Source organism: Pagrus major, chromosome 8 (genome assembly GCF_040436345.1).
Source record: "Pagrus major chromosome 8, Pma_NU_1.0".
Taxonomy (NCBI): Eukaryota; Metazoa; Chordata; class Actinopteri; order Spariformes; family Sparidae; genus Pagrus; species Pagrus major.
Genome location: NC_133222.1, coordinates 1,629,901 through 1,916,234, shown reverse-complemented (window position 1 = coordinate 1,916,234; position 286,334 = coordinate 1,629,901). Strand labels below are relative to the sequence as shown.

The 286,334-nt window shown below is 43.5% G+C and overlaps 14 protein-coding genes across 16 annotated transcripts; 5 read left to right on the top strand and 9 right to left on the bottom strand.

The window, feature by feature from the left end:
* Window positions 1–2,058: 2,058 nt before the first annotated feature.
* Window positions 2,059–3,725, bottom strand: LOC141001405 (troponin I, fast skeletal muscle-like). The gene is made up of 5 exons (XM_073472472.1): window positions 3,684–3,725; window positions 3,471–3,599; window positions 3,268–3,357; window positions 2,419–2,595; window positions 2,059–2,139 (listed from the first exon to the last, which is right to left on the bottom strand). Exons 2-5 carry the CDS (start codon window positions 3,591–3,593, stop codon window positions 2,059–2,061), a joined length of 471 nt encoding a protein of 156 aa, XP_073328573.1. The 5' UTR covers window positions 3,594–3,599; window positions 3,684–3,725.
* Window positions 3,726–10,519: 6,794 nt separating this feature from the next.
* On the bottom strand, window positions 10,520–12,339 carry LOC141001403 (troponin I, fast skeletal muscle-like). Its single transcript, XM_073472471.1, has 5 exons — window positions 12,310–12,339; window positions 12,065–12,193; window positions 11,885–11,974; window positions 10,814–10,990; window positions 10,520–10,615 (listed from the first exon to the last, which is right to left on the bottom strand). The coding sequence occupies exons 1-5, from the start codon at window positions 12,337–12,339 to the stop codon at window positions 10,520–10,522; spliced, it is 522 nt and encodes a 173-aa protein (XP_073328572.1).
* Window positions 12,340–20,145: 7,806 nt separating this feature from the next.
* Window positions 20,146–25,043, bottom strand: LOC141001402 (uncharacterized). The gene is made up of 4 exons (XM_073472470.1): window positions 24,333–25,043; window positions 24,175–24,255; window positions 23,537–23,721; window positions 20,146–22,982 (listed from the first exon to the last, which is right to left on the bottom strand). Exons 1-4 carry the CDS (start codon window positions 24,415–24,417, stop codon window positions 22,101–22,103), a joined length of 1,233 nt encoding a protein of 410 aa, XP_073328571.1. The 5' UTR covers window positions 24,418–25,043; the 3' UTR covers window positions 20,146–22,100.
* A 4,076-nt stretch (window positions 25,044–29,119) lies between these two features.
* On the bottom strand, window positions 29,120–33,174 carry syt8 (synaptotagmin VIII). The gene is made up of 8 exons (XM_073471722.1): window positions 33,003–33,174; window positions 31,818–31,990; window positions 31,646–31,744; window positions 31,284–31,451; window positions 30,783–30,950; window positions 30,550–30,667; window positions 30,343–30,476; window positions 29,120–29,356 (listed from the first exon to the last, which is right to left on the bottom strand). Exons 1-8 carry the CDS (start codon window positions 33,172–33,174, stop codon window positions 29,120–29,122), a joined length of 1,269 nt encoding a protein of 422 aa, XP_073327823.1.
* A 6,408-nt stretch (window positions 33,175–39,582) lies between these two features.
* On the bottom strand, window positions 39,583–48,175 carry dld (deltaD). The gene is made up of 14 exons (XM_073471765.1): window positions 48,068–48,175; window positions 46,141–46,216; window positions 44,732–44,811; window positions 44,350–44,418; window positions 43,918–43,987; window positions 43,379–43,479; window positions 43,134–43,277; window positions 42,592–42,693; window positions 41,961–42,151; window positions 41,707–41,877; window positions 40,764–40,953; window positions 40,489–40,626; window positions 40,161–40,250; window positions 39,583–39,841 (listed from the first exon to the last, which is right to left on the bottom strand). The coding sequence occupies exons 1-14, from the start codon at window positions 48,104–48,106 to the stop codon at window positions 39,776–39,778; spliced, it is 1,527 nt and encodes a 508-aa protein (XP_073327866.1). The 5' UTR covers window positions 48,107–48,175; the 3' UTR covers window positions 39,583–39,775.
* An 899-nt stretch (window positions 48,176–49,074) lies between these two features.
* LOC141001043 (E3 ubiquitin-protein ligase TRIM21-like) lies at window positions 49,075–53,687 on the bottom strand. The gene is made up of 2 exons (XM_073471976.1): window positions 53,607–53,687; window positions 49,075–51,145 (listed from the first exon to the last, which is right to left on the bottom strand). Exon 2 carries the CDS (start codon window positions 51,134–51,136, stop codon window positions 49,502–49,504), a length of 1,635 nt encoding a protein of 544 aa, XP_073328077.1. The 5' UTR covers window positions 51,137–51,145; window positions 53,607–53,687; the 3' UTR covers window positions 49,075–49,501.
* Window positions 53,688–54,022: 335 nt separating this feature from the next.
* LOC141000521 (zinc finger protein RFP-like) lies at window positions 54,023–56,054 on the bottom strand. The gene has a single exon (XM_073471228.1). The coding sequence runs from the start codon at window positions 56,028–56,030 to the stop codon at window positions 54,396–54,398; it is 1,635 nt and encodes a 544-aa protein (XP_073327329.1). The 5' UTR covers window positions 56,031–56,054; the 3' UTR covers window positions 54,023–54,395.
* A 5,729-nt stretch (window positions 56,055–61,783) lies between these two features.
* Window positions 61,784–78,194, top strand: slc7a10b (solute carrier family 7 member 10b). Its single transcript, XM_073472167.1, has 11 exons — window positions 61,784–61,973; window positions 68,645–68,849; window positions 69,493–69,644; window positions 73,139–73,264; window positions 73,339–73,492; window positions 74,779–74,902; window positions 75,790–75,893; window positions 75,972–76,068; window positions 76,669–76,818; window positions 77,527–77,704; window positions 77,783–78,194. Exons 1-11 carry the CDS (start codon window positions 61,829–61,831, stop codon window positions 77,911–77,913), a joined length of 1,566 nt encoding a protein of 521 aa, XP_073328268.1. The 5' UTR covers window positions 61,784–61,828; the 3' UTR covers window positions 77,914–78,194.
* A 3,779-nt stretch (window positions 78,195–81,973) lies between these two features.
* dus2 (dihydrouridine synthase 2) lies at window positions 81,974–89,184 on the top strand. Its single transcript, XM_073472876.1, has 16 exons — window positions 81,974–82,058; window positions 82,701–82,834; window positions 83,046–83,091; window positions 83,177–83,268; window positions 83,606–83,649; window positions 84,156–84,216; window positions 84,289–84,336; window positions 84,979–85,044; window positions 85,542–85,612; window positions 85,756–85,842; window positions 86,599–86,767; window positions 86,872–86,993; window positions 87,116–87,256; window positions 87,700–87,787; window positions 87,966–88,039; window positions 88,148–89,184. Exons 2-16 carry the CDS (start codon window positions 82,712–82,714, stop codon window positions 88,410–88,412), a joined length of 1,497 nt encoding a protein of 498 aa, XP_073328977.1. The 5' UTR covers window positions 81,974–82,058; window positions 82,701–82,711; the 3' UTR covers window positions 88,413–89,184.
* A 1,294-nt stretch (window positions 89,185–90,478) lies between these two features.
* On the top strand, window positions 90,479–120,679 carry LOC141000723 (nuclear factor of activated T-cells, cytoplasmic 3-like). The gene is made up of 10 exons (XM_073471523.1): window positions 90,479–90,903; window positions 96,403–97,114; window positions 97,261–97,659; window positions 98,463–98,625; window positions 104,259–104,458; window positions 105,110–105,282; window positions 113,568–113,708; window positions 113,802–113,857; window positions 114,948–115,647; window positions 119,801–120,679. The coding sequence occupies exons 1-10, from the start codon at window positions 90,831–90,833 to the stop codon at window positions 119,935–119,937; spliced, it is 2,754 nt and encodes a 917-aa protein (XP_073327624.1). The 5' UTR covers window positions 90,479–90,830; the 3' UTR covers window positions 119,938–120,679.
* On the bottom strand, window positions 120,557–124,250 carry pdcd2l (programmed cell death 2-like). 2 transcript variants are annotated; one of them, XM_073471525.1, is made up of 2 exons: window positions 123,578–124,250; window positions 120,557–121,971 (listed from the first exon to the last, which is right to left on the bottom strand). In XM_073471525.1, exons 1-2 carry the CDS (start codon window positions 124,089–124,091, stop codon window positions 121,364–121,366), a joined length of 1,122 nt encoding a protein of 373 aa, XP_073327626.1. In that variant the 5' UTR covers window positions 124,092–124,250; the 3' UTR covers window positions 120,557–121,363. The 2 variants fall into 2 exon arrangements, with proteins under 2 accessions (XP_073327626.1, XP_073327627.1); XM_073471526.1 differs by having other exon boundaries at window positions 120,557–121,968; window positions 123,578–124,248.
* A 14,066-nt stretch (window positions 124,251–138,316) lies between these two features.
* immp2l (inner mitochondrial membrane peptidase subunit 2) lies at window positions 138,317–262,180 on the bottom strand. Its single transcript, XM_073471527.1, has 6 exons — window positions 262,135–262,180; window positions 248,956–249,093; window positions 242,671–242,774; window positions 157,073–157,138; window positions 145,688–145,790; window positions 138,317–138,815 (listed from the first exon to the last, which is right to left on the bottom strand). Exons 2-6 carry the CDS (start codon window positions 249,088–249,090, stop codon window positions 138,690–138,692), a joined length of 534 nt encoding a protein of 177 aa, XP_073327628.1. The 5' UTR covers window positions 249,091–249,093; window positions 262,135–262,180; the 3' UTR covers window positions 138,317–138,689.
* Window positions 174,837–176,942, top strand: lrrn3a (leucine rich repeat neuronal 3a). Its single transcript, XM_073471524.1, has one exon. The coding sequence runs from the start codon at window positions 174,837–174,839 to the stop codon at window positions 176,940–176,942; it is 2,106 nt and encodes a 701-aa protein (XP_073327625.1).
* Window positions 262,181–267,894: 5,714 nt separating the features above from the next.
* znf277 (zinc finger protein 277) lies at window positions 267,895–273,955 on the top strand. Of its 2 annotated transcripts, none has more exons than XM_073472835.1 (12): window positions 267,895–267,957; window positions 268,654–268,867; window positions 268,972–269,060; window positions 269,363–269,445; window positions 269,783–269,874; window positions 270,401–270,511; window positions 270,627–270,759; window positions 271,329–271,396; window positions 271,632–271,728; window positions 271,883–271,925; window positions 272,286–272,460; window positions 273,101–273,955. In XM_073472835.1, exons 1-12 carry the CDS (start codon window positions 267,930–267,932, stop codon window positions 273,288–273,290), a joined length of 1,323 nt encoding a protein of 440 aa, XP_073328936.1. In that variant the 5' UTR covers window positions 267,895–267,929; the 3' UTR covers window positions 273,291–273,955. The 2 variants fall into 2 exon arrangements, with proteins under 2 accessions (XP_073328936.1, XP_073328935.1); XM_073472834.1 differs by lacking the exon at window positions 267,895–267,957 and adding an exon at window positions 267,973–268,497.
* Window positions 273,956–286,334: the final 12,379 nt, after the last annotated feature.

Sequence of the window (286,334 nt, the reverse complement as noted above, 5' to 3'; positions counted from 1 at the left end):
TATAAAGTATGTAAACCTTTAAAAGCCATTTTGAAAAAAGACTTTAAAAGGGATTAGCTTTGAGCTCACTCTCAAATAGTTTTAAAACAGTTGAGCATTTTTAATATTTAACTTTGAACAAACAGCTGATGTTAAAAAAAATGTAATGCTACAAAAACTAACTCTGTGTATCACAATTATTTCAATCCAGCACAGTTCAAACAAACACACAAGTCTTAAGTGCAATAAAACATAAAACTGACTTAAAATGTGTTTTTCCATGAAGGTTGAAAGCCTTTTAAAAGTCTTGTAAGTTAGTAAAGCCACCGAGTTTGTATAAAATTGGAAAAAAGTCATTTTTGTGTTCAGGTAGCAGCTGCCTGCTGTTCATGCTAACCAGTAACGTTAGCTAACAGTCAGTTATCAGCTATATAAAGTACTTTATGTTATGTAACCTTTAAAAAATCCCCAACCCGTGTTGAATTATATTCTGTGACCTGAGAATTAACACATTTTGAAAAAAAGACTTAAATCTTCATCATAAAAAGTCTCATTAGCTTAAAGCTAACATTAGCATAAAGAGTGTTGTGTTAGCAGCTAACTCTCGAGTAGTTACGGTTTAAAGTAAAGAACAGAAAACTCTCTGAGAGGCTCTTTAACTGCACAGACGGTTGAAGATGAATTAAAGATGTAAATGTTGAGAATAAAACCTGAGCTCAGCGTTTACAAACTCAACAACACTGTGAACGAGATGAACATGAAGCTTGTGTATTTAATGTGACAGCAACACAACAGTACATCACACTGAACACTTTAGAAAAGATAACACGTTGTTCGGTACAGACAGAAGGCTGAGCTACACCTCTGCTACAGGTGGCGTGACGTCGCTTTATTCATCAGCTACTCACGTTAGCTCGCCAGGCTAACGCAGCGTATCAACTACACTGTTTCCACTGGGCACCGGGCTGATCGGCACAATCAGAACAAAATAATGACCCAATAATGTGTCTGCTGGTCCGGAAGGTAACAGAACTTTAGTTTTATATTAAATAAGGCATTCATGTGAAGCTAACTGTGTTCATATCTTACTTTAATGAAGGAGAACTCACCAAAATAAGTGCGCATGATGTTTTTCTGCAGTCAACGTTAATAATCTGTGTGGGTGGAAACACGGACGAAGAACTGGAGCTTCGCAGAAACACAGCGTCGCAGCTCCTCGCAAGATACTGAAGTAACTTTAAAATGTCTCCGTACAGCTGCGTCAGCCCTGAAATCTAAACTGTGTCTGCTAAGCTAATAGCATTAGCGCACATCCCGTCTGAAGCGGGTGCACGACCTCGAGGGTTTAAATAACGTCTTTTCAAATTGATTTCTGGCCTCAGAGCTTCCAGAGACTTGGATCGCACCAGACGAGACATTTTAAAGTTACTTCGGGTGTTTGGGAGAAACTGTGAAGCTTCAGGAGTGTTTTGTGGGAAACCTCGAGGCTGTGTGAAGGTGTGTGTGTGTTGACTGAAGGTTTGAGTGAGATAAAAGTCCATCGCAGGTGTTTTAATGCAGAAGTGTAGGTCAGCCTCCTCAGAACAAAAGCAGGCGTGATTCAACACTCACGTACTGACTGAGGTCAGTACAACAGTACAAATACATCAAAGTACAGCGTCCATACAGGCAGAAGCAGAAGGCGGCTTCGCTTCAACCGAAGAGTTTTATTCCAAAGTGACAAATCCAGAAGAAACGTCCACCTCAGCTTACAGCTTTCCTACATGTGTACGGTAAAACTCATGCTTTACTTTCATTCAGTTGATCTGATTTGACCTAAATTAACAACAGCTGGCTCTAATTAAGGCTTTGAAGCAGGTGAATATAATTTTAGAGACCTTCATCACTTACTGAACCAACCTGAAGCTTCACACTGTCGATCAGCTAAACCTCCACGACCGTCACGTCTCGCCTGCTCTACAAGGTGAAGGTAGGTTTACGGTGGATCTGCAGCATTTTGGGATAAAACTCTCCGGTTACAAAGACATTAGACCTGAATTCTGTCCTGAAAAGCCCAAAACAATCAACGACGGATCACATTTAACTATCAAACATCTTCTTCCTATCGGACTTGTCTTCAATGTTCTTACGCCAGTCGCCCACATCACGCAGCTGCTTGTCCTGCAACACAGACGACATTTCATTTAGTTTACTGACCAGTGACATGATGAACACAAGCAGAAGAGTCAAACTGAGACAACTGAGACGAAACCACAAGTCTTTATCAAACCAGCTTCTAGTTCTGCTGCCACAGAACCTGAAAATCCATGAACAGAACATCTGCCACCGGACACCAAATCTCCTCGTTAAATGAAGGTCGACTGTCGATCCGGGCTGGTTTTGCAGCCTGGTGAGACTGGCTGTAGACTGAAGTCCAGATGAACCAGGCGGTAAACTCACCTCCTCCTTCACCTCCTTCTTGACCTGCTTCAGGTTGGCTCTCAGGTCCATGTTGACCGTGTGCTTGGAGCCCAGCAGAGCCTTCAGCATGGCGTCAGCAGACATGCGCACTTTCTTCAGACGGGGTCTCTTGAACTTTCCCCTCAGATCCACGATCTTTATGTTGAGGTCTCGGACCTGCAGGAGGATCCAGGAGGAGGGAACGATTACTGACAACAAGTCAAGTTATTACATTTTATTAGTCATTATAATGACACATGACTTAAGTATCTGATAACTGGACCCCCCTGGATATTTTTAAGGAGACGTCGGGACATTTTCAGCTGTTTATGGAAACAGAACCAGTTTTTTAAGCCACAACATGAACTTTTCTAACTGGTTGTTTGTGGTTTTTGTGCCAGAACCTCGTGACACTTTCCAGATGGAGCAGGTCCAAACCAAACTCCTCCATTAATTCATTTATAGAGACCCAACGTTTCCCCCGTGAGCGAGCACTTGGTGACAGTGGCGAGAATAAACTGCCTTTTAACAGGAAGAAACCTGGAGCGGAACCGGACTCAGTGGTGGGCGGACATCTGCAGAGCCCGGTTCTGACTCGACTCAATTAAACAAAGTCACTGACCTTTCTGATGTGCAACACCGAGAACTGTGACTTATTTACCGAAACATGGAGGTTCATACAATTAATCTAAATATCATCGCTTCAAACGTGACAGAACCAGCTGGTCCTCATCAGAACAACATCCAGAGTGAAAGCAGCTTATTACGACCCACACTGATGTTTACAGGCGGCGACCTCTAGTGGCCGTAGAAGCAGGTACAAACACCGGACCCGGCGCCGTGTCTCACCTCGTTCAGCACCATGTTCAGTTTGAACTCTATGCAGTATCGCTCCTCCTCGCTGATGTTGATCTGCTCGTGGAGCTTGTGGCAGAGTTCCTGAGGAGAGACAGCGTTTTACAGTCTGCTGGTGGTAACGTGCTAAAACTGACAATCACACAGCAGTTTGACCCGGACCGACCCGGGACGGCCCGTCTCTGCTTCTGTCTCACCGTGAGCTCGTCCTTGGAGTACGGCACCTCCACGGGAGGACATTTATCCTTCAGGAACTTGTCCCTCTCCTCGGTCTTCACGTGTGATTCAGCCTCCAGCAGGTTGTTGGCCACCACCAGCATGCAGCTCTGTGGACGACATCATCACGCAGCTTCAAGTATTTATGATGTCAGAGCTGCGTCTCTGCTCTTCTCTATGACACAAGATCTTACCTTCAGAGTGTGCTTACGCCTCGCAGACAGTCTCTTCCTGCAGATTAAAATACATCAGACGTGAACATGTTGTAGATGAATCCATGAATCTGCTGCTCACCGACATGTTGAAGGACTACTTGGTGATTACTCTTTGCCGACTGTAACTAAATAGGATTTTGCCTGCAGATATGCTGATGCTAAAAAGTTCCTCGTAGTCGCTTTAAAAAACATTTTAAAACATAAAAAGGTCGATTGCATCTGGATTTGCATCATATTACAAAGACAGATGACGGTCGGATACATGCGCCAGATTTTTCTCGTTGAATCAAAGTGCTGCAGTTAATGAGAAGATTAATAAAACAGACATAAATATTATATTTTATCCTTTAAAAAGTTCCTTTATCTGCACTAAAAACCACTAACAGGCCTCAGATTTCCACCAAATGTTGAAATCTATTAATGAGCAGTGACATACTGCTGTCTAACAAACAGAACAATAAACACATTCATATACTTTAGATGTTAACTCACTCGTCGGCCATCTTGGCTGCAGGATCCTGATGTCACCTGGTGGAGAAACATAATGACAGAATTAAAAATGACCTCCGATAACAAATGTGACAGAACACATGACCCCTTTCGCACACTGCTGAAGTCACGTACGAAGACAAATCTCCAGGCTTTCATTCACATCTCACAACACGTCCTTCTGTCTGTTATTCATCCTCTCGCCGTGTTACTGTGGACGTATGCGACACTTTAAAGAACAAAATAAAGCTGAACTTTAGCAGCAACCTTCAATAACGAGGCTGCAAACTTTGACTTCAGTTGTGATTTGAGACATTTTATGCAGCTTTTCTGCTGCCTGGAAGTAAAAATGTGTGTAAACTCCTCGATCGATGTGTCTGACGTCTCATCGTTACTGTAACTGCTCGGCGTCGCTGCTTTGTGTTTGAAGTCACGTCTCCTCCTCCTGATTTCTTCCTGCTGTGAACTCACCTGTCTCACATTTCAGGTTTGGCTCGTATTGATTCTATCTTAAGACATCATGTTAATTCCAGGAAATTTCATGGACCTGAACTTTGTAACCCGGCCGTGTTAATGCCTCGCTGCTATTTTTAGCGGCGTGGCTGTGACTCTGTGGTGCAGTTAAGTATCTCCACAACTACCGGATAGATCGATCGACATTTACGACCTACAAAGGACGACTCGTAAAGACTCTGATGTCTCTGGCTGCTCCTTCAGCGCCACCAACAGGCCAAAATGTAAACTACTCCCACGGTTCACTTCCTGTTGGGATACATGACTGACTGTCTTTCCCCTGAACCTGGAGACTAATGCTAACACGTGATATTTGTTAACTTGTAACACATGCTAAATTTAGCATGTTAGCGTAACATGAACACAAAGAAGGTAACATCTTAAATGTTACTGCTAACAGTTAGCATTTTTCTAAGCTCAGTGCTACATCTTAAATGTCAGATGTCAGCATGTTATTGTAACTTCAGTTCATGAAACGTCACCGACATCCTGTCAGCCTCAGCTGTAACTTGAGTTCAGTGCTAACATAGCATGCTAACATTAGCATCATGCTAATATGTCAAATGTCAGCATGAAAAATTCTAGCAAGTTGAAATTGGCATGACAACATGCCAAGTTGACATGCTTGATTTAGCATTTTTAGCATGCTAATAAGCTAATGTGCTACATTAGCATGTACATGCTAAATGCTAGTATCTCTTCAGTGTTGGAGCATCAAACAACTTTGTTTTCAGGTGTATAATTAGCTTCACAGCATCTGTTGCTATAAACTGTAGCTGCTGTCTTCATCTTTTACTTTCTGAACAATCTTTATTTTACATTAATGCCGACCGTTCTGTAAAATATCACGTTTTTAGATAACTTTTATATGAAAGTATAAGTCTTTGCTGTATCACCACATAACAAATACATCATTTCAGAAGTGTCAGACGTGTTGACTGTGATAGATGAGCTACATCGTACTGAAACCAACAGAAACTAGCTGCTGTCTGAAAGGTGGAAACACAACGATCCCTCCAAAACTACAAGATGATTTGACGGTGATGTAAAATATGTCGCACGTGATTCAGTCTCGCCATCATCCACTTTGTGCCTCAGAGCAGCAGCCACAAACATTGTGAACAAAACATGCTTATTTAGATTCTGCTTCCTGACTCCTGAGTAAAGATCAGCCTCAGTCCACACGACTGTTACACACTCAGCAACACACTCAGCAACACACAACAGTGATGCTGATAATATGGAATTAACTGATGACGAGCTGCAGAACGAACACACGAACACAGAAACGATCACTGCACAAAAACAAAGTAATTCAGAGAGAAAATGTAGACGAACGTCTGACACTGTATTATGAAAAATCTGAAGATATTGGAGCAGATGCTAACACTAGCATGCTAATATGCTAGATGTTAGCATGAAAGCATTCAAGCAATTTGCATGTAAACCTGGCAAATTATAAGTTTACATGCTAAATTTAGCATTTTAGCTTGTGACACTGATGTTGAACGTCCCCAAAAATATTATATATGTTTTTAGATTAATTGCTGCAGTAATGCATTTATTTTATGATAAAAATAGAAATATGTGGGAATCCAGAGGTGAGTTGGCCTCAATGTACTTTTATTTATAAAAGTATGTTTTCTAATTTAAAACCTGAAAAGTAGCCAGTGACCAGAGGTGGAAGGTAACAAAGTAAAAATACTTTTTACTGTCCTGTACCTGAGTGTCTCTGAGACTTTCCCTCTCTACATCTGAACACAAACACCTGAACTTTCTCCTCCTCACAGCTTCAAACAGCCTCGTTACTTTAGTTTGATGCATTTGAGGTGAATTATAGATTATTGTTATTTGGCGTCATCGCACGCCGCCTTCCCAACATCACGAGACTGATCTCAGACGCAGCGAGACGAGACAAAGACGTAAAAGACGTGAACAGACAGAGAGGGAGGCTGAATGGGGAGAAAAGGCGTGTTAGTGTCTCGTATCTGCAGAGAGTTTCTTATTTTCTCTCTTTGTTGCTGCTCGGGACGCTTTACCAACCCAACATGTGGCTGTTTGACGTCCTGGGAATGAGACTCAACAATCAACTATCTTTGTGGTGCGTTCAGGAACAGCTGGGACAAATCCTACTGACTCTACCTTTAACTTTAATAGTCTTTGAATTATATTAATATGACGTGAGCTTCAGTAGCTTTGACCACAAATGTCCTTCAGAGGGAGACTTTTTACTCTGATACTCTGAGTACATGTCAGAGCCTGTACTCGATTACTTTTACTGGAGTAAAGAAGCTGGATCAGTACTTCTGCTTGTACCAGAGTTAAAAGTGCAGTCATTTCCTTTTAATTGTAATCAAGTGGAGGCATAGAGTGACATAAAATGGAGGAAACTGTAGTAAGTAGAGTCTCGGCGTGAGCAGATAACTGTGGGCCGGGTCAACGTGTCCGGCTGCCGGACTTTGAAGCCTCCCGAGAGGAGCTCGGAGGCCAGAGCTGTTTGTTTAGGAGCTGTGGATTAAGACTCTATTCCTGGCAACACAGCTGTTCCTAAGGTCTTCATTATGGAGGGAAAAAAACTGACAGCAGGCTCGTCTTGAAAGAAAAGACGTCTGACAACCGCTGCAGGCATCTTTAAACACATAGCTGGCCGTCGTCTGTAAACCAATAACAGGCGGGGGGGACGGACTCCGGGGCTGACAATGTATTTTAGGACACTCGAACCTCTGAGGACAGAACAACAAGCTATTCTGGAGCTGGAATAATATCTGCAGGGTTAAATTTGGGCCCTGGTTTGTCTCTTTAGTTACTGTGTGTGTGTGTTGTGGGTGTGTTGTGGGTAGGGGATTGTCTCTGGAGGGAGAGTTGACGGGTTCGCAGTAACTCAACACCACAGAACATCCCTCGGACGTACAAGATGTGAGAGCATATCGCAAAAATAACTCGCTGTCGGGCGTGTGCAGTTCATCTGCTGTTCATCGCACAGCCGAGGCGCTGCGAGAGCATTTAAATCCGACGCAAAGAGGAGAAAAAAGTGGCTAAAAGAAAACTTAGAGAGGTGTTACAAGATCCAGAAACAAAAGGACGGAAACTGAAACAAAAACAGAAATAAACTTCACCACTGCTTAAAGCTCATTTTAGTCAGATAGCAGTAATACCGACACTTTGGGATCGTGGGTCGGGTCGTCCGCCGTCTGAAAGACACGTCAGTATTTGATTTAAAGTTGTGAATGAGACTCACAAATCAGCGATCTAACCAGCAGCTCTAAAGACTCAAACACAGCTGAAACTAAATCTGTCCTCATCGTAGGAACCTTGTTTGGTAAAAGACGAATTAAACCTTTAACGACGCTTCGACATTTGGATGCTTGTGAGGAAAAACAGGCTAAATTTGGTGAGCGGGGATTAAAGTGAAGACAGAGACCGGAGCTGGCAGCCGCTGCAGATTAGGGCAGGTTTTCCTCCGAACGCCTCGGCGCTGACAGCAGGATAAACACTGAGGGATCCGTTTTCAGCTTCAAGCCTTGTAGTGGTGTTGCCTTTCAGCGCGCCACATCACCAGATCGTACATCACCCGTTTGTCACCGCAGCGGACCGAGCGTTTCTGAAACCGCTCGTCTAACCTTAGAAATCCAGAGAACCACCCGGGACACAGACAGAGGGACGTGATAGTGAAAGAAACAGGACAGAAACCAGAAAACGTCACAAACTTTCTGTTAGAGTTCAAATCATGCAACACTGAAATGCTGAAGCACTTCATTCATATTAACGACGTCGTAAAACCATCAAACAACCGTGAACATTTGTGGTTTCACTGCCACTACAGACACTGAACATGTGAGCAAATATCAAATATCCTAAAAAACACTCAGAAGATTTCAGCCGTAACTTCTGACTAACTTTTATCTGAGCAGACAAACATAAATTCAGAACAAGCGACAGGTCGATGTACAGCCGACGTCGTGCACACAAACAACACAACAATAATCCAGATTTCATGGACTCAAACACCGAACAGGCAGAGAAAGACTTCTTACCTTCACCGAGCAGAGCCGTCAGCTGGTCGTCAGACTGAGTCCCGGGCAGACGAAGTGTTAAGAAGGTATATATTGCAATCACTGATCGCCCTCCAAATCCTGCACTTTCTCTTTATGGAAGTGGATTACTGGTCAAACCAATGAGCTGGCAAGGTCATGAAATACAGTACAGTGTCATCTGCCCCCTTCCTCGGCTCGCCTCATTATAAATAACCCGCCCTTTAAGATTGTTATCTGTATTATCTTGTGCCACCCGGCTTCAGAATGCAGGAAAGTGATTAAACCACAGAGGCATTTTGTAATCAACGGTTAGCAGATACAGGGACAGAAATCATTTAGAGATCTGATATATATAGAAGGAAAACAGCCACCGACAGGCTGCTGGAGGAAAAAGTCACTGTGCTGGAAAACACACAGCAAAGACTCATTAATACCATCTGTAATTATTAATTAAAATGATTTACACGCTCAAGTCAAAGAAAATTATAATATCTTACATTGTTGTTCAGGTTGAGAGCTGAGCAATATATCGATATTATATTCTGACATGAGACTTTATTTTGGGTATTGTTAAGATGAAATACGACATAAATAAGATTAAAATCTGCAGAGCTGGTTGTTACATTTAGGCTTTTATGCTCCAGACACTCAAGCAGCGTTGTTCACAAACCTTCAACAGCATCAGAATAGAAATCAATAACTTTGATTTCCTTAAAGCAGCTTCCAAACTTCCAGATGTTGGTAATGAAACAGCCTTTTTCTTTATTTTAGATTACGGACTGTGCCTTTAATGAAAAGGAAGTCGAACTCACAGTTTGCAGCTCAGTGGTTCTGGAGGAAACTCGGTTCAATACCTGAAATGTAAAAAAGAAAAGTGTTCAGACAAAACTTTATTACTCAATTAAATGTGTCAAAATCATATAAATCTATAAAGACCAAAAACATCAACAGTTTATTTTCCACTATGTTTTAATATAACACCATTATTATCTGTTAAAAACATCTTCACAAGAGTTATTGACGAATACAAATATCTGCTTACAGCCACATTATATGTTACAAACCATCAGTCATGTGGTTATATAGTATAAATACTTAAAGGGAGTGTTGAAGTAAAGTGAAACCACATCAACATTTAAGATTAAAGGTTAAAATCAACTAACAAAAACAACATTTTAAAGCAACAAGTGATTTTAAAAAGACGTCACTCACCTCAGATCCGTCTGAACAGAGATTTGTGATTTAATTTGTGTTTTTGGGAGTAAATCTGGAGGGAAACATTCCTGGAGTTCAGGTTTCTCTCAGTCTGAACGATGACGTGTTGGAGACGAATCCTGCTGCTGGAGTTTTAAGCTTCGCTCGGTCTGACACCGTTAGAGGCTTCGGTCATAAAACACCAACGGACAAGAGTCAGTCTGTAGCTCAGTGTTGCATCATATGTTCACTAGTTTTTAACGTTCCCGTCTGTTAATTTCCATCCACGTCACCTTCGACACTCACAGATTAATTATGAACAGGTTATTAGTTATTAATAAATCTTTCAGGACCTGAGGTTTGAAAAGATTTTGGTTTTTACAACAAATATTTGCAAATCCGATTGAGTAAGACAAAATGGCTTCTTCAGCGTTGTTGCTTGTTTATTCGGTCAAAGTTTCTACAACTCACAAAGAAATTATAAAAATGTAATTTGTGTTATATTATTGGTTCAATGAAAAAACAGGAACTAAAAATGCTGCAGGTTTGTTCAGAGCAGATGCAGTTTTAAGATAAAACGTTGATTTAAGCCTCGGCCTCAAACATCTTCTTCCTCCCGTCCATGCCGGCTTTGTCTTCGATGTTTTTACGCCAGTCGCCGACGTCACGCAGTTCCTTATCCTGCAACACCAAGACGAGCACAAGTCAGAGCTCGACCAGAAGCTAATGATGAAGTCCGTTAGGTTTGAAGACTTCCTCTGGAGCTTAATTAATTCAAAATAAGCATGAAAACATGGACATGCTTTAGAGATGGACCGAGACCAAGACCAAAGTAAATCAGCATATCATCAGCGTAAATGAGGCCGTCCAGCTCCTCACCTCCTCTTTCACCTCCTTCTTGACCTGCTTCAGGTTGGCCCTCAGCTCCAGGTTGACTGTATGTTTGGAGCCCAGCAGAGCCTTCAGCATGGCGTCAGCAGACATACGTACTTTCTTCAGGACGGGCTTCTTGAACTTGCCCATCACGTCCTGAACTTTGATCTTCAGGTCGTCGATCTGGAAGACGGTACAGAAGCACGATGGAAAGTTAAATCTGACTTTGAGCGTTGGCAGTGATATTGTGTACCGCCCAGCAGAAAACATCACTGAACACGAGTTTGACAACCTTCTTTAGATGATTATCTTGTTTTTAAGATCCTAAAACTATATCCCGCTCTTGGAGAAGCATTTCAACACTCGTAAGCGTGAAACCACTGGATATTTTCAACCACGACGGGCAAATGTCCTGACATCTCTCAAAAAATATCCAGTTTTTTTGTGCAAACAAATGTTGAAGCACCATCTGGAACAGCGGTCTCTCTCAGCAGCTTTATTATATCGACATCTCTACGAGATGGCTGCCAAGCAAGAGACCACTGTGTGAGACAGCGTTTCAACATTTCCTAGCATTAAAGCAGCTGGCATACGTCCCCCCATCTCCTCAAAAATATCCACTTGTTCTCGGCTTGAAAATGTTGAAATGTCTCGAACAATGGTCTCTCGCTTGAGAGACCACTTTTCGAGATAGCATTTCAACATCTGTAAGCCTGAAACCTCTGGATATTTTTACACAAGGCTGGCAAAAGTCCCGACGCCTCATCAAATATATTCAGTGGTTTCACGCTTACAAATGTTAAAACTGTCTCGGACAGCAATCTCTCATCTATCAACATGTCTGTGAGACTGCTGCCCAGCGAGAGACCACTCTTTGAGATGGCACTTTTCCATGAGATGGCTGCGTGAAACCTCTGGATATCTTTAACGAGACGTCGGGACATTTTCCAGCCAGGTTGTGGTGACAAAACCAGGTATTTTAAGCCAAAACATGATCTTTTATCATATCTGTGGTCTGCAGAAACAAACATTACCAGCATTTATTCTGGTGATTGGGTCGGTTCATCCTCTACCCACCTCCTTGTCGGCTTTATTGACCTTCATCTCCATGTTGTATCGCTCCTCATCGATCACGTCGATCTTGTGGTGGATCTCCCTGCACAGCTCCTGCACACATCAGCAAGATGTCACGATAGCAAAATGAAGCATCGTGGATCCAAAATATTTGAAGCATACTGAACCGGTTAGAAAACACACCTGCAGCTCCTGCATGCTCCTGGGCATGGACACAGGAGGACAGGTCTCGGCCATGTACCTCGCCTTCTCCTCCGCCTGCTCTTGTTCTTCCTCCTCCAGTAAACCTTTGGCGATGGACAGCATCAAACTCTGCCGCGTGACATCAGAGAGAGATGGTTAACGAACGTTTGTAGTTAACGTGTAGCAGCAGAAGGTTTCTGCTTCAATGCAAACCCTTTTCTTTTATTACTCGGTTTGTCTTTTACCTTCAGATGATGCCTGCGACTCGAAGACATCTTTTTCCTGGAGGGTTTGAGAAAACATTTGCAGTGACAGATCTATATTTTATATTCATAACTTCTAAAAACACAAAGAAAACTGACAAGTCCTGAAATAGATTAACATTTATTGGCAGCGTGGAAAAGAAAATTTGCAGAACAGTGGCAGTTATTTTTACTTATTTTCTGAAAAATCAGTAGTTTAAAAAGTTTAACATTTCTAAGCTTGACTTCAGATACAGATGACGAGACCCAGAAGTACTCACTCTGACATCTTGGCGTTTGTTTGTCTTTAAACCTGCAGATAAACACATGTTCAGTTGTAACGAGAGGTTGAGGTCACACAGACGTGAGAGGCGAGGAGCTTCAGGAATGCTTCATCTGGTGTTTCCTTAATAATAATTCCACTCATGGAAACGAGACACCAGCCGGGAGCATCAGCCATTTGCCTTGAGAAAAAAACCTCTAGTCTATATTAGGACAAGGATCTGGGTCCAGTTGTCTCCCCTGGGCATCCCTCGTATGAAGGACCTGTCTTCTGGAAGATTATCAGGAAACACTTGATACCTCCTGCGTCGGTACAAACATCTCTGACGTGACGGAGACGACATTCATCTCCTCTGAAAATAGCGACGGTGCAAAACAATCCAGATCAACAATAACTGCGTCCAAACGGAAAAACTGAAGTGAAGATTCTCTGCTGAAGTACGTCACAAGTCTGATTTCTAATTCTGAATCATAAGTACGAACACAGCGGCTTCGCCGTCGTGTTTTCTGAACAAAACTCGACCCAGAAAACAAAAAGAAGCAGAAATGTAATCGTCAGTGATCCAGATTCTGTAGATCAACCTGAGACAAGTCAAGTACGAACCAACGTCTCTTCAACTGCCAAGAAAAGGATTGTCTCCATCCAAACCATCGTTACACAACTTAACAGACGTCCTGAATTATATTACGGCCTCCAAATCTTAAAATATCCCGTTCAACAGCAACGTTTGAAACCCAACCAAGTTCATGATGGAGTGTCAAAACATAAACAATATAAAATGTGTGCAATATAAATAAAATATGTCCAATGTCTTTATATTGGATCAAATAGACGCTTTGTTCAAACACAAAAACAGTTTTACAGTCAACAGTCAGTAAATCAGATCTCAAGCAGATCCAGTTTTGAAAAAGACATTTTCATGTGTTTCTTCTGTATATATATATCTAGATATATACATATCTATATATATATATATATATTCTGTTTCAGTGGCTCAAATTATGTTTTAAAAAGTTTTTTGTTTGTTTCACATTTTAGATTCATGTTTTGTAATTCGTAACTTTAAATATCAGACTTCAGACTTCACACGGTGACTTTAAGGTGATCGTCCGTCAGGTGTTTCTGTTATATAAACAATAAAAAGAACAAATATAGCCAAATATAAACGATCATCTGACACAGGTAGTCTCATGGGGCGGCCCCAGTTTGTCTTGGCATCCTGCGTAACCAGCAGATATAACAGTCTAACGAGCAACTCGAGCCGCGATGGGCTCCAATATTAAATGTCGGTCAACGCGCTCCACCCGAGTCTGCAGGAACAGCCCGGTGTTGAAGACAGTTTCCATAGTGGCCAAACTGTGTAACTACAAAAATACATTTTGTTTTAGCGTCACGACCCCCGCGAGTCATAACCGGATCCATTCAGTCCAATAAAAGCTGCACGATTAAAATGATTTTATCCTCAATAAAACACGTTTGACATCTAGAATTCAAAATCGACTGCACTCATCATCATGTCAGCACTTTCACAGCAGCCAATGAGAGACATACCCTGAAGTCGCCAAGCAACAGTAACCAACGCTAGCCCTTCAGGCTAACGGTAGCTAGCATACAAATTCTGATAGATATTAAAACTGACAGTTAAAATGTCGCCTCCTGCTCTCATTAAAGAAAAGATCGTCCACGATGACCTCGTCTCTCCGACGAAGACTCGTTTCTTCTGCGTTTTTATATTTTTTCAATCTTGAAGCCAAACTTTCAGGCTTCAATCAGCACCACGAACTCTGGATTAACAAAAAATAAATACATCAGGACTCCTTCAAGTCTCATCTCTCCCTCAAATACAAAAGTTAAGCTAAAATTAAAATATCCCCCATAAAATAGTTTTTACTGTTAAACCTTCATAAAACATGTGTAAGTGCAAAACCAGGTCGGGACATTTTCCAGCTGTGACATGATCTTTTTCTCGTCCTAACGAAGTGGTTGTTGTTTCTAAACCTAATCGGATCACAAGCTCAGCAATGTCACAACATAACACTGAGAAATGAGACCATAAATAAAGTTTAAGTTTCAACATATCAAACTTAAAAACGACACTGAATCTCTTCAGTCTGTGACGACTCGGTGGTGAACACTGGGACTATCACTTTCCCACTCGAGAGTCTATTTACACCAACACAACTCATCACACACACTTCACACCTGCAGCACTGAACCGCTTCGCCCCCAAAATGAACCACAATAACATCCCAAAAACTCCTCGGAGATCATCGCCCTCATCGCCCTGCGGCAGCAGCAGCAGCTCCTAATGAGCCGGTTCATTTTACCGACTCGTCTTTAACATCCAAAACAACAAAACAAGAGCTGAAAGGAAACAACCAGAAACCGACTGCATTCACATAAAAACTCATCGGCAGCAGAGACAGAAGAAAAGATTTCTCACCTCGTAGTTGAAGACTGAATCAGGACGGAGCGGCTGGTTTGGGGAGCGGCTCAGTTTTGGCATTATAAGTTGGTTTATATTGGATTCCCCAAAGGCGAAGGGAACCCCATCTTTCTCTTTATGGAAGTCGATTTTCTCTCAGACCAATGAGCTCAGCAGCATCTGAAACATTAGCTCTGACCCCCCCGTCACCCTCCAGACCTCCTCCCTGTCTGACCTTTATAAATAAACCTCTTCCTTCTAGATTGTTGCACCGATTTCATCATCAGCCTCCACAATCCCCCCGAAAAAAGACCGTGCCGACGAGTCTGGAGGCGAAAAACCAGGAGAAATGAGGCAAATCCACCAGACGTGACTCAGTGAACAGATTTAGTATCATATATGGACACTGAGGTTCAAACAGGGCTCGGCTCTGAGGCAGCTTCATGATGAAGGAGGGCAGTTGATGAAAGTTGAGGGGGCAGCAGGTGGAGGGCAGAGAACGTCTCAGCGGGGTTTCAAGACGTCATTTAAGACTCGCTAAGTGGAGGCTATTAAGAAGCTGTTAACACGAGGCGGTCGCTACGAGGAGGACGGCGAGACGAGCGAGGATGCTGAGGAAGCTTCTGAAATCAGATCTCAGGATCTTCTGTTCGGAGCGAAAAGAGCCGAACAACAAAAAAGGTCAGAAACAGGAAAGATGCTGCATTTATAAGCTCCATCTTTATCACGAGACAAACATTAAAGACGTTTAATTAAAGGAACATTTTGCAGCCAAACATCCTCCTGGAGCCCAAAAAATCATTTTCCCCACAGACCGCCATCATAAAGAGACGTCTGTGAACCTGCTGACAGGAAGAACTGCAGACGAGCTCGATCACGACACTTTCTATCACGAATCTTTGATGCATGGAGGTTTTTATATATTTGTAAATATATCTCTTTGCATCTGGTGTCTAATCCTTCTTTATAAATCTACGAGATCCTGTTTTAATTGTGGCATGAATTACACACGATGTTTATTAATTTAAAGAGGTCGTATTAAAGCTAATTTACAGGTTCATACTTTTATTTGTGGGTCTGAGTAGAATAAGTTTACGTTCTTTAATTGTCCGAAAACACATTATTTTTCTCACATGGTGGATCGCTGCAGAGTCCATTACACACTGTGTCTTGAACGCTCGTCTTTCTAAAAAATCTTTGATTGCTGCACATTGTTGCACATTCCTTAATGGATGCAGCCAATCAGAGGCAGAGTAGGGCGGGTCATGTCGAGCAAGGTAGTGTGATCTAAAGTAAAGTTGAGCCTTTAGTTTACTCTGTTAAAAGTAAAATTATAGTGTTTAGGACAAAAATTTAAATATCAAAATAAAAAGTTACAGTGATGTTAATTCATTGAGATAAAAGATTCATGTGAATATTAAGTGTTAAAGTGACAGTGAAACTTCCTGTGACAGCTGTGAGAGCAGAACAGGCTGTGAGAGGGTGAGGAGGGTGAGGAGGGGGAGGCAGTTAACGCTGCTGGTGACAGATGAACGGCAGCATGTGAAGCCACCAACACAAATAATACGAGAAAGAACGAGACCTTCAAGACCTTCAGGACCTTTGAACCACAGACAGGACTGTTACACTTCATCCCCTTTAATACGAGTTTTATTACATTTCACACAATGTTCTCGTTAGCTGCTCTTTTAAACCGGCGGCTAATGTGTCCTGCTAATTAATTTAATGTCCAGAAGATGGACGACGTTTCCAAGGCAGAAGATTCACACTTCTGCTGCACTTTTCTGTGTCGGAGGTCATTTTGTTCTGATTTTTTGGGTGCAATGGAACGCATCATTATTTCAGAACAAATGTGTTTAGTCGTCAACATGAAGAGAGAAATGATGTTTTGATCCTGTTTGAAAACACGGTCGCCAGCTCGGCACAGACAATATTAAAAGAGATGAGAGGTTCCAGTGCAGCAGGTGAAAGGTGGGTAGCTGCGATATGTTTTTAATATGGCTTTTGGCACCAACGCTGCCCAGGACCGAGTCCATCAGGTCCCGTCTGACCCGGGAGTTACACTGGTTGCACGTACGTTGCAGAACGGCTCCGCTACGGTTTTGCTTCCTCGTCCGTCAACCATCAACTCCCACCGGCTGAGTTCTGAGTGCAGCACTGACGGACAGCTGGAGCTGCGAGACCGAGGAGTTCCCGCGATAATTACAGAATCACGTGCGACCGCAGGTATAAACACAACAACTAACACACAAAAGGTTTGTGTTCCCAACCGAAGGATGAGAAGAAGTGCTTGGATTTGTCTCTTTTATGAGATTTTTGTGCTGGCGTCAACACGGAGTGTTTTATTATGAAAACGAACCAGATGTTATGTTGTTTCGGTGTCTGACTTCCTGTCTGCTCTGTGCTGAAATCAGCCGAATTGATGCATCGTGCTCCGGCATCCAGCAGAAATAGAGCCCTTGTGTATCTGCTCTGGACGGGTCCGGACTGACGGAGCTGCAACAGAGTAGATACGCAATCGGTGGAATTTAGGGGTAAGAGACGTGTTGAAAGTTAGTTTCTGATTAATAAAATTAATTAATGTGATTTTCTGTCAGATTGCCGAGAACCTAATTTAAAAATGAACGACTGGCTCTGATGTTCCTCTCACACAATGTCCAGCCCACGACAATATCTGACTGGTGTCACAATTAATAGCCTATAAACACTGAATAATATGTAATATTATGTAATAATCGACCCCTACAAACGACCAGACAGACAGCGAAGGCGTCACCCAGTGAAGTAAATCATAGTGGAGGCAGTGAACGCACCACTGAAGACATCCTGACAGAAACATACGGCAGAGTGACTGTGGTGAGTTGGTACATCCTTCTGTTTAATATTTCAACAGTACAAATTAAATCCGACTTAAGAAACATGACATGAGAAACACATCGCTTCACATATTCATTGAGAACATTCTGGGCCACTGAGAAATCACCTGAGAGAACGAGTTCAGTTCGATATGAGCGTTTACAACGAGGGGGAATCAAGATATGCTGATACTTTATCTACTACAAGTCTTAAAACATCTGTTGAGAAATATATCGTCTTCTTCAGCCTCATCATCACCAGCTGTTAGTAAAACATCAGTACTGTACACTAATGACTAGCAAATATATTACAGCAAGGACCACTTCACACCGACGTCAGGTTCACGCGTTTATGCTCGAAATTAAACATCCCAAAAAAAATTAAACATTTTACAACATATCGAGAAGTTAAAGTCATACAAAGTGTGCAAATGTCACCGTACGGTCACGAGACGACTCCAGACTCCGTACTTTAAGTTTCCACTCGAACCACATCGCTCAGGTGACGACTCGACTGTGCTGCTGCTGGACTTCATGGCAGAACCGTCAGAACCGTCCGGTACACCTGATTCTCACTGAGGCTGCCTGTGAACTCGTGAAAATTAAAGTTAAACACAAGCAGATGTTGTGTTGACACCCGGTTCGCCCTTTTAGACGTGATTTCATTTGCATCATCTGAACAGTTTTACTAATTCTCAAACACTTGTTTTGAATCTCTGCTGAACCGATGTGGTTTGACAGAACGATCCAGTATCGGGCCACGTGTCCGGTTCAGGCTTTGAGCTAAAGACACCTTCAGCTTTGAAGATACGTTTTGTACGAGGCGTCTTTAATTGATTTAAGAGGACACAAACTGTCAGCACCAAAGTTGATACCTCTAAAGGGAACAATTAGAAAACTACAACTAAACTTTTAGCTGCGTCACTGAAACGGATTAATTCTAGATAACGTTCTGTAACTGTTTGGATCACGTCAGCAGAGCTTCACATGTCATAGTGTAATAATTGCATTTATACTGATCACATATGTAATTATCTCTGCATGATGCGGCCGTATTAGCATCTACAGGGAGACGGATGCATGAAATAAACCTGCATGTTAAAATGACAGGATGTCATCAGACCTCATGGAGCGAAGCAGCCACGGTTACTTTACAACAATCCTCTTTAAACATCCGTCACCCTCCTCTGCTGCAACATTAATAAAGTGTTGACCTTGTTATTGTGAAGTAAATGAAATGTAAACTGGACTCAGAGTGAGCACACTGATCCTCTTCATGTCCACAAGCATGCTGCGTTCGTCTCATTGCAATTATCTGGTACCATCAGTGACTCTGCCCTCACCTGGACAAGATTTACCTCAATGACATCATCAATGACATCATGTTGGTAAAAAAAACAAACGACTTAGTCCTCCAGGTTCATCAGTCACCTCAGATGTTTCTTCATCGTGTAATCATAATATTTAACAATAACCCACTTAATAAAACCATCGCTGAGTCATTCAGGTTTCTACTGACGCACCGCGGCTGCTGTAGAGGAAACTAATACTCGAGTACTTTCTTGCCTTTAATCAAAACTTGATGAGTTAATTCTTCGACTGAAAATGTTGATAATCGTTTCATGTTTGAATCGAAGCAGAAACACAAAGTGAGGATCTGCTGGTTTTCTGCTTTGTATCACAGTTAAAGGTGCAATATGTAAGAAGTGGCCACCTCTTGAACAAGTGCTACAAACAAGCAGCATATCACCCAAGCAACTGCTAACTGCTGCGGTCAGCTAGTTAGCTCAGTTAGCCGTGCAGCTCGTGGAGCTTGGAGAGGTCGTGCGAGGAAGGACAGGCTGGAGCTAGCTGGTTAGCATGCTAACTCCCAACATCTTTGATGTTTAAATTCATATTTCTTCACATTCTGTGATCATTTTAATGTAAATGTTTAATAATCGTTTTGACATTTTTAAACTCAAATTCTGACATTTTGCACCTTTAAGTGAAACATTTGTGGACATTCCTCATTATTGTCCGACATCTTTTAGACTAAACGATCATAAATGATCAATAGATTTAATGATAATGAAAAGTAGAATTATGTTCTGCCATCTTTGTTATTGTTTGATCAAACAATCACTGATTTAAATTGATTTTATCACGTGTGTTCTCGGGTTAAGTGAGAGATGGATCCTGGATTATGTGACCAAACAACAATTGAAGAAAACCACTTTTGTGTTCATAAGATATTAAAAAAAGGAAAGTAAACTCAGGTCATCAGGGAAATCAAATCATGTGAACCATGTAAACACTTTAATTGAACCGTTATCTTAATCTGGTTATTTCTAATGAGCATGTAAACACGGTAACTCCCAAAAACAACAATAATTCAAACAATATTAAAATAAAAAGGCAACACGTTGCATTCAGGACAACCCTGTGAGTAGTGCAAAATCATCTCTCCAAGTGTAAAGTTCAGTGGCACCGATACACTAATACTGATAATCCACAGAGATGCACGTCACCCAGCTTCACTGCAGACACAAGTTCAAGTTCACAAAGCCACAGTCTGAGCACCACCGGGAGGCTGAACCAACAGACTGTGGCCGACAGCGGGGCTACAGTCTTTTTCCTCACAGAGGACAGGTCGGCCGTTCATCCTCCATCAAGTATGAGCTCAGAAAATAAAACAATAAAACATAAACAGGTCAGAAACGTGTGCAAAGTTCCCTTTTGCGATAGAAGCAGATTAATCAGTGAAGTAATCCAGTCGGTGGTGGCAGACGACCTCAGATCTTCAGTGTTTCAGCAGCAGCAGAGTTGCACTTTTGTTTTTTACAGGACGGAAACTGACTCATTTTTTTTTCTCCGCAGCGTCGAGTCGATCCAAACAACCGTGTTACCAACAGGAAAGATTTTTAGGAAGAAAAACAGCTCCAAACAAAATGGTGACTACTAGAACCTTCCTTCACCGTCAGCGACGTTCACACCCGACATCAGAAATGTTTCTACATGAAATGAAGCTGCAGCGACGGCTCGTTTCAGTTTCACAAATACAACAACAATACACAGGTTTTAAGTTCACCTGCACATTATTTAATCTACCGGATCGAGTTCTGCTTCATTAATGTTAATTACAAATATATAAAGTTCAAGTTTATATCAAGTCTCATGTCAGGAAACCCAAACCTGTTTTCATTCCTTCAAGGGTCATTGTAACTGATCATAATAATAATAATAATAATAATAATAATAATAATAATAATCCACCGATACTGTGACATTATCGTATCGTAACTGATGTGAACCTCTGTGACGAGAGAAAACCTGCTTTTAAACAGAATTCAGGCTCAGCAGCAGCAATAAATCCAGAGAGGCTGTTTGATGAATTAAACTTAAAGTGACGACGAGGAACTTTTAGTTTTTGTTGACTCTCGCGCCTCGTCATTTATAATCACTCACATTGTCTTTTGGTGACTTTTTTTCCACTAAAATATCGATTACAGCTGCTTGCATGTCTCAAGGTAACAAATGAGGTAAGTAAATAATTTCTAGAGGCTGAAAATGTTCCTGTGTGGAAGGAAAATAACAACTGGACCTCACGTCTTACACTCAAAACTAAACGTTACTGTTGTTTCAGTTTTCTGATGTTTAAAGGCTTCTCGCGTCCTGCAGCTGCGTTTCTGTGCGTCAACACACAAAACTTGAACTCTCAGATATCTGCCTCTGCGTCGGTGTCGATCACACCGCCGATGTTGCTGTACAAACATTTCACCGAGATGCATTTGAGTGCCAGGTGTGAACGGACCGATCCAATGAGTAATTTCCCACCCTGCACTGGAGTGACATCAATAATCTCCTGAGATCTCCCGTTTAGAAATTCCCCTGATATAAAACACCACCACGACAGCATGGCACAGAACTGAAGCAGGACTATATCAACTATACAGCCAGCACTATGACACTGTGATACCAACAAGCTGTTTACATGACGGTCAAGTCTATTGCGTCTCCTGTTGGGTGAGGGGGGGGAGGGGGGGAGGGGAGGGGTGCGTCACAGCCGGGTCACATTTACAGGTTAGTTTACATCATAGAGGAACTTTGACGACCACCGAGCTCGAGTGAGGACGATAACATCCAGTCGACCCGTCTTCAGCTGCCCGTGTTGTCTTTAGGGAAATATCTAACACCGTGGGAGGGCGGGGGGGCGCCGAGCGCCTCGAGCTGCAGCTGTTGGGACGTGGAGTCAGGTCCACGCCACTTTACGTGAGATGGCCTGTTTGAAGCACTCGGGGTCGACGTTTCCTCCGGGCCGCAGCGCCCTCTCCAGGCTCACCAGCACGTTCTGGTGGCACTCCCTGATGTTGACCGGGTACTTGGCCCTCAGTAGCTCGTAGGCGGCTATCAGCCTCATGTTCTGTTTCACCATCAGGTACTGGATGATGCACGTCGGCGCCAGAGAGAAACCGTCCCGACAGTGCACCAGGACGCGCTTCCTCTTCTCGGTGGAGGCGTCGATGCACTCGTTGATGTCCTCGAAGCAGCGCTGCTTCAGGGCCGGGCCGTCGCCCAGAGCGTCCGGCACGTCTCCGATGTCCACCTTGAGGCGGGACCAGCTGTGGCGGGTGCCGCGGGAGCAGGTGCACGGTATGAGGTTGAGGCTGGGGCCCGGTTCTCCCGGCACGCTGCTCATGTCGATGATGCTGTCAATGTTGTTGCGACACAGCGTGCGCCCGTTGTACGCCGCGTTCAGGTTGCCGACATAGATGTAGTCCGTCACCTTGGAGATGACGGGTTCGGAGTACTGGAAGTGTTCGGGGCCGCTGGGTTTGGGCTCAGGTGTGTCGGGGCCCCTGGCGCCGGCCGGCCCCGTGGCGGCTCTCCTGCTGTAGTTGCGCAGCTTCTTGGAGCCCGAGCGGGACGGAGGGTTGGAGTCCGACTCAGAGCTGCTGTTCCAGGGCGGCGAGAAGAGAGAGAAGCGGCTGGAGGATTTGCTCTTGTTGAGGATCTCCACCGGGCTGGACAGGCCCGAGCTGGACGCTGTGGTGGAAGCCGAGGCGCAGAACAGGGAGGCCCGCTCCAGAGAGCCGGTGCTGCTGGCAGCTCCTGCACTGTGGGCCTGCTCCATCTGAAACACACACACACACACACACACACACACACACACACACACACACACACGCTTTATCAAACAAACCTGCTGAGATTCTCATCGTTTACCGGCCTGTTGATTTTGTGTAAATGACCTTTTCCAGATCTGATGTTTCTGGTTTGCTCCCAGTTGATTTCTGTAGCAAGTTTTATCTTCAAAGCTTTTTTGGGTGTTTATTAATTTATCATCTACTCTTGTTTCCACCTGTTCGTACACAGACATGGTGATAATGGTCCGAAATGATGTGAAATTATAACTGCATTTACGTTTTTTGAGGGAAAACGCTGGATGTAAAGTTATGTGATTTGAAATATGGTACACTTCTGTGTTCTACTTGTAAGAGCTGAGTGAGCTCAGAGGTCATTATTACTGTTCTGCCTTAACTCCTCATCCAGGCAGCTTCTGGATGTCAGTAACCATGAAACCTTCTTGTCAACAAGAAAGACACTGAGTGCACCTGGATTGTAAACCTTAAAAAGTTTGTGTTGCCGAGGTCGAGGTCGAGGACGAGGACGCGTGTCTGCACGTACCTGAGCTTTGAGGTTGTTCTTCCACTCCTGCGTCTCCAGAGCCTTGAAGCGTCCGCTGCTGTCGGAGGAGACCGACATGCAGAGGGGCCGGTGAGCTCTGGGGGGGAGCTGGGGGGTGAGGGCCACGGGGACGGGCCTCGCATCGTGGTGATCGCTCCTACTCATCATCAGGTTTGGACAGGAGCCTGGGTCAGACGGGAGGACGTGTGTGAGATCAACAGCTAAACGACAGAGAAGGATGTTTCTGATGGATCAATGATGGATCGCCCGGGTCGACCGACACACGTCAGACGTCACCTCGCCTCCGTTACTACCTCGCCGGAGGATCAGAGGGGGAACGAAACTGTCCGTGACTTTCACACAGACGGTGGAGTTAAGGGGAAAAACAAGCAGGAAGATGTCAAGAAACAAAACATTCACACAAGTTAAGTAACAGGAACGTAAACTAAAATAGAAGAGGCTTAATGTTTAGTTCTGACTCTAGCAGACCTGAGCCTGCTGACCTCAGAGGTCCGGATGGATCAGAAACCACTCAGGTGTTTATTAACCAACAGCAGGATGTTGAAGCCAGTGCACAGATCTGAGACATCTCTGGAGTTTAAGCTGTAGAAATGAACCTTTTGGAGGATTTTACCTACCAGCACATTCTGAGCGGGTGATGGACTGAATCTGCAGAGTGTTCTGGGTTTTCAACAGGCTGTGGAGAGTTCTCACTATACCTGCGGAGGAGAGGTCACCTTCAGTAAACATTAACCAGCTGTGTCTGCATGGTGGGTGTCGACATGACAAAACTTACCGATCCGTCCATTCTGCTTCAGCACCTTTTTATCCAGTAGTTTGTGAGCGCTCAGGTCTTTGGTCCACTCTTCCTCGGCTTCCATGTTCCGCCTCCTGCTGACAGAGGCACAAAAAGCAGGCTCGGGCGGCCCGTCATCTTTGGCAAGCCGGGCAACGCTTCAGCTCCACCGGACAGACATCGCCTCGGCGGCTTCGCGGCGCGGGACTGACGCTGCTGCTAGCATCCCCCGCTAAGCTAGCCGCTAACGGCAGGCTTAGCTTAGCTTAGCCGAGCAGTTAGCTTCGCGAGCTCACTGCGCGTGAGTCATGTCGGGCTGGCGGAGGCTCCGGCCGTCGGTTATTTCTGTCCCGAGGGGGAAAGTGAGGCCGCAGTGAACCGAAGCATCCGAACCGGAGGAGGAGACGAACATGACGAGCGAGCTGATGGACACGAATACAGGCGCGCGAGCGAGCTAGCCGCAGCTAGTTAGCATAGCTGTCCGCCGCTGCTGCTGCTGCTCTGCGGGCGCCGCAGCTCGGTACGAACACGCAACCGACTACCGCAGCATCTCGCGTTGGTCGGCGGCTACACAACGCGGCCTAACGTCGCTGACACGCACCGTGAATGTGAACATCTGGGCCGCAGCTCCGGTGAGTCGCTGGCTAACAAGCAGCTTCAGCAGCCCCGCAGCATCACCGCCGTGAGCGCGAGCGCGACCCCCCGCCGCGCCGACTAACGGGCGAATATTCCCCCTGAGCGCGGCCTCGCAGGTCGTGTTCACCCGCTGACGACCGGACGTTTCGGCCAGAAAGTTGTTAAAATGAGTTGAGACGCGGTTAGAAGTGAAGACGCGAACATTACAGTGATATAAACACGGATCTATTCACGCATTTCGAGAGGAGAAACAACCTGCGAGGCTAAACTCGGCGTATAACGCTCAGGCAGCAGGCGATGCTCGATAAATACACTGGAATCTTTTAAACGGGCGGGGACAGTCAGCTTCTCAATGAATTCAGCCGTATTCACCAAACGGCAGATGGTGGGCGGTAAAACCAACGCCTCTCCAGCAACGTCACGTCTCACGGACATTAAAGGGCCAATACGTGAAAATCTGAGTTAAAACATTAAAAATTCACTAAAATTAACAACAGACTGTGAATAAATAAAGGAACGACATTTTGTCCGAACCGCTAGCTGCTCGGCTAACTGAGCTAACTAGCTTTGGGCCGCTACAGTTAGCAGCAGTTACTCTGGTGATATGCTAAAGGTGGCCAATTCTTACATACTGCACCTTTAATGCAATTAATAATGATTAGATGACTAAACTTAATTACATTTTAAGCAAGTTCTTCTTATTTATTTAAATATTGTATTTTAAAGGTGCACTCTGTAGTTTTTGGGAAGACATTTTAATCAGAAGAGAAAGATCTTCATTATGTCTAAAACAAACTAAATACACTTTGTTTTCATGACTGAATAAACAAACTGACCTTAAAGGACAACACAATTTATACTGTTTTACTTTGTTTATATGTGGCGGACCCTGCCACCTTTCTAGCTTCAAACAGTGTTCTGGGACCTTATTTTCCTCCGAGAACAGCTGGTTTATTCACTGATGGAGAAAGTTTGTATCATTACCTCGTTAATAATGAGTTTACACTGTGCCCCTTTAATGAGCATCAGTAATAAAAAAAAAGCACTTCCTCTTCCAAACAGCTGCAACATTTAACAAAATGAACTTTACATTATTTTTGTTTTCCGCTCTCAGAAATCCATTTTGCACCAAGCTCAACAAAACATGTTGTCATGAGAGCAGCTTAAAGAAAGAAAAACACATTCATGTTTAGATTCAGCAGTATTTCTGAAGCCAGTCACATCACAGCTCTGTACTCACCGTGTGTCTGTGTCGTTGCTGTTCGGCTGTTTCTCGGTGTGTCAGCAGACTGACTGGACCTGGAGCTGCAGAAAACAATTATCAGGAAGCTGATCTGGAGCTTGGGTTTTTTTTTTCCCCCCCTCTTCTTCTTGTGTTTAATTGGACGGCTGGGCCTCTCTCCAGGTATCCTGGTAACCCACCGACCTGCTGATGTCACTGCTCTCCATAATGAAGTGTGTGAGTGTGTGAGTGAGTGCGTCTGCCTTTGTCAATAACCAGGCAGGGAAATTCACAGGCGATAAGAGCGACAATGAGGGAAACGTCTGCCATGCTGTGATTTAAGGCGACGCTTCTCAGAGGACATTATTGTCACCTCAATTTATTATAACCGGGGTTCACTTTTATGGTTTTAGTCCAATTTAGATAAATAATAAACCTAAAATATCACAATTAATGGACGGTGCTTCTCTTTAAGTCTTTAAATCTCTGCTGACATTTTTACAAAACCTTCTTTCCAGGCAGCCGTTGGTTTCCACTCGCCTTAAAATCCATTCGTTTTCTACCGTAAAAATGCAACATTTTATTCCATTAATGATGCAAATGAGATATTTTTAAAGGAGCAGTGTGTAGGATTTAGTGGCATCTACAGCTGAGGTTGCAGATCGCACACCTCGTCTCACCAGCCATGTAGAAGAAACTATAGTGGCTGTTTAAACCACGAAACGCTCTCTGTAGAGTCAGTGTTTGGTTTGTCCCTTCTGGGCTACCGTACTAACACGGCAGTGCAACATGGAGAAATCTGTGAACCACAAAAAACAGCTGGAGATGGTCGAGCTTCCAGTGGCCAACATCTGCTTACGGTGGCCACAGAAATGGCTGGAGATGTCTCCACAGACTCGTTCAGCAGCCTCGTGGCTTTTAACGGAGCCTTTATCAGCCTGAAGAAACATCTGGTGGTGTGAAGTGTTGTGTCAGAGCTGAACGGGTGGGTGGGATATTTGCACTTCAAAGAGACTCCTCGAGCTCCTCGAGCTCATCACTGCTGGACCGTCACCGACCTGCTGCCTCCTTTAAATCTCCCTCTGACGCTGACACACAGCTGCCTGAGACCACGGCAGCATCACAAGACGGAAACACAAGTCATTTGTTTTAGATTTGCGATGCATAAGAGGAAGAACTACCTGGACAACGGACAGAGAAAAAGTCACTTCCTTAAACTACGTCTGCCTCATTTTCCAGATCCAGATCTGAGGCCAACCGCCTTTGCTGATGCAAATCCAAAAGTTTTATTCAGGTTGTGTTCAGTCTCGTTCGTTTACGCTCTGCACTCACTTCCTCGCTCTCTGACATGAAACGCACCGAGTAAACTTGTGGATTTCTCTGGTTTGAAGTCAACATAAGATATAACAAAAGGTCTTGTTTGTTTTTATACATTTTAGTGCAGGTGTCTTACACATTACATATTTAAAGACAGCAGGAAAAATATAAATGTTTTCAGGGCAGAAAATGTCTAAAATACACTTTTTTGTTCTTGAGATTTACACATATTATCACATATTCGATGAGAAGAAGCCTTTTTTTGCATATTTAAACACAATACTTTTATAAAGTTGTAATGTAAGAATGTAAGTTGTGTTCTCTCCTCTTCACCTGCAGTCAAACAGAAGGAAATGTGAGTTCATCAGCTCTTCTCCGGATCATCTCTGGAGGTTTTCTTGTCTTGATGAGGTGTTTTGTGGGTTTGTGCCTCTCGTTAACATGATTACCTCCTCCTCCAGGTAAAGAGGGATCACATTTCAGCACCAGGTGCTCGCTGAGTGGTGTGTTCGAGTGTTTTAATGACGGTGAGTCTGATCTCTGGAGGCCTGAAGCAGCAGGACGAGACGCCTGCTGAGCTCAGCTTGATTGATCTCAACCTTCATCTGACGCTCAAGCTCAAAGTACTTTTACTTCACTCAAGTACTTTTCATTTTCTGCTACTTTATACTCGACTACAGCTCGGGGGCGAATACTGAACTGTTTACTCGACTGCATTTGTTACGTTTGGGTTTAAAAAACCGAAAATGTGATCAGCAAATAAATTATGATGTCATAAGATAAAACTTTATCGATCGCGTGGAGGAATCACAAACTGTTCAACTACATGTACAGCACATAAAGTAGTTTAACAGCTGCAGCATGAAGGTGATGAACACATGAATGCATCTTTATGATGATAATACTTCTGTACTTTTACTTAAGTAAACATTTTAATGAGGACTTCTTGAGGCACTCAGTATTTACCTTTTGTTTCATTGGTCCTGATGACATCACATCTGAGCAGTATTTCGCTTTATAGTGACAAATCAACTTGAACTTGTGGAGACAAAATAAGGAACTTTACAGATAAATACATTTGTTTTGTTGTGGTGCAGAAAGTTATGACACATTTGAGGGTCACAACCCAAAACCACAGACTTTGATTTAAACGTTTCGGAGGGTTGAATATTTTACGTATTAATATGAACAGAAGTGTCGTTCTTGTTTTGACCAACAGAGGGCGGCAGAAAGTTTCCAGAAAGTTTTTAATGAGCTGATTTTGTAAACATTTAAAAAAGGTGAGTCGACGCTTAAAGTGCAAAACGTTTATGAACACATCCTGATTTTAAACACATGTGAACTGATGTTATTCAATCATAGAATATATTTAATACATATCATAAGTTTAAGGGATGAAATTAGTCTTGTGTGATATGATCCATTAAGGGAGGAAGAGTGAAGGTTAAAAATTAAAATGTGACACCAAAATATATGTAAAATACAAAGAATTGAATCAAATGTGATAATTTTCCTTCCCAGAGGAGAATCTGAGAAATGATCTTCATCATTAAAACGTTATTTAAACCTCCTCGTTCTGACGCGTCTGGAATGATTTCCTGTGTGTTTCCCATCAGAAGGGCAGTTTGTTGGCGAGGGGTATCTTCTTCTTCAGGGTCAGGGTGGAGTTGACCTGCTCGGCCGACAGCAGGTTGTGCCACTGAGCGACCGGCCGCCGCGGGTTGGACAACATGTCGGCCCAGTGCCTCAGCTGGTTCCCCGAGGCGTCGCAGCCCAGGAAGATCTTCCCCATGGCGTCGTTTCGGGTCACGGCGTCGTGGTCCCAGACGGAGATCACCAGGTTCACCCTCTGTGGAGCACCAGAGCTTTTAGTCTGATGTAGGCTTGTTATTATAGATAACATATCATTAAAGGATGAGTTCATGAAACATTTCACAGTAAAACAGAGTCACAGCTTCTCCTAAACAGCTGAAGCAGCTGCAGACTTGATTAAAAAACCTTTAAAATCAACAGAGAGAAAACATGAAATGTCTCCACAGCGCTCAGCCGGCGAAATCCACGTCTCCAGAAGTCCTGAGAACCCAAACTGATTTAAAAAGATGTTATTTAGCTGAAATCTTCACTGTTGCTGCAGTTTGGGATCTCAGGGCTTCTGGAGACTTTAACATTTTAAATCAAGTCTCCAGCTGCTTCAGCTGTTCAGCAGAACGCTGCAACTCTGTTTCACTGTGAAGCTCCAGAAATGTTTTGTGGACTAGGAGACTTCCCACAGGCTGAACATATTCACACGTTTTATTCATCATTAAATGTCCACAGTTTAATTATAAAGCTCTTCATGTGTTAAAAACAGTTAGCGGTTGCTAACAAGTGTCTGAATGAGGCTACAGAGGTTGTCGGGGACATTAAACGTCCTCACAGCGAACACGGAGACTCATCTGCTCACTAGTCCGTCTTCACAGGCCACTTTAGTTACACACTGTTCTGACTCTGACTTTACAACTCGTACATTGATCAGTTTATAGAAAACCTGGATAGTAATTGTGCAGTGAGACGCTCAGTGGTGGAGACGTTTCAGTCATGTGACCGTGATGTCGTCTGTTTGTAGCCTATTAGCTTTTTACTGCTACACATTTAATTTACACTTCAAACATCAGAGTGGAGTTCATCTGTGGAGATTATCTGGTGAACAGAACCTGGAAGGATCAGAAACTTCTGTTTCACAGTCGAGGAAATGTTTGAAAGTTTTATTCACGTTAAGTTTTGTCTCATTCGACGACTTCCTTCCTCGCTTTCTGACGTATCATGTGTCTTTGACCCGGATGTGTTGACACTCACCTGGATCTGTTCAAACGACACGTCGAAGGTGAAGGACTCGTTGTAATAAGGAGTCAGAGTCTTCTTTTTAATAGACGTCTTCCTCTTCCTCCACTTCCTCTTGTCCAGAGCCAACTGCACCTTCACGTACGGATCTACAGACAGCAACAGGACGTTAAACTCATGCAGACAATCACCTGAAATATCAGATTTCTGTCTCAGTCTGACCTGAACTTCCTCCGATGTCCATGCTCTTCAGGTTTTTGGCCTCCAGGATCACCACGGTCAGTTTGCCGGCAGTGGGAACGTAACGCAGAGAGAAGCAGATCTCACCCAGGTTTTCTTCCTGCGTCACACAGACAGTCCATACACAAATCCTTACAGCAGATGTCACAAAACAACTCTGAAAACAATATTTCCAAGGATGTTCTGTCTAAAAACAATCTCCGCCTCGTAAACACCTCAAACTTGGCCGGCGCCGCGAGGTCCTGCCACTCCTCGATGACGTGGTTCCAGTCGACGTTGCAGAGCTGCACCCTGAGCTCACCGATGATGTTGTGTTTGGAGAATCTGTTGAAGTCAAACACCTGCATCACCGCCGTCGAGTTCAGCAGGGAGGACTTGGATGTCTGGGAACAGATCGCTCAGGTTAACAAGGAGAAGAAGAAGAAGAAGAAGAAGAAGAAGAAGAAGCATCTGTTTGTTTCTAACAGTCAGCCGAAGTGCAGCAGCAACGAACCACTTCATGTTTGACTTTGAGCCTTCAGAGAGGTCATCATCACGAGTTATATGTGAAAGTTCACAGCAGCATAGCCGCTAACTGCTGCTAACTGTAACAGCATGTTTATATTTCTGATGTTTATGGATTTTTTAAACAAAAATTCTGGCCATATTTTTTACAGATTGCTCCTTTAAGTCTTTTAAAAACCTTTTATTTGGAGGCGTTCAGGAGCAGCTCTGACCTGGAAGGTGAACTGTTCGTTGAAGACGGGGTCCAGCGTATTTCTGAACACTTTGGTCTCGCAGGTTCTGGATTTGTCGGGTAGGATGTAGACCTTGACGTACGGGTCGGAGCTTCCTCCCAGGTCCATGGCCTTCAGGCCGTTGGCTTGTTTGATCCCCACGATGAGCTTAAAGACAGAAAACACACAGGGACGGACTTTTAGCTTTATAGGTTCTGAAGATGAAGAAGGATGCGTGGAGGTAAAAAGACAATAGTTCTGGTTCTCCGTCGATTTTGATCATTTTTGCTGGAAAGTGTTGGTGAAGGACTCGTCAGCGTTTGGACCGGCTGCTGTAAAAAACTAGTGAGAGGTTGACTCACCTCAGACTGAGCGGCTTTGTACTCCAGAGAATAGAGCAGCTTTCCTCTTCGCTTCTGTTTGGTCGCGCCGTAGTCCACATCCGACACATCGGGCTGAACCTGTCGCAGACAAACACATCGGGTTAGACAGACTCCGGTCAGAACCGTGAGCAGAATCCCATTCATCACTCACCAGAGCTGTGGTGGTTTTTCCGTTGACTCCGTTCAGGTTGATCCTCTCGTCCGTCTTCTTCTGCCGCTTCTTCTTCTTCCCTTTGCAGCAGCACTTTTTGCAGATGCACAGACAGCAGAGCAGAATCAGCAGCGCTCCGCACGCGAAGATGGTGTAGATCGCCCACCGAGGCACTGAAGGAGACCAGACGGGTGGAGATGAAGAGATCTCTTCACAACAACATCCTCAAAATACAACTGGAAGAGCTCACTGATCTAGAAACCAGAAGAACGACCCCTCAGATCTACACGGTGACACTTTCGGGGAACCACTGGACTCAACTAACTGTAAATAAAGTAACAGCACACTTTGAAGCATCAGTAAGTCAGCAGTTCATTTGCTTTAGCAAAATGTCGACGTACTTTATACTTTCAACTACATTCAGAAGGAAATATCGTCCTGTTTACTACATTTATAGAATTATTACGGTCGGCCATGTATATAAACAGTAATCAGAATCAGCTCCATCTTTACCGGCTGCAGCAACAATTATGTTTCATGATTAATGCATCAATAATTATTATCCCAAAATATGATATTCATCCATCTGAAGTGGTCCACTGGTGCAGTTGCAGCTGGTGCTAGCGATCGTAGCATTTCACGCTAACAATAAAAACTATATAATATAACAGCTGAGACTCGACAGATTCGAGGACAAGAACAGTTGTACATTCAGATGGAATTAAAACCTACAGCGACACGTAAGAAAAATCAAGAGATTCAGAGATTTTGCCGCGATACGTCTCGACTGAAACGTCTCTAACTTCGCTCTGCTGCACTTTATCAGCCTCAGTCCTGACAGAAGGACTGCCCAGATGTTGTGCTGTGGTTTTCTAGATGTTTTTGGCTGCAACTGCATCAATTCAAGGGGATTTTCACTCGGTGGGATCTACACTGATGCTCACACCTCTGCAGGAATCTCACAAGCGTTTCCTTCATGCTGGAACCAAGATTTTCCATAGCAGAGATATACTCTACTCACTTTGGGCAAGTAAAGTATTTTTAATCATATGTTACACAGCTGTTTGCAGGACGTATGGCGAGGTAACCCAGACAGACTACAGAGCAGCTTCTTCTGGTTGAATCATGCTCCACCATGTTACATGCTGGTGGTGGTGGAGGTGAAGCGGCTGTTTGGTGACTTACGGGGGATCTTGTTCAGCAGGTCGTTGAAGAAGCTGGCGGCGGCGGCGGCGGCTGGGTCGACGGTGGTGTTAGTGTGGATGGTGGTGGTGGAGATGGTGGTGGTGGAGAAGGTGGTGGTTGATGCATGAGGTGTTGGAAGAGATGAGTTTGGTCGTGACTTGATGAGAGGCATGATGGTGAGGAGGAGGAGGAGGAGGAGGAAGAGAGGAGCTCTGGAAGCAGGAGAAGAAGAAGATCTGAACACAGCGACACGTCACACAGCCGTAAACATCCGATAATTCAAAATGAAGTAGGAGTCTTAACATGTTTATTCACTTCTGTACGGTGGAATGTACTGTGAATGTTAGAGGAGCAGGAAGAAGAAGAGGAGGAGGAAGAAGAAGAAGAAGAAGAAGAAGAAGAAGAAGAAGAAGTGGCACCGTGTGGCTCTGTGCTGACAGTGCAGTTGTGTTCGGTGAGGTCTGGTGAGCTGGAGGTTTCTTAACTACAGTGACGTGTGAAATCAAACAAACATCAGCAGCGTCAGACTCTGACATGCCTGAGTGGAGACTCCTGCAGGCCTCCACCATGAACAAACAGCAGCAGCCTGATTCACTCTGATAACAACACTACACTGTCGCTGTGTGAGAGTCTGATCCTGAGTCTGACCCTGAGTCTGATCCTGACTCTGATCCTGACTCTGATCTGATCCTCACATACTGGATGTTGCTGCAGACTGCAGGAGGTCGTTCCTCCTGACTGGACGACCACAGCGCTCTCAGACGTTTTCCTACAACCCAACTACACCTCAGGTCTTAATTCAGAAAGTATTGTATGACCATGTTTAGAAGGGTTAGGAGTTAAAGTTCAAGTTAGGAGAATCAAAAAAGAAAGATTTAAACAAAGAAGAAGAAGACGAAGAAGCTTGTGGTTGTTAAAAACTGTTGTTGTGAAGATCCTCTGTCCGTCTCCAGAGTTTCACTTCTGTTTCTGAATCTAAACCAGCAGAAAGGTTTGTAACAACAGTAGCAACAGAGAGGAATGTACGACCACTTCCTTCATGGTCAGAAGTCTCAGTCGGTCCACATCCAGTATCTTTACAACAGAAAACACAACGCTCAGTCGTCCTGCTGATAAATGTCTCATCAGACGAACAAGCGTCTCATCAGTAAAAGCTGTAAGAGAGTTATTTACTCACTAATGATGAGTTTTATAGAAATGTCGACATCCCTACCGGCTCCACGCACGGTGCCTCTGCTCCCTGCAGCTCAGAACAAAAGGAGTGGTGCTGGAGAAGGAGTGAGGAGGAAGGAGGTGACGTCCTGCAGAGAGTTTTCCTAAAAACAACCAGCGAGTGTTTGATCAGGGAGAGGAAACGTCTCCTCCCTCCATCTCCATCCACCCTGTTTTCACTGTAATCAGCAGGGAAACATCAGCCGCAGCAGGACATCTGAGGCAGGTTTCAGAAAATTAACTTCCTGCTCTGAAGCCTCCATCTTTACTGAAAGGTCCAGATGGAAACACAGCGCAGCCCCGAGGAGGTGAAGCCTGAGAGCTGACGCATGTCATACAGACGTCAGACATCACATCTCCAGAGAGGAAGAAACATCATCACATCCTCTCCTCAGATCAGCTGCTCCGTGAAGAAGAAGAAGAAGAAGAAGAAGAAGAAGAAGAAGAAACCTGTATCAAGATGGCTGCCAGGCGAGAGACCGCTGTCCGAGACTTGAACAGGTCATTTTTGGCCGTCAGGATATTGATCAGCCGTCTTTGTGGCAACAAACCACATGTTTTTAATAAGACATCTGTGTTTGTGGAGCCACTGCAGCGACGAGAAGCTGCATCAAAAATTCAAAAAATAAGAAATAAATGGATCAATCAATCACATACAGTGAACGTGGGACTGGAAATGGAGAAAGAAAAGAGTCAATAACAACCAGAAAGTGAGTTTTCTGGAGAATATGAGAAACGAAAGAAGGAAAGACGGAAGGAAGGAGAATGGAGGAAGGAGGAAGGAAGATGAGAAATGAGAAGAAGGAAGTGGGGGAGGAAACAAAAATGAGCTCAGAAGAAATGTTAGAAAACTCAGAGTGAAGGAAAAAGAGTGAAGATGGGAAAAATAAATGAACAGAGCGACGGACGGACGAGTGAAAGTGCGTTTAGTGTTTTTGGAGATTGAACAAACGAAACAAACGTTCAGGCCGAAGCTCAAACAGCCAGAACCAGTTCTCACATCGACACTGACACAAGTACAAACTGTGAAACCAGCTGAGTGTCTGTTCCTGAGACGCCAGAGACGTTAGAGACGGTGTGAACAGAGGACACAACAGAGGACACAACAGAGGAGACAACAGAGGAAACGACAGAGGAGATGACAGAGGAGACGACAGAGGAGACGACAGAGGAGACAGCAGAGGAAACGACAGAGGAGACAACAGAGGAGACAACAGAGGAGACAACAGAGGAGACAACAGAGGAAACAGAGAAGAGACAACAGAGGAGACAACAGAGGAAACGACAGAGGAGATGACAGAGGAGACAACAGAGGAGACAACAGAGGAAACGACAGAGGAGATGACAGAGGAAACGACAGAGGAGACGACAGAGGAGACGACAGAGGAGACGACAGAGGAAACAACAGAGGAGACAACAGAGGAAACAGAGAAGAGACAACAGAGGAGACAACAGAGGAGACAACAGAGGAAACAGAGAGGAAACAACAGAGGAGACGACAGAGGAGACAACAGAGGAGACGACAGAGGAAACAACAGAGGAGACAACAGAGGAGACAACAGAGGAAACAACAGAGGAAATGACAGAGGAGACGACAGAGGAAACAACAGAGGAGACAACAGAGGAAACAGAGAAGAGACAACAGAGGAGACAACAGAGGAGACAACAGAGGAAACAGAGAGGAAACAACAGAGGAGACGACAGAGGAGACAACAGAGGAGACGACAGAGGAAACAACAGAGGAGACAACAGAGGAGACAACAGAGGAAACAACAGAGGAAATGACAGAGGAGACGACAGAGGAGACAACAGAGGAGACAACAGAGGAGACAGTACCTGAGTGTGACGACGACTTGTTTGTCTTCTTTCACTTGAATCTCATTTCTTCTCCTTTTGTTCAGTCGGCTGTTGAAGCTGGTCCTCCGTCCTGTCGAACTTCAGTCGGCCATCTTCAGCTCTTAAAGTGTGTCAGCGTCGACCTGCAGCAGCCACCACACCTGCTGAACACACACACTCACTCACACATACTCACACTCACACACACACACACACGCACACACACACACACACACTCACCTGCGTAGTCAGTGTTCAAACAGAGGTGGAGTCGCTGCTGCTGAACTTCAACTTATTCAAACATGTCTTCAACCTGAACAAGTGTAACGAGACTCACTCCGTGTGCTGCCTGCTTTCATTCATAATGTGTTTATGTTCACAGACACGAGGACGCTTCACACAGCAGGATAAAAACAGACAAACAAACTCAAATTAAAGCAACATTATGGAACTTTTTTTCTTGAAAACAATCACATTGCAGCTCCCCATTTTATTCAAGAGACCTTTAAAAAAACCCTCCAGCTCTACTCCAAATACTTTTTAATTTCAACAACTCAGCCACACGTCATAAAAATCAGCCCTTGCAGGCGTCTTGTGACAGTCGGGCTTCTGCCCCGTGATCTGACATCAAACTGCTCGATGGTGGGAAACGTTACGATTGTACTTTTTAGATAATTTTAAGTAAATCAACCCGAACCTGTCAGGGGGGATTTTCCCGGACAGAGCTCACACTGTGATGTAATAAACAGTGTGAGCGTTGAGCTGAGGACACACAGACCGGGATGACATCACCTGCAGTACATGTCTGCTTCAACACATCACACTGTCGGGACGTAGTGAGTTTTGTTTGTAGAAAGCACCTACAGTATTGTCACTGACCTGGGATCTGTATTTAAAGTGGTGGTGTTGCACTCAGAAGCTGTAGGGGGCGCCAAATCACACAATTACCAATTTCTACATAATGCTGCTGATCAGAGGTCAGCGGGGCCACATGAGTTGTGCCATGAATCAAACATATCATCAGGAATTAAAAAGATAATTTTCCAAGTCAATAAAGTCTCAGTTTGTTGTAATTAAAGTAAAATCTCATGTAGTTTTGTGTTAAAGCTGCAGTGAACTACATCGTCTCATCAACACCAACATGGACTGTTACGATGACGTATAATCACACACTGACGTTTCATTAGTTTTACGACAAACTGTTTTAATTATCTTTAAAACTGACAAACATCATCTGTGTGATTCATGTTAGATTCAAACAGGATCAGTAAATTATTCGTCTCTCTGCGTTCACTACCAGACAACTTTTTTACTTTTGACCTCTTCATCACTTTTTAGTTTAAATATTATTTGTTTTGCAGTAAATACAACTTTGTAGTTGTTCATTCAGTTGATCTGTGGCCAATAGAAGTTGAAGTTGAAGTTGACAGACGGACTCTCTATTTGCCTCGAAGATGTGGAGTAGACATGTAAAGTTTTCCAAAAATGGAAATACTAGAGTAAAGTACAAGTACTGTGAAATACATAGTGCTCTGTATTTATCCTCCCTGCTCGTAGAACATTTGCTGAATTTACAAGAAGGAACAAATAAAGTGTCTCCAACTCAACAACTCACTAAACTGAGACATTTTAAAGGGAGTCTGGTGGACCTGAAGAAGAAGTCGCCTATGTTGGTTAATGTTTAGTGTATTTGTAAAATGTGACATGTTTAGCATCAATAAAATGTTTCTTCCTTCATAAATTGAGTGTAAATGGTTGAATGAGAAACATTATAAACAGGTGGAGACACTTGATGCTTTTGGGGTTTTACATTTCCTTTATTGTGTTATGAAGCATTTTTGTGCATCACTATGTAACAGACATTATATAAATACATGTATATACATTTATTATGAAGTATATACGACTGTACCGTAGCCATGGTTACCAGCTGCAGCGGCGTTATTTTGCATCACACTACCTCGCTCGGCATGACCCGCCCTACTCTGCCTCTAAAAGCATGAACCTGAAAATTAGCACAACATGACCTCTTTAATCACTCATACTGAGGCCTTAAAGGAGCAGTTCACCCAGAAATGTAGTCAGCATCTCCTCTCCGTCATGCTGATGGAAAGTCAGGAGAAGTTTCACAAACAAACAAAACATTTCTGGAGCAGAAGAGTTGCAGCGTTCTGCTAAACCAAGCTAATCGAAGTCTCCAGAAGCCCTGAGAATAAAACTGATTAATAAAGATGTTATTTACACCTTTGATGCAGTCAAACTCAGACAGGATGCATGCTAACATGTTTAGCCTGCTGCTGGGGTTTTGTAGACACTTTACTCCTGATGAGTTGTGTGGAGACATTGTTTTCTTCTTATTGGTTGTTCAGGAGATCGTTTCACTCTGATGCTCCAGAGATGTTTACGTTATTGTGAATTTGTCTCTCTGGATGTGAGCGGATGTAAAAGTACACACTGTAGCCTCATTTAACAGATACTGCATTTATTGGTTTAATTGGTGAGATAAGCAAGAGCAGGCCGGAGCCAATCACAGGTCAGCAATCAGAGCAGGAAGCGGTTTCCCAGCAACAGTCAACAGCTCGTCTCCAGAACCGAGTCTATGTTGAATTTAAAGGATGAATCAACTCTGAAGTTACTCAGAAAACTGCCGCTGCTCTCTGAGAACAAACCTCGAGCACGTCGAACACATCAGTGACGTCACAGGAAGCTTTGGATCATAAAACACTTGCACAGCAGATTTTAAGCAGTTTAAAGCATCCGTGCTTGCGAGCTTGCAGTCTTCTTCTCCTCTGGTTTTGGCAGCATCATGCGAAACAAAACAGGGACCAGCTGATAGACACACAGCTCCACGGTGCTACTAGAGGTCTGAAAATCCACAAGGAACCTTTGAGTTGTCAAAGAGGGTTTAATAAATGAGTTAGAAGTCATAATTTCCACACAAGAGAAACCATGAAAACAAACCTGGAGTTGTCCGATGCAGCAGAGGAGGTTTGTTTGTGCAGACTGTTTGATTTCAGGCTTTAAATTATTTCAACGTCGCTTCTGAGAAACGTGATTTAATGCTCCTGGAAAATCTGATCAGTGCAGCGTGAAAACTTTCCACAGACAGATGATCGATTTCGTTTTGTTTTTATCTGCAACTCTTGATGAATCCGTCTTAAAACAAGCCACAAATGATTTGAGTTACTAAATTAAGATGAGTCCAAACTAGATATTGTGATAACTCAGTTTTGACAGTTTAGAGACGCAGAGAGCTGAACTGTAACAGCTGATTTAACCTTTAAAACGTGAGACTGTGAATCTGCTTCCTGCTCTGGTTACACTTCATATTTGTCGTGTTGAATTCTTTCCCACTGTAAAAAACAGAAACAAAAACACTCACCGCCTCCTTAACAAGAGAAACCGCAGCCACCGAGGGAAAATAATATTTATATCTCTATATCCTGTGAGCGAGAGAATAAAATGCTCCTCTGGGATCTTTTTTATTTAAACTAAGTGTTTGTAAAGCAAGAAGACTGATGTGCAGTCAGCGTTTATTTACCGCCCAGACGCCCTCTTATCATTTTATTGAGAACATTTAAATAACATTAGAACTAAATGTGGTACAGTTGTGATGTACACAGAGGATCTCGGTGGGTTGGATGAAGGGTTTTTTGACGCGGACACACACAGCTTCCTGTTTCTCCTCTGTTATGTACACTGAAGGTGCGACAGCGGCCGGCGGATCAGAAGTTGATGGCTTTGCCGAAGGAGGCGGCCAGGTTTGCTTCTCTGAAGGCCTCCGACACCGTCTGCAGGAGGAGGAGGAGCAGGAGGAGGAGGAGGAGGAGGAGCAGGAGGAGGAGCAGGAGGAGGAGGAGGAGGAGGAGCAGGAGGAGGAGGAGGAGGAGGAGCAGGAGGAGAGGAGGGATGGACAGGATGAGTTTTCAGTTGGTTGGTTTTTACAGTCAATATTTCAGTTTTTTACTAACTTTCTGTTGTTTTTGAGATCTTATGATGTGAATATTTAGTGTTTAATAAACTTTAATACTTAGTAGATATTCTGCTGCACTTGTGTGGTTTGGATATACACAAGTGTGTGTTATTGTGTGTGTGTGTGTGTGGACGTACAGGATGGGCGTGGCAGACTCTGGCGATGTCTTCACAGGAAGCACCGTACTCCATGGCCAGAGCAGCTTCATTGATCATCTCTCCTGCCCCCTGCAGGGGAAACACAAAAACAACTTTCAACATATTCGTCTGAAATTCTCTGTCAAAGATCACATTTTTGTTTTCAGCTGAAGCTCTAAGAGAAACTATTGTGTGACCTCTCTCTCACAGCAACAGTTTATCAGCAGGACCAACAGCGTCAGCTGGTCTGATGATGATTCTCACTCGGGTTAAAATCAGTTCAGTTACTCGCGTGTGGTCTGTCTGATGTTTGCGATGAAGCTCTTACAGTGCCGACGATGTGAGCTCCCAGCATCCTGTCTGTCTCCTTGTGGCTGAGGATCTTCACCATGCCGTCGGTGTCATTGTTGGTTTTGGCTCGGCTGTTGGCTGCGAAGGGGAACTTGCCGACTCTGTACGGGACGCCCTGAGGAGGAGAGCAGCCGGGTCAGAATCTGTTAGTGCACGTTTCATTTACACAGGCAGCTGCATCGTTCCATGACAATTATAAGTTTAACATTTAGATTAATGACCATCCTCCGTCTCTTCATCATCACATCTCACCTCCTCTTTCAGCTGCTCCTCTGACTTGCCCACCCAGGCCACCTCGGGGTGAGTGTAGATGACAGAGGGGACGCAGTTGTAGTCGATGTGCACGGCGCCGCCGGCCATGCCCTCCACACAGATGATGCCCTCGTCTTCCGCCTTGTGGGCCAACATCGGCCCGGCGACCACGTCACCGATCGCATAAATACTGAGAGGAGAAAGAAAGAAATCATGAAAGTTTTTAGACGACTTCTCTTTCACTTCAGTCTGAATACTGACATCACAGTGTAATGACTTCAGAACAGAACTTTTTACAAGGTCAGTAACAAAACAAAACCCGCCTACTTATTAACACATTCGGCTGTTTTACTGTTTGAGATCAGAGTTTCTCATTTTCACAAATTAAATCTGTTTTTTTGAGAAGATCCGCCAACGTGAGTGAAACCGAAATGAACCCCGAAACTCTTTCACGTGACGTTGATTGAGCTTCTTCTCTCTCAAATAACTTTTTTGTCAATTTGATTAAAAAAATTTGACTAAAAGTTGCATCAATGATTATTAATAATTAATGATGAGTCTGAAGATGTAGCTCCATCTGCCGAAGATGGATGACCAAGGACCAACTAACGTATGACTGCCATTTTTAAAGACCAGAGCGATGCTGGTGCAGCATGTTCGGACTCATCCACGGGAGAGTAAACAAAACACTTTCATTATTTTACGGATTAATCAGTCACGTTTGGATGCAAAGCTGAGAGCAACACTCGTAAAGAGTTGATTTAATCCGCCATAGTTGTTCCGAGCAATGCTGAGAAGTTGTCGACGTGTACAGCGACTGAGCGATGGGACTGAATGAAGTTCACATGTTGAACCAACTTTGAACCGGCACCGGCTCAGATCCGGCGCTTCACTTAGGTCGAAAAGGGGTATGAGACATTATGCAGCCTGAACACGGGGGTACCTGGGTACTTTGGTCTGGAAGCGGTTGTTGACGGGGATGCGGCCCCTGTTGTCCACCTCGATGCCTACAGAATCCAGACCCAGGTTCTGTGTGAAAGGTCGTCTGCCGATGCAGACCAGCAGCACGTCGCACGTCAGGGTCTCGTTCTTCCCGCCGGCCGCAGCCTCCACTCTGAAACACACCATCACTCAGAGTTAACAACTTTACCGGATATTTAAAAGACGGGACGTGAAGAGTCAGAGTGTTTAACTCACGCCACATCGATCTTGCCGTCGGGCCTCCTGATGGCTCCCATCACTTTGGTGCCGAGCTTGAACTTGAGGCCCTGCTTCTGCAGGATGCGCTGGAAGTTCTTAGACATCTCCATGTCGATGCCAAGGCCGCCCACATGGCCCAGGAACTCCACCGCTGTGACTTTAGAGCCCAATCTCTGCCACACTGACCCCTGCAGGACGAACATGTGCGTGATTTACGTGTTGATTACAGATTATTCACTGTGAATGTGACCTGGTGTCGTAGCCCCGTGCTGACTTTACTAGATATTTACAGATATTACAATTAATGATCTGACTGACATCAGTGGGAAACTTTCATTTTCACTGAAAGAAACAATAAAATCATGATGATGTGACGTTCGTGGTACCAAAGAAACATGTTCTGTTACATCAGCAGAACCAGATTTGTTGTCCGGTACTGCAACACTGGGTCATGTTGTTAATTCGATAATAATTCGATTAATTATTCTTCCCTGAGTGCAGCAGTACGAGTTCTATAAAATATGGCCACTTCTACTTTTTAATAACAACTGGCCGTGTTTCAGACTGACTGGGCTGCTTCTCATCAGTCGGATCTAACAACACTGAACCGGACTGGGGAGATGCTGACCAGCTCGACTCCGATGACTCCGGCTCCGATCACAATCATCTCCTCTGGAACTTTCTTCAGGGACAGAGCTCCCGTTGAAGACACAATGGACTCCTCGTCAATCTAAAACAAAGAGAACACATTTAAAGATTGTGACAAACTTTATAAATTCATGTTGATTTTAACTTTTAATGTTGGACTTGGATCAAGCTGTTGTAATTGCATAAATCAATATTTTCTTTTGAACGATGTGTAAAACAAGAGAAGTTGCTCGTAGTGACGAATCAACAGAGATTAAGCATTTGACTCTGCACGTCCCTTCAGCTCTACGGAGCTTTAACATCTTTCAGCTTCATGTTTTGGCTTTGCAGCTGAAACCTTTATCTTTGAGTAATACTTCAAATAAAAGTTTTGTACAATATTGATCTCATGTTGCAATTTTGGCGAAGTGGTGTCACAAAATCCATGTAAAAAATGACCGAATGACTTTAATCCTTCTGATCATCAATTGAAATCGTGGGGTTTTTACAAAAACTTTCAAAAAAAGGCCTCGAGTTTCTTACCGGGATCCCGGGGAAGGGCGTGACCTCGGAGCCTGTGGCGATGAGGATGTTCTTGGTGTTGATGACCTGCTCGCCGCCGTCTGCTGTTGTAGCCGTCACCTGGTTCTTCCCGGTCACCCTCCCGTAACCGTTGACATGAGTCACCTGAGGGGAGCGATGTCACACAGTGAGCGCCGTCAGTCATTCAGGTTCTTGTTAATAAGACGTGATGTGAACAACGATTAAAAACAGAGAGGAGGCCTGACTTTGTTCTGTTTGAATAGATGTGCGATTCCTCCGGTCAGCGCTTTGACCGCCCCGCTCTTCTGAGCCATCATCTTCTCCAGGTTCAACGAGAGGCCTGAAACTGATGGAGAGACGCCGAGCATCACTTCTATCCTCAAATATTAAAAGGAACAGTTCATTTAAAAATTAAAAAGAAAAACATCTTTAGTGAAGCCGGTAAGCTAAAAAGAGGACACTGGACTTTCTCTAGTTCAACTGGAAACTAGTTAATTATTTTAGATGATTTATGAAACAAACCTGCCAAACATCCTCTTGTTTCAGCCTCTTAAAGGTAAAGTGCTGCTCGTCTTTGTCATATTATCTCTAACTGAGTATCTTTGGGTTTTGGACTGAAGGTGTCGACTTCAGCTCTGGGAAACTGTGTCGAACATTTGTTTTAAACTATTTTCCGGCATTTTTTACACATTGGACTGAGCTACTCGTCGTCAACTCAATCCTACGGACGTCCTCAAACTGAAACCCCCGTCAGTGCCTACAGAAATCCAGTGGAGTCTCTTACTTTCGATGCCTCTGCTTTCAAAGTCCTTGCCGTGAGCCATGTGGTACAGGTAGGAGTTGTTCAGCAGAGCCTGCACACACAAATTAACAATTACATTTACAATATTTTTTTTATTGTGTTGTATTGTTCAATCCATTCATGTTGGCAGTTTTTATTTCTCCCGGCTGGAAAATTGTTTAACTAGAAATGGAGCTGACTGACTGAAGTAATATTTCAATTTACAAAACAACTATTAGTCTGAGACTTTTAGCTCATCACACTGAAGTTAAAAGGGTCAACTTCTACCAGTAGATGACAGGTACAACAGGTACAGATAAAATCTGATTGGGAAAAATATCTGAAGAGGTTGATGACGACTGTGAGAGGCTCTCAATCACACAAAAATCAGAGTGTGACGGTTCACGTTCAGAAGGAAAGACAACGGTTGATGACCTTTGAGGGGATGCAGCCGACGTTCAGACAGGTTCCTCCCAGCGTGACATTCTTCTCAACACACACCGTCTGTTGAGGGAAACGTACACATTAGAGATGTTTCTACACTGACTTAGTTTGTCCACACTGAACCAAGCAGCACCGGCATACGGTACTGAGATCATGTTTCCACCTTTAAATCTAAAAATGTCTCAGCAAACTATTCATAATCACCGGCAGTAAACAGCGGTGATTATAAACACGTATAAATTCTGCATTTTGTCGCCACAGACACGAGCTGCTACCACATCACTGTTGTTTGGTCTTGTAATGTTGCTTTGTGGGTTGAAGTGTGGAACATTTCAGCCAACCAATAAATCAAAATGGCCTGGAAGCAGTTTACCTTGAAGCCGAGCTGTGCAGCTTTGATGGCAGCGACGTAGCCGCCCGGACCGGAGCCCACCACTGTGACGTCTGCATCGACTACAGAGAGACGACACGGCAACTTTAATCACGACTTCATGACAGCAGCTCCGAACACAGAGACAAAACACTGGAGAGGTTTGAAAAGACTGAGAACTAAAGTCTGTTTTAGTTTGGAAGATGTGGACTGAAGCAGGAATCTGCTGAGATCACGACGTGTGCGGTCTCAACATGACTTTTATTGTGAAGTAACCACAGGAAATAGATAATCAATAATGAATAACTCAGTGTGGGATGATTTAGAGATGGTCCAACTCTGCATTTACATCTTCAACTCTTTCTCACTGTTTAATGTTATAATAAATATTTGTTTTTATTACTTTAAGTTTTGAGATGGTCGTCGGACTAAATGTACAATTTATTTAAAACATTTTAAGAAAAGAAAATTAACATTTTATTCAAAGGAAGCCGGACATGAACTGATGAGAAACAGGTGGTGTCAGGGTTAAAGTTCACCCTCTGATTTCCTGTCATCTCTCTACTGCGAGCAGATACTAATATCGATTATCAGTCGACATTTGACAACGATCTACACATGCAGATAAAATCTTAAGTACAACATACTTAAGTTACTTCAGGTTAACTACATTTTGGAGGCAAATATTACTTTTAACTCCACTAAATGTATCTGAGAACATCTAATCTACGATTATCAACAACTATTTTAAGTTAATTGATTTAAATCAGCAAATCAGACAAAAAAGAAACATCTGCAGATTCTAATAATCACAAAAACACTGAATATCCCTTCTGCAAACGATCAAATCAATATAACATTATAAAATGAAAACACCCAGAATACTTTAAAAGATCAAAATGATGAAAAATAGTAATTTTAGCATCAAATCAAACTCTCCTAAACATCCATAACTGTCTCCTTGAGCCAAATATTCATCGACCCTCTGAGTAAAGTTGTATTCATAAAAAATGTTGATCGTAACAGACGACAGAGGAAGTTGGTGATTTTATTATTTTAGATGATTTTAGCAACTTATTTAGACTCCAGATGCGTTTAGATTACAGCAGTATGATATATAATGATTAAATGAGTCTCATCAGCTAAATGATAAAAGAGTTTCCACCCTGTGAAGAAATGTGAGGTGAAGGAAAGGTGACGACCGCTCGTGAGTTTTGTTTGTAAAATGACGTTACTGGCAACTGCAACAAGTTCTCTAACATCGCTCACGTGTGCCGTCTGTTTGATTGATTAGTTCGTACATGAGGTACAACGTCTGCTTAACATGGACACAAGCACCACACACGAGGCTGAAGTTCACGAGGGAGCAAGTGATTAATGAAGACGGACGATAAGATCTACAGGTCTCTTACTTGCTGCTTTGTCAGCGTAGGTTCTGACGGACAGAGCTGCAGCTCCGTGCAGTTTGCAGGGAAGGTGGTGGCTCCGCTGTGAAGCGAAGCAAACACACAGTCAGACAAGAGCCGAACCAGGCGGTCAACAGATACCTTGATTTTACTCAAGGGTAGAAAAAACAAAACAAAACAGTCAGACATCACAACCATTTAACAGCCGTTTCTCTGTCGGTGGCTTACCGACTGTTTGACACACATTGTAAGAGCGATTAAAACGACTTCAGAGACTCGTGATGAAACCGTTTCCACTTCAAACAAACAAATCTTTGTTTATCAGATGCAGGTAAACATTTAAAGTGTTTCCAGGGGAACTCAGCTCAACAACAGCCTGCTTCTTCTTTGTTTTGTGGATTTCCTTGAATATAATTTCCTTGTTCAGCAGCTCGAGTGAAGCTACAACGATTAAACTATAAGTTGGCAACTACTTTTTAAAGACATTAAAAGACTAAAGATTTTTAATCTCTGATTCCAGCTTCTTATATGTGGATATTTACTCTTTCCTTTACTCCTCTGTGACAGTTAAATTAATATCTTTGGGTTGTTGTGGGCGAAACAAGAGATATGAGCTGAGGGACACACTGTTTTCTGACAGTCTATGAATCGAACAACTAATCGGTCGATGGAGAAAATAATCAACAGATTAATCGACAATGAAAATGATCGTTATTTGCAGCCCTACGCTCAAACACACACTCATGACAACGGCATAAAACACAGTGATTTTAAACAGGCGGCACTCAGGATGGAGCTACAGTCACACTCAGAAGATGAAGGAAAGTGGAGACTGAAATTAGTATTTTTCACGTTGCTTTACAGCTGGTTTGGGGCTCAATGTCTTGCTCAAGGGCACTGGGCAAAGATGTAAAGGACTGTAGATAAAGTACACTACTCAAAATTAGGGATACGGGTGCATATATGCAAAAACAGTCACATGAAATTTAAAGTCACATTATTTTGGGGGAGCAAAAATATTCACAAAACATAAAAACAAAACTTCAGATGTGTCACAGAATAAACAACCATGTGTCACACTACGTAGTGTGGCTGTCAGCTGTCATCTCAGGACACATTCATGAGTGAACCAGAGCCTCTTTAGCTTTTCCAGCAAAACAAGCTGCTTGTTTTCATACCGGCACCAGACAAAACATGTGACCCAGAGACGGTAATATGTGGTTAGACTACAACTTGTCATTAGATAGGACTAGTTAGGAATAATATGTCATTCATGAGACATAAAGTGGTAAGTGGATCTGCCTCTGACATAAGCTAACTACACCGGTGAGAGTTAGGTAACCCCTGCTAGCTAACCTAGCATGCTAGCTAACCTAGCATGCTAGCATAGCTTTGGGAAAGAGAGCTGTCAAGTGTAACGTCATTTAACTAACATATTTCAGGTCTAGCGTTATTAAAACCCTTTAACCTTGGCATGGAAATATCCTGTGGGGTTATTTCAAAACGCTTCTGATATGTAAACAGCTTATAATCACTTATTCCCGTAATGTGTTCCCTGAAAACATTGTGAAACGTTCAACGATTAAAGTCTTATTTTTTTTCAACTACAAGCTTCATCGTTAATTTTTCTGAGGCCGAATTAAAAAGGCGGAACATATACAATCTGACAACATGTCGTATACATATTAAGCGAGATATTTGCCACCAATAACCTCGATAAATCTAAATTGAAGGTTTTTCCAGTGGAGTCTGGCGAAACGCTCTCTCCATGACGCTTTCACCGGACCGGAGCTGTTAGCCGACCCGCTAGCCGGGCCCGGGCCTCCTGTGGGAGAAAATACCAGTAACCACGGGGCCAACAGCGGGTGAGACCACTTAAAGACGGTTCCGGACAACACGTCGCGGTTACCAGGTTAATAAAATCCGCCCTTACCGTGGCCAGAGAGCGATATAACTGAGTCCAGCTCTGCATTTTGTCGGTGTCCCCTCACAAGCTCTGTAACCTACAGCAGGCCGACCAGCCAAGGACTCCTGACATTGCGCACGCGCAGTACCAGTGCATGCCAAACGGACGTCGCCTTTATATGACGTCAGTGATCGTGAGAGCTGTAAGCTGTAATGGAGTCTGTTTTATTTGGGACTTTGAAGGTTTGACTTTGCAAACTAAGATGACATCTAGTTTGGTTTAATGCAGAAAAAGAAGTTTAGATTAATTTGTAAAAAAAAAAAAAAAAAAAAGAAAGAAAGAAAAAGAGCATATTGACTATTAATAAAAGTATTTTAAAGAAAAAAACTAAAATTACAATTCTTCTTAAATTTGAATATTTCCTCTCTATGACTAAAGTAAAATTAATATATTTGGGTTGTGGGCAAAACAAGTCATTTAAGAAGGTCAACTTCCGCTTTGGGAAACACATTTTCTGACATTTTATACATCGAGCAACTAACAGATCGATGGAGGAATTAATCAGCAGAATAATCATCAATGAAAATAATCGTTAGTTACAGGTGAAAAGTCTAAAACGAGAAGCACAATGTTTCAAAACTACATTGTTGATGTTCCCTTTGAAATATCAACTGGAAATAGAGAAGCTGTATGAAGCAGCAGCTGAAGACGTAGCTGGAAAAAGTTGTAAATGGTCGATAAATAGCCGATGAATATGATTTAAAAGTGTGGAATTAAACAAATCAGTTTGTTATGAGCTCCACTAGAGGGCGTCCTCAGACCACTGGTTTAGCTCATATCAGCTGTTCAAACCTTCAATAACATGACATCATCTCACACTACCAGCTGTCTCAGGTGTGATGGAGGATTGGAGCTCCTCAGCTCAAGTCAGTCTGAGAACAGCTGATGGTGTTTTTAATCACATGATTTGGTCGTCATTAGAAACATCAGCTGTTGATATCAATAACAAACTAAATAATGAATCAGACACAATAAAATGTTTTTTTCTATTTTATTCATAAAGAAAAACAAAATCAAATTACTTTTGTCTCATTCATAAATGTTTTGTCAGGATGCAGCTCTTCTTATATTTACAATGATCAGACAATAAAAAGGTTAAACTCAACATGTAAATGTTTCATATTTCTGAGTACATTGTTTTCTGATGATTTAACAGTGTTGAAGGCAGGTAATGCAGTTATTACAATAAATGAGACTACATTAGATAATATCAATCAGTGTGGTAAAACTGTGTTGTTGTGCTAAATATCAATGTGACACATCAAGGAAAAACATTTACTGTAAAAATGATAAAAACACATTGATCATAATCTGAAAAAAACAAACAAAGCATACGTCAGAAAAAATACATTTATTACATTAAATGATGTGAATCTTTCTGTAGAAAATCAAATGTTTGTTCTACTCAGTGTGATTGACAGGAGAGATGATCAGAGGGGCAGAGTTTTTACCACCATCATTAAAACATGGACAGAAGAGTGGGTAGAGTTTCTGAGTGAAGCAGCAGCCAGTAAAGGAGTAGATAAGAGCTGCAGCATCAACGTCATAAAAGGAGACCAGACCCTCCTCATAATCCACAAACACCCCCACCTTCTCAGGCTGACACTTCAGAGAGAGACGGACTGGAGGGAGAGCAAGAGCTTTGTACTCATTTTTATTCCTCAAACATATCGTCCAGTAACCATTCTGAGGAGTCGGTGTGATTTCTCCCTTCCTGTTGATCGACTCTCTGGCCACTCCTAAATCCCACTCAGTCTTCTCTTTAACCTGAACCTCAAAATAAAATCTTCCTGAAGAGAAACTCTGCTTTGCTAAGACACAGGGACAAGTATCAAATCTCTCTGGGTTATCTGGAAGATTCTTCGTTACATCACCACAGTTAACTTGTTTCCCATCATCAGACAGGATGAGGTTGGGATGTGCTGTATCAGGATCGAGTGTCACATCCACTGCATACTGCTGGACCCTCTTCAGCTCGACCTTCTTCATCTGTTTACTGAGCGTCTCCTCCAGCTGATTCACAGCTCTCACCACAGTCCCCTCATATGAAGGTGGACGGACGCTGACTCCTGTCCAGTCCTTGGTGGGTGGAGCAGCGTTCAGTGATGGGGAGCTTTGGAGGAGGTGGAGGTGGTCTTCAGACTGTGAGAGCTGCTCCACCTCAGAGCTTCTCTTCTCCAGCTCAGAGATTTCCTGTTCCAGCTCTTTGATGAAGCCTTCAGCCTGTTTCTCTGTCTCTCTCTGCTTCTCTTTGATGGTGTCGATGAGCTCGGCCTGGCTTCTCTCAACAGACTCCTTCAGAGCGGTGAAGACCTGAACACCAGCTGCTATCTCTCTGTCTGCATCTTTCTCACTGAGCTCCACTGAGCGCTTCATCTCCTGAAGCTTCAGTCGTCTCTTCTGGATCATCTGCTGAATTTCAGCGTCTGTCTTCCCCAGCTCGACCTTCTTTCCTTCATATCCTTCTTTCAGAGGAACAAACTCATGTGTCTTGTGGTCTAAAACAGTGCAGAGCATGCAGACACACATCTGGTCGGTCTTACAGAACAGCTCCAGCAGTTTATCGTGCTTCGTACACATCCTGTCTTCCAGGTTCTCCACAGGGTCGATCAGCTGATGTCTTTTCCGGCCTGACTTTGTCAGATGAGGCTCCAGGTGAGTCTCACAGTAGGAGGCCAGACACACCAGGCAGGACTTCAGGGCCTTCAGTTTGGTTCCAGTGCAGTCGTCACAGGGAACTTCTCCTGGTTTGGAAACTTGTTGCTCTGAGCTGCTGCTGCTGGCTTTCTGTTGAGCTGACTGTCTGAACTGAGCAGCCATCTCAGAGATGAAAGTATTGACCTTCAGCTCAGGTCTGGTGTTGAAAACCTCTTTACAGTTGGGACACTGACACTTGTCATTTTTATCCCAGTGTTCAGTGATGCAGGTTTTACAGAAGTTGTGTCCACATGGTGTGCTGACTGGATCAGTGAACACATCCAGACAGATGGAGCACAGAAACTGATCTTCAGTCAGCAGACAGCTGGCAGCAGACATGTTTACAGTCTGAGGACAACAAGTGAGAAAAAACAAAATTGTAATTACATTTTGTGATTGTTTAATAAATTCAAACTATGCTTGGTGGGAAATATATTACACCTAACTGAGGGCCAGAATACAGAGAAAATGACACAGCTCTAATATGAGCTGTGGTTGTCGATGAATTTAGTCAGAATCGTCACGTATTCGGTGTCTGATTAACTAAGACAGCTCGTTACACAGTCAGGTCATGGACTGTGCTGCGAGTGAAGGAGGCTCAAACATGAAAAAGAGATTTAATAAGAAAAGTTAAGGACACAAACTATGTAGGAGATAGAGAAGCAGGAGGAGCTGGAGATGTTGATGTGGACGTTAATATCAATGTAACTGCATCAAATGAAAACCAACTTATTATTAAAATTAACACATTTATTATGTTTGACCGTGATATACTTCAGGAGACTCAAACTATTTCTTTCCACAGCCCCCACGACAGAAAAAAAGTACCCTGAGAGGAACTTCCTGTCTGAGTGTAGAGCTCAGGTTTTGTGTTATTATCAGTAGCTGAAACACAGTAAATATGATCAGCTGTACTGCATTACAAAGGCAGACAGCAGTAACCACAGAAACACTGAGGCTGAGATAACGTGTGAAGTTCAAGGCTGCTTCCCAAAGTTTGTAGCAGTTAAAAAAAGTTGTAAAACATCAATTTTATGTGTTTATGGGCAATAAAACAAAGTCACCTGAAACCAGATGCTCCCGTCTGGACATTGGACACTCAAAATGGTGTCTAAGCTAAGCTAGTTAGCTTCTAGCAGGATGAGCTCAGCTTCTGCCTTCTATGTGTACAGTGTTACAAAGAACTCAACGACTACGTTGGAGGATCGACACTGATTTTGTTTTTAATGACAGGTAAGAAACAACCTGAATCAGCTGCAGTTCAGTCACTGTGGTTTGGTTTTCAGCTCCTTGTTCATGTTCTTATTTAATCCAAAATGACACACATTATGCATTATATTATTATATGATGTAACAGATGTTAAAGTACAGAGGAGTGTTGCTGCCACACGAGAGTTTCACATGATAACATGATCATTTATATTGTTATTACATCTCATTTACATGATCTGATTAAGTTCTACCTCATGTTTGGGTTGAGACAGGGCGACATTGTGCTGTTATTGAGCTCAGTGGAGGACGTTGTGTTCAGTATGTGCACAGTGAGGAGGATTTTAAATACACAAGGCTGTACAGAGGAAAGAATCAGTCCTCCCTCTGGAGTCAGCGTCATTTCTCATTGATCAGCTGGAGGCACCGTGGATACAAGCAGCCCAGCACAGCTACTGACAGTCCTGTCGTTCTACATGGAGTTTGACAGTGATCAGTGATCAATAAAGATGATGACAACAAGTCTGTTTGACTGTATATGAACAGGACATACAGACAATCATCGTGATTAATAGAAATAATCCATCTTTAACGAGGAACATATTAATAATATAACCTGCAGACATCCTCCAGCATCAGTTCACATCGTTCTGCAGCTGAAGTGTCGGTGCCAGTTTGAGACCAACGGTCTCAAGATGATCTGAGATCAGCTGCTTTGCTGGAGCATCTCAGAGCAGCAGGAAGAGTTTGCAGTAACAAGATGGGTCCTTGATCTAAAGTAGATGTCAGTGTTTTACCTGCTATATAGAGGCTCAGTATTCATATAGTGAGATGCACCTTCATAGGCAGGTTCACAACGCGTGTACACTGAGTTTTAATGATTAGAGAAGCTGCTTTCAGTCATTTAAAGGTTTCCTTTCCAAGCATGTAGTAATGTCACTGTAGCAAACATCATGGCTCATTTAAGCAGCAAAACTAAATCTGTAGTTATAAACAGGACAGTACAGAGGATCCTCTCCAGAGGAAGCAGCAGTGATGGTGAGTTACATAATCAATGAAGTTAAACTGTCTCCAACGCGCGCATCGTCTCTCTTAAGGTGGAGACACTTCATGTTTCTGCTGCTGGAGGATGTCTGCAGGTCATGTTATTAATATGTTCCTCATTAAAGATGGATTATTTCTCCCAGCCACACCCCATCCGCAATTAACCACGATGATAGTCTGTATGTCCTGTCCGGTCAGAGGACAGAGATCCACATTACGCACACAGAGACGCACCGCAGCGCTCCTGCTCCTCCTCCTCCTGCTCCTCCTGCTCCTCCTCCTCCTCCTCCTCCTCCAGTTAAACAGAGCCTTTTGCTCATATACAGTCAAACAGAGTTATTGTCATCATCTTTATTGATTATTGATCACTATCAAACTCCATGTAGAAAGACAGGACTGTCACTAGCTGTGCTCGGCTGCTTTAATCCAGTGTGTGTTTGGTCTTGTGTGGCAGCAAAACGCCTCCGTATGAAAGAGAAGTCAGATTCTGGTGTTGACAACATTTCCACCAAATATTCAGTGAGTGCGTTCAGTCTGTGTAGGTCAGTGTACTCACCAGGGTTTGCAGAGGTTCTGCTGTGTAGTAGAGAAAACTCTGATGGATCCAGTTGAAGTTGTCTTCGCACAGAAACAGACTCGTCTGGACTGCAGCTCTGCTGTTACTCTAACTTTCACTTTCGATTCAGGAAACGTGACGCAGCTTTTTCTACTTTCAGTGTTGCTCCTCCTCTCAGTGTTTGAGTGACTCATTGGGAAACACCTTGACAGCTTTGCAACGAGATGAGTTTTTACTTTTTCTCTCTTCTCTTCTCTGCAGTGAAAGTTTACAGCAGATGGTGTTTTTAATCACATGATTTGGTCGTCATTAGAAACATCAGCTGTTGATATCAATAACAAACTAAATAATGAATCAGACACAATAAAATGTTTTTTTCTATTTTATTCATAAGGAAAACTAAGTCAAATTACTTTTGTCTCATTCATAAATGTTTTGTCAGGATGCAGCTCTTCTTATATTTACAATGATCAGACAATAAAAAGGTTAAACTCAACACACAAATGCTTCATATATCTGAGTACATTGTTTTCTGATGATTTAACAGTGATGAAGGCAGGTAATGCAGTTATTAGAATAAATTAGGCTACATTAGATAATATGAATAAGTGCTGGTGCATTGTTGTAGTAAATATCAATGTGAAACATCAAAGAAAATCATTTATGTTTAAAAAGGATAAAAACACATGGATCACAACCTGAAAAAACAAACAAAGCATCAGCATCAGAAAAAATACATTTATTACATTAAATGATGTGAATCTTTCTGTAGAAAATCAAATGTTTGTTCTACTCAGTGTGATTGACAGGAGAGATGATCAGAGGGGCAGAGTTTTCACCACCATCGTTAAGAAATGGACTGAAGTATGGGTAGATCTTCTGAGTGAAGCAGCAGCCAGTAAAGGAGTAGATAAGAGCTGCAGCATCAACGTCATAAAAGGAGACCAGACCCTCCTCATAATCCACAAACACCCCCACCTTCTCAGGCTGACACTTCAGAGAGAGACGGACTGAAGGGCCAGCAAGAGCATAGTACTCATTTTTATTCCTCAAACCTATCGTCCAGGAACCATCCTGAGGAGTCGGATTGATTTGTCCCTTCCTGCTGATTGACTCTCTGGCCACTCCTAAAGCCCAGTGAGTCTTCTCTTTAACCTGAACCTCATAATAAAATCTTCCTGAAGAGAAACTCTGCTTTGCTAAGACACAGGGACATTCATCAAATCTCTCTGGGTTGTCTGGGAGTTTCTTCTTTACATCACTATCATAAACTTGTTTTCCATCATCAGACAGGATGAGGTGGGGATTTGCTGTATCAGGATCGAGTGTCACATCCACTGCATACTGCTGGACCCTCTTCAGCTCGACCTTCTTCATCTGTTTACTGAGCGTCTCCTCCAGCTGATTCACAGCTCTCACCACAGTCCCCTCATATGAAGGTGGACGGACGCTGACTCCTGTCCAGTCCTTGGTGGGTGGAGCAGCGTTCAGTGATGGGAAGCTTTGGAGGAGGTGGAGGTGGTCTTCAGACTGTGAGAGCTGCTCCACCTCAGAGCTTCTCTTCTCCAGCTCAGAGATTTCCTGTTCCAGCTCTTTGATGAAGCCTTCAGCCTGTTTCTCTGTCTCTCTCTGCTTCTCTTTGATGGTGTCGATGAGCTCGGCCTGGCTTCTCTCAACAGACTCCTTCAGAGCGGTGAAGACCTGAACACCAGCTGCTATCTCTCTGTCTGCATCTTTCTCACTGAGCTCCACTGAGCGCTTCATCTCCTGAATCTTCAGTCGTCTCTTCTGGATCATCTGCTGAATTTCAGCGTCTGTCTTCCCCAGCTCGGCCTTCTTTCCTTCATATTCTTCTTTCAGAGGAACAACATCATGTGTCTTGTGGTCTAAAACAGTGCAGAGCATGCAGACACACATCTGGTCGGTCTTACAGAACAGCTCCAGCAGTTTATCGTGCTTCGTACACATCCTGTCTTCCAGGTTCTCCACAGGGTCGATCAGCTGATGTCTTTTCAGGCTTGACTTTGTCAGATGAGGCTCCAGGTGAGTCTCACAGTAGGAGGCCAGACACACCAGGCAGGACTTCAGGGCCTTCAGTTTGGTTCCAGTGCAGTCGTCACAGGGAACTTCTCCTGGTTTGGAAACTTGTTGCTCTGAGCTGCTGCTGCTGGCTTTCTGTTGAGCTGACTGTCTGAACTGAGCAGCCATCTCAGAGATGAAAGTATTGACCCGCAGCTCAGGTCTGGTGTTGAAAACCTCTTTACAGTTGGGACACTTGTACGGGAAGTTAACACTCCAGTGTTCAGTGATGCAGGTTTTACAGAAGTTGTGTCCACATGGTGTGCTGACTGGATCAGTGAACACATCCAGACAGATGGAGCACAGAAACTGATCTTCAGTCAGCAGACAGCTGGCAGCAGACATGTTTACAGTCTGAGGAGGAAATTAAAGTGAAATAAAGCAAAACACAAATTATTTAATTCTTGATTAGTCATAAAAACATCAAGCTAGATTAACTGAATTGTGAATTATTTAGTGATTTTGTAGTTCAGCAGAAGTTTCATTTGAAGCCAGATACTAAAAACAATAGAACCTCCTGTTGGAGTAGAGTTGAACTTTTGTGTTAAAGGGATAGTTCGGATTTTTTGACACGAAGTTGTATGACATCCTCACCATCAGTGTCGTGCATCAGCAGTGACTTTCCCCCACTGCGTCCTGTGAGCCGAGGTCTGTCCCGCTGTTGTTGCTGAAAAAAGTAGTTCCTGCTAGTTTGCGGGGTCACGAAGATAAAGCGTTTTGCTTCAAAAAACTATATCCGTTCAAAAGAGTAAAACATTTGCATCACAAAATCGTTAACGACAAAAAAGTCAGACCTCACGATCACCTGGCACTACTTTCCCTCCCTTCGTATCACTGCGCGCTTCCGCCTGTTGACACATGGCACCGCTCCGTCAGCTGTTTCACGGTGTTTACATGCGCGGATGGTAAACGTAAATATGTCTGACTACGAAACGAGTGATGAAGACATTCCTTTTACCACAGAGCCAAAGGGATTTCTTTATGAACCCGAATACACAAACACCGAGCTTCGTCAAATGGAGTTAGAACGGGCAGAGAGAGAGGAGAGAGACAGAGAAGCGGTCCAAGCTGAAGTTGGACCTGTACAAACAGAACAGCTGACAATAATAATAACAGTCATCATATAAAAAGGCACCGTCTTTAGCTTGTAGGTAGTTGTTCTGACCTGGGGTCGTGGCACAGCAGCGCTCTTCAAAACATGTTTCTTCCTCTTTCCTGGGCGTGTAGGAACATAATCGTCCTTGCTGAAGTGTTGCACTACACACACAAAGCTTTTTCACCCTTGGCCCTTCAATGTTCAAGCCTATGGCAAGAAGCCAAAGTTGCTAATAACAATGTCCGTGACAGGAAAGCGGTGAAATATATACGGCGACTTGGTGTGATCTTTGTTGTTGCAACCCGGATAATCGCAAATCCGCACCATTTTTATATATCCTCTTGTCTAATAATCTCGCTAGTACTCACGTTAGCTCTCTCGCACATCCGAGCATGTAAACACCATGAAACAGCTGACGGAGCGGTGCCGTGTGTCAACAGGCGGAAGCGCGCAGTGATACGAAGGGAGGGAAAGTAGTGCCAGGTGATCGTGAGGTCTGACTTTTTTGTTGTTAACGATTTTGTGATGCAAATGTTTTACTCTTTTGAACGGATATAGTTTTTTGAAGCAAAATGCTTTATCTTCGTGACCCTGCAAACTAGCCGTAACTACTTTCTTCAGCAACAACAGCGGGACAGACCTCGGCTCACAGGACGCAGTGGGGGGAAAGTCACTGCTGATGCACGACACTGATGGTGAGGATGTCATACAACTTCATGTCAAAAAATCCGAACTATCCCTTTAATGGTTGTTGAAATTCAGTTAATATTATCAGCTGTACTCACCAGATTGTGTCAGAGATTCTGCTGTGTTGCTGAGAAAGGCCTGACTGAGTCAACTTAAGTTTTCCTTTGAGAGAAACAGAGAGATGAGTCTCGACGGCTGTTTCTCTGACGAATGTTTAGTTTCATTTAATGAATGTGGTTTTAAAGCTGATGTGTTTTTCCAGTGTTGCTCCGCCTCTTTCTGCTCTGCAGCTGAGGTTTGTTGCCTTTCAGGTTCGACCTGATTACTGACGTACTTTTGGCACAAGATCTATTGTGATACAACACACTGAAGCTTTCAGGGCAGTCTGTGTTAACAGGAGACTTTTTACTCAATGTCGTTCACATTTTTTCTTTTATTGGAGTCTTTAACATGTGATAACATCAGACAACTAAACAACAGAGGTCAATCCAAAACATGCAATAAAATACTACACTAGGCTACAACTCTCTTTACAGTCTCTCCTCAAGCCAACAACAATCCCAACATCCACTCAATATTATGTTCCTAACGTTTTCACATCACATTTGCAATTACGTGACACATAGGACAACATTAACATGATTAACTGGCAGGTTGTTATAACAAGAAACTTCCTCATGATGAACTCAATAATGATTCAGACACACAAAAAAAAGGTTTTTGCTTCAAACTAAATCAAATGATTTTTTTTTTGTCTCATTTATAAATGTTTTGTCAGGATGCAGCTCTTCTTATATTTACAATGATCAGACAATAAAAAGGTTAAACTCAACATGTAAATGTTTCATATATCTGAGTACATTGTTTTCTGATGATTTAACAGTGTTGAAGGCAGGTAATGCAGTTATTAGAATAAATGAGGCTACATTAGATAATATCAATCAATGTGGTAAAACTGGTGAGTTGTAGTAAAAATCAATGTGACACATCAAAGAAAAACATTTACTGTTAAAAGGATAAAAACACATTGATCATAATCTGAAAAAACAAACAAAGCATACATCAGAAAAAATACATTTATTACATTAAATGATGTGAATCTTTCTGTAGAAAATGTTTGTTCTACTCAGGAGTAGGAGTAGATAAGAGCTGCAGCATCAACGTCATAAAAGGAGACCAGACCCTCCTCATAATCCACAAACACCCCCACCTTCTCAGGCTGACACTTCAGAGAGAGACGGACTGAAGGGCCAGCAAGAGCTTTGTACTCATTTTCATTCCTCAAACATATCGTCCAGTAACCATCCTGAGGAGTCAGTGTGATTTCTCCCTTCCTGTTGATCGACTCTCTGGCCACTCCTAAAAACCAGTCAGTCTTCTCTTTAACCTGAACCTCATAATAAAATCTTCCTGAAGAGAAACTCTGCTTTGCTAAGACACAGGCACAAGTATCAAATCTCTCTGGGTTGTCTGTGAGATTTTTCTTTACATCACCAAGTTTAACTTGTTTTCCATCATCAGACAGGATGAGGTTGGGATGTGCTGTATCAGGATCGAGTGTCACATCCACTGCATTCTGCTGGACCCTCTTCAGCTCAAACAGCTTCTTCATCTGTTTACTGAGCGTCTCCTCCAGCTGATTCACAGCTCTCACCACAGTCCCCTCATATGAAGGTGGACGGACGCTGACTCCTGTCCAGTCCTTGGTGTGTGGAGCAGCGTTCAGTGATGGGGAGCTTTGGAGGAGGTGGAGGTGGTCTTCAGACTGTGAGAGCTGCTCCACCTCAGAGCTTCTCTTCTCCAGTTCAGAGATTTCCTGTTCCAGCTCTTTGATGAAGCCTTCAGCCTGTTTCTCTGTCTTTCTCTGCTTCTCTTTGATGGTGTTGATGAGCTCGGCCTGGCTTCTCTCAAAAGACTCCTTCAGAGCGGTGAAGACCTGAACACCAGCTGCTATCTCTCTGTCTGCATCTTTCTCACTGAGCTCCACTGAGCGCTTCATCTCCTGAAGCTTCAGTCGTCTCTTCTGGATCATCTGCTGAATTTCAAGATGAGGCTCCAGGTGAGCTGTCTTGAAAACGTCATGACAGTAGGAACACTGGCATGGGCCGTTAATAACCCGGTGTTGAGTGATGCAGGTTTTACAGAAGTTGTGTCCACATGGTGTGCTGACTGGATCAGTGAACACATCCAGACAGATGAAGCACAGAAACTGATCTTCAGTCAGCAGACAGCTGGCAGCAGACATGTTTACAGTCTGAGGACAACAAGTGAGAAAAAACAAAACTGTTATTACATTTATTTTATTTCATTTAGTAAAGAAAAAAAAACTCCCGCACACTGTCCACTTTACTTGCAATTAGGTTTAATGACAACAGTGTTTCGGTACTTAGACCTTCATCAGGTTATCCTCTCCAATCCAAGACAACATGATGAAGGTCTCAGTGGACAGTCTGTGAATTATTTAAACAGAGAATCAAACTATGATCAGTAGATTATAAAAGGAGTCCTCCTGTGACATTGAACCCATCTGAGGGTTTAATTACAGAGAAAATGACACAACTAACATCTCTGACACAATCTTCACTAATCAGTGTTTGACTTACTGAGACAGCTCGTCGCACAGTCGGGTCCTGGACTTCACCGCGAGAGAAGAGGAGCTCACATGTGCAGTTTTGTATTCATATGAGATCCTGAGTAAACCTGAGGTTTTGTGTTTATACAGGAAACAGGTCCATAAATTAGCTTAAGCTAAAGCTAGCTGTCTCCTCCTTCTTACTAACTTTAACTAGTTCAGTCACTGTGGTTCAGTTTGTACGTTGTTTTTCACAGATAATGACACAAGTCTACGACATAATATTTTTATACGGTTTAAACAGACGTGAAAGAGAAATCATTTTCTGGTATTCACAAATTTTGTACCAAAATATTCAGTTGGTGCATTTTGTCTGTGTGGGTCAGTGAACTCACCACTGTTTGCAGAGATTCTGTTGTTTTTTTTGAGAAAAATCTGATGGATTCAGTTTAATTTTGTTCTCCTGGCAGAAACACAGAGACTCGACACCAGATTTCCCTTTGATTTGAGGAAATGTGTCATTTAAGCTTTTCCTCTTTCGGTGTCGCTCTGTTGGCTTCACCAGAAACATCCTGACTCAGCTTTGAGTGACTTTTTTCTTTTTGTCTTTTCTTTTCTCTACGATGAAAGTTTACAGCCGCCGAAAGAAACAAATAAGAAAAGTGTGCAAGATATTCGTTATCCTCAGTTCATTCAGCATTTTCAGGCCCTGAGGTCACCGGGAGGAAGAGGCGGCCTGATGCCACGTGGACCAGAACCAAGAGTTCTCCAACCTTCACCAGAGAGTACAGCAAATACAATGATACCTCAATGATGATGTAAATATTCAAAAATTCTGAGTGTGAATCTCTTCTGTAAAACTACACAGTGCCTCTTTAAAAACTCAGGAAGACGATGTCACAGAAGAAACAGTCGAGACAAACACAAGGAAGCCGAGTCTAACGTGAGTGAGAACGCGAAGCAAGGACAGAAAAAGACAATGTGAGTCACGACAAGTAAAAAGAAATAAAGCCAGATAACGAAAGACAAAGGAAAAGTAAAGAAAAGGGATGAAATCAATCAAATGTTCTCCTTTCAGGTGGGTTCATGAAAACAAAGGCAGAATAAAGGTGAAGCTCTTTCTCTTCTCATTGTAAAACTACATAATGCACCTTTAAGTCCTGTGACTCATACACTTCTAAATACTACACACACAAAGTACTTTATTCATACTATTTATACTGAAATAAGGTCAAATACTTCAGAAAAACATTAATTCTGATGAATTTCAACGTGTTCGTCTGTGAAAGTTACATAAATGTTCACAACATGAACTGTTTTATAAACTGTTGAGTGATTTAATATGAAACACTCATTCTGTGATCGTTAGTTTACTGTGTGTTTGTGTTATTACCTCATTAATATTGTAAATATTCTCTAAAACTACACACTGCCCCTTTAAGTACATCTGACGTTATTTAAATACACACAATATTAATGTTGTTGTCGTATTTGGAAGCTTTTTAGTTAAAGCACTGAACTGACCGTGCTGCGTTTGAGTCCGTCAGCTACAGACTTAAGCAGCAGGCGGGTTCGTCCCGGTGTCCCTGAACGCATCATGCCCGTCCGGGGTATTTAACATTCTGCCCTGGACAGCGGCAGGTTGTTGCGCAAGCGCAGCCCATTCAGTCCGCATGAATACGGAGTGAGGAGAGGACAGGAGCACTGGGACTACTGGGACTACTGGGACTGGGAGGACACAGTGGACTGGACGGACCGGACCGGACCCGGGCAGGCAGGCAGGCGGACATGGATGGACAGAACGGCAGCAGCAGCACCTGCTCTGGGCCGCACGGCTCCGTGACGGACGGAAAGAAGCAGGAGGAGAAACTCCCCGACAGGGTGACGCTGAAGAAGGAGATCGGGCTGCTGAGCGCGTGCACCATCATCATAGGTGAGGCAGGAAAACAAGAGAGCGTGCACTTCACTGCACTTCACTCACAGCACCGCACAGCTTTAGACACCCGCTCCCGTCCGGACCGGACCGCAAACTGCTGCAGAACAAGTGCTAGAATAAAGTCGGACTCCCTGCGGACCGAGACTCGACCGGCTCATCAGATCAAACCTGTAGTTGTGCGGCTTTGGTCAGCAGGAGACAGGGACTCCATGTTTGTTTGCATGTGGGCTCACATCGGACTGAGCTGTAGTGCTTACGTGGCTGAAATACATGAAGTCCAGAGGCAGGCTGGTTCTGGTGCTGGTTCTGGTGCTGGTTCTGGTTCTGGAGCTGGTGCTGGTTCTGGTGCTGGTGCTGGTGCTGGAGCTGGTGCTGGTTCTGGTGCTGGTGCTGGTGCTGGTTCTGGTGCTGGAGCAGAATGAGCAGCAGGGGGCTTTAAACACCTCAGCTCAGTAAATATGGGCATCTTCAGGGCTGGAGGAGGTGGAGGTGGAGGTGCAGGTGCAGGTGCAGGTGGAGGAGGAGGAGGTGGAGGTGCAGGTGCAGGTGGAGGAGGAGGTGAAGGAGGAGGTGGAGGTGCAGGTGCAAGTGGAGGTGGAGGTGCAGGTGGAGGTGGAGGAGGAGGTGGAGGAGGTGGAGGTGCAGGTGCAGGTGGAGGAGGAGGTGAAGGAGGAGGTGGAGGTGCAGGTGGAGGTGGAGGAGGGGTGGAGGTGGAGGTGCAGGTACAGGTGCAGGTGGAGGTGCAGGTGCAGGTGGAGGAGGAGGTGAAGGAGGAGGTGGAGGTGCAGGTGCAGGTGGAGGTGGAGGTGCAGGTGGAGGTGGAGGAGGGGTGGAGGTGCAGGTGGAGGTGGAGGAGGTGCAGGTGGAGGTGGAGGTGCAGGTGGAGGTGCAGGTGCAGGTGCAGGTGGAGGTGTAGGTGGAGGAGGGGTGGAGGTGAAGGTGCAGGTGGAGGTGGTGGAGGAGGTGCAGGTGGAGGTGGAGGTGGAGGTGCAGGTGGAGGTGCAGGTGCAGGTACAGGTGGAGGAGGGGTGGAGGTGAAGGTGCAGGTGCAGGTGGAGGTGGAGGTGCAGGTGGAGGTACAGGTGGAGGTGGAGGTGCAGGTGGAGGAGGGGTAGAGGTGCAGGTGGAGGTGGAGGTACAGGTGGAGGTGGAGGAGGTGCAGGTGCAGGTGGAGGTGGTGGAGGAGGTGCAGGTGGAGGTGGAGGTGGAGGTGGAGGTGCAGGTGGAGGTGCAGGTGCAGGTACAGGTGGAGGAGGGGTGGAGGTGAAGGTGCAGGTGCAGGTGGAGGTGGAGGTGCAGGTGGAGGTACAGGTGGAGGTGGAGGTGCAGGTGGAGGAGGGGTAGAGGTGCAGGTGGAGGTGGAGGTACAGGTGGAGGAGGTGCAGGTGCAGGTGGAGGTGGTGGAGGAGGTGCAGGTGGAGGTGGAGGTGCAGGTGCAGGTGCAGGTGCAGGTGGAGGTGCAGGTGCAGGTGGAGGTGGAGGTGGAGGTGCTGGTGGAGGTACAGGTGGAGGTGGAGGAGGTGCAGGTGTAGGTGGAGGTGCAGGTGGAGGAGGTGCAGGTGCAGGTGCAGGTGCAGGTGGAGGCGCAGGTGGAGGTGGAGGAGGAGGTGCAGGTGGAGGTGCAGGTGCAGGTGGAGGTGCAGGTGGAGGTAGAGGTGCAGGTGGAGGTGCAGGTGGAGGAGCAGGTGGAGGAGGAGGTGCAGGTGGAGGTGGAGGTGGAGGTGCAGGTGGAGGTGGAGGAGGGGTGGAGGTGCAGGTGGAGGTGGAGGAGGTGCAGGTGGAGGTGGAGGTGCAGGTGGAGGTGCAGGTGGAGGTGCAGGTGGAGGTGTAGGTGGAGGAGGGGTGGAGGTGAAGGTGCAGGTGGAGGTGGTGGAGGAGGTGCAGGTGGAGGTGGAGGTGCAGGTGGAGGTACAGGTGGAGGTGGAGGTGCAGGTGGAGGAGGGGTAGAGGTGCAGGTGGAGGTGGAGGTACAGGTGGAGGTGGAGGAGGTGCAGGTGCAGGTGGAGGTGGAGGTGGAGGTGCAGGTGCAGGTACAGGTGGAGGAGGGGTGGAGGTGCAGGTGCAGGTGGAGGTGCAGGTGCAGGTGGAGGTGGAGGTGCAGGTGGAGGTGGAGGTGCTGGTGGAGGTACAGGTGGAGGTGGAGGAGGTGCAGGTGCAGGTGGAGGTGCAGGTGGAGGAGGTGCAGGTGCAGGTGCAGGTGCAGGTGGAGGCGCAGGTGGAGGTGGAGGAGGAGGTGGGGGGCTGCACCACTCTGGGATTAATGTCCAGCTGATGGAGGGATGTCAGGACGGACACAGTTTCCCAGTGGAGGTTTCATCAGATACGATATTGACGATATCACAAAGTCTGACACGACTCGATTCAGGGGCCTCCGATCGATACGAGACGATATCATGCGACGCTTTCACACGATCAATCAGGTGTTTCTGTTAACGGCCTCGTTGATCTTTCAGTTGTGAACATAAACTGTGAACGTCTATGACACAGACGTGCCATGGGAATTTCAAAATAAAGGCGTACATCAACAGTGGCGGCGACACGAATCGATGTTTTCACTTTGCATCGATGCGATTGGATCGTTGATCGCTGAATCGATACATCGATCCGGATCGATGTATTGTTACACTTCTATTTTCCACAGTCGTCTTGTGAGTTGTAGGAACTGAGACGGAGGCTGTAGGAACATCTAAGGCAACAAAATGTAACTTCCTGTAGAGAGAGTTGATGTTTGAGTTTCATTCTCAGATCTTCAGAAACTGACGCTTTGGACCGGCGCCGACCTGCGCTGCCTTCCAGAGCATCAGGATCTGACGACGTGGGGACTCGACAATCCACCATCTTCCTCCAGGAAGTCACATTTTGTGGGTTTAAAGGTGCAGTGTGTAAGAATGGACCACCTTCGTACATCGGTAGTGTTACCGCTAACTGCTGCTGGATTTAGCTCAGCTAGCTATGCAGCTAGCGGTCCTGAATGGGAGCTAAGAGCACCGGGGGAGTGTCGGTGTTTACACCACTAACACGGGAGCTTTGGACCCGGACAGGCGGGGGCTAACTGGTTAGCATGCTAACTTCAGCAGATGTCTCATAACCTTTCATTTCTTTCACTTTCTGTTGGTCATTTTAGATCATCTTTATATGAGTCCAACTAAATCTGACATGTACCTTCAAAGCTCTGTTATTGTGAACTTCAAAAAGTTCTGCTGAAGTTCTTTGTGAAGAATCTTCACCTGTTTGACCCAGAGATCCGTTTGGATCAAGGCCCTGACGAACAAACAGACAACAGAGAGCTAGCGGTGACGAAGGCTGGCTGTTGTGTCACCTGTGGCCAAAAAGCTGCACTTGAACACACCGCGAAGGCAACAGCTCATCATGTGTTCTGAGGAAATACCTCCGTGTACCACCAGGTGGCGCTAGTCTGTAGTGATCATTCAAAATGGGAATCAGAAGACTTCAGACTGGATTTATAAACTGTCCCGATGAAGCTGAAGCCCGACCGACAGGCAGTTTTTGTACAGATATTAGGGAGTAAAAAGGCGGATTTACACACGTGATCCTACAAATGTGGTTGTTTTTTTATGACAGACAAAAGTAAAATAAGTTTATTTAAGTTTAACAATAAACTCTATTCTCTGAAATGTCATCAGTGAACTTTGAACTTAAAGGGAATTTAATAATTATAAACCCCCCCGAGCATCGTTTTCAAAAAAGTTTTCAAATGTTTTTATATCAGCTGATATCGACGACTTATATTGTGACTTTGATGTCGACGTGTCAGCTGATACACACACTTTGATTAATTAAAAGACAAGATGTTTTACAGTTTTTACAATAAACTCTATTGTCTAAAATGAAAACGGTGCACTTCAACAAACTTCACTGTTAATTTAATAATTATAAATGACCCCAGGCATCCATTTATATTATTGTGTCCGCCACATATAAACAGAGTAAAACAGTATAAACTGTGTTTTTGTCCTTTTAAGGTCAGTTTGTTTATTCAGTCATGAAGACAAAGAGAGAGTTTTGTCTTTTAAAGTGCAAACGAAACAAACACATTTAAATCTTTGTTTCCACGACAACAAGCCAGACTCCACCTGCAGATGTCAGGTTAAATCGTGCAGACATGGTCCACAGATAAATGTGCCCACTGAACACCTGGAACATGTTTTATTATTTAAGCATGAAGTCACAGGATGTTGTGTTGTTTCTCCCGTAGACTTCAATACAGCTGACACCATTAACACCATAAAGCGAGACTCAGTGACGTAATGACCCTTCCTTCTTTTTCATGTTCCTTGTTTCTAATAATCCCGTGGTGTCAGATCGGTGTACAGACTCGTGTGTTTGCAGATATAAGTTCCAACATTTTAGGCCGTGACGGAGGCATCTGTGATCCGAGTATCAGTATCAGAACAATCCTACTCAGAGCAGCGTTGGTGGACGGATCTCCAGGTGTCGCTGGGTCAGACAGGGAACCTCACAGTGCTGCTGAGGGTCCGACCAGCTCCTCACAGCAGAGAACACAACAGAAGAGTGAAGATAATTCATTTGCTCTTCTGTGTCGGTGTGTGACTGGGCGCATTGTATAAAAGCTTCACTGTGTTTGCAGACATTTATCTCTAAGTCCTCGATGCATGAGAGCAGGTGGTCGCACCGCAGCAGCCCTGACCTGCGTCCTGCGCGGGGGGTTTTTTTGGTGCAGGTTTGACTAACAGGGCCACAGCTTCCTCCAGGCTCAGCTGTTGTTGCTCGCTCAAGGCGGACATTTCTGTAAAAAAAAAATCCTTCTCCAGAACAAGAGAAAGGTCCTGTGTGCAGAATGCTGAAGCACCTTTCCATTCAGAGGGAGAACTGAGGGAACAAGCTGGCTGCTCTGCTCGCTGCAGCAGGCTCGGTCATGTGTTTGCGGACGCTCGGCTCCTCCACAGCAGGCCGCCTTTTCCCTGCCTGTCACTTTTTAGGAAGCTGCGGGAACTGAACGGACGCAGAAGGTGAGTCGGTCACTTCCCACCTCTGCAGCCCGGACTGGATAATTTATGTCCGGTTATGTAACGGCTGTCTGTGCCACTTGGCTGCCTTCTGCCGTGCTACTGGTAGCGCTGTAGTCTGAATGTGTCGGATCTGCTGGTACTCTACACTGCATACTGAGGCTCTGGGCAGCGGGGATTGTCCCGGCCTGAGTGATGGCCTTTACCTCCTTCTCTAACTCACTCTGTTATAGAGCTCTTTGTGTTTTAATGTCCTCTGTATAAACTCAGTTCTGATTGTGTGACTTCTGGTGAGAGTCTCAGCGGGTCAGTGGTGTTTTTATGTAATGCATCACACTGCAAATCTTCAGCAGACAACCCCGACCCACCCCCGGTGTCAATCAGCTGAGCGGTGCCTCTAATGAAGTCAAAATATACGTGGACAAGAAGTTACACCATTGCAACAAACTCCCCAAACTGTTAATAACCCTGTCCTGGTTTTCTCCTGTATCACTACGTTTTATAAAATCAGTAAATGGTTTCCAGATGTCCTCGTATACATATGTCCAATATGTCCTCCACTGACGTGCACTGCACCACAGTCTTCACCCGGTCGCAGCCGCGGGTCAGTGGTGTTTTTAAGGTGCAGCAGCAGAGACGCTGGCGCTGGTCTCAGTGAGGTCTCTGTGGAAACGCCTCCGAATGAGTCACATGTTGGTTTGATTTGATGGCATTTGATGTTTGTCTCAGAAACGTAAAACTGTTTCAGGCAGACGCACTGAAAAGTCTTCGTTTGTGCAGCATCATTATTTTCTGCTGTTCAATCAATCAATCAAACTTTATTTACACCACTCAGAAATATGAATCTTATTCTGTGACATATCTTTTTTTATTTTGTGTTTTAGATGCACCGACTTCCTGATATCCACAACTAATGTTGAGAAGTGTACAAAGCATCTTTCAAAGTGCTTTACAAGTTATTTAAAAAATAAAAACATGAGATATTTAGAGAACAGAAACAGGTTCAGAGACTAATACACACCAGCTGCAATAAGATGAATAGTTAGAATAATAAAATATGATGAATAAAAGACAAAAACAGGCAAAATAACAATAAAAGAAAGATGAAGATAAAATGCATCTGGTGTGTTGGTGTAAAAACAAAGATTTCCTCCCTCACATTCGACCCTGAAGTTAAATTCTACAAACCTGATTAACACGTGTGCAAAAACACATCACAAACTTTTATTTGTGAGATTTTTTTATTCCAAATTCAAACATTTGGATTCGTGCACGTGATGTTTTCCAAAACCTGCTGTCGTTTAAATCTTCTCTGTGCAACTGGGAAAGAATCAAGTTTGTGAACGTGTAAAAAAACAAAATTGTGTCGGATTATTTTCAACAGTGAGGTTAAAGAGTTTTATTATTTATTCATGTATGTAACATTTATTTAAACCACATAATCCTCATCAGCACAAGGACTCACAAGGTTCTGTCGGTCCGACTGCTTCCTGAAGAGCTCAGGTTCCTCCTGGATTTATGTTCTTCAAGCAGATCAAAGAAGTGATTAAAGAACCAGCAGCAGCACTGAAATATCTTTTCTGCCAGTGACTGTAAACCAGTGTAAAAGCTTTAAAGGAGCAGTTCCCATGTGATCTGTATCTCCACAGTAACTTCTACCTTCTTCTGTCCTCTCCTCAGGGAACATCATCGGCTCCGGGATCTTCATCTCTCCAAAGGGGGTCCTGGAGCACTCGGGCTCAGTGGGTCTGGCGCTGGTGGTTTGGGTTCTGGGAGGCTGCATCGCCGCCTTGGGCTCCCTCTGCTACGCTGAACTGGGCGTCACCATCCCCAAATCTGGAGGAGACTACTCCTATGTGACCGAGATATTCGGTGGTCTGATGGGGTGAGTGAAGAGCCGCAGACTCTGGACTCTGTTCTGGTTCTGTTGCTTTTTATCCAGCAGAGAAATAGAGTGGTGTAGTCTGTATGTATGTCCACAGTTTAATTATGAAGCTCTTCATGTGTTAAAGTGTCTAAATGAGACTACAGAGGTTGTCGGGGACATTAAACGTCCTCACAGCGAACACGGAGACTCATCTGCTCACTAGTCCGTCTTCACAGGCCACTTTAGTTACACACTGTTCTGACTCTGACTTTACAACTCGTACATTGATCAGTTTATAGAAAACCTGGATAGTAATTGTGCAGTGAGACGCTCAGTGGTGGAGACGTTTCAGTCATGTGACCGTGATGTCGTCTGTCTGTAGCCGAGCATCAGCTTTTTACTGCTACACATTTAATTTACACTTCAAACATCACAAAGTGGTGAAGATTATTCTGATGAACAGAACCTGGAAGAATCAGAAACTTGTTTGACACAGATTATTTTCTGTAATAATCCAAAATCCAGTTTTTGTGGAGGGAACCAGGCCGACACAAACTTCAGGCTTCAGTGTTTTAAACTAAACCTCCTCCACAGCTGTGATCGCAGACGGCAGTAATAAAAGTATTCATGTGTAAATGTTTCCGTCTCATCTCTGATTCAGGTTCCTGCTGTTGTGGAGCGCCGTCCTCATCATGTACCCGACCACGCTGGCCGTCATCGCGCTCACTTTCTCCAGCTACGTCCTGCAGCCCGTCTTCCCGAACTGCGTTCCTCCGTACATGGCGACGCGGATGCTGTCGGCCACCTGCCTCCGTGAGTCTTCGATCGATGTTTACACGTTTGTTTGAACGTCGTGTGGAAGGACCTAACGGCTCCACCTCGTTCTAGTCTCTTCACCTCCAACAGAGACTGCATGTTGCTGCCGACTGCTCCTCAGTGCACTTGCATCATTCATGAAGGAAGACATGTTGTCTTGTGGTCGCTCTTCTTCTGTGCTGCTAAAACAAATCATTTCTCCTCTGATGCTGATTATAATCCAGCTCATCAGTGAAGTGCAGCTCCGTTACTTTGGCACGTGCGTCACAGGGGATGTAAAGTCTCTCTTATGTAACTTCTGGCTGAAGGCTTTTTAAAACCTCTTTAATGACGGTAGTGAATAATGCACAGCGTCTCTGCAGGAGGGAGGCGAGAGGGTGAGAGGATGGGACGAGGGGGAGCGCTTGGAAAAGTGAAACATGGTGACGGGAAGAAAATAAAATAAAGATATGCAGCAAAATGAAGAAAAAGAAAAAGGGAGAAAAAGGTTTTACTATGAGACTGAAGTCTGAATGCAGTTTAAAGATATTATATAAGAATTCTGCAGTTAAATATATAAAAACAACCAGACGTTTGTGATTTATTTGATATTTTGTTGGGTTGTGCTCAATCCGACCATGTCTGGTCACCTGTCTCTGCTCCAGGTTTGGGAATTCAGTGACTGAGACTAAATTAAAAGTGAATTAAAGTTTAATACACGAGCTCGTCTGTGAACATTTGTGCCGGAGTCACGTCAGATAGAGTTTCATCAGCGGTGGTTTAATGTCGCGTTCACCACCAGAGAAGAAAGTTTAACGGCAGGATCGCTCGTGTTTATTGTTTATTTTTGTACTAGAACTTTTTAAAAAAAGTATATTTGTGCTCAGCAACAGACAAAAGTAAAACGTGTGTTAATAAGCCTCCTAACAAAATGACCAAAGGAGCCGGAAAATACAAATACACCACCCTCCGTAATCTTGAGATGCTGTGTGTCAGTCTGAACCACAGCTGGATGCACACGGCTGCTGAAGGGGGTCGGGGACAAGCCGTCGTTTAAACTATATTTCAACTTTTATAAATTGTGCAGTGGGATTTGAACCTTTTTATCTTAAAGGTGATAAACTTTCTCTGCACGCTGATATTTAGAGGAAGGTTTCTGCGAGTATCTGCAGACGTTCTGAAGCTTCCTGCAGGGTTTGAGAGCTTCTTCACTCCTCAAAAATTTAAAATGTTCCCATCAAAAATTAATTGAATTAAGAAAAGAAATGTCAGTAGAAGCTGCTGCTGCAGGACGGGACAAGCGGAGTTCATGTAGGATCTGTGCCTCAGCTTCAGTCGGTGTGGAGCTGTCAGCCGGACTAATTGCCTGGTGTGTTGCCTGAGAGTACCTGCACTGACGAGCATTAGTCCTCGCAGCCTCTTTGTCTCATCGGAGAGTAAATAATGTCTGGCCTCAAATCCCGTCGGCGAGGTGAAACGGCGGGACTCGAGCGTGTTCCTCGCCTCCGACGCCGTCATTCACACTTTGTTTTTTTGGAGCTGGGTGCTGAAACGTGAGCTCTGCCCGGGCCTCCTCGGGGCGGCGAGGGGGGCTCCTCGCCACGTTTTGTTTGCTCTCCGCAACGGAAGTGGTTTGTTTTGTGGGTCTGACAGCTCGTCTTTGTGCCGGGGAGCGAGGCCACCATGAGAGAGAGCGGGGCAAAGCCGGTGACAATGATGGACGAGGTGAAACAATCGCGCCCTCCCTCGCTCGCCCGTTTCCCACATTCCTGCCTCCCATGGCAACCGGCCGCTGCCGCCCACCGCCGGGAGCACCGGGCCCCGGTCCCCCCCGAGGAGTGGTGGAAGTACACTGACACTCACCGTTAAAGGAGCAGTCCACCAAGTGTACATGTCAGAGTCAGTGTAGTTGTTGTGAGGAACACTGAGCCTCTGTGGCCGACAAAACGACGTGATGATGTCATACTGTTGTGATGTCATCAGGGGCATCTCAACTCAACGGTGTGTGACAGCGTTGAGTTACAAACCGGAGGCATGGAGTTTGGAAAACGTTGGCAGGGAGGGTGTAATGAAAAGATGGAAGAGTTGCATTATGGGACATGTAGGCTCCAGTGTTTGTGGTTTATAACTTCTCTTGGATGACATTCAAGGAGCAAAGGTTTTTTAAATACATTTTCAGGACGATGATTGAAAAGCACAAATGGGAATCGTTCAGATACGCGAACAACGTTTGCACATTTTCTCCTCGATGTTTATTTCACGCAAAACCTGCAGGAAAAGTTGTGTAACATGAAAAACAGCCGGGGTCATTTTCTCGACTCCTCGTCCCACATGTGAGGCACAAACATCAGTTTCTTCAGCTTTGAATGTATTTATTTTCTTCAAATCTGTTGTGTGAAATTCCTCCAACTTTATTGAAGTGCAGCTGAAACCAGCAGAGACTCTCACAGCTCGTGTTTAACAGGTGTGTCGTATTATTTAAAGGAACAGTTCACCACAAAAATAAGAAATTCAGTCACTGTCTCCTCGCCCCCCCGTGCTGATGGACAGATGGGTGAAGTAGTCCACAAAATCAAAACAGCAAATGTCTCCACGCGGCTCGTCCGGTGTAATCCATGACTCCAGAGGCCCTGAGATCTTAAATTGACCTGACAAGCTGTTATTTTATATCTTTTTTTTAATCTGAAATCTTCCCTGTCGCTTGTAGGCTTAAAAGTGTCGTGTGCAGCCGCCTGCACGAGCTTCTGGGGACATTTTATGTTCAGTTGGTTGTTTTTAAATCATCTCCAGCTGCTTCAGCTGTTTAGCAGAACGCTGCAACTCTGTTTTACTGTGAAGCTCCAGAAATGTTCTGTGGACGACGAGACTTTATATCATCAGGAGGAGATGATGGCTGAGTTTTCATTGTTGGTTGAACTGTTCCTTTAAGCTGTTATTGAGTCCAGCATTGACTGAAAATGACATATGAATAAATATATCAATATTTGCAGCATTTTTAGCTCGAGGGATGTTGACGTCCGTCTGTAGCTGGTCGACCACCACATCAGTCCAGAATGAAACTTCACAGAGCTTCACATACAAATCAATGTAAGAAATATTGATTTGCACTCAGAGGTGGGTGTTTCCCACAGTTGTTGCTGCGTTCAGACGTGCAGAACGTTACGTCTGTGTAAAATAAAACTATAATGGAAAAGATTTCACTTTTTTTTCTCGCGCTGCATTCAGGTGCTCCTCGGATTCTCCCACTTCCTGAGTTGGGAGGTCGTTCTTCTGACTTCGGTGTGTTCATGAGCGTCACACGGGACAGTGGGAGAAACACGGACGTCAAAAAGGAAATGTTGACAGCTGTTTCCAGTATTTGAGCGACAGGGAAGAGCAAAGGAAACGATACATAACGATACAAAGCACGACTATTGAGACTTTTGATGACTTGTGAATTCTCCCCGTCAGCACATCCACTACATGATCCTCCTGCTCGTCCCTGTGATCCTGACCGTGTGTTTTGTGCTCAGTGCTGCTGACCTGGGTGAACTGCTCCAGCGTTCGTATGGCCACCAGGATCCAGGACGTGTTCACGGTGGGGAAGCTGATGGCTCTGGGCCTCATCATCGTGGTCGGCCTCGTCCAGATCTGCAACGGTAACATTCTCAGTCTAAAGCTCTTCTGCTCCCTGAGGTAGAAAACAAACTCAAATGTGTGATTTATCTTCCAGGGAACTACGAGGCGTTGACTCCTCAGGTGGCCTTCTCCGTGGAGAGGACGCCTTCGGTGGGTCAGATCGCTCTGGCCTTCCTGCAGGCCTCCTTCGCCTTCAGCGGCTGGAACTTCCTCAACTACGTCACGGAGGAAGTGGTTGAACCCAGACGGTGAATATTTATGCTTCTCATCACCTTCTCAACATCTTCTCAACATCTTCTCAACATCTTCTCAACATCTTCTCATCATCTTCTCAACATCTTCTCAACATCTTCCGGTGCTGTAACGCTGCAAATGTTCAGCTTCCATCTCGGCTTGTTTCTTTGCTTTGTTCCCAGACTGCTGGCGACATTTTGAGGTTTTTCAGGAGCAGTTTTTGTTTAAATTAAAGGAAAAGTTTGACATCTTGAAAAACATGTTTGCTGGTTAGCTTAGCTTAGCATAAAGACTGGACGGTAATATAACCCCGACTCAGCACCTCTGAAGCTCGTTAATTAACCTGATATATGTTATTTGTTTAATCTGAAGTGTAAAATAACTTTTTGTTGTTTTACCGGCTGTTCTGTGACGGACTGTTTCTTGGCTTTGAGCAGTTTTTAAAAGAAGTCCAGCACAAACACGACCGCCTGCATGTCTCTGTGCAGATTAAACAAACGAGACGATGTCGGACTTTTCCTTTAATGTCTTAATGTCTTTATATTCAGGCTGAATGTCACTTTATACGATTTAAATCTTACTTTATGTGTTCTCAGTACGAGTGTCTGTGGGAGTGTGTTGTTGCTGGCTCATCATAGTGAGAAGAAAAAGTTAACTTAATACAAGAGATGCTATTTTTCTCTGTTTATGCTCTGATTAGGTTTTAAGCACCAAAAACACTTAGTCTGGGTTAGAAAAACTGTTTTGTCTTAAAATAGCCACCTGTGTTAGTCGGGTCCCGTCTTCCTGTCGAAACACATCCTTGTTTTGTCGCCACACAGCTGGAAAACATCTGAAAAGAAATCCACTTATTAAATTAATTAACTTAATGTGATGTGATGTGATCTCACAGCCAAAGTGTTTCCACCAAGCAGCCGCTTCTTTTAACTTTTATTATCCGGTATAGTTTAATAGTCGGCCTAGAAATCATGTTTCCTCCGTATATATTCAGCAGAAGACGACTTTTGGCTCCACCTTTCCAAATACCTGCTGTCGGTCTTCAGGTTTTAATAACCAGAAACCAGTCCTTTTTAAAAGTCCACTGGTAAAAGATAAAAACACTGATCTCTGTGTGCTGACAACAGTTTTAAATCAGAACCGGCTCAGCGTGAATATTTGACGTCTGAAATAAAAACAGCTTTTTTATAATTTCTCATACCTCTGATCAGCTCTCATGCATGTTTTAATCTGTTTTTGGTTTTGACTGTATCGTCTGTGCATGGTGTGTGTGTGTGTGTGTGTGTATGTGTGTGTGTGTCAGGAATCTACCTCGTGCCATCTACATCTCCATACCATTGGTGACCTTTGTGTACACGCTCACCAACATCGCCTACTTCTCCTCCATGTCGCCCGACGAGCTGCTGTCGTCCAATGCCGTGGCTGTAGTGAGTAAACGAGGCTCCGTGACGACCAATCACAGCTTTGTGTTTCAGGCCGTTAGAGCCAATCAGGTCGGCAAACAGCAGGAGGTCAAAGGTCAGAGGTGACAGACTTCAGTGAGCCCTCTAGTGGTGAAATGTGTGACATACAGGCGAGCAGCTACAGGAACCAGAGAACAAAACGAGCTTTACCTTAAATAAAAACTGAAAAGCTTTGATATGAAATCGTTATCATGACGAGACGATATTTAATCTTAGACATCTTTATGTTAGTCTTTAAAATGTGTCCTGTTTTTAAAGGCTGCATTAGAGTAAAGTAACACTGACACTTACTTAATTTTGTCGTCCAGTCGTAACAGTCGGATATATCGAGGTACGGCCTCAGAAAATATTGTGATGTTGTTTTATGATCAGCTGCTTCAGCACAAAGTTAAAAATAAACACATTCTTTCTAGAATCAGGATTTAGATATAGACACAACATATTTCTGTAAGTTTTGCACCTATAAACAGACACATCAACATTATTCAACAGGAGATCTTTGTGACATCTGATGTGACTCCAGGTGCTGATTCCTCCTGAAGGTTCGGCTCCGCACCGACTCTTTAGCTCGCTTAAATACATATCGTCATGTGATCCTTCGATTGTTTTTGAAGGAGATTTAGATTTTAGACTTTTATAAGACTAATCCATCCCGGCAGCGAGGCCTCCACCAGGTGAAATAAGCAGATTTTAGACAGAGAATCAGACAGTAAGTCAAAGTATTGATCTATAATCAGACTCCGTCGTATTTTAAGTACCGACCTCGAGGTGTTTGATGAACTTCTGGAGGCCACGTTGTGTTGATCGGGCCGCTGCCCGTCACTGAGTCCGTCTGTCCTTCTGCTCTCCAGACATTCGGAGAGAAGCTGCTGGGGATGTTCTCCGTCATCATGCCGATCTCCGTGGCTCTGTCCACCTTCGGAGGGATCAACGGATACCTGTTCACCTCGTCCAGGTGAGACTCGCTGCCCCGCCGGCTCTTTCGCTGCTTCGGTACGACCGCTGACGAGCTGTCTGATGTTTCTGCCTGCAGGTTGTGTTTCTCTGGAGCCAGAGAGGGTCACCTGCCCAGCCTGCTGGCCATGATCCACTACAAGAACTGCACGCCGATCCCCGCCCTGCTGGTCTGCGTACGTACAACCTCACGCCGACGTTACACTGATCTGAGTCTGTCAGGTCTTAAACTAGTTTTCATGTATTTATTCTGTGTGCTGAGTGTCAGCAGGATATTTCAAAAACTTATCATTGACCTTCTTGTGAATGCATAAAAAAATATGAATAAATAAGTTTAAATATTCACCTGGCTAAATAAATGAGCATTATGATAATCATGTGGACGTGACATCACTTAGTTTGTCCCAAGAAATACAGTCTGTTCAGTTTAATCCGGCGTTTCGTGTTTAACCTGTCGCGTCTCAAACATCCAACATTTTCTCCGTGTTTGTGTGTCGTGGCCGTCTGCAGCTGTAACGACATGATCTCACCTGAAGGGGTCACTGAAGGTTCATTTAATCTTGACCTGAAATCACTTTTATTCATTAATCCAACGTGCACGTACTGTTACAGTTCAGAGAGTTTGAATCTGTTTGAGCGGCACTTCATTTGATCTGATGCTCCACGTCAGCCTGAAGTGTGTGAACGCCGGCAGCACAGGCGTCACAAAACTAAATCTAAAACTGGTGAAATGCCCCTTTAATGAATATCTATCTGTGGTGGCTGCCGTGTTTCAGTGCGCTGCCACCATCGTGATCCTCTGCATCGGAGAAACTCACAACCTGATCAACTACGTCTCCTTCATCAACTACCTGTCGTACGGCGTCACCATCGCCGGCCTGTTGTACCACCGCTGGAAGAAACCCAACCTGTACCGACCCATCAAGGTACCAGCGCTTCTCTGTAACTGAGTACTTTTACTTAAGTACACATTTGTACTTTTACTTTATGTGAGTCTTTTCACACCACTTTCTAATTCTACTCAGAAATACTTTTGACTACATTTATCTGACGATGTAGTTACTGGCAGTGATGGATTGTAACTAAGTACATTTACTCAAGTTTTGTACTCAAGTAAAGTTTTGAGGTACTTGTACTTTTACTTCACTACCTTTATTTGATAACTTTATTTACTAGTTACTTTACACATTACAAGATGTGTCACTTTATTTTATCAGCAATTAGATGAAAAAAATAAAAACACTGATTGTGAAAACCAGAAAAATGCAGAATCAGATCTGGTGATTGTTGCCAGAAAAGTAGTTTTTGTACTTAAGTACATTTAATAAAAGATACTTTAAAACTTTTACTCAAGTACTATTTATGTGGGTGACTTTCACTTTCAGCAAAGTAATATTTTAGCATAATATCTTTACTTTTACTCAAGTACAAGTACTTTTTAAACCACTGGTTACTTTGAAGATTTAGATTTTTGCTTAAAAACATATAAAAAGTGAATCAAATATTAAAAGTGTGATATGTAACAACGAGCCACTTGTCAAACTGAAACAATCTGGACTTCCAACCAAGCGGCTCAAAAGTTCTTAATGAGTCTGTGTTGTCACTGTGAACTCTCACCTGCGTGTTGCGTCCAGGTGAACCTGCTGGTCCCTGTCTGCTACCTGATGTTCTGGGCGCTGCTGCTGGGTTTCAGTCTTTACTCGGAGCCGGTGGTTTGTGGCGTCGGCCTCGTCATCATGCTCACCGGCGTTCCCGTCTACTTCCTGGGCGTCCATTGGAAAGAAAAACCAAAGTGCATCTACAACTTCATCGGTGAGTTTCCAGGAGGAGCTGCGGTTTCAGGTGTGTCTGCTGAGGCTGATATCTAACCGGTGCTGTGTTCTCCTGCAGAGCGGGCGACGTACGTGGGCCAGAGGTTGTGTTTCGTGGTCTTTCCTCAGTTCGACCCCATCGAGATCGTCAACCCGTCAGAATGGACTGACCGGTCCTCAGGCAGGAGCAGTTTGTCTGCCAATTCTTAAAAACTTTTTTCTGAATATAAGCAGATCTTTGTTTTTGCCTCTTGTTTTTACTCCGTCACTGTTGTAAATCCAGACACTTCTTCCTGGCGTGGGAGCTTCCTGTCCGACCTTTGACCCTCCGAGACTCTGGTTTCCCTACAGCCGGGTGGAAGCGCCGTTTCTTCTGCGCGGCTGCGTGCACTTTTTATTTCCTTCTCTTTTCTACTAAGTCGTCTAGCACAACAAGCTAATGCCAACAGTGTCTCACTGTGAAAAAGGACTTTTACTCCCATTTTGGACCCTTTTGTTCTTTTTTTTCTGTAACATGACAGAACTCTGACCGACTGACGGTTGTTTCTTCTGAACGTTGCTGGTGTTTTCATCGTGCCTTAAGGCCTTTTCACAACAAGTCTCCAACAAATCTGTCCTCAGTGTTCTGAAAACAGTAAGAAAACAGCTGGTGCAAATTAATTCAGTGAAGATCTGCCGTTTGAGTCCTGACTAGTGACACATCACCCTGTTTTCCTTCTAATATTCATATTTTTGCATCCTGTCCTGCAGGAAAGAGGTGGAGGCAGTAAAGATTGATAATGTTCACCCACCGTCCCTAAAGAGAGCCGACACGAAACCAGAACTTCAGATTCTGTTATAAAAATCTTTGTTGAACTTGAACTTGTTCAACATGTTGTGTTGTTAATCGCGTGTCAAGATAAGGAAGTTCATTTTTACATCTTAAAACTGTGGATGGATTGACATTCATTTTTTATTAGGTCCCCAGAGGAAGAATCGTAATAATAACTCTCACTTTTCATGTCGCGCCATCATCGGCGTAGTTTACCAGTCACCTGCAAAAGTAATGATATTTGTAATATTAGTGCTAATTAGCAAATATCAACATGACAACACGCTGAACTAAGATGTTGAACGAGTGTCTAAACGAGACTACGGAGGCTGTCGGGACATTAAACGTCACACCGAACACTAAAACTCATCAGCTTCACGGCCTCGTTGTGTTTAAACTCGCTTTATTTTAACTGATGTATTTACAGTAAAGTGTGAATAGTGTTGGAGGAAGATCAGTGGTGACGCTGAAGTCATGCGACCGCGATGTTGTTCCTTTATAGTCTTGTTCAGCTGTGAAGATGATCTATTTTATGCAGTAATCCTATTGTCTTTTTGTCTAACCAGGGTGACACTAACCTCTTTGGTCGTGTACAAAAAAATGCATCATCTCTGCAGCGCTCTGAAAAAAAAAAGTTCTTCTTCTTATTCTAATATTTTTGTGTTTGTGGCCTTTTATGAAAACAGTTTCCCACCTGCGATATTTGAGAGTTTTGTTTCTAGTCACTAACTAATCTCAGCATACGGACGGCAAACAGAACATGTTTCACTTTTTCAGAAACACCAGTAAAAGTTACTCTCAGTGAGAGATTAAAGAGAGGAGGCGTCTTCAAATCGACAACATGTGCTGATGCGTCTGTTTGTCACACAGCTGATCAGACGAAGCGTTTATTTTACAATGTGAGCAGCAGAATATAGATTTTTAAAAAAAAAAACCATCAACAACATAGAAATCAAAATGGCTCTGAATGAAAATGCACCATCACATCAACAATATGAAGTGTGGAAACGTCAGACTTGGTGTGAAAAGGCCTTCACTGTATATTCAGATGTTTATTAACTGATTCACTTTATTAGATTTTAATATATTTTGTGTGTGCCTTTCTTTTTGTGTATTGCATTTGATTGTTTGAGGAGCACTTTGGTCTTCCGTCGTCCGTCATCCTGCCGTTCAGTCCCTGAACTCTTTCCCCTCTCAGATGTAAAAACCAGATTGGCGCTGGACTCATTTTGCACAAAGTTCTGCCCGACGATCCCTGAGACCGAGTTTACTAATCTATTGTTAACAAAGTCGTCATTTTTACCTGCAGCTGCTGTCACGTCATCGTTGAACACATCATGTCTCACGCTGTGTCTGCACTCAGATATTCACACATCCTGCAGCAGAGTCAGATTTTAAAATGCTGCTGTGAGACTTTTTTTTAAAAAGTACGAATTTTAGTTTGAAAACATAAAAAATTATCAACAGAATGTGAAGAATTGCTGTTTTAACATTATGAGGTTTGTGTGTGTGTTGCAGAGACATCTAATGAAGTTAGCATGCTAGCCAGCTAGCTCCATCCAGTCCCCGTCCAAACCTCCCTTTGCTCTGAGCTCACAGTCCGGACCACTAGTTGCACTGCTAACTGAGCTAATTTGCTGCAGCTAAAGTTAGCAGCAGTTGTAGGTCACTCTGCTGAAACGCTGCCCACTACTTGTTGTCCAGTTGTTACACGTCGCACCTTCAAACAAATATCGTCCGTGCACTTTTTCTTGACAGTGAATTCATCTGTTTGCTGCAGTTCATTATTTTAAACCTTTTGCGGTTGTTTGACACATAAAAGCAGAACTGTGTGCAGAGTGACTGTGATGCTCCATAATGCTAAATATTGCTAATCAATAACAGAGTTTACATTTGTACAGAAAACAAGCAGACAGTTTGTAACAGTCACCTGAATGTCTCCAAACAACACCGCTGCACGTGAGCTTACGATGACACACAAGCGTACTGGTGATTAGCCCGGTTGTGTTTTACAACACATTAGAGATGCACGATACCGATATCTGATCATTTCCTGCTTCTCACTGCCGATACTGATAATAATTTCACATTTTTGTATTTTAAAAATAAGTTTATAACCTGTAGTTTATGCAGCCCTGAGGGTACAAACGAGAAGATGTAGCTGTAATTAGATTTATTGTGTTAAACTCATAGACCTCCTCTTCGAACACGTGTTGCAAGTTGTGATTGTGTTGTCGTCTCCTGAACTTGAAGAACGACACCCACTCCAGCGACGACATGCGTGGCTCTAGACAACAGCATTGTTCTTCTTCTTCTTCTGTGTTTATTGGCAGCTGGCAGACCGACCTAAAGGTGGAGACGGCCACACACTGTGTGTAAATACTGCACTTGTCAAATCAACTAAAGCAATTTGTTTTTGTATTATCGGTTTTATTTATCGGCAATAATTTCATTACCTGCCGATGCAGATAATGAATATTTTCCATTATCTGTCCGATATATATCGTTTATCACTACGACACATCTGGATCTGGTGGGACAGCAGCATGTATCAACAACTCGCTGAAAAATGTGTGTGTGCGTTCTGGCTTCTTTGATAACTTTTTCATTATAAATGCAAAATGCTGAAAATGTTTTTTAATTATATGCAGAATTAATTTATTAATGCCCAAGTTTATAACTGTTGTACTGGTGTGTTTCGTTCTTCCTTTTTTTTCCTGCCTGATTATAGAGAAAATATTTCTGTATTTTAACATTTTGTTTCAGTCTGTCATAGTCAGTCATATCTCTTCAAAGCATTTGGGTTTTAACAAAGCCAAAGCTGCAGCCTCCATGAAAGGTTGTTTGTTTGTGATCTCTCGGGTTTGATTTTGAGTCTGAACAGCATCACGATGTCGGACCTTCACAGCCGCACCGCCCCGAGCAAAACGTCCTCAAATAGCAAATCCACTCGCCTTTTACCATTTGTGTTATTTTGTAACATAAGTCTTTTAATTGCCTTTTTTTTGTAGACACAGAAGTTTTTCTGTCTTCGTCGAGTAGAAGTGGATTCATTCTGTTCGTAACTGCAAATAACATGTAAACAAACCTCTGAAATCCAGGAGACCGGGTCGATCTGCTGCAGCTGGTGTCTCCACGTGTCTCGTGTCGTCTCCACACACACACACAGACTCTTTTACACTGTAAATTATTTGTAAAGCATCCGGTGTTTACAATGAGATCATTACATTGAATGTTAACTTGGAGGAACTTTAGAGCACTTTTTTTTTTTGTAAAAGTTAGGAAATAACTTTAGCAGCACAATAAATCCAGAATGAAATGGAACAGGACTGATTGATTGATTGATTGATTGATTGAAGTACAATGACTTGTCTGTTGTTCTATACGTCACAGCTCTATGTTGTGCTGATCTACGTGTCGCAGATCTATGACTGCTTGATGACGTAGAGGTCCAAACAGGAAGTGCAGCCTGCACGCTTCACTCTTTCCCCACATGATCACACGCTCCAGCTGCTGTCGTCAATAATACGCAACTTAAATGCCGGTAAGTTTGTTAAATGTGAAGTTTAAACATTATGTCGTTAACTCTGTGTATAAACATACACGTTGTTGCCATAGTAACGCCCATTCAAGCGCTTGTTTTACCGGAGCTTCGTTGATGCGGCAGCTAGAATGTTAGCATAGCATAGCCCCGATCGATTTGTTCCACCGAACCGCATTAAGAAAAGTTACAATTTAAAAGTTGCTTGCGTGTCAGCTGGCGGACGGACACGACAGAGCATCAGATTGATCTTTTTGGAAATCTTCGTCATTCTGTAGATATTTCGGCATGTCGTTGCATTCGTGAATTGCAATTAAACTTTTATAAAATCCTAATTTATTCTTGCCTCACCGCTCGAGATCTGCGGGAGTAGCTTCATCTGGAAGCGGTGTTCAAAGTTAAAATTACGTCTTTAATGTGAAGCTCAGTGTTTTCATCGTTTAATAAATAATAACACATGAAAGTCTTCAGAGACAGAGCTTGAGATGTCGTTTGTCCAGAACAGGAGCCACGTTAAATCAGTGGTTTTTTGACTGGAGTTTCGCGTGACGGTCTCGTGCTCCTCGCGTCGAAACGAGCCGTTTGTGATGTAAAAACCAGGTGTTAACAGATGTGTGTCTGTCGTCTCCTCCGGGCTGTGAGCAGGACGAGCCGCCATGATGGCAGCAGGCGGGCTGAGCTTCAGGAACATCACCGCCCTGGCTCCCATGGTCCGGGTGGGGACGCTGCCCATGCGGCTGCTGGCGCTGGACTATGGAGCTGATGTGGTTTATTGTGAGGTGAGGAAGGATGGAGGCTCCTGCTGAGCACCAGCGGAGGTCACTGATGAACAGGGTCCTGGAAAATCTGGAAAAAACAGTTGACCAGTCGTGGAAAATGAGAGGAAAAGCAGAATGTCCTGGAAAACCTTGTGTTTTGTGTTTTGTCCCTGGAAAAGTCCTGGAGAATGATCTCCAGAGGAGAGTGTGACCTGTGTTCTGTCTGTTTCAGGAGCTGATCGACATCAAGATGGCCCAGTGTCGCCGGGTGGTGAACGGTGAGAGTCTCCTTCGTCACATGAAGACGATCCAGACTGCGACTTCCACATCACTGTTTTTTTAAACTGTGTTTCTTTCTGTCAGATGTGCTGGAGACGGTGGATTTTGTGGCTCCAGATGATCGAGTGATGTTCAGGACCTGTGAGAGGGAGAAGGACAGAGTCATCTTCCAGATGGTGAGACAGAGAAACATCTGGACCAGACGACATCACAGAGTGGTGAAGTCTGTCGTCCTGAAACCTGCAGATCAGTTCGCAGCTTTGCACATCAGCCTCGTCGCAAAGTCTGTGAGGTTTTTGTCGTCTGTTTGTAGCCGAGCATCAGCTTTTTACTGCCACACATTTAATTTACTCTTCAAACATCAGAGTGGAGTTCATCTGTGGAGATTATCTGGTGAACAGAACCAGGACGACGCTCACTTCTGGGTTCACCTGCAGAAATATGTCATCGCTGCGCCGCTCTGTCGTCTGTCGGTTTGTAGATTCTCAGTCAAAGCTGTTTTTCTTTTTTCAGGGAACTGCTGATCCAGACAGAGCGCTGATCGTGGCCCGGCTCGTGTGAGTCCACAGCTTCATCTCTGACTGTTAAACTCAGTGTTAAAGTCAAACATTTTGCTAATTGTGAGGATCTGCTGCTTTTCTTTGTCATTTCTGACAGTAAATTATGTTTAGAAGCAATTTGAAGACGTCACTTTGGCCTCTGGGAGTTTGTGATGAGCATTTTTACAATTTACAGGTTAATTTGTATTGAAAATAATCCTTAGCTGCAGCCCTTGAACACACCACACACAGCATGTAGTAGGACATTTGGTTTTTCAGTGTTTTAATACATTTTCTGGGCTGAACTTCTGTGTTCACTTTGAAAATGATAGAAAAATGTTTAAAGTGCGAAAAGATCAAACTGAGGAAAACAAATCACATTTGCTGTGTGAAAAAAAACAGAAGTGATAATTTAAAGAAGGTGAAAGTGTAAATACGATGAAAAGTAGTGTTGTAGGGGCCATTTTGTGTCCCATGATGCATCAGTGGCTGAGTAAAGACTGGTGACTGTGCTCGTCTCATAGGGAGAAGGATGTGGCTGCCATCGATGTGAACATGGGCTGTCCCAAAGAATACTCCACCAAGGTGAGTTTACCTGTCACTGACCAACCTGCTGCTCTGACCTCTGACCTCTGGCTGACCTCTGACCTCTTGCAGGGCGGGATGGGAGCTGCTCTTCTGTCAGATCCCGACAAGATCGAGGCGGTGAGTGCTGCAGCCGGACGACGTGTCTCTGTCAAACTGTGTTGTGGAAGCGTATTAGACCTGGGATCAATATCTGACCTGAGTGATCGATCAGTGTTCAGCTCTCATTAACCTGCGTCTGAGTGAACACCTGTGATCTGATGTCACTTCCTGCTCTATGTGCAAATAAACATCAGCAGGACGAACAGACTCCATGTTTCTACTCAAAGACAGAAAGAAGTTCATGTAGAACATTTGCTGAATTCACAAGAAGGAACAAATAAGTCAGAATCAGTCAGAGACAGAGTTTCACACAGTTTATAAAGTGTCTCCAACTCAACAACTCACTAAACTGACACATTTGTTAAGGGAGTCTGGTGTTGTTGTGGTGACTAGTTCAGTGGTTGGATCAGTGTGTTCACATCTGTTGCGAACACTGGCAGGTTAACAGAGACCAAACATCTTCTTCTTCTTTGGTCCAAACCACCTCTGAATGTGCTCCGAGTGATCGGATCTCAAATGAGTCCTCAGTGTGTCTCAGGTGTTCACACCTGCACTGAGAGACGTCCACCTGTGATCATATCACTCAGGATGGATATTGATACCGGGTCTGAACAGGACTTTGGTCGTAGGTCACTTAAAATGTATTTTTTCTTTCCCCAGATCCTCAAGAAGCTGGTCACCGGAGTTTCCATACCGGTCACGTGTAAAATCAGAATCCTTCCTTCGGTAAGACGTCAGAAAAAATGAATGACTGATGGTCAGGTTTCGTACAAAGTTTGGAAAATGCTCAATATCAACTGAAAAAACACAATCACTCATCCAAACCAAAAATGTTTAATATTTGAAATAAACGATCACGTCTTCATTTGTTTGTTGTCTCCTTCAGCTGAAAGAATAATAATGATCAAAACACACAAAGTTAAAATGAGCAGCTCAGATTCTGTCAACATTTCTTTCTCAAACTTAATTTCTTCTGTCATCCAATATTTTTATGACATTTTTTGAGTGTTTTTATTGCGATTTCTAAAAGTCAGTCCTCAATCAGACTTTTTGTGATCGTTGATTGTTGATCATGTTATTTTTCACCCGTCTGAACGTCATTTATCAGCCGTCTTAAATGTTGGAAGTCTTGCAGTGTCTTCACCAACACTGACTGTCACTGGTTTCATGCTGTTCACTGGTTTCACGCTGTTCGCTGGTTTCATGCTGTTCACTGGTTTCAGGTGGAGGAGACGGTCAGTCTCGTCAGGAGGATTGAGAAGACCGGCGTCGCTGCTGTCGCTGTTCACGGCAGGTAAACTGGTTCAGTTTCCACCCGAAATCATTTTAACTGAGATTTTACTTGAATCTTTTCTAGTATCTTTGATGACTTCTGGAGTAAATACACGCCGGCTTCCTCCATGTGGTCTGATGTGTGTCTGTGTTTCTGTGCTGAAGGTTGAAGGATGAACGTCCCAGACATCCCGTCCACTGCGACTACATTCAGGCCGTCGCTCAGGCTGTTTCCATCCCCGTCATCGCCAAGTAAGTCCCAACACCTCCTGATCTGTTGGGAGGAAAATGGTTTCACATGGTTTCAGTTTGTCTGTCTGCAACAAAGCAGCCGACTGAGGAGTCAGGGTTTATAAATTAAGTCTAACACATTAGGACCGAACAATATACGGTTTCAGCATCGACATCCCAGTGTGCACATGTGCAACAGTCACATCACAGTTCTCATTTTCCATAACAAGACATGTCGGCATATTGTTGCATAGTTCAGTCTGATTTAATGGATCTGGGATTCATGGTTGTGAACTTAAATCCTTCTTAATCAGTTTATCAACCAAAGCAGCTGCAGCAGTCCCCTTTTGTCCTCCAGCCACCAAAACACGCCATGTTTTTAAACCAAGATCCTGAGATCCCTGAGAAATCAACAGGTGTTGAAAACCGCCCTCACAATGTTAAAGAAGGTGAGGAAAACTCCCTGGATCCGTCCCTGAATCCAGGTCAGCGCCAGACATTAATGATGTCTTTTCCTTCCCCTCCTCCGTCCATGTTTGGTGCAAATCTGCTGACAGACAAACAAACAAACCAACAGACAGGTGATATCTGTGGCGCTGCTTCATGAACACCCATAAAAGTGGTTTAAAAGAAATGTGGTAAAGCTGCGTTCAGGTCTCAGCCAGCAGATCAACAGAGATGAACAGAACTCGAAGGCGATCCGGAGGATAGAAAATCAATCAGAACTTTATTTTTAATTAGTCATTAAACGCGGTCGCTGTCTCGTGTCTCCTGCAGCGGAGGTTCTCTGGATCTGGTGAAGACGAACGCCGACATCGAGGAGTTCAGGAGGGCGACGGGCGCCTCGTCGGTCATGTTGGCTCGCGCCGCCATGTGGAACGCATCAGTGTTCAGCAGCCAGGGGCCACTTCCTGTGGAGAGGGTCATGGAGGAGTACCTCAAATATGTGAGTTTAAAAATGTCTTCAGCTCTTTTATCAGAGGGTTTCTTCACCACTGGACAAACCTGGATCCAGACTGAATCTGTTGCTGGTTGTCTTGTGTTCCTCAGACGATCCAGTACGACAACAATGCCTTCAACACAAAGTACTGTCTGTGTCAGATGCTGAGAGACAAAGTGGAGTCTCCTCTGGGGAAGCAGCTGCAGGCGGCTCAGTCCGCCGCTGAGATCTGGTACAGTACACGACTTCTTTACGAGTCCCGGCATTTTATCGAGCCGAGGTGACGCGGCCGTCTGCTGGTGTCTGCTGTCAGGTATCCGGTGATGTGTGATGTAATGTGGTGTTGTGCTGCAGCAAGGCGTACGGGATGCAGGAGCTGTTCCAGCAGACCCAGGAGCGGCTGCAGGCCCGGAGGGACGCCCTGCAGAGCAGCACCGAGCCGGACCGGCCTGTAATGGACGGAGACCTCACCATCATGGCTGTCAAGTTTGAGCGGTCAGTCATCGTTCTCAACACGCTCATTTTAAATTAAACACTGGGGAGACCAGATCACATAGTGTTGGTTTTTACACTTCATGCCAGTTTTTCTTTGTTGTTGATGGAGCAGGACAAACAGAGATATCATAAAATAATGTATAAAAAACAAAACAAAACATATTCATGAAGCAGCATAAAATTAACTTCTTCAAAATCACAAAAATGTGTGTTTTCGGGTCCAATATACTAAATCTACCTCCAGTCAGTATGTTAATAAACTATGTTTTTGGATAAATGTGTCACAAGCTCACATTAACACATTAACACAGGTCAGTATTCATCTGAAAATGCAGCTGAGAGGAATTTTCTAAACTGTGACGGTGAAACACTGAAGGTTGTTACTGAACAGGTGTTTTTTTCATGGGAAGTTTGATGATCTAAACTTGTCGCCGTGGTTTCAGGAGGGAGTATCCGCCTCGCGTCACTCCAAAGATGTTCCTGCTGGAGTGGAGCCGCAAGGAGAAACTGGACCAGCCGCTTTACGAGACGGTGAGAAACTCCTGAGCTCCACCGACTGGGAGATACTGGAGACAGTGAACACACCATCGACACGCAGTTTACTGAAATAAAGCACTTTGCTGAGCCTGTAAATAGTGAATATGAGCACCAACATCTCAGAGTCTGTTGAGACCTTCAGTCTGACAGTTTGTGTGCGCTGTGTTTTCAGGTGCAGCGTTCTCAGGATCGAGGCTTTCAGTCCATCGTGACTGTAGCAGAGAAGAGATACAGATCTTCACTGTGGTCAGTACACACACACACACACACACACACACACACACACACACACACACACACACACACACACACACACCTGACTCTTCTCATGTTAAATCTTTATGTCATTTTCAGGGAGAAGTCGAAGAAATTTGCCGAACAAGCGGCCGCCGTCGTCTGTCTGCGGGTCCTGGGCGTCCCGGAGGGTCGTATCGGAGAGGAAGACTCCGGCCTGGTCTGCAAGAGGAAGAGGGAAGGGAAGGTGAACGGCACCACGGAGGAAGAGGGGAACATTAAACGTCACGTAGCTGCTATTCAACAGGAAACGGACAACTCGGAGACCGCTGCCGTGGCCGGCGGCGACCATCACAAACCAGACACGCCTCCAGAACAACCGTAGAGTTCATCGACTGTCAGAAACCTCTTTTAGTCTGAACGAGAGGACGAGACGTGTCTCTGACGACTGATGGACGTTTGTGTGGACTGAAACAAATCGAAGGAGATTCAAAAAGCAGCTTTGATTTTTTGTTTCTCTGCACCGAAAACCTTCTCAGTTAATTTTCCCGGTCCGTACATGAACTCATGAACTCGTCTCAGCTGCTCGACTTGTATTTTTTACCGTCATCACTTCAGTCCAAACAGTTCTCACATGTTCCCCCGTGGATCAGCTCAGTGCAACACAGTCTTCCACTGCATCAGATGAACGGTCGTCATTGTTTGCTCCTCCTGATTTTCATAAAGATATTTTTTATTTGAATTAAATCCATGTCTATAAGTGGAAACTGATGATGTGACTGTGCAGCCAGCAGGGGGCAGAGCTGGACCTTCATATTAAAGTTTCATCACTTGAGACATTTCAGAAGAAGACACTTTACTTTGAACCCTGGTGCCTTACCGAACATCTCTTTAATCCTGATTTTGAACGGACATTAAATGCATCATTTGCCTCCTGATTTCGTCCTGTAGTCTCTGTTGAAGACGGCTGATGTTGGATTAAATGAGTTTAACTATATTTGCTGCCATCACTTATAATATATATGGTGCCATATGTGTCTATCTGTGCTTGTATCCACTTCTGGGTTTTTATTTGTTAAAGTTTTCACCTGAAAAATCTTCAAAATCCTCCAAATACAGTTTGTGTCATTATCATATTAAAGCAACAGTGTGCTATACTTTTTTTATCTTTAGTTTTTTCTACAAATTCAATGAAAAGACCAGAAGTAGTAATGAATTTATGCTGCGAACAAATACAGACGGTATATCTGCAGCCTGGTGTCTCAACACGAACAGTAAAGAGTCAAACTGTTGCGTTCAGGTGACGTTTCCTTCATTCTGATGGACATCAGATGATAAACGAACAGCGGACTCGTCCTTTAATTACCGGCCAGTCTTAAAGTCCCAAACTGAACCTGAGAGATGTTGACACCCAGCTACTGACGTCATCACAGGCCTAGCTAATGGTGCCTTCAGGGACACTGCGAGAAATGAGTACGACAATTTATCTCTCGGCGAACAGGAACTGAAGCTGTGCTGCAAAACCATGTGGCGCCGCGCTTTTAATGAAATGTTTTAAAGTCAGAACATTTCTTTAATTTAGTGATTTTTTTTGTTTAGCAAGCAACTTTGTGAGCAAGAAATTGGCGTCACAGCAGTAAAGAAAGTACTGAAACAGATGAGTAGATGTACAATATGAACATTTACTTTATATACAGAGTCTGTTTGACTTTGAAACAATTAAAGACAATATTTTCCTTAGAAACACTAAAAATACAGGTATTATGTGTGGTGCACAACATAAACACATACAAAGTGTCTAAGAAATAAAGTACACACAATAAATAGATTTTAAAAAAGGAAAAGAAACCCAAGAGAAACTTCAGTTCCTCTCTGATTTGCAGAAACTTACAAACTTTTTTAATGATAAAAGTAGAATTAAGCCTTTTTTAAGGAAGTTTTAGTCGTGAAATTTAAAAAAATGTGATGTTTCACTTCAAGAAACGACTGACGAGAGTAAGAGTCCAAAACAAATGATAAGAAATAAATAAAAAGCAGAACAGACAGGAAAATATATTTACAGACAATTTAAAGCATGAAGCAAAAATAAATAGTCGATGACTTTGTTTACTATTATTTATTTCAGGGCTGTTTTTATAAGTACAGTAGTTTGCTGACTCGGCGTGTAAACAAGAAGCTGCTGCTGAACAAACAGGCATATTTTGACATATAAATATAATGTAATATATTAAAAACACATTTTACTGTTTGGAACGAGTCCACATATATTTGCAACATATTGCCAGTAAATGAATAAATTAATACATTTTAGTTGATATAAAGATGAAACTCATTTCAAATATGAGCCTGTGTGACTTCACGTTGGTGTTTTATTTACTGACAGGGTGAAGATATTAACTAAACTAAAAACTGCTTTATTCACACAAATAATAAAAAACAAGCCTTAAATGTTAATATGCACACAACGTCGTCCGCACAGGTATGCCAGAGTTTACGAGCCGGCCGTGAAGGCATCACGAGGATCAACCTGGAGAGTAAACTCGCTTCGTCCGAACAGAAACACGAACCCGACGAGTTGAGTCCAGAATGGCGCTTTCACGGTTCCGCTTCGCGACTCGGGGGCGTTTTTATTGATCGTGTCGATGTCGGGTCAGAACTTTTAGCCGTGAAGTTTTTAGTCGACGTGTCGAGAACAAGAGTTCTGCTTTCGGTCGGATGGAAGTGAGTGAGACAGGTCAGTCCTAGAGACAGACAGGTTCGGGCCAGCGGCGGGTCTGAGGACAGGTACCGTCCCCGCGGTCCAATGTCCGCGTCTCAGTTCGCCGAGGAGCTGGACTTCAGACTGGTGTTTGAGGAGGACTCGCGCCTCGCGGCAGGTACGTGTCAGTTTGGAGACGGCGGTTAATGTCCGCCGCGTGAAGCTGGCGAGGACTAGCCGGGGGGCGGAAGTGTGAGCCCTTCAAAATAAAACACATGGGGTATTTCAATACGTGCTGCTGTACAGAAGTTAAATAGTGTGAATATAAGAGTTTGTTGTGTTTGTTCTGATGTAGCGAACATAAAGGTTATATTTCAAGTAGGGATGCACGATATATATCTGACAGGTAAATTATAATCAATAATGGACATTTTACATTATCGGTTATCAGCAGATAAAGAAATTAAAGCCGATAGAGCATCTGCACACAGTAGGTGGGGGTACAGTTGTTTTGTGAGCAGCCAATAAAAACAGATGAACAACAAACAAGCTGAACTTACACGCAGCCGTGCATGAAAAAGTATAAAAATTTGGTTTCTATTATCGGTTATTGTATCAGCTGAAAAAAAATCCATATTGTGCATCAGTAGATTTATATTTCAAGATATATTAAAGGACACAGTGAGGTGACTTGTGTCGTCTGTGTCACTAATTTATATTTAAGAAACAAACTTACACTTCCACACTGCTCCAGTGGGAAAACGGATCTGTCCTGTCAATAAAGACAATAAAAAGGCTGAAACATAAAAATAAAAAATCATTTCTTTTAATGGAAACTTTAATGACTCAGCTCACTGTGAACCTGAGCTCTGCTAAAGAGAAAAGTTTGACTTGTTGCTACGCACTCCCGTTAGACAGATAGGATTTTACTTTGAAAGTCGTAACAGGAAGTGATGTTGTCTCACTTCAGCGCGTGTGACACATCCAGCTGTCTGCTGTCAGGTTTAGGTGAATGTTTGAAACGTTGATCAGGTGAAGAAGTGAAGAAACCAGCCTCCTCTGAGCCTCACACACACCTACACACACTCACAGTATCGATTAGTGTCATTGATGAGTGTTATTGATGAGTGTTATTGATGAGTGTTATTGATTGGTCAGCTGTAGTTGTGTAAGTCTACAGGCTGTTGCACAGGTTGCTGTAGTTCACTCTGATCAGCTCGTGTTGTGTTTGTGATGTAAAGTCACATTTGATGTTGTCTGGACTGGATTTTAAGTTTACTGTCAGAAAACTGGCAAATATTCATTCACATTTAAGAAAATTGCTGATTAATCAATTTGCTCAACAATAAATAAGCAGCTTTTTCTATAATAACATTAGACAACAAGTCTGCAGCTCTGTCAGGCTGGACACACACACACAGGTATTACACAGAGCTAAATGCTAATGCTAACATGCTTACAGTGACATACAGTGATGCCAAACAGGTGTCTTTTTTTTTACAAGGGTCACAATTTTGGTATTAGCATGTTAGCGTTAGCTAATTAGGACTAAATACAACCACCAAACAAAAGTACTGGACGTGTTACTTGACCTAGCCAGCTAGCAGTTAGCTATACACATACACACATACAACATATATTCTAAATAATTTCCTTAAACTGTGATTTTGTTGGTCTCTCTTGTGACATGACATCTACTTCCTGTGTGTCCGTCCTGGCAGAGGGACCCCTCCTCTGTGGCTCTTCTGACGTTTCTTCCATCTTTTTTCCTGTTAAAAGTTGTTGTTTTTTTAAATGTCAGATATTTACTCGCTTGAACGTCGAATCGAGCGTCTGATCTCAATGTGATTGTGATTTTGGGCTATATAGCTGGCAGGGTGACAGCAGAGGTGCAGCACTACATGTTGGTGTCCCGCTCAGGAAATGCTCATGAAAACATCTAATGTAGCCGTCGTCTCCAAAGTTGAGAGCAGATTTTCGCCCCTGCGCTCGTGTTGTAGTGCTCGAGATCTGCCTTCAGACCAAAACTGTTCTTAAAAACACTTTTTCATGGTCTCTGTGTCGTTGTCTGATACTTTCTGTACTTCATGTTGGTTTGTTTCAGAAGACGAGTCGACCAGAAAAACTGATGCTTGCAAAAACTGTATTGTGTTCGGTGGATGATGAAACGTGAATAAAAATAGTTCAGTTAATTTCATCTCCTCAGGGTTTGTTTGTGTTTTATTACTCATAGAAAACAAAATAAAACTCCCACACAGGATCGCTCTCACATGTACACACATATCTGACAATAGACTCTGTGGACGTTTTTATGCAAATGTTGTTCTATTAGTGTCGGTGGTTTGCATGTTTATCGTAAGCGTGTCGTGCAGTGTGGGACTCTCACTGCTCCGGGTTGTGTTTTGGTCTCGGTTTAGGTGGTCTTGACCACAACGCGGCCCCAGCTCAACAAAAAGTCAGAGAATCACCTGATATGTTACAATTCATCTTGAGAGGAAACCTGATTGTCTGAGCCAAATTTATAGCGATCAGTGTAAATGTTGTTGAGATGTTTCAGTCAGAATCCAAGTGGTGCAAAGATCGACGGACAGATCGACCGAGTCGTTCTGCTAACGTGGCTAAAAATACTAAAGATTCACTGTTTCTCTGTTTCACTGATTTGTTGCTTTGCTTCAACTTTTCTGATTATAAACTGAATTAATTTGGGTCTTTTAGACTGTTGGTCAACAAAACAAGACTTCTGAAGGCTTCACCGTGTGTATTGTGCTCATTATATTGTCACTATTTTCTGATATTTCATAGAAGATCAGTTGATCATGACAGTAAACTGCAGATTCATCAAAAATGGAAACTAGAATGGCACTCAGCAGAGCGCATACCTCCACCAAGACCCAACATCCCCTCTTGCACTCACGTAAAGATACCAGCCACATGAATAGACCTGATTTTTCATCAAGATCCAAGAATTAAACGTTAAAGAAAGTGAAATAAAACATCCTGGATCCGTCCCTTTTTCTGGACCTGCACCAAAACTTCATGAAGTCTGTTCTGGGCTGAGACTCAGCCTCCATCTGAAGTTGGTGGAAATCTGCTCAGTAGTTTTTGTGTAATCCTGCCGTCGATCACATGCCGTGTATATTTTCTGCAGATGAACCAAATCAATTAATGATCCTTTCGTGCTCACTGGTTCCAGTAAATTCTACCTCATTTTTTTTGTGTTGAATGAGTCGTCCCTGAAAATATCAGACAGCAGTGACACGAGGCAAAACTGTGGCTTTAAGTGCAGCAACTAAAGATTAGCTTCGTTATTTTCTTGTTTAGTCGATGAGTTGTTGGGTTTATAAAAATGTTTTGATCAGCTGACGTCCTCAGATGTCTTGTTTTGTCCGCAACCCAATGATATTCAGTTTACTGTCACAGAGGAGGAAAGAAACCAGGTTGCTTGATTATCACAGTAGTTGTCGATTTAATTTAGTAGTTGACAACTCATCGATGAAAAGTACCAGTAAGTGTCTCTGTCTGTACAAATGTTGCTCTGAAGGAAATCTAATGACATTAAACCAGTGATTTTAAATCAGAGTAAACTAACTGAATCGATACAAACACTAAGAAGTCTGTTTGGATCCTCCTGGAGATGAAAGGTTTCAGGTTCTGGTGGCTGATTGTCTCGTAACGTTTGACCCTCCTCTCCGTGAAAAGATCGATTTGAGTCTTTAGTATTTTATTGATGGTCTTTTGTAGCGGTTCTGTCCACATGAAGCAGTACTGTGAACATTTTCAGTGTTTATCTGAAGTTCTGATCCATCCTCAGCTAAATGACATCAACCATAAAAATGAAAAAGGTGGACTGCTTCATCTGCAGGTGATTAACTGGACTCTCTGTTATAAAGACATAAACAACCAGTTCATTGTGTGCTGACATCCAACAGCTGATAGCTGTACATGTGCGGAGGCTGCTTGTGTTTCAGACAGCGTGACGCCCGGCCCGTCTGCCAGCGGCTTTTACTTCCTGCTTTTCTAACTGCTCTGTGGCACCCAGCTGGCAGCAGGCATCGCTCCTCCTCCTCTCTCTGGGTGGTGGTGGTGGTGGGGGGGGGGATAACTGCTGCATCACATTGCATTTATCTCCCTCCTGCACATTGAGGGTTACTTGCAGAGGAGCAGCGAGCGGAGCTGCTGGAGCAGATCACAGTTGGCACTTTGACGCCTTTTTTGACGCCTTTTTTGCATTTAGCATGCAATGTGTGTGCGAGAGCGAGAAACAGGGGTATTAATAGTGGGGTTGTGGTGAGGAGTGTGTACAGCTGTGTGAATGAACCTACTGAACTGTTGTAGATAATCTGTCAACTGTCCAGTGCAGGAACCAATAACTGCTGCTGTAGTGTCGCTGCACTGCTGAGTCCAGAACACACAGACATTTCTCTCCATCATGACCTTTAGTTCATGCACAGTGGATATGAAACTTCTTCTCAAACTTGTCTTTTACATCTAAGTGTCGTGTTTTTGCAATCAGATGGGGGTTTTAATGTGTTGGGGGGGTTTCCCAGGTCGTGTGGTGTGTGTTATTAAGATCTGAAATCTGAGAGTTTGAGGGTTGAGAGACCATTTTTATTTCAGGATAAAATCACCCGCAAATGAAAATTCAGTCGTTATCTGATAGAAAGAACAACACAAAACATGTCCGGAGCTTCACAGTAAAACAGCGCTGCAGCGGTCTCCTCAGCAACTGAAGCAGCTGGAGACTTGTTTTAACTCGTACAAAGCAACCAAAACATAAAATGACTCCACACAGCTCATCCAGAGGAATCCAAGTCTCGACTGGAGGACTCAAAGCCAAGCCCTGAAATCTCACATTGATTTGAAAAGTGCGGTGAGGAGGTAATGTCTGAATTTTACATAAAGCCGCAGATCCACATGTTTCAGAGGCTGGAACGGTTAATCATCTATCAAAACACTTCTGTCAGTCAACCTGTGGATTAATCTGCTAATTGTTGCAACACTACGCAGGAGAAGTCGTCACAACACAGTAGCCGCTGTGTCTACGGCGTTGATGTGTGTACCGTTGTGTATCCTGATGAACTGAAGTGTATCGACACACGGCTGGTGTGTGTTTCCCTTCAGTCTGTTGGGATGAACTGAGTGATAGATTTCCTTAATAATTAACAGATTGTCAAAATTGTTGTTGATGAATTTTCTTCAACCAATTGTTTAGTCTATAAGGTGTCATGTTTCCAGAGCTAACCCAAACTAACTCAGTTTACAATGACCAGAAACAGGAACACAGCAAATACCTTTTTATTAATTAAGTCAGATTCTACCTGAAGAAACCGAAGTGTTGAAGGAACCGGAGCAGAGCGGAGAAACAAAAAATGCTTCTTCTGCTGGATGCAGTAGATGTTTGCCTTTAATGTTGGACACACATTAAATATAAAGCATTTGTAGTGTGAAATATTGCGTCTGCACTAAGGTTAATGTTTTATTTCATAAAAACGTATGTTAACTTAGTGGAGGTGGTCGTCCTCTGTTACAGAACACTGTGATGGTGTTTCTGTCTACGTTTTATGAATCTGTCTGCTGTTGACAGACGAGTATTAACGGTCAGGTGCAGGACTGAGTCTGTTTGCTATGCAAATGTTCTCGCTGATTTACATGTTGGTGCGTCTCTTACACCCCGCAGGTCCAGATCTCGATGTGAGGACACCGCCCACCTCCACACAGGCTCTGGCCGAGCAGCCTGTCCTCCAGGAGCTGCAGAGCCACCCTGCATGTTTCCCCCCCGCAGACGACTACCAGTATGTCGGCTACCAATCCCAGGGGCTCCAGTACGGGGCCCAGGGGAACCCCAGAGCCTTTGACTGCCCAAGTATCCAGATCACCTCCATCGCTCCCAACAACCATGTGGAGCTGGGCATTAGCCAGGAAGTTTTGGCGGTGGGTGGGGCAGAGGGGGGTTACCATGAGGCGTCCAGGTCCAGAGGACAGCTCTACCTGCCCCTAGACTCCTGCTACCGGGACATGGTGCTGTGCCCGAGCCCCTGTAGCAGCCTGTCCTCCAGGAGCTGGATGTCCGACCTCTCCTCCTGCGAGTCCTTCTCCCACGTGTACGACGACGTGGAGGGGGAGCTGCGGGACGCTGCCCACCTCGCCCTTGGGTCGCCCCTCGGGTCACCTCTGGGGTCCCCGGGCTGCGGGGGTGGGGCCTTCGGGGTGGAGCTGTGGCAGCAGAAGTACCAGCATCCTCTGGCCTTCAGCCCGGCGCTGTCACCTCATCAGTCACCTCGCCAGTCGCCTCGTCAGTCGCCTCGTCAGTCACCTCGTCAGTCGCCCTGCCACTCCCCTCGCACCAGTGTCACCGAGGAGAGCTGGCTGAACCGCCGGCCCACCTCCAGGTACATTCATCAGGTTTCTAAATGACTAGTTCTTAACTTTATGTATTTACCAAAGTAGTCTCATTGAGATCAAAATGTAAAGAAACATTCATAGTCAGACACCCAATAAAACCAAGAATATTTATTTTGAATTGATCCTTCCTCAGGCCGTCATCCAGACCGACCTCCCCCTGCGGCAAGCGACGCCACTCCAGTGCCGACCCCTACGCCCGCTCGCCCTCCCCTCACCACTCCCCCAGCCCCACACCAGGTGCCTCTCCACGAGGCAGTGTGACGGACGACACCTGGGTGGGAAGCCCCGCCGGCGCCCTGGGATCCCTCCTGCTGTCTGGCTACCAGGAGCTGGACGTCCCCTCCAAAACCAGGAGGACGTCGGGGACCCAGCTCGGCGTCTTGGCCGGTCAAGGAGACCCCGGACTGGAACCTTTTCAGGATTCCCCCGGAGAGGAGGCACGTGAACAGGACGGCCTGGCCGAGCTCTTTCTTCAGGTGCCCTCCCACTTCAGCTGGAACAAACCCAAACCTGGAAACCCTCCTCTGTTCAGGTCTGTTATTATGAATGAGGCAGATTTTGTTTTTGTACTTTAACAAAGTGAATGAAGTCAGTACGGAAAATGCAAAATATCTTCTGTTTCTGGTGCAGAGTTAGATGAAGAGATTGGTACCACCTTCATATGTGCCTATAAACTTTAGCCTAACAGCCAGCTGGCGGTTAGTTAAGCTCAGGACAAGACTGGAAACAGGACGGCTTGTCTGGCTCTTTCTAAAGGCAACAAAATCCACCTGTGAACACCTCTAATGCTCCCTGATTAACGTGATATCTCGCTTGTTTAATTCGTACACAAGCAGGAACTTCATGGAGTGTCTGCAGGTCACCTGGTAGCGACTCCCAGCCAAGAGTCTGGCTCATAATCCATCGTAAAATCATAAAACAGTGAAGTGTCCTTTCACACACTGGTGTTTTTGTTTGGGTGTGTTTTTGAACTTTGGTCGGAGCCAGGCGAGCTGTTCGCCCTGTCTCCTGTCTTTATGCTAAGCTAACTGGCCTCAGCAGGAGCTTCGTATTTTCATATTTACTGTGGAGGCATGAGAGTGATATCAGAGAGCAAATGAGCATATTTCTCAAAATGTTTTTCTTTCAACATCCTCTAACTGGGATAACGTCTCATTCAATGTTTTTTATCTTCTAACTAATTAATCAGTGTGAGTAAGTTTTGAAGAAAAGAAAAAATCAACCCTTTTCACCATTTTCTGACATTTTATAGACCAAACAACTAGTCGTGAAAACAAACGTTAGTTGCAGTCCTGATAAATTATCTGATCACGTGTCTGTCGTCTCTGCCTCCAGGACCTCATCCCCACCTCCTCTGGACTGGCCTCTGCCCAACCAGTTTGACCAGTGTGAGCTGAAGCTGGAGGTCCAGCCCAGATCCTACCACAGGGCACATTATGAGACGGAGGGCAGCAGAGGATCCATTAAGGCAACTCCTGCAGGACATCCTGTCGTCAAAGTAAGTCCTCACTTCTAACTGAGTAACAGGCTCCGTCTGACTCCACCCTGATGTTTGATTATATTTTGTTCCTCCACAAAATTTCCTTCGAATTTTGACATCTGTGGTCAGGTCTCTGAGGAGGAGGAGGCATTTAATGTCAGTGGGAAATTCTACAAAATACAGCAGCTCCATTGCCAAGTTTTCAAGATACTGAGTATTAGCACAGCAAAATCTCAAAAATATTTGCATTATTTCTCCTGTCAAAACTTGGTCGAACTGTAATGGAGGTCATAATACTGTCTGTTAATTAATCTGGTAGTATCAGATAGTGCCGAATTCATCAACTGAAAATCAACTGACAACGATTTTGATCATCAATTTTTTTGTTTATTTGTATTTGTAAAGAAAATGTAGCAAACATTTTCTGGTTCCAGCCTCTAAAATGTGAGGATTTTTTCCTTTTTTCTGTTCATATCATTACAAATTGAACAGGTTTTTTTGGTGAGTTGGACTAATAAGAATTTTTGAACTGATAAAAGTCATTAGTGGTAGCCCTGTTATCAGGATGCAAATATTTTTGAGGTTGTATTAAGAGTGAACAGTGATGTACCACTGTAGATGGTTCAGAGAGCAGCTGAGGTTGTGTTCTGCTGATGTTGGGCCGAGCAGCCTCGTGGATCCTCTGGATCAGAGAACAGAGGCAGGCCGAGGCAAGTAAAGCTCATCAAGGACTCAAATGTAACGGACACCAGCAGGGTTATTCTGGGTGTCACATTCTCTGCCGCTGCTGAAGCCAGATGAGCTTCCTGCTGCACAATGTGTAGAAAGTCACAGTGCTGCTGAGCGACACAGGAAACAGAGAAACATGCTGATGGCTGCAGTGTGAAGATTTTTTTTTTCTTTGGTTAAATCCACAAAATACAGCGACTCTCTAGAGGATCATCTCAGGCATCATGTTTTTATTTCTCTTCTGATGAAAACATGATCCGTGTATACTTTTTAGATTTATTATATGTATTTGTTTTATTTATTTTACTATTTATTAAATCAAGTTTAATCCAATTTTTTTTTTGTCATATGTGAAACCGAGTTGAAAACACAAATTACAGGAAGATTTTTTTTTTTTTTTTGACAAACAAAAATATTTCTCCTCCTGGATTTTTTTTTCACTTGGCACATGTGAAAAAATAATCGGAAATTTCAGGAGAATTTTTTTTTTTTCATACGCGAATGTTTTTGTTTCTCCAAGATAATAGAAGAAATTTTACAGAAGAAATTTTTTTCATGTATGAAACAAGCTGAAAATAAATATTTCAGGGTTTTTTTTTTGTGGAGGGGAAATTGACCAGATAATCTTCTGAAGTTCCTTTATTGTTCTTTCATTTGTGAAATTTTTTTTCGTACAGGAAATATTATTTTATTTTTCCCCAAGGGAAAAGAAGAAATTTCCCCTCCTGGATTTTTTTTTTCACTTGGCATACCTGAAAAAAACAAAATCTTAAATTTCAGGAGAATTTTTCTTTTCATACGTGAATTTTTTCTCCAAGGTAACAGAAGAAATGTATTTTCATGTGTGAAAATAAAAATTATAGGAGGATTTTTTTGTGGGGTGGGGAGTTTGACCAGATAATCTTTTGAAGTTACTTTATTATTTTCATTTCTGAAATAAGAAAAACAAAATCTGAAATTTCCCTCCAGATTTTTTTCCTCCTAGAAAAACAAAACTGAATTTTTAGAGAAAAAAAAATCAGAATTATTTTTATCCCATAAAAAAGGATGATGTTTTTTTCTATCTAGGAAAATAAATATGAATCTTTAGGGGAAAAAAAGTTTTTTCCTAGATTTTTCCTCCTAGAACCTCCTATCAGTTTCTTTTCCCACACTCAGTACCAGTTTCACACATGAAAAGGAAATCGGTAAAAAAAAAATCAAAAAAATGTTCTAAATGTTTTTTCAACCTAGAAAAAAAATCTGAATTTTTAGAAAAAAAATCTGAATTTTTAGAAAAAAAATCTGAATTTTTAGAAAAAAAATCTGAATTTTTAGAAAAAAAATCTGACTTTTTGAAAAACAATTATTTTTTTTCCACCTAGAAGAAATCTGAATTATTTTTCTTCTAGATGTCTTTCCTCCTATCAGATTTTCTTCCCCACTCAGTACCAGTTACTCACATGAAAAGAAAATGTATACAAAAAGAATATTATATTTAAATTTCTAGATGTTTTTTCCTCCTAGAAAAAAAACCCAGAATTTTTAGAGAAAAAAAATCAGAATTTTTAGAGAAAAAAAATCAGAATTATTTTTATTCTATAAAAAAGAAATCCACTTTTTTTCCTAGATGTTTTTTCCATCTAGGAAAAAACATCTGAATCTTTAAGGAAAAAAAGTTTTTTTCCTAGATTTTTCCTCCTAGAAGCAAAAATCTGAATTCTTTTTATTCTATGAGATGTCTTTCCTCCCGTCAGTTTTTCACACGAAAAGAAAATCTATGAAAAAAAAAAAATCTAAATTTTTTTGCCAGTTTCTTCCTCCTAGAAAAAAAATCTGAATTTTTAGAAAACAAATCTGAAGTTTTAGGGGGAAAAAATGATTTTTTTAGGGGAAAAATTGTATATATATTTTTTCCACCTAGAAAAAAAAATTGAATTATTTTTCTTCTAGATGTCTTTCCTCCTATCAGAGTTTTTCCCCACTCAGTACCAGTAACTCACATGAAAAGAAAATTTAATTTTTTTTCCTCCTAAAAAGAAAAATATGATTTTGTTTTTTCCAGAGTCAAAACCTCCAAGTAACAATCTGTAGACTCTCTGACTGAGTAGCTCAGAGTGTTGGGACGCTGCCTCCGAGATTAGAGGTCGTGGGTTTGATTCTCGAGTCGTTCAGGTCCACAAAACGGATCAACGTTGAATTTTGAAGGCTGAAGTCCAAAAGAAAGAGTGAAAAGCTCTGAGAGACAGAGTTCATCAGTCTGATCAGACAGCTCAGGCTGATAGAGGACTGCTCTGAACTTCTGAGGTCAATGGTTCGATTCTTATGAGGCTCAGTGAATTTTAAAGTCCAACACCCAAAGTGAGAGTGAAAAGCGCCCAGAGAACAGCTCCCAGTGTGAAGAGGACTTGGTGGCGCAGTGGGTTTGTTCTTGACTGGTAGTAACCAGAGGATCTGGCGCTGGATTTTTATTCTATGAGATGTCTTTCCTCCTATCAGTTTCTTTTCCCCCACTCAGTACCAGTTTCACACATGAAAAGGAAATCGGTAAAAAAAAAATCAAAAAAATGTTCTAAATGTTTTTTCAACCTAGAAAAAAAATCTGAATTTTTAGAAAAAAAATCTGAATTTTTAGAAAAAAAATCTGAATTTTTAGAAAAAAAATCTGACTTTTTGAAAAACAATTATTTTTTTTCCACCTAGAAGAAATCTGAATTATTTTTCTTCTAGATGTCTTTCCTCCTATCAGATTTTCTTCCCCACTCAGTACCAGTTACTCACATGAAAAGAAAATGTATACAAAAAGAATATTATATTTAAATTTCTAGATGTTTTTTCCTCCTAGAAAAAAAAATCAGAATTTTTAGAGAAAAAAAATCAGAATTATTTTTATTCTATAAAAAAGAAATCCACTTTTTTTCCTAGATGTTTTTTCCATCTAGGAAAAAACATCTGAATCTATAAGGAAAAAAAGTTTTTTTCCTAGATTTTTCCTCCTAGAAACAAAAATCTGAATTCTTTTTATTCTATGAGATGTCTTTCCTCCCGTCAGTTTGTCACACGAAAAGAAAATCTATGAAAAAAAAAATCTAAATTTTTTTGCCAGTTTCTTCCTCCTAGAAAAAAAATCTGAATTTTTAGAAAACAAATCTGAAGTTTTAGGGGGAAAAAATGATTTTTTAGGGGAAAAATTGTATATATATTTTTTCCACCTAGAAAAAAAAATTGAATTATTTTTCTTCTAGAAGATGTCTTTCCTCCTATCAGAGTTTTTCCCCACTCAGTACCAGTAACTCACATGAAAAGAAAATTAAATTTTTTTTCCTCCTAAAAAGAAAAATATGATTTTGTTTTTTCCAGAGTCAAAACCTCCAAGTAACAATCTGTAGACTCTCTGACTGAGTAGCTCAGAGTGTAGGGACGCTACCTCCAAGATTTAAGGTCGTGGGTTTGATTCTCGAGTCGTTCAGGTCCCCAAAACGGATCAAGGTTGAATTTTGAAGGCTGAAGTCCAAAAGAAAGAGTGAAAAGCTCTGAGAGACAGAGTTCATCAGTCTGATCAGACAGCTCAGGCTGATAGAGGACTGCTCTGAACCTCTGAGGTCAATGGTTCGATTCTTATGAGACTCAGTGAATTTTAAAGTCCAACACCCAAAGTGAGAGTGAAAAGCGCCCAGAGAAGAGCTCCCAGTGTGAAGAGGACTGGTGGCGCAGTGGGTTTGTTCTCGGCTGGTTATAACCAGAGGATCTGGCGCTGGTTCAAGTCCAGCTGACTGCCGGTATGTAGATCCTCAGTTCTGGGAGATGGTCCTGTGGTTTCTCAGAGATGGAAGCAGGGAGGCGTTGGACGTAGAGTTAGCAAGCTGTCCTTTAAGCAGCTGTTTGAAACCTTTGACTCACACAAAATTAAGGAAATATATTTATGTTTCCAGCAGCAGTGAAATGTTCCTGCAAACTCTAGCCATGTTAATGTGTGATGACCTGGTCAACTGTCTGAGCTGAAAGTAAATCAGCGTCGTCCCATAGTCCGCTGCTTTAATCTATGAGAAACCACAGGCCGACAACTGAGGATCCAGGTACTGGAAGGCAGCTGGATTCGAACCAGCGCCAGATCCTCTGGTTACTACAAGTCGAGAACAAACCCACTGCGCCACCAAGTCCTCTTCACACTGGGAGGTCTTCTCTGGGCGCTTTTCACTCTCACTTTGGGTGTTGGACTTTAAATTTCACTGAGTCTCATAAGAATCGAACCATTGACCTCAGAAGTTCAGAGCAGTCCTCTATCAGCCTGAGCTGTCTGATCAGACTGATGAACTCTGTCTCTCAGAGCTTTTCACTCTTTCTTTTGGACTTCTGCCTTCAAAATTCAACCTTGATCCGTTTTGTGGACCTGAACGACTCGAGAATCAAACCCACGACCTCAAATCTCGGAGGCAGCGTCCCTACACTGATGAACTCTGTCTCTCAGAGCTTTTCACTCTTTCTTTTGGACTTCAGCCTTCAAAATTCAACACAGATCAGTTTCCTGGACTGGAACGACTCGAGGATCGAGCCCAAGATCAGTCTTAATGTTCAAATCACATTCTGGCTCTAGGTCGGTACTCACCACACAGACTCATCTCACTCAGAGAATTTTTTTCCCAAAAAGTTTCTTTCAACTTTAATCATATTCATCAATCAGTCAGTTTATCAAACATCAGGATATGCTGTCAAACATCCAAACTCCAAGTCAGGTATAACTGGACTGATTCTGTCTGAGACATCACACTTCAGTTTCACTTTCAATTTGAATTGTAACACCCTTTCTGGACTGTTTCACACATGGGGACAGGATGGAGGATGTGTCATCCCCCCGAGTTTCACCAGGTCTAAGTGACTGTTGAGGTGTCTCAAAGGAACAGAACCTGTTTTTTACATGTGTATAATTTAATTTGTGTCCTCAGTTGACTGGATACAGCGAGCAGCCGGTCAGCCTGCTGCTGTTCATCGGCACTGCAGACGAGCGCTACCTTCGCCCCCATTCCTTCTACCAGGTCCACCGGGTGACGGGGAAGATGGTTACCACCACCTGCCAGGAGAAGGTGATGGGTGGTACGAAGGTCCTGGAGATCCCTTTGCTTCCAGAAAACGACATGTCCGCCAGGTAACAGAGGGGCAGGAACAAACCTGGATTTAGCCTCAGAGTTTATTTTTAAGGCATTAAGATAAATTCTGGAGCCGTGTTTTCCTTTTGTGAGCTGATCCTGTCAGCGTCGTCCATCTCAAATATAATTATAGTAGCAACAACAGCAGTGTGATTAGCAGTTTGAGCATTCAAACTAAAGTAACGAGCCTGTTTCGAAGATGTGCGAAGGAGAAAATTCAGATATTTGTGTTCAGATATAGAGAAGTTAAAAGTTGCCAGAGAAATAAATACTCAAGGAAAGTACCTGAAAACTCTAGTACAGTAACAAAGTGTTTATTCTTTATTATATTTAGTATTTATTTATCATCTGTACTTCATTAGTTCTCACCTCTGCTATAAGCCCATTTCTGAATTACTCTTTATTTTCAAATCCTCGGTTGTTACAGGTTATTAGACATTTCAGAAAGTTACTAACGACATACATTCAAGACATTCAATGACACTTTAATCAACCAAAACATTAGCCAAGCCAGCAGCTAATGAGATTTCTCCAGCTGTCTGTTTACAGTTATTCTTCCTCTTCTTTGTGTTTACTGCATGATACATTTACAGTAACTTGTTTACACGCTTTGTGTTAAACTGAATGTCTTCTGGTTTTCTTCTCCACAGCATCGACTGTGCCGGTATCTTGAAGCTGCGTAACGCTGACATCGAGCTGAAGAAGGGAGAGACGGATATCGGGCGAAAGAACACGAGGGTGCGAGTTGTGTTCAGGGCCGCCGTCCCTCAGCCGGACGGCAGGATGCTGTGGCTGCAGACGACGTCTGTTCCTGTGGAGTGCTGTGAGTCAGCTGCAATATTAATACACCACATTTACATCTGATTATGTTATTCAGAGTGACCTTACAGTGAGGTCAACAGTGCCTCACATTCAACAGAGAGGCAACCACAGAAAGATTAAAGGTTGTTTTCCTTCAATTTGAAACCAGATTAAAGTCGAACAAGCGGAGGAGGAAGTTCAGGGGATGTTTTGTTCAAAATTTTGACACAGATTATTATCAGTGAGGTTTTTTTTCTTACTGCTGATTGAATATTTCCTCTTTCTATGCAGAGCTGTAGTCTACTGTGTAAGATGGAGAAACTACAGTTTAATTTAATACATTTAATGGTCCCCTTTTTGTAGAAAGTAAGATTTCCATGTTTCCAGTTGAAGGAAAAAAGTCAGAATTTTAAGAGAAAGTTGAGGGGAAAAAGTCAGAATTTAAGAAAAAGGTTGGAAAAAAGTCTGAATTTTGAGAAGAATCTTTTGGGGGGGAGAGTTAGAATTTTTGGAAAAAAGCCTGACCTTTTTCCTGAACTTTCTCTCAAAATTCTGACTTTTTCCCTCATTTTTTTCCTCATAATTCTGACCTTTTTCCCCAAATTTCTGACTTTTTTCCCTCAAATTTCTCTCAAAAGAATTTTGAGAGAAAGTTGAGGGAAAAAGTCAGAAATTTGACCTTTTCCCTCAATTTTTTTCTCAAAATTTTTACTTTTCCCTCAAATTTTTTCTTAAAATTTTGTCACCATTTTTTCCTCAAAATTCTGACTTTTTTCCCCTCAACTTTTAATTATGACTTTTTTTCAAAATTCTGACTTTTTTCCCCTCAACTTTTAATTACGACTTTTTTTTCAAAATTCTGACTTTTTTCCCCTCAAATTTCTCTCAAAATACTGACTTTTTTTCAACCTTTTTCTCAAAATTCGGACTTTTTTCCCTCAATTTGCCTCTTAAAATTTTGATTTTTTTGACCTAAACTTTTTCTTGAAAATTCTGACTTTTATTTCGAACATTTTCCTCAAAATTCTGACTTTTTTCTCTTAAAATTCAGACAGACAGAAAATGTTCTTCTCTTAAAATCTTATAATCTTTTGTCACCAATTTTTTTCTCAAAATTCTGACTTTTTTTCAAACTTTTTCTCAAATTTCAGACTTTTATCCCTCAACTTTCTCTTAAAATTCTGACTTTTTTTCCCTTTTCCCCCAAAATTATAACTCCCCCCCCCCCAAAAGATTCTCCTCGAAAGTCTGACTTTTTCCCTCAAATCTTCTCTTAAAATTCTGATTTTTTTTCCCTCAACTTTTTCTGAAAATTCTGACTTTTCCCCCCAAATTTCAGACTTGTTTTCCCTCAAATTTCTCTCAAAATTCAGATTTTTTCTGTGTTCTGTTTTACTGTGTAACATGGAGAAACTACAGGTTTATTTAATGGTCCCCTTTTTGTAGAAAGTAAGATTTCCATGTTTCCAGTTGAAGGAAACAAGTCAGAATTTTAAGAGAAAGTTGAGGGAAAAAAGTCTGAACCTTTCAACCTTTTTCCCCCCAATTCTAACTTTCCCCCATAAAAGGTTCTCTTCAAAATTCTGACTTTTTCCCTCAAAATTCTAACTTCTAACTAAAGTCCATTGCTTCCATCTATGAGAAACTACAGGCTGACAGCTGAGGCTCCAGGTACTGGCAGGCAGCAGGATTTGAACCAGCGCCAGATCCTTACTAAATTCTGACTTTTTTCCCTCAACTTTTTCTGAAAATTCTGACTTTTTGCCTCAAATTTCTCTCAAAATTCAGATTTTTTCTAACCTTCTTCTTAAAATTCTGACTTTTTTCCCTCAACTTTTTCTGAAAATTTTGACTTTTTGCCTCAAATTTTCTCTTAAAATTCTGACTTTTTTGCCTCAACTTTTTTCTGAAAATTCTAATTTTTCCCTCTAATTTTTCAAATTTTTTTTTTCCAGAAAATTTTGACATTCCCCTCAAATTTTCTCTCAAAATTTCGATTTTCTCAACTTTTCTCTTAAAATTCTGACTTTTTTTCAACCTTTTTCTCAAAATCTTGATTTTTTTCCCCTCAACTTTTTCTGAAAATTCTAACTTTTCCCTCAAATTTTCTGTCAAATTTTTGACTTTTGTCACCAACTTTTTCTCAAAATTCAGATTTTTTTCAAACTTTCTCCTCAAACTTCAGACTTTTCCCCTAAAATTCTGACTTTTTTTCCCCAAAATACTAACTCCCCCCCAAAAAGATTCTCCTCAAAATTTCAACTTTTCCTTCAATTTTTTCCCCTTTTCCCCCCAAAAGATTATCCTCAAATTTCAGACTTTTCCCCTCGAATTTTCTCTTAAAATTTTTACTTTTATCACTGACTTGTTTTCGTCAAAAGATTCTCCCTTTCGCTGAACTATTTTTAAAGTTAGTTTTCTCTTTAAATTCTGACTTTTTTCTCTCAAAATTCTGATTCTAATCTTTTTGTGTGTGTGTGTGTGGGGGGGGGGGGTTAGAAGTTTGGGAAAAAAGGGGGAAAAAATCTGAATTGTGAAGAGAAATTTGAGGGGAAAACAGAATTTTCAGAAAAAAAGTTGAGATTAAAAAAAAGTCTGAATTTTGAGATAAATTGAGGGAAAGAGGGAAAAGTTTGGAAAATTTTAAGAGAAATTTGGGGGGGAAAAGTCAGAAAGTCAGAAATTTTCTTTGGGGGGAATAGAATTGGGGGGAAAAAGAAAAAGTCAAAATTTTAAGAGAAATTTGAGGGAAAACAGAATTTTCAGAAAAAAGTTGAGACAAAAAAAGTCTGAATTTTGTGTAAAAGTTTGAAAACAGTCAGAATGTTGAGAAAAAATTTTGGGGAAAAAGTCAGAATTTTAAGAGAAATTTGAGGGGAAAAAAATCTGAAATTTAAGAAAAAGTTGGAAAAAAACTCAAAATTGTGAGAGAAAATTTCAGAGAAAAGTTTGAATCTTCAGAAAAAAGTTGAGGAAAAAGTTTGAAAAATTTTAAGAGAAATTGGGGGGGGGGGGGGGGGAGTCTGAAATTTGAGGAGAATCTTTGGGTAGAATTTGGGGGAAAAAGTCAGAATTTTAAGAGAATTTTTGAAGGAAAAGTCCACATTTTGGGGAGGGAGTCAGAATTTTGAGAAAAAATGAGGGGAAAAAAGTCAGAATTTTAAGAGAAATTTGAGGGAAAAAAGTCTGAAATTTGAGAAAAAGTTTGAAAAAACCTCAAAATTTTAAGAGAAATTTCAGGGAAAAGTTAGAATCTTCAGAAAAAAGTTGAGGTAGCAAAAAGTCAGAATTTTGAGGGAAAAGTTTGGAAAATTTTAAGAGAAATTTTGGGGGAAAAAGTCAGAAATTTGAGGAGAATCTTGGGGGGGGGGGGTCAAAATTTTAAGAGAAATTTGAGGGAAAACAGAATTTTCTGAAAAAAGGTGAGACAAAAAAAGTGAATTTTGTGAAAAAGTTTGAAAAAAGTCAGAATTTTGAGAAAAGTTTGAAAAAAGTCAGAATTTTGAGAAAAGTTTGAAAAAAGTCAGAATTTTGAGAAAAGTTTTTGGGGGAAAAAGTCAGAATCTTAAGAGAAATTTGAGGGAAAAAGTCAGAATTTTAAGAGAAATTTGAGGGAAAACAATTTCCAGAAGAAAGTTGAGGTAAATTTGAGAAAAAGTTTGGAAAAAGTCAGAATTGTGAGAAAAATTTTGGGGAAAAAAGTCAGAATTTTAAGAGAAATTTGAGGGAAAAGAGAATTTTCCGAAAAAAGTTGAGGTGTAAAAAAGTCTGAACGTTGAGAAAAAGTTTGTAAAAAGTCAGAATGTTGAGGAAAAGTTTGGGAAAAAAAGTCAGAATTTTAAGAGAAAACTTTCAAAAATGTTCAGGGAAAAGCAGAATATTTTTTTGGGCGTGGGGGGAGTTAGAATTTTGGGGAAAAGAGGGAAAAAAAATCAGAATTCTAAGAGAAATTTGAGGTAAAAAAGTCTGAAATTTGAGGGGAATCTTTTGGGGGTTAGAATTTGGGGGAAAGTCAGAATTTTAAGAGAAATTTGAGGGAAAACAGAATTTCCAGAAAAAAGATGAGGTAAAAAAAGTCTGAAATTTGAGAAAAAGTCAGAATTTTGAGAAAAAGTTGGTGACAAAATCCACATGGGGGGAACTGGGGGGAAAAGGGGAAAAAAGTCAGAATTTTATGAGAAATTTGAGGGAAAAAGTCTGAATTTTGTGAAAAAGTTTGAAAAAAGTCAGAATGTTGAGAAAAAAATTTGGGGAAAAAGTCAGAATTTTAAGAGAATATTTGAAGGAAAAGTCCACATTTTGGGAAGGGAGTCAGAATTTTGAGAAAAAAATGAGGGGAAAAAAGTCAGAATTTTAAGAGAAATTTGAGGGAAAAAAGTCTGAAATTTGAGAAAAAGTTTGAAAAAACCTCAAAATTTTAAGAGAAATTTCAGGGAAAAGTTAGAATCTTCAGAAAAAAGTTGAGGTAGCAAAAAGTCAGAATTTTGGGGAGAAAAAAAAACAGAATTTTGAGAAAAAAAGAGGGGAAAAAAAGTCAGAATTTTGAGGGAAAAGTTTGGAAAATTTTAAGAGAAATTTTGGGGGAAAAAGTCAGAAATTTGAGGAGAATCTTGGGGGGGTAGAATTTGGGGGGGGGAGTCAAAATTTTAAGAGAAATTTGAGGGAAAACAGAATTTTCTGAAAAAAGTTGAGACAAAAAAAGTGAATTTTGTGAAAAAGTTTGAAAAAAGTCCAAATTTTGAGAAAAGTTTGAAAAAAGTCAGAATTTTGAGAAAAGTTTGAAAAAAGTCAGAATTTTGAGAAAAGTTTTTGGGGAAAAAAGTCAGAATCTTAAGAGAAATTTGAGGGAAAAAGTCAGAATTTTAAGAGAAATTTGAGGGAAAACAATTTCCAGAAGAAAGTTGAGGTAAATTTGAGAAAAAGTTTGGAAAAAGTCAGAATTGTGAGAAAAATTTTGGGGAAAAAAGTCAGAATTTTAAGAGAAATTTGAGGGAAAAGAGAATTTTCTGAAAAAAGTTGAGGTGTAAAAAAGTCTGAACGTTGAGAAAAAGTTTGTAAAAAGTCAGAATGTTGAGGAAAAGTTTGGAAAAAAAAGTCAGAATTTTAAGAGAAAACTTTCAAAAATGTTCAGGGAAAACCAGAATATTTTTTTTGGGGGGGGGGGGAGTTAGAATTTTGGGGAAAAGAGGGAAAAAAAATCAGAATTCTAAGAGAAATTTGAGGTAAAAAAAGTCTGAAATTTGAGGGGAATCTTTTGGGGGTTAGAATTTGGGGGAAAGTCAGAATTTTAAGAGAAATTTGAGGGAAAACAGAATTTTCAGGAAAAAGTTGAGGTAAAAAAAGTCTGAAATTTGAGAAAAAGTTTTGGAAAAAAGTCAGAATTTTGAGAAAAAGTTGGTGACAAAATCCACATGGGGGGGGGGGGCAGAATTTTGAGAAAAATTTGAGGGAAAAAGTCTGAATTTTGTGAAAAAGTTTGAAAAAAGTCAGAATGTTGAGAAGACATTTTGGGGAAAAAGTCAGAATTTTAAGAGAAATTTGAGGGGAAAAAAATCTGAAATTTGAGAAAAAGTTTGAAAAAACCTCAAAATTGTAAGAGAAAATTTCAGAGAAAAGTTCGAATCTTCAGAAAAAAGTTGAGGTAGCAAAAAGTCAGAATTTTGGGGAGAAAAATGAGAGAAAAAAAGAGGGGAAAAGTCTGAATTTTGAGAAAAAGTTTGAAAAATTTTAAGAGAAATTTGGGGGGGGGCGGAAGTCTGAAATTTGAGGAGAATCTTTGGGGAATTTTCAGGAAAAAGTTGAGGTAAAAAAAGTCTGAAATTTGAGAAAAAGTTTGAAAAAAGTCAGACTGTTGAGAAAAAGTTTTGGAAAAAAGTCAGAATTTTGAGAAAAAGTTGGTGACAAAATCCACATGGGGGGGGGGGGGGGGGTCAGAATTTTGAGAAAAATGAGGGGAAAAAGCCAGAATTTAAAGAGACATTTGGGGGGGAAATTCAGAAATTTGAGGAGAATCTTTTTTTTTTGGGGGGGGTGGGGTAGAATTTTTGGGAAAAAGGAAAAAGTCAGAATTTTAAGAGAAATTTGAGGGAAAACAGAATTTTCAGAAAAAAGTTGAGGGAAAAGTCCACATTTTGGGGAGGGAGTCAGAATTTTGAGAAAAAAATGAGGGGAAAAAAGTCAGAATTTTAAGAGAAATTTGAGGGAAAAAAGTCTGAAATTTGAGAAAAAGTTTGAAAAAAACCTCAAAATTTTAAGAGAAATTTCAGGGAAAACAGAATTTTCAGAAAAAAGTTGAGGTAAAAAAAGTCTGAATTTAGAGAAAAAGTTTGAAAAAAGGGGAAAAGCTAGAATCTTCAGAAAAAAGTTGAGGTAGCAAAAAGTCAGAATTTTGGGGAGAAAAAAGCGAGAATTTTGAGGAAAAAAATGAGGGGAAAAAGTCAGAATTTTAAGAGAAATTTGGGTGAAAAAAATCTGAATTTTGAGAAAATTTTTGAAAAAAAGTAAGAATTTTGAGGAAAAGTTTGGGAAAAAAAAGTCTGAATTTTAAGAGAATATTTGAGGGAAAAGTCCACATTTGGGGGGGAGTCAGAATTTTGAGGAAAAAAATTAAGGGGAAAAAGTCAGAATTTAAAGAGAAAACTTTCAAAAATGTTCAGGGAAGTGGAGAATCATTTCTTTGGGGGGGGGGGGGGGGAGAGAGTTAGAATTTTGGGGGGAAAGGGGGAAAAAAGTCAGATTTTTGAGAGAAATTTGAGGGAAAAAAGTCTGAAATTTGAGAATAAGTTTGAAAAATCCTCAAAATTTTAAGAGAAAATTTTAGGGAAAAGTTCTTCAGAAAAAAGTTGAGGTAGCAAAAAGTTAAAATTTTGGGGAGAAAAAGTCAGAATTTAAAGAGAAAACTTTCAAAACAGTTCAGGGAAAGGGAGAATCTTTTGGGGGTAAATGGAACAAAAAGTCTGAATTTTGGGGGAAAAGTCAGAATTTTAAGAGAAAAACTTTGAAAAAAAGTCTGAATTTTGAGAAAAAATTGGTGGCAAAAGTCAAAATTTTTAAGAGAAAATTAAAGGGAAAAGCCTGAAATTTGAGGAGAATCTTTTTTTTGGGGGGTGGGGGGGGGGGGGGGGGGGGTAGAATTTTTGGGGAAAAGGAAAAAGTCAGAATTTTAAAATAAATTTGAGGGGAAAAGTCTGAATTTTGAGTAAAAGTTTCAAAAATTGTAAGATGTTTCGGGGGGAAAAGTCTGAAATTTGAGGATACATTTTTTGGGGGGGAGTTAGAATTTTGGGGAAAAGGGGGAAAAAATCAGAATTCTCAGAGAAATTTGAGGTAAAAGAGTTTTCAGAAAAAAGTTGAGGTAAAAAGTCTGAATTTTGAGAAAAAGCTTGAAAAAAGTCAGAATGTTGAGGAAAAGTTTGGAAAAAAGTCAGAATTTTAAGAGAATATTTGAGGGAAAAGTCCACATTTTTGAGGAGGGAGTCAGAATTTTGAGATAAAAATTAGGGGAAAAAAAGTCAGAATTTAAAGAGAAAACTTACAAAAATGTTCAGGGAAAAGGAGAATCTTTTGGGGGGGAGTTAGAATTTTGGGGGAAAATTTCAGGGAAAGTTAGAAACTTCAGAAAAAAGTTGAGGTAGCAAAAAGTCAGAATTTTGAGAAAAAAATTAGGGGAAAAAAAGTCAGAATTTAAAGAGAAAACTTTCAAAAAAGTTCAGGGGAAAAAAGTCAGAATTTTGAGGAGAATTTTTTTTGGGGAAAAGTCTGAATTTTAAGAGAAAAGGTTTGGTAAAAGGCAGAATTTTGAGAAAAAATTGGTGACAAAAGTCAAAATTTTAACAGAAAATTTAAAGGTAAAAGTCAGAATTTTGAGGAGAATCTTTTGGGGGGGGGGGAGTTTGAATTTTGGGGAAAAAAGTCTGAATTTTAAGAGAAAGTTGAGGGGAAAAAAGTTAAATTTGAGAAAAAGTTTTTAAAAAATTGAGAATTTAAAGAAAGAATTGGTGACAAAAGTCAAAATTTTAAGAGAAAATTTGAGGGAAAAAAAGTCCAAATTTTAAGATCAGACTTAGAAAATGGATCACCTGAAAAAAAAATCAAGAACAACAGAATTATTAAAAGAAACACCTTCCTAGAAAAATACATTTGAGGAGAGATTTAAAAGAAGTAACTGAATTTGCAAACCCTGCTTTAAAAAATGTTGTGACACTTGAAGTCAGAGAAGACTGAAGGCAATAACAGAATGGGCCTGAATATGAGCATAATGTGGGACCTTTAAGGACCAATAAAAACAAAAACTGTGTTGTGTTGCAGCCCAGCGCTCGGGCCAGGAGCTTCCTCAGGTGGACAGCTTCAGTCCAGCCAGCTGCTCCGTGGACGGTGGAGAGGAGCTGCTCATCATCGGCTCCAACATCTCCACTCAGTCCAGGGTTGTTTTCGTAGAGAAGGGGCCTGGTGAGATCAGTTTATGTCATATATATCACATAAAATGTGGTTTTACATCCCCTCACCTGCTTAGGATTTAACTGACATGTTTTGCCCCCTCAGATGGACGATCGCTGTGGGAGATGGATGCCAGGCTCGTGCCAGAAAAAAGCAGCGGAGTAAGTAGAAACATCGTGTTAAATACCCAGAAAAATATGTTTTACATTTTACATCTTTACAGAAGATTAACATGATTTTTTTTTGTGGTTCCTGTGGCAAAACGTCAGAGAAAAAAATCTGTATTTTTGATTTTGGGCTGTTCCTTTAACGGACACTGCTAACATGTTTGATCTTACAACAAAGTGAGGTCATGTTTGTATTTTTGTCAACTTACTGTGGAGATCCTGCCACTGTACGTCATGTGATGCTCTGTTATGTAACGAGGCGAGGGATGTGTGAAAGCTCAGTTTGTGTTCTGGATCAAACGTTTGAGTGTTCTCTCACATCTTGGAGAATCTTTCTCGCTGAAATTTACTCTAGTTTTTGTAGCACTGAAACGTCACTTAAGATGGCGATGAGGATTCCCCTGAGAGGAAGTAGAAAGAGGAAGTTAACAAGAGCTTGCTGAAACCACAGAGAGACCGAGGCTGAGTCTAAATGTGCCTTTGACTGAGGAGGAGAGGGAAACGATGCAGGAGTCACTGTGACATCACTGAAGAGTTAAAATTTGTGGTAGATTTTGAAACTTGGATGTGGTGACTGGATTATTTGTGTTTCATTTGGGCCCACGGAAAAGAAAAATGTGTTTGTTTCTTTTTATGTTAAAATCATAACCCCTCTGTCATTCAGGCCAAACCTTAGACGGCAGTATTTAAGATGTAACCAGAAGAGTGTGAGGAAACAACAGTGTTGACGTTCTGTCAAAGACGTCTGTGTACTGTGTCCCATGTCTCCACACTGACCTCCGTCACTCTCAGAAAGACCTCCGTCAGGTAATCGGGCCACTTAGCTTCACGGCTAACTGAGCTACTTACCAATGGCAGCTAGTCACTACAGCCAAAGATAGCGACAGCACAGAGTTTAGTGAGCAGCAGTAAGTAATAGTTGTAGCGCTGCCTTCTGGTCGTTTACACCTTTACCTAATTTACACAAATTACACCTTTAAATTTCTGCAAAGATGGAAACAACTTATAGTTCTGGATTCAGCCATGAGACCATGTTTTGGTTTTTCTGTGCTTTTCTTCACATCTTTGTGTTTCTGTCTTTCAGTCCAGCATTGTGGTGGAGGTCCCTTCTTACAATAAGAAGACAACGGATCCGGTCCAAGTCCAGTTCTACGTCTCAAACGGGAAGAGAAGAAAAAGTCTAGCACAGAGCTTCACCTATCTGCCCGGAGTCAGACGTCACCACATCAAACAGGAGTGCTGGGAGACGGACCACATCTCCCACAATCCACCTGGCTTCTTTCCGACCTCCTCCCAGCTTCCCTCCCATGACCGAGCGCTCGTCCCAGACGTGCTTTACTATGATTCCTGTGACATCCCAGTGCATTGTGGTCCTCCTCCTCAGAACACGCCTCGTCTTCATCATCCCCCCGCCTCCTCTGTCCCCCTTCAGATGTTTCCTCACACTTCCTCCTCCTCCTCCTCCATGGCCTCCGCAGTCCCCCATCACACCTTGATTCCTCTCCAGACCTCCATAATGCCTCCTCAGATCTCCATGATGCCTCCCCAGGCCTCTTCCGTGCCCCTTCAGACCTTCACCCTGCCCCCTCCCACCTCCTCCGGTGGACCTCAGAGGGAACCCTCTCCGTCTCTGAGCTCCAGAAGAGCCTTTGTGACCCCTGCTGACCCCCAGAAGGACTCTGTGCTCTCCGGCCCAGGAGAGGTGCTGAGCATCAAGCAGGAGCCAGAAGACCCCCATCCAAATCTGGGATCTTTGGGCCTCCAGGAGATCACTCTGGATGATGGTACGAAGCTCCGTATTTTTTTTATTAATGTCTAAAATCCTGAATTCAGATGTTACTTAAACTTCTGTGTTGTGTTGGAAGCCGGTTGTTAGTTTCTGTTAGCAGACTGTTGCTCTCCGCTGAGACGAGGCAGTCAAGAACGTACGTAAAGTCACAATCCAACCTGAGTCCTTCACAGAGAAATCCGCAGTCCAGCAGCTTTAAACAACTTCAACAAATCGTCCACGGGCTTGTACAGACGACAGAGAAACGGAGAAGGTCTCATTTTCACGCCACGTTACAATCTGATCATGTATGGCCAATAAAAGTGATTAACTCATGTAAACTGCTATAAATAGTTACATAGAGTCCCTTTAAGTAAAAGTACAATAAAATGTACTTAATGGATCAAAAGTAAAAGTACTCGGCTTACACAACACTCACACGGGACACTAACTCTGGTCGCCCACACAGACTGAAAGTCATTTGCATGGACGACTCGGCCAGATCCTCATTCTGACATTTCATTAGATCACCTGAAGACCGACCTCGCCAACAAACGCCTCATAAAACCACTCAAACAGTCTTCAGAGGCAGAATGTCACCTTCCATACGCAAAATATTGAAAACAACGTGCTCTCTGAGCGTCACGGAGATCGCTGAAGCGTGCGCTGCTACGTCCTGTGAAACCACACCCATCCGGGGGAAACACAGAGTTATTGGAGAGTCCCTGCAAATCACACAGACAGTTTACTGGATCATGTGAGCGAAACACAGTTAACAAACAGACGAAACAGCCTTCATACAGATCTGCTGTTCGACTGGTGATCTGGACCTTAGATTCAGATCCATGATCCAGATCAGTTCTCACTGTGTCTGCTGCAGCTGTCTGTCTGTCTGTCTGTCTGTCTGTCCACACTCGCTCTGTGATGTTGGTTATTTATACGTTGTGGCCCTCTGTGTGTGTGTGTGTGTGTGTGTGTGTGTGTGTGTGTGAACACTGTGTTTCTCTCTGATCTGGGTTAATAATAGCTGCGTCTGCTTGTTGCTGGTCTGAATGATGCAGATGGGAGTTAAATTAGTTGCTGTGCCTCAGTTGGTGGGCAGCAGCTGTTGTCAGGCCCCCCCGCCCCCCCTCGCCTTTCAGCTTGACTTTGACCTCTGCAGCCTGAACTGCTGCTGCTGGAGAAACGTCAGCCCGGTGACCTGAAGGTCAGAAGACTTCATCCTTTAGCTCAGAGGTTGTACATGTGTACGTTGTGTCCAGGTCGACCAGTGAGTGATTCCTAATGACGATGTCTCTCTCTCTCTCTCTCTCTCTCTCTCTCTGTCGTGTCCCATGATGCCCTCTTTAGTTTTGACGCTACCTTCAATTAGAATTAAACCTTGAGGACGGAGATAAACTTGCTTTTGAACTGCGTGTTTGCGTGGACCAGCGGCTGCGTCCTGAACGTAGTTGTTCACATACTTGCCTTGATACGCGTATTACTGGGCGATACCACTAGATGGCGTGTGTTAGCTTGTTGTCCCCGCTGCTGATGACTTCAGGAAGAGCGCCAGGCTTTTAGGACAGTTTTTGTAGTGGCCAAACTGGATAATTACAATGTCAGGTGACGCACTGAGTCCCCAAAAAAACGTTTTTCCAATAAGCTAACATTGTGAAAGAAGCATCTGTAAAACTGTGGATAAAAATCAGAATTTGAGTCATTCGGTCCAATAAAACTGTGACAGTGTAGAAGAGCCGCATGATGAAATTATTTAATCTCTATTCAAGTGGGCCGGCTCGGTCTGTGGGCCTCACAACACAGAAGATGTGGGTATTTTCATAGGCGGGAAGTTGAGCTTTTCTGGCTTCATGTGCCACTGAGCAGCTTTCATAAAAATGAACGGGGCTCCTCCTTTAACACTGTATCCAGGTTTTAATGTAACGTCCACAAACACCTTGTTAAAAGCACATATGTCTTCGGTCTCAGGCTGAATGAGTGTCCGTGTATATATGTCATATTATTAATCATATCAGTGGCATGAAATGGATTTAAAATGACAATAATATTGTTTATTGCAGTTATTTCTGGGACTACATATCGCCTGACAACTACCCGCTGCAGCAATGTAATTTTGGGCTACATAAATAAAGTTAATTTGATTTTAATTTTAAAGGTACTGTAGCTATCGTGTCAGGCCGAGTGAGCAGCGGGTCGCAGGTTGTAACTGGCTGGCAGCACAGGTCAGTGTGGGACAGAGCATACGACAGCTGATGACCACAGATTTGGGTTTGTTTTTGTTTTGCTTTCTTAAAATGAAACATTTATGTCAGAATATTGTTTCAGCTCTGCAGGGACACTGAAGGAGGCTCAGAGGGAAACACTGTACGTTTAAAACTAAAGCCAGTGAAACAGATACAACTCAGCTCTGTCTGCGCCTCCACATATCTGGGATAGTTTCTGTGTGTATCATTTTGATTCATACGTGCAGCTCAGGTTGTGTTTACCAGGCGAGTGTCAGCGATGAGTGTTGTTGTGTTGGTTCGCTTCATGAGCTTCAGGTTTCACTGCAGAGCTATCTATAGACTGAATGAAGCAGTGCTGCGTGTAAACGGACTCAGCAGAGCAGCTCTACTACTGCTGCTAATAATATTAAACACAATCATTTCTCACCCCTGCTGACACCCTGCCGGCGCAGCATGTGTCATAAAGCTTTATGGTTCATGAGTCAGTTCAGTCATAAATGGATTAGTTAGTAATTAGAAGATGCAGCGAGAGCGAGAACGTTGCAGAGTGTAAAGTCACTTTATCTCTTTTACATCCACACATGAACCTGTCGCTGCTGAGTCATTAGACACTGAGCATCATAAAGAGCTAATTAAGTTTTAGGGAACATGTTTAAAGTCACAGTTTGTCAAGCTGTTCCCTCCTGTGGCCAAACAGGGAACTGCAACACAGAGTCCAGTTTTCATTCCCTGCATTTGTTTTATTTCATCTCTGCTCAGTAATTAGAACAAAAAAGCTCCAATATTTTCTCTTCAGAGACCCCTGAGCAGGGACACCCCACTACATATGTGGCACAATACATGTAGGGTGGTAATGTTAGCCATGCTAGCCGTGTTAGCCTCAGCCTCAGCAGTTTCCAGAGGCTCGTTGTTGGTTTGTCAGCAGGACTTCACAACAGCTACTTAACGGATTTCCACAAAACTTGGACGAAGGATGAGTCTCAGCCCAGAATAGACCCCGTTAACTTTTGATGCGGATCCAGGATTTTTTTCTCAATTTCTTTATGCAACAATTTGTAGTAATTTATATGTTTTAATCACTTTTTTATTGGCCATATGTGCGCAGATGGTAACAGGACATGAAATTGAGACCTTCCTGTCCCTCTTAGTTGTAAATACAAGGTTGTGGACGACTTGTTAAAGTTGTTTAATGCTGCTGGACTGTGGAGTTCTTTGTGAAGGACTCGGGTTGGATTTGCCGCGACAGTCTCAATTGCCTCGTCTCATTGCCTTTCTCTTCTTCTAACATCATTTAAGAAAAGGAGTCTGACTAACGGCCCGCTTTCTGCACAACACAGAACCCTTCACACTGCAGGACAGGTTGTTTTTAACATGTCTGTTCATTTCTCAGGGAATAATGAAGGGCTCATAAAAAAATCGTGCTTCAAATTTAGGTGGCTGGTATCTATGAGTTAGTAAAAAAGGGGACTGTTGGGCCTTGGTGGAGGTATGCACTCTACTGAGCACCATTCTAGTTTTTTTTAGAAATCATAAGAACCTGCTCACTGTCATCTGTAGTCACTGTGAATCAACCCCTTCAGAGACCATTTTTACATTTGAGTGTGAAAGTCGATTCTTTGCCTTGGAAACAAAAAAAAAACAAACTTGTACTCGCCCTCTGTGGAGCTCTCAGACACATCTTACAGTTTGAGATGTAAAGATGGTCGTGAGGCGGGCTGGAAAACTGCAACACCAGCAGATAACTGGACATCCACCTAGCAAGTGATTAGCAACAAGCGAAAATTCAACCTGTTCTGACAAGATGTAATCAAATCAAATCATGTTTCCAACTTTCGTCCGCAGGTATCGTCCACCATTTATCACTGAACAAACTTCAAAAATTCTGTGCCGCTAAATCCAAAAATGTTGTAATAATCACGTCTCCTGCTTCTGTTTCTGTTGCAGTGAATGAGATAATCGACCGAGACATCGGCAGTCTGAGCAGCAGCGCCCAGCCAGACCAGTTCGACCAGTACCACCAGTACGACTGGGAGCACAAGTCAAGTGATGCTGCGCCGCCGTTCTGCGGCGGCCCTCAGTAGTTACTCTGCTTCTTACCGAGTCGACCGCAGCGCTTCTCCTTTAAAAAACAAACCGGCGCTCATGTTTGCACAAACTGATCCTCAAGTGCCTGAAAACCAATCAGCCGCCTCCGACGAGTCTCATCAGGGTATCACACGACCGTCTCCTCATCAGTCTCAGGAAGTTTTTCACTGACAAACCAAAGATTTTTTTTTTTTAAGCTTTTTATGACCGAATTGGAAGAAAACAACAGAAGGGCTGTAATTTAACGTAATGCAACGCTTTAATGCTACACAATCACAACAATCACGATGTCATCTGAGTTTTAAGTCGTACAAAAATGAGAAAATCTTGTCGTTATTTATTGGCCGTTTAATTATGAAATCTATTTTTGATACTCTGGATCTGATCCAGTACAAAACTAAAACCCTTCAGCTGATCATTTACATTTTTTATAGCTTGGTTTTTCTCTCTGTATGGTTTACATGTCCTCATCTGAATGACACAAACGCTGTTCAGCCAGAACTGTTTTGGTATGAAGCTTCAGACACTGAGTCACAGGAATGTATCTTAAGGTTGAAGTAAAAAGAAAATATCTGATCATTCTGTTTTTTGATAAATCATTTGCTGAATGATGAGTGAGAGTTGTAAAACAGTTTATTCTGTGTCAAGCGTCTCCATAAAGGATTTCAGAAGCAGAGTCATTTCTAACGGTCTCCTTCTCTTCATGCACAAACACATTAAAGGCACTTTGAGCTCTCAGAGCAGTGACATTTCATTACAGGGGGGTCGAAGGTCAGAGCAGCTAATATTGGCTACCTGCAGGAACAAAACCAAAGTCAAGAATGTTATTAAAGAGCAAATCTGCACTAAATCACACAAGGAGGACAAATGTTCTCAATATAACTGTGGCTAAGTGTTTTCAAGCCTGCAAGTAGAGGTGCACGATGGGAAATTTATATTATCTGCTTTTTATCAATGTCAGTGAAATTAAAGTCGATGTAGACCAGCAGAGCATCTCTGATACAGGAGGTGGAGGCATTAAGAGTTGGTTAGCGATCTGCCAATTAACACTGATACAAAGAAGAAGCAGCAGCGCAGCTCAAAATACATGTTCCACATCCTCAAGGCTTCAGAGACCAGGGAAGAGTTTAACACAATAAATCTAACTAGAGCTGTGGAACATGAAGTCTTTGGTCAGCACATCTGATCCTTTCTTACCCTCAGATGTGCGTAAACTACAGGTTAGGAACTTCTTTTTAAAATAGAAAATGTGAAGTTATCGGTTATCTTATTGTATCGGCCTCTGAAGCAGCTAGTTATCGGTTATTGACTGAAAAATATCCATATCGTGCATCCCTACCTGCGAGCTGTGCAAGAACATCCCTCTGTTCTGTTTCAGGCTCAGTTTGTTTCAGGGTCCAGGATCAGACTAATCCTGTTCAGTCATTTAAATAACTGCTGGTCCGGGTCAGTCTGAACAAAGCAGAACTCCTCCACAGCTGATCCTGATCCTGCCGTCCAGCAGCTGTTTTTGCACGTATAAACCAGCACCGTCCCAAACTCCAGCTGTGCCTCGGCGCCGACGTCCTTCCTCTGCAGCAGACTGACCAGAGCCGGCATCAGCTGCAGCTCAAAAGTCCTGGATGCTCCGCAGGAGCCGCACGCTGGAACCACCTGAGCCATGTTGGACGGCGGCTCGGAGATGAAGAGCGGTTTCCCGCCGCGACAGTAGCGAAGGATCTGCTGAGGACACAGCGAGATCTTCTTCATGAACCTGGAGAAGACGGCGTCTCCGTGCCGGGCTTTCGTCTTCTCGTACTTCTCCTCCCCGCCGCCGCCCTCGCCGTCCTCCAGCTCTCCCACCGTCACTCCTTCCCTCCTCTCGTACTCCCTCAGCAGCTTTTGAGCGTGCCGCAGGTCGTCTTCCTCTCCACCCAGATCTGCCTCCTCCACCACACTGATGAAGAACGGACGGAGGACAGGAACTTCCTCCTGTGACTCTCCCAGACTGAGATCCTGCAGGCAGCTGCTGACGTCAGTCTCACCGGCTGCTGGACAGAAAGGAAATTGAGTCAAGAGAAAAGAAGTTCTTCTGATAGAAAAATATGAAGAGTTTCAGTTTAGATGTCGAAAAACTAAATTCAGCTGGTGTCCATGTCAAACTGAGGGAACAGAATCATTTTTGGCAGAAATCTCTTTGTGTTTTACAAATTAATCTGGGAATCTTCTGTTCATTAAAGTGGAAACAGACAACTTTTCCCCCATTTAAAGTAGTGTTATCATCACAAAGACAATCAGATCACTTTCAAACTCCCTCAGAGTAACAACTAAACAAAACGGGACAAACATGAGTTCATCTATTCATTCAGTCTATAATTGAGACATGAAAGCAGATAGAAATATTGCCAGGCTGCCTTTATCTTCCAGAGAGATGTCATTAATCTACAGCAGGGGGCCAAAACTGAAACCTCATGGTGGACCTGATGTGTTTTATTAAGATGAAGACTGGTGACAAACAGAAGCCCTGAGAGGCGAGTGAGGAAAATATTCTGATGATCATTTTTCCAAGTCTGATCTAAACTGTTGTGTCTCCGTGTTTATGACTTATTAAATAATTGAAACAACCGTTTTGCCAGAATTAACTTTCCTCCATTTTTTTCTCACTTTTTTCCCTCCAGGCTTCCGTAGTACCAGAATCCCAAGTCCCTTTAATTGAACTGACTTCCGGCACAAAGTGTCACTTCACCTGCCGTGCTCAGATCATGAAACATAATGAATAATAGAGATCTACATATTTAGAGAGTTACCTCACAAAAAATAAAACAGCATCAACAGCAATTCATATTAAACCTTTTCAGCCCCGGGATGATAAAAACAAGGTTTAAAGGGAATTAATCTGAACGTTCAACAAGCCGTCACATCGTGCAGTCATTCATCATCTCTAACTCTGAAGCCACATTATTTTATAAACCACAGATCACCTGAGGGATATTTCTGATTATTAAACCAGGTTGCACAGTGTAGTAGCAGCAGGAGTACTTGAGTACTTAGTTACATTCCACCACTTAAAATATCTGAGTGGTTTAGAGGGAAATCTCTGGTGAAACTACTAATGTGTTTTAATGTAAAACCTTCAACTTAAAGCTGTCACATAAATGTAGACATGAGATGTATGGAGTAAAAGAAAAGTACAGATGTATCTCTGACGTGGGGCAGTAGAAGTAAAAGTGGCTGAAAATGGAAATATGCAGGTGAAGTACAAGTACCTCGAAACTGTACTACTAGTGGTTGTAAAAAACTAAAGTAGCTTTAACAAATATGATTCTCAATACAACAAAAAAACATGACATTTTGCGAATTTACACCATCAACCAGGGTTACAAGTACTTTTACTCAAGTACTAAATTAAGATGCATTACTACCAGTAAAGTATAGTGAAGTATATTCCACATACGCATCGATATAGGATATTATAAAGTACTTTAAAGCTGCAACATTAAAGTAACGAACACATTCATGCTTCTCTAACTGTAATCAAGTACTTTAAGTTTATTCTGATGCTAAAACTTTAAGTAACGTGTAACAGAGTGTTTCTACACAGCAGCAGTACTACTATTTTTACTTCATTCAAATATCTGAGTACTTCTTCCACCTCACCGTCTGCTTCAGGAGCTGCTGCCTCCTCTTGAACCTGGCTGTCCTCCTTCACTCCTCTTCCTCCCCATCCATCCTCCTCCTCCTCCTCCTCCTCCTCCTCCTCCTCCATCCCCCAGTCATCAGCGGTGTCACACCAGTCTGTGGCCGCCAGAGGAGCCTCCTGAGCCGGGGGCGGCCGGCTGGGTGTCCGCTCTGCCGCTGCCACCTCCGCCTCCAAACACTGGGAGCGGAGCACCCTCCAACACTCCGGCCCGCTGCTGCACTCGGCAGCCGGGCACGCGAACAGGTGGAGGTGTCGGTGGTAGGGGGAGACATCCAGGGGACAGTACACCTGCACCACATGGACCAGCGGGGCTCCGCAGCGTCCGCAGCGGGGAGACCGCCGGGAGACGCCCGGCAGCCAGTCCGGCTCACCCCCCACTTTGTTGGTCAGATATGAAGACCGGTGCCGCTTAGTGTCGAGCTCTCCATCACACAGTCCGACCAGAGTCCCCTCCTCAGCGGGGGCCGCCATGATCCCTCACATGTTGTCAGCACCGGCCGGAAGTCACAGTGAGCGTCAAGGGTCCGTCACCAAAACATCACCGCCGGCCGGATGTTCGTTTAAGTTGTAAAAATACACGTAAACTGTTGTAAATATGTAGTAAATAGTCCTGTTAATAAAAATACTACATACGCGTAAGAATGCGGCAAAAATGTGAAGCCTGTCCGTTAAACTGAAGCAGATTGAGAAAGGTTCCTACCGGACGGACATCTTCACTTCCGTCAAAGTAACGGAAGTAAACGGCGAGAAAATATCCGTTTAAGTGATTTTGTCTTTTAAATAAACAGGAAAAAAATCACTTAGTTGTGTTTTAATAACTTTTTTTCATTCAATATTAATTAAACATAACTTTTAAACGTTAACCGGAACTAGCTTGATTTGCGATTTCCGGTTTTGTATCCCCTCTTACAAATTAAAAGCACTAGACTACAACTTGCTAAGTAACCAAAAGTCAAACTAGAGTGAAAGGAAAGATATGCTGTTGAGATATCACCTTTAATTATCAATCATGATTACTTTCCTGAGATCTGACCTCTTACCACGATGTTAAACTTGCAGAAATTGTATTAATTATTCCCAAAAATGTGTAACATGACACATGAAAACATGAAAATAAGAAGACATCCTACCAGTTAGGATTTCAGACACCATGTATACAACTAGAGGAATTACATATTGGTTAAGGAAAGGCAGCAAAACCTTATAATAATTGATCAATAATTGATTATATGACATACCAGCATCACCTGTGATGGACAGGTAAACAAACGAGTGTGCTGTCTTTCAGTCAGAGAAGTAAACTGATGCAGATGAACTGACGTGTTGAGATGTGATGAGTTTCACCTCTTCCACAGATCAGCATTCGTTCAGGTGATTTTCTTTGGGCCCCTAGGAGGCAGAAGAACACCACAAGCCTGAGAAATGTAGACATAGTTAGAGACAAGAGCAAAATGCTCTTATACTGAAGGGACTGACTCATGAATAAACAATAAATATCTTCATGATGAGTCGAACAAAATAACAGTGATTTGAAAATCTTTACAATATTGTGATACAGTAAAGACAAAGTTAACCAGATTAAATTACATTTATTTTACTTGTGTGAGTCACTAACGTGTGAAATGTATTAAAAGATGAATGTTTAATAAAAACAGATGTTTTGTTTTGTTCAGTGTCTGTGTGTCCTCAGCTCGTGTCTCCGCTCAGGGCTGAAACAGGTGGCATCATCATGACCGACATGTCTGATGTCCCTGAACTAAGCATCAAGTTATTCATCAATAAATCATTCATCAATAAACCAAAAAGAACTTAAAGGAACAGTTCACACAAAAATTAAATATTCTTCATTATCTACTCAACCCAGTCTGATGGAAAGTGTCAAAGTCCACAAAACAATCTCCAGAGATGAAACTCACTTCAGTTCAGACTCTTCTTGTAAAACTACAGTTTGAGAATCTTTTCATGAAATAAACTTAAAAATCTAATTGTTGTAGGTTTTTTTATTGTTGTAGTTGTGTGTGATCCACTGTCCTCCTTTTTATAATACCAATATATATATACTCCAGCCAGCAGGGGGCAGTCACACGTCACTGTTGTCTCCGCTCATCATGTTTCCTGTTCAAACTGCTGCTGAAATGATAATATTGAATTTGTGTATCTGAGTTTTTTCTTTTCAGTGTCTGTCACATCTAAGCACCAGAGGCCTCGCTGAGATTACAATCACTGCAGGCAACTCAACATTATAATTTCTAATTACTATAATTATTATGGAGCTTCGGGGGAAAAATCTTTATCTTGTTCATGTGTAGCTGTCACATAAAGCACAGTGAAAATCAGGCGTTTCTTCTAACTAACAGCATAATTAAAGAAACAGTGAATGAAGCCTCCTGATGAGGGAAAGTTTGGTGAAGTCGACTTCATCCTCGACTCTCCAGGGACACGTGCAAGGATCCTGTTTGTGTTTGTTCAACACCATCTGCCAGCTGTTTTATCTTTTACATGCAATTTCTTTTAATGTCTTAACTGGTTTGCTGTGTGTCTGAATGGGGCTTTATAATAATCGTGCCTCGCCTCATTGTGCCGGCCTCCACCTGTTTTTGGATCACAAACGTCCTGACAGACAGGAGGCAGCAGGTGAACCTGGAGAAAATCACACCCAGACCGGATCCCCTCAGGGACGTCGGCTCTCCCCACCACTTTTCTCCCTCCACCTCAGGAGACTCGTCTGTTCAGCTCCTGAAGCCTGCAGACGACACGGCGTCTGCCTCGTCCGGGACAGAAGGGAAAAGACAAGGTGTCAGTACCTGTTCAAAGAGTACGACAGTGGATTCAAATTGTATTATAATATTCAGTGAAATAAATATAATCAAACCTTCTAAAAGCTTTTTTATTTCTTAATTTCTTTGTATTGTTAATCATTCAGTGAAGATTTTTGTCTTCCCCAAAACTGCAGACTGCTCCTTTAATATCTTGTCTTCCTTCCTCTCATGTCTTATGAAGTGCACTTTGTTCTGCCGTTCTGTTGAAAGGTGCAACACAAATAAACTTGCCTCGTCTTGACAGGTGTCTTAACCTATCACGGTCAGCACCGTCATCCCACCTCCAGTCCCTCCGCTGCGTCTGAACCCCGACTTTCAGGCTCCAGACTGGACAAAGATGGCTGCCGAGCAGTGAACCCAAACTGCAGACACCTGCAGACACCTGTGAACGTCCACACAGACGTCCTTCATGTATTTTTTACCATGTGAAACAGACACTGTAGCTTTAAGAGGTGTACTGGCTCATTATATTCATATTTCTACTTTTATATTCATTAATTTGGCCTCATGGACGGAGCGCTCAACATCTGCCCTCACCCGACTCACAGCCACGTCTGCCTCCATCCTACAGGAGTGATAACGTCTCAGCTGATGGGACACCACAGGCTTCAACTTTCCCATACCAGCCTACTTATGATGTTCAGAGAAAATCTTCTCTGACCAGCGAGTCCAGATCTCTGCAGGCTTTATTAGACTCCAGGTAGTCAACTTCAGAGGTAGAGAGGTGGAGAGTCGTGGGCTCCTTGATCTGTGTGACTCAGGCAGATAGAGGCGAGCCGCAGAGTTCAGTCATGTTGTCTGTCTGAAACACAGTTTGTTCTTCCTTTTCTTCTGAGCCTGGGATTCCTGACTCATGCAGCGGCTCTTTAGGATTCAGCCTGACGGTGGGCAGCGAGGTTCAAAGTAAAGAGCTGCGAGTGTTTGAAGTGAATAAAATAAACCGGAGACATTTTGACTGAAGTCTTCTCTAAAGCAGTACGTATACACATTCATGGAAGAGGTTTGTTTTGACTGAATAAATTTGGGATACATTTCACAGAGACTGTTTGCTTGCAGCTGTGAAAAACCGCACAGTTCTCGGCTTATTGTGCGTCTGAAAGTGGTTCTGTTTCACAAAGTAAACCTTATCTTTAATTAAAGGACCTCAAAGGCGGAAAAAATATAAAAACTTTCACAGCAACTTTTTAATAAAGTTTGTCCTTGTGTGAATAATGAAGTGCTTAATCTTCTGTGTTTCAGAGTTTCATTGAATAATAATAATAAAAAAGCAAAGCTTCATGTGCAGAATACGTCGCTCCTGTGGCCAAAAGTATGTAGACACTCGTAGTTGAACACGTGATAACCAAAAATCCCTGACATTAATGTGCTGCTCCCACAGCTTCAACCTCTCTGGATTCAGCCTCTCCATCAGTCCATGAGGGACAGGATGCAGATCCTTCACTTTCTTTTAAAGACACTGAGTGATGAAACAATCGATCATCTCTTTTGGGCGCCGGCTCAAATCAATTTGGATGTTTAAAGGTGCTATTTGTAAAAAAAAAAGTTGTTTTTTACAATCTCAAAGCGTCAGTTTCTGACGGTGGGAATGAGACTCAAAAATCTACTTTTCTTACAAATAGCACCTTTAAGAAAGACTACAACTACGTAGAGCCAGCGCCGAGGGAAGAACAACCAAAACCTCATTAAAAACAGGTGTTGACGTTGTGATAATGTGACAGTTTAAACTTCATACTCACAACACTCACACATCAGGAGGTTTCCTGCGGTGGAGCAGCTGAAGAGGTCGTTCGCTGGTTGATAAACCTCTCCATCCAAAACAACACAGCAGCTGCACTCCATACATTTTCATGTTTATAGCTCCGGGGGGGGGGGGGGGGGGGGGACTGATGGTCTGACCCTGGAAAGTGTGAAAGGAGTCGGGTTCAGCTTCCTGAGCTGCTGTATCTCTTCCATCTTTGCGGGAGCTCATAACTCCGAGCGCCTTCTGTTCCATCAGTTCTTTAAGGGTTGAAGGGCACCTCCTCCAGTCAGAACAGCACAGTCAGTGTCGATCTTCTGCCTAAAGCTTCAAAATCCTCAAGAAATACTTCACATCCCTTCTGCGCTGAGTGTTTCTCCTTCACTTCCTCTAATTAACTCCGGAGTGCAGCGCATTCAATCCGATTTTGCTCTTTCTTGGTTCTGAAACCGACAATATCAGATTTTTTTTCAGCCACTTGGGGAGACTAGAAAGAAGTCGTGAACACAACACTGACGTATCATCATAAGTTCGACATCAACATGATGAATGTTCATCCAATACGCTCTCTCTTTAGCTCTGTTTTTGGTCTCCACCAACTCCTGAGGGAAATATCTGGCTCTTAGATGCTGAAGTCGTGTCCGAGCCGATAAACAATGAGCCCAAACTCACTACAAAGCAACGTGAAGCCGAGGGGAGCTGCAGATTCGGCTCAACATCCTCTGAAGGTTCATCGCTGCCACAGAAACCCGTCGCTTTAGTTTTCATCCAACTTTCTTGCAAATTTTAAGCGGATTTTGAGAAAGAAACTGCAAATGGACGCTTGTTTCTGTCCACTGCAGTTATGCATTATTAAGAGTCGCTTCATCGAAATAAGGCGAAGCTGCTGCCCATCGGTATTTACTGCATACTGCCACTGAATGAAGGATTAAGTACTGCAGGCCAGGCCAGGTTTGAAGCCGCGCTGATGAAGGTTTTTAACTCAGTTACAGCCTCAGATGTTTCTTTTGTACAAGAAACATGAACTTCTCGTGTTCGTCTGTCAGATGAATCCTCTCAGAATAAGAGTTTAAATCAAAGCGGCAGATGCGAAGTGAATGTCTGACTGATTCGTGTTCGTTTCCACCTGCAGCTTCCTCTCTACATGGGAGCGTCTCCGTGGCAGACGCCCCGAGGGAAAACACAAACATGATATGAAACGTGTCACCCAGCACCACACAGCACGTTTGTTAATTACCCTATATAACCTTCCACAAATTGCCTGTTGTTGCCACCGGTGCTGCAGATAGCCTCGGTCGGAGTGGTGTTTCCCCAGCAGGAGGGGGAGCACTGAGGGGGGTGTGTGTGTTGTAACACAGAGCGTCTGAACGCTGAGCCGCTTATCAGCTCGACCACGCCATCACTCTCTCAGCAGGACTTTGAGCTGCCGAATTGAGTTTTTTAATTGGTTCTGCTGCGTACCAGGAGCCTCTGCAGGAGCGGCCATGTTGGCTCCATTTGGAAAAAGAGCCTGCTGGGGACTCGACGTGTTGCTACAGCTGACACCCAGCTGAGAGGTTCGGTCTGTCAATAGACGGGTCCATTTATCTGCCACAGGTTTGGTTTGGGGGCAGAGTAATAAAGGAGAGTGCTGTCATGCAGTTACAGGCGGGCAGGGATTTATTATTAACTGGGGATTAATATTAATATCTCATTTATAATATTTCAAATTTTCTATCATCGTGCAGTGTTGATGCAGGTTTGGGCCGGCGCTGCATTTTAACTTCCTCAGTGAAGCAACTTAATGTATCTCACACCAACACAGCTGAGTGTTACTCTTGATGAACAAGATAAGATTTGTTTTACAATCGGTCACTTTTATCGTGATTTTTGTATAGAACTTATTCTGTCGTGTTTCATCGGGACCCAAAGTAAAATCGTCGTAGCCGTTTCACAAAGTTTGTTAAGTTTCTCCTCATGAAACAACTCTTAAAATCACAGGATTGTTAATGGAGTCTGGTGATGTTGTGACTCAATGGTTGGATCAGTTAAAACAGACTTGTTGTTCTTCTTCTTCTTCCTCCTCTTCTTCACACCAGGTCTGAACCGGGCCTCAGATCTAATCCTGTGTAATGTCTTCTTCGTGGCTCCTTCCTGAAGCAATAAAACTCAAAACCAAACTACTAAAATAAATTAAAACCAGTTAAATATGAGCTCAGGAGGAGCCAGAAGGAAGTCGTATAAAAACAGCAGGATCTCTACATCTAGTCTTTGTACCTGTGAGTCACGAGGAGTGAGTTTTCAGACGAGGGGGTTCTGCTGGTCTCAGCTCCTCATGCAGGTCGTGTCTCTGGGTCAAAAGCCTGTTTTCAGATTCTAACAGATCTCACAAAGTGCTTCCTATTACCGAACTCCTCTTTCATCTGCTGCCTCCGCGACCTCCAGCTCTACCCCCCCCCCCCCTCCTCCTCTAACACCGCCATCCTCAGAAGGCCTCAGCTGAGGGCCCCGGGGCTAAACACGCTCCCTGACTTCCTGTGTGTGCGTTTGTGTCTCACTTGTCAGATGATGGTAGATATCAGAATCCATAATGAAGACGGAGAATGCCTCCCAGAGGACGAAGAGCCGCTGCCCTGCATCGTTAAGCAGCAGCTCGGCCGCTGTCGCAGCATCTCTGAGTTATCACACTTCATGAATTGGTAATCTCTGAAGGGGCCGGGGGCCCCGGGGACGCTCCGAGGCCCGGGAACAAACAGCACACAGTCACCTGGTACACAAACCACCTGGTCCATCATGTCAGATACATCAGAGACATTTATGTGGAGAGTTTTCAGCACAGATCAACACCTTCTCCATCTTGTGGCTCATCTGGCTTTAAAGCAACATCAACATTGTAAATATACAAAACCCCAGGTTTCTGTAACAACTTGTCAGGCGTGATGTGACGTTACGTGCTAACTCGACGCGCAATAACGATGCTATCTTTCAAAAACATAAACATGCATCAGGCATTTTTGTGACAGTCAAAGTTTGGACACGACTCGGAGCAAAAGCACCTGGCTGCAACATGCTAACGGCTGAAATAAGCCGACTTGGTTCGTGATCAAAAACTAGCGTAACCGTTGTCACGGTAATATGACAACGGTTGAATAAAGTAAACTTTGCTTTGGTAACATTACTGTCTGTACCCCTCGGTTACATGCAGTCCGAGAGCTAACACATCCGTATTTTTGTTGAACTAGAGCTAAAGTTATCAACAGGAGTGACACTGTAAAGAGACATTACCTGTTTCTCAGCACTGCTCTTTAGTGATGTTACGTCTTCATAACAAGAAACCAACAGCAAGATGCAGCTTGGTACCGAGGCCGACATAAAATGTGCTCATAATTGACGTTATATATTATAACTACACATAAAAATAGCAAATCTTCTCACTGATGGTCTCGTTTATTAATGTGAAACTGTTTCATGAGCAGTTTAAAGTTCCTTGTAGAACTTTTAAGTTGTAGATAAATGTCTCCACGCGCATTAATTCGTCAGTGCGACATGAGAGTGCAGGTTATACACCATTAATTAATCATCAATAGGTGGTGGAGGTCAGTCACATTTCTCCGAGGCCACTGGCTGTGTTGAGAAGGGGTCAAAATGACATTTCATTGAAGATTAGAGTTTGAACCTCCCCCGCTGCGAGGAGAGATAAATGAGAGTTACCGGGCCTGGAGGAGGCTTTTCTATCCCCCAGACAGTTTTGCTCAAGGACGACAGCATCTCACTGACACCTCCAGTACGATCAGAGCTGCTTCATGGTGAGAAGAAAGACGGAGGAGGAGGACAGGATCAACCCACAGAGGCAGAACTGGAAACAGCACCTGCAAATGTCAGGTGTCACATTCAGGGAACAAATATCAGAGGTGCACACATTTATGAGACAGTTATAATATATTTAATTATGGAGCTAAGATATGTCTTTCATTATCTCCTGCAATATTATATTATGGCTTACAACTTATGAGGGATGTGTAAGAAGACTTTATGTAATTAGAGAGGATTTATTCAAGGCGAGCGTCGTGCAGATATGGATCTCTGAACTCTAATTCAACATGGATGGTAATACTGGCACTTTAATGTTATTACTAGGGGCTTTAAAGTCCAATAAGGGGCAATTTTTCTTCTCTTTCATTTGCTTTATCTAACCCGACGGTGACATCTGGAGATAATGAACTTTAATTTCTGTCCCCACCAGGGAACAAAAAAAAAAACTTTATCAGAGAACTTGTTTTAAATATTTTATTTTTAAACACAATTTTTCAAATTATTCGAGAAGAGCTCATCAGCTGTTATCTCTCTGCACCAATATTTTTTTCATTGTCGAAGCATAATGTGCAGAAAAAGGATTTGGCACGGTGCCGTCTGAGGAGCTCGCAGGGATGAAACGTATCAAAGCAGCACGCATACGAGCTCAGAAACTGCTGGAAGCTCACGGAGAGACGGCGCCTGCTTTAATCTCTCCAACACACTCAGTTACATCAGGCCGACTGCTGCTGCTGCTGCTGCTGCTGCTGCTGCTGCTGCTGCCGCCGGGTGAGGGAACCTTTCAACCTCCTCCTCAACCCAGCGGTGCCAACAATGTCCGTTTGACCCCCGACCTCCAGAAACCCTTCTCACTCTTCTGCCAAGAAGAAACACAAGTTGTTGTAATTCTGTGACAGTTGAAGGGTTAAACTTGAGCTTTCTTAACAAGTTTGTGCACATTAACCATTCATGTCGACTCACGATGAGTTGCCTTCTGGTTAAATGTGTCATTTGTGAAATAAAGTCAGAAATCGAAGATAGCTCTACAAATACAGGAGGCACCACGTCAACAGAGGAACCGACAACTGCTCTTTGCTAGCTATCCTTGGCTGTAAGCTAGCTATCATTAGCTAATTAGCTCAGTCAGCCATGCAGCTAGTGGCCCTGTTAGCTGCCTGGAGTTCGTCCAGACCGCTAAGCTCAACCAGCCTCACAGTGAAGACGTGTGGACAGCAGACCGGGACTGAACTCTGAGAGCGACGGAGGTCAGTGTGAAGACAGAGGACACAGTACAGAGGTGATTTACAGCAGCTCTGACCAGGACTATGTCTTTGGGGATGAGAAGACACGGCAGGCGGGGACAGGAGAGGACAGGAGAGGACGGAGAGAGAGAGTCGGCATATTTTCACGTTACTCTGTGAACTGAGGATTTATTTGGACCGAACCAGAGGTGACTGTGGAGACAAACCAACACTGTTCTGGTGGTTCAGTTGGATCCAGTTTGAATGAAGTGAGTTTGACGATGAGTTAACGAGGAGATGAAGCTCGTCTGAGTTCAGTCACAGAGAAACTTGAACTTGAACGGTGGACGGTTGGATTTTTCTGTTTAGAAGGAGTCAAAATATTTCCTTTCTTCACATTTTGTCAGTTTATTTTGTCGACTTTACTCTTAATATGCTTTTGTTTTTAAGGTTTTTCTTGTTCCCTGTTTAATTTGATGGTCTCTACCATGTGTCTTGTTCTGCTTTACACTTCCTGTCTTTGTCTTTTCCCTGCCGGTGTTTCATTAGTTAATTAGTTAATGTGTGTCGCCTCACTTGTTGTCAGTTTGTCTACATTTCCTCGAACTCAGTTAAATCGATTCGGATGTTGGAAACACAATTATAAAACTTGAATCTTTAAGAACTAAACAACCTCAGACGTTGCACACACGACTTGTGATAACTAATTATTCTCATCTCGTTTTGGACGTTTTGGTGATTCGAGAGTCGTCTGAATAATCGTCTTTAATTAGTAAACTGTGAAAATGTTCTTTTTTGTTAAGTTGCATTTGTTTTAGAGCGTTTTTCTTAAGTGCTGAACAATCATTGACATCATTATGAACTTAATGACATCGCACCGCAATTAAAAAACAAACCCAGCTCCTTCAGAACACGTGAAGCTCGCTGAGTGAAGCTAATCGAGGTGTTAAACAGCTGCAGTGAGTTCGGCCTCAACCCGACACCGAACCAACGAGTCTGATCTGTTTCTGTTCAACCAACTCAATGATCTGTATCCGTGCTCGGACGGGCTTAAACCAGGAGCAGGTGAGATGAACTGGAAATTGATCCGTGTTGATCAGAAGTTATATATATTTATGATTTATTCTAAAACTATTGACAGAGCAGCCTCAGAACTGAGCTTCAGATCAGACATGTAGGAAAACTTTTTACAGAGCAAGACTTGGATGAGGATTTTCCTTCATCACGAGTCTCAACACATTTTACTGAGAGGATTATCTGTACCCGAGACTCAACCTGAAACATGTTGCTTCAAACTGTGAAGAAGATATTTACAAAAAACAACTCCAAGTACAAATACTTCAATCCTGCACTTCAGTACATGTTTCAGGTATCACTTTAGTTTGATGCATTTGAGGTGAATTATGGATTATAGTTATTTGGCGTCATCGCACGCCGCCTTCCCAACATCACCAGACTGATCTCAGACGCAGCGAGACGAAACAAAGACGTAAGAAGACGTAAACAGACAGAGAGGGAGGCTGAATGGGGAGAAAAGGCGTGTTAGTGTCTCGTATCTGCAGAGAGTTTCTTATTTTCTCTCTTTGTTGCTGCTCGGACGCTTTACCAACCCAACATGTGGCTGTTTGACGTCCTGGGAATGAGACTCAACAATCAACTATCTTTGTGGTGCGTTCAGGAACAGCTGGGACAAATCCTACTGATTCTACCTTTAACTTTAATAGTCTTTGAATTATATTAATGTGACGTGAGCTTCAGTTAGCTTTGACCACAAATGTCCTTCAGAGGGAGACTTTTTACTCTGATACTCTGAGTACATGTCAGAGCCTGTACTCTATTACTTTTACTGGAGTAAAGAAGCTGGATCAGTACTTCTACTTTTACCAGAGTCTGTTTACACACAAGTATCTGAACTTCTACTGGAGGAAACAATGTGTGGACCCTAAATACAAACCCTTTACACTTCACTCCTGACTCTGTGGACACATTATGCTCCATTTAACTAGTAAAAGTGAGCTGGACGCCCTGAACGCTCTCACACTGTGGACTGTGTGCTTTAAATCATTTGAACAGGGCCCGCTGCCTCTGGGAAGATGTCGCTGTTAAATCTTATGAAATATCTTTTATTGTTGTGAAAACCACAAACAATTGGCAGAAATGTCGCAGACAGAAACCTGATGTGAAGAAATAAATCCTGCACGCTATCAGGGGTTCTTGGGAAAAATACGCTTTTTGTAATTTGGGTGATTTGAAGCTTTAAGTGATTTTCCACAACAACTATAAAACCTCTGAGGGAACAGCAGCCTCCAGCAGACATAAACATCTACTTCTTACAGACTTTATCTCAGATAAGTATTTCAGTCCGTCTTCAGAACGGATGGATGGATTATTCAGGACTTTGCGCTCTGAGCAGGAGTCCTTCAGGCTTTGACATCAGCGGGTGGATTCGGAGTCAGACGAGCATCAAGTTGCTGCTGTTTCCCCCGGTGGCTCGGCGGGTGACCTCAGATAAATTCCCATGGCTCTGTTTAATATCTGTTAGAGGGGCCGGATGAAGCGTCCTCATCCACAGATCCTCACAGGCGAGGTAAAGGCCCAGAGTGCAGGACTGACCCGGTACGATTTACATAATTGCATTTCAAACTGGTCAAGACTGCCGTGAGAGAGGAGCAATCAAACAGGCAAATGAGCCACGGAGCGCTTATCGACGGCTCCGGGATTTCATTAGGGATCCAGAAAACACGGCGGAGGGCAGCAAACGGGGCAAACTGCTGTTAATATGCATGAACACGTGACGCTGACACGGGGATAAGTTTCTCATGCAGATGATTGGTTTGATCTACTCTCCCCATGACGCCCCAGCAGTGATCATCTCACGTCGCTTCAGAGGTTCCTTCAGACTAACGTGCAGCAGAGACGGCTGCAGACGAATCATCAGCATCAGAAACAAGATCATTAGAATGATGTGATTGTCCTCAGGATGAACGTTGGTTGGATTTACCGCTGTGACAGAAATCTGAGAATCACTTCATGCATCAAAACTCCTTCGTAAAGATTTAATGTGCAGAACAGACGAAGCAAAACGCAGCCAGGAGATACATTTTATAAAAAAAGACATTTTAACAGAACCTAGGCATGATGTCACCACATCAGGAAGTTTTATCATTTAAATACTTTTATTTTTTAAAGAAAAAACAATAAAAGAATAAAATCAATAGAGGACGATTCAAATTAAATTAACTGGAAAAATCCAAAGCAATCGCAGCATTGCCCTCATTTGGATTAGTTTCCTTTTCCATTGTAATTGCTTCAGTAATCATTTTATTATTCATATTTTAAGTTAAATGACTTTGAAAGTTCGCAGAGAGAATTAGATCACAAACAATAAACACTTAAACAAACAAATAGATAATTACATAAACAAACAACAACACTAACGGGGGAAGCAGCGCCCGGCGTGCAGTTTCCCTCCTGCACGTCTGAACGAGGCCGTACCTCACCACGGCGACGCCGGTATCCTAGCAGCTGCAGCCGGCAGCGTTTGTTGGCACGGCAACAGAGCAGAAGCTTAGCGACGGACTGATGAGTCTTTTCAGCTCTCTGTAAATAAAATAAAGGCGGGATGTAAAGTACCAGAAGATGTGCAAACAACGAGCTTTATTACCCAGAGTGGATATTACTCCGTCAGAGCCGACGAGGCCGACTCTCCCCCTGCAAACACACTCATTCTGCTCAACTCAGTCGGTTTAATAACCTCAAACATGAACCTTAAATGTCAGACTCAACTGGCAGAGCAATGCACATCACATCTGAGTGAATTAATTATGCAGATGTGAGCCTGCTGTTGTACGTTGGCTCAGTGGGAGGGTTGAGTACACCTGCATTTAGCCCCACTTGTGCCTTCCAGGGTCCCATTACGCCGTGACACAGCTGTTAGCATCACACAATCAACAGCTACATCTGAGAGCTTCCATTCGGCTGAATTTTACCACAAGTGCTCCCTCGATTTGATTTATGCAAATCAGCGCCGAGCCTCTTAAGAGACGGAGCTCTTTTCCAGCCGCTGAGAGTCGGGCAGAAGTCAGCTGTTCTGTCTTGTGTGTTTTCCTCTCTAATGAAGGCTTCAGATAACCCGGTGGATTGTGGGAGGCTAAACGCTCGTCTCTCCTCTCAGAGCGTTTAATGAAGAAGGGAATATTCATGGGCTCTGTGTGAACTGTCAGCAGCCCTCTGCTCGGAGGTGACGACGCAACTGACACAAACAAAAGCAGTTAAATTGATTTCCAGATTACGACAGACATTGTTTCCGCCGGTAATTGAATTCAAGCGGTTCTCCTCAAGTGTACTTAAGAGGTCGTACTCGGAGGAAACGCACGTCTCAGAAGGAATTGAGCTGAATCTTTCAGTCTGTGTGTAGTTTTCTGTTGGATATTGTTGGCTAATTTAATAATTAATAATCTCCCTCAAAGGTGCGAGTTGTCAGCATCGGATGAAAAGATGTCTGGAGTTTGTTGTGAAGACGGAGGTGAAAGGAGACGCAGACATGTCGAACAGATATTCGACTCAGAGCTGCTCTCTGTGGGATTCTGTTCCTGAAGTAAGAGAAACACTGATATTTACCACCGCAAAGTTTCAACAGCGTCGTCTGGATTTAGATTTCAATAAGGAAACTTTATTGCAAAAATCGTTTAAAGTGTAACTCCACCTGCAGGTCTCGGGGGAGTACTGCTGCAGACGTGTTATAAAGCCTGTCGCGCCTCCAGAGGAAGCTGCATGTGATGTCACTCAGTGGCTAAGTTGCATTGTGGGTAATGTAGGCAGCAGGTTATGAAAAGCAAGAAGAAAGTGTGGGATAGAAAAGGTGATATCTCTGCTTCTGCTGCATCGACCCAGCAGTGTTATCGCAGCGCATCGCTAGATCTGCTGCCTACGTTATTAAATTAAAGGGGACTGTCGGGCTGTGGCGGAGGTATGCGCTCTACTGAGTGCCATTCTAGTTGTATGTGTTAATGAGTTGGTGCTGGCAGGTGGGTTGAGGAGGGTGACAGGTCATAGTTATTTAAATTATTAATTAATCTGCCCATTACTTCCACAGTTAACTTCAAAAAAGTTTCTAAAAGTCGTCAACACTGTTTTCAAATCTCTTTTTATTCGACCAACGGCCCAAAACAAAATAATGTTCAGTTCACAATGATATGAAACAGAGATGTAGGATGCTGAAACCCGACGATGTGTTGGCATTTTTCATCACAGTCACAAGTGAAGTCGTCTGCTCGTTCTCTGAGAATCATTCAGAAACAACTGAAATGAACAAAACACGAACACACAGTCAAACAGTTTACACACTTCTGTCTGACGGACTCACAGAGCGTCTGTTTCCCTGAATATGACTTTTCTAAAGAAAGTCAGTCGGTCCAGATGCTGCAGCTGACGGACACCTCACTTACTTTAGACGACACTACCGGACTTATAAAAACTGTATGTTTGCGTGTTCGTGTGTTCATCCCTCCTCTTCCTGAGTGTCCAGCGGTCCTCTGTTTGCAGGGAGAGACGGTTTGATTTGCTGCCAACGATGTGGCGGCCAGATGATGTGAGAGGCCCGACCGTGAAGCAGCCCCACAGACACCTGGGAAAAAACACACAAAACACAACTCGGGGTCAGAAAAAGATCATTTAAGATGACGTTACTTTGCCTTCATGCAGAGAGGCTGAGGTGGAGGACACACGTTTTTCACCATGCTCTGTCTTAATGACGATTAATTCATTAACTGTTGTTGTGATCTACTTGATAAAGCTGTTAGAAAAAGTGGACGTAATGAAGTGAAGTCACTAGTAACGGCAATAATACCAGACTCCCTTACAAATGTTGTGATTTTAAGAGTTGCTGCATCATGAGGAGAAACTTAACAAACTTTGTGAAACGGCTACAGCTAATTATAAATCACTGGTGTCTTCTTGAACATTCGGCATTAAATAAAATACATTAGGATGCGTCAGTTAGTCGTGGCATCGCTGTCTGTTTTTCATGTTTTAAGTGCGTCCTGTCTGCTTCTGTGTCTGAAGTCGCGGTACCTCCCAGCAGCTGTTGTTTTTTTTTCAAATTGATTAAAGAATATAACATATTGACAGTAAGCGTGACACATTTTACAAATACAGTAAAAAGTTACTAATATTGGCGCCCGTGGAGAAAGTCACCAGACTCCCTTGAAAAAACGCTTAATTTAAAGACTTGTTTTGTGAGGAGACGCTGTATAAACTTTGCACAACACTGTCAACAACGCATTCTTCACTATTTGGACATAATAATTAATTCAGCAGATGTTATACAGGAAGATATTTCTTTGTATCCATTTGTTCCAGTGATGTAGGTTTATATTTGTGTAAAAAACTGTCCACTTGTGATCGTTTCGCTCAGGTAGAAACAAAATGTGAACAGCCCATCTCTCTCTCAGAAGGCACCTGTCCGCCGATCATTTATTAATCCATCTCCAGTCCGAGTGGGACCTTGACTACAGATCTTGGGTGATTGTCATTGAATCTCTTCTCTTTGAGGTGTCGCACTCAGCTGACAGCTGGCTGCATGTTACCGTCTCTGGCTGTTTCTCACCTTCTCTGTTGTCACTTTTGAACAGCGGAGGAGATATATGTTGTTTTGGAAGTCAGAAATCACTGAACTCAACCTGTTCAGTCTTTCAGGATGTTGTGGAAATAAAACCAGCCGACGCTGACACGGCTGCGAACAAGCGATTCAGTTTTGATGTGGATCCAGGAGGTTTTCTTATACATAATTTCTTCAGAGGAATTTTTGAACATGTTCTATATTTTATGATGAACTACAGCACTCACTTGGATGAAAACAAATCTGGTGTGCATTTGATGTGGATCTGAATCCAAAGAAGAAAAGTCTGAGTAAAATATGTCTTTTTTCTAGTTATGACATAACGAGAATTGTGAATTCTTGGCACGGCCCGCGGCCTCTGAGTGCCTTTCAGTACAACTTCTGAAACGAGCGCAGAGCGATGAGTACAGTACTCTGTTTTAAAGCGATTAGCCCATCTGCTTTTAATGATTTTACTGGAGCTACAAAAATGAGAACTGGATATGACGAGCAGCTTCACTATATGGAGATTAATTCTTCTTTGGGAGGAATTAGGAAGGTTTGATTTACATTCACACTCAGGTCCAGAGACTCGCTGACATTAACAGCAGAGATAATTAAAACTGGCAAGCTGACAGCTGAAGATCTGATCGCTCACTGTTGTCCAACATCGTCCTCGCCGCATCAATTAGAGCTGCTTTGCATAAGGTCGAACACACACACACACACACACACACACACACACACACACACACACACACACACACACACACACACACACACGCCAACAAATGTCAAACGCTTTTAATGACGCCTGTTATCTCTGGAAAGCTGGCATCTATATTAAAAAACTTCCACGCCGTGTTCGCTTTCTATCTTCAGAGTAACCTTTAGACAGCCGGTGTGGTCGGGTGATAGGAGACCGGCTGCAGACGGACCAGGAGGCGGGTGATTGGACCACTAGGCTGTCCTCGTTGCTCAGGTCGGGTTGTAGTCTGGGCAACAGAAAAATAATAAATAAAAAGCCTCCTGCCCCACAACAGCTGCAGTAATGAAGCAGCGGATTAATAATCATCTGCTGCAGCTGAAGAGCAGGTCAGTGGGTTGTTTCTGGGGCGGGCAGTGAGGACATCTCCACCATCGACTCTTTACAAGTGTTGCTCGTTACACTGGCATCCAAACATGACCGGTCCTCAGACCACGGTTGCTTTGATGTAGCGTCCATACTGAAAATCTTTTGTTTATTCTGATGTAGTTGGTCCTTGGTCCTGGTACTTCAGCCCCTTTGTTGTAGACCAGCATGGTGGCCTGAAGGTTAGAGAAGAGAGCTTGTGACCGGAGGGTCGTTTAAATCCCTGGACTGGACGAGTAAATCTGCGCAGGAAAGTGAAAGGCAGCACTTGCTCCACCCTCATTAGCACCACTAACCCCCATTAACACCATTAACCCTGACTGGTCTGCTCGATGGTCAGCAGATCAGACACTTCTGGTACAGAACTTGTTCAGGTGTGAATGTGTAGCTGTGATCAGTGAGTCCTGCAAAGAGAGCATCACTCAGTGAACCCTTAAATAAATAAAGGTTAACAAAATAAAGTGTTCTGGGAACAGTTCTCCTGCAGAGAACCGGTTCTTTGGCTGCAGAAAAGCAAAGAACTGGTTCCTAACAGAGCATCTGAACCAGCTTGGTGGAAACTGCAGGAGGTCGAGTCACCAGACATTTTTCTGTTTCTTGTCATCATGAAACATGTTGGAAGTGCATGTGCATGTTTAGAAAATGATTTAATAATAGTTACTGTTTTTTTCCTTGTTGTTGTTCTCATTATATTGTCTTGGTTCACTGGTTCAGTTATGTGGATCCTTCTTCTTCTTCTTTTCTTCTTCTTCTTCTTCTTCCCTCGTTTGTTCCCTGGTTCATCCTTCCTTTTTCTTGGGTCTTTGGTTCCTTCAGTTAGTGAATGTCATTCAGCTGTTTGTCCTCCTCAGCTCTCTCTTGGCTCCTTTGTTAGTTTTTATTCTTATTTTCTTGGTTCACTGGGTAGTTGGCTCTGGTCTAGTTCTTTGTTTCATCCTCGAGCTTCTTGTTTTTCCCCTCAGCACTTTCTTCGGTTGGCTGGTCGTCCCTCCTGTATTTACCTCCACGCTGGGATTGGTTCTGTGAAAGACAGAAGTCTCAGCATGCTGCGCTCTGGCAGACTCACTGGTATCGATCCACATCCCCCATCAGCCCCCCGCAGATGTATTGTGGTCATTTTCGTGTATTGGGATCAGTACGACTCTTATTTATAGCACCTTTTAACTCTTTAAAGGGCCATACGTCCCGCAGCGAGAGGTCGACTGACATGAAACCTCGCCTGCGTGTCGCATTCAGAGTCCTCCTCCATTTCACATTCGTCAGAGTTTTTGAATTTCTTGTAAAACAGTTTTCATCTCTCAACAAAAAAACTTTGGGAGACTCACACGGCGTATAGAGTTCAGCTGTATACTGAGGGAGGGATTGTGGGTGGTGTTCTGTTTGTTTTGGACCGTATGTGATCGACCCAGAGGCTGAGTGCATCATTTGTGGGAGCTGATGTGTTTCTGAGTGAAAAGACGGTGTGGTGGGCGGCAGCGAGCACTGCAGGCCACATTTTAAAAGAATATATTATTGAAATGAGACCTCCTCGCCGGATTGGATATATCCTGAATAAACCCCACTGATTTAGCGGTTTTAGTCATGTTCCTCCTGGTATGAATATTTACTGGTGACATTAAACTGTCAGAAGTGAGCACGTAGTGTGACGTGACGTTCTCCTCCCATGAAAAGAGACGGACCGCTGCGGAGGCCGCTCGACAGGAATAACGAGTTAATGTGATTTTGTGAAGTGCATCATGACGATGTCAGGTCGGAGAGATGGAAGCTGACAGCTGCTCTTTCACCGCACGTTAAAGTGCTGTCCAATAAAACATACGCTGAGTGAACGACATTTACAACGCCTCATTTACATTTATTTTTATTTGGTCGCTAACGTGAAGCACAAATCACATGTAAGTCTAAAAGGGGAAAGTTCTCGCCTGGTTCCGGACGTCTGAACTGAACCGCAGCACCGGTTCTGAATTAATGAGTTGAACACGTGCTTATTGACGGATGTTTTTCTAGTTGGACTAGTTGTTCAGTGGCTGTGTGCTTTGTGCTAACGTTAGCCTGAAGCAGTGTGTTGATAGATATATAGATATAGAAAAGTAGATACCGTGTTCGTGATTTTGGCGCCAAATTTGGGAGGTCAAAATCCAACGAATGTGATGCGTGCTGAGAGATGCAGATTTCACCAACATGTCGACTGAAACTCGCTTCATTCTGAACCGATGTTCATGAAATTTGTTTTGTTATAAACATGAGAATTAAATTCATCTTATCAGCTGTATGCCAAAACATGAATCTTCTGAACAGCCACAACACCAGGACATGGAAGCTCTGACCAACATCAACTGTAAACGATTGACTTAATGAATTTCAGCTTTTGTGAGTTTCTCCAAAAATGATAGATTTGTAAACATTGTTATAAAAAAACCCTGGTTGATTGTTATTGTGTTAATAATTCAATCAACTCATTCATTAAATAAAAAAGACTAGTTTTTGTTCCCTAGACTGCAGCTCAGACTAGCTCGCTAATAGCTTTAGCGTTACATCCAGTAGCCCACCGAAGACTCCGGTTATAAACAATGAATGAATGAGCGAGGGTTGGCGGCACGTAGGTAGACGGACAGGTGGCCTGTCCAATGTTTTTATAGACAGACTAGATTGATAAGATTTTTTACTGGGACTGTTGAAAAAAGGCCCGCAGACAGAGAGAAATAGAAAATATGATGACAGCTATGTAAATTTTGTTTCTTCGCTGCTGGGAGTGCAAATGCTTTGAATATATAAACTATGTGGGAACCACTGAATTAGATGACTGGATGAGGTTATTAGACGCCTGCAACATCTTTATTTGTCAGAACATTTGAGTTATTGAACAAAAAATGCTTCTAAAATAACTCATCCAAAACTCAACCCTAGCTTTAATGCTTCATTACATGTTTCAGCAATAAAGCTTAAAAAAAAAGGTCGGTAAAAAAAACAAACAGCCACCAGACGCTGAATCTTAATGTGCCACTGAATTAATGAGATCGAAGTGTTTTTCTTTACTCACTGTGATAATTGTGTTGATTCGTGTGTATTATTTTTTCCAGCAAATAAACAAAAACCTATTAACATTGTTTACATGGCCTTTTGTATTATACATATTAATTATATTTTATAATAAAGCTCCTACATATAAAGGGATGAGCTCAAGATGTGATTACACTGACTGAAGTTGTGCAAATATAAACTGCACCTCCGTCTGTCAGCTGTCAGGTGAACGGTATACGAGGGGAGGATGGATAATCGTCTTTCTGTCTGGCTGCCGTACGCAGAGAAAATGTCTCAGGAGTAAACGGTGAAGCCGGAGAGGCTCTGCGGAGCTGTTGGCCCATGTGTTCTGGGTTTCAGATCTGAGGGGATTTCTTCTTGAGCTCCTCGATTCTGTTTAGCCGGAGATCCCGTCCTTCTGTCTTGGCCTGTAATGTGCTGTCCATAGCAAACAGCACCTCCTCTGCTGAAAATTTTATATCGCCCGACCCGACAGGGGCAAACTACAAACAACACGAAGAGATGAGGAGTCAATAGGAGGATGTTAATACTCTTCCTGCACCGGAGGCACGAGGAGAAGCCTGAAACTCAGCGTTAATGAAATCTTTATGTTTGGATGGAAGCTGATGGACAAACCGGGTCGACTGACGCGTACAGAAACGTTAACACACTCGACTTCTACTCCGACTTCAGCAGAAACACAAAATGCAGTTTCTGTCAGACTGCTGTAAATCTTTGCTCCGGTCAGAAGCAGGTGCAGGTGAACTAACCCTGACCGGTGACACACAACACACAGAGCTCCAGGTTCTGTTTCAGCTCATCTCCACTGTACAAACACGGCTCACCACTCAGGTTAAATGGAAAATACAGAATTACAATTCTGCTTCATTATACAAACGAGCGGTCTGTCAATCAAAGTGTGTCATGACTTTTTACCTGTAGGTCGATTCAACATCAGTACGCTCAGAACCATCAGAGACCGTCTCAGGCTCAACAGAAAATAATTCATTCATTCATTTAAAAATGGATAAATTAATAAATTCAAAAGGAAAAGTAAATAAAAAAAGGCATTATGTCACATTTTATGAATTAACTAATGCCAACATTATTTCTGGTGCATTAAGTGGCATTACATTTTTTCCTTAATTTATTTTTGATTTTGTCAGCTTTGCTCCTCCACAGTAACTTACTTCACCCTCCCATTAACTCCTTTATTCCCAGCGAAGACACACATTAATCCGTGTCTTTGTGTTATTCTGTTTTTGTCGTGTTTAAAACATCACATTTGTGGACGGACTTACACACAAACTCTCACAAATCCAGAAGTTAAAAATACTTTCATAAAATGAGATGAGTCTCCATTAGATCAGTCACTATGGTAACAGTGTTAGACACAGGGATGTGTGTGTGTGTGTGTGTGTGTGAGTTTATTCACAGTGTCTTGTAATGATTATTTTATTGTTATTTATGGTTTTGTTACTAAGAAGCAGTTCTGTATCTGTAATGCAGCCGAATGGAAGGAGAACTGTACTAAAACGGTACAGATGTACGGTGAAGACAGACTGACTGGATGTTGTGACAGACTGACTGGATGTCGTGACAGACTGACAGGATGTCGTGACAGACTGACAGGATGTCGTGACAGACTGACAGGATGTTGTGATAGACCGACAGGATGTCGTGATAGACCGACAGGATGTCGTGACAGACTGACAGGATGTTGTGTAACAGTGGTGTGTTTGTGTCATACCGGCCCAAAGCTGTTGCTGTCCAGACTGTGTCCGTGATGATCCCCCTCGATCCAGAAGTGACCGTCAGGAACTCGAACGTATCGGTTCTTGTAGCCCAGAGTCCTGAAGGGAAGAGAGAGAGAAAAATATTTTTTTGTTTTTAATCTGGCTTTTCGTGTTAAATCTCTCTGGGCAATGAAATCAAATGAGAGATTTTGTTTAAAGATGCCTGACTTCCTTTTTAGTGCCACAAGCAGCCGAGCAACAAAATGTTCTCTCAGCTCACTGAGCGCCGAGTTTCAGAACATCCATAATGAGCTGAGACAAAATAATTGTTTCAGTGTTTCGGAGGTTTAATTTAGAACAGAATGTGTTTTATAAGCTCTTCATTTTGTGCGCCAAAAACCTCCATCAGATAAAAAGTATAAGTACTATAATTTCTAGTGGAGTGGGAGTACAAGGTGTCAGGAAAACAAAAAAACTACGACTGAAGTACAAGTACCTCAAATATGTACTTAAAGGTCCAGTTTGTAGATTACAACCAACTGAACACCCCTCGTCTCGCCCTCCTCTCTACGGCGGATACTAAAAATGTAGAAAAAACAAAAGCACTTCTAGAGCCAGTGTTAAGTTTGTCCATTCTGGGCTACTGTAGGAACGTGGTGCTGCACACTAATCCTCTGACACCGTCGGAGATGTTGGTTTATTTTCTTTTTCAGAGATCCTTTATTGATTTGTTTGTGAGGAGGGTTCACTCTGGACAGATTTGAGAAACTGAACTTTGTAACAAACTGAGTTTCTATCTTTTGTTGTGTCTTGTTGAATCACTGAAGGCTGCTGTTTCGTGTTGAACCCTCACCTGCACAAAGCCGCCAGGACAACGCCAGCTGTTGTTTTAAAATACGCAAATCGAGAAGAGTTTGAAAATTTCGTCTGTTGCTTTTTCCAGGTCCAGATGCAGGCGCTGATTATTTTCCATTTCTGTCCTACACGCTGGACCTTTAAGTGCAGTACTTGTGTAAATCTAAACCTACAACTTCCCCATTATAATGCAGAATGCATGTTTTTCTGTTTAACAGCGTCTGCAAAACAAAGGAAACGTCAAAGTTGAAGAACTGAACTGAGAAACAGAATTGAACTTTTCAGATGGGCTGGATAATTAGATCATTACCTCTAACGAGAGAAAGGGGGGGATTGTGGTTAAAGTTCCTTGTTGATGGCAGATCAAATCTCTGCGGGACAATTATCACTTTCGTTTCATTATCGCCAGTCATCAGCCTCCAAATCGTCCCTGCAGCGTCGCGTCCCGTCACCGCCTTATCACTCAATCAGAGATCTGATCCGAGGACACATTCAGACTAATGAGGGTGGAGGGAGGAGGTGGCGTTCCTTCTTTCCTGTAGCTGCTTCAATCAGGTCGTCATGTTTATGAGGAGAAGGTCCAACGCCCTTCATCATCCCTCTGGACTGTTATGGGCCTGTTCAAGTCCTGATTTATCATTTAGCAGGGGAACATTGTGAATTACAGCCTCAGTGACTTTTTTAAATGGGAATTTGTCTGCGACTCTTAATGCGTGTGTGCGTCTCTGGTCCTGGAGGCCGGCTGACCAGAGAGGCCTTGGATACATAAATATTGATTTAGCAACAGCAACTGAATTTACTGACTCACAACAAAAACAAGTTGGGAGCTTTTTGTAGAAATTAAAAAAAAAAGGTTACAGTGTATATGACTCCATTTCTCTGCTACATTTGAGAAGGAGCGACTGACATCTTTACAGAACCAAGGACGACCGACTTCACTGTGTTTATTAAACTGGGTTTTTGTCTGTGGAGATGAAGAATGTGAGCAGAATGGCCACAGGGAGAATTATCCTCCCTCGCACACTGTTATATCACCAATCTGTTGTTCAGAAATTCATCACAGCAGTTATTCTGTGAAGAAATACTGTAATTTTTAATTTTCTCCATTAACGAGCCTCACACACTTCAACCTAAATTAGTTGTTTTGTGCCCAAATCCTTTCAGTAAACTCAGCAAAAGAGTTGTGACCTTGATGTTGACTTCACAGTGAAGAAAGAGGAGAAGGAACTTTGGATGGACCTCAGTCACTTCTTTTATTGGCCTCTGAGCAGGAAGAAGCATCTGTTTGGTTCTCTGAGATATTGTTTATCTCAGTGCTTCATTACCAGTGTTGGTGGGAACGCACAACAGAAGTAATATTACTAAAGTTACTACGTTACCACCTGAACTGAACAACTAGTGTTGATGAAAGTAAAAGTAGTGTAATAAAAACACATATAGCGCGGTGTAGGGATAGTTAGCATCACCCGGGTTCCCTCCACAAAAAGCCTAAAGATCAAACACAAGTTTATGATACTGACACGTGTTGTTCATCCAGATAATCTCCACAGATGAACTCCACTTTGTGATGTTTGAAGCGTAAATTAAATGTGTAGCAGTAAAAAGCTAATGCTAGGCTACAAACAGACGACATCACGGTCACATGACTCAAACGTCTCCACCACTGAGCGTCTTACTGCACGATTACTATCCAGGTTTTCTATAAACTGATCAATGTACAAGTTGTAAAGTCAGAGTTAATTAAACTGTGGGACATTTACAAAATTAATGAGGTGATAACACAAACAGCAAACAGATGTATTATTTTTTTCCATAAGTGAATAAACAAGCTGTTCTCAGAGGAAAATAAGGTCCCAGAACGCTGGGAATGGACGGGGCAAAATGGTCACTAATATTTGGCCCCCGGGACTACTTTCACCTACATGTATGACATTCGGTGCATCACATCTAGGCCTACAAAAAAAAGTCTCTTGGTCTGAGTCAGAGTGAGACCTCAGAGCTCAAACCCTGTGAGTCCCGTCTGCATTCGTCGTGGATTGTCTTTTTATAAACACGTGTTTCAGAGACTTCCAGTGCGTCCCCAAAATAACCCGAGTCGGACAGACAGCGTCTTGTTAGTGAGGGGTTTAACCCAGATACAGCAGACACACTCATCCAATCCTGGACACAGCAGACGCACTCATACATACCAAAATAACACGAGAACCGAAAGAAGACGACGACGCTTCAGACGCGACACGCTGCCTCCTCACTGCTGTCTGAACACACTCGACTCAATCTGGGTCGCTTCTGAACAAAAGGGTTAGAGTGCTTCACCGAGACCGTGAGACGAGTTAAATATTCACATTTCTCCAAACACACACACACGCACACGCACACACACACACACACACACACACACACACACACACACACACACACACACACACCTCGTGTCATTAGTGTTAACAGCAGCTGATGAATGTTGCGGAGGAGGTTGAAAGGAGTTTAAGAGGCAGAGGTCGACTGACAGCTCCACACACTGGACTGAGACAGTGAACCTGCTCTGACCTGTGTGTGTGTGTGTGTGTGTGTGTGTGTGTGTGTGTGTGTGTGTGTGTGTGTGCTCCTGGATCATGCTGATCGTTATGTCTTTGGATCCGAGCTGTCAGTGGCCAAACTTTTCCGTCACTGTTTATTATATTTTGACTCGTCTGTGTTCACGCTGAGACTTTTGCAAATGTTCTCCGCTGGATTCCCGCTCTGACAAGGTGACGGTGTGTCTGAACGATCAGTCCTGACAACACCTGACATGCACTCCACCACGGCTCAGCCTAATTGGATGAAAATGTGAGGACTGAGAGACAGACGAGTGACCGGATTTCATCATGCGTGAACTCCGAGACAGTCAGAGTGTAGCTCAGAGTGGACGTGAAGTAGCAACACCACCACGGTCAGAGGCTCAGGTTATATGAACTAATGCTGCTGTGATGACGACTGAATAGTGCCAACACGATGAGCTGATAACCAGAACATTATTCAAGAACAGTTTTAAAGTCAAAATTATCATTTTAAACGAAGTGCAACAGACTTTAAACTGCATGAAACAGTCTCAACCTAATACTGATGTCTCTCTATGACCTACATAAGCTAACAAGACCATCAGCAGGACGATTGTCTGTTTCTGTTTAATTAAAAGAGCTGTTTAATGCGTGTCAGCAGGTCGGGTTCAGACTTACGGAGGTTGGATAAGACATAAAATTAAAACTACTTTTTATGTCAGTGTGTGGAGGAGGAGCTGAGGAGAGAAGCTGCTCTGTAGTCTGGAGGTACGGCACTAAAACAAAAAGAGAGCGACGGAGGTCAGTGTGAAGACAGAGCACACAGTACAGAGGCGATTTACAGCAGCTCTGACCAGGACTATGACTCCAGGATGAGAAGACACGGCAGGCGGGGACAGGAGAGGACAGGAGAGGACAGAGAGAGAGACAGAGAGTCGGACATGAGGATTCATTTGGACCGAACCAGAGGTGACTGTGGACACAAACCAACACTGTTCTGGTGACTGTGGTTCAGTTTGTGTCCAGTTTGAATGAAGTGAGTTTGACGATGAGTTAACGAGGAGATGAAGCTCGTCTGAGTTCAGTCAGAGAGAAACTTGAGTTCAGACAGTGGGCGGTTTTATTTTTCTGTTCAGAAGGAAAATAGGTGTCAAAATATTTCCTTTCTGGACATTTTATGAGTTTATTTTGTTGACTTATTAGACTCAGTAGTGAACTGGCTGCTTTTACATCTCCCAGCTATCAGACTATCACCTCTGAGTGCTGTTAGGAGACAGGACGGGCCGGGGGTTAATGGTTAGCACGCTACCTTCAGGGGACTTCTCTGCGACACAGTACAGACATAGAGACGTCTCACACTGATGTTTCTTCACACTCTTAACTAAACATCCTGGCTGTATCTTACAAATTCCCCTTTAATTTAATCCTCAGGTACTAATGAAGTCCTTTCTTCACTTTCTGTGTGTAAAGTTTTGGACCCATCTTCCTTCAGAGGTGGCATTAGTTTATGTGTTGTTGTGTCTCTTTGTGAAGTGACTTTAGGTGTCAGTGATGGCTGCCTCCTGCTGGAAGGGGACCCATATAATGGTTTAACAGACAAATAAACTTTATTTATGTGTTACCATTAGTTCATTGCAGATTCTCCTGCACCGCGCCACCATCAACACTCCCACTTAGTTTCCTCGGGCCTGACAGCGACGGTGGGAGATTTACGTCCGATGTGAGCCTCTCTGTTTGGAGATGGATCTGTAAAACAATCCTCTCTCTGCGGCTGACGGTTCTGCGGCGAGCAGACCGTCTGGCCTGTGTGGCTGAATTGAAACCGGAGCTGTGATTTATGTCGGCCTGGCCCGGTGGAAGACAACACAGGCTGACAGCCAGCGTCGTCAGCGCCGCCTCCGCCAGGGAGCCCATCACAGACCTGTTAATTATTCATCCCTTCCCCAGCCGGTGACCTGTAATTTGCACCGCGACACCCGCCACAAACAGCTGCTGGGATGAATCACATGATGATGGCGTGTTATGATACCGTAAACACGCCTCTGTTGGTCTGATGTCCTGCCACTTCCCGTCAGCGTCGCCAGCACTGCTGCAGGGTCAGACTGTGGATATGAGATCTGACGTGTTAACTGGTTCACTGGGTGGCTTGTGCTGCCTGTCACAGCGACTGTGTTCCCTCTGTGTGTCAGCTGGATGATGAAGACATCTGCATCACGTGTGCAGTTTATATAACGATTGTTTCAAGACATTCATCCATTCATTATCTGAAACCGCTTATCCTTTTCAGGGTCACAACATTGGGCGATGGTGTGGACAAGTGGCCAGTTCATCACAGGGCTGACATGTAGGGACAAACAACCGTTCACGCTCACATTCACACCTGCGGACAATTCAGAGGAACGATTAACCTGACTTTTTTGCATGTCTTTGGGGAGGAAGCCGGAGTACCCGGAGAAAACCCACGCAGACACAGGGAGAAAACGCAAACTCGGCACAGAAAGGCCCGGCCGGGTCTCCAGCCCGGGTCCTTCTTGCTCTTGCTTGCTCATTAAACTTTGAATGAAGAGAAGGCACAGCAACATCTACCCTGATATAAATCACTGAAACAGTTTTGGTTTTTAATCGGTGATTGTCTGTGGAGGCTTCACGGACTCCCTTGATGCTCGGCTTCAGTGGAGACGACAGACTCATCAAGATGATTGACAGGTGTGGGGGCGGGATCTTGACCAAGTTGATTTGATGCAGGACTAAGAATAGGCCAACTGTCTCCAGACACAAACTTAAATAAAGAGTAATGCTCTGCTTCTGGGGGAGGAAACTCGCTGTTGTTCTTCACTCACTGCTGTCAGGACTGACCTGTCACTGGAATAAAGACAGTATAGAAGTACAGTAACAAAGTATTTGTACTTCATTACTTCCCACCTCTGCCTAAACTTCTGTCCCATTTTGTCCCAGGCATCACGGACCGTCTCCTGCTTCCAGACGGGGTTGAGGTTTGTTAAAGGAGCATTATGTAGTTTTGGAGAAGAAATTCTAGACTCAGAATTTTAAAATTTACAATATTAATGAGGTAAAAACAGCACATTTTCACAAAAAAGGGGAAATGGCTGCTGTTTTTACACAATGTTAGAAACTAAATAACCTTCAAAAAGGTCAGAATTGAGTGATGAGTCACTCTTGAAAAAAATATGAGCGTAAAACGTTATAGAGAGCCGTGACTTCAGAGGCTCAGATCTGACCTTGTAGTTTTATCAATATGGAGCAAGGTTTGATGCAAAAGTAAAAAAAGTAAAATACACATAAATGTGTTTGTGAACGTGTGACTATCGATCACATCACCTAAACTACGTCACTACACAGTCAGATTATGTAGAAGGATGTCATAGTCCTCATAACATCTCTTCAGTCATCAGTCAGAAGTCAAAGCTCCTCGCTGTGTTCTGATTGGATAAAGAAGTAAAAAAATGAGAAACTGCAATGCTAATGCAGAGAGAGACGCACCGACTGACACAACGGTCTCTGTGCCAAATGAAAAACCCATCGACCAATCAGACGGCGAGCGCTGGAGAAGTCGCTGTATCAGAGGCAGCCGGCCGGCCCGCTCCGTTCTCCTGCTGCGTCTCATTATCTGAGCTGTGGAGCTCATTTCCTCACGAGAACGCAGCGTAACAGGGCTGAGAACAGCTCCCACATCCTCCTGAAGGAAATCCAGGGAGAAGAGCGTGACTCACACACACACACACACACACACACACACACACACACACACACACACACACACACACACACACACACACACACACACACACTAAGAATAAAAATAGCTATCTGCAGACTACCCTTAATGTGTTCTTAATGCCAGTTCAAATGCAATTCAAGACCAATTTCAAGCCAACATCAGGTCTGAAAACTTAAAATACTCCAGTGAAGTCTGCTGCAGAGCAATCACACACATCTCACACCGGGGAAATAACAATAAGCTTCGTTTTTTTAACTGAGGAAAAACACATTTAACCACATTGAGATAAAACTTTAAAGCTCCTGCACATCTTCTTCTGTCTTCAGTACGTGGAGCGTCTACAGACGTACAGACAGACAATGTTGGACTGAAAGAAATCAGATGCAGCGAAGAGCTGACGGGAGTTTACTACATTTTTCTTTATACCTTCAATGAAATGCTTTTTTTCTGAACATAAAGAGATTATTTGTAAATTAACAAGATGATAGAATAATCTCAAACGTTTTAAAATCTTACAACCAATGACTCTGCGAGGCACAAACGTAGTAGGAAAAGGAGAAAACAGTTTTCTGAAGCGAGACTCGTGGATGACTCGTCACTTGTAACTCGATTTTTATTTGTGGTGATCATCGCTGCTCCTGTCCTGTGTCATTTAATCCAGACCAGGACCTTTTTCAGAAACCTAACAGAGTATTTTTATTGACTAAATCCAACAAAACTATGACTGAAAGCAGGAAATATGCTCTTAAATCTAACAGTAAAAGGCCATAAAACAAAAGTGTAATTACACGTGGAACACACTCTGGTCGCCTGCACTAAAGTCCTGTTCCCAACCCACTTGGCCAGTTTTAACATACCATAAACATGGTTATTGATCATTTTTTACTACATTTATCACTTAAAGTGACGACGAGGAACTTTCAGTTTTTGTTGATTCTCGCGCCCCTTTGGACAAAAGCATTACGATCTGCTGAAAAGATCTTTGCTAGTGTGTTGATTTGTTTTGGAAGTGAGTGACAGAGAGGCCGCAGGATGGATCGCGATGAGGTAACATATTTATACACGATTTTATATGTGACATATGTGATCGGAGCCGAGCACAGGCATCAATAATACCTATATAAAGTAGCAGTCTGTTCGCTGATGGTGTCGTTTGCTGTTACAGGTCATTTATAATCATCACTCTGTTTCATAAACACTTAAAAGTTCCTCGTAGTCACTTTCAAGAGCTGCCTTTTCCACCACCTTGGTGAGATGAGGCTAAATACACAAATTATTGAAAAACAACGTGCACTCAGACGGCTGAGACGGACTCTGAAGCGTGCGCTGCTGCGTCCTGCAAAACTACAGCCAGTCTCTTTCTGAAGCTCTGGCAGCTTGCAATGCTGAACGCTTCCTGGTTCAACTGTGACACGATGTCAGTTGACCAATCACAGAATTACAGCAAATGTGAGTACAAGGAAAAGGGAGATGCACATCCCCTGCCACTAGGAGGCACTGTCTGCAGGTAATGAGTTACAAAATATGTGCCACCTGTACAGGTGTTTCCTCCTGATCACACCTCTGCTCAGGCTGAAGGTGGACAGCAAATGTTCCCAAACGAATGTGAAACTGGGAAATCTCCTGATCTACACACCAGACTAAGATGAATATTTCCCTCTTATTTTATTTTTTCATAAACGTAATTCTTACCGGCATGGAGGCAAACAGATTACTCTCTGAGTTGAGTGAAGCTCAAGCTGCTGCTGGAGGGAGGAGTGTCAGTAGCTGTGCAGTAACTAAAAAAGGGATTAAAAGCCGTTTCATCATCTGAACAGAAATTAACAGCTCCTGAGGCTGAAATCAGATGATACAAAACATGTTTCAGCCATGTTGATTAATTCTCAGTGAGATAAATTAGTTATAATTCTGTTTTTTGAGTGTTCAGAGTTTGGATCTGGTTTCCAGTTTGAAGCATAAAATAAAAAAAGGCTTCAGCTCGAGTTGAACAACTGCCGCAGCGCTCTCAGCAGTTTGACATGTTGGTTTCATGGTGCGCTGCACCAAAATCCTTTTTCTAATTTGTTCACCCACCTGGCAAACACCACACACGGTGCCAGCAGTGATTGGCCACTTCAAATCTGCTCTTTACATCAGTGGTGGGCCTGTTCGTTCAGCCGTGCAGAGCAACCACAGCTATTAGTGAGACAGAGTCACACGTCTTGAACACAACAACTGGTGAAAGTAACCTCAAAAACTAAAAGAGAAGAAAGAAAGCAGCAGCTGTGATTCCCACGAAATTTTCCTGGAGTGAGACAGCGACGCTGTACGAGCTGACTGGATCACAAATAACTTAAGTCTTTGTTTAAAAGAGTATTGCACTCGGTGGCCGAGCAGCTGAACAGACTGCATCACATTTTTCTGCACCTGAAGGCCCTCAGACGTCACTGGAGCATGTTTAATCTACCACAAGGCGTCAAAGAGAGACTTTTACTGCATGTTTCTCAAACACCAGGAGAGCAATCTCCTCTCCTGTCTCCACTTTCTTTAGTGTCCGTCTTTGTTGTCTGTGGTCTCTCCATTCACCTTTTATCAGTTTTTTTAATGAAAATCGATGCAGCAGACAGAGATATCCTCTTTCTTCTTCTATACACTTCTACTTCTTCCTCGTCAAAATCTGGCACCTACATTACCCACAATGCAATTTGATCCTCGACACTTGGGCAGGAGATTGGGGTGCGTTGCCCCTCGACTCCACTGGGCACGTCTCCGTAAACCCGACGCTGTTTTGTTCCATCCTCCACGCCGCTTCATATCCCAACTGCAGCATTTTTAGAAGCGCTTCTACCACGGGTGAGTCGCGACGGAGTTAAATGGTTTTGTTGTCTGTCTATTTTAAGTGTGTTTTATTTTAATATTTCCGTCGTTGTTGTGCTGAAGAGCTCGAGATGATGAGAGCATGGAGGATCTAAAGCTTTAGAAAGACCTCCCCAACACCCGGAAACGCACGCTGATGTGACACATGGATGGATTTCCTCTTTAAATCTCAATCTGCTGCATGAATGTGGTTTAAGGATGTAGCGTCGTCCCGTGAGACATCCTCGCTCCTGCCCGTCACACACCTGCCACAGTGATTGGCTGCACAGGATCTGCTGTCACTCAGGCTGAAAGTCTCCTTTAATGTCTCATCACGGTGACTTTAAAATCCTCCCAGCCTGACAGAGAACCAACAACCGGCTACAATCGTTACACACCGCTGACGATTTGACAGTGAAAGCTACGAGAGGTGGAGGACGATGTCAAACATATACGAACAACTTTGATCAGTTGGAGCACTTTGATTGTTTTATCAGTAAATCCTTGCTCATGGTTTCCTGTCGCTGACAGTTTACAGTATTAAGGACAACTAATGCCAAAGTGAGAAGTAATTATTGAGGGATTGTTAATGCACTTTGTGTTTTTAAAGGATTATGAGCTCTGAGCTGTTTTCAATCAAAACAATGAAAACAAAAGACGCAGTTAGACGATGTTGTGCAGTAGCGTGGGATCATGGGATTTGTTGTCTCCAGGTAACTGAGGTACAAGTCTTCAGAAACAAGGTAATGTGTTTCTGTTTTATGCGCGTTGCCTTCGCAGATTTCCTCACTTTCTAACGTATCATCCTAGTTTACACTGAAGTTATAGCGACAAGCAACGAATGAAAAACACCGTTACTTTGAGTAAAATTAGGGATTTCTATGTGTGTGAACATTGTTGAACATTTGGGACAATTTAAGTACAAAAGTCACAAAATATAGAACAATAATCTAGTTGTTTTTAGATCATTTGATGCAGAAATATCACACATTACATCTTTAAGTTCATTTTTGAAAACCGTTATTCTTCCATCAGCCACTTGTGTCGGGCAGGAGTTTTGTTTTGAGTTTTGTTTGCTTCATCACCAAAGATTGATTCAGGAACATTGATTCCTGGCGTTCGCCACAGCAAAGAGGAGAAAGTTGTAAAATGGCCCGTGGCTCTACCCGTGGAGAGCGCTTTGTGTTCGTGCAGAAACCGAGTAGAGAATTATTTCTGCGAGTTAATCTGATCAAAGACCAGCATGATGCAGTGAACCTCTTGACTGCAGACTGATGCGATTAGATGTGAGGTGGCTGTTTCACATCAACCTCAGGATACCTTTGGTTCATTACACCAGAGCTGTGATATAAAAGATATTCGTTCCTTAATCAGTGTTAGTCAGATTGCCAGTAATTTGCTGCTGCGGGAGGAGGAGGGCGTCTTCCTACCTGATGAAGTCTCCCTCCAGGCCAATGACCCGCTTGATGATCTTCTGCTGAGGATTCTTGGGCGACCTGAGGGAACAATAAACATAAACAAGGCAATGAGCGTAAAAACCCAAACAAGAAAAAACTGCCAAATAAAAATCATAGAAGTGTGATGCAGGAAGCTCGGGGAACAGCCCCGCTCAGGGAGATGGTGTCGGTGCATTCAGATCTGGTTTAAGATCTGAAGGATTAGATAATCCTCTATAGTCTGAGTACATTTTCAAACTGTCGTGTTGATTAAAGCCTCCGACTGGCGTTGGATCAAACACAGGCTGCATGTTGGACAAGCACAAATCAAGGCTGTTTTTCTCAAGTCTCCAATGTTCAGCTATTTTCACTGGATGATAGTGTGGTTGATAAAATGCAAATAATTCTAATGAGATCACTTTATCTCACTAACTTACATACAAGATCCCCGAGACCCTTCACTTTCTTCACATGGGGAAACAACTCACTCCTTCCCAAAGGGAGCGATTCAATAAAACAAACACTTAACAGGAAACCAGTTGCCATGTAGAAGGTACAAAGTAATTTACTGCTCATCATACAACGAAATGAAAGTTCATAAACTCCTTCATGACGCACAAATATACATAAACACTGGTGCATGTTTTTAATCTGAGACACTGACTAACTGTGAGCACCAAGCATCGATGTTATAAACAGAGTCCAGCTCCTCGTCCTCCTCCTCCAGCTTGATCCGAGATGTTGTGGTGGAGACGGGTCTCTGTGGGCACGACAGGCTCTGATTTCATGCCTTTTTGTCCATTTCCTTTTCCTGTGACCAGACATTAGCCAGCAGCCTTAAACCCAGCTGGAGTAGCATGACTCTTATTCCGACTCTCTTCCTCTCTGGGGCGGTGCAAGCGTTCAGGTTTCAGTACTATCTGACCATCAAGACTGTTTTCAGGTGACAGAAGCCGTAGAAACAAAAGCTCAGAGCTCTTCTGTTACAACCCAACTGCCAGAATAAATGTTTGTAACGTACGTTGCTGCAAAACCACGGATATGTTAAAACTTTACATTTCTTTTGGTTAAATTTTAAGTTTTATGTTGTGACGACGCTGTGCTTATGGTCTGGTTAGGTTTATTCACAAAAACCACTGTGTTAGAGTTCAGAGAGGATCATGTATTTGGCTTAAAATACCTGCTTTGTGTCACGAACACGGCCGGAAAATAATGTCCTGTGATCTCGGACTTCGGTCACTTCACGCCTGTCAATCCACCACCATCGCCTCGACCTCCAGATGTGACAGTTCGACTGTAAACATGTAATGTGAACATGATATGACACGTTGTGGTACGAAGCATATGACACGTACACGTGAACGTTTCTGTGGTTTGCCGAAACGTTAACTACCAACATTTTATCCTGATGTTCGTCATGTTAATTAAAGATAAAATGCTAATTTAAGCATATTTTCATATGGACGTCGCCGTTTTTGTTTGTTTCAATCACCAGACACACTCTGTTACGAAGAAGACTACTGACCGTCCTCCTGAGGTTTGAGAATTGACTTTAGTCTCCTCTCCTACACTCAGGCACATACTATACCTATTTCATATCCCAAAAAACTGGACCTTCAGCCCCCCTTTTCTTTATACAGGAACCACCAAAACGGGTCCAAAAGGGTACTTGAGCTGAGTTTTATAGTTTTTTAGTTGAGCAGCAGTTTGGATCAGGTTGAATGATCTTATTTCATCTGGATTTGAGTGTCAGGTTCAGGTTTGTCTTCCACCAATCCAAACCCACGAAGACCTCGACCTGGTGTCCTGCACACTGGGGCTTTATTGCTCCCTCAGTGACCCCCGTCAGGGAGATGGACTCATCTTCCTCCTCCTTCCTCTGGTTCCTCCTCGTCTCTCTCCTCTTCCTCGTCTTCCTCCTACTCTGTTCCTACTTTTCTTCCTCGTCCTCACGTCTCTCTCCTCATCTTTGTCCCATACGTCTCCTTCTTTTCCTCCTTCTTTCTTTCTGCCCCATCACCCCCCTCCTCTCCGTTGCCGTGGGGATAGAGGGGATCACAGCTGACTGACAGCTCGCTGAGCCAATTGGATTCACCCACAGCCGCAGAGCTGAACACTCATTGGCCGGTCTCTGGGGAACTGGAATGTATCAATGTGTGCATTAGTGTGTGTGTGTGTGTGTGTGTGTGTGTGTGTGTGTGTGTGTGTGTAATAGAGTGATGGATGATCTCCTCTCCAACAGCAGAGGAGAGGAAGGATGGACGAACGACAAACACAACCTATCATTCACTCTCAGTGTCTCTCTCCCCTCTCTCCATTTAATTCCTGATCTCTCTCTCTCTCTCTCTCTCTCTCTCACTCTCTCTCTCTCTCACTCTCTCACTCAGTGTCTCTCGCCCCCCCTCGCTCTCTACATCTCTGTCGCTGTGGAGAAGAGGAGGGAGAAGACGCTGGTTCTTGGAGATACTCGAGGAAAACAGGAAAATAGCTGCTGCTGCTGCTGCTGGATGTTAACATGCAGTGCTGCGTGCCTTGAATAAAACACACACACACACAGACACACACAGACACACACACACACGCGCTCTGTGCTGCTGCAGCCATGTCAGGAATACCTGCTGAATATCTGCTGCTGCATGGGACATGATGGATACCGCTTCTACTGGTGAGTGTTTCATCGCTGTCTGACTACTTGTGTGTGTGTGTATGTGTGTGTGCGTGTGTGTGTGTGTGTGTGTGTGTGTGTGTGTGTGTGTGTGTGTGTGTGTGTGTGTGTGTGTATGTGTGTGTGTTGGGAGGACTGCGGTAGTCCTTGAGTGCTGTGGCGGCTCAGCCTGCGGTTCTGACAGCTGAGGGGAATAAGAAAACAGGGCTGGGGATTTTTGTCGCAGGTTTTAAATGCGTGCGAGGTCGTCGCAGCTCCTCAAGTCGTCTTCCCGTCCTGTCAGCTCAGCTGCTCGTTGTTTTTTGCTTCGGAGAGAGAAGAGATTGTGTTGTAGTCGAGTCTTGTCGGTGTCAGTGTCACTCCACAGGTTCATCCCCTGAAGTCAGAGAAAGGATGAAGCAGGGGTTGTTTCCCGAAGGGAGGGGTGTCGTTTTTTGTCTTCATCACCTGCCCAAAGTGAGGAGAAGCAGGAAAGATTCAGGGGCGACATGCAACGTTTAAACCCGGGGATTCACATTAACGAGCTGCATGTCCCTCAGGAAACTAGAGCCACCGGGGTGCTTCCGGAGCGCTAACGAGGTGAAAGTGTCCCAGCCTCGTCAGCTCTAGTTGGAGCCGGTGTGGACACACAGCGTATGCTGGTGTGTGATGTGGCAACATGCGTCAGGAGCTGCTTATATGTGCAGTCAGAGTTTCGACGGCTACAGGGCGATCTGCTCTAACGGGAGGAGAGACGTTCCCATCGCTGCCTGCCTAATTTACCAGAACCTCCGTCTCCCTCCCTCCTGCTGTATTTAAGCCTCGCTCATAATTAACAGCAGTCCACTAAAGCGTCTTTAACTGTGCATATTGAAATTCAGCACATTTCCACGCCGGCTAAACGGGGGGTCAAGTGAAAGCAGCCGAAGCCTCCTGACGGCGAACAAACGCTCAGTTTTCTCACGTCAACATGCAGCAGCGTCAGACTCACAGAGACCGAGCGTCGGCTGTGGAGACTTTAAAGACGCAGCCCTCTCCAGAGCTCCACGAGTAATACGTCAACGTTCATCCTTCATTTTCACCACATGATGTCTCAGAGGACTCGCAGCACATTTTTCTTTTGATTAGGCCGCACAAGCAAAACAGCCCTTTATTTTATCTAATAGACAGCAGTAGGATGATTACTCCAATCTGACTCACTGCTAATTTGATAAGGACAGGACTTCCTCTGGATATTCACTCCCTGTGTGAGAGCTTAAATTAGGTTATGATACAAGCACAAGTTTGAACCTGTTCATTACAAGTTTCAGTTTAGACACAACTGTTTGGTAAAAGTGAGCTTAAAGGATAAGTTTACTCAAAAACTTATGACCGAGTCATTATGTCGATGGAAAGTCAGGTGAAGTTTCAGAGTCCACAAAACATTTCTTACAAAACAGCGTTGCAGCGCTCACCTGAACACCTGAAGAGGCCGGAGACTTGTTTTAAAACAGAAAACAACCAACGGGAAATAAAAACACAAAATGGCTCCATACAGCTCGTCCAGATCCAAGATCCCACATTGACTTTAAGAGACATTATTTGATCCCTGAATCTGAAATCTTCACTGTAGCTGCTAAGCTAAAAGCCTTAGCGTGCACGCTGGTGTGTAAATATTAGCTTTTCAAATCAATTTAGGATGTCGGGGCTTCCAGAATTGGAGAACGCTGCAACGCTGTTTTACTGTGAAGCTCCAGAAATGTTTTACGAAACTGCACCCGACTTTCCATCAGCCTGGAGGGAGGAGATGATGACTGACATTTACACTTTTTGGGTGAACTGTTCCTTTAAGCTTGTAAAAACCTCTGCGGATGTTTAATGGTCCCTCCCTTGTTTTTACAACAAACTACTTCTCGTCTCTAATTATGCTTTTTTCCTTCTTTCCTGCTGGAATAAACTCTTTCTTTAACGCACCGAGAATAAATCTGAATCATCAAACAGAAAGTTGAGCAGAGAAACATCCAATCAGAGCTGAAGATTTGTTTTCAGAAGTACTTAAGAGCTGTATTTGAAGTTTGCTGTTCTTGTACTTAGTATTTAGAGTATTTATACTCCTACTCCACTACATGTTGTACATTTAACCAACCAAGAGCGTGTGAAGCACATTAAACTAAAGCAGAGCAACAGTATTTTTTCTGACGGCAGTTTCTCCTGATTCTGTTCTTTCACTCGAGCAAAAATATGAAGTCAGAACTAATGAAGTCACATTTCAGTTGACTTGAGTTTCCTCCATGTTGCATTCATTCACCTTTTCCTTTTATATTTTCTTATACTTCATTTTAAAACTGTCGTATGAGTTGAAGACGTTTTCTTCACTCTGTCACATTCTGCTGGTATAATAGTTAATAGTTGCTCTTTATCATGAATGCACATAATTTTATTAAAATGTCAAAGACGCTCTAAAAGATGCTGGTATCCACCTTTTATAAAGCAGCTTTGTGAAACTGCAGTTCACGTCTCACGTCTTTGTGCTCCACAGCTCTGACCTGAAGAGACCAAACACCTGAAACAACCTCAAACTTACTCTGAGTCCGGATCACGTCACAGGTGTAACTTTTCTCTTGGAGCTTTTTTTCTTTTCTTTACTATAAAAACTAATATCTGCTCAAAGTCTCTCCAAGCTTTTAGATGAGATTCATGTTTTTTCTTTCAAACAGCAATATTTTCTCCATTTCTTAGACGGACGCTTGAGGGAGAATTTCTCTGAAAACAAATACAGCCTGTAATAAATAGTGACGGAAACTCATTTGTCACGTAAATTATTATGTATGCTGGGCTCCATCTCATTGTGGGAGCGCTCACAAATGGATTCAGACCTCGTAAACTAGTTATCCTGAACTATTTCTGCAGCCTCCACCACCTCCAGAAAAAACAAGACGCCTCCGTCATGACGGTGCGACCGCTGGATCGGACTTCATGAAAAAAACACAAATACAATGTCGTAGACCTTAACTGTCTTGTTTTGATGACTGTCGGATCAAAATCGATGCAGCAGAATCTGACGCCTAAATTACCCACAATGCAACAAGAACACCAACATTTTGTTGATAGATTCAGATGCGTTAAGCTCGTAGCAGCTAATGTGTCCTGCAGCAGAGACGAGGAGCAGCTCACTTCTTTCTAACTCAACACCAACAGATTCAGTCCTCACCTGACGCTGACTCGAGTGACATCACCTGAGGACATTTATCAGACCTCACGCAGCTCCCTCTGGAGACAATAAAGGCTTTTTATCCTACTTTACACACTTATCCAGTAGAAGTCAAACACCTGGAGACACGCTGAGGTGGGAAACCACTCGAGCGCCTCTTATCATATCGCAGGTGTCGTGTGTGTTTAAAGATGTTGCATTAAACGTTAAAAATAAATGTTGTGTCCGAGGATCTGCTGGTTAAGATGAACACCTTGTGACCGCAACATGCCGACTTGTATTCTGGCTGTGAACTCGTGTTGCACGCTGACTGTCAGGAAACATTACCTGGAATCAGCGTTATTTTATTTTATCAGTAAAGATGAAAATGCACTATGTCCTCCTGTTTGTAACATCTGATGAAAACCTTTATTTATTCAAGATTACACGTCGAGGAGGAAACAGCTGGCTCGGCTCTGAGCGCCGCCGACAGGAAGCAAAACTTAATTAATAGAAAATACAATAAGACAAAGAATAAGGAAACACTGTCAAAATAAATACAGAAAATAATAATAAAGTAGGAAGATGGACAAGAGCATCGTTAGTTTTGGTCTTTTCATGAGAAAGACGTAGAATAAGAGCAGTTTTACCTTTGATTGATGCCTTTCATTACATCTAGCAGTGAGGTTTTGTTTTCAGCTTAGTTTTTGTTGTTTTGTTAGTTTGTCAGCAGCGTTACACAACCGAGGTATGCGCTCTACTGAGTGCCCGTCCACTTCTACATTCTTTATTTGTATGTAGACGAGATGTTTTCACTCCCAACCCGTCAAACACAGCAGCTCGCTCAGCGGCCTTAAGCTCCAGACGGAGACGCTCTACCTGCACCTCTGGTGTCGGCTCCACAGCCGAGTTATCAGAACATTTACAATAAGAAATACGCAACGTATGATTCAACTTTCAAAACATTTTATGACAAATCATGACATCATGGTTTGGTTAGGTTTCAGAAAACGTCGTGCTTATTTCTCCTCCTTTCACACACTAACACCTGTTAACATCTGGCTCTCATGCATGATGTGGATGTATAACTACTCTGCAGTAGTCAACAGGTATTTATTTCTCGGCTGTGATGTGAACACAGCACCCGGGTCAGCACACTCATTTACTCCCCTTTCAGGCGCGATGCTGTGACGTGTGTCGTTTTGTTTTTCCCCGTGGTATCGGAGGTATTGTATAGAAATGAGAGATTCCAGTATCGTGACAACACCAGCTGGGACTGAGAACAGGCTGATAGATATCAAGATCTATTTAATCACAATCACGAGCTGCGTTGCAATTTTCTCTTTTTCTTTCTGGAAGCAAAACACAATATTGCATTAAGGATAGAGAGAAGCTCCTCGCTGCCAGCTGCAGCTCGTGTTGCATTGTTCACAATAAGACAAGGAAAGGCCACGAGACACAATTCGTCCAATCAGCACGCTCACGTCGTGCTGATCGGCTCGTCTGTGAGGTCGTGAAGTTTGGAAACAGAAGAAGAAGAAGTCTTTAAATATCGTGATCTGAATTCGATCGCGATCTAAAATCGTCACATCGCCAGTAGAGGTTCTGATCTTGCTGCCAAGCATTTAAAGTATTTAAAGTATTTGTTGAACTTGGTCGAGGTGTGAAAACGTAACGCAGCAGCGCCGGCGTCGGTTCTGAATCCTGTCAGAGTGGATCTAAAGACCCATCTGCTGCTGCCTCCTCCACACTGAGCACTCAGGTGACTGCAGCTCAACACATGTACCGTCATGAACCAACAAACAGAGGTCACACTGCTGAGCTGTGTGTTTACAGTGTGTACAGTGTGTGTGCGTGTGTGTGTGTGTGTGTGTGTGTGTGTGTGTGTGTGTGTGCGTGAGGGTAATTAACAGTAGACGAGCTGCTGATTAAAGAGAGAAGTGCGACTCGTGGGAGCCGAGAGGCTAAGTGTGAATTCTAATGCTGGCGATGCTAACAAGGAGCGGGACGGAAGAAACCGGTGAACTGGACTCACATGGGACCGGTTTAATGGATAATCAATGGAGGATGAGGGGAGGAGGGGGGAGGAGAGAGGAGAGGAGAGGAGAAGAGAGGAGAAGAGAAGAGAAGAGAAGAGAAGAGAAGAGAAGAGAAGAGAAGAGAAGAGAAGAGAAGAGAAGAGAAGAGAAGAGAGAGGAAAGAGGAGGAGAGGAGAGGAGAGGAGAGGAAGGAGAGAGGAGAGGAGAGGAAGGAGAGGAGAGGAGAGAAGAGAAGAGAGGAGGAGAGGAAGGAGAGGAGAGGAGAGGAGAGGAAGGAGGAGAGGAGAGGAGAGGAGAGGAGAGGAGAGGAGAGGAGAGGAGAGGAGAGGAGAGGAGAGGAGAGGAGAGGAGAGGAGAGGAGAGGAGAGATGAGGTCGTGTAGTATTGATGATGTCATCGCTGTGCTCTGGCGTCAGACTCATGTCAGTAACAATCAGTGAAATCAATTAAAGCACAGAGAGAGAGGAGGGTGATCTTTAACAGGGCACGTCACATACTGTCATTAAGTACATTTACTCAATTACTACACTTATAAGTAAGTTACTTGTACTCCACTTCAGTATTTCCACAATATTTCAGAGGCAATAATTGTACTTTTTACTCCACTTCTATTATTTCACACCGTTGTGGCAGCGCTTCATATGAAAGTGTCTGTAGAAAGCGTTAGTTAAAACGTATTCAGGCCTTTAGAAGACGCTTATTAACATCGTCGAGGGTGTAAATAACGTCTTCTCAAATTAATTTGGGATCTCGGGGGCTTCTGGAGACTCGGATTATACCTGACGAGCTGTACGGAGCCATCTGATGTTTAAAAATGTTCATTCAAAGACGTTTTCTATTTTTTTATTGAAATTACTGTCGACGTCTTAAAGACCAAATATTAAACTGATTAATTGAAAAAATATCAGGATATTAGTTGCAGTAATTGATATTTATCAGAACATATTAAAACAGTTTGTTCTTCGTTGTGTAACATCGTTAAATGTCTCTGCTGGTACGTTTTAAATTCACCTCCTCAGGACCTGAAACTGTCTTTAAGAGCATTTCAGTGTTAATTTCACCTGAATCTGTGCAAGCATGAGATTCAAAACAGTGAATTCAGTCATATTTTGAGGATTTTCTTCATCTCCTCTGGTCCGCTGTGCTCCTGCCTCCCTCTCATGCATAAAGTACGCAGCTCTGTTTATGCAGAGATGAAAACCATCTGCCTCCTGATGACTGAGCCTCCACGTCAGCGTCGAACAGCATCAGATTCAGTCTCACGCTGAGACTCTTATGAACTGCAGATTTACTGTAGCTCTCAGCAGGAGCAGGTGGAGGAAATAATCCTCCTCTGCTGATGACTTTGTTCCCTCGCTCTCTTTCTTTTTTAATCAGCACAGCCTCTTCCTGTAAATCAGGCCGGGATCAACACGTCCTATCAAACTGGCAGCTACAAGGCGACTCTGCATGTTGGCGGCCACAGACGGTCCTGAAAGACCAATGTTTGAGTTTTCTGAGGAATTATTTACAGTACGGAGGAACGAAACTGACGGATGTTGGATTGAAATAAACACAGATTACAGATGAGTTCTTTAAGACGGGCGTTCTGTTTTCACGCTTTCGTTAATTTCTCAGGTAATAAAGATGTTGATGAAGAAAATCAGGTGTATTAAGGTGGTGAGTGAATATAAAAGGGGACTGTCGGGCCTGCTAGTTTAAAACATGTAATTATTAAATTATATCCTTTTTTAAACAACTGTCTGGATTTATGAGTCGCCTCCTTTAAACACTCAACAACATAAACTGCCAAAAAACATTTTAGTTTTATTTTCTTAGTCAATTAATTATTAATAATTAATTCTTAAACACAATTTCGATGTAAAGATTCACATCAATGCAAAGTTGAGTCAATGTGAATGAATAAAAAAACAGATGTGTGATTTATTACAGCAGACAGAATAAACTGTGTGAATGCATCACTTTTATATAAGACTTGAATAACTAGAATGGCTCTCAGTAGAGCGCATACCTCCGCCCTGGATCACTCTTTGTCGCTGCCTTCCAACATGATCCATGTGTGTGTGTTTCTGGTTTGTTACAGCTGGTGAAGGTTTGGTTTTAGGGGCTAAGATGCAAAAAATACCTGATAGTGACTGAATCAACCCGACTGCCAGAATAAACGTTTCTGCAAAACCACAATAAGTTAGAACTTTTACTTTACGTCGCAACTTCATCATTTTTTAGGTTTTGGCACTAAACACACGTGGTTAGCATGATGGAAAACATCATGCTTTCAAATACTTCACCCCTGAAACTGTCCCGACGTCTCCTTAAAAAAATCTGGCTGTTTGACACTTACACATGTTCCCACCCCCTCCGCCTCTCCAGTCCGGTGATAAACATGTACTACGAATGTGATATGACCGTTCTGTAGAAATGTCAGTGTGGGACGCAGCCTACGACACAAACACATGAATGAATGCTGAATGAATCCGAGGTTTGCAGAACATTAACTGGGCCGGCTGCAGGAAGATTGTGACAGCAGAATCTAATTTGGACAAAGGGAGTCCGGGCTGGTGCCGACACTCGGGCAGATAAAACGGATGGATTTTTACATCAGAATCTTGTCTGGAGCAGCTTTGATAACGCTTTAGAAATAAATTGGTTTGAAGTTGAGATCTGCTGCATGAGATGTCCTTCAGGAGGTAAAAGCACATGAGCTCATTTTTTTTCTCTTCTTCTTCCTCTGTTGGTAGCACAAAGAGAAAATCCAGCTTTCTCTTGCCAACAGGGAGGTCAGAGGTCTGAGATGAGGGGTCAGGACTGCAAACGTAGAGCTGGTGGGTGTTCAGTATGTTGCTCAAACGCACTTTTTAAAGCAGGTCGAGGGGTTGAAGGACAGCAGCACGCCGTCTGCGGTCAAACGAGTCGGCAGCTAATAAACATTAGAGAGTATCTGATGGTCGTTGCAGCGTCTGTCTGCAGGGAGGAGAGTTAGTAACAAGAAATCTATACAGAGAAAGGTCAGATACATCTGAGTGTTAATTACAGACTGAAGCATGTTCTGTCTGAAGACACAGACCGTTATTTATCTGATTTACAAGCTAATGTTTGGATTCGTTCACAGCTAATTTCAATCAATAAATATGTCGGATCTTGTTCATTTATTCCATTTGTCTTCAGTACTGGGTGCGCTGGAAGCATCGGCTCGATTCATGCATGTAGAAAAGATGCTTTTTCTTTATCTTCCTGTTTGACTGCAAAAAACCCCAAACACTTAATGTAAGAAACATCTGGATCGTACAGATGTGTTGGGGGTCGGTGAGCTTTCAGATCTCAAAGCATTAAAAACTTTACAGAATGAATATCCCGGTGAGGATCCACAGGCCTCACCTCAGACTGTCTCACTGTCAAACGTTGAAATGATCATTCACAGTGACGCAGTATTCACGGAGGCAAACAGGACATTGTTTTTGAAAAGAGACGTTGCTGTTGAGTTCTTTAAATGTCATGTTTCTTTATTGAATTGTTGTGGAGGCAGACAAAACAAACCAACACTGTCTGCATGGATGATTCCACTGGAGGTTAATGAGAAAATGTTTGTTCGTCTGCAGTCTACGGTTTCCATCCACAGCTCACGAATCACCACGTTATATTCTGTTTATTTAATCTGTACAAAAACTTACCGCTCAACCAGCAGTGAAAATCCAGTCATCATCTCCTCCCTCCATGCTGATGGAAAGTCAGGTGAAGTTTTGTAGTCCACAAAGCATTTCTGGAGCTTCACAGTAAAACAGAAACAGCTGAAGTAGCTGGAGACTTGTTTTAAAACGTAAAAACAACTAAAACAAGAATCTAAAATGGCTCCATACAGCTCGTCCAGTGTAATTCAATCCCAAACTGATTTGAAAATACGTTATTTACATCCTTGATACGCGGTCGAGCTCATGCTTTTTTTTACCGGTACCGATACCTTTGATGTTGATACCTGCTCCTGAACAAACAAGTCTCCAGCTGCTTCAGTTGTTTAGCAGAATGCTGCAACGTTTGTTTCACTGTGAAGCTCCAGAAATGTTTCATCCGTTTCAGACTTCACCCGACTTTCCATCAGCATGGAGGGAGGAGACGATGGCTGAGTTTACATTGTTGGTTGAACTGTTCCTTTAAAGAGTTAATGACATCATTTCATGGGATCTTTAACATTACGTCCCATCAGGCGAAAAACTTTCTTCACTCGGGATCCATCAGTTACAATAAAAGCATGAAAATTAGTGGAGAAAGCTGGAGTTGGTTTTCATCCCCCTGCAGAGTGACGGCAGCGGGCCGTGTGTAGCCGTGTGTATCAGCGAGTGCTGAATAAAACATGTTGGAATGGGACCACTTTATGAGACGCCTGCCACATTAGGACGGCAGAGCTCCGGCCCTCGGCCTCACTCTCTCTCTGTGCCGTATAAGAAACACATAAATATTTTACATCTGTGCTGCTTTAATCCCGTCACAGAATGTCAATACTCAGCACTTAAAAAAGTGCTCAGGCCGGCAGTCCCAACGGTGAAACAGCGCTGCTCTCTGGTCTGTATGCAGGTGGTATAATGCATTACTAAATACTTTTATCAACAGCAGGAGACTCTCTCTGTGTGCTGCATTGGCAGAGTGTGATGTGAGCGAGGGAAGGCTAACACCACGGCCAGATTACTACACACCTACAACCTCTGAACCTCTGAGGTCGTGACTTTACAGGGATACACAGCTGTGTGTGATGCTGATGTAGCTCAGGAAGTCAACAGAGAGGCAGCTAGCTCGATGAGTCGACTCTGTAATGATCCTGTTAGCTTGGCGTTTCTTAAAGATAACTTTTGGACAGTTTGGTCTCCAACTAGATGCTCTGGTTACATGTTGAGTGCAAGTCCAAACCAAGAGAAGCTCCTCTCTCCCATAAAAAAAAACTGCTCCTTAAACGCCTCGTCAGTAGTCCCGCCTTTAATTCCCTGACTTATGTCACCATGTCGCACCTTCACATAATCTACGCCTCCTGGCTATTTTGGCACTCAAGATTTGATACAGCACAGCTGCTCTGTTGTGGTTTGCAGTGCTGGCTCAGGCGTGTGTGAGCTGACCAATCAGAGGAGACTGGATATTCGGGAGGCGGGGCCTTAAAGAGACATGAGCTAAAACAGAGTGAACCCTAACCCAATATACAGAGCTGCTGCACTGGACAGCATGAGAAAACTGATTAGAGCATTAAAGCACGTCAACCTGTTCTAATAGAAACCCAAAATAAATGAGCAAAATATGTCTCCTTGAACAGTTTCACATGATTCACAAGGATTCAAGGAAATTAAAATAATCCTTTGTGGAAAAATCTGCAGTCAAATATCTTAAAAAGTTGAGTTCAAGCAAGTGAAAACTACTGGAGATGTGAATTTCTGACGACTGTAAACATTCTGCAACAACTATTCAAATGAATACATGTTATAAATGATCCTCAGGAAAAAAATCCAACGCAATCCAGTGAAAAAGCCGACGTTGGTGAGGCTGAGAATATACAAACAATCACTAACATGATGACATTTCTCTCTGAGGGTCAAACTAAAAAAAAAATCAGAACTAAAAAGTATTTGGAGCACAGCTTGTCTCATGAATTTAGAGCTGCTGCTATTAACTTTGACATTTTGTTTGCTTTTAGAGGTGCCTGTGGACAAAAGAGGCACAAAATATAATGTAGGAAATTATCTGAAGAAAAATCTCATCCTGCTTCTTGTTAACTGGCTAACTTAGAAACCTAAATAGAAATACTTTCTACTACTTTCTCGCTGATGGTCTCGTTTGCTTATGTGGGTCATACAGAGGCATCAGTCTTTAATTGATTCATAACCAGTTAAAAACTCTTTGTAGTAGCTTTGATAGAAGCTTTTTGAGAACATCCACGACATGACCGGGGAGAGGATCTGAACTGTCGGTGAGCAAACGGTCATATATGTCGTTTTGAGAGTCTGTGCTGCGAGGACGTGTTTGGATGATAGAAGTTGAATGAACGAGTGAAACTACTGATGTCTTTCAGCACACATTGTTCCTCCTGCTGTTCTGCATTTGAATCGCTGCCACCAATTAAGCTACATTTGTTTTCTGCAGTCTACCAGGAGACGCTGTCATCCTTTCCTTTAGATAAGAATCTGTATCTCATTTACATGAAATTGGCTTTTAAGTAAACCGTCACCACATGTTGCCATTCTTTCCCCACACAAAACCCATAACGGTAACTCTATATTTAGCATCATGAAAGTCAGCCACCACTGTGATCTCCATTTTATTTAAGTGTGTGTGTGTGTGTGTGTGTGTGTGTGTGTGCATGAAGGGGGAAATGAGGGAAGTCACTGCAGGCTCATATTGTTAAGTAATAAGAGGGAAATGAGTGTGCGAGCGTCGCGGAAGTAAACAGGAGAAATTAAATTAGTGCACGGCAGCATCTCCTGAGAGCACACACTCCAATCAAAAGAGAAAACATCCAGTATTAAACGCTCCATTTAACATGCAAACCACGCGCGCTTCATTAGCATATAAGTTGTTTTTGTTGTTACCTAAATACTGTACATAAATGTGTTGTTTCCATCTCTGTGGAGAAGCATTTACATAACACCGTAACGATAGATACAGTGCAGCAGCTTCCTCCTCTCTCTGGGCGATGGAGACGGATGCCTGCAGGGGTTTTAATGAGTTGCATAAGAGCAAAACAAAGACGGCCGAGGAGTGAGTGCAGATGGAAGCGAGCCAGGTCAGGACGACAACACGTGAAACAAAACACACACACACACACACACACACACACACACACACACACACACACACACACACACTATAATATACAGTGTTGCCTAATTATATATTGACTGAATGAAGAGTTCTGGGAGTTAAAGGCAGATTGATTTGTTCTAACGTTGCTGTCGCAGAGCAGCTTGGATGTAACTGTGTGTGATGTTTCACACAGATGGCTGGAGAGAGAGAGAGAGAGAGAGAGAGAGAGGGAGAGAGAGAGGGAGGGAGAGAGAGAGAGAGAGAGAGAGAGAGAGAGAGAGGGGGGAGATGGTGGAAGTATTCAGATTCTTAACATTAGAAGAAAGTTGCCGTCCCCTGTTGGAGAACGCTCCATCACAAGTCTTGCATTCAAAATGATATATAATTAACAATAAAGGAGGATTTGTTCAGAATGGGTAATTACAGTTTCCTGCAAACACGTCCTTTAAACTAAATGACAAAACAACTCGTGAGTCTTTTCTGATCTGACATGTTGCCGTCAGAGCGTTTCAAAACACAGAGCTCGTCCGTGGTTAAGGTCGTCTCACATCTCTACAACACTGTTTCAGCGCTGGAGAAAGATCTCGCTGCACCACCTTTCATTCTGATAAACACGCTGGTGTCTGGTAAGAGTTGCTAGCTTGTTCAGGTTCAGGACCAAGCCGGTGTTCGGGTAAACGGCCCCTTTCTGAGTGTAGGGTGTCAGCTCGGAGGTTGTTGCTGCTGTTTTACTGTCAGTGATACTGAAAATAGTAACACGTAGATATCAGAAGGGTAATAGGCTCATACCAACAGCCTGCATCCAGAGAGTCAGACTACGGTTAAAGGGTCATTTAAAATTGTAAACATTACACTGTTTACAAAAAAAGTAGTATAAAGCCTTTTGTGGCTCCAGAAGAAGCTGCATGTAATCTGATAAATTGCCTCCAGTGATGTCACTCCGTGGCTGAAGCATTGTGGGTAATGTAGGTTTTGCAAAGCATTGCACTCACGTAACACTGTTGGATCCATTATGGACAGATAGAGAAAGATCGAGAGAGAGAGAGCATTCAAAGTGCTCAACTGTATCAAGGTGAATATGTTATTGCAATAGTTGCATTCAAAATTTTACTTAAGAAGATGGTGTGGTGTTTTATTGTCTTTCTTATTGTCATTCCCACAAAAAGACCCAAACCCTGATATATCTTCTTCCTTTGTGCCACTGAACACACGAACATGGCTGCTGTAGTTTATTTGGAGTCAATCACAGATACACCGGCTGGTGAAAATACAAAAGTACCAAATATAATCCACAGCTGAAAATTAATCCTCGACAAATACACTATTTCCTACAATTTGAGTCACGTTGGATAAAAATCAAAGAGGCCAGCTGTTTTAGTAAAGTACTGAAGACACTGTTGACTCTGCACTTCCCCGCTCTATAGTCCATCACTGGAACAAACAGACGCCATGTTTTTTTACACAAAAACAGAAAGAAGCTAATTTACAAGAAGGCCCAAATGATGAAGAATTTGTCAGAGACAGCGTTTCTCAAAGTTTATAAAGTTTCTCCTAACTCAACAACTCACTAAATTGGCAGATTTATTAAGGGAGTCTGGGGACTTTCTCCACTTTCATAAATTGAGTGTAAATGGTGAAATCAGTGTAAACAGTGTGTTCAAACAGCTGCTAAACGTTGGCCGGTGAGACTTTAGACACAGAATACCAGCTGAACAGGGTCAAGAAGGCAAAAAAAGAGTCTTACTTCTAAAATAAAGTATTAAATAAAGTATCAGTGAAAGTACTGGTAGGAAAATGTTGAGTCAAAACTGTCATGGAGCACAATGTCGTTAAGTAAAAGTGCTTTAGTTGCTGCTCAGCTTTGAGAGAGGGAGCGAGAGGGGGAATAAAGTGAGACGAACTCGATCTGTTTTTGCAAACCTGCACACACAGACCGCCCTAAATAACCACCAAATGTATGCATGAAGTGTCATAGCTCGTCCTCATCAGCAGCCGGCTGCTCCAGACTTTACCGACAGCTTCATCTACTGTCGCACACTCAGCTGTGGCTTCTGCACTCAAGGTCACAAATTAATCAAAACATCAATATGTGCAGTCGACATAGGCAAAGCCCGCCGTAGACCTGTCACCTGTACCAACAACATTGATTCAGTGCCTTATGAATTATGCAAAAAGCTGCCGAGCAGTCGCAGCACAAGACCCGCGGCGAGCTCATTCGACAGATATTTTTGGTGAATCTACAACTCCTTGAGGTTGTGTGCATCAGCTGCGGCAAACTGCCTGCTTGTTATTTTGTGTGGGTGATTTGATAAGTGTGTGCAGGTGCATCGTTCACAACAGAAGAGAGGTTCGGGGGTGGTGAAGCTCTGTTAATTACGACGTGCTGGAAAAAAATGGGACTTACGATGTGGTGCCTCTTGAATTAATGTACTTTTGAGCGTCATCTCAGAGCTCCAACTTTTCTAGGACACTTTTATTTTACTGCTTTGACTGAAAAAAAAAGAAAACATCGGCCCGTGTGCCAGAGTCCTCCTGCCCTTCAGCCATACAGTGAGATTCACAAGTACCCTTTTTGGTTTCAGACCTGTCAAATAATATACGTAGGGTCAAGTTAATCATAACTTACAATTCCGACGGTGCGGGGAAAGCAATAAAATCAAATGAGGCTGAAAAGACTTAATAAGTCTCAATATTCCTAAATGTCAATATGGGTTCATAGCTCAACAGCACCGTGTTTTATTGGCCTTTTTTCTCTCCTTTCTCCCCAGATGGAAACTGACACCGGTGACAGCGACGGAGGATAATAATGATGGAAGGCAGAGTGATTCGTCCCCAGCCGGAGCCAGAGCATTCCTCAACCGCCCCTCTGCTGCGACGCGCCGCTCCCTGAAGGATACATCGACCTTGACATATCGCAGCGTGCATGACAACCTGGCACGGACTGAACTGAAAGGTTGCCTCTCTTTGCCAAAAGCTGGAAGACAACAGGGCCAAAGCTTCGGGGACCAGGCGTCAGCAGAAATCCACTCTGTCTTCCTGCAGTAACAAATGAGCTTTTATTTGTGAAGTTAACAGTGCTAACAGCTGACTCCATAAGGGCCAATTACTGGCTGAAGGGAATACGGGGCCAAGATGAAGGAGACAGCAGTTGTGGCTTGTTTCCTGGCTGAGCTGTCTCTGGCTGCTTTTGTCCTGGCCTCTGAGGGGGCCGCTCACTGCCCTGCATTGTGTCGATGTGAGATACGACCCTGGTTCTCGCCGAGCTCTATTTACACCGAGGCAGCCACAGTGGACTGTAATGACTTGGGTCTGTCAGCACTACCGGAGAGACTCCCCTCAGAAACACAGGTGCTGCTGCTACAGACAAACAACATCGTTAATGTGGAGAAAACTTTGGATTACTTGGCCAACATCACTGAAATTGACTTGTCTCAGAATAACATTTCCTCTGTGAGCGATGTTTGTCTGGGGTCTCTCCCCCGGCTGCTGTCACTCCACATGGAGGAGAACTGGATTCAGGAGCTATCTGACAGCTGCCTCGCTTCCCTGCCCAATCTCCAGGAGTTCTACGTCAACCACAACCTGATTTTCTCCATTAGCCCCGCAGCCTTCCAGGGCCTGAGCAGGCTGATGAGGCTCCATCTCAATTCAAATCGATTGACAAGCATCAACAGCCAGTGGTTCCAGCATCTCCCCAACCTGGAGATATTGATGCTGGGAGAAAACCCAATCCTCGAGCTGTCAGACATGAACTTCAAACCGCTGGCTAACCTCCGAAGCCTCGTGCTCGCCAAGATTAATTTGACGGAAATTCCAGATAATGCTCTTGTAGGCCTTGAGAATCTGGAGAGCATCTCATTTTTTGACAACTTGCTCAATCGAGTGCCCCGAGCTGCGCTGATGAGAGTCCAGAACCTGAAGTTTCTGGATTTGAATAAAAACCCCATTGAGAGGATCCAGAGAGGTGACTTCATGGACATGATGCATCTCAAGGAGCTCGGTATCAACAGCATGCCTGAGCTCGTATCCATCGACAGTTTTTCCCTGAACAACCTGCCAGAGTTGACAAAAATCGAGGCCACCAACAATCCCAGGCTGTCCTACATTCACCCCAGAGCCTTCCACAAGCTCCCCCGGCTGGAGACTCTGATGTTGAACAGTAACGCTCTGAGCGCGCTGCACAGCAGCACTGTGGACTCCCTGCCCAACCTGCGAGAGGTCAGTCTGCACAGCAACCCCATCCGCTGTGACTGTGTCATCCGCTGGATCAACATGAACAGGACCGCCATTCGCTTCATGGAGCCCGACTCCTTGTTCTGTGTGGAGCCTCCAGAGTACCAAGGCCAGCATGTCCGACAGGTGCATTTCAGGGAGATGACAGAGATCTGCCTTCCTCTGATCTCACCTGGGAGCCTCCCGGATCGGGTTGAAGTCGTTAAAGGGAGCTCTGTGTCACTGCATTGCCGGGCGTTTGGAGAACCAGAGCCAGAGATCTACTGGGTGACGCCATCGGGTGACAGGGTCCTGCCTGGGAGTGTGTCTGATAAGTATTACATGCACCCTGAGGGAACCTTTGACATCTACGACGCCTCGGAGCAGGAAGCTGGCTCGTACACCTGCATCGCCCACAATCTTGTCGGGGCAGACCTGAAGTCTGTGACGGTTGCGGTGGATGGATACATTGCCCAGCCTTCAAAGCAACCTTTACATGTATATATCACATCTGTCCAGACTCATTCTGTGATGGTTTCCTGGGAGAGCACAGGTGGTTTGGTATCACAACTAAATTGGTCAATTTTATCCGACGGCAGCCGCCTCTTGATGCCATTCAGAGCCAGGCTTCCTGCTGATGTCAAAGAGTATCGCATCAAACAGCTGAAGCCTTCCACTCGCTACCAGGTCTGTGTTGAGGTCACTGCAGCACAGCCTGGATACAGCAGGGACTGTGTCAACGTGACCACAAAGGAGGCAGCGGTCCCGAGGGAGAAATCTGAGAACTGGGACAGTCTGGTGATGGCTTCTTGTGCAGTGTTTTTTATTGTGGTTGCTGTGGCGTGCTCTGTCATCTATACGTCTCTGTATAGCCAAGTGTTTTACAGGAAACTGATAGCAGACCCGGCTGAAGCCATGCTGATTCCTAGCTCTCACTCCTCCTCCTCTTATTCTTTCCTGGAGTTCGGTGTGTCTGGGGTCAAGGTGAGGGCGACTGTAATAGACTTACAGGACGACTCCATGTAAGAAACGTCCTTGTCTGTAAAAGCACTTTGGGATTAAGTGAAGATGAAGAGTGATGGACACTGGACAAGGTAATTTTCGTGCCCTCTTTTCAGAACTTTTGACGGGACAATTTGCACTGGAACTCACGCTTCGGTGGCATCGGAGGAAAGTTCATACACATTTATGTAACCGGCTAAAAGCAGAGACTATTTTGTATTTCAAACTTGTGTCATTATAACAAGCTTAATCAGGCAGATATCTTGACTATAATCTACATGGCTACTGGTCATTCATGCAGTGCAACCAGAGTAAAGCACAGCACAGGAACTATTCTGTCTTAAATACCTTGTTGAGACGGCTTTGATGTCTGCAAATAGCATTTTTCCTTGCTGTGTTACATTAAATGGTGCCAAGCGAAGATAGTTTATAATGGCAGAAAAAAACCTTGTTAGTCTAGTGGTCAATAAAACCGACTATAATGTAAACAATTTTATGAACAAATACATTTTTCATTAAAACTGTGTGGTGTCTTATAACTACAATTATTTTCCGTCCAATTTTGGACACTTCCTGCAACAAAACATACGTCTACTGCCACGAAAACACGAAGAAGAAATGTATGACATTAATTTGTACGGATGAGGTTCATAAATCTTGTTGTGTCGCTGTCTGAATCACACAGCGGCAGAGGTGTGAGATCTGCCGTGGACAAACACAATTACAGCAGCTGCCCTTCAAGACAGACGCTCTAACACTGTTAGGGAAATGCAATGCAATCTCAAACAGCACAACGAGCCTGTGAGATAGGTTTTTGTGTGTGTGTGTGTGTGTGTGTGTGTGTACAAGGATGTGTGCATGTACCTTAATGGGTATGTGTGTGCGTAAAGTCCGAGGACATTGGCAAACCCATTGACTTTGAATTGCATTATATTCTCTTTCATTAAAAATCCAATATGGATTCCCAACACAAACCTCAGCCAGGTGATGAATCGGCGTCACGCGCAAACTGATGGGAGGCATTTATCAGCGAGACTCAGTCATAGATCAACCGAGTTTCAGCACCTTGGACAGGGCTTTTAGAGCGTGGCCATTTGTCACCGCCACAGGAGCTAAAATATGACCCATTAGAGGCAGGTAGTGAATAGGTCAGCAAGAACGCGGCGCCCAAGCCATCCCCTTCCCCGTGTGACCCTGGAGAGACACCGCCGCCGTCGCAGGAACAGCTCAGCAACTATTGGGCTCGTTTGTTAAGCGCCTCGCATCGAGCTGCGAGAGCAGAGGGAGACAAATGGACCACAAAACCAGGACAAAGTAGTTTCAGTCTCAAACAGGACAGAGGACGACAGCGCCTGACGCCTCACAGGGCTGATGTTACTGATGTGCTGCGCTCTCCTCTAAAAGATAACCAGGCGTGGGCTCTGCTCCTTCAGTACTGTACGGCGGAGAGTATTCTGGGTGTTTAGGAGAGCAGCTGCATGGGAAAGGAAGGATTATATAAAGAAGATGACAGCTCGCTTTAGAGGCTTTTCATTTTCCTGCGCTTCCTCACCTGTGCTGCTGGGTTCAACTCTGGTTCATTCCTGCTGAGAGGAGCGAGTGATATGTCAATGTGCAATCCTTGCGGCAAAAACAAAATAAAAATAGGAGCATCTGATTCGTTTCTAAACTCTGTCAAAAAATGAAAATAAATGCCAATACATAACCCCCCCCAAAAAACACCCGCTCCTCCAAGTGAGTAATTGCTCGCTGCTGAGGGCGCACACACGATGTGTTGTGGCAGATCCAGAGGGAATGTCTCCAACAGGAATGGATTTCCACGCAGCATCCACACCAACTGGAAGGTTAAATTAAATCCACCCAGCGAAATTGAAACCAGGAGTCAAATCTGCCCTGTCAGGACTCCACACAAACTAACAGCACAAACGCTCACACGATTATAAAGTTCACTATAACATAAAAATCAACATCATGACAATTTAACCACTTTAAAAGACCTACCAGCAACTGGACTGAACATGCAAAGTGTCTCCTGAGGACAGAGGAAAGGTCACAGGGACATTTAGGTGGAAGGTGATGATTTTAAAGGAGGTTAAAGAACATTTTAAGATGAATCATCTGGGGACCATGAATATCAGAAAACAGGTTTTGGTGGAAAACAGCTATAAGTTTTGTAAGATCTCTGCAAAAAATGTTAAATGTCTAAAAGCGTGAGAGCAGTGCAATGCTCATGTTGCTTTAAAATGGCGGTTCATCTTCTGGGGAGCATGAATCTGCTCAATATTTTAATAATGTAATTTAATTATCCCGACATTAAATGGAAATCCAACTTGTCTGAATAACAGACAGAATAACAGAAATAGCTTCTTTTTTTAACTGGTTATGAAACGGATACTGATGCCTCTGTATGACCTAGAAAAGTGAACAAGACCATCAGTGTGAAGTTATTTCTGTTTAGTTATCATAGTTATTATTAACCCACCTAACTGGGAAAAATTCTGACTCATCCAGTTTGGATAAGTCGTGAAATGAAAACTGTTTTTTATGGCGGCGTGCTGAGGATGAGTTGAGGAAAGAAGCTGCTCTGTTGTCTGGTGGTTACGAAACTTTATTTGTTTTCGTCTTCTTTTATGAGCAGCCAGAATTAAAAAAATGAAAGTTCTTTGAAGTAGCTTAAAAACGGTAGTGGTTGGTACCGTAACATGCTGATGAAGACAATGCTAACAAGGTGATGTTTAGCATTAGCACACGGTACAGCTGAGGCTGATGGGAATGTCATCGTTCATTAACCAAAGTGAAATTTAGTTATAACTCGTCCTCTGGAGATCATGAATGTATCGATCTGTCCAACAGCTGGAAAGTATTTCAGTCTGGACTGAGCAGCGCTGCCATATCCAGGTCTAAATGATACATTCATGGGACCAAAACACCAACATCTCCACAGACACACCTCGAGAGCGGCTATTAAATAATAGCTACTCTGCTCTGTGGTTCAGCTGAGACCACAGAACCACATGGCGGTCCAGGACCGTCTTTCCCAGTCTGCTCCCCATCCCTCGTAGCTGTAGCTACCAGCGATACGCAGCTATCTCATGTTTGTGTAGGAAGCCGCTAATCTCCCCAGCACACACCTCCATTCATCAGCGAGCTACCGGCGGTAAATGAGATGCTGCTCAACAGAACAGACGATGTTAATAAAGACTGCGGGTGTCACATTGTGGGAGTTTGTTGTTGAATCCCCGCGTCCTTCAGCAACAGCCAATCAGAGGTGGGCGTAGCTCCGCTGCAGTCATGATTAACTCACTGATGATTTTCCTCGCAGAAACACGCCTGCTCGTTAATAACGAGCGCGACAAGTGTACAGATTCGATCTGCTCTGAAGCTGAAGGATGATATCTGAGGCCAGATTGGGAGAATTAACGAGCCATTTCTGATTATCACCGTCATCAGTCACTTCTCTTAACAGGCGGAAAATAACTCATTTATTCAAGGACAGTAACTTATGTTTCACACTACAATTAAAAGGTTCTCCTCTTCTTCCTCCACATTTGAGTAAGTATTGGAAGTGCTGTACTTGAACCTCACTCCATCTGTCTCAGTGCTGCACTCACTGATTAGTGAAGGTACCGTTGAGAGAACAGAGTCATCGGTATTTTTTTCTGGGGCTCTTTTTGCTTTTAGCAACTGTTACCTATACAGCATTTTTGGGGCACCTGACTCTTCTGTATCTATTTTGTTTTTCCTCTCCTGTTCTAGCATTTGATTCAGGACAACTTTAAGTTTCAGTCTGGCTCATTTAAAGTCCCAAATTTACATTTGTGCTGTCAAATTTATTTACTTATTTTTACTGTGAGCTTTGAAAGAACCTCAGGAAGTTTGGTTTTTTGTTGTTGTTGTTGTTTTTAATTAAAAAGATGCACTTGGTTGTTTTAGACTTTTTGTCTCCATCTGAGCTTCACTAAGCAAGTTACATTATTATATTATCCTGTGTTCAGGTGTAATCCTGTATCTCATTCACTGACCACTTATATGTCCAAAAAAGTTCAGAGAGTAAATATAAAGGTTATAAAAAACATATGATCCGTTGAACATGAACAACAAATGCAGCTCTACAACCATCGCCCGTTGGACCAGAAGAAGAAACCACGAGGTTCCTTAACGAACCAATCCTCAGAACATGACTGTGTCATCATGTTCACTACGGAGCCCCTGAATGCCCAAACAAGACATGTGACACTGAAAAGCTAAAAAAAATCTGCTTTACATGAGTCTTTAAAGCACAAAGATAAGGTCAGAGGTTGAAAAGGTTTTAAACATTTTATAACGAAAGCCGTCTTTAGCCGCTGCCGAGTTAAAAGGTACAAATGGTCTGAATTCATCTCCAGTATTTTTCCTCCTTCGTTCCTTCCTGTTCCTCTTAATCCTTTCCTCTCTTCCTACCTCCCTGCTGTCCCTCCTTGTTTCATCCTCCGAACCTTATTCCTTTATTTCTTTTTCTTTCTTTACTTTGTTCCTTCTAGCAAGGGTTTGTCAAACAGTGAAGTTTAGCTCTGTTCCTAAGCTTTCTTCTGATAAAGAGCTTTCTTCTGATTTAATTCACTTTTAAAATAAATAGTTTTGACATGCTCGTCAAAGTCACAGTTTAATGATTGATTGATTGATAGTTGTCAACTATTATTATATCAATCACCAACTATTTTGATCCTCGATTAATCAGTTCTGAGTAATTTCTTTAAAAAAAGAGTCAACATTTCTCCCTCCTCTATGACAGACAACTGAATATCTTTGGGTCGTGGACAAAACAAGACGTTTGAGGACGCCGTCCTGGGCTTTGGGAAACACTGACCAAACAACTAATCGATTAATCGAGTTAATAATCAACAGATAATCAACCGTGAAAATGAGTTAGAATGAAAGAGAAAATATTTAGTTGCAGCCCTGATTTTGTTCTGATATACTTTGAACTGAATGATATCCATGTCCAGCTTCATCCGGTCACTTCTACACTCTTCATATAACTCCACACATAATCAGTCTTCACTGAACTGTAGCGTCTTGCAGGGCAGTGGTTGGTTGGTTGGTTGGTTGGTTGGTTGGTTGGTTGAGTGAATATGTGCAGTCACAGCATCCTAATTCAAAGTGACAATTTCCATGGAGAGTGAAGAAACTATCCACCAAGATTTACTGCGGGGAAGGATTCACACACGCTGGAATATTTTCTACTATCAGTCGTTGCCTTTAAGGTTGTGCATTAATGAGCTGACTCAATGGGCTCTTTGTAGCAGCGGGCTTCAGGCCCTGAGGTACTGGATCAGCTTTACTCCTCCACCAGCAACGTGAGAGGAGCTATAGCAGCCACTCGATGATGGAAATTCAAAACTCCTCTGCTGCACAATCGTTCCTGTTAAAGATGCTGCGATATGTTTGAGGAATGAAACAGACGAGGCAGCGACAAACTGCTTTGTGATTTGAGTCGATGTTATGAGAAAAGAAGATCAGAGACTCATCAAAGACTGAAGAACAGAGACACTACATCTACACTTTTAAATACAATATAAAGACAAAAAAACAAGCCCAGCCGCCGAGCTTAATGAGCTCTGACTGCACGTTTAGTCCCAGAATCATATCTGTAGTCGTTTTATGTGATTACATTACCAGTGTTTACCCGCCACTCTTCCTCCATTTCATTTTCAGCTAATAATCCATGAAAACAGCCTAACGATCCTGGCTGAAGTGTACTAATACCTCTCATTATAACGCTTCCGCTTTTAAAATGTCCCATTTTTCTGCTTCATGTTAGCGGCTAAAATGAACTCGAGACGATTTCTCTTATGAATTATTACCCCATTACAAACATTTGGTATTTAGGCCGGGCCTGCAGCTTGTTGCTCGGGGTAAGTAAAACTAGAAACAGCGACACATTTATCTAACTTTCCTCATGCAGAACCTCCCGGGCTTTAAGTAATTATTCTCGCGCTCACCGGCCCATTAGGCTAAAACAACACCGCTGACTTTGGGTGATCTTGGAGCACGAAGCTTTTTGAGCTTTTATTACTGTCTCATGATGGAGAGTCGCAGATGGCGAGTGTGCACTTAACCTCTGCTGATAAACTGAAGCAGATAGCAGTCACTTACAAGACAAGGTTATTTCCAGTAGAGAAGCAGAAACCATTCAGGCAGATTAATGACTTCCTCCAACTTATTTTTTTGTTCTCCTTGGCTCCGTGGTGGCCGTTTCTTTTTTAAATCTTTTCCGGGAAACACTGAGTCAGGACATTCTGTTTCACATTTGCACAGATATACACAGTCACAGAGGAAGCTGCCAGATACAGCCAGGCCTCCACTGGTGGTCACTGAACAGCTGTAACACACTCCTGCAGGATCAGCGCTTTGCTCGGGGGCACTCTGCCGGCTTAGAGTTTTCTCGATTGTTTAACTGACCTTGATTTTTGAGCTTCTTCTGCAGGATTATGACAACTTGTCATACTAGTGAAGTGAGAGATCCAGTTGAACGCACTGGAAGAAGTGAGTTACTAAAATGTCTGGCATTACCGTAACTTAAGGCCCACTGCTATTTCCAAGGTAACAATCTCAACAGATAATGCTGTATTTGCATCTTCAGTGAAAGTCAGAGCGTGAGTCCTTAATGTAGCCTGACAGGCAAAGCACAGGGCTAAAACATTCACAAAACACTCGCTGCTCATCGAAAAAGCTTATTAGGCTTATTAAGTTATTATTTCCATAATAACTTGAAAGAAAAGTTTACCCCCAAAAAATCCCAAATTGTTTTAGAGAGACGTTATTTACGGCCTTTTTTAAGCTGAAATCTTCACTGTGGCTGCCGAGCTGAAAGCGTTGGCACGTGCCCCGTCTGAAGCGGGAGCACAAGCTCCATGGCATGCCCAGGGGGTAGATAACATCTTTTCAAATCAATTTGGGCTCTCGGGGCTTCAGGAGGCTTGGATGACACCTATTTTTGGTATTATTGCATCCAGACCCAGCAGGAGAGCCAGAGGAGCTCATGTGCAGAGCTCCCAAATATCAGCAAAGCTTCGAGCGACCCTGAGCGTCAAACAAGCAGCCTGGTTTGCGTCCCGTCATGGTTCCAGCTCCAAACAGAAAACAAACACGTCCTCGTTACGCCTGAACCAAAAGAAACGACAAGACAAACATGTCTGAGCAACACCTGAAGAAGAATGTTCCAGTTCTTATTCAGGTGTGCTCACCGCCGCCCCCTGGCTTCTGCTGGGGGGAAAACAACGACGCTGCACTCAAACAAACTTGGACAAACCACACAAAGGTGGGACTGAAGTCAAACTAGATGTATTTTCAAACAATATGCTTCATTTTCATTAGAGAAACTCATGTCTGTGCTGTGGCAGATGACTCTCAACCAGTCACATTATCCAATGATGAGTAAGCCTTTAAATTTCACAGCTCCACTGGATGCAAACACCAGATCGGAGTTTTAATTGAATCAGAGACTTGTGTGGATCACACCTGAGTCTGACCTGAGAGCTAACAGTCTGAGAAATGTTCTCCATCGAGAAAACGATGTCTGCATACAAAGTGACCACCCGTAGAGTTTTGACCACATTTTGACCACAGAAATTGAACGAACAGCTGCAGACGGCGAGCTGCTGGGATCATGAGCATGTTTCCAAGACTGAAATACCACCCTGAAAACTGAACATGAGTCTGGCAGTGCATCATTAAAAGAAAAAATCACGACTGCAGCTAACGAGCTGCTTTCAGGGCTGTAGTTTATTACCTGTGGATTTGCCACAGCTCCCTAACCTCTCTGTGGCTCCTTTCATCTCTCAGGTTCCTCGTGGCTGCCATCAGTGGTGGAGGGAGGGAGGGGTGTGGTCCTGCTCCTGGAGAGCGGGCCCTGAATTCCCTCATCCACCACCAAAGGCTGCTCTATGATTACACATTCTGTAATGAATAATTTACCTTTTCCTAATCACCCAGTAAGCTGCTTCATTTAGACGCTGGCTTCCTCCTAGTGCAGTGATTAGAGCTGGGAGCCAAGGTGAGGGAGGAAGATTAGAGGAAAATTAAGACCGGGCTGTAGCGAGCGGTGCCGTCCTGCCGAACGGCGCTGCTCCGTTAGCTCTGCTCATTACTGATCGGCCAAATGTCATCACCATGCACAGCAGGCGTCTGCCGAACAATCGGAGCCATTAGTGGGACAAATAACTCCAGTTTAAAGCTTCAACCTCGACTCATCTTTTAGATCTTTAAAAGAATAAAGAAAAGTAAGGAGTCTCGTGGTTCTGAGGGAGTCAAAGCTGCCCAGAGAGCTCCTCCTCTGAGAATAATAGTTTCTTTTATGAATGTATTTTGGTCTCAAGTGGAGCTTTTAAGAGTGCCTTCAGCTGAGGACGTTTCAGCGATGCAGGGCTGTGTAAACATGCGTCTGGACATGAAAGCTTTTTAAAAGCAGAGATCTGAATCTGAGCCCGACTGGCAGCACTTTTCTCAGCGCTGGTCCGTCTCCGCCACAGCCTTCACACTGATGGCACTCAATCTGATGACACTCAATCTGATGACACTGAGGCTCGGAGGGGAGTGCTTTAGGCTGAATTATTCCTCAGTGAAGCTGCCCAGTGGAAGGTTTATACTGGGACACTCCAACTGACCACTGACAGAAGACTGTGGTTATAAATAAATAACTGGCGGGGGGGAAATGGCTCCAGCTGAGTGTGAAGTAGTTACCTTGCAAGGCAGAGATCACGTGATCATGACAATTCAGTTTTTCCTGGCTTTATGCTTGTGGCCTTTGAACCAATCAGTGTCCTGTGAGGATGGAGAGGCAGCTACAGGAGTGGTTTAGGTGCGTTTTCATTTAAAAACAACAATGGCGGCTCCTTAAGAGGTGAGTGTAGATGCTGCATTGAAGGAGTAAGTAAAGTTTATTTAATATAGCATGCTTCGGATTAAATTAATTAGAACAACAGATCATTAAAACACAAACACAAAACTACAGACAATAGACGAACGCCAGGTTGAATAAAAAAGTCTTCAGCTGCTTTTGAAAGGCATCAACAGAGATCACAGAATGTGTCCATTCCACAACACTTTAAAGTGTTTTTAGTTGAGTGAGGGGACAACCAGTCTTCCCTGACTATGCCGAGCTATATATGTGAAAACAAGAACTTCAAAATCCTGAACTTAACAAGAAGCTAATGTAAAGAACATAAAATTGGAGATATGCGAGTCATCTTGCTGGACCTGGTCAACAACTGCAGCAGCGTTGTGGATTAACTGAAGAAGCTCCAGGGACGACTCACTGAGGTAGGTGTAAAGAGAACTGCAGTAGTCTAGCAGCGATTATATAATAGCATGAGTCATCAGGCTGTGATACAATAGACCTGAGTTTAGCAATGTTCCTCAGATAAAACATATGTGTGTCAATGGACTCATGTTTATCAAAACACAGTAGAAGACACTGAGCCACCCTGGAGCAATGATAAAGACCTCAGTTTGTTTGTCTCATCGGGTTTAAAAGAGACGCACGCCTGGATATCATCAGCGTAACAGTGAAATGAAATACAGCGGATTTAGCTGACCACATGATTTAGGGAAGACAAAACCTTGATGCACAACAGAGGACAAAGCAGCATAACCAAACATGTAGGGACCAAGCGACACAGACAATCTCCAGTCTGAGAGACAGGAGGAGAACCCAGTCAGGACGCTGTGATCCACAGAACCAACACAGTGCATTCACTTACAAAAAGAGCAAGAAGACCAATGACCAGTGGTTCTGTGGAGCAAACACGCCAAGCTAGTAAAGCATTGCTGGACTGAGAAAGAGATCTCAGGCTGACCAGTAACTGCTTCAAAAATATACAGGGGTCTCAGATGGCGTGGGAGGGCTGCTACTACCAGTAAGAAGATGAAGTACAATGCAGAAGGTCAGGTTGAGTAAAACATTCATGAGTTTTAAGGCTTATCAAACGCCAAAACGCTGCACACTACTATTTTCCCAGTGACAATCATTTCATCCTTGATTTTAACAACTGAGAGATGCAGTACATCTCCAATGTACACACATCCAAACACAAAAGACAACAGCTCTGCCACCTCAGACCCACAGTGGGCCCCACAGCTCCAGGTTCACTCTGCTTCACCTTATTGTTACTATTCGATCATATTGTCTTCCCTTCACACAGCACTACCTGATCCGCTGCACATTGAGATTGCTGCTGTACAAATTCAAAACTCTGGTCATAAATGAACCACGTTATCACATCAAATATGATCGCTGCCTCTGACAAAGGCCTCAGAAGGCCAGTTAAGAGCAGCCAGCACGATTCATATAAAATGTTTTGTATGAGATGACATGTTTCTCAACTCTATGCTGTAAATCTGTAAATAACCAAGCTCACCAGGCTGAAAAAACAATGCAATGACTCACCAAATCAATCAATCAGAGACTGGAAGCTTAAGCCCCGAGATAACAATCTTAAAGATGACACAGTCTGAGAGATCAAACGTCCCAATTATCCATTTATATCCTCTGAAATCTCTATTCTTTTAGGTAAGAGCATGGCTAAATATAGACACGAGTCAAAGCAGCAGTCCTCCTCGTGTGCATGCTGCAGCAGCAGAGTCTGCCAGTCAGACAGAAGCAGAGTCTCTGAACACGACTCGTCCTGCGGCCTCAGCAGGGGGAGGCTGGTATGAGAGACGCCTCTACAGAGACAAAGCAGCCGGGGAAAGGAGCGTCTCTGATATTTGTAGCAAACTGCAGGCAAAATCCATCCTTTATTGATAAAAACCTGTCCAGGAAACAACACTGAACGCTGTTTGACTGCATTTCCGTGTACAAACACCTGGGGAAGCAGCGCTGGATTCGTCAACATGCCGCAGGCTGTACTGCAACAGAGTTTACCTGAACGTTAAACCAGCTGAGACTCTAAAAAACATTTCCAGCCAAGCCAGAGACCGGCCCGAGCAAAATGAGCTGCAGATGATGTTATGTTCATTAAATGCCCGAAAAAAAATCGTTGGATGACTGCGAAGTGATGGGGCGAAGAAACAAGTCTGTCCAGTTTTGCGACTGCATTGGACTCCCAGCTTAACCTAATTCTACCAGAGACCAACTACATGTACAACCACCTGATCTCAAACATCCAAACCACCCTGTAGCCCCAGACATAACTGCATGTGAAGGGGAACAACTGAGAAGAGGAACAACCTGAACGTCTGTCCAGTCCTCCAGACCGGAGGACGCCTCAGTCGCTGTGTGCACGCCGTTCGATTTGTCACCTTACGTAACCGCCAGCCGGTGTGATCAATGGGAGAGTCTGGACTGGAGTGAATTCTGCCTGCTGGTTAAAAGCTCCAGGGATCGATGACATAATGACTTGCCTGAGTTCATCTGGTCCAAGGTGTACTTTTGGAGGCCAACGGTCATTTCCACCCCTCCTATTGAGTGCGGGTGTACTGTAGCAGGAGACAACTCTCGCTGCCGACAGATAGTCTTTACACTTCCCAGACTGGTGATGCAAAGAAAAAATAGATCCATCAATCGCTCCTTAATGCTGAAAACCTGATGAGAAAACATTGGACGGACATCGAGCTGGAGTGTAAGAGTCGCTGTCCCGGGGCGAAAATGACCTGAATTCATCACCAGACGTATCTACTGAGAGAAAGACCCTGCAGCACGCCAAGTCAGGCCAGCTTGCTATTGTCAATAAATGTTTAAAGCGATGCTGTGAGGTTTTAGAAAAAGCTAATTTAAGCCTATACAAAGTCCAGAAGAGGGTGATTTATCCTTCACACTGAGCTAGTGGAGCGTTCAGAGAGGGAAACAGCATCCAGAGAGTACATGGAGCTATAAACTGAGCTGTTTGGCAGCTTCTCTTCCACCTCTGAAACACAGGAATAAAAAAAAACTCCCCCTTTATCTACCTCACCCCTGTACAGATGGTTGTTTTGTTCATTAACAAGATGAAAGATTAATTTTATGGATTTAAAAGCGACTCTTCTCTGCACCTCTGAGAAACATCATGAGCTGATTTCTGAGGACCTCGCCTTTTGTTTAATGCTGTTTGTTTTACCAGATGCTAACGTGTTGAGCTGTTTTCTGCTTGATTTTAGGATGATAGCAGCCGCTGCAGAGTCCTGACTGATAACAGATGGTCGTTATGAGAAAGTCCTGTCAACGCTACTTCAGTTGTTCAGGAGAATGCTGTAACGCTGATTTGCTGTGAAGCTCCAGAAATGTGAATTTTCATTTTTGGGTGAACTGTTCCTTTAAAAAGGCAAGTTACGGAGAAGAATCAAAAGTTTAAGAAGTTTCAGAGTTGTGAAAGTGTGACTCTCTTCTGATGTGAACCGTCCACCTGAAGGGGATCTGAAAGTGATTGTTCTGCTGCTTTGTTGCAGCCCCCCCCCGGCTGCTGTCAGCATCGCTGTCAGATTTCAGTCCGGCTGAGTGGCAGACGGCTTCACACTGGACGAGCTCGACCGAACTCAGCATGATGAAATCCAACATGTTTAAAACATGCTGGCTGAGGAGACGGCCTGCAGCCCTCAGGCGGATTCAAGCCACCTGTGGTTTTTGGACCCATTTGATGGTCGTACATATAATCAATCTACTTTTACATTAGTAAAGTTTGATTCCTCACTTAAAATGAATTTATATTTAGCATTCTGCTCATTGTCTCTGCGTCGCTTGGCGCCATTTTTTCCTGTCACCTAAACTCACAAAGGGATTCAGGTATAAAATTAAGGGATCATTAAAACGGTGTTTACATAAATTATGAGATAATAACAATCAGCCCCGCCACAGCTGGGAAGTAAGTTAGTACAAATACACTCAATCTGAACTCTTTAATTCTCTCTGTATTCATCACATCAGTCAACCATTTTCAGTTTGACTATTCTGATATTTATCTCTAACAAATTACATTTTATTACATCATATCAAATTTACCGCATCGATTGAAATGTAAGACAAAACCTGCTCCAGTGATTTTGTTGTTGCTGGGTCCAGCACCAGCACTCAGGCCCCTGCGGGATGTTGAGAGATGGACTGAAATATTAAGCAGACCACACTGAAAGATAGCGCCGGCCTCTGAAGAGCGGGAGGGAGGAGACGCACCAATAAAGAGAGTGGAGGTAATAGAGAGTCGACGGGTCAAAGAGCAGCCCTTCTCTCGCAGGAGAATAAAAACGAGGCTTAGATAAATCACCGCTGGCTGGAGGTCTGACGCCGGGCGTCCCCTCCAGATGGCCACTGCACCTCCAACAAACTCCTCATCTTCAGAGTAAAACACCAGGCGCACACAGCGTTCACGACTCAACCTTCAGCTTGAAAACTTCTGGCGTGTTTTCAGCGAAGAGGGATTTTAAACTTCCTGAGAGAGAAGCTCCCGGGCCGACCAGTAAGTAGGCTGACGGGAGCGCAGCCAGTTCTGCCAACAGCACACATACGTTTTGACATGCGAATGAAACATTCATCCACATGACTTTACCATGTGTGAAGTGAATTATGCAGTAAATAATGCAACTAATCAATAATGAACAAGCTGCGTTTCACTTTTCAGTCGCATAAAAACCACAGAGAGGATCGTTTAAAGGTTTCCTGATCAAAGATGTTTGAAGGCAGTTTTATATTCGACCACAGACAGTTTATTATATAAACTAATCAGATTACAGTGATATGACTTCAAAATATTTAAAATGATCTTGATGTGAATGATTGCAGCAGCTGGAGACCTCAAACATCACACGCTGAAGTAATAAGGATGTCCAGATCCATTTTTTTAGCTCCGATCACAATCAGAACACTATCGACTGATACACAGTCCAACCCGGTGCTTATAATAACCTGAATCTTGATTAAATATCTATCTAACACGTTGAAATAACAGCTAAACTGAATCTGACACACTTTATTTTTCACGAGCCTCTTCATCCAAATCCTGAAGGTCCCGGTTCAAAACTACAAACAGCAGCTGGCCCAGATCTGAACTCCCTGGACAGGTATTCAGTCAGTATTTCTACACGTCTTCTGTCATGAACTGAGGTGGATGTTTCTGACGTATTGTTGGCGATAGATGAAGAATAAAAACATTTAGTATTCATCGTTTGAAGAAGATGAACGTCTTGCTCCAGATTTCATCCAGTACTTCTTGAGATATTTCAGTCGGGACCAAAATGACAAAGCGATTAACTAATCGACAAAATATAAAGCCTCAGATCAAGAAATATATCCAGAGTGTGTGCGCTCGACTGGTCTCCACCTCTGCCGAGAAGCAGCACCATTAATATTCTGATCATCGCCGTCGCCTCTATCTGCGTACAGTCGACTGCATGAGGAAATGAAGAAAAGAGCGATCAATTATTGCCTGAGAGTGATTGACAGGTAGCAGAGACAAGAAATCTGTGTTATTAATATTATCAAACAGAGAATAATGAACTCCAGCAGCACCTCGTCCTCCTCCACCTCCACCTTCGACCCTCGCTATGTTCGTCTGCGTTGTCTCGTCAGCGCTGTTGAGGAGCTGTGGGTGGTGTGACTGACATTTCCTGGCCAACATGCTGCTTTCAACCTTTTGATGGCGTAGGTGTGTTGGGCGGAGAGATGTGAGCGCTGATTCTCACCGCAGCCTTTATCTCCGAGGGCATTTAAGTGCCCTTCAGGAGCATCAGATAACCATAACAATTAAGTCTACTGATCGATACGTTCCCCGGCGTCCGTGCAGAGCCGACCGACCGAGCGGCTTCCATGCTGCAGGTTACCGAGGTGAAAACACACCTCAGTAACCTTTCTGCAGGTTCAGATGTTTGCAGCAGACAGAAAACACCTTTCAATACTCACATCTGAGCCTGATGTCAAAGGAACATCATGAAATGGAGTCACAGGCTTTCAAACTCAGATTGAAACCAAGATCAGCTTCTGCAGATTCTCTTTATAGCTCTTTTTCTACTAACCTGGTAGTTTGTTTCCAGCTAATTGTGTTTTTTAAAGAAATGTGTGGCAAAATATTCGTGCTCTTCAGTAAAAATCAAAGCTAGCTCCGTGAGAAAGATGGTAGTTTTTCAAGACAGCCCAGTCGGCAGGATCTGATGTTAGCAGTTAATGTTTCTGCACAGTAACGTCGTGGCATATCACGGCGGTATATATACTTACAAGCCAACACGGCTGCTGAACAGGTGACTGCACTTTGAGTCACACCACTGGGTCACCTTGAGGACACCTGGAGACATTTCCAGACAGTTTTGTGGCGTCAAATCGGTTATTTTTCACGGGAAGCCGGACCATCTCTATCTGTGATCGTGGCGACCAAAACAGGTATTTTAAGCTGAACCATGATGTTTTCTAACCCTCACCAACTGGTTACTGCAACAGAAAGTTACAAGAGAAGCTGCAGAAACGTACTTGGCTAACACTTATTCAGTCGATCGGGTTGCCCTCGAACTTAGGTAACAAAAACCTCCTCCATCAGGATTAAACAAAAACTACTGAACAGATTTCCACCATGGAGGGATGGAGGGATGTCTCGGCCTGGAACAGACCCCTTTAACTTTTGGTGCAGATGCTGAAAAAAGGGACGGATCCACTTTCTGTAACACTGCAAGATAGGACATTTTTTTCACATATCCGTGAATTTAACCCGTAGATCATGATGAAAAAAACCTGTTGTATTTAGGCGACTGGTATCTATGAGGCTATGGAGCTGTGGTAGGGGCTCGGCGGAGGTGTGCACTCAACTACGTGCCATTCTAGTGAGGATTGGTTTTCAAACTGTCCTTTGGATTCAGCCAGAAATGTCACAGCACAAACACAGCTCGGAGAGACGCGGGGCGCAGAGGTCCAATCAGCCTTCCACTTACAGACTTTTCCACTCTGTTAAAATACGGTAATGGCTGATCCCCTCCAGAGAGGAACTTAATGTCTTTTTAAAGGTCTAATTGTAGAAACCCTCCTCTTCAGACCATCTGTCTCTGTCAGTGTCTGCCTCCAACAACTGCTCTGATGTTTCCATCAAACAGAGTCGACTCACTTTAAGGAGAAATTTCTTCCAAACCAGTTTAATTGTTGGAAGCGACTACTGAGGACTTCTCTTTTTGGCTCCGTCGAGCAGTTTGTGGTGTGTTTGTTCCTCCTGTGGATAACTGGCGAGTGCAGACGATCTATTGTTCCATCCAAGTTTTTTCTGTTTGAAAACAGAAAATGTTTTATTGATCTAAACCATTAACAGTAAATGTCAGGTGTTGTGTCAGAGCTTCACAATCAAAGAGCGAGGACTTCTTTCTACAGCCGCCATTTTGTTCTGACACTCAGCACAACAGGGAGAAATCCATCAGAGAAGAACACAGAGAGCAGCTTCTACACCCACAGGAGCAGGAAACGGACCAGAATGCAATGCAGCTACAAGACAGGTTGCGGTTTGAATAAAGCAGGTCTCTCACTTTTTTTTCTCAACTGGGAAATCTCCGAGCTGTGGTTCTGGTTCTCTCCAGCTGCACGTGAAGTCGGAGCTTAAATGCACTTGGGGCCAGAGAAAGGCATTCTGGGAAATGCAGGAAATCAAGTCAAAGTAGACAAATCAATTTGAGTAGTAGTAGATGAAACCCTCCTGGAGATGCAGAACATGCGATCCAGCATGGGAGGACAGAGGCTGGATTTTTGTCTCCTGCACCGGAGAGGGAGATTTATTTAACTCTCTGCCTCTTTTCCTCAAAAGAGCTCGCAGACATGAAGCACGTTTCCTTTCATGTCCTGTCACAAGTTAGAAAACAGTTTTCATCAGACAGTGTACGGCTGCACTCGCTCCTCTTCCTCCCAGGGGTGACAGCTTATTTATTCAGAGAGGCTCTTTACAGGCCGGCCTCTGTGCGCTACATGGCAGAGCTGTGAATTCATAAATGGCAAATAGCTTCTAACTGTCAAACCCCGGTGCCCAAAGGGGAGTCAGGCAGTTAGCCTGCTGCTCAGCTGGTCCGCACGTTTCAGAAAAACAAGAAGAGAGCGCGTGGACGGTAAAGATGTAGTCAGTTCGCTCTGAATCGCAGGAAGCCTCCTGGGAGCTTCATTAGGAGATCTGCAGCCTAGTTTAGGACCTTGTTTAAAGCAATCATAGAAGCAGAGTCACAGTCTGATCCCAGAGGGGAACAAGCTGCAACCTGCCGCCACAGTCTCCACGTCCTCTCACATTCATCTTCAGTCCAAGGAAAATGTCCCGTGCCCAAAAAAAGACATGATGTCGTGAGTACAACAGAGGTGGTAAAGAAATATTGAGCAGGGTGATCATAACCTGCAACAACGGGAGCTGACTGGTCTGGTCCCAGTCACCAGGATATAACGGTTGTGTAAACCACAGTAACATCCGAGGTTGACATGTACCAAACCTGCATATCACAGTCACATAACATGCTCATTAGCCACCTGTCACAGCAGGAGGTGGAGGGGGAGGGGCTGGCGTTACCACGAGCCAACATGGCTGCCAAACAGGCGAGTGCAGGTCAAGTGACAGCACTGGATATTTCTAAGGACGCCTGGAGACTGGAGATTTTGTGGCATCAAAACCGACTATTTTTCACAGGAAGGCAGACCATCTCCCTCTGTGAGCGTGGAGACAAAAACTACAGGTTCTTCAGGATGTTACCTTGTGTAGTTTTAATAAATATTTTTACGGTTTCTCTTCCAGATAAGTTGTAACTTAACTGCTGGTTTGTTTCCAGCCTGTCTGATCATCAGACTCTGCAGTGATGTCACCATGTCCTCAGACAGCAGCTCTGAACTTAGAGAGTCAAATGTTGTAACTGAATATAATCCCGTCTCTGTAACACCAGACGTCACTGGTACTGATGCGTGCACGTATCTGCGCCACACTGAGTGACTCGTCTTTAATTTGACTTTGTATTCAAGCATGCAGAAGAAGATTTCACTGAATGAGGGAAACAAAGTGACTTATTGTGGGCTGTGCAGCCGTGACGTCCACACCCAGGATTTGTTTGGGTCAACCGACAACGATTAAGCGATCAGATTCAGATCTGCTTCGTCTGAGACCGGCATCTGTTGTTGGACCTTCGGACAGGAAAGTGAATCTTCCACAGATCTCTGAGGGACTCTTTTTTCCCTCTCTTTTAATTCTCCAGGATTTCACAGACTGTCTTCAGTGGGAATCCTTCAGCAGAGCGCTGATGGTGTCTGATGTCCTGATCAAAGAGTTTGGTGCTGATTCTGACCTCATGAGGGATGAAAGCATGTCAGGATTTGTCACTGCAGAGCCCACGCCTCCTGTTTGAACATCACAGTCTAATCTCCTCTGGAGGCTCTGGAGTCTGATGAACACTCACAGAGCTTGTTTCCCATTTTAATGACATTATCCAGGATTTTAAAATGCTGTTTTTTTGTTTTAAACATTTGCGTCTCTTTTTGGCTGTGGGTGAGCAAAGTGCCAGCTGGGTTCACTAAAACACTATGCGGTGGTTCTGGTGACGGAGTCCAGGTGAGTGACGAACGAACCAGTGGGAAATATTGACAGGCGGTTTCGACGAGGTCCAGGTTAAACTACAACTCATTCAAAGGTTGTGAGCGTCTGACAGGAGACACCTCCGACCCCCTGACCTCCTGCTGACCTCCAGCTCAGGGTCACATGACCAACAGGAGCCCACATCAATATCATAGTGAGGTCAGTGACAGCTCATCGATTCACAGCTCAGAGCTGCAGCTGGAGATTAATGCAGACACACACCAATGTTTACCAGTACTACTGCTACTACTACTGCTACTACTACTACTACTACAACAACTACCACTACTACTACCACCTCTACTACCACAACTACTACTACTACTACTACTACCACTACTACTACCTCTACTACTACTACTACTACTACCACTACTACCACTACTACCACAAGTACTACTACCACTACTACTACCTCTACTACCACTACTACTACCACTACTACTACTACTACTACTACTACCACTACTACTACTACCGTAACTACTACTGCTACTACTACTACTACTACTACCACTACTACCACAAGTACTACTACCACTACTACCACTACTACTACCTCTACTACCGCAACTACTACTACTACTACCACCACCACTAATACTACTACTACCTCTACTACTACTACTACTACCACAAGTACTACTACCACTACTACCACTACTACTACCTCTACTACCGCAACTACTACTACTACTACCACCACCACTAATACTACTACTACCTCTACTACTACTACTACTACCACTACTACCACAAGTACTACTACCACTACTACCATTACAGAGGTGGACTCTGTGTTTATAACACTGATGCTTGGTGCTCACACACAGTTTGATGATGCGACCCTCTGTTGTATAATGAGGAAATAAAAAAAACTTGTACTTTGCACAACTACTTCTTGTACTACTGGTGGGAAATGGAAGGAAGAAGAGTAGAGGAAGATTCTGATTATAAAGATCAGAGTGATAAAATGAAAAAACACCAGGTAAAACTGCTGATGAGATTAAAGGTGACGACGATGATTGTTGAGTCAGATACAGTTTATAGCATCAATCTGTTCCAGTCCGGTTCGGTTAACGTTGACAGACGGGAAATGATTTCTTACAATCTGTGTGAACGTGTTCTTAAAAATTGCTTTCTGCTCCGGCTGCTGCCCTCTGTTCAAATTAAGATTATTTCAAACTCGCTTATTAAGAGAAAAAATATCAAAACAAGAGTCTACAGCAAGGAGCCGTTCATTCCTCTGAACACTGCTCACTGGTGCATGAAGCCAAAATGGATCAACTTCCCGGCGATACAAATACCTGGTTCTTCTGTGTTGTGGGGCCCAAAGAGCGTCTGCACTAGAGACCGACCGAGCCAGCTAACTTCCGGTTTAGCGCCCGGCTAACCTGAACGGGGATAAAATAATTTAATCGTGCCGCTCTTCTAGACTTTCCAAAGTTTATTGGACCGACAGTCGACAGTCAAACGAGTCATTTCTCAAAAAATGTATCCACACGCTTCTTTTCACCATGTTAGCTTATGGGAAAAAGTCTTGTTGGGCCCCGGTGCATCACGTGGCGGTGTAATGACACGGTTTGGCCACTACAAAAACTGGCTTCAAAGTCTGGCTCTCTTCCTGGGGGCTTGTTTTCAGTCATGCTAGTGGCAAATGTTAGCATGCTAACACACCGGCACAGTGACATGTGAGCGGCACCCTGCCCACAGCGCTCGTCTGGGGCTTTTCCATTGGCATCTTTGGTTTCAGTCCAATTTAAGTTTCGGAAAATTCAGATTTTAAGATGGAGCTACATGAAAAGTAATTTTTCCCCTGAAATGTAGCAACGTAAAACAGTAAAGAGCAGCATGAAATGGAGATACTCCTTTTACATTGTGCTGCTGTGAAGAAGATTCAGAACTTCAGATGTAGCGAGCAGATCTGCTGCTGCAAAGTGATAGGAAATTTAATTTCAGCTCGATTTTAAGAGGAAGCCTTCAGCAAAAAAAAAACTCCTAACACCATTTAGGACAACTCTGAAGATAAAATACTTGATGAATACGTCGAAAAGGAGGAGAGGAGGACAAGGAAAGGAGGAGGAGGATGAAGAAGAAGAGCAGGAGGAAGAGGAGGAGGAGGAGGCGCTGGCAGGATCAGAACAAGTCTGCTTCTTCTTCACTGATGATTTCTCTCTGGGTTTAATTACTGCCCGGCAGACACACACACACACACACACACACACACACACACACACACACACACTCAGGCTTCATACCACAGCCACTTTTTCAGTCGTACCACCACATTTTCAGAGCTGTCTGTGAAGCTTTTTTTTTGGCAGAAAATTAATTGAAGCGTTTTCAGGGGACGACAAAGGTTGGAAGAAAATCCCCCCCAAAGAATAAAAATATAAAAACTGATCTCACTGGAGAGTTCTGGTCCAAATCAAACAGCGGAGAACTTCTTCCTGCAGCTTTGCACCAAATGAACCATACTTCATCCAACTTTAATTGAATATAGCAACAAAAAAAAGTGGGATCTATGAAGGACTTCGAACGAGGAAGAGACGTTCAACATGAATAACAACAAATAGCAATAAGAACAACAACAAAACTGTGGAGTCAGAAAATATCTCAGAATTGAACCAGAAATCCATCAGCTTTCAGACAACAGATGAAACTTTATTGATCCCTGTGGGGAAGCTGAGCCTCTGCTGCAGCAACAAGGAGAAGTGATAAGAACAACAGACGATAAAGAAAAACTGAGGAGACAAACGTTAAAGAAACTTCAACATCGACTAGACGTGAAAAACATAAAACAAAGAGCCGACAGCAGAACGTGGAAACATCTCATTTTCATGTTTTCAGATCAGCTGATCCAGCACAACAACAAATGAATACATTATTTAACTTAAATGTTTTATTTTGGTTTTCTGATTGAGAATCCTCAGTTTTTTGATTTATTTGTGGAAACAGTGTCTCAGCTTCAGGGTTTTTAACACGACAGCTGTCAGGATGTTTCTACTGACTGGAGGACTTCATCTTCTTTATCCTGCTAACGTGACAACATGATTTTGTCGGTTGCACCAACAGGTCCTGCGCCTGGTCTGAAGCTACGTCAGTTTTAACTTGGCTTTCTAAGTCCGACCTGACAGTTACGCTGGTCGCACCACCTGTGACTAATACTTGTTCTTGCTGAGACCGGTTTTAAATCTCACGCCTGGTCCAGAGCAGGCTTAAAGTCAAATTTAAGGCGCTGACCAGCTGTTAACCAGGTTTACAGTTTATCTAGTCACAGAGCGGCCGACACGACAAAACAAGGGGGATAAATAATTGGAGTTTTGTCAAAGACGGCGCTTCAGTTTATTTCACTAAACTCTGACATTATAAGGGAGTCTGGTATTATGTTGGACTGTTTGGCAGTCGGTGTTGTATTGTGGCAGCTATGCAGCTCTTTTAATATAGAAACTGACTTTTATTTTCCTTTGATCGTTCATAATGTTGTGGGAAATGTTTTGTGGATGATGAATTTGCACCTGACCTTCCATCAGCATGGGGGTGAGGAGATAATCACTGAACTTTTGGGTGAACTGCTCCTTTAGGAGATAAACTAGCGTTAGCCGTCTTCAGCTGTGGTGACGGTAAAGTAAGGCAGGACGTCAAAAACCCGCAGGAACAAGAAGTCCTGCAGCCTCGGCACTCAACAACACTGCAGGTAGCAGCGCTCTCTCACTGCAGGTCAACACCAACACCAAGGCCACAGACGTGCGACCACGTCTCAGTCTGACTTCACTGTTTATCTTTGTTCATCTTTCACCTTTTACATTTTTGTTGGGTGAAAACCGCTTCAACCATCTTCAAACTGCTTCTCAATTCCTAAAAAAACCCACTTATATAGAAATACAGAATTAACGTACATCTCCTTATATAACACTACACCTCAAACATGTAACAAGTAGCACACACACACACACACACACACACACACACACACACACACACACACACAGATGTGGGCAGCACAATAGAGGCAGCCTTGGACCACGGTTGCCGTGGCAACTGCTGGCAACGAGAGAGTCCACAGAACCACCTCACCTGCACGCGCCGACAGCAACACACCACCGATGAACGACACGCAACGGCACACGTTGACCCACAATGCCTTTCAGTATCACAGAGACAATCTGAACCCTTCAGCTTCATCACGCAGACACACAATCCTGTCACACTGAACATCTTCTGTTTCTACTGTTTCTACTGTTTCTGGAGATCAATAAAAAAATGACTCACTTCACATCACCCTCCACACACACACACACACACACACACACACACAGTCAGACAAACGTGGATGTGGTTGTTGAGTCTGACAGTGAAATCAGAGGAGAGATGATGCATCGACTGACTGACTGACTGACTGACTGACTGACTGACTAATGTGTATGTGTCATTTCCTGCTGTAGATGTTTAAGGCTGAGCTCATTTTAACTCCTTCATACTCTGCCGGTTACTTTAATCCACAGCGACGCATCATATCCTATAAGATCATCGTGAGTTTGTAGCCCGGCTGTGCTGTCAGAACCACGGATCTCTAAAAGTCGCCTTTCCTCGGTGTCAGAGAATCAGCCCGTGTTCACGACACATCCTCAGACCCAACAGGTCGATGGCCGGCATCTCCCGAAACGACATGACCACTGCAGTGTTACAGTGACACAGCGGTGTCTTCGTACAGTCGCAGTGTGGTTAGGTGTAGGTGAACGTTGTGGTCACATATGTTCATTTCTGTAACCCTCATTACAAACATTAAAACAGATGTAGCACAAAGGGCTCAGTATCATTATGTCATGAAGCCTACGTCAGGGGTTCCCTACCACCGGGCCATGAAAACCCAGTAGGAACTAAGAGGCTGATGTAATCCCCATTTATATAATACACTGTGTTTTGTTGTGGCAACTTTAATATTACATATCACAAGCCAATGTAAAGAGAAAAGAAAGATTTTATTTACATAAAAGTGTAAATATGACAATGAAAACATACTGTTTGCGTCATGATTGGGTCATGCACAGCTGGTGGTCGCTCTCAACAAGCTAGCTACTGAGATAAGATGTAAAGGAAACAGACTACAAGTTCAGACGGGCTGCATGCCAACACTTTTAGCTGAGCTGTAACATAACGTCAGAGATGTTTTTGAGTTGTTTTTCCGTTTTAAAACGAGTCTCCAGCACCTTCAGTTGTAAAGCTGTTTTGCTGTGAAGCTCCAGAAATGTTTTGTGGACTACAAAACTTTCCATCAGTATGGAGGTGAACTGTTCCTTTAAAAACATTTTTAGGAGACGGCCTAGAGGAAGAGACTACGTGGGTCTTCTTGACAAATCAATGCTGCAGAGCCCCTGAAGGCTAAAAGAAGACATGTGTGATACCACTGAAAAGGTTTCAAAGCATATGGAAAAGATCAGCAGTTCAAAAGTTATTAAAAAAATATCAAAAATATCAGAACAATCGCTGTGTGTAGCCACTGGCAACTGTCGGGGTTTTTACGGGTTAAAAAGAAACAATGTGGGAAAGAAAACTCATCACTGAGCGTTGGATCAGCAGACTGACAGATGTAACATGGCTAAATATAAGACAACACAACACATTTCACAACGTCTGCTCAGAACCTCCATCATGTGGAGTAGTGAGCTCAGGTGGGTCGCTGCTGTAGCTCCCTGCTCAGTGTCGGATGAGGACTGCCCGGTGCAGAGCTGCGTGAGCCTGCAGGATCCACTCCTGCATTCAAATGAGCTGCAGGTTAATGGAGAGGGAGCTCTGCCCGGAGAGACGACGCAGCTACAGTAACGCTGCGGTGGATTTCTGTCCAATTAGAGCTGACTAATTGCCTCCTTAGACACGGAGCATCAGTAACTGTTTCCAGCACTTGCAAACACTAATAAGAGCGAATGTGACAGGGCCATTACTGCTCAGATTTATATCCAACAATTACAATATGTGTGATGTGGGTTGAAAGGAAATAAAAACAGTCCTGCACAACTGGGCGGGACGCTGAGCCACTGCCCGTGACAGCAGAAGATAAATGGCGGGCATTATTAATGCACTATAAAGCCTAAAACTACGATAAATATGAAGATGAATAACGGCCCTTAAATAAGCGAGGAGTCTTAATGAGCGTCATTATAGCGGAGAAAACAGCCCTCCCATACAGTCCCAACAGAGCCGGGTCGCTCGGTTAATATCGATATCAACGTCGAGTCGGACATCTGCTGACTTTCAGGTATTTACGAGTCAGGTCTGTGGTCAGTAAACATCAGGAGGGTTCAGTGAGGTCATCGTCATCGTCATCATCATCGTCATCATCATCATCATCGTCCAACGCTTTCATAGATTTTTTTTTTTTATCGATCACAGCTTCTGTTTTGCAGGAGCTTTAACTGTTCCTGTTAAAACTGCCGTACGGACTCACAGTTTGGCTCCAAACGTTCACGACTGGTGTGAAAAACAGGCTATTCTTTTATTGGATGATACAACTGAACACATTTCACTTTGCATTTATTGTCCCGACTTCTTCTGCACATGCAAGAGAGGACGGCGATCAGGAGGATGTGGAGGCCGTTAAGGAAAGCAGTAAAACTCTTTAATGGCGTCCATGACACACAGAGACACTTTTATGCAGCTGGAGGTCTGATGTTACAGACATATTTCCACAATTTCAGAGATGAATGAGATTTTTATACAAGTAAACTGTTTTGGAGGAAATGTGGCTGCTGTGTGATGTTTATCCTCCAGACCAGGAAGTGTCACCTTCTTTAAAAGGTGTAACTAATCACCAGACAACGACGACTGCTGCTCTTTGCTTGCAATCTTTGGCTGTAGCTAGCTGCTAATAGCTAATTAGCTCAGTTAGCCATGAAGCTAGTCGCCATAATAACTGACTTGAGTCTGCCTGGACCGAAACCTCAGACCCTGGGGGGAGTGACCGGGACTGAACTCGGCCTCTGAGAGCGACGGAGGTCAGTGTGAAGACAGGCGACACAGTACAGAGGCGATTTACAGCAGCTAAATTCTTCACATTTAGTGAGTTTATTTTGTTGACTTATTAGACTCAGTAGTGAACTGGCTGCTTTTACATCTCCCAGCTATCAGACTATCACCTCTGAGCTACAGAGTGCTGTTAGGAGGCTAGCTGGTTAGCCTGCTAACTTCAGGAGACATCTCTACAACACAGCACAGAGACGTCTTTGACAGAACGTCCACACTGCTGTTTCTTCACACTGTTAATGATGTCAGTTCATTTTTTGAATGCTTTAAACTTAAATTCTTGTCACATCTTACAAATCGGTCCTTTAAAGCATGTTTTCTATCTAACCCCAACCTTTCTATTCCCCTTTTAATTTTCTATTAAAAGGGGAATCTCCTGCTCAGATGAAGTATCGCAGCTAAAACCTTCCTGTAAGCATCGACCAAGTATCGAGTGAAAACAAACTACAGGGTGAGTAGTTCTAAATAAATCAGATTATTTGCAAAGGGGGATGAGAAAGAAAGATTAAACATAAAGATGCAAAGTCATGATGAGAATCCTCCTGAAACTGTCTGCAGCTCAGTGGCACCAGAAAACAGTCAGTGAGAAAAACTTCATGTGTGCTGAAGCTGTTTCTACATCACTATTCTTAGCAAACCCTCACAGAGCCGATCTCACTTCCACATCACAGACTTCAGGACAAAAACAGCACCGATCTGACAACCAGCTGATTATCGGACTATTTTTAGAAGACCTCTGACTGCCATCCTGCTTCGGCACCAAAACAGACGTCGATTCATTAACAAGACGACGTGACGCATCCGGCAGCCATACGACGTGACGGGACGACTGGCTGCGTCTCCACAGATCCACGAATACTCGGACGCTTTTTCTTTACTGAAATACTTCCACTAAAATGATTCCAAGTCACATGTGAGACCATCCACACTCAGGTCTGCTCATCAAGTTCCTTTCATCCCAACTTCTGAGGCCAACGCAGCACTCATTAACACATATGTGACGGCATGTTAATTTATGGAAAAAAAAGGCGTCCATGAAAGTCCTTTTCCTGATCACTGATCATCCTCAGGGGGGAAGAGCGGCTCGGCAGCGAGGAGAGCTTCACACCAACACCAAAGTCTCATCTGATGTTTAATGCAAAAGGCCACGATTTCAATGGCATCGTCCGACACTTTCATTCCCTTCCCATCAGTCTGCGGCGTGAGCCACCAGCAGGTCGGCCGGCTTCTGAGCAGCCTAATAAGTGTTGTGAGCGAGAGTTTTAACGGGGGACAGGGTTTGACTATCGCACATGCCTCATTAGCACAGACACAACTTCCAAGATGAAGGTATCAAGCTTTTAAAACGTAAAAAAACAACTAAAACAGTGCGACCACTTCACACAGGGTGCGGGCTAATGCTTTTAGTTTCCAAGCCACAGTGAAGATTTAAACTCTACCCTGCAAAAGAAAAAGAAGCCACTGATGGAGGCAAAGAAGGTGAAGAAGGAGAGTGACAGAAACGAGGTAAAACGAGTGAACGGACGGACAGTCAACGGATGGAGAAGCTCCGGCGTCGTGTCAAAGTCCGTTCCCCCGATGAGACGTGTCTCCTCTCAGCACCTCTGCTACTTATTAACACAACCGGCTGTTTTATTCTGACTTTCACAGCTCTGAGATCAGAGTTTCTAGATCAAACTGGGATTCTTACAGTTGGTTTTTGCTTTGGACTGTAGCCGAGCTGCTAACACTGTAACAACAGCAACACCAGAGGGAAACTCTTTAAATATCTGAAGCTAAAATACTGATTATTCAGAATAAATATAATATTATTGAAGGTCCTATTTGTAACTAACGTCCAACAACTCGTCCAACAATCCCAAAGCATCATCAGTTGACGAGTTTGGAATGAGACTAAAATAACAACTTTTCTTACAAATAACGTCTTTTAATGATCCATCAGCATCACTTTGGTTATTTTAGAAATGATTCATCTATTTAAATCTGCCAGTTTGCATTTGCAAAGTAACTCAGCTCTCAGATAAATGTAGTGAAATAAAAACTTGAAATTAAATAAAACAGTTAGAAGCAGAAAGTATATTAAAATGTTCCTTTGTTACTGAAGGAAGCAGAAGTCCACACAGTCTTTCCTCCAGTAGAGACTGAGACTGAAGACTGAAAGTACTGATTCAACTTCTTTACTCCAGTGAAAGTAATAGAGTACAGGCTCTGACATGTACTCAGAGTATCAGAGTAAAAAGTCTCCCTCTGAAGGACATTTGTGGTCAAAGCTAACTGAAGCTCACGTCATATTAATATAATTCAAAGACTATTAAAGTTAAAGGTAGAGTCAGTAGGATTTGTCCCAGCTGTTCCTGAACGCACCACAAAGATAGTTGATAGTTTAGTCTCATTTCCAGGACGTCAAACAGCCACATGTTGGGTTGGTAAAGCGTCCCGAGCAGCAACAAAGTGAGAAAATAAGAAACTCTCTGCAGATACGAGACACTAACACGCCTTTTCTCCCCATTCAGCCTCCCTCTCTGTCTGTTCACGTCTTCTTACGTCTTTGTTTCGTCTCGCTGCGTCTGCCGTGCGTGATGTGCTCTGATAGGTCGACATCAGTCTGGTGATGTTGGGAAGGCGGCGTGCGATGACGCCAAATAACAATAATCCATAATTCACCTCAGATGCATCAAACTAAAGTAACGAGGCTGTTTTGAAGCTGTGAGGAGGAGAAAGTTCAGATGCTTGTGTTCAGATGTAGAGAGGGAAAGTCTCAGAGATACTCAGCTGCAGTACAGATACCTGAAACATGTACTGAAGTACAGTAACTATTTGTACTTCATTACTTCCCACCTCTGTATGTGTTTTAAACCAGTCTGATGACATCACCACAAGGAAAGTTTTTGCAGCTGGATGGAAACGGTGAGCGACCTGTTGACTGTGTGTGTGTCGATGTCGGCGGTCGCTATCATTTACTTGCAGTGCAGTCGAGGTGGACGGGCGGTCCGGTTAACTGCCCCATGGGGGGAGATTAGACTGAATTGTTGCCCGGTGGATGTGAAGGAGAGAGAAGGCAAATACTTCATCTGCCCCTGCAGGAAGCGACACAGTCCAGATGCCTGAGCAGCAGGACCGTCTCCAGCACCGCCACTCTTCAGTACACTTAGTGTATGTACGTGTGTGTGTGGGCGAGAATGATCCATCTCATCATACTGGAGGAGCTAAAGAGCTGCTGACTCATAACACACAAACAGGCATGTTGTTTACATCTGAAGCTCGTTTCCTGGAAAATTGGCGAAAGAAAAATAAGATTGAGTTTGTTTCCATCAGATGGTTCTGTGTGAGTCCTCTGCAGACCACAAAAACAAGAAGACAGAGTGAGAAGAGCGTCAGTGGGTCCGGTGCGTCCATCAGGACCTTTCATTGCTGCCTCACACCTCAGATGGCATTTATGAAATCTGAATGAATGGATCTGTTGTCATCAGCACACAAACATGCAGCGAGCGCGGAGGGTTTTGCCGGCTGGCCCCTTTTCAGCGTTTCTGTTTGTTCCCTTCCTTTTGTGAAAAGAAGGGAACAGAAAGAAAATGATTTCCATCAGGCTTCATCACATCTACTTTTCTAATTCAGCTGAGAGGATTTTCATCCTTTAATCACCACTTTAGTCCGAGCTTTAATCACCTCCATTAGACCCTCCAGAACAGAGGATAATCGTCTGACCTACTGTACGTGGGCTTCATTACGTCTGATCTGGGACTCAAAGGTGAGAAGTTCTTGCTCAAAGTTAGAAACTTGAAACAATTATCTGTTAACTGTCTCTTTAATGTGTTAGTCAAAAAAAATATATAAAAAAACATCTTCCTTTGCAGTGAGAAGACAGAAGATGGTACCTGCAGCAGAAGGGGCGTGGTGTCATAATACACAACACACCATAAAAGGGCATGCTAATCATGTAGCAACAGCATGAAGCTCAGCTAAAAGCACATCGTAACCATTTTTACCTAAACACAACACAATCCCAACACCGAGCAGCTAAACCAGTGCACGCCACACAGCTGCTGCTAGCGATCATAGCATCACATGCTAACAATAAAAGATATGTCATATAAAAGCTGAGAATTAAAAATGTTTCACTGGCTGAAACATGAGAAATCTAAAGTGGCACATTTGGAGATTCAGCCTGAAGACGACTCGACTAAAATCTGTCTGCTGCATTTCATCAGCATCAGTCCTGACAGACGGACGCTTCAGATGTTGTGCTGAGGTTTTCTTGAGGGTTTAGGAGGCAACTGCATCACTCCAAGAGGATTTTAAATCTGAAGATTAAAATTGAATATTTTATTTATGCCGTGTTCCAACTTCATTTAGCGCTGACCCAGTGAGATCTGAACTGATGCTCACACGTCTGCAGACATCTCACAAGTGTCTCCTTTATGTTGGTACCAAGACTTTCATATAGACGTTGTAGCTGCAGAGATATATATATTAGACCAGTTCTTCACAGATCCTTTAAGTTAAAGTACCAATTATATCTTATAGAATAATCTTTTATGAGTAAAAGTCCTGCAATCAAAGTGAAAGTGAAAGTAAAGAGGTATTATGAGCACACTTAACTTCAAGTGTCTAACGTAGAATAACTCTTTAGTTCTGTGATGATATAAAAATGATAAGCAGCATTTTAATCTTAGTTGAAGTGGAGCTGTACTTTTACTGGATCATATAAAATAGTAATGCAGTAGTAGAGACTGAAGTACCCGATATTTTAAAAGATGAGCGTATGTTGTGGAAAATACATGTAATCTGCAAAGTCACTACAGTCATGACATAAATGTAGTGGAGTAAAAATGCACTTTGTGATTTAAAGTCAGTTTGTTCTGAGGTCAAATAAATAAATACAATTCAAAATGTGCATAAAAATAAATGATTGTTGTTTTTCTAAATCATTTTGAGGGCAGCTGCTGATGTATTTGGTGCGTACTAATTAAAAATACTCATTCTATGCAATGACTGACAGTCTAGAGGAAATAAGTGACTCCTGCACAGTAAACTCACCGCTGCTGTCTTTTACTTCCTGCTCACATTTCTTACAGTAAACCGACAGCAGAGCTCTGAAACCTGTTCTGTCACTTCAGCCAGCTTCAGGCCTCCACTTCCTCATTTAGATAAAGAAAGTTGTCAAATTGTCACATGAATCTGAGATCTGAGGGAGATTCAGGTTCTCCTGTTCCTAATATATTTGAAATGGTTGTTTTTATAATTGAATTTGTTTGAATATAATGTTTTTGACAAACAGTATCTGTAACATAAGAGTTATCCGTCTTATGTTGTTTGCTTGTAGCTCCTCTTGGCCAGGACACTCAGCACACAAAATATATATACTGTATATGTGTTTTCTTACTTGAGCTTTATCATGAGATATAAAAAATGTCTTCGTCTAAAATATCAAGTGTCCCCATGAGATAACCAAGCATAACGGTAACAGAAAAACTACTGATGAGATATTTAAGCATACGTGTGAGATATTCTGTCTAATCCATTCAGGTGACTGACCACTGATTTATTATGCCTTCTGTATCCTCGTCAAAGAAATGTGATCTTCTCTTCATCTGAGACGGACGAGAATTTAATCTTAGTTTGTCTTAAATCTTCCAACATGGCGGCGTGTATGTGGAAACCTCAGGCGACCCGTCTCCACGCCGCTCCGCCGTCGAGGACAAAAGACAAAAAAGTAGCATTGTCCCAGTAGCCACGCTCCCCCGTTAATATCCCAACATGGCTAATGGGATGTTTTATCAGCACACAAAGCTCTGATTCATGGCTTTTAATGAGGAAGAGATCCTGGCAATAAATCGAGGGATAATTATGTAATGAGACGTGATTAGCAAGTAATGCACTGTCACTGTCATCCTGCCGCCCTCCTTCCACAGCTGGGACATCGTGAGGCAGATGAAGACCATCTCAACAACAAAAATCAAGAAACAGCCTCTCGTTTAGCTCACAGCACAGTTAGCAGATTTAAAGAGGCCGAGGGGCAAAGCTCAGTCACCGAGGAGTGACAGTATATTCAGTGTCAACACAAATGTGACAAAGATTTAAGATTTGTGTCTGAAGACATTCGTTTGGCACAGACATCATTTCAGGTTGGTGGTACAACAGATGACACCAACAGTCACTCTGATACCAACGTGATATATTTCTCATATTCCTTCATCGGACTGATGGATGGATGCAGCAACAACAAACCATTTATCTTCATCTTATAAAGAAGAAAGATTCAAAAACAAATTATTTGTCAGAGATGGCCAGAAGCAGACAAACTGACACTTTCTACAAGGAAACAAACAACTTCATGTTCTGATTTAATGCTGAATTTACAAGAAGGCACCGATGATTTAAGGTTTGTCGTAGCCGTTTCACAAAGTTTGTTCAGTTTCTCCTCATGAAACAACTCTTAAAATCAGCCGATTTGTGAAGGGAGTCTGGTGATGTTGGTTCTTCTTCTGTTCCCCATGGTTCCTCCTCTTCTGTTCCCCTCTGGTTCATCTTATTTCGTTCCCTCTGGGTCTTCTTCTTCTTTTGTTCCCTCTAGTTCATCCTCTTCTGTTCCCTCTGGTTCTTCTTCTTTTGTTCCCTTCGACTGAGAGTCTGTGTTGGACTCTTGTGTCAGAAGCGGAGTAAATCCAGGTTGTGTTGAAGTGAAATCTGATACATATATATTTTTAATTATATTTCTGTCTTCGTTTGGAAGTGTAGTTTACTCTGATATTAACATCTGTTTACTTCTTGTCAGAGTCTCATCTCTGCTCTTCCGAACTCCCCCCTCCCTAACTCACGGTTGGATGAAGGCTCATCATGAGATCTTGCCGCTGTGCCCTTTCAGCCGGTAAAAGAGAGCGAGAGCACAGTGGGGGTTTGAAAACAGGTCTCGTGAAGGGAAGATGAACTCTTTGAACACTAATTAAGTTCCCTGACATTTACCGACAGACAGGTATCAGGGAGAAAGACATTGTTTCAGTCTTGTGAACTTCATTTGTTTCCGTGCTCTCCATCTGCCGTCCTCATCGCTGCCCTCCTGCCAGCCCTCCTGGGAGGGAACCTTTCCCGAATCCTCCCACTCCTCACACATCAAAACAGTATTTATCCGCCTCATCTGCCCGGGCCGCCGCAAATAATGACTTCAAATTGCAAGTGCCAAGCATCAAATGCGGCGCATGCCTAACGTGGCTGCGTGCTAATACTCCTCTATCTACTCATTAGGCTGCCAATTACAGTAGGAGGCCTAATTTCACGCAGACATTTAATGATGTTCCTCCATTAAAAGAGACACAGCTGAAAGCCTCCCCGAGCTTTTAACTTTGAGGAGGAGAATTTAGGAAGAAGGTTACATCAAAAACAGATTCTTTAAATCTGGGAATTTGCTTCAGGTTGAAAGGAGGAAATAAAAAAGGATGTGCGTGGATGTTTCCTCCCGTCCAGACAGCTGAGGCCAAACGCAGGCTGATCAAACACATCCCGGCTTCAACATGTCCGACCGCTAAACTCGCGTACGTGACTGAACACTGCGGCTTTGAAACTAACAGCCCTCTAATAACAATCACTGCAGCTGCTTCACCATATATATATTATATATATAATATATATACACAGAAGAGCTGGAGCCAGACTGACGACAGCAGCTCAGTGAGAACATCCTCAGCTGTCACTTCACATTTCAATCAGCACACAACAGCAACACAACATCATCACCCGACTTCCTCCTCTGACAGTGTTATAACTCATACAGCCACTAGAGGGCGTCGTCACGTGAACTCAAACAAGCAGCACATCCTCCGACCTGAACGATGTGTTTGGGTTCAGGAAGGAAAACAGTGAGGCTCAGGAAAACGTCATGGACGGATGAACACAGAACCGAACTTCAGTTACATTATACACGTGACATCTTTGCTACGTTAGTAAGTTAAAATGATTCAGTGTATGTGAGCTGAAAAGATGGTGGTGGAGTTTCAACATTTGTAAGTGTGAAACCAGTGAGTATTTTTAACCACAAATGCCACAAGTATGGTGACAGAACCAAGTATTTTAACGCAAAACAAATATTTTTTGTGCATAAACTCAACCGGACCGTAACCGCACACTGTGACGACATGGCCGACTGGGTTGTTGTGCTGTGATATCTGATGTTCACACTAAAGTGTCCAGACATGTCCTGACTCGACTACACAGTTTATAAGATGGTGTCTTATAGATGCTGCCCATAACCTTTACTAAACTTTATTCTACGAGCTTGTGTTCATAAAGAATAAACATCCGGTCATATTATCTATCCTAAATATCTTCATTTCAAACACTGTCCTCTAAATATGTTTATTGTTAAAATAACAAGGTAAAAGCCTTGAATTGAGCAATAAACCACGTTTAATTTATCTATTACTACAGTCCCAGGCTGTGATGAACTTTGTATGAGCTTCATGAACAATTTCTTTTGTTTTGAACCATCTAATCCACCGACTTCAAACTCAGATCTTTAATATTTACAATATTAATGAGGTCATAATACAAACTTAAAACGTAATAGATATCTAGGACTAGTTTTATAAATGAGGCCTCTAAAATCTCACTTTAAAGAATTACTGATAACTGATATGAACCTTCTGCTGTTGTCCACCTGATTCTAACATCGTCATACTTGTGTTTTTAGATTATTTTCTATGTGTAGATAAATTGTCCCTTGAGAGACAAATCAAGTATTTCGACTCTGAAACTGAATTGAGCTAGTTTCATTGTTTTAAGGGAGATTCATCATCAAGCTGCTGTCCACACTCTCGTCCACCGGAGATGAAACGTCACTGCTGCAGCTGCCACAAATCAAACATACACTTCTGATCAATCTGTGTTCACTGAGTGTTTCTGAGCGTACGCAGTGTGTTGGACTGCTGTTATGAAGAGGAACAACCTTGTTAAGAATGTTTTCATGAACAACACAAACAGGATCTAACAGGCGCGCACACACACACACACACACACACACACACACACACACACACACACACACACAGATACTCATACACACACCGCCCACGCAGAGCTAACACAAGGCCACAACATAAAACCACAGATATATAGTCCTATTCACTAGAGAGCTGAGAGCTGAGAGAGAGTGGAATACAGAGAGAAAGAGTGTGTGTGTGTGTGTGTGTGTGTACATGTGGATGAATTAAAGCCCGTGGCGGCTCTGTTTGTCCTCTGCGTGGCCCCATCCTTCATCAGCGGAGCAAAGCCCGGACACTGAGGATCGTAGATGCTTCAGAAGATAAATCACTCCGGTGCAGAAAAGTGACCCGCCTCTTTGCTCTGTACAAAAGTAGGCACTTACAGTGGCCGGTTACCATGACAACCAGTCTGTTACCATACCCCCCCGAACTCACACGCACTTTAATCTCACAGCTGTGACCGTTCAGGATCTGTGAAGTCCTGCGTTCAGTGTTTTCTCTTCGTGTTCAGAAGCAGCAGCTTCACTCTCCTCAAAAAAGTTATTAAAAACACATCAGTGAGCCGCGCTGCTGCTCCGGCATCACCACGAACACACACTGCAGGTTATTTTGAGTCATTCCCACCCACACACACACACACACACACACACACACACACACACACACACACACACACACACACACACACACACACACACACACACACAACATCCTGCTGTCACAAACACTCACTAGAGCACCAACTGTGGATTAATCCGCCGCTGAAAATAGTCCCTAACAGATGCACCATCTCCTCCTACAGTGAGCAGCAAAAACAAAACAAAAGAAACTATATTTGTGTAATGTTTTTACAGATGCCTCTCAGGTCTCTATGTATATCCATGTTTATTCCTCCAGAAGGTCTGGATCTGCACCGACTCTCCAACTGGCTCCGCCCAAACATCTTGTGTTTTGTTCTGATGGAGAGCCCTCTCGCAGCAGAGATTATATATCGTGCCGTTAAATCTCATTTATTTTTTCACCGAATGAGATGCTCAAATCTCATAAAAAACTAAAACTAGCAAACAAAAAACAACTTACATCTTCAGTAGGAACCAGTGGACCTGGAGGTGAGAGCCACAGACAGGGAGGAAGGTCAGACAGTAAGACACTGTTGGTTTTGGTCGTGTTCACAGAATAACCAGCTCTGGTGCAGCAGAGCACCGGAGCCAGTCCAGCAGACAGCAGCACCCCAAGCAGCCTGATGTCTGCTGGCTCAGCATGCAGCAAAGGGACTAATAACATCTGGTTCTTGCTCCACTGCCAGGCCCCTCTCATCCACATCACCTCCACCTCCTCCCCTCTGCTCGTTATTATCAGAAACCTACAAACCATCTTTCTCCTTGATCGCCGGGCCGCTCCCACCTCCTGGTCTTTGTCTTGTTTAATTAAAAGTGTGACAGGACACAGTGACAAAAAAAGTGGAGCTGCAATTTATAATCGTGACATATCTTCCTGACTGAGTCCTTGTTTCTAGCAGAGCGAGCACTCAACATAATCAAAACTCGCTACGGGAGGGCGGCGGCAGTCTCAAAGATGGATGAGCCCATGTGACTGCAGCCTTCAGCCGGCTGTCAGAGGAAAACTATCTCCACCTGCCTTCTCCCCTCCACTTCCTCTGAAGCATTAGAAACTGTGCAGGTGAGTCACTGATGGTGGAGTCAAGTTTTGTGACTGAATCTTATTTCAGTTGACAAAAACCTGAGACCAGTCGGCCAGAAAAGGTTCACACCGTAGTGAGTTCTTTCTGGAAAACACTGGTGACACGGCAGACTGCGACAGCCGAGGGTGATGTCAGAGGATATCATATCCCAGAGGCCTTCACTGTCGGTCAAATGTGTATAAATCCAAACATTACAGGGAGCAGATACGTAACATTTTATGTCTCTTCTTTAAAATGTTCCCTCCTACGCGACGCTGTGCTGCTGCTCTGGTTCAGGCACAAACACCAGCTGGTCAGGGTCAGAAAAACATCATGTTTGTGCTTTAAATATCTTTTTTCTTCGGCACGAACACGGCTGGAAATTGTCCTGAGTTCTACTTACAAATATTCTGTGGTGTCCCGTTAGCGAATGCTTAAACACCGCGGACCCTCGCCAAGAATACCCCGCGGTGTCACACATACAAATACTGAAACTCAGAGTCTGACCGCAGTGACCAGCACCACCCCTCCACCTCCTGACGTTAAAGTCAGGTAATATATCCCCGTCGCTCACGCTGAGATCCAAAAACTACCTAAATAGCTGAATAAATACCTTTTTTTTTTCATACACCTTCAAGAAAATGCTACAACTTATGAGGCTGCAACTAACAATTATCTTTATTTTCAGTTAATCAGCCCTTTATTTTCTCTTTAAACTCATTTATTCATTTAGTCTGTAAAATAATAAAAACTAATCATTGGAATTTAGCAGAGCTTTGACTGGTTCTGGTGTGTGGTTATTATTAATTCAGATATTTAGTTTACCATCATACGATGATGATAAACTCAGAAAATATTCACATATTGAAGCTGAAGCTAAATATATTTTGGCATATTCTCTTAAAAACTTAACGATTTCCCCCCGTAAAATAGGCAGCGTTGTTGTCTTGAAATTTGTATTTATCTAAATGTATTTAACACACCAACATATAATAACAATAATAATAATAATAATAATAATAATAATAACAAATACGACCAGTCTCATTTTTATCAAAAAGAAATCTCATTACAGCTTAAACTGAACAACTCCTTATATTTGTCATGTACAAATATCATTTTTAAACATATTTAACGATCATAAACACACAACACAGACCCAGCTGTGTGTGAATGTTAACATTGTGAGTGAAGCTGTAGCTCACTGTGTGTCTCTCAGCTCAAATTAAAGCCAATCTTACTGCTGTGATTCAGTTTTTAAGAGGCTCTGGGGAAACAGCTGTCCCTCCCACAGTTTACTACTTCAATAAAATTACAAAGAAAATTGACATTTTCGTCAAATAAATACACACATGTTCTCCTGCTGCTGCAATAAGCTGGAGCGCAGCCTCGGCACAGAGACACCGAGGAAATCAAAAGCCAAACCTCGTGATTATTTTATAATAAAAATAGAAAAAGACATTTTTTATAAAACTTCAAACTGATCCTGTATAAAGGATTTTTCCAAGAGAAATAAAATGTCTTCTGATGTCATGACTGGTTTCTTCCAGCTGCTCCAGTATACGTCATATAATACTTCATTATTATTATTATTATTATTATTATTAACATAAAACATTGAAAATACAGCTGCTTCAAAGACAAAACATCACAATATCGTGATAATTTTAACAGGAAATAGCAGAATGTGCACGACAACATGCAGGTTCACTTCATGTTTCTGTTTTATGTGAATGTTTTCAGTCCAACACAGAAACATTCACAACACAATCACCGTTCACCCTCCAGTGTCCGTTCACCCTCCTGTGTTCGTTCACTCCAGCGTTCGTTCACTCCAGCGTTCGTTCACTCCTGTGTTCGTTCACTCCAGTGTTCGTTCACCCTCCAGCGTTCGTTCACTCCAGTGTTCGTTCACTCCAGTGTTCGTTCACTCCAGTGTTCGTTCACCCTCCAGCGTTCGTTCACCCTCCAGCGTTCGTTCACTCCAGCGTTCGTTCACTCCTGTGTTCGTTCACTCCAGTGTTCGTTCACCCTCCAGCGTTCGTTCACCCTCCAGTGTCCGTTCACCCTCCAGTGTTCGTTCACCCTCCAGTGTCCGTTCACCCTCCAGTGTTCGTTCACTCCTGCGTTCGTTCACTCCTGCGTTCGTTCACCCTCCAGCGTTCGTTCACCCTCCATTGTTCGTTCACTCCTGCGTTCGTTCACTCCTGCGTTCGTTCACCCTCCAGCGTTCATTCACCCTCCTGCGTTCGTTCACTCCTGCGTTCGTTCACTCCAGTGTTCATTCACTCCAGTGTTCATTCACTCCTGCGTTCATTCACTCCTGCGTTCGTTCACTCCAGTGTTCGTTCACTCCTGTGTTCGTTCACTCCAGCGTTCATTCTCCCTCCTGCGTTGGTTCACTCCTGTCATTTTGTGAGAGAGGTTTGTTATTTGCTTCTTCGTGAACAACACTCGCTCCACCAGCAGCTTTACTTCAGTGAGTGATTCACTGGGAGCATTTTAAAAGGCCCCGGAGGAAACGTGAACCTGATTGTTTAGGGTGGAGAAATGTGCGACCCAAACCTGGATTCTGGTTTATTTCCTTATTTCCAGAGTCGTCTGTGATTGTGACTCCTGACCTGATCCCTGACCTGATTCTCTTAGCTCAGCTCTGTTTGACTGTGATGTGAGTCTTTCCATCAGAAAAGAAAAAAGGGAAACACTTTTAAAGTACATAAACGAAGCATGTGGCTCCTTTGACAAGATTTCCTCTTTAAGTGAGATTCCTGTCTGATGGGAGCACGGTGGACGGAGGCAGACGTCTGACAGAGACAGATGGTCGTCAGAGGAGAGTTTCTCCACCCGGACTTTTAAAAAGACATTACACTTCCTGCAGCAGCCTGGCTCTCTGGAGAGGCCTCCTCTCCCTGCTTATTGTATTGTGACCGTTACACAAGCTGTGACAGATGATCTTGAGCCGGGCTGCTGGCGTTTCATCTCCACCAGAACAACACAGACTCCACCACTTCTGAGTATGCAGCGATGAACTGCTTTCACCATTAACATCACAGTTTTCTACCTGTACAGGCTCATCTACAGCGAGACTCACTCACATTTCCAATTTTAAACCCTACCCTCGTTTCTGAATGTCCTCTCGCTCCTCAGAGCAGAGTTACAACAGTAACCCTCAGACATTATCTGATTTTATATGTCAAACTAATTAATTATTATCATGAAAGTGGGATTTTTTTGTTCAGACTTTAATCGCACAATCAAAATTGATAATTGTTGCATCCCCACTTGACTCCTGCAGCGTCTAACGTTTCCACTAAAACACCGAACGAGGCGACGTGAGCGAAGCGTCCTGCCTGCGTTTATTGTTGCTGAACTGAAGGTCTGCGGCTGCCACAGGTCGCCTCGCCGGAGTCAAGAGTTGATATGTGACATTAACCTTCTGTTGTGTTGACAATATAAATATGTGATGTTTGAGGAAGTTAAGGAAACCTTTAAGTGATACTCATCTGTGGAGGTAGAGCTCAACGTCTGTACAGTAATAATAAATATACTGATACAATCCTGATTAACCTTTAATGTTTCATCAAATCATCAACTGAATGTTTCTGAAACATCTAAATGCTCTGCACTCACTCTCACGTCTTAGACCCAACATTTCTACCAAAACACTAATAACTCACTCTGGACTGTGGAGCTGAATGAAGCTTCCACCTGTTGGCACCAAAGAAAAGAAACTGCCGGCGCTGCCGGCGCCGCTCATCGCACCGCCACACAGCTCAGGCCTGCAGTCTTTCTGAAAAGCTGAAAGCTGAGTAAAAGCTGCTTTTGTCATCTTAACAAAGAGAACAATGACGAGTTTCCAAATAACTACATCTGTTTACAACAGCAGGATCCATTACACCAGGCGCCCAACACATATGGGTTGTCCACATGTTTTTGTATATTTTTGTTCTGGCACTAGAAAAGGATTTTCCAAAAACCCTCAGCAGGAAGGACGGACTCAGTCCTGACCTGAAGCCAAAAAGAAAACAAAGCTTCCTGCTCAGGTTTTAACTGTTAAACTGAAGCTCTGTGGGACCGATTGGTTTCCCAGCCCTGGTCAAAAACTAAAAAACTAAAAAAACAGGAACAGAAAGTGCCGAATGAAAGCTTGTTCACAAAAACTACTGTTGTTCAGTCAGTCGGGGCGCGGGGGGCAAGCAGCTAAATTATGGAGTACAAATCCACCGAAAGAAGCCAAAAAAATACAGTCAGCCATTCAGCTTCCTGCAGAGAAGCCTTGACAGCAATCTGCAGCTGCAGTTTCCACCATCAAGATTCAGAGACGCCCTGCTGTCCGGCTCAGATGAGCTTCCCCGTCGGCGCAGAAATAAGAACAGCATAAATCAGTCGCCTGGGAACTCCAACATGCTTAAACATGAGCCCCAGCTGAACGTAAAGCTCAGGAGGAGCAGGGACGCCCGCTCAGCCCTCTATGAATAGAAATCCAAGCACCATCCATCATAGCACGTAAAAAAAAAAGAGAGAGACGTGGTGCATCTTTAAATGGCTTCCTATCAGGGTTTTCCCTCTCTCGTGGTTTCTGATTATGACGGGGGACGAGGCAATTACTGATGAGTTGGACAGATCTGCGTGAATGTTAGCGATGGCTGATAAAGAGGCGGGACGTGGCGAGCTCGCTCTCAGCACACCTCCACGCACCCTGACAGCTGTGACACCAATACAAAACCCACGCAACACTCCAGTTAATGAGGCCAACATGGACACCGTGACTCAGGTGAGTCTACAGCCAGGGCCCTGTCACCGCGAGCGCTCAGACCAGGAGCAGGAAGACACGCCGCACCGTCCTGACACCAGCGAACCGGCGCTAGCAGGCAGCCACATAATGACCTGCCACGGTGCCGCCCGCACAGGAAGCAGAATAAAAGGTAAACAATGAAACAACGCAGTAAAACTCAAACGGCCGCTCACAGAGACAGAGATCGGACCGGTTCCTCCACAGGAAGTCGCTTCATCGCTGCAGTTTCCTGCCTGCATGTACAGAACGCCTGTTAAAGGGGCAGTCTGCAGATTGTCCACCAACACTCCCAGGGTAGTCCAGCTAGCAGCGCGGCTAACATTAGCTACAGTCATGGATGTATCAACAGATTACAGTTAGCTGCAGTTAGCAGTTACTCTGGTGACATGCTGGCCCTGTTTGTTAGCAGTATGAATCCAACAGGTGGCCAATCTCACATACCGACACCTTTAAGAGATGATGACCTCACATTGTTTTCAGTTTTGTATTTTTTTATATCTTTGGGCCACTTTTTTAAATGATGTGACAGCAGATAAACTCCTGGCAGAAACTTCACCCGGAGTCATGGGCTGAGGGTTGTGACAGCAGATAGCGGTTAAGCGCCTCCTTTAGCGGCTAATTGCTGTCATTACCTCCTCCGAGCTGAGGCCGGACGGACAGCCGGCAGGCGAGGGGGAGCTGCTGTTGCTGATAAAACATCAGGCTTAATTGGCTGCTTAATGACAGCGGCTCAAACGCTTCTTCAGCGGCCGAGGTCGCGCCTCTCGCATGTCAGACAGCCACCAATCACCACCCGCCCTCCTCCATCGATCTCCGCCCGAGCTCTGCCCGGCCTTCGCAGAGACGCCGTCCGGCTCAAAGCCTGTGTTTTATGCCGGTACTTTTCATTGATTTGGGGAAAGTATCCAAAGATTTAATTACACGAGTAACACATAAACTGCCTCGTGCCAATAGTAGTTACAGGCTGGGAGAAATACAGCCGTGTCCTGTTAAAGTAATGGTCGAGGCTGGATTTGTGAGACAGTTGTGGAGTTTATGGGTGAAAAGATTTTCTTTTTTTTTGTCCTGGTGCATTAGCTCCATTAGCACCGTGCACACAGCACAGCAGCAGGCTGCCGGCTCACAGTTGCAGTCCGTCTTGATGCTGTGGTGTCAGTCTGTCCGAGTCTGAGCCCATTAAAAGTGCATCTTTCTTTAGCTTTGACCAAGAAAACTGATGTTTTTCACAGTCTAGTCTAGAATTCACCCGTCAACACATTTAACTTCTCTTCTTCCATTCACCACATCTCTGACTATTTCAGCAGCTTTAACAAGTCTGCTGCTCGTCGATGGATGTTTCCACAGAGTTCGTACAGGAACGAGGTGAAACTTACAGAAAATCTGAGGCTGGAACAAATCCATACTGGATAGTTCAAGGTTCTGGAGTCACAGTCAGAGGACTGAACACTAAACAAGTTTTTGGACAACAGAGATTACATCTTTAAAGTTAGATGTCACAGCAGCTGGTGGACCAGAGACTAGACAGGAAGTGATGTCATGACCTCAGCTCTCTATAGGCAGGTATAAGAACCAGGACGTCGTCTTCTTTACCTGCAGACATGAGGCTGTGAAAAAGAGGGAGATTTTCTGGGGAATCAGAAAATGATTCGTAACATCATGTTTCTTCTGCACTCTGGAGGGCTGAGTTGAAGCACTTGTGCAGTGAGAGAAAGAAGCACTGCAGGTTGGTTTTGATTGACATTAGCTAACGCTATGCTAACAGAGTGCTGACTGCACAGCTAACAACAAGCTCACAACATGCAATGAAAGCACAGCGTGCACCTGCAGCAGACAGTGTGCAGACCATCTGCTCCACAAATGGATTTTCTGTCTCTGTCATAACATTTCTGTCTGATGAAGCTCAGGATGGACAGAACGAGCTTCTCCTCGATTCGATTCTGGATAACCAGGGCGACGGGTGACGAGCCCCGCCCGATCTCAAATATGATTGGTTGCCTGAAAAAGAGCGACACCAGCGCCTTTCTGAAAAGTTCAGGGATTTTCAACCGCTGCAGACTCTTTCTCCTCACGGGAAAAAAATCTGTATGTGGACCCTCAGTAGATTTCTTTAATGCCAACAAGAACCCTGGTTTCTGAAGGCAGACTTCTCCTGGAGGATGTTGATTTCTTGTCCGTGTGTCCTGTGAAGGTAACTGAGTTTCTAATGAGCGCTTCACACGAGGATTTACAGCAACCGAGTTACTGCTGAAGAGCCTGTAAGCGCACTGATCGTCACACTACTTCCATCTTTGCTTCAGACAACGTTCAGTATTCACACGGCCACTAGAGGTCAATGTAAACTTCATTTCAGACATTTGAACAAACAGTGAATGGTGTCGAGGAGACCGTCACAGACCAATCGAACCAGACAGATGAACAGAGGTCACAGCCGCCCACTGAGACTTTCACTTCTTCATCTCTCATGTTAGGAAGAGTTTGTCCCGAGCTGCAGGAGCATCACGAGCAATAATAACTGCTCAGTCAGATCCTGAGGAGACAAAGACAGTTCTGGGTCACAGTGTGTTCGCTCTTTCCTCCCCTCTGGTTTAAAGGACGGCTCTCAAGATGCGTCCACTTCATTGTATCACACAACTGTCGTAAATTCTGCATCCACGCGTCTCGTCAGGCTGGCCACAGTGTCCACGTTAACAGGTTAGAGCTGCCGTGAGTCGAGCGAGGCTGCAGCAGCGCTTCATCTAGAGATCCAGAGTCTCTCGCCTGTTTTAACTGCGGCCCGAGTTCAGTTCACAGCAAATATAGACCTGAAAACGACCTGTAGACGGTCACATGGACATTATACCAGCGTGTCACTACAGTCTGAATGTCTCTATGTGTTATATGTTTCTCCTGTGCACTCTCTCTTTCCCTGCCTCTCTCTCTTTCAACAGGGGTAAAGGAAAATCACGTCATCATATTTATTGATAATTGTCAAAGGCAAACTCCATATTAACATATTAACAGAGGAGCCACGCTGCAGCAGGAACGCAGCCTGTGTGAACCAGTCGACGATTATCAGGCCAATATTCAGCATTTTTCTGATTATCAGTATCGTTGATTTTTTTGTCGGATTGCTGTTAAAATAAACTCATTTAAAAATGAACTACTTTGGCTCTGATGCAGCTTCCTCTCACACAGTGTCCCGCCCACAACACCATCTGATCGGTAACACGTCACAATTAGCAGCCAATAAACAGAGTAATCTGAATCTGCAAAGTAACTAGTAACTAAAAGTATCAAATAAATGTAGTGAGAGGAAGTAAAAAGTATCAGAAATGGAAATACTCAAGTAAAGTACCTGAAAATTGTACTTGTAGAGTTTTATTTTTTAGTGCAAATGAATATCGCTCCCAGATATCAGTTTTCAGTCTCTTTGATCTCTAATAATCGGTATCGGCTCTGAAAAAGCCACATCTGTCGACCCCTAATGTGGACACACACACACACACACACACACGCGAGTGAGCAACAGTGTCCAGCCCGTAACCTCCGTGCGCTGATCCGACTCGACAAACAGACTCAAACAGGTTCTGACCTCCAGGACTGGAACATTCACATCCACGCTCCCGCTACAGGTGAGCCCCCCGCTCAGCTGACTCGCGAGTCCTTCTCACCCCGGAGAAATCACACCAATTGCCATTTGCAGAATTAATTCAGTGACCTATGGTAATGCTAAGATTCATTTGCTCTGTGTCGGCTGTGCTTGAACTAGGAATGAGAGCTGCTCTCTTGTTCCTTCACTCATGCAAAATTCATTTTGGATAATTATCTCTACGCCTGCCCCCCCCAAAAAAAGACCAAAAAAAAAAGGGAGCATCTAATGACTGAATCTTTCCATTTGGTTCATGATAATTAAGATCAAACATTTGATCAGGAGCCAAATTGAGTTTCTTTGGCGAAGCGGCGCTGAGATGAATTATCTGCAGTAGCTGCACCGGAGAGGCGAACAAACTCCGCTCTTCTTCAGAAACGCCTGGAGCGATCTTCAAATCTGGCTGCACTGACGTCTCTGTTCAAGGTCACTGCTGCGATAGACTATTCTCACACAACACAATAAATAACAGTGTCTGCTGTGAGAAGCATCTCCCAGATCTGCTCGTAGCTCCTACTGAAGATGAAATATGGGGTTGAGGGTCAGAGGGAGGAGGGTGACTGCAGGGATCAGCTGGTGTCCGTCCGTCTGTCTGTCAAATGTTATTTTCAACATGTCTGACGCTTTTCACATTAAAACTACACTAATTGGCCCAATGGGGGGTGCTACAGTCAAAGGTCGACATTTTGTATCATTGAAAGGCCAGAACCGTAACATCACTGCATCGAGACCCAGATGATGCCTTCAGGCGCTTTGTTCTGCCATTTAAACAATTACACTGACCGACCGCAGACTGACAGAAGGGAGGGTAACTGAAGAGCACATTTTTAAAGGATAGGTCTGGTGAACAATAAAGGCTTAAAGATATAATATGTAAGATAAAAATAAAATAAAAAAACGACTCGACCTTTGTTACCAGAGAAGTTAACGGTGCGTTTCATTAGTTCACCTGTCAGTATCTCCAGGGATACGGGAAGTCGGCGAACAAGAATAAATTGAAGGTGAATAAAACGTAAAAACTTCACCTCGTCTGTAAACATCTGCACCAGAGTCACATCAGATAGATTTCCATCAGTGCTGATTATTTAATGTCACGTTCACCATCAGTGAAGCGAGTTTGACAGAAGGAACATTTGTTTATTTGCCCCAAACAGCCGGATTACTTTACTGTGCATAAGCTGTAAGCTGACGTTAGCAAGCAACGGCACACAACACAGAGGGCGTGTGTGTGTGTGAATCCAGGTGACGCTCTGACTGAACTCAGCACTCAGCAGAGACTCTGGTTCTGGTTCTGGTTCTCTCTCTCCTCTCTGTAACGTTACGTTCATGAAGTAAAGTCCATTTCCCCTCCAGCTCCAGTCAGCAGTCGACAGTGGAGGTCACCTCCGGATCACTGCTGCAGTCAGGTTGATAAACAGGAGTGAAGATAAATCCACTTTGTAATCCCAGAAGTTACAAAGTAATCTCTGAGCTCTCCTCCCGTCGGTGAACGTCTCCGGATCAGAGGAGAATCTGATGAGACTCCAGGTGTTTATTCCTCCAGAAGGTCTGGATCTGCACCCGAACACTCGTCAGATGTATTTTGATTTATTTTGACTGAGAGACCCAAAACACTAATATGGCACAAATACTATTGTGTGTTTAAACAATATTTAATAAGATCCTGAGCTTGTGAAATGATCGGAATAAATTGTAGTTAAATAAAATATTTCATTCAGAAATGAAATTGTGCACTGAAGTTGCACAAGGACTCAACGTGTGGTGGCGATGAGTGCGACTGCAACTTCAGACACTTTTGAAACATGTTTCATTTTATTGAAATGAGTCAATATATTTGGGTCCAGTGATAAAAATGTCCTCTTCAGAGGGAAGCGACTGTCCCGAAGCCCTGAGAGACAAGTGAGAGGATTTCTGAGTCTGACCTAAATCATATTCTCCTGTGTTTGTGACGTGCAATCTGGTGGAAAAAAACAAGTTTTCCCAGGATAATATTTCTAAGTTCCTTAATTTTCTCCATCTGTGAAGACACCTAGAGTGACACCTACTGCCGACAATAAAAAACGAGCTTAACAAACGAGCTGTGATGAACTGTGACAGAGGAAAGGGCAGCGGTCGCCAACCCTCACACAGCCTCTGCACCGCCCGCTGGATACCCGTTTAAATCCACTTGCCGATACGTTCGTTCCACGGCAGTAATCGAGTCACAAAAAGATGTGAGGCGCGTAAACAGCCGGCATATTGACAGCAGCGGCGTGACGAGAACACACACGGGGGTTTTATCAAGAGGAAGCATCTCTGAGTGAAAAAATAAAGCTCAACGATCTCTGTGAGAGCGAGGCTTTCTGTCAAAACAACAGCTTCCTGATGACAGCGCCAACTTTTTATTACTGTCAGTTTTCATCTGAATGTTAAAGAAGAGAAAACACTCCGCTGTGTTCTCTCACTGCAAACAGGAAAACATCCCACGGCTAATGATGCCGGCTGCGCTGTTTGATGTCATCTGGGATGCTGAGGTGGAAACTGAGTGGTTTCCATGAAGGTGGACGCTTGTTCATTACCTCTGAGACACACACACACACACGCACACACACAAACAACAACAAACAAACAGATTTCACAATTTCACAAAATCTTTTTATGGAAAATCGTCTCACATGCACGCACACACGCACACACAGGCCAAAAATAGAGAGGAAGCAGGAGGGAGGGAGCGCAGCACAGTAACACCTCGTTATGTTTGATGAAACGTCTGAGCGGCGAGCAGAGACGAGCTCCTCTCAGGAGAGACGGAGTCCTTCTGCAGGACGAAGAACGGTTTCATGTTGCTGCAGCGTGTCGGCTGAAAATATTCAAAAAATGAAGCTTAAACCTGCAGCAAACACAACAGTGTCTAACCCTTTAGAGCTGGTATGATCAGCTGACAGTTGAGTATTTAGGCTTCAGGATCGTCAGCGATCATTTGGATTTGTGTTTGTGTCGCCTGATGAATGTTGCGTCTAATATTCTCTCTCTTTTAGCTTGTTTTTGGTCTCCACCAACTCCTGACAGAAACATCTGGCTCTGTAGCTGCTTAATGCTCCACTTTGTTCACCAGCTAGTCACTAACACCTCGTTTAGAAAGTTAGCATGAATGAATTGGTAGCGTGCTAGCTGTGTAACATTCAGTGGTTCATACGTCTTTTAACAAAACATTTCTTTATATCATTTATTGTATTCATCACTGTGGAGTACTGGTCCTGTTTTTGTCTCCATCACGCTCCAGGTGCACACTCATTTAATTTAGCTTCTCTCATATCAGCGGCGGCGTTTCTTCACCCGTCAAAGAAATGCATTTCGTTTTTTTGTGAGAAAACAGTAACAAACAAACTAACCGACAGAGGCAGCGTCAGACCAGAACCATGTTCTGAGTTAGCCTTAAATCACTGTTTTTATCAAAGGAGTTTGGTGGCTTCGGAGAGAGCGGGACCTCAGCTTCCTGTGTTTCCAGAGTCAGAGAAACACTTGACACGTGGATTTGATGGAGGAGATCAACTCTCAGCTCCTGAATGACCGACAAGTTAAATGATCTCTTAAAAACAGAGCTCGGCTCCTCCCGGCCTGTAAAGTGTCGGTTATATAAAAGCTGCGCCTGATCAAACCGCATCACAGCTCAGTGAAAGTCATCTGTATAATTACATTTCTTTACAGAGCGGTTCTCAGTTTCATAAAAGTTTAATTTCACACCTTTCTACTTCAGTGTAGCTTCACATCTCCACTCATTACCTGTGAACCCACACTCTATCAGTATGTATGGAAACCACAGCACTTTGTCATCTTTTAAACGCTGCCATCTTTCTGTAATTGATTTATTCCAACCACATTGTCTCTTTCTCCCGCTTTTAGTCTGTTTTTTTGGCCGTTTCTCTGAGTTGGCGTTTGTTCTTACGGTTTGGAGCTTTTTGTTTATCTGCCAAATATTTTATAACTTCTGCCAAGAACAGTGTGTTTGTGCTCCGGTTTGTTTGCTCTCTGTTTCTCAGCAGGAAATCTCAAAAACTTGTAAAACAGACTTAAATGAGATGAGGTGGAAAAGTGAGAACAAAGTGGGCCAAAGATTAAGTGAATACGTTTTGGTGCAGATCCCAGATTTTATTTTTGGAGGATTTTATTCTTTTCTTTTTTTCTCCTCTTTTCTCAATTTCCTCGTGAACTTCTACAGATAAAATAATAAACATCAACAGCAAAACATGTTTAATATTAAAGTAAAAACAAGGATTGTTCTGTGTTTAGGGATGTGTGCTCTTTCTGAATGTTTTCACAGTACGTAACTGTAAAATTTACATTTTACATTTCAAAATATTTGATTTTTACATTTAAAAGACTTCAAATTTATAACATTGATATGATTCACCTCCACTGAAACCCGTCCGTCTGGATTTATGTGGCTTGAACTCACCGATTTTTTTCACTAGACAGAAAAATTCCAGTATCTCCAGCCCAAATTTAGATCGAGAAATAACTTTATTAAAGTGGCGAAGACACTTTTATTGACCTAAAATGTCAAATTAAACGTCGACATATCCTCAAACCTAAACGACTGAACAGGTAGATTGCCGGTGACTCCCGCTGCGACAGACGTCCTTCAACGTGGGACAACACTGTGATTTATGTTAAATAACTATATATCATACGCAACTTCAGCTAAGTTATGTATGCGAAGTACAGAACTCTGGACACGAACGGCGCTCTTCTTGGTGAAAGTTTGTTTAACCCGACCACCTCTTTATGGAGAGTTGTTGTGACTTCCTCCTTTACTGCGACAACAATTGCTACAGCAGACAGGGGTCGCCACCGAGCAAGAGGCGTGAATATGAGACTTAATAAGCTGCTTTCACATTTGACTCACAGCCTGTTAAACACACAGTATGACATTTCTGCCACCAGGGGTCTCAAAAAAAACAAGACAAAAGATGGAAGCAGTGTTGGATCACGTTATCTACGTGTATTTCTCTCTAATGTTCACAGACGAGTTAATGTTTTACAGTTTTATTCACGGTCTCATCGCTCTTAATCCAGAACATGTATTAAGTTTTAAATCTGTCAGTCAGAAAATAAAGTTGCATATTTTGGACACCAGAATTGAACCTGACTGGACAGAAATCTGATCTGATCCTGGCTTTTCTTTGCTTCTGTCGTTGGCTCCATTTCGCTTCCTTGACTCTGAAAAATTACTTTGTGACTTTATTTTGAAAGATGCCACATAAACAAAGTTGTTTGACTTGTATTTTACCTCAGAATGTCATTCAGTCGGAGAGACTCTGCATCCATCTGTGTTTGTTTTAAAGTCAGAGATGCTCAGAAACTCCCTGTAAGCCCCGCTGCTGCTCCTGCAAGTCAATAAAGATAAATGTTTGTGAGACCTCGCAGCTTCTGCCGGTGACATTACAAATCCTCCCTCCCCGCCTCACTGCTAGGCTTTGTTGGCTGGGGTGTGGTCCTCGCTGAGGTCCTCAGAGACTCAGTGATGTGACGAACAGGCCTCAAAGCTGTCTGCGCGAAGCCTCCCACTGTTATCTCTCATCTGAGCCGGACAGCGGGGAGTTTAGAGGCGATGCGCCGCTTAAATGATGAAATATGTAGCCTGAGGCTGGTCGCCCCCCAACAGCCCCCCCACAACAAAGCCCTCCACTCCCTCGACAGCCCTGCTTTAAACATGACAAATGACAAAGGCACACCAAGGGCAGCTCTGTGGCAACATGAGGACCCCGAGCATCAGCCGAGGAATTATCCCGCTAATCTCCGAATGAAAGCGACGTGCGGGCCTCAGCCGGCTGCGTACTTATATTCCACCTACGCTGTGAAACTTTCATGCAGCATCTGACTGGGAAAACCTGCAGTTTGAAAACTTCAAGCATCAAATATTCTCCACAGTGTGCGTACAGAGAGGCCGTGTAAACAGGAATAATCCATACGAAGCAGATCAGGGGTTGTCATGTCGAATCTCACAGCCGTCGTCACTAAGCTCCTTTTCTTCCCGCTCGACTCGTGGCGCAAACGCCACTTCCACTCTTCCTCTGTGTTCTGCACCAGTTCTGTCAATCATGTCATCCTCACTGCATCCAGACAACCTGGCTTCCTACCACCCTCCTCCTCCTCCTCCTCCTCCTCCTTCCTGTCTGTAGTTCACCAAGTTGCCGAGGCAACAGGCGGATACTGCGCTATCAGTCATCTGTGCCTCTGCTCTGCTGGTGGCATTCAGCTGCTTCCTGCGGCGGAGGTGCAGACCACCCAGCCAGCACTCAACACAAAACTTGTAATTCAGATGATTCACAAGCTGAGATCCTGAATCATCTCCGTCACGGCGAGTCTGCGAGTCTCTTCCTCTGAGGATGACGAGGCAGGATGATGAAGACAATACAACATTCATTCACTGCTGAGTTCATCTTCTCCATCGAATCAAGATGATTCTTTAATCTTTAAAAGCGTCCAGTCGATCTCAGGTGAGTCGCCGATGCTCTTAAAGAGACGGCCTGTGATCTGTTTCTGTGGTGTGCTGGTCGAACGGTGGTGTTTGTTTTCCCGTCGAATCCCTGGAGGCGTCGGCGTCCTGAAGGCCTCTTGTTTCTCATCCATCAGCCTCCTGGAGATGTGACTGGCATTACTACCTTCTCTCATTTGAAAGCCAACGATTTCCTGTTCCCGCGCCATTGATTTTCATTTGCATTGTTGATGGATGCAAAGCTGCTCGCTGTACGCTGAGCAACAGCAGAGTTTCTTCAATAGAGACTTTCCCAGCTGTGGTTTCTGTTAATCTTTTCCCACAAAGCAGCACCAGGTCCATATTGAAACATCTGAGCTGACACTTTGAAACTCTTTCAAACATTTTTTTTGAAAGATCACCACCATCCACCTCTGACTTAGATCGTATCGTTCACACGTTCATCTTCTCTCGTCTCGATTTCTGTAACTCACTTTCCACCTGTCTTAATCAAACTGCCCTGGCTCGACTTCAGCTTGTAGAAAATGCAGCGGCGAGGCTGTTAACTAGAACTGGTCGACGATCCCGCATCACACCGACCCGAGCCTCTCTGAACCGGCTGCCGGTTAAGTTTAAAGTTAATTTCAAGCTTCTTTTAATCGCTTACACGGCCTCACATCTCTGGACTCCTGACCCCATACATCACTGACCGGCCTCTCAGCTCATCCAGTCAGAACCTCTTGGTATTTCCCCGTGCTAATCTCAAATTCAAAGGTGACTGCTCTTTTCCCATCTCGGCACCCAGACTCTGCAACAGTCTCCCCCTCCCATCAGATCAGCCGAGTCTGTAGACTAACGACTCTGAAACTCAGAGCTCACAGTGTCCTTAACGACTCTGCGAGGACACTCCCACACTGAGTTTAAAGCCTGCAGCTCCTCCAGTTAGTTGAACTGAAGAAGCCTCTTGGATGAGTTATCTTAACATGACCTGGATGACTGAGAACCGTCATCAACAGTCTGTAGACTGTTTTAAAAAACTGTTTTACTTTTATAGGCTTTTAGGTTTTAGCTTCCCAGGTTTGTTCGGCTTCATCCGTGTGAGTGTGGATCTCTATTCATGTTGTCTTTGTACAGTATGTTTGCTGTTGTTGCGTGCACTTTGATCAGGGGTTGATCACTATGTTTTGTATAGCATGACTCTGAGTTTAGTATTTCCTTTGAATCTATCTATTGTGGACATAAATCACTGTGTAACTTCTAACGTGTTTATCAAATAAAATGTGACATACTTATATCTGAAAAACTCACAAATGCATGGCTGAATTTCTCCCACGAGGTACCAACAAAGGTTCATCTGATCTTTTAAAAAAGGCTCTGAAATGTCCTCAAACAGCTGGTGACTTTAGTTTGTACTGATACTGAAGGCTGGAAAAAGAATATTTTAATTCCAAATTTGAACCAAGTCACCAAAATAAAAATGTCTTGATCTTTTTGTGTAGAGAGGACAGACAGACAGACAGACAGACAGACGGACAGTAACCTGCATCATGGCTGTCTAAAAATAGCCTGACGTCCTGGAGCAGTAACCATCCATCTCTGTCCGTGCTTCTGTTTTTTCCTAAAAATCCTTGTCTGGATACACCGTCGCCAAAAATACAAAACCCCGACCGTGCGGCCGCACGCTGCAGGTCCATTTATCACAAGCATCACTGCAGAGAAGCAGGTTAACATGGAGGCTAAACTGAGTGCTCGGCCCGCAAAACTCACAGCAACAGGAGCTGCAGCTCTCTGAAGACTGTGGTGTGGACGTGAAGCTGCTGTCGACTGTTAATGAAGACAAAAATCCAATGTCTCAAAAGCGTCATTGACAAATTTTCACAAGATGACTGGATACTACTTTATTTTAGTTATCTTACAAGATAAACGATACTAGGGGTGACACAATTCTCCAGGTGCACTTGAACGCACCATGACGTTCCTGCCAGCGTACATATCCTTTGCCATACAAAGCGATGTAGATTTCACAGTTTCAGACGTGCACCTGAATGCACCATGAAGTCCCTCTGATTATGTCAAACTCTGACGCAGACAGACAGCAGAGGACAGAAGCAGAGGACAGAAGCAGAGGACAGAGGCAGAGGACAGAAGCAGAGGACAGAAGCAGAGGACAGAAGCAGAGATAAATCTACAGAGATGAACAACTTCAATACTGCATTTGATTTCGATTGTTGAAAATGAAGGTTTCTTTATATCAATTTTTGATTCGTGACATCTCTAAATGATACGAGACGATAGTTATGATTTAGACATATCAGGCGTCAGATAAATAAGAAGACCCTTTGTGTGTTAATATCTAAAGTATTACTTCCTGAGCCAAGCAGTTTAGAAACCTGCCGAGGATCAAAGACCAAATATCTCATTATAATGTCGAAATATTTTCCATTTTATGATTCAGCTATAAAAAAAAAGGCACATTAGGTTTGAATATTTCAAACAATTAAGTTAACTTTGGCTCTGGAGTGAACAGATGCAGCATGTAAAGCTTCGACTGAGCAGGAAAACATTTTATCTGACTTTCAAACTACTTAAGTGGAAATACTGCGAACATCAGGGGTCATAAGCTGATTAGTGAAAGTAATCAGAGCCGCTGGGGGGATGGAAATATGAGAGCTGACATGGAAATATTAACTTAAATTTACTCAAGGTTTATGTCGTCTTAATTTGTCATCATTACCTTGAAAATGAACCACTCAGAGTGGTGATTTAATGGAGCGGTGTTATGCAGTGTATTGTATTGCAGTAAATTTGCTGCCTCCATAAAACTGTGTATTGATTTAGCTGTAAAACTACACTCAAAACTCCCAGTTCTTGGTTATATAACTCGGAGATATAAAAAGAAACTCCTCGGCTAATTCTTCCTGACAGATGGTCGCTGGTGTGAGTGCGTGATGACAAAAAGAAAATAAAAATCAATCTGAAGGAAACTGAGTTATTCCCTGAAAAGTTTAAGAGCAGGGATTCATCGTCGAGTCTTCAGCGTGTCGGCACTTCCTCTTTAATTCCCGGGTCTGGTTTTTAATGCCGCACCACCACACGTCCGCTTAATATAACCGTGTTAAAACAGTGGTGACACAAAGCCTGCTGGGAGCCCGGGGGCCGGAGGAAAGCCTCGCAGCAGCAGCAGAATTAGCCCTGGATCAAAGCTCATTTCCAGCGCTGGGTTAAAGGATGTGGAGCAGCTGCAACTTCCAGCTCAGCTCCACATGTCGCACTTCAACCTGTTTACACATCCACAGTCACCGACGCCGTTTAGTTTAATGTGGTCTGTGCAGGCGGGGAGAGGACGAGGCCCGAGGGCATCACAGCAGCAGGAGCCGATGTGAGGGTGACACGTTCAAGGGCTGCAGCTGACAATTATTTTCATTGTGGATTATTTTCTTGGTTAATCGATAAGTTGTTTAGAGAATAAAATGTCAGAAAAAAAATAAATGTGGATCATTGTTTCCAGGATGACGTCCTCAAATGTCTCGTTTTGTTCACAGCCAGAAAATATTCAGTTTACTGTCACAGAGGAGGAAAGAAACCGGAACAGATTCACATTCAGAGCTTTTATTCATAAAAAAAAATCACTTTTTGATTAACCCATCGATTCATTTTTGCAGCTCTAAAACATTTTATACAAAACACTCAACCATTAAAACTCGACTCGAACACTTTCAACCCTAAAGATTAGGTCCATGTACGACTAATTTGCAAAACATAAAAGGAAATAATTGTATTAAACGGATTTACAAACTGTCAATATTCAAACTCAATATAATAAACTCATCCTCGTCAGAACGACCGGGGGGAAACAACTGCCGGTGCCAGATAAACTCACAGCACCATGAATAAAAGCAGCAGTGTCACATTTTGCACGTCAAACAATAAAAACTCCGGTTTACAATTTGAAAATTGAAACAAAGGACAGTGAGAGAGGAGATCTGTGGCTCCAGGCTCGACAGGGAGGATGAGGCTGGTAAACTGTGAGTGTGACTGTACGTCACAGTCACAGTTTAGTTCATGATGTAACTTAATGACACTGTGAAGGTGTGACTAAAGTTTCTACTGTGAAACATGGCGCTCGCATAAAAACACCTGCTTTTTGAATGGAGTTTGGTTTAGCAGCCTGTCCCCTCAAAAGACCACTGGGGGAGTACCTGCATGTGCTGCTCTAATCGATGGAAACTGTCCGTGTCTCTAATCATCATCAGCTGCGCGGCTCAATCCAGGGATTCAGAGCGATTTCCTTCCTCTGATGTGGCTCGAGACGTCTGCCATCGGCACCAAATCTCCGTGCGCAGGTGAACGATCGCTCTTAAATATTTGAGCGCCGCTCCATTAGGTCTGAACGGAGCGTCTGCAGGCACAAATGGAAATTTTTGTACTGAATGTTACTATGAAATATAGATCACTTATCAGGACCGCTCACCTAAACCACAAGACCACTTTCCAAATCTGCAGTATAACTAATTTATTATTACTATTTTATTTTAGCCCAACACGTCCCCTCACGGTCGTAAGAGAGCAGCTCTGACTGCCGGGCGGAGCCGGAGTGTTAACGCTGATCTCTGGTGTCAAACGTAAAAATGATCCCGACCTCGAGCAGAGGACGTCTGAGGCGTCAACAACTGTTGATATTTATCACAAGTTCTTGTCAGGTGAAAGTAAACAAAGCTGGAGGCCATTTTGAGTTTTCAACAAATAACCAACGCTGCCTTTTTTCCTTTAGTCAAAACAAAACACGTATTATTGTTAAAAAAACATCTTAAAATGACAGACTTTGTGCAAGATAGTGTTTTTCTGATGTCCCTGCAGCTGCCTGAATTTTATCAAATTTAAAATATAGCCCTCTAAGTTTTTGGCAATTCTGTTTTTCATTAAAGATACAACAACTCTGAGATTTTACAAAATGTGCAGACAACAGAGAAACAAAGTACGCTCTCTAAATTAATTTGAGTCGATGTCGTTCTGACATCATCTGCTGCAGGAAGAGTCAGAAGTGTTCTGGTTATTGAAGCTCTTTGAGAATAATTCATCAAATCAAACAAATCCACATTAAAAAACAAGTATTCAGTCTTTTATCTGAATAAAAGTTTGAGAAGAAACCATGAAAATAAAAGAAGTGTGTTTATGTCTGAACATATGGAACCGTTTCCTCTTTTCTCCTCCACCTGCCGCCTTTAACTGTGTCACTCCCTCCGGCGTAAACGTACAGTCTTCATCGTGCCCTCAATGTGTCAACTGACTAACGGCGCTGGGAGGGAGGGATTCGCCGCCGCTAAACGGACGGACGAGGAAATATTACGCGTGGAGGTAATTCCCCAGCTCGCTGGTGGGAGGAGATCTGTGTGAGCGGCTCACCGTGTCGGCTTTGATGTCGGTGCGAGCGAGAGGAAGGAGACGAATCCCCGAAAGAGGAGACACATCCACTCTGGTTAGACAACGCCAACACATCCTGTTACCCAGCATGCATCACAGCAGAGAGAGAGACAGAGAAATGAACCTTAAAGGGATATTTTTCAAGTTTTTAATGCTCTTATCAACATGGGAGTGGACAGATATGTCTCCGCTGCAAACTATCCACCGTGGTCTGTCTTTGGTGAAGGGGAGGGGGGCTCTCTGCATCGGCCGACAAGTGGTATCTGAGACTGGACGTCCTTTTGTGGTAACTCGGCTCACATCGACAGAAAATGCAAATAACTTTGTTCTTGTGGAGAGAACCATCTGGCAGGGCTTTGAAGCTGAGCTTGTCATTCAAAAGACCTTTTCTTTATCCATTTCTGCTCAAGGAGGTTTGTTTCTGCTGCGTCGCCTCCTGATTTCCCAAACTACGGGGCGGGCCTAAGGTCATAACAACAGTAATGATATTACTTCTTAACAGAGTAAAGAGTAACTTGCCGGTGATATATGTTGTTTTGGTAGACAGCCTCTGGCAGTCGACCCGTTCAGTCAGGTCCCGTGCGAGGATGTGTTGATGTGGGTCCACCAGTCCAACCAGCACACACACCTGGACGTGTCCCTCACAGTGCAGCCGGGTCTCAGGGAGCTGCTGGAGGACTGAGGAGTGTTTTCCCGTCTTTAAGACTGAAGCCTCTGTGGGACTATTTAATTAACGAGGCTTTAATACCAATTTAATGGAAATTAGCTTCAGACCCCCACATGGATTCCACGTGAAGTCTTATAGATTAGGGACTCACAGCTATTCTCTACCATCTGGGCCATAATTATAGATACGAACAGACTCCAACATGTTCATGTAAATATGACCTATAGCTGCTTGTTATCTATCTCTGTGTTCAGCTCTCTGTTCCCACATATGTCAACTATGTGCACTGTCAACACTTTCAGCTCTTACATGTTTTTCCTATTCATGCTTAAAGCTTGTAGGTGATCCTCTCCAGACTCTGTTGAAGCTGAAGAGTTGGACGGAGCTGGAAAGTTTCTCGACGACGAAGAATATCAAGGAATACTTTGACATTTTGGTGAAATACGCTTATTTGATTTCTCGCCGAGAGTTGAGAGCGATCGATACCACAGCAGGGAGGATTTCTGACCTTTGTACAGTGCCAAGCTAGCTGTTTTACTTTCCTTTTCATTCCTTATGCTAAGCTATGCTAATCAATTCCCGGCTTCACATTTAGCGTACAAGACAAAGAGAGCGGCATCAATCTTCTCATTAACAGTCCTTTGAAGCCGCGAGGATCGGCTAAAGTGTCCTGACAATGCAGCGATGTCCTCACTGCACACACACACACAGACACACACACACACACACACACACAGACACACACACACACACACACACACACACACACACTCTCTTTTAAAACAGTCCCTTGCAGAGAGGAATCCATTAAATCTGAATGTTGGGCTGGTGAACAGCAGTGATAAGGGCCCTCCTCTCTCTCCTGCTTTACTGTACTACACCTGATTATTTACTAGCTAATTAGCAACCGGCGAGGCCATAAATCTCAACCGTAAGAAGACGGGAACGCTTCATTTCCTGCTCTGCTGAACAGGAAACTGACCAGATATAAATATATAAAAACTAGCAGCGGAGCAGCGAGGCGTTCCGCTCATTTCCTCGTCTGCCGTCTCTTTTATGAAACGTGTTGAAGGAGGCGCGTGACAGCAGATTTAACCGTGTGAGAAAATATGACAAAATGTGTGAAGCGGTGTGATCACACTGTGTGAAAGTGTGGAGAGACAAGTCCAGTTAATTCAGTTCTTTTTACTTGATTTAAGGGTCCAAACTCATGAAAACATGATGATGTCTTCACTTCACTTCCATTGTTTCCCTTGTGATGTTCTTTCACTGTTCTGTCTGCTATAAAATCAACTTTCAACAAAATGTTTTCAGCTTTAGATCAACTGAAGCTGCAGAAATCAATATTTTTAATGAATCAAATGATGAAGCGGTTTATTTTTTAAACATGTCATTTCTACCACGAGGGATCTCCTGATCAAAACAAAAAATGTTAGGAAGGATATCTGGATTGGATCTGACTGAGGACACGATGTGGTTTCAAATTTTCAATCACAAGGTAGCCTCAGCCCAAAGCATTCCCTGTTCTATCGTCTACTTTACACTCTATGGGATAATTTACAAAATGAACTACATGCTGTGTTGAGGAAGACGTGAAACTAAAGAGCGAGGCCATGAACTCATCAGGAAACTGTTCACTGAGGCGAAACATCAAGTGAGAAATCAACTCATTTTCTCATAAGCTCACATACAATTGGACCAGAACTATCTCCACAGCGCTCCGTCAGTGATAGAGAAAGGTCCGGCTGCACAGGATGCAGTAACGGTGCCCCTGCAAAACAGTGTCAGGTGGAACTTCTTTTTGCACGTGAGGAGGTGAGCTCTGGCATTAAAATCGCTAAATTCCTGCAAAAGTCAAGGTAACAACTGCTAGCTCGCTTAGGTCCGTACTGTTAGCGGCCAGGTTAGTGTGACGGTAGCTTGTCTTTGTTTCATGTAGTGACGTGGATTTGGAAACAGTAACACGCAGAGTTAGTAAGTAAGAGGGGAATGCTAAATAGATGAAGACTGCAGGTACAGGACAATGTGACTGACCCACTGCAAGTCAAGAAACAGAATCGGATGCCGTCAGATGACCCACAACTTTGTCAAGAAGCAGTAATCTCCCCCCGGAGACGCCGTCATGATGCCGTGATGAGACTAATGATGTTCATGTGTCACATTAAGCGACCGCAGAGTCAGACGTGGCCAAGAAAAGTGTCAGACGGCAACTTGGAAGCTGCTGAATCAAAGTTTGCATCCTTGGAGAGTTGTGTGTCGTACACGGGGAACAACTTCACTGTTTTCCCCTGACAGCACCGACGTCATCGCTCCTCTTTTGCTTCATCATGTTTATGGTAGCGTGCTCCGTGCTGCTATTCGCCGATGACACCGAACTAGTTATCAAACTCAGCAAGAGACGGCAAAGAAACAGTTTTTTTCAGGACGTCATGACGTGATTTGTCATTTATCGTTGATGTTTCCATGTTGACGGTCGTTCTCGCTCAAACTTTCTTCTCTGCATCGACACTCACTGATGTTTATCAGACAACATGTGATGACAGACCTCAAAATCTATTCATTACAAACTTTTAGACGAATGAAAGCAGCTCTCCGAGTCGCAGAGTTCACCGCCTTCTTTAGTAAAAGACAAGAATTTCAGCTGCATCATACACTTCGAGAAGCAGAGCAAATTATTACTCCATTAGCTGACACTACCTGAGGACTCAAACACACAAACACAGGCCTCATTTATTTTATTCCTTTGACTTCCTCTCTGTTATTTCTGCTTGTTGTTTCTCCTGTGTTTCTTGTCATTTGCACCTCTGTTTGTCGTCTCGTTCAGGTTGAGATGTTTTTAGAAACCCCACGGGCTTTTTATGTTTCCTCACCTGAACAGTTTGTACTTCATTTCCTCATTCCCCCCCCCCCAGTGTGTTTTAGCATTTTTGAAAAATCAACTAAAAAGAAACTAAACATGACGTTCTGCCGTCTGTCATGATCTCTGGAGACTGTGGAGACGGAGGCATGTTGTTAAATAGGGGAATAATAACAAGGAGAAGCGAAGTCTTTGTGATGCACTGAAATGACACTACTTATTAAAATTAACTGTCTGTCGCAGGGATGAAACAGCACTCACGGGGCTGCAGACGACTGAACGCTGACAGGGCATCTCAGATGACAGAGAAAGATTTTTAGCTCCAGATTTTACTTCTGAACCTTAAAACTTTCTTCGCTGCAGTTGAGGTGAGAAAGGAACCGGCAGCAGTCGAGGCAGGGAATCGATTCATATTCAAGTTCATCCTCATTTTTTGCTGGTGAACTCATGAATCCCTCCAGGAGCTGCAGACAGACGTTTGGCTCTGCTTCAAGCCGACAGCTCAGACTGGACATGTGGCTGATGTCACAACAGACAGATTTCCACCGACATTTTAAAGAATTCAAAAAGAAAATGCAAATTTAGACTTATTTTCCATCCACTACTCGTTCGACTACTATCATGATAAGCAGTAGGTGGCGCCAATTCTGCAACTGGAAAACTATTATACCATCACAGAAGAAGAGGGAAAAACAGGATGACGTAATTTAAAGCGTCACTGGAATCTCAAACTGTGGAAACCAATGAAGAAAACAGGATGGAAATATGACATTTTAGTTTGTTTCATGTGAGGACGGCGGGTTAAGAAGATTCGGGAAAAAGGAATCTCCAAAATGCACATAAATGCCGTCAGCTACAGGTCTTAGAAACTGCATTCAGAAACAATGAATTGTTGAGGTGTGTCTTTTGTGAGGTCACAGTGAGCTTCACCTTTTTCCACCAAATTCTCATCAGTTCATCCTTCAGTCGAATCGGATGTTTGTGCCCGATATAAAAAAATCTCTCCATGGCGTTCTTGCGACATCGCGGACAATACGATGGACGGACACAGAAGAGAAAATCAGATCTGGCAGGTGAGACGGACACTGGCATCAGCCAGGAAAATTACAATGGGTTCATCTCTAAGATAAATATTAGCCAACGTTCTTCCATATAAAACTGATTTAAAACTCAGGACAGCGAGTGTCAAACCTCAGTACAACCTGACACAATCAAGAAGACACACACACACACACACACACACAGACACACACACACACACAGACACACACACACTGCAGCACACACAGCAGGAGTTGTGCTGAAGAAAAGGAAACATGAAATGATCTGGATGGATTCAGTCACTCATATTTCAGGTGTCTTTGCCTTTTCTTTTCTCTTTTGTTTAAAGTCTCAGAGACGAGGAGAGAGACACTGTTGGACAGATTATATACTTACGTCCAGTACAGATTATAGATACTGAGTAGATTTACAGAGATTATGTCACCAGGTACAGTTTTAATCCCGGCTCCCCCCACCGTGTCTCCACACCTGTAACTCTGACAGCGTGAACGCTCTCCACTCTCTGAGCTCGGCGTCGGCACCCATCCAAGAGGCAGCAGACGGCAGCTCGGAGCTACTGATGCTCGTCTGCCGTCACTGAGATCCTCGACGCAAAGCAAACAGCGACGGGACGCAGCCGCGGAGGAATGAAACTCGCCGCTTTTGAAGGTTTCCGTCGGCTGCTGAGTTTTATCGATGAATATTCATGGACTGTGAAACTTCAACACAACTCCCCCCCTCCGACAATCCCCTGCTGATCCAAGATGGCTGTCATCAAACCTTTCAACGTAAACACAAACCAGGCGAGCCAGGAGCGGGAACTCGATTCATCTCTTGTGACGCCGATTTATAAGCGTCGGGAAACATTTGCTCCCCATCCTCGAGAAAATGATGTTTTGCAGAAATCAGTTCTGAGGCCGCTCAGAGGCAAATGGTTCTGTTCACAGCCCAACACAAAATCAATCAGGTTTGTAATGGTCTGCACCCATGGCAGCGCTCAGCTCTCTGTACGCCACCTCACAAATACAGGGACACAATCATTTTCCTTCGCCAGCACGCACTGAAAATGAGAGGCATTCTGTAAATAAGATATTACTCTATGGACTCGCATATTCCCTTGAACAATTTTCCTTTAAAATGAGTGCCAATTATAAGCAGGAGTCAGCCTCCCCTGCAGCGTAGCTGGATCACATTTGAAATTTAAATCCGAGGCGATATTCTTGGCGGATGATAGATCAATGAGGGTTTTTTAACTAAATCCTCTGCGATGGGGCAAATTGATACAGATCTGGTTCACATGGCGAGGACTGAACTATCTGTTGCTTTGAGGAAAAATCTCCTCCTTCGATGGGCTGCCAGGTAAACAGGTGGCGTGAAGATCAGAAGACAAACAGACAAAAAGGCACAGAGGGGGAGGAGGGCCGAGGTGCACCGAGCTGATAATGCCACGAGGACGGCAGGATGGATTTAAATGTCAGTGTTTCTGCGCTCACATGAACTTTACAGAACCAGCGTCTCCATTTGCTGCTTCTGGCTCTACTGTGTATGCTTACTGCCTGTCCAGCTGCGTGATGCTGCGCTGCTGGATCACTACTAGGCCTAGTTTTTCTCATACGAGAATCGATATTTCTTTTTTTATTTCTTTTCTTTTCTTGCCTTTCTTTTTTTTTTTTTTTGGACGACCAATCTTTATTGTACGACCATGTTTTCTGTGCCATTACACTCGACATCAAGTCAAACCGGCCTGTTGTGTTCGTTTCTTCACGCTGGTCCGTCTCTTTATTTTCGTCATCCTCATTCCGCTTCCGGAAATACAAGCACATGGGTCACCATAGTAACCTGAATGCGAGCAAATGCACACAACAAAATGGCGGAGCGCAGCGAGCCGAGTACCTCCACAGAGCCACCTGAACTCTTTCCCCCACCGCCCCACTTCAAATCCAACACACGGAGTCTGTTTGGTTTTTATAAAAAGCCGGGAACAGGAGAGCTCGACATGAAGAAAGCCGTATGTAAACTTTGTCGAGGTCAAGTCGCTTACTGCGGTAACACCACGAACATGACGGCGCACATTGCTCGCCACCACCCTGAGAAAAAAAAAGATCTGGGGAAAGCTAAACAGCAGCCCTCGGCAGTGCAGCAGACAATAGATTCAACTCTCCACAAACTCACCGCTGGATCAGACAAGGCGAGTTTCAGTAACTATTTCAGTTACTTTTTGACTTATTTTTTTATTTAATTTATTTTCTAAAGACCAGCTAAATGTAGCAGTTTAGTTTATTGTAAGATGTTGGCGGATGAGAATGTTTTTTGGGAGGGCGGGTGCACAGCTGTCAAAATAAATCTCACAAACTGATGTGATGTGTGTATTGTTTTTTGTAAATATGACTTATGATGTATTATCAAGTGTTTGGTTCAACCTGTTCTTGTTTAAGGAAAGAAAATCACAATAATTGAAATATAAAATCGCAATACTTGTTTAATCAGAATCGCAATTTCAATCGAATCGGGACCCAAAAATCATTAGAGAATCGAATCGGCACAAAAGCATATCGGCCCTGATCATTACCCTCCGACAAAGAAAGTAGGGCTCTTCTTCAATTCAGCCACGACATGAGAGCAATGTGCTCGCTACTCTCAGCCTCAGATTGAGTTAAATTATGGTTCGGAGCTGCTCGTCTGCTCTCCGCGCTGCCAGGAATAGACCTTCATAAACATCTCCTCTACCACAAAAATAAAACAGGATGTCCCTGAGAGAGAGAGGCTGCCATCCAGGGGTAATTATGGAAGTAGGTTTGTCCTCCTGTCACCAGCCTGTGTACTCTGCAGGCTGCACAGCAAACACTTCTAATGTAAAAACCGACAGCATCTTCCTGGAGCTAACAAAAGCTCAGAACAGCAGTCAAATCTGTCATTTTCCTCGTGTGAAATCTCACTTTTGCTGGTCTCAGAGCAGCCGGTGGGGCTGCGGCGTCTCCGGTTTGAACAGGTTGAATCAGTTTGTGTGACTTTCACAGAAACGTAGCGTTAATGGAACAGTCTGCGCCGAGGTCGGACATCTGAGAGGCTTCAGGGCCGCGTTCAGACGGAAAAACTGGCAGTAAGTCCCAGGCGAGGTTCGTCTAATGAGCGGTGACGGCTCGTCATGCACCCAGTCTGTGATGTTGTTCTGCACCGTTTGACTGGACCACATCGTCCCCCTCGTATCTCACTGTTTTCTCATCACGTTCAGTTCACAGCTGGTGTCTGTTCAGGTGCGCTGGAAGCATGTTGGTGACATAAAGTTTGTCATATCGGCTCCAAAGGCCACCGCTGCACCCCTGAACAGGACGGTAATGGAAGATGAAATCCTGTCTGCTGCACCGCAGTGACAAACAACAAAACTATTCAGTCCCGCAGCACCTGTGAGTCAGCCCGAAGGCTCACAGCCACACAATCTGGTGCAACAGCAGCTTGAGATCAAACACACAAAAGTAAATAGTTTACATGAGTAAGAGGAGCAGAAATAACTGAACACAGCAGGACGCTGCGGACAGTCACAGCGTGCACAGGTGAAAGCATCTGTCGCGGTCTCTCTGACATTACCTAGCTGTGGTTTGGATGATCGACCGTCGACGTCTGCAACAATGTTTTCAGCAAAAAGCAACTTTACTTTATTCAGTGCGAAGGAGCCTGACAGTAATCACTCCTTTACATCCAAACATCCCAAAAAACAGCGTTGGTGCAACAGGCAGCTGTGGTTGAATCCCACTGAAATTAATTATGTTTTGACTCGTCACCTTCCCCGCAGCTCGTCTGTCTCCGCTGTCTGTCTCTGCTGATGGATGTCAAACCTTCACATTTTTTCTAAAATATTCCACAAGCTTCTGATTGCCTGAAAGCTACCTGCTGTTAGCCCTGTTTGCATTTGCTACGGCGCCACTTTGTCATTAAGCATCCAAAAGTCTGATAATCAAAAAACACGAAGCCGTCGAGACGAAACAAAACCAGAAGAAAAACAAAGAAACAAAACACAACGAGCGCATGAACTCACTGTGAGGCTCACTGTGTCATCAGAGTGAAATACTAAAATATCACTGACAGACCAACTGTGTGTTTGACAGTTTGACTAAAAAATGATATTATTCATATGAATTACTCGTCTCTCTGTAGCCATGAAGGGCCAGACAGAGACCGGTCCTATTGTTCCAGCTGTCATTTAAAAAGAGCTAAATAAATATATAACTGTGTCCTCGCTGAATGTTTAAAACACTTTAATCAGACTGATCTCAGCTGTTAGTTTTGTTCAGATATTTATCTGATTTCATCATCTGATATTTTGTATGCTTCGTGCAGTCGTGTCGTTCCACAGAGTCGTTTACTTGTTGGTTGTCTGTAGGACGCCATGTTGGCCTCAGAGAACAATGACCTGTGATTTTAATCCAGCTACAGCAGATAACTGGATTCACTGTGTGGAGAGAGTGACTGACGGTTGTGTTGCAAAATGTACAAAATATCTTTCAAATGAGCTTTAAAAGACTTCCTGCAACAGAGCGGGTTGGGCGGTGTACTTTTACTTGAGTACTTCCATTGTCTGCTACTTTATACTTCCACTTTGTTATATTTTGGAAGCAAACATACTGACTGCTACTGAGTGTGCGAGACTCTCACGTGTCTCGTGTTGTGTTGAGAAAGTGTTTGTGTCGTTCTTCGTAACAGGTTACTCACATGACGGAGACGATGTCGCCTCGTCGGACCTGGTACTTCCTCACACTCCAACGGTTCAGCAGGACGACGTCACAGTCCGACCCCCCCTCTGGGTTCAGGAAGGGCTGCTCACACACACACACACACACACACACACACACACACACACACACACACACACACACACACACACACACACACACACACACACACACACACACACACACACACACACACACACACACACACACACACACACACACATTATCAGCGTGGAATAAACAACTTTTTAAAGCATGTTTTTGTCTTTTCGTCTTTAAGGACCAAAAGGTTTTATGTGTTGATGGATTTCAGTCATCGTAGCATTAAATCTTCTTTTAACTTTCTAATATCCTCACACACAAGTATTGTTCAGGCTCTTTTGGAATTATTACACAAAATGTGTAATCAATCAGGCAAAAACCTGCAGAACCACAGTTTTCCCTCAACTTTAAAGTGAGTGTGAAGTTAATTTTTCACCCTCGTCGTCTCCAAAGGAGAGTTTGTGATTGGTTTTTAAACCGAACATCCTTCTCCTCTGATGATCCGCATGAGAAAATACTTCATTTAAATTTCATTGTTGCTGTGTTAAACAAAACTCCAAACAACCGTGTCCGCCATGACAGCTCTATCACACGCCCCCACTCTCTTCCCTCCTTGACAACAACAAGGACGATAAAAATTGTTTTTCTTCTGACTCGGTTTGTGTCACTTCGTCGACGGATCCACGCGTGACGAAGCCCACTAACACCGACGAGAGACATCGCGACTGTTTCATTAAACGGGATGTGCGCAGGCCATTTCACGCTTGCCGTGGTAATTGACAGGATATCTCTTATCTGTCGGCCCCGAAATAAATATCCCTGTGAGCGCCGTCAGCCTGCGACTTTATCAGATAGAGTTGGATACTTCATCAGCTTCCCTCGCAGTCATATTTCTCCATATTACATGCTGGTTTGTTTCTGAAACTCCTGCTGCGGTGAGGCTGAATTTATGTGGAAACACTGAGTGTGACATCTTCTGATCATTAATTTAGTTTTTACAGAGATGGTGATGCAACACTTTGATAAACTCTGAGAATTAAAAGAAAAGTTTTCAGAGAAACAACGGCAGTATGAAGCATTTATCCCAGAGCGCTGACCTCTGTAACAGTGAAGATTTAACCTCCTGAATGTTGACCGACCCGCCTGTGGATTCATCATTAAAAATGCATGCTGCAGAGCCAAGCATCGCTCCAACCCACAGGGCGGTATTTTAAATCAATATCTTAAAACACTGAATATGTTTATGGTTTAACTTCGGGAAATGATTCACAGCTACATGATCTTCATTCAATGCAGGAGCAGCCACAAAACAAAAAACTGAAGGAGAATTTTCAGTCTTGAGTATTTACAAAAGAAAAATGTCTCACAGTGTCACACAAACCTCAAAATAATCAGAAAGTTTAAGGATTCAGAAAATTCAGAAATCACTTGTTCTTTCCAGGGTTACGGGCGGCTGGAGCCGATCCCAGCTGACACTGGGCGAGTTTCTAAACCACGTCTGAGGAGGGAAACAAGGACCAACACTGGAGGTGGGATAAGAAATACCAGAATATCACAGTGGATGATGATAAAAGTCTATTTCCTGATGAATCCCAGTGACAGATCAGTGTCAGTAACAGAAGGGTTCATGTAAGGAGACGTCAGTGCTACAAGACTTTAGTTTTCATCACCTAATGAACACAACTGATCGGCGTTACATCGCGTCCTCTCGTACAGTTCTCAGCAGCCAAGTTATTCCCGACCTCTATGAGAAGACGAGCCGAGCCACAGGAGATGAACTGGCTGAAACACAGAGCCTTGAACTCACCACGGAGGGAAACTGATATCACATCCTGAATATAGTGAATCATGTTTACTTACAAACAGGCCGAGCACTCGCTATTTTTTAATTTCTGCTCCTCCCAGATTATATCCTGGCTGCCAGCTGTGAGCTGTCAGGACACTTTTACTCTTTATTTTACCAGTAGTCAAGGCAAAGAGGTACTTTAGGCAGTTTTCACATTTGAAGTTGTTTTTATTGTTATATAAGTTTATTTATTTGACATTATACAAAACACTAGAAGTGTAAAACACTTTTTGTTGTTGCTAATAAGCAAAATAAAGAACATTTTGGATAGTACTATTGTAGCTTTTTGTTCCTCCTCACACACAAAATGTGAAACGAAACTGAACAGAAACCATCATCTAAAACCGAAATACGTATCGAACTGTATCGTTGCACCTGCACTCGAGTGCATGATGTCATTAAAGCACAAGGAAGATACTGATACTGAAATACTGAGAGATCCTGAAACTGATGGACACATTTTTAAAGATTCAGCTTTTCACTCAAGCTGTTAAACTGATATTATTTGTAATAAAATAAAAATGGACTAAAATTATTATTATTTTGCCTCGTGGTCTCAGACTTTTGGACCCGACTGGTGGATAAGCAGCGATCAATGAAAACAATTAACACAAGCACAGGAGACGATTAAATAAAGACATTTAAACGCACGTGCTCAGTTTGTGCAGCTCCTCTGCTACAGTTCATAACGATAAATAATACGATTCATTTACATTTATCAAACTGAGCTGAGACAATCACGAGCTCGTCTTTTTATCTGACATAAATTAAGAAGTCAGAGCGTACATATTCATCACCAGCCGTCAGTCTGCAGCTCAGAAAACACTGTTTCCATGACAACAACCCAAGCCCTGCTAAAAGGATGAGGGATGTGTGTGTGTGTGTGTGCGTGTGTGTGTGTTTTCTGCTCTGTGATGAACCTGCTGCTGAAACGTCTCTAAACAATCAACCCGTCTGACTTTGAGGAAACGCTGACATCGTCTTCAGAACGACGTCACCGTGACGTGTGACGATGGGCGCATCTCCGAATCTGTCAAACTATTTTATTTTGCTTACAACTTGTTATTGCTACACTCTGAAGTTCGGTCCAGAGTTCGATGAGAAGAGACTGATGCCACGCTCAGCAGCCAGCTCGCTTAGCACAAACACCAGAAAGGAAGAAACAACAAGCCTGGTTCAGTCTAAATGTAACTTAACCCACCTTCTCTTAACCTCATGTGATACCTTGTTTTCTTAAATTAGTGCAAAACGACATTTAATCATTTTACACGATAGAATCAGTCACAATGTTTGTTAAATGCATGTGTGACGCTTTCACATCGCTCATTTATAACACAACGTTCATCAGCGTTTTGTTGGAGACTGAAGGGACAAAAAGAAAACGACAGCTTGAGTTTACCCCAAACTAGCAGGGATGTTGCTATCAAAGACGCTAGCAAAGCAACACAGTACATCAAATAATCACAGCAGAAATGGAAGTTAGGTCAGACCATCGTGGTTTATATTGTAGATCCTTAAATGTTACAGTTACGGCTGGAGATGACGACAGAATTCACTTTACATTGTGACGATGACAGATTTTTAAATCACTTTTCTCGGCTTGAGGAAAGTTTTACAAAAATAAAACCTCCATGGATCAAAAATTCACAACAGAAAGAGTCATAAAGGATCTTGTTTGCAGTTGGAGGTGTCCTGTCAACAGTTTTACAGACGCTGTCTCTTTTTTAATGGCGGTCTAACAGGAAAAGGCTTTTTGTGCTGCAGGGGATTTTTTTTTTTTGCTGCAGTACCGCGAGTGGCCACTGGGTGAAACTGGAACCACTGTGTCCAGGTCTCAGACAGATTCATGGCTAATGACCGCTAAACACACAGCTCAGCTCAGGCCATGACGCTGAGATCAGCACCAAAGCTTTTCTGAGAAATTAAAGTTTTGACATGATGATGCTGCTAAATGTAAAGTTGGATCAAAGTGTTTTTTTCATAAGCCTCTATAAAATCATCTCATCATCCATCCGATAGCTGTGGAGATACTTGTGATGGACCATCAGACCAACACTGGCGTCCCCAGAGCCGTGCTGCTATCAGGGCTGAACACGAGCACCGACACACAGATGTTTCTTCAACCTGTTGAGACGTCATCAGTTTATCACTTTTAACTGTTTCTGGGACTTTGCAGCACGAAGGAGGAGTCTGAACCAACACACACCGACACACGCTGATCATTAGTGTGTTTATATCACAGAGATAACAGACGGAGCACACGGTGAGCAGCAGTGTCAGAATCACAAGATCTTTCACCTGATGTGCTGTCAGACGGCATCATGGGAATATTTTGATGCCTCGCAAACAAGATAGCATCCGGCAGCAGACGGCTGCGCGCTACTGTTGGGGTCATCCAGTGTTTACCTTTTAATAACAGCAACGTATTATTGAACCAGACAGACAATAAAGACGAAACAGACTCAAACCTGAAGCAGAGCGAAGCCGGGAGCTGCGTGACGGAGCTCCGGCTGAAGGATTCAGAGTGTGAACGTCTCGTTTAGTGAACCTGCTTCCTCCTCGTTGTTCAGTCATTTCCTTAATGATTTCAGAAGTTCTGATCAGAGTCTCAAACTCTTCAGAAGCCCTCGCCGAGGTCGACTTCCTGACCCGGCGTACACAGTTACATGAATATACAACATGAACCAAAGAGCAACATGCGGCTTTAATATTCATGCTCATTAAAAATAGAGAGCAGATTGTTTTATGCATAATGCAACACGCGTCGGGATGATACGCTGCACGACAGGAAACCAACTCGGTCAAAACCCAACAGGCTCTTATTTGGGTTTTTTGTTTTTCCTCTTCCATCTCTGCTCCTCGATGAGGAGGTGGTTTACTGTGTGGCTGAGAACAAAATGTTTAATAATAATAAAGGAGTGTTTGTCTTCTCCAACATGGAGCCACAGGTTTAACCACGTGTCCAAGTCGCTTTCTGAGCCTGTGTTTTCATTTAGATTTAGAGAAGAAGTCGTGTTCTGGCTCTCTCCCCGGCCCATTCAGACACGGGCCTGGTCCTGCGTTGCCAAGATGGCTGCCGAGTGGCGAGACTTGCCTGTGAGGACTTCGCTGTAGTTTGTGTTATGCTAGTAGCCGCTAACGTAGCCTGCAGCAGAGACGAGGAGCAGCTACAGAGGTCAGCTCACTTCTTTCTAACTCCACAGACCAACAGACAGTGACGGAATGTAACTAAGTACATTTACTCAAGTACAGTATTTAAGTACAGTTTGAGTTTTTCCATTTTCTGCCACTTCACACTTTTAATTGATAAATAGTTACTAGTTACTTTGCAGAATGCGTCAGAGCCAAAGTAATGAACATTTACTCATGTAATATTCCTATGGGGGACATTAAAGGGCCATTCTGTAGTTTTGGAGAAATTCAAACTCAGAATTTTAATATTTATTTATATATTAATGAGGTCATAATACAAACTTTCTCCATCAGTGAATAAACCAGCTGTTCTCAGGAAAATAAGGTCCCAGAACACTGTTTGAAGCTAGAAAAGGTGGCAGGGTCCGCCACATATAAACAAAGTAAAATAGGATAAACTGTGTTTTTGTCCTTTAAGCTCAGTTTGTTTATTCAGTTTATTCAGTCATGAAAACAAAGAGTTTGATTATTTAGTTTGTTTATCAGTCAGTGAAGATCTTTCTCTGCTCATTGACATTTCTTCAACAAAACTACAGAGTAACCCTTTAACTTTCACCACCAAGTAACATTTTAACACAATATCTTTACTTCTACCCATGTTTAACTTTTGGACACATAACGGCCACTTTAAACAGGAAGAATGATGAGCACAAGCCAAACTAGTTTAATGTACATATGACTATCGTTAAGAGACGACTTGAGAAGCTGGAGGTCGTTTATTGATCTTTTAGAAACCAGCCCCTGATGACGCAGGTCTCCAAACCGTATAATCAAAAGCGTTTGGAGCTCGGGTTATTCTGTCATCAAAAAAAAAATTTAAAAATACATGTGTAACCTCACTGAGAATCATGCACATTTAGATTTGATGATATATATAAAATATATATATTCTGTGAGCAGTGGTCCTTCCTTCTCCTCTGACCAGTCGGCCGACATGTTGCTGCTCACACAGACGAGCCTGAAGGAAGCAGCTTCATGGAAGAGAGGACTCAAAAATGACCAGATGTTCAGCTTTAATACAAACACAGCCTTTCTTCTCTCTGCCGCTGATGTTGTCAGGATGCTGTAAAATCTGACCATTTTGTTATCAGTGGTTTGAGATGAAGACATGTCTCCCTGCTGACCTCAGATCAGTCACAGGACTTCTCTCTCACTCTGATTGGTGGATGCGCTGTAACATCTCACCTGCATCGACGCTCCCTCCACTCGCGCCACGTAGGCGAATCGATCGAGGACTGTGACGGTGACGGGAACGGCAACGAAGAAGCCGCTAACGAACGCCTTCAGGTAGCGCCTCCCCGCCGTCGCCTGCTGAGCCATCACCTGGACAGGAAACGGCAAAAAACAAAAACAGGAAAGCAACATCATCAGAACCATGACGACACACAGGAAACTAAACAGCGCTCAGATTAGATTAGACGATGTTAGATTAAACTATATTGATCTCTCTGAGGGGAGCAGGTCGATGCAGCAGCAGGAGGGTAACAGGAAACTGCAGAGGGAAGAGATCAGAGGAAACGTGGCAAAAGACGACAATTACAGCTCGAGCATGTGTTGAGTGGACGAAACCAGCGATATACAATTACAGGAATGAGCTCAGACAAACCACATAACAGCATAACAAAGGTAGAAAAATAGGTGTTTCTGGAAGTGACTGAAGTGAAGTGTTACGAGTGTTTCTGGACTTGCAAGCCTGTGAAGTTGTTCCTTCTCATCAGAAGGCTAAAAATAGACCTTTTCAGGCCAGTGATCGCAATTTTATGTCCAGGGACTCATAAACTCAGAGTCTGAGAGGCTCAAATGAGGCAGGTTTTTACTTTTTTTTAATATAAACTCATTATTTGTTACTCGCTGCAACCTGATATGTCTCACGTTCTGGTAGCTGCATGTAGGTTTGTTGTTGTGACACAACACCAGTGTAAAGCTACACACAGGAAAACCTCCTGACCTGCTGAAGTTCAGGAAATATCTTAAAACAGAACAAGGACACTGGATTGTGTCCTGAATCTCTTCATCTACAGTGAAATCCTTTTAGAAAAGGATGAGTGCACAGCTGGTGTGGACAGGAGGAGAGATGAGTGACCAGGAACTCTTTCAAAACATCTGCAGGCATCAGAGTATTGAGTTAAGACGGACCTTTCCTTTAAGTTCATCCGGTGAAGAAAACCATCAGATGACATGTGTATGCAATTCACACAAGTATGTAGTTTATCTTCCAGCTGTAAAAGCATTTAAATGTCACTAATGCATCAAATATCAATATATATTGAGGTGCGCGTTGCATTCAGTAACCAGCAACCAAAGCGCTCACAACTGGTCGCAAATAGCAACGTGGCAACCGCTGCTGTTGAGCCCTGCACTCATTAATACAGATTGTAAATGTAAAGGTCCATGGATCAGACGTCCAGATGTTCTGTTAATACCAGCTGAAAGTCCATTCTTGATCCGACAACCAAACAGCCTCACCAGTAGATCGGTGTCGCAGCTGTTCTGGAGCTTTTGAGCGGATCACACGAGCCTCCTCAGCAGAGGGAGCTCGCCCAGTTGTCAGTCAATTGTAGATGTTCCATTTTTTGAGCCCTCCGGCTGCTGTTTCCAGCTGCTGCCAGCACAGACAAGAGTCCTTAAAGTGCTCTGGAGAAAAAAAATCTGATATAAGCATCACCAGTTTCATTACAACTGGGCGAACTGGAGATTCTGAGGAGGAATATCAAATTAACTTAAACTTTCCTCTTATCTTCTCTGCTCATCATCAGCTGACCTTTGTTGGGTTCATGACTGCCACTGAAGCCCTGAAGGCCTCTGCAACCACCCTGACGCCATCTAATTAGAATGGATAACATCCTTTTCCAATAAACGGACCGTTTCCTCCATGTATCAGTCTAACTCGTGTAATGATGGCGCTCAATCACAGCATGAGCCTGACTGACTGCAACATACAGGAACTCAGGCGTCACAAAAAGCAGGGCTCCTCCTGTCAATTTTCACCGCAGGTTTGACGACTGGGCACAGAAAACACATCACGCCGCGCCTGTTCTCCCCAGACAGAGTTTTTCATCCACTCTGCTTTTCACAGCGCGCTCCAGGAAGCCCAGACAGGCGTGAAATGACCGACCAGCCGGCAGCAGCAGCCGCAGCCATGCACCGCTGCCTTCAGCAAACAGCTAACAGCCTCGTCTGGACGACCACTGTCCTCCCTCCAGAGATCTGCTACAGCTATTACCTCCACATCACAAAACTTCAAATGAAACATCATCAAAACCACAGCGCACTCCCTCAACGGTTTCCCCATCTGTACTCCATCACTGCAGCCGTGAACTGTTACAGAGAAACAGAAGCTAATCTGTATTTCTCCTCCCGATGATGTGACGTCTCTACAGCACGACCACCTAACAGACACGTGTGCAGAGGGACACAGGAAGGTAAAGGTTTAATTCTCCAGTACAGACGTCGTTATGACTGTGAGAACAAACAGTACGGACCTGAGCGTGACTGGATGCCGACACTGTCCATTTCTCAAAAACTTAAAAGGAGTTGATGTTGATGTGTATCGACAGAGCCGGGCTAACCGCCTGCCTCCAAGTCCAACATATATTTAACCTCAGAACCAGACGGATCTGCCGAGCTCGTGTTTTGTTCCCCTGACATGGCCGCCCCGACCATTCAGACAGATTTCAGACTGATCTGTGTCGCACCATTCACAAAGTATCTAAATAAAACGGGGCAGGTTTGATACGACGACTGACGGAGGAGTGTGACCGCCACACATCACACACGTCGGTGCTCTGATTGGTTGCACGTCTATCCAATTGCTTCCAGTGTGCAGGTCTGTCCAGACGAAACACGGATTAATAGTCAAACTAGGTGCAGAAATATGGACCAGGATTCTGTCGCTCAGCGCTACGCCGCATGTTTCGTTACTCTGATTTGTTGTAAGTTGTATCCAGACGCGTCCAGAGGCATTATGGTCTGCACCTGTTGATAACATCCCCTGGGAAATTCAAGTGAGTTGAGACAAACCAGACTACTGTGCATCTGAGAATAAGTTATCAGCTGGTTTTAAAAACGTAAAAAAACAACCCAGAAACCCCCGAAAAAACATCAAGCGGCTCCAAACAGCTTGTTCGGTGTCCAGAAATGTTTTGTGGACTACGCAGCTTCACCTGACTCTCCATCAGCATGCAGGGAGGAGATGATGACTTGTGCTCCTCTGAGGATGAACCTCTCTCCAACCTGGATATTTAACATGAATCAGGTTAGTTCCTGAAACAACATGCAGACCCTGAGCAAGGTGCTGCATCTGGAAACCTTCCATCCGCTGGTTTCCAAGTTTTCAACTCCTGTCTAATAATAAAACACTGAGGTTGTACACATCACAGACAGACACACACCTACAGATCTATGATCACACACACTGACACACACAGTGCTCCAGCCTCCTCAAACAAAGCAACGTGTTCCCGGCCTCAGTGTACGTTACGTCCTATTAAACACGGTGATCTGCCTCCGCCGGGCTTTGTAAGACATCAGTTACCCAACATGTGCTGGAGGGAGGAAACTCCAGCGCCGGAGCAGAAAATCTATTCTAGCATAACAATCCGTCCTGACGTGAACATATTGCCATTACACTTCCATACAGCTCGCCGCATAATTCCACTCACAGAGAACAAGTGTATCATCAGAGGAAGCTCGATGTGGAGCTTCAAGGTTTCCGCTCACTTTTACAGCCGAGTCGTTTGAGCGCCAACACCTCGGAGCCCCGCAGCGCTCGCACTAAAACGACCTTGTTTCCTGTAGTTTCCTGTCGGCACATTTAAAACGATGTGGCTGACACAGCAGGTCCCACTTCAAAGTCACAGAGAAATGAAAAATCTCTCTCACCTTGTTAGCCAAATGTCCACATTATAATACAGGAAGACACCCGCAACCTACTTTTTCTTTAAGGTTTCAATTAAAAAAGAGTTTTACTGCCGTCAGGTGAAAACTTATCGTGTCTCCACAACGTAAGAGCCACAGTGAGACGGCTCACAGTTCTTACAGTGGCTTATGGACACGACAGCAACTAAATCACGTTTATTGTCATTATTTTAACTTGTGAAACTTTTAAAACTTTAATTTGCTGATTTAATTGGAACAAAAACAAGTCAGAATTATAGGAAACAAGAAAAACAGGAACATTCAAACATCTAGAAGCTGCAACCAGCAGATTCATTTTAAATGAAGACATATTGATTTGGCAAAACATTAACTGCTTAATTAAATCAGCCAAATGAGTTATTGGCAAATTGTCATTTTTAATATTGTTCACTCAACAGTTTCATCTGCCGTCAGCTTGGCTGAATGTTCTTGCTCATTCAAACAGAGGTTGTGTTGCGTGATTCACACAGATACACAGGAAAATATAAATATTTCAATAATAATCAAATCAATCAATAATCAATTCCTGCACAGTCGGCACTTTGTTTCAGATCAGGTGTGATCGTCCGTGTCCGAGCTGTTTAATTAAAGAGAAAAACTACTAAACTTTTTGGTTGTATCACTCGACAGCTGCACGTTCTACCAGCACCTTCATCTGAAAAACAACCACGTGACTGTGACAGCAGCTTATTACGACTCATATTGATGTTTGTTGTTCGGCGGCGACCTCTAGTGGCTGTTGTAATTATTACGGAAGCAAAGGAGGAAGTCAGGTGACGTCACATAGGAGCATAAGGAGGAGGTCTCGGTGGATGGTTGGGTAGAAGTATAAGTTCTGTTCTACAACGTCGCGTCCGTATCACAATGAACTGTGGATAATTAAAATCTGAAGTCTGGTGAAGTCGGCTCTCCAGGCGGATTCTCTGAAAGTCACTTGAGAGCCCTTGTGGACTGGATAGATTGCGGGTTTGGACCGCCCTCAACGCTCGCAGACTTCCTGCAAATGAGCCCACAAAAGTCCTCAGCTCTGCAAGTGCAGTGAAGTCCAGATATTTGGATGCAGACATACAGACACTGAAGAGGCTCTTCTGTATCTCTATAAGACACAGAGGGACGTGACAAAGCATCATGAGCTGATACAGCTGTCAATGGCACAACAACAAGGTACTTGAATCAGTGAAAAATCAAACATGTGGGCGGTGATTTAGAGGTCAGAGGACAGATTAGTACGAGACGCCATCAGAGCACCGGTTCCTTCCATGTAAAGGATGAGGAGGAGCAACTCAGCTGCTACTGCATCCAAAAAGCTAGAATAAAAGCATGAAGAGAATAAGAACGAGAGATAATCAAGGACTTCTATGGAAATCCTCCCGTCTCCCTCCGGTTCTCTGTGATCGAACCGATGCAGGTTGTAGTTTCACTGTTCCTGGATCAGCTGGCTGCCCCGCTGCGACTTTGTTTATGACGTGATGACAACTGCACTCCTGCACATTAAAGTGAGCTCCGCTGGGGGAGCAGTCTTTATCAAGTCTGCAGAAAAGGCATTAATATTGTGGACACAGTGACAAACGAGTTAATGCAGCGCATCTCTCTCTCTCACCATTGTTATTCATGCCGGCGCCCGATATGCAGAAGCAGCTCTGTAACAAGGTCTAGCAATAGACCAGACAGGTTATCATAAACAAACACTTATTGGGAGTTATTAGACTGCGACAGGCGCAGATATAAGAGCTCCTGCTTTTATATCAGAGCAATAAAAAGAGCAGACTGAAGTTAAAGAGCAGCGCTCCATGTCGGCTCAGGATGAGGAGGCCTCTTTATGTCGAAAAGGAGCTCCTCGGAGATCTGTCAGGAGTTCAACAAACCCAATTCCACTAACCATTTCCAATTTATTCAGATGAGCCAGATATAGAAGGTATAAATATCAAATTCAGTGAGCGGAGAGCCCTGAAGCAGACCTCAGGTCAGCATATCAGCCACGATCAAGCGAGGCGTTGTGGTGTGCTTTTGCTCCGATTGCTAGAATTGAATTTCTGGGTCTCTGGGCTGGACTCCATCTCAGCCGGTGACTAATGTTGGCGTTCCAAAGCTTTTCCAGACCGATAAATCCACAGGGGAGGATGCAGCAAGGCAGCGGGGACGCTGATTACAGCCGGCCGCTGTGAGATTTCCCCCAAACCAGCTCCACTTCTGCCTCGGCAGCAGTTCTGGGCTTTGCAGGGGAAGCAGAAGGGGAGCCGTATAAAAAAGCCCTGACCTACAAATAAGTTTGACTTTAAAGAGCGAGAGCTGTGGCAGGGGAAGAGGAAGAGGAGGGTGAGGAAGAGGAAGAGGCCAACTGATGGTGTGTTTAGGTAACTGATTGAAATGCAGCAGCTAATTAGAGTTTTAATTAAGGTACGGTTTCAGGAGTGAAGCTCAGACAGGCCTTCAACTTAAAGAAATCAGCAGATAATAAACATGTGAATATATTAGGCGTCGACTGAGGTGGCTGACACTGATTATTAGAAATCAAGCGGACTGGAAACTGATATTTGGGACCGATATTCATGTGCAGTACAAATTAAAATCTATTTACTCAAGTACTGTTCTCATTTTTAGGTACTTTACTTGAGCATTTCCTGTTTCTGCTACTTTACACTTCCTCTCCACTACATTTATATGACACACTTAGTAACTAATTACTTTGCAGATTCAGATAATTCAGTGTTGATTGGCTACCAGAGCCAAAGTAGCACATTTTCAAATTAGCTCATTTTATCGTCAGTCTGACAGAAAAATCACAGATATCAGCCCGATAACCGAACACCCTGAGTGTACATGACTTCATCACATGAAAAATGGTGCTCCACATGTGATAAACGTGTAAAATATGTCTCAACATATTCACTATATTCACTCTCTATACATTATTCAAGAGTGAAAACATCTTTAAATTGTACTCCAGCACTGACAGTATATGATGAACCTACATGGCAGAGGTCAGTGACAGAATGTCCTAATTAAAAGGTGGATAAGTCATTAAAAAAACTGACTTTGCTGTTTGGATACATTTCTTTTGTCATGTATTTCTCGTCAGGTTTACTTATTTGTACGCTCGTATAATCATAATTAATGTCACGTCAGTTGGTTGAGTCGACAACAAAGACGTAATGTGCCAGCAGACAGCAGCTCTGCTGATAACATCTGGAACATCTGACAGGTAATGAACCGCTCTGTGTTCAGGTCAATCAACATGTGGCTCTGCTGGAGCATTTGGTGCAGAAGAGCATTACAGAGTCCACTCGCCTCAGAAAAATATGGAAACTTATTTTTGCCAGGAAAATGAAAAGAGTAAAAAGTGTAAATGTTGTCTTCATGTTCTCATTTAACTTGAGTGTTTATATTTTTTATCGTTACCAACTCTTTAATCCTTCGTTCTGTTTTTTGGCAGAAATGGGCCTCCATAGAAAAACCTTGTTAAAGAACAAATGCCAAATATCTCTCAACCACACAACAGCTGGGAAACGGTGACAGAAATGAGCAGCCAGCCGTCTCACAGTGGAAGTGTCCTTTAAAGTCGGGGCCAGACGAGGAGCTGCCTTCATGTTCAGGAGAATGTAAAAGGCCACAGCTCCAGCATGTTCAGTAAATGTCACGGTGTGACCGGGACCCGGAAGTTCACTTCCACCTGCTTCGATAAGTACCAGGTGGCCACAGAAATGGACTTTCATCGCATCACGCAGACTTTTCCTGCAGATTACCCATAATTACCAGTAGGACATTCCTCTGCGTCCAGACCAGAGTTCAGCCGCTGCCTCCTCATCAGAGCTTTTATCCAGATACGAGACGGCAGCACACATTCGTCTCTCAGCAACACTACAGAACATAACCAACTTCAGATAAACAAGTCAACTCTGTCCTCTCTGTGTGTCTCTGCGGCCGAACAACTCGAGCTCCAATTACAGAATCTCATTATCAATAAGGACGAGACGTTTGTTTTTCCATTAGACGGCCCGGAGGCGCCCACAGATTGATTTTTCCTGATGAGTGCTTCATTAAGGATGGCAGGCGTCTGCAGATGGAGATCTGATGCCGCTGTGGTCGGGCTCGAACGCGCCGCGTTGGGAGGAGATGGTGCTGGGGAAGGCTCTAATTGCGCCCTCTAGAGGCTTCAGTGTTTATCATACCATAAAATACGAAGGTTTCAAACAGAACAAACATTCTGATGATTAAGCCTGACCAGAGGAGCTCAGGATGTAAAGTCTGTCCTGAAGGCTCAATGAATTTAAAGGGTTCATGTGCAGATTTGATGACAGTCTCCCTCGAAGACATCTTTAACACTCCATGACGTCACCCATTGGTTTGTGAACTACCATTTTGAAGCCTCCAGTTTGGCACTGAGCTTCCATCTTGTTTTTCTTTTTGGGTAGGATATGCTGATTGGATCTGACTGAGGTCACGCCGGGAGGAAATCAACAATGTTGCAGAGCGGTGCACAGAGAACAATCTACTGCTCAACGTCAGCACAACCAAGGAGCTGATTGTTGCTTTAAGACGGCAGAGACACACAGTCCTGACTACATCAGTGGAGCCGAGGTGGAGCAGGTCAACAGCTATAGGCTCCTTGGAGTTACCATCACACATCAGCACCCAGTTAAAAAAGCACAGAAAAGGCTCAACGGAAACTTAGGAAGGCTAAATTCTGGAGCAAGATTCTGAAACTTCACAGACTGGCCCAGGACAGGAAGGCTCCTCAGCGGGTGATTAAAACCACCAGAACATCACTGACCATCTACAGAGCATCAGTGACGTCAGTGAAGTGAGACGTCTGCACAGAGCCCAAATGGAAACTAAAATACAACACCCACCCAGCCACAGTCTGTTCACCCTGCTGCCCTCTGACAGAAGATACAGAAGTATCTGCTGCCGTACCTCCACACTGCCGAGCAGCTCCACTCCTCAGGCTGTGGGTCTCCTGAACTCATCATCAACACTCCTTTTTCTAAAATAGATGGAGCACAAAAGACTCAAACATTCTCATGTGATTTAAAAAATGACAATAAATGTATTGTAACCCTGTGGGAGCATTACTGCGCTCATTGAATTCATGTTAACACTGAACGAAGAAGAAGGTGGTAACTTGCTGTCTGCTGCTGGACCTCACACACCACACTGACGGAGGGGAAACGATCGGTGACTGGACTTTAATAGAAATTCAACATGAAATATTTACTTCACGGCCACATTTACTACTATTTTCTGCTTTTCAACTCTGATTGCTGCGGGAGCACGATGCTACTTCCCTCAAGGACTTTTTGTCCACCTGGTGCATGTTTGATTTTCGACAATAGAGCGGCAGAGTCTGTAGTGTTTAATGAATGTGTTTTCAGTTAAATGTGTGAAATAAGGTGTGTGTTTAGATATTTACACGTGTATTCATCATTAAATGTCCCACAGTTTAATTATAAAGCTCTTCATGTGTTAAAAACGGTTAGCGGTTGCTAACAAGTGTCTAAATGAGGCTGCAGAGGTTGTCGGGGACATTAAACGTCCTCACAGTGAACACGGAGACTCATCTAGTCACTAGTCCGTCTGACCCCTAACCACTGTTCTTACTCTGACTTGTGATGTCGTCACATCATAACCAACATGTACAGTGTGTTTGTGGAAGCTCGTTTTGAACTTTGCTTCCACACTTCTCAACATTAAGGAGAGCAACAACGTGCAGGTGGCGACAGGTTTCTGCTTCCACCTGCCCAGTAGAGTTATGAGCTCGTCACGTACAAGAGGACATTTTTCCTGAAGGTGGCGCTGCAGGAAAAGTCTCTGAAAACATCAGGATTTCACGCCCGTATTCAGCAGCCTGGTGCTTCTGCCGTATTCACTAATGGAGCAACAGAAAGTCGTCTTGGTGAGTCTGACATTTGGTCCGACTTTGCATGAGTTACTTATATAAAATAAGTCATTGGCTGGATAATCTCTTTAACCTTATCACCGTATATTTATTCATCTCCAGACCGCCGGGCCTCGCCGTTCGACGCCGGCCACGGCCATGCTCACTCAGCCAAAACTAAGGTGATTACTGGACGGGTGTCAGTGTTGACTGTAAGCTGGGAGATCCAGGCCCACTGCTGGGGACACAAATGGGATTTGTCTCTCATGCAGAACATCACACGTGAATTTTCAGGCCACAGCAGCAGGGAAAGCATTACAAAAAGCCCTGCTCACCTTGGAGGCATAATGGGCAGTTTAGGCTGCCAGTGATGCAGTCATTAGCTCGGGCAGCCACGAATACAGGCTGAAAGCCACTGGACAGCACGAAAAACCAAGCAGAAATAACCAGGCCGAGCCACGTCTGAACATCTTCCTCCTGCGTGGTGTCGTTAGCAGCAATTAGCCATCAACAGACGTGACAGCAAAGTCACAAAGGACTGCACTCCAGAATGAATCTAAAGGAAGCAATCAATGACATGTTGCTCTAAGTTTGATGTTTCTGATTAAAAAAAAAGTTTTTTCCCAACAAAAGGTTCAAATCTCATGTTTTTCTGTCTCTCAGAGCAGCGCAGCGTCCGTCCTGCAGAGGTTATTTAACGGCCGAACATCACAGAGCAGCAGGACGGTCCACCAGCACCACGACACACTGACTCAACCGAGTCTAACACAGTCACACACAGAGCTGCTCTCGGGCTCATGTATGTGTTGAAGCTTTCATTAAGAGTTTGCAGAAATCTAACCCAGAACCAGGGCTGGTGATGTCGACCACACTGATGTGAAACCTGGGAAGTTAGTTTTTAGGTTGGATATTCCTCAGACATTCGCTCCAGATCCAGCAGTCAGTTTTACTCGGTGTTAGCAGTGAGCGAAACTGAGGGACCGTCAATAAATTACTGTTCGACTGAAACAAAGCAGCTTTCAGTCATTTCAGTACCTGCTGGCCTGCTCTGATTTGTGAAAATGATGAACTGATGAACTACTGGATTTAAAAGTGCCTCATATTTTATATGTTTTCAGTAGCTTCCAGGTCATCTGACCCATTCAATCAAAACCAAATCCAAAATGTCTTCCTGTTCTGGCTGAATGAGACACATTTTTATTGGATTTTAGTGCTTTTGTTGTATTTGTTTGTAATATTTTCAAAGAATCAGCACTTTAATTAATAGATTTCATTCACAATCAGTATTTTGTTTCCTCAATAGCTTTCAGGTCACGTGACCCATTCAATCAAATCAAATCCAAAATGTCTTCCTGTTCTGGCTGAATGAGACGTGAGACCATCATAAAGAGACAAATGGTAACAATGTTCAGGTTTTTTAAAACCAGGATAAGAGCCGAGGCCGAGGCGGCAGCGAGGACGTCTGATTCCCTCGCTGACTGTTTTTCTTCTGTGCTTCTCTTCTTGTCACGTCGCCTGTTTGTCTTCATGCTTGTATGATGAAATGTAATAATGTCATCCAGCTTCAGGAGTCCACAACAAAGAGCTAATCTGATGCTCCTGAGGAGGGAGGACGGCCGCTCTGATGATAACATCTGTAATGTCTGATATTTAATCAAGTCTGCTGCAAAAACTACCTTTCAGCAACATGACAGCGAAACACCGTCCACTGCGGTGAGCGAGATGAAAAGACATCGAGAATTACAAATCATCGTCTTATTACGGCAACAAGAGCGTTCAGCTTATCATAACATCAAACAGTAAATCTTCCATTTGAAAGAGATTATATTTCTGTTTGGTAAAACATTTCATCAGTGACCAGAGTTTGTGTCGATTGGGTTTGTGTCTGTGAATTAATCAATAATTCATTTCAGTGATTATTTCATTTATTGTTGCTGACTGACAGGTCTGTTAATAAAGCACCTGTAACACGAGACAACAGGCTCATGAAGCTGCAGGTGTGAAGTTATAATCTCTCCGTCTGACACTCAAACAACAGCCGGGAAAAAGTTTTACCAACTATTTCAATCATCAATTCATCTTTTTGGTCATATTTCAAGAAAGAAACGTCAAATATTTTCTGGTTCCAGCTTCTTAAATGTGAGGATTTACTGCTTTTCTTCATCTTTTATGACAGTAAATAACTTCCTGCCGACACGTTCATGATTGTTTCGTTAGTTGTAGCGGTTTATCATTTTTTGCGATTTAAATGTTTGAGCATTTAATTTCCATTTTCCGTTCGACACAGCACTAAAATAAAACCTCCCATTCAGCCATATAAATGTTTAACTGACCTCCCGACACACTTTCACTTCAACATGTCAAAGAGCTGCAGCTTGTTCAACCTGCAAACTGTATTAGACCCTTTAGTTTGTAAGAAAAGTTGTTTTTGTGTCTAATTCCCAACTCGACTCGTTGATTGTAGGTCGGGTCGGGTTGACAATATGGAAATGAGACTCAAAAATCCACTTTTCTAACAAACACGACCTTTAAGACACAAATCAGGCATAATACAAAACCTATCGTCAGGACTTTACTGTAAAAACTTTTAGCCTCTTATAGATTGTGGAGATGTGTCAATGCGTCTGCTCATTGTCTTCACACGCTGGACAGTGTTTCACAGAGCTCAGACTCATTACAAACTGCTGTTCTCGTACTATCACTGTGTTTATTACTCATTTACTTTGAAATGTCTCAGTCTCGATCCTGTTGATGCTCCACAGATCGAGTAGTGAACCGCTGAACAGCAGCAGAGTCCAGGACATCTGTGCAGGTGTTTTATCTGATTATTTGTTTGCTGTTTTAACTGTGTGTTGCTGCCATTCCTGTCCAGGTCTCCACAGTAAAACAGATGTGTGAGCTCAATGGGACTCACCTGGTTAAATAAGTCCAAAACATAAAGATATTCAGTTCAATACAAGACAAGGAAGACTGGCAAAGTGTTACATCTGACAGCATGGACCCTTCAACTGGTCATTTCTGCTTGAAAAATTAACCGATCAGCAAAATTATAATTGTTTTGGTCGACTACTCTTAAAAGGACTGACTGTATCTACTCTACTGTTCAGTCTCCAGCAGCTCTCAGAAGGAAACAGTGAAGTATGAGGTGTTATTCCCTCTGATGAGTGTTGGTGGTCCACCTGTGAGACCTTCTCTGAACATCAGCTCCTCCACACTCACTTATTGTCCATCAGTCTGTTTAAGAACACTTACTCACAGCAGCACCAGAACCGACCCGGCCACAGACACACACACACACACACATCTCCTCACTTCCACCTTAACAACATTTCTCCTCAAACAACCCTGATCTCCACCTTTAAGCTCACTCAGCCCAGGAGCTGCTGCAGTGTGACCTGTATGCTAACAGCTAGCCGCCGCGGCTAACCGGACTCTTAACAACACAACAAGATGGCGGCTGCAGCGGGTCGTCAGAACACGCCGAACAGAACCAAGAAGTCTCTGTGCGGCCGTTTAAATCACAACTTCACCCGTGAAACTGAAGCTAAAGCTGCAGATGCTAACACACCTACCAGCAGCGCGTGTCCCCGCTTCCTGTTGTTGACATACGTCACCGGTCGCCCCCCGGGTCCTAAAAGCCGCCGCATTCATGTCTGATGATGAAGGAAACATGTGATGTCAATAAAGAGAAATAAAACCCTGCTGCAGTAATGATCAACATAACTGATCTGTTTTCAGTTTGTAGTGCATGTTAATTACATTAAAAAAAAAGGACATGAGAAATATTGCAACTTTACAGAAACTTTAATTTAGCTTTAGTACTTTATCCATCTGTCACTGCAGGCAGCCACACGCTTCATCATGCACAACTAGAAAGGAACAGTTAAAAGAAAACTCAGTCATCGTCTCCTCCCTCCATGCTGATGAAGGTCAGCTGAAGTCTCGTAGTCCACAAAACATTTCTTCACAGTAAAACAGAGTTGCAGCATTCTGCTAAACACCTGAAGCAGCTGGAGATGATTTAAAACCAAAGAAAGAAGGAAAAAAAAAACTTTTAAAACTTTGCAGAATCAGCTGTTAGCACTTCCTGTTTGCAGTGAACCTGTGGATGTACAGACAACTGTCACTGGATCACTGTGATACTGAAGAAAACTTAAAAACATGATTTTTCTTAGGCAAGTTCTGCACATGTAAGGAGCGTCTTCTGAGGATCTCTAAGCAGATTTATGGAGTCATCATCTCCTCCCTCCATGCTGATGAAAGTCAGGTGAAATCTCGTAGCTAAACAACTGAAGCAGCTGGAGACTTTTGAATTGATTTAAAAAGCTGTTATTTACACTCTTTCTTAAAATCTTTACTGTAGCTGCTGGGCTAAAAGTGTTAGCACACACCTGGTCTGACTCAACCGTGTGCTGCAGGTGTTAATAATGTAATTTGAGGTGGAATTTCACACATAAATGGGACATAAATGAGCCTCAACCCACAGTGACTCAGTTTCTCTCCATTCTGCTTCAGTTTTATTAAACTGAGGAGTTTTACACTCAGCAGAATAACATAAAATGTCTCGGGCAAAAAAGTGATTATACTTTATAAAAACGGTTCTGTCAAACGAATGCTGATGGACGACTGAACACACTGTGCTTAAGATCAAATAGAGTACGAGCACAAACTGCCTGAGAAAAGGAGGAGCAGTGGAGGAACTGGAGATGAAGGAGAAGTTCAGTTTGAAGCGGGAACTCGCAGTTTGAAAGGAGGCGTAGCTCTTTTATGATAAGGAGCCCGGCTTCTCCTTCAGGGCTTAATTAAAAGTGGGATGTAGGGGGAAGCCATTATCAGACCGGCAGCCTCACACCACCGTTTCTACCACTCCGCAATATTTGCTGAGGAACCACAAATGAGAGGTTATATACAATATTACTGATGGGCTCCAGTTACTGGGCACATTCTGGTTGCTAATCCTAATACAGTTTATTCTCCTGGTGTCTTCAAAGTGAACATGCAAAGATATTTACACAGAGAACAAAATTGTGGTGCAAACAAACAGAAATGTGGAGAAGAAGAAGAATTAATAGATGGAAAATATATTTGGAAAACCCTGCAGCAAATGCTTTATTTGTGGATGCAGCACATAACTGTTAAAGCCGCTCACATCAGATACACATAAGATACAAAAATACAATAAAACCAACAGAACAGGACCACAGACGACAACAACAACAACAACAAACAACAGTTTATAAAGTGTTGTGTGTTCAGTCGGTGTGATGACATGAGTCCCACAGAGCTCCTCTTTAATGGTTTCAGCTGTCGGAGCTCATCCGACCCCTCCGAGCACAAAGTGACGGTGAAACTCTGGCTGTTCAACACGTTTCAGCCTCAGCAGCTGGAACCAGGACGTCTTTTAAACAGCTGATCAAAAACTGTCCTGTGATGTCACCACTGAGTCGCCGCGCTGTCCCTGCACTGTACTTCACATAATACACATAACAAGTAAAAGTACCTCAAACATTTATGGGCCGCTGACTGTCCTGTATTCATCATTTGATTCAGGAGAAGCTGAAGTTGTCTGACCGCTTCAGTGATTTTACAAACTCAGATTTTTACACACAAAGAGTTTAAAACTATGAGCTTTTTGTCATAAAATAAAAACCCTCTCAAACGTGTCCTTAAGTACAGTACTTGAGTAGATGTACTTAGTTACATTCAGCTGCTGGTATTGAGTGATACTGTCGTTTTGTATGAAGTGTATTTTATTTATTTCAGCCTGTAGATGTTAAAGGTGCAGTGTGTAAGATTATCCACCTGTTTGAATTCATACTCCAACAAATTGGGGAGATCACCATGATCACCATGGTAATTGCTAACTGCTGCTAACTGTATAGCTACTGTTAGCTTGTTAGCTCAGTTAGCCGTGCAGCTAGCTGGATCACTGGGGAGTGTCAGTGTGTTGACACCACTAGCACAGAAAAGAGAGGGAGAAAAAAGCTTTTCAGGCCTGGAGCTAGCAGGTTAGCATGCTAACTTCTGCAGATATCTCTGCAACACAATACAACAAACTTTTATTTCTTTTAGTTCAATTTTTAGTGTTTTGAACTACAATTTTTACATACTGCCCCTTTAACTCTGTTGTTATTGTACTTCAGTGTTGTACAGCTGCAGTGTGTGTGTGTGTGTGTGTGTGTGTGTGTGTGTGTCACTGCTGGACTGACAGAGGGAGAGCAGGAGAAGAGCCCTCTCGGCTGTTGGCTGACATTGACCCATGTGGGCGACTCTGCCCACATAATGACATCTTTTGAGGCTCCCCGGCTCCGAACAGGACGAGCACTGTAGGTGCTGAGCAGGCAGTTGCTATGCAACAATTCGTCGCCGGCAGCATCCAGGTTGGACCTGAGTGGAGAGCAGCAGCCGGGCGGAGGAGGCGGTGGTTTGAATCTGTTCAGCAGTGTTTCTGCAGCTTCCTGGTAGGCGAGCTGTCACAACATCACATTATTTGAAAGCTTAATAAGTGGCACTGGGCCACGGCAGCAGCAGCAGCTGAGAGAGGTACAGTAGAGATGCATCACAGGGGAACAGGATGTAAATACAGAGAAACAGACCAAACTGGGTCATGTAAACAAATCAAATGTGTGATGTGTGATCTCTTTGTAGAGACGGAGGATGAAGCCACAGTTCTTGTTTGGCACGAAAATGAAGCTAACGTGTCGCCTCAGATGTGGGAACAGTTTAGTAGAAAATATCTCCTGTTTCCATCCTGAGCTGTGGTGAAGGGACACATCCCGCTGGTCACATACAGCTTTGTTTCCAAGACAATAAACCTACATCAGTACCACAGAGGAGCCTTGTATTATCTGACTATGGGGGTAACAGCCCAGCCAACAGGATCAAACGTCGTTAACGTTTCTGCAAACTACAGATACGTTCACATTTGTACATGATTATGATGTTTGACATCTGAGGGTGGAGGGTGTGGTGGTGGAGTTGACCGCCAACGACTGCAGTTCAAGAAAGCGTTTTAACATCCGTGAGTAAGTGAGACACCTCTGGATATTTGAAGGAGACCTCAGGACAGTTTCCAGCGTGTCTGTGGTAACAAAAAGAGGATGTTTTTTAACAAGACCTCTGAACATCTCCAGATTATTTTGCAGGAACAGAAGCAGGTATTTTAAACCAAGCAGATTTTGTGCCCAAACCTAACCAGACCACAAGCACAGTGTGATCACACCTAAAGAAATGAATGTTTCAATATGAAGAAATGTTAAAGAGATGTTCAGGTACTTATCCCTGGGTGGTATATTAGCTGCAGTAGATGACACCAAGATTACATTGTGATGTCTCAGTAATCATATTCAGGCAAAGCCTCGCTCATCTGGTTTCCTGTTATCATGAAAACATGACTTTCAGAGACAAACATAGTCCTTTACTGGTATTTTAACAATCTGGACGTCATGACTCAAACATGCTCCTGCTTCATCTGAACAGCACGTTGTCTCTGTGTTTTCGTGGGATGCTGCTGGAGCGACTCTGCTTTTTAAGAAACACAACAACAACAAAGAAACAAACATCTCTCGCCTCGCTCGGAGCTGAAAATGGATGTGACTCATCTGGGAGCCACGGTCTAAATCAGAAATCCACATCATATCTCAGGCTGCGTGTGTCTGCGGCTGCCTCCCCGCCTCTCTCCAGGGTTTAATTAGAGCCGCCGAGCTCCGTGTGAATAATGTAGCACCTGAACACACCTGAGTGGGCAGCTGGAGCAGAACGAACAGCCGCAGAGAGGCCGAGAGACACCGCCCTCAGAGAGAGGACAGAGAGAGAGAGGGGGGTGAACAGGATGGAGGGAGTGACTTCACAGGATTTAAAGGCTTCATCTCATTTTAATCAGCACATTAATGAACAAACCACGAGATGAACTTCCTGTCAGTTATGAGCGGATTGGATAAACATGTAAAACTGCATCTTCAGAACAGTCGTACTTTTATTCCTTCATTAGATAGTATTCACATTTTGATGAACTGTTCCTTTTAAAATCTATTTTGTACTTTTTTTCATCATCCATGAATATTAAATTATTGATCATTTACTTGTATTAACTGCAGTGATGGAATATGACTAAGTTTCCCACATTTACTCAAGTACATTTTGGATTTACTTGTATTTCCATTTTTGGCTCCTTAATACTTCCACATCACTTCATTCTGGAGCAAATGTTGTTGTTTCTTTTTTTTTACCCCTCCACATTTATTCTCTCTCTGATCTGTAGTGGAGTAGAAGTATAAAGAAGCTTAAAAGTACCTGAACCATGTACATAACCACAGTACCTGAGTAAATCTAGTCATTTTCCATCACTGGTTTTACTTTAATTTGGTAATTAAAGTAAAAGAAGGTTTTCTGTGTGAACAGATGTCCTCATCCTCTCTCATCTGTTTAATTATAACATCAACAATGCTGCTAATATTATTGATGTACTGTATAATTCCATCAAACAGCGTACAGAAAGACTAAATAAATGAGTAACTTGATAATATTTGTTGTGGAGAAACAAAACACACAATGTGACATTTTAATGAAACACTTGAAATCAACAAGTGTCAGAAACGAGTCCGAGCGGCTGCAGGACGATGACGACTGGGCTGTTTGTGCCACCTAGTGCTCAATTTTCAGTAACACATAAACGCTTTCCTCAGAGAAACTTACAGTGTGAACAGAATCAGAACCTTTAATCAGTGCTGGATTACCACCTGTGCAAAACGGGCAAGTACTCCGGGCCCCGGACCCACAGGAAGCCAAAAATCCTTTTTAATGTTTTAACCAGCCATGACATAGTTTCCTTCTCTATTGCTACTGAGGATGAGTAGATGATACAGGAGAATTAACAGGGACATTTTCATAAAGATAAATCTGGTAAACTGAGCATTTTTTATTAAGTGGGGACATTTTACATGATGCCTTCATGTTCAGAGATCCTGAGGGCAGAGAGGAGGTCAGTCATTAAGGGAGTATCTGAGCGTAGAGGTGAAAAAAATAAGAATTCACAAACCCTTTTTAGGTAAACCACATTTCAGCTGTCGTGCTAAAGCTCCCCTATAACTCATCTATTGATCTTCTTACATAATCAACACTGACTGAGTGAAAACTGAAAAAAAGATTTGACCCGGATTTATCTCATCAGTCACAGTGCACTTCAAGAAAATACTGTCTACGTTCTGAACATATAATAATGGATATATAAACATGTGATTTGATAATGGTTTAAAACACTTAAACGCACCGTGGCGCGTTTGCGTTTACCTGAAGTCCCTGAAGGCAGCATGCTATTTTCCGACCTCTGATTGGTCCGTTCGCCGCTGTTTTCACCACGTGACTCAAGATGGCGGCCTGCGACGGGAGTGAAGACGGTACGTTGAGTTTTTAGACGTGTCAGAGGCTTTAACGAGGCTGTTTCTCACTCGGGGCGGATTGTTCACCTGTAGACAAACTCAGAGGCTGTCAGACAGTAATTTAGCCGAAACAGACCCGAGCTGTATAGTTTGTAATGAAGCTAAACAGTTAGCAGCTAGCAGGCTATGCTAACAGGCTAACCCGCTGCATGCAGGTCCTCCCCTGCTGGAGCCGCAGTGACTCAACTTTTAATGACAGAGACTAATTAATTTAACTTACACTCATGTTGCAACCTGTTAATGTGTTAAATAAAGAAGGTAAAACCTGTCCGTCACTTTCTGACGTCACGTAACCATCGTCTTCAGGTCCACTGACAGTCAAACCTCTACACTTTATATTCAGGCTTATATGAGGAATCAAGCACCAGTGCAAAAAAAAAAAATCAAATAAAACATTAAAATCCAGTGTTGCATAAAGTACCCAAAGGTCAAACTTAAAAGTGAAGAAATTGTGTTAAAATATGACTTTGGTAAAAGTGAAAGTCACCCATACAGAAGGTACTCGAGTAAAAGTCAAAGTATCTGATATTAACTGCACTTAAGTATCAAAAGTACAAGTATATTTACATGAGTGTGTGTGTGTGTGTGTGTGTGTGTGTGTGTGTGTGTGTGTGTGTGTGTGTTGGTTAACGCTGACTCGTGTCCCTCTCTCAGGTCAGGACAGTATACTGGAGCCGCTGTGTTTCCCGGAGCAGCCAGCTGATGGCACCAGTGCTCCCAGTCTGCAGGGGCCCAGCTCGGAGCTGCTGGTGTGTCTGTTCTGCCCCGAGTCCGTCCCTCTGCGGCAGAAAGACGTCCTCCTCAAACACCTGCTGCTGGAGCACAAGCTCGTCATCGCAGACGTCAAACTCATCGCAGACCTCCCAAAGTACGAAGCGTGTGGTTTGGACTACAGAACACTAAATCATCCTCCGTCACGCTGGAGGTGAGTCACGCTGATGCTCTTCTGATGCGTTTCCTGTCGTCCATCAGGTACATGTTGTACTGGAAGGGCAGATTCCTGGAGCAGCCGGTCACAGATTTCTGCAGCGTGATCAAGACAAACTCCACCGGACCTGTCGGTGAGTCCAGCAACTGTGCTTTTACCAAAACATTAAACTTCTTGCAGCTCATTAGTCTCTTAGATTGTATTAAAGGCATTAAATCTGATGGACGAGCCCAAAAATACACATCTATTAAAACAAATTCTCAGTTAATTTTTCAGAAAATACTATTTTGTGGTGAGTGTTTGGTTTTCCTTCAATCTGTACATTTCTCTGCTCAAAGACACAGACTTCCTGTAAAAAAAAAAAAAGCTGCTAAACGATGCAAATATTATAATGTACGTCTGATTTAAAGCTCGTCCTCTTGTTTGCTCCTACAGAGAAGCAGGAGGACTATTTCCTGCTGTGTGACGTCCTTCCAGAGGACCGAATCCTCCGAGAGAGGCTCCAGCAGAAACGACTGGTGAGGGTCTGACACCAAATCCAACATCAGCCTGATCTCAGCGCCACTGTAGAACTCCACTGTCGTTTTCTGACCTTCTGACATGAATTTAAAAGCTTAAACACATTTTTTAGACGACCCAATCCAAGCCAGAGTTGAGCTGTTTGAAGATCTTGAGCTCAAAATCAGGTTTCAGAGTTTTGACAAAATATCAGAAGTTCACCAGATTTCTTTTAAAGATACAATGAGACTGTGGGTCTGTCTGTCCGTCCACTGTCTGTTTGTTCCCGGCCACAATAAGAGGCGGCGGTGTTGTTCTTCCTCTGTGGTGTTTGTCTGACAGCGCTGTCGTCCACAGGAGGAGGTGTTGGAGCAGCAGCAGGCGGAGAGAGACGACAGCAGCTTCCACCACGTCTGCATGTTCTGCAGCGAGGAGTTCACAGGAAACAGGTACAGCACAGCGACACTGGACTGATGCCGTTTTGCATTGTGGGTAATGTAGGCGCTGGGTTTCCAAAAGGAAGAAGAATGTGTAGAATTTTAAAAAAAATGTGATTCTGCTGTATCGATTTTCAATCATTTGTTTTTTTTTTCCAACAGTGTTTTAGAAGTGACTTTACACTTTAATAAACTTTAACAAGTTAGAATTAGCAGATATTATATTAATGTCGTCACTGAGGTCGTTTATTTAAAAGGAAAATGTCACCACATCATTATTTACTGAAAAAAATACTTCATATAAAACTTATTTCCTCACAAGGAGCTGTCAAAGGTTGGAAATGTTAGCAGCGTTGTAAAGCATAAAAATGTGGTTTTTTTTTTTTATATTCCATAAAAACACTGAAACCAACCACAACCACCATCTGAAGTCCTGTCTCGCAGCGTGTTAACAGTATGATATCCATGTATTGCTCAGCTCTACTCACAAATATATAGTTGAATTAAAAAAACAAATCTTCCACCTTCCTGTCCTCAGGTCGTCTCTGCTGAACCACATGGCCCGAGAACATTCCTTCAGCATCGGACTGCCGGACAACATCGTCTACTGCAAACAGTTTCTGGACACTCTGCAGAGCAAACTGGACAAGTGAGACAGCAGACTGATGATCACGAGAACAACCTCACAACTCACACTGAGTTTAATTTAAGATTTAAAAATATTCTAAGTCAAAGCTAACTGTGATTCTCTGTCCTGTGCTCAGTCTGCAGTGTTTGTACTGTGAGAAGACCTTCAGAGATAAAACCACACTGAAGGATCACATGAGGAAGAAAGCTCACCGCCGCATCAACGCCAGCAACCACGAATACGACCGCTTCTACGTCATCAACTACCTGGTGAGACTTCAACACGTGTACAGTGTGTTCACACAGATACTATAATGAATATTGTGCTTTAACCCAGAGCTCTCAGTTAGTGGACACGGGCTCTTGATTTTTTTGTTGGAGGGATGAGTAACAGCAACAAAAAACACAGATGGTGGCGATCAGTCAAACATCAGCTCAGAATTTCACCATCAGTGAATCTCTAAATGATTTCTGAAGCTGCTGTTCTGCAGGAAGGAGACCAGAACACAAACGTGACTTTACAGCCACATGTCAGGTCTACGTGGAGCGTTTGAAACGAATGAGTGTTGTTTTTGATTCTATAATGTTCTGAACTCTTTGTTCAACTCGGTGTGACATTTCCAAATGTCTTTGTTTTGCCTGAAGTGTTTCCAGAGTAAAACTGCAGATGCTCAAATTTCAGCAGCTGAACTTGTTAAATGTCGATAGAACAGTTAATAATTCATCAGATGTGTTGTTTCCTGTGATGTTGATCTAACAGAGGAATCGTTTGAGCAGTAGATGTATGTTGTGTGGAGCATCGGGAGGTTTTTCTCTTCACTGTCTGTCTCTGCCGTCAGGAGCTCGGGAAGACGTGGGAGGAGGTGCAGAGCGAGGATGACCGCGAGCTGGTCGACGATGAGGATGAGTGAGTATCTCCAGCAGGAAGCAGAAAGGTCAGGAAACATCAGCCTGAGGCCAAAACCTCAGATTTCACGGACTCTCAGTGTAAAGTTTGATTTATCTCCTGTGAGGAGGCTTCACAGTGAGTCGGCTGACTGTTTCTGACACGTCTCTGAGCTGATTTCTGTCGTATCTCATGTGTGAAACGTTGGATTCACCTCTCGTCTCCGGGCTGTCTGACATCTCTGTATGGTCCACAGTGATTGGTCGGACTGGCAGGCTCATCCAGTGTCTGCTGTGTGTCTGTTCTGTGATCATCAGTCAGAGACGATGGACCAGATCTACACACACATGAAGGTACAGCAACAAACGCTGTCAGTAGTTTCTGAAAACAAAGCTTTTTCTCTGGCCCTTCATTCACACAAACAGCCGTTAACCTCAGTGAAAACTCCAAGAGGATCATCAGAAACTGAGATTCTGTAGATTTTAAATCTTTTCTTCTATTTTTTAGGAGGCTCATGGCTTCGATCTCCACAAGCTGAGGACAGAACTCAGTAAGTAAAACCACGAAGAAACAAATACCAACGTGTTGAACTGCATCATCTTTAAAACTGTCATCATCATCATCATCATGAAGCTGTTTACTGACGACTAATGTGTTCAACACATCACAGCACACAAGCTTGACTTCGCCATGTGGTAGAAAAACCAGAAGCATCAGTCAGATTAACACATGTGGGAAGTTTAGTTGTTCACTGTGTTAAACATCACAGCCTCCAGTTGATTAATGAAGTCATAACGCAGCAGTTTGATTTTATATGAATATTCACATTAATCTGCAGACTCTTAAATGTTTTTTAATATTCAGTATACGTACTCATGTTCACGTCCCGCTCTGTCGCGTCCCCCCTCAGATCTCAGGTTCTACCAGCAGGTGAAACTGGTGAACTTCATCCGGCGGCAGATCCACCAGAGCCGCTGCTACGGCTGCCAGGAGAAGTTCGACTCCAAGGAAGACGTCGTCCGTCACATCGTGGCTGAAGGTCACGTGATGAAGCTGCCTGAGGCGTCGACCTGGAACCAGCCGCAGTAAGTTCAGCAGCTGGATCTCATTTGTTCATGTCCGGTTCCAGAACCTGCTGCTGGACTCGATCAAACCCGAACACACAAACATGATACACACATGTTACACTCACATTATCGTGCAGGTGTACCAACACGGCATAACTCTGCTAAAAAATCTCAGAAAAAACGTATTTTCTTGCCTTGTAATCATCACGTTTGGAAGTTTTCCTCAGATCCGTTTTCCTGCGCGACATTTCAGGATGCACATTTTCCAAACTTGACTAAATAAAATAGTTTAAAGAGTGAAGGGTCCACACAAGACTCGACTGACAGTCTGGGGGTGAGAAGTTACATTCAGAGAATTAATAATCAATCTGCGAGCTCAAACTTTTCTTCATAACGTCTCAGGCTCCTTAACATCATCCACGAGTTCCCTGGGGAGGTTACTGCTGAAATGATTATGGGTGAAACTAACAAAGTATCATAACAACTGACGCATGAGCTGCTCAAAGGCATCATGGGGGGAGGAATAAGGTGACATGACATCATCAAAGTTCAGTATTCATTCATACACAGATATTTGTGATGTTTTAAAATCCTGTGGACTTTCTGAATAGTTCAGTGATACATGGCGCGCCGTGCTAAGACCTCCATCTCTCCTCAGGTATTACTTCCCCACATATGAGAACGACGCCCTCCTGTGCACACTGTCCGACAGCGACGAAGACGAAGGTGACGAGATGAATCACGGCGAGGACATCCCGGTTATCGCAGAGGACATCTCCAACCTCAGAGCGCTGAAGAAGACCAGCGTCCTCAACCAGCTGCTGAAGAACAGAGGGTCCTGCAGCTAGGACCGGGGACGACGGCTGGACTTTGTTGGGACAATTCTTCCTCAGACTAGTCGTCCTCTGAACACCTGCTGCATCTATCAGCTGGAACACAGAATGTCGTTTTCCTTCAGCACCGTGTCCTCACTGCATGTGACCACGTCATGAGACGCAGTGTTGGACGCTCACTGTCCACACTGAATCTGTTAAATGTGCACTCTGTTACACCAGGTAAACACACCAGGTAGCTGTCAGCATGTGCGCTGGAGATCAGACTGGACGTGACAGATGGATGAGTTGTGTTCGTATGTTTTAGACAGAAAACACGTTGTATTCTGTGATGTTTGATGTTTCTCTCCTGGTTTTACTGAACAGAAACTTTCAGCTTGATCCGACCAGCTGACACCTTATTTATGTTGTTGTTGTAGAAGGAGACGCTCCAACAGGAAGCGATGAAAGCAGGCTGACGTTGTCTCTGACGCTCGTGTGCGTCGCATGCAGTGAGGACGTGTTGTGAACTTACTGGCACTTAAACAATGCTCTTCATTAAACAAGTGATGCCCCCTGAAGATGCACTTTAAAGCCACCAGGAGCCTTTACAGAAGAGCAGCTCAGCTCAGATGTTGGTGAGCAGTTCTGTCTTTACTCGCTACTAATTTCCATTCAAGCAATAAAGATAAATACGGGCATGTTTCCTTGAATATCACATTTATTACTTAAAGTAGAAACTGTGTTCTGTCCTGTAAATGACACTCAGAAGCTACAACCTGTACTGACTGACTGACAAGTATAAACTCATGACAACTGAAATGCAGATTAAACACTCAGTCTGTTAAAATTAAGAACCCTGAGCTTCACACCGGACACACAGAGGAAATAATAAATAAATAAAAGTTGTGTCTGGTCCGTCTACTTCACAGCCTTGTTGTTTTTAGCCGGTACGATGTTCTGCGTCGCTTTTCCAAGTGAAACCTGCCGTATGGAGGAACCGAACTGCAGCGTGCTCAGTGTCTCTGCCTCGTCCTTCGTGTCCGGACTCACGTTGACGAACACGCAGCACTGCAGAGGAACCAGAGGACACAAGCGTTAGTGACACCCGGCTCAAGTTTCTGATCGATCAGGAAGCTTTAAAAATGATAACGATCTGTCAGTTTCCCCACGTTAATACAACCTGTAACACAACAGGTTCAGGAGTTACATGTAGAATTTTAACAAGAAATATAAAGATCTAATTTTCATCAGTATTTCTGTGGTCGTGACATCACTCTAATATTTCCTACAGTTTTAGGAGCTCACACATTGTCCCTCTGTGGTAAACAACCCTCTGTGAGCGTGAAGAGACGGCGGTTACCTTTGCGTCCCCGCTGAGGCAGGGCTGCAGGAGGAGCGTGAGCTTGGAGTTCCTGAAGGGGACGTGGAGGGCGTTACACTTCAGAGCACTGAACACCTGAAGGAGACAACAGACATCATTCAGTCTGAGAGACAGTCTGATTCACTAAAAGTGTCGTGACACTTAAGTGTTTAATTGGTGGTTTCAGAAGAGTCCTGGAACCGAACCAGGTGAGTCCTCAGCGGTTCTGTACCTGTCCCAGAGCTGTCAGGGATTTATTGATGGCGGCCGCCTCCACCAGCCTCTGACCCTCAGCCTCCGTCTTGGAGATTCGTTCAGATCCAGCGAGATCACACAGGGTCAGCGTACCGCGTGACGTCAGTCCCGACACCTCGTCTGAGCCTTCCACCTCCAGCGCCACCACCAGGTGAGACCGAGAACTGAGGAGGAAGAAGAAGAAGATGATGTAATGAAATCTGAGTTTCATCAGTCGCACTTCCTCCTGCGTTGCATCAGCGCAGCACCTCTGCGTGTTCATCTTGGTCGAGCCGATCTTTCGGTTCTTTTCGCCCGTCTCCATGACGGTGAGGATGTCGGCCTCGGTCTGGACCTGGATCTGGGTCAGTCCTGGGACCGACACCGACTTCCCCTGGACTCTGATGTCCAGAGCAGCGTCGGAGCTTTTGGTCAGGAGGTCGTTCAGAGTCTCGTTGTAGATCTCCAACATGGAAATCTGAAAATGAGCAGAAGTTTGGTGAAGTTCAGCTCCTGACCAGTGTTGTCAGTCACACTCAAGTAGGAGTAAAGATACTGAGTTAAAATACATTTACTCGAGTATTTTACTGAAGTGCAAAGTGAAAAGTATAAAGTAGCAGTAAATTCAGACATTAGACTGAATATTCAACATTTGTGAAAAGAAAACATACATACTGATAAAAATTGATAAAAATAAAATTGCCAGAGTTATAAAAAGTCAATCCAAAAGTCATATTTGAATAAAAGTAGAGATAAAATATTAAACTATGACCTCAGTAACAGTGAAAGTCACCTGTACAAACAGTACTCGAGTAAAAGTATCAAAGTATCTTATAATAAATGTATTTAAGTATCAAAAGTACAAGTAAAAGTTAATTTCATATATTTAAATATTGTGTGTAATTATCTTTTTTTTTTGAAGTAACTAGTAACTAAAGTAATCAAATCAGTGTAGTGGAGTAAAAAATAAAGTGGAGCTGAAGTATGAAGAAGCAGCAAGAACTTACTGTAAATACAGTTCTTGAGTAAATGTACTTAGTTAATCCATCACTGCTTTTTTATATTTTTATACTTTATGTTGTTATGAAGACAAATTAGATCACAAAAAGCTTCATTTATTCTCCATGATGTTGGTTGTTTGTAAGAAAACCAGCTGTGACTCGACAGTTTTACCTTCAGACTGTAGGAGACCTTCTCTTTCTCTGCACAGATACGAAGAAGCTCACGTATAGACCTGATGACACACACACACACACACACACACACACACACACACACAATTAGTCTCATTTGGCCCCTGACAGAGCCTCGTTGTTCCAGGCAGAGAGAAAACACTGCAGACGGGTTTTAAAACGTGTCCGTCGATAAGAGCTTCGTCCTCTGCAGACGTTCTTTAGAAACGGACTCAGTCGTGTCTGTTAACTCATCTCGTTTATCTCTAAACATGTTTAACGTGTGAGAGAAAGTCTGCGTTGACATTTCTTTAGAAAGACGATCTTTGATTCTGAGGGAAACCAAAGTGTAACATTGGAGCTCAGTGTTTGGCTGTTCAGTGAATGTTCTGATCGACCCAGAACCAGAAAAAACACCAGCCTGAACATCAGACCCGCTCATCAGCAGGCCCGAACTGAACCTGCACGATTTTTTTAAGTGACAGACAAGAAAACAAAGCAACTTAACACATTAAAACAACCTAAATTGATCTCAAGTATGTTGAAATAAATATATTTAGTTCCTCAGCAGTGAATCAAATGTTTCACACTGGACCATAAACTCTGAATCCAGCACCAACTGAAAATGACACCTGACTGTCAAGAGTTTAAATGTGTTAATGTTCTGAGTCATGAGCCTCGATACGATCGAGTACTGGAAAATGTCTTCGTCATTCGATACCAAATTTCAAATCCAGCCAACATCTAAACCCAGCGCTCACCACGTGTGTGTGTCATGTGATCTGCTGTTAAAACAGATTTTATAAGACTTGAATCGAGAAAAGTATCATTCAGGAACCGAGGTCCAGGTATCACTATGAAACACGACGCCCAGCTCCGTCTCACATCTGAAGACAGCTCTGACCTGATGTTGACTCCGGGGTTCTCCTTGCTGCCCATCATGGTGTAAGTCTTTCCTGAGCCCGTTTGTCCATAGGCCAGAATACAGACGTTATATCCGTCCACGCAGGAAGTTATCACCGGCAGAGTTCCTGCAAACACGTCCTCCTGCAGGAAGGAAGGAAGGAAGGGAGGAAGGAGGAGGAGAAGATGAAGATGTTATTGGATGGATATTAGACATCATGTTGCTGCTTTCCTTCCTGACAGAACCACACTGTTCACCTTTGACACTGATACCAAACCCGGTATTATAATTGTGCCCATGAGTCTGTTCAGAGGGGTTGAAGGTGGAGGTGGAGGTGAAGCTCAGTCCTCACCTGTGTGCTGCTCTGAGGGTAGACCTTGTCAAACTGGAACTTCTTCCTGCTCCCCCTCTGGACGACCACCACCTCCTGGTCGTCGGTCTTCTCCACACAGGAGCTGGAGGCGCTGGTCCTCCTGCAGCGGCAGAAGACCCGGATGTTTCCCTGCAGCTCCAGCAGCTTGTTGTACAGACTCTTCCTCTCCACCGCCTCCTTCCTGTACAGGGACCGCAGCTCCTCCACCTCCCCGGCCGCCTCCTGCTCCAGCAGGGTCATCTCCCCCGCGGCGCCCTTCAGCTGCTCCAGCTGGTTCTTCATGTCCGCCAGCGCCTGCTGAACTGTGGACCGGAGCTGCTTGTTGGAGACGTTCAGCTCTCGGGTCAGACGGCTCACCTGGCGGAGTTGGCCCGGTTCCACGGTGGGCTGGGTGATGGTTTTGGCAGGTGGGACGGCAGGAGCCCGGCGGTTCAGGAGGGATCGGATCTTCTCTCGCGCCTCCTGCTGGTCAGCCTCGAGCTCAGCCAACCTCTGGTTCAGGTGCTGGACGACGTCGCTCAGGTAACGTACTTCCCTCGCCAGGTAGCTGTTCCTCTGGAAGAGACTGTCCACCTCCTTCTCTTTGGTCTGGAGCTTCAGCCTCAGGTCCTCGATGACCCGGTCCCGCTCCAGGAGGGCTCTGTGGGGCCGAAGCAAGAAGTCTGGTGATGAGTTCAACGAGACAGATTCTGCTTTCAGACAGACGGCTTGTTGTTGATGCGTGAAGCTGAAGCCTGGTTTCAAATTAATACCGGGCCAAACTCAAGTTCTCACTGGAGGCTGTTTGCATGTTTTGATGGAGGACATCGAAAAACCATGACAGAAAAGTTTGACTCAGTTGTTGTAAGTTCATTTACAAAATGAACAGCTTGTAAATTGTATTATTTCTTTGATTAACCTCACAAACATTAAGTTTACTGCTCCTAATAACTGCCACAGAGCTCTTTATAAACTTTTACTGGCTCATCATGTCTGATATTTGGAGAAAGAGATGTTTTCCTTCCTGTGAGTCTTGAGTGTGTCGCGGACCTGAAGGAGTTGAGGTCGGTGTAGTTGTGATCTCCGCTCGGAGAGGTCTGCAGGAGGATTTCTCCAAACATGGTGAGGTAGACGGAGATGACCTCTTCAGGGTCGTAGTTACACTGTCTGAGTGCTGCAGTGATCTCCTTCTGGTCCACCAGACCCGGCAGGGTGGACTGCAACACAGAACCACACACAGAACCAACACACAACACCTGCGTTACACTCACACTGGGAGGTGGACAGTGCAAACTAGGACTGCAGCTAATGATGAGTTTGTCATTATCGATTCATCTGCTGATCATTTTATCTCTTAGTCTATAAAATCTATAAAATCATTCAGTGACGTCTGCACATAGTTTCCTTTGTCCAACCAACAGTCCAAAACCCAAAGACTCTTCATTTCCTTTCATAAAAGACAAAGAAAAACAAATCATCAGATTAAAGAAGCTGGAAACAGACAATGTTCGACTGAAACGATTCATCGTTTGTGATCAACCTCATCGATTTCCTGACTAATCGCTGCAGCTTCATTTCCTTCCTTCAGCGCACACTGACCACGTCAACAGGCCGAGCACAGACGGAGCAGCACCACAGTCACTCACCATGACTCGTTGGACTCGAGCTTTGACGAACTCGACGTTCACCTCCCACTGCAGCGGCAGCAGCAGCCACACACCTGCCTGAGGATCCCAGAACCTGCAGATATTCACCCGCTCCTACAAACAGCAGCAGCGGTGAGAGAGCAGAACTTAAAGTAGAACGACTGAACGGACACAACAGAAGAAGTCTCACCTCGAACATGTAGGTCATGACGGTTCCTTTTCCCTGGATGTAGATGCTGCCGGTGCGGTCGTCCTCCTGGACCGCCGGCTGGCTGCTGGCCGGAGTCTGCAGCTGACCGGAGCCCTGAAGGACAAAATATCTCACTTTGGTCGGCTGCAGCTGAATGTGTAGTTTGTACTGAAAGATTCATTTCATCTGTAGTGAAGCTCACAGACAGACAGACCTCATTGTTGGTGGTGATGAAGTGTCCCTGACTGTACCACTCCTTTGGAAATGGCTGCAGGTTCTGGTAAAGGCAGGGCAACAATGAGGAGTCAGGTATGACAGCTGAACTGGACTTCATGCAGAAACCATCAATGGAGGAAAAAACTGAACTTTGATGACCCAAAGAGATAAAGACTGTCTGACTCGAGGTGGAGGTGGAGGTGGTGGAGGTGGAGGTGGAGGTGGAGGTGGTGCTGTTGCTGTCCCTCCAAAGAAAACTGAACTAAGTCTGCCAAAGCCTCCTCAGTGATAATGAAACTGAAATATACATCTTCTCTTCTCCTTCTAACGTTTCACAAATGAAATTAAATGGAATAAATGAAATGTGTATCAAGGTTCTTGGGTAAAAAAGTTTCAGTGAGGAGAAACAACCAGAGAAACAAAGCTCCTGCACAAACAGCACCAACGCCGGCCGTGATGCAGGTAACAGGGACTTAATAATCATCAACTCGGCTGCAGAAAACTCAAAACTTCCCTCAATCAGAAAAAACAAAAGCCTGTCAACAGCCAACAGTCTGCAAAGCTGAGGTCGAGATGTGTGCACGGAAGAAACGCCCACATGAGACAAACACATCAACTTCTAAACATCACGGCAGACGACGGGAGCGACGTGACTGCAGCGCTTAAAAAGGACGTGCGTCGTTACGTTTATCGGTACGGAGATCGTCTTTGTTGGATTAAGAGCAAAAAGCAGAATAGTGTGTGCATGTAAACGTGGCCAGAAATCAAACACTGTTGTCTTGGTTTTGTCAGCGTGAACTGAAGGCGTCTCATCATGTTTTCTTTAAGGTCACGTGGAGTTTGTGTGAGAGGATAAATGACAGAAGGAGTTATTCATGTATTGTTGCTGTCTCAAGATGAAGTACACAGTTCTCAGGATGTTAAACCTGCTGTGCACGGAGCAAGGTGTTATACTTCTCAGTGTAAAGTTCCCACCTGAGACTCGTCCACGTAAACTCTGTTCCCGTGATGGTTGAAGCAGCTGTAGAGCGTCCCGTTGTTGTGGAGGAAACTCTCAAAGTCCAGAGAGACTTCTTCACCTTCAGCCACAGTTTCCTGACAGCAGGCAGAGTGAGAAGGTCTGATTCAAACATGTTAACTGTCCACCACCAACGTCCAACAACAAGGAGGAGAGCGGCTGGTGTGAAAAACCTGCAGAGACTTCTCACCTCCAAGTCCACGACAATGAAAACATGATGTATAAAATGTAAAGATGGTTTGATTCTCATGTTTTTGAGGAGATTTTCAAAAGCTTTGGTGCAAAGACATCAGATTTTCTCCTCTGTAGATGACGTGAATCAGAAAGCTACAAGCTGAGGCTGATTCATTGCTTCTCAAAGATCATTTAACAAAGTTTGAACTTCCTGTTTGAACATTTAGTCTAAATGGACCATTCGTTGATGTATTATTAACGTCATGGTGCAACATTTAGAAAATCAAACTTTCTCGACATGTTTCTTTTCTAGTCGCTGATTTCAGTTTGTGATTTTCATAACAGCTGAGACACTGATATAAATATTGGATGACGCTCTGACATGACAGTCGTAATATGATCGCTCACGTAATGATAACTCAACAGATACATTATTGATGTTTGAGTGAATATTTTAAAAAGCTGCTCACAGTAACTGGAGCTGGACTCTTCTCTCCTTCTGCTCCTCCTCCTTCTTCTTCTTCTTCTTCTTCTTCTTCTTCTCCTTCTCCTCCTTCTTCTTCTCCTCCTTCTCCTTCTCCTCCTTCTCCTCCTCCTCCTCCTCCTCTCTCCACCGTCTGTACGTTCCTGTCTTCACTCTTTAAAGACTGAATATCCACAGTGTGACTCTCCGGCGTCACTTCCTCCTCGACTGCCTGGAAACACAAACAGAGAAGACGGTCGCTGATTTTACACCTTTATTACATCATAAACATATTATATTAAATAAATATGTTGTAAAATTGTTTGCGTGTTTGATTTCTGTGCTGCAGTTTTTATTGTTTTATAGTTACTTCCTGTTTATCCTCAATGGTTTTTTTGTACAGCAGCTTGTAACTCTGCTTTTTAAAGGCACTTCATAAATAAAGTTTATTATTATTGTTGTTATTATTTCTGCTTTGTTTTTCTGTCTCTTCAGCTGCTACAACAGGTCAATTTCTCCACTGAGTAAAATAAAGTCTCAACCCATCTTTACTTTAGTAAAAGTAGCAGTACTGCAGATTGTAAATACTCTGTTACAAGCAAAAGACCTGCGTTATAAAGATTTTACTGAGTATCAGCAGCTTCATCTATCATTTATTATCTATCAGCTGGTTTATATTTTGTGTCAATCATCTACAACTGTGACAGAAGTAGTCACATCCATACAGAGCAGTACATGAAGGAGCACATTTGAAGTACCTCTTTTTATACTGAGTAAAAGTACTTAGTTACATTCCACCAGTGACTTTAATAAAGGTTTACCTGCAGAGTGGTGTCGCTCAGCCCGACAGGTGTGGAGGACCGGCCGGGCTCGGGCTCAGCCTGCCCGACTTCCAGCCTCTCTGGCCGGGATCCTTCACCAGCCGACGCTCCGCTGCCCATCCTGACACCTGACAGAGAGACAGAGAGACAGAGAGACAGAGAGACAGAGAGACAGACGGACAGACGGACAGAGAGACAGACAGACAGAGAGACAGACAGACAGAGAGACAGACGGACAGAGAGACAGACAGACAGACAGACAGAGAGACAGACGGACAGAGAGACAGACGGACAGAGAGACAGAGAGACACCTCTGCAGAGAGAGAGAGAGGTGGACAGGCCAGGTGGTGATGTCAGTGACACAGGTGACAACAGGTGCAATCTGACACACCTGGCCACGTGACACTGAGCTCTGTGATGTCACCGCTCTGGAAGTTGTGTTTGCTGAAATCTGGGAAAATAAAGTTTTAGATTTTATACAGAAAAAAGATTTAAAGGTGATTTTGATTTTCCACGTTGTTTTCTCGCCTGTCTGATGTTTTCTACTTCTGATCATTTACATCCGACTTAAATTCATGTTTTAAAAGTGGAGTTTAAACTTTTTAATGATTTCAGAAAGATCATAATCATGAGAATAACTTTAATGAAGAAGAGCTGATATTTAATCAAACGTGTTCAAATCTTTTGTTTGTTTGTTTTTTAGCAACAATAATGAAGCTACTAAACTTCATTATATTATTTTTGTTCCGTCCATTATCAACTAGTATAACTTTATTAATGAATATCAGGTCAGAAAAAAAGCTTTTTATCCCTTTAATCTCTTAAAATCCGTCTGAATGAAATATAATTATAATTTCTGCATGTCTGAAAAATACAAATGAGGCGATCAGTGTTATAAAGGTGTTAAAATAAATGATGTTGTGTCATGTTTTTGTTTCATTCATCAGACTTCTGTGGGATTTGATTTGATTAAAATCTTCTCTGTAAATAAAAGTGTGTGCTGATAAATTGTTGTAACTGTTGATTGAATTCAGGCTGTTAAAATGTAAAACAATGGTCGTTTGTTTTCTGCTGATTTACACAGAATATGATAATAAAAAATAAAAAAAACATTTTAAAAAAGCACAAATTTCTCAGACTGGATCGTCGGACACTGAACACGTCTCAGTCAGGTGTGTAAATATATTATTTTTATTTATCCTGACTCATTAACACAGTAATGGCCACAATTGTCATTTCCCCCACTGCACCTGAAGGCAGCTCCTGCAGATTTTGTACCTCTCCACATTTTGGCTGTTTTATTAAAGGTACAATCAGTAAAAAATATCATGTTTAAACTGTCTGCACTGCTTCAACTCCTCACTAGAGGGCAGCATCAGTCTATTAACAGGGTTCAGAGCAGCGCATGAACGCAGCGTTTCCTGAATATCACTGAATATATTGACACATTCAGAGACGTGACCTCGAAAATATCCCTCCCACTCCCTCTTCCTGTTTTGGTTGTGCAGAGGACGATGTGCTTCCTCTTCTAGTTCAACCTTCATATGTCCAGAAAAAAGATTTTATCATTTGATTCAGAACAATAAGTTGAAGCAAAGAAGTTGTCTCGAGTCAGAGTGAAATTATCTAAATGTACTGTTTACTGTGGGTCGGCCTGTTGTCGGCGCGGCCACATCAGACCTGATATCAGCCTTTTCCTGATGTTCTGGGTGTTGTAATGAAAACGTCTGCAGGGACGCGGCTTCAGACTTCAGACTTGTTAAAGGCTGAAGATCTTAAACGTTTTATTTCTGCTCCTGCTGCAGGACGAGACGCTTTCACCCTTTTGTTATCTGAATGTCTGGAGCAGCTGGTGAAGCCCGGCAGATATCTGCATCCCGGTCCGTCTGTGCCACCGAGCAGTGAAATCCTCACTGATTGCCTCTTTTAAAATGGTTGGACGTATCCTCCTCTTTCCTGTCCTGGAGGAGCTGCTGGCTGTGCCGGCGGCCGGGCGGCGGTCGAGTGTTGGGTGAATAACAGCGGGGACTCATCCTGCCTCGGCTCGGCCTCCACGGACGACCAAATTAGAAACGACACGCAACAAAAGAGGAGAGGAAACGAGTTTCCCCGGAGAACAATCTGGGAAATTACTCTCTATTCACACAGACGGGGGGAATAGTGACAGTCACACTCTCACAGCCAATCAGCTTTCTGCTGCTTTTCATCAGAGCCGCCTCAGAACATCTGCTGCTTTCACTGCTGCTCTGCCTGTCTCTCTGTCTGTCTGTCTCTCTGTCTGTCTGTCTGTCTGTCTGTCTGCCTGTCTGTCTGTCTGTCTGCCTGTCCATCTAACTGCCTGTCTGTCTGTCTGTCTGTCCATCTGTCTGCCTGTCTGTCTGTCCGCCTGTCTGTCTGTCCATCTGTCTGTCCATCTGTCTGTCTGTCTATCTGTCTGTCTGCCTGTCTGTCTGTCCGTCCATCTGTCTGTCTGTCCATCTGCCTGTCCATCTGTCTGTCTGTCTGTCTGCCTGCCTGTCTGTCTGTCCATCTGTCTGTCTGTCTGCCTGTCTGTCTGTCCATCTGTCTGTCTGTCTGCCTGCCTGTCTATCTGTCCATCTGCCTGCCTGTCTGTCTTACTGCCTGTCTGTCTGCCTGTCCGTCTGTCTGTCTGTCTGTCTGCCTGTCTATCTGCCTGTCTGTCTGCCTGTCTGTCTGTCTGTCTGTCTGCCTGTCTATCTGCCTGTCTGTCTGCCTGTCTGCCTGTCTGTCTGCCTGTCCATCTGTCTGTCTGCCTGTCTGTCCATCTGTCTGTCTGTCTGTCTGCCTGTCTATCTGCCTGTCTGTCTGCCTGTCCATCTGTCTGTCTGCCTGTCTGTCTGTCTGTCGGTCCGAGTGTTGGAAGAATCCAGGTTTTGCACCTCCTCCTCACCTCCTCGAACACCAACAACAGCTCTGTGTGTTTGTGTGTGGAGACTTCTGCAGGTGGAGGATCTGAAGCTTCAGCTCTTTTATTCAAACACAGACTTAACTATGTTTATCTTTTTTTTTCTCTTCATTTAGTGCCCTGTTGGCATATAGACGTGTGTGTGTGTGTGTGTGTGTGTGTGTAATAACTGTGTAGGAACACATGTCCATCGCCTCTGCATTACATTGAGGCCGTGTTGTTCTTGTTAACTCTTTTCATCTGGACGAAGACGATTCACAGGAAGGAGGCGCCTTCCAACCTGCCACCTTATCTCCTGGCAGAGAGGACAGTGTTTTCCTGGACCATAAAGTTGTCAGATGAGGACAGTTTTAATTAATTTACAAACCAAAACTCCCATTTTTGAACTTTCTCTCCCCTCCAAACAGATAAATTCTTCCCTCACAGGTCAGTCTGAGTGAGCATGGAGTCACCTACTCTCTCCACATCAGAAGGGACCGGAGCTATCTGGTCATCAGAGACTGTGTTAATACTAATGTCTTTACATTTGCAGATTAAGCAACACGCCTGATGTCTCTCTCTCTCTCTCTCACCCTCTCTGTCTCTCTGACTTCTGATTCACAAACACACTCTCCAGAGTGAAAGGACACCAGACACCTTCTGACGTGTTGTTCTATGCTCTCACTCTGTCTTCTGTTATTTACGACACATCTGGTCTCACTATCTGTGGGACATTCCATTCAAATGGCCTCTGTATTCTTCCAGATTTCAGACCATTTCTAATTAACCATTAAGTCAGTATCTCACCCTCTTAATTCTAACAAATTAAGGAACAGTAAAAGAAGTTCATAAAACTGATCTTTATCCCGTTTCTCTACGATTAAGATTGACTGAGATCAAGTTTTAATGTCTCCTCCTTGAACCGACACCTTACCGTGGTGGAGGGGTTTGAGTACCTGAATGATCCTAGGAGCTATGTTGTCCGGGGCTTAATGCCCCTGGTAGGGTCTCCCAAGGCAGACAGGTCCTAGGTGACAGGTCAGACTAAGAGCGGTTCCAGCCCCCTATGACTAAGAACACATCAAGGAAGTGTACGTCGCCCGGAATGGCGTCACCGGGGCCCCACCCTGGAGCCAGGCCCGGGGTTGGGGCTCGCAGGCGAGCGCCTGGTGGCCGGGTCTTTGCCCACGGGACCCGGCCGGGCACAGCCCGAAGGAGCGACGTGGGCCCGCCCTCCAGTAGGCCCACCACCCGCAGGAGGGTTCAGAAGGGGCCGGTGCGGTGCGATTTGGGTGGCTGTCCTGGGCGGGTGCCCCGGCTACCCCGGACGGTGACTCTAGCCATGGGGACATGGAATGTCACCTCGCTGAGGGGGAAAGAGCCTGAACTGGTGCGGGAGGTTGAGCGCTACCGGCTAGAGATAGTCGGGCTCTCCTCCACGCACAGTCTGGGCTCTGGAACCCAACTCCTTGAGAGAGGCTGGACTCTCTTCTACTCTGGAGTTGCCCGGGGTGAGAGGCGGCGAGCTGGTGTGGGCTTGCTCATAGCTCCCCAGCTCAGCCGCCATGTGTTGGAGTTTTCCCCGGTGAACGAGAGGGTCGTTTCCCTGCGCCTCCGGGTCG

What these genes read in the sequence shown, in the direction of transcription:
- LOC141001405 (XM_073472472.1), bottom strand. Translation starts at nt 3,593, where the DNA reads ATGCTGGTGGTGGCCAACAACCTGCTGGAGGCTGAATCACACGTGAAG. An exon ending in ACTCCAAGGACGAGCTCACG is followed by an intron (nt 3,358 to 3,470) that starts GTGAGACAGAAG and finishes GTCTCTCCTCAG; the next exon opens with GAACTCTGCCACAAGCTCCA. An exon ending in TGAACATGGTGCTGAACGAG is followed by an intron (nt 2,596 to 3,267) that starts GTGAGACACGGC and finishes ATCCTCCTGCAG; the next exon opens with GTCCGAGACCTCAACATAAA.
- LOC141001403 (XM_073472471.1), bottom strand. Translation starts at nt 12,339, where the DNA reads ATGTCTTCGAGTCGCAGGCATCATCTGAAG. An exon ending in TCAATAAAGCCGACAAGGAG is followed by an intron (nt 10,991 to 11,884) that starts GTGGGTAGAGGA and finishes ACCGTCTTCCAG; the next exon opens with ATCGACGACCTGAAGATCAA. An exon ending in AGAAGGAGGTGAAAGAGGAG is followed by an intron (nt 10,616 to 10,813) that starts GTGAGGAGCTGG and finishes TTGGTGTTGCAG; the next exon opens with GATAAGGAACTGCGTGACGT.
- LOC141001402 (XM_073472470.1), bottom strand. Translation starts at nt 24,417, where the DNA reads ATGGAAGCCGAGGAAGAGTGGACCAAAGACCTGAGCGCTCACAAACTA. An exon ending in GAAGCAGAATGGACGGATCG is followed by an intron (nt 24,256 to 24,332) that starts GTAAGTTTTGTC and finishes TCTCCTCCGCAG; the next exon opens with GTATAGTGAGAACTCTCCAC. An exon ending in AGAACAACCTCAAAGCTCAG is followed by an intron (nt 22,983 to 23,536) that starts GTACGTGCAGAC and finishes TGTGTGTTTCAG; the next exon opens with ATGGAGCAGGCCCACAGTGC.
- syt8 (XM_073471722.1), bottom strand. Translation starts at nt 33,174, where the DNA reads ATGCCTCTCATCAAGTCACGACCAAACTCATCTCTTCCAACACCTCAT. An exon ending in CCTGCTGAACAAGATCCCCC is followed by an intron (nt 31,991 to 33,002) that starts GTAAGTCACCAA and finishes GGTCTCCTTCAG; the next exon opens with TGCCTCGGTGGGCGATCTAC. An exon ending in GGACATCGGAGGAAGTTCAG is followed by an intron (nt 30,477 to 30,549) that starts GTCAGACTGAGA and finishes TGCTGTCTGTAG; the next exon opens with ATCCGTACGTGAAGGTGCAG.
- dld (XM_073471765.1), bottom strand. Translation starts at nt 48,106, where the DNA reads ATGCAGAGCTGGACTCAGTTATATCGCTCTCTGGCCACG. An exon ending in GAGCTCACATCGTCGGCACT is followed by an intron (nt 40,251 to 40,488) that starts GTAAGAGCTTCA and finishes TTTCCCCTGCAG; the next exon opens with GGGGCAGGAGAGATGATCAA. An exon ending in GAGTCTGCCACGCCCATCCT is followed by an intron (nt 39,842 to 40,160) that starts GTACGTCCACAC and finishes CTCCTCCTGCAG; the next exon opens with ACGGTGTCGGAGGCCTTCAG.
- LOC141001043 (XM_073471976.1), bottom strand. Translation starts at nt 51,136, where the DNA reads ATGTCTGCTGCCAGCTGTCTGCTGACTGAAGATCAGTTTCTGTGCTCC.
- LOC141000521 (XM_073471228.1), bottom strand. Translation starts at nt 56,030, where the DNA reads ATGTCTGCTGCCAGCTGTCTGCTGACTGAAGATCAGTTTCTGTGCTCC.
- slc7a10b (XM_073472167.1), top strand. Translation starts at nt 61,829, where the DNA reads ATGGATGGACAGAACGGCAGCAGCAGCACCTGCTCTGGGCCGCACGGC. An exon ending in ACCTGTACCGACCCATCAAG is followed by an intron (nt 76,819 to 77,526) that starts GTACCAGCGCTT and finishes TGTTGCGTCCAG; the next exon opens with GTGAACCTGCTGGTCCCTGT. An exon ending in GTGCATCTACAACTTCATCG is followed by an intron (nt 77,705 to 77,782) that starts GTGAGTTTCCAG and finishes GTTCTCCTGCAG; the next exon opens with AGCGGGCGACGTACGTGGGC.
- dus2 (XM_073472876.1), top strand. Translation starts at nt 82,712, where the DNA reads ATGATGGCAGCAGGCGGGCTGAGCTTCAGGAACATCACCGCCCTGGCT. An exon ending in GTGTCGCCGGGTGGTGAACG is followed by an intron (nt 83,092 to 83,176) that starts GTGAGAGTCTCC and finishes TCTTTCTGTCAG; the next exon opens with ATGTGCTGGAGACGGTGGAT. An exon ending in ATCCCGACAAGATCGAGGCG is followed by an intron (nt 84,337 to 84,978) that starts GTGAGTGCTGCA and finishes TTCTTTCCCCAG; the next exon opens with ATCCTCAAGAAGCTGGTCAC.
- LOC141000723 (XM_073471523.1), top strand. Translation starts at nt 90,831, where the DNA reads ATGTCCGCGTCTCAGTTCGCCGAGGAGCTGGACTTCAGACTGGTGTTT. An exon ending in AACCGCCGGCCCACCTCCAG is followed by an intron (nt 97,115 to 97,260) that starts GTACATTCATCA and finishes ATCCTTCCTCAG; the next exon opens with GCCGTCATCCAGACCGACCT. An exon ending in TTTCGTAGAGAAGGGGCCTG is followed by an intron (nt 113,709 to 113,801) that starts GTGAGATCAGTT and finishes TTGCCCCCTCAG; the next exon opens with ATGGACGATCGCTGTGGGAG.
- pdcd2l (XM_073471525.1), bottom strand. Translation starts at nt 124,091, where the DNA reads ATGGCGGCCCCCGCTGAGGAGGGGACTCTGGTCGGACTGTGTGATGGA. An exon ending in AGCAGCTCCTGAAGCAGACG is followed by an intron (nt 121,972 to 123,577) that starts GTGAGGTGGAAG and finishes CTTTCTGTCCAG; the next exon opens with CAGCCGGTGAGACTGACGTC.
- lrrn3a (XM_073471524.1), top strand. Translation starts at nt 174,837, where the DNA reads ATGAAGGAGACAGCAGTTGTGGCTTGTTTCCTGGCTGAGCTGTCTCTG.
- immp2l (XM_073471527.1), bottom strand. Translation starts at nt 249,090, where the DNA reads ATGGCTCAGCAGGCGACGGCGGGGAGGCGCTACCTGAAGGCGTTCGTT. An exon ending in GGCGACATCGTCTCCGTCAT is followed by an intron (nt 157,139 to 242,670) that starts GTGAGTAACCTG and finishes TTGTTCCCTCAG; the next exon opens with GTCGCCCAAGAATCCTCAGC. An exon ending in CTGGAGGGAGACTTCATCAG is followed by an intron (nt 145,791 to 157,072) that starts GTAGGAAGACGC and finishes TCTTCCCTTCAG; the next exon opens with GACTCTGGGCTACAAGAACC.
- znf277 (XM_073472834.1), top strand. Translation starts at nt 268,461, where the DNA reads ATGACTTTGGTAAAAGTGAAAGTCACCCATACAGAAG. An exon ending in CTCATCGCAGACCTCCCAAA is followed by an intron (nt 268,868 to 268,971) that starts GTACGAAGCGTG and finishes GTCGTCCATCAG; the next exon opens with GTACATGTTGTACTGGAAGG. An exon ending in TCGACCTGGAACCAGCCGCA is followed by an intron (nt 272,461 to 273,100) that starts GTAAGTTCAGCA and finishes ATCTCTCCTCAG; the next exon opens with GTATTACTTCCCCACATATG.